Raw genomic sequence first — 267,208 nt, forward strand, 5'->3', positions numbered from 1 at the left:
TTCTATTCGGTCCTCAATGGATTGGATGATGCCCTCTTGCATTGGAGAGGACAATATACTTTATTGAGTCCACCAATTCAAATACTAATCTCATCCAGAAACATCTTTAAAGACACATCCAGATATGTCCAATTTGGGCACCCCATGGCCAGTCAAGATGACACATAAAATTAACCATTACACATGTATTATTCACAATTAATTTCAATTAATTATTTTTTGCAGAGAAGTTCTTTGTAGTTAAGAAATCCTGTCAACTAGTTTCTATTCATTATTTTTTCAGAAGTTTGCAGTGGGTGATGGATTACTTTGTTCCTTAGACAGATAAGCTAACTAAAGCATGAAATATTTGTTTATCCAAATATTGTTTACGCAAAGACCAGAGCAAAGAATTTGGTTTGGATGTAGTAGGTCAAAGAAACATCTTTAAGACATTTGTGGTTTATCTAGTAACTCTAGCATTATTTTCTACTCCTGATCATGGAAGTGGGGGTGGTATGATCTATAACAAAACAGTCTTCAGGTTAGCCAGTCTAGCACAACACTTCAGAAGAAATGTGAATTCAGGTCCAAAAATACAGTTTTCTGATCCATTACAAAGCCCATAGAGTGGCCAAGATCTAGAGCCGTCTTACAGCCAACACGTAATCAAGTCTGCAGTAGACAGAAAGTCCCTCCCTCCCTTGCCTTCTCCTCTTCTTTAAAAGCCCCTTGCTCCTTTTAACCCTTTGAGCTTGGTGTTGATAATTTCACCCTCTCTCTTTGTTAGTTCAACTGTTAGATGAAGCATGGGAACAGGAAATTGAGGGCATTAGAATTTTGTGGTTGGAGAATGAAAGTGGAGGATGTTAGAGTGACCACAGGGTGAATTACCAAAAAGACTCTAAGACTTTTCTCAATGCAAATTTTAACCTCCAGCTATTATATGTTAAGCAGATTATTCTGCTTAAAAGTCCTTTGTTTGCTGTTCCACCTTGAATCACTTTATGAACAAGTTCCCTTATTTACTTTCCTTTAGGACATTGGGGGATAGAAACCGGAGAGAGGATTAAAAAAATGATTTGTTTTTACTTTTATGCAATGGGAAGAAAACAGGAAGAAAAATGGCATTAAGTTCAAGGATGGCCAGTCTTTCTATACCAATGAGTAGTATTCTGCTAAACTCAGTGAAGTCTGGCTGCTTGGGGGAACTAAGGCAGAGGACCACTCATATTTATTGTGCAACTCTGACCTGGCAGACATTGTGTTCTGGCTTTATATCTATTATATCATTAATTCTGACAACAACCTCGTAGGGTAGTTGATGTTATTCTCATTTTACCAGTGGGTTAACAAGTTCTGAGAGGTGAGTGACTTGTCCTACACAAAGTCCTACACCTAGTAACTGGCAAAGCAAGAATTTAAGTCCAAATGTCTTTAAACTGGAAATCTGATGCTTTCTCTACTTGTTTCCAAAAACATTTATTTAATCAACAACTATTTATTGAGCATCTTCTATGTGCCAGGTCCTGAGCTAGGGTGGAGAACGCAAGCATGAATAAACATATAGTCCTGCCCCAGCGGAGCTCCCAGGCTAGTGGGAGATGGTGCACACAGATGCAGTGTGTTAGGTCCTAGGGAAGATTGCCACGGGGGCACAGAGGAGAAGCACCTGGCAGTGTTTGGGACTCAGAAACATCAAGTCGGAGAAAATATGTTTCAAGCTTTACAGGAGCTTTCAAACAGTGCTTCTCAAATATTAATGTAAAGAGGAATCACTCTGGGATTTTGTTAAAATGTAGATTCTGATTCAGTAGGTCTGGGCTGTGGCCTGAGATTCTGCATTTCTAACAGGGTCCCAGGAGAGGCTGATGCTGCTGGCCCGTGGATCACACTTCTTCGTGGTAAGGCTCTAAAGCGAAAGTAAGGGTTAGCCAGGTGAGGATGTGTGTTGGTGAGAACTTGCCCAGTAAAGAGGCAGAATGTGCAAAGACTCCGGGAGAAAAAGAACAAGATCAACTTCAGGGAACTGCTGTGAAGGTCAGTGTGTCCAGTAAGCCTGGATTGCAGAGCATGAAGTAGTGAAGTAGCCTGACATGGGGCTGGAGGTGACAGCAAAGAAGTAAGCTGGGAGCACATCATGCAGGCCCTGTAGGACTTGTAAGGAGCTATGTCTAATCCTGAGGGTAGTGAGATGCCATTAAATGTTTTCAGCTGATGAGTTGCTCTATCAGATTTGTGCTTTCCAAAGAGCATACTGGCTACAGCGTGGAAAACGCACTAGAACAGTGTCCTTACCCTGTTGCATGTTAGAATCACCTGTGGAGCTTTAAAAACTACCAATGCTTAGCCCCCAGCCCAGACAATTACAGAGGATCTCTAAAGCAGAGGTCTCAGATATGGTCCTTGGACCCCCAGCAGCAGCAGCACCTGGGACCTTGTTAGAAATGCAAATTCCCAGGCTCCATCTCAGATTTACTGACTCAGGAACTCTGAGGGTGGGCCCAGCACTCTGCGTATTGACAAGCCTCCCAGGTGACCCTGAGGCAGCTAATGTTTGAAAACCACTGATTAGAGGAGAAAAGAAGGGAGAGAGAGAGAGAAGCTAGTTTACCAATTAGGAAGCAGAGAGATGATGGTTCTGGTGCAGCCCCTCCTGAAGTTTTATAAACCTTGTTGAGCAAGGGAAAGCACCATCTTGATGGAGTCCCAGTAGTGTCTCAAAGTGGGGAGGTTAGGAGGCTGGTGTGTCATGGGGTAATTTGTGGGTGAGTTAGTAAGTGACATTTGGGCAGGGATTGGTCCAATTTACAAACTAGGTAAGCTTTGTGTTGTGACTGAATTGTGTCCCCCAAAATTCGTACGTTGAAGCCCTAATCCCCAATGTGATGGTATTTGGAGATGGAGACTTTGGGAGGTAATTAGGTTCAGATGAAGTCATGAGGGTAGGGGCCTCATGATGGGATTAGTGCCCTTATAAGAAGAGATGCCACAGACCTTACACACTCTCTCTCTATCCCTTCTCCCCATGGGAGGAAATAGCCAGAAGGCAGCTGTCTACAGACCAGAAGACAGCTCTCACCAGAAACCGACCACGCTGGCACCTCTGTCTCAGACTACCCAGCCTTCAAAACCGTGAGAAAATTAATTTCTGTTGTTGAAGCTACCAGTCTATGGCATTTTGTTATGCTAGCCTGTGCTGACTAACACACTTCTGGAGCAGTAAGCAGTCTTATTGGCACACATGGGTCCCTGAGGAGTTACTGTTAAATACTTTGTCTGTGGTCTTATCTTGGAACATGTGGGTCTGAACGAGTTTCAGCTATAACAAATTGAGCTTAGATAGCTGGTGTTGCAAGTTACCACTTTTTCAACTGTGGCTTCTGTTTAATTTTTTAGTATCCTAAACTAAGACAGTGGTATGAATAATTGAAACTGAAAACTTATAATAGGGTTGCCAGATAAAATATAAGATGCCCAGTTAAATTTGAGTTTCAGATAAACAGCAGATAGTTTTTTCATATGTCCCAAATAGTGCATGGATTATACTTGTACTAAAAAATTATTCATTGTGTGTCTAAAACTAAAATTTAACTGTGTCCTGTGTTTTTATATGCTAAACTAGCAACTCTAACATGTAAAGAACTGACATAGATAGATGAATATTTATTGAATGAATGATGTGGTTGATAAGATGTATAGAGTGAGAGGAGTGCTGAGTCAATGATGCCTTACAGGTTTCTGGTTGAAAACTGGGTAAATCCTGGTACCCTACATGAAAATAAGGGACACTAGAGGAAACGCTGACTGGGGAGGAAGGGCAAAGCGATGAATTACATTTTGGACATGTTGAGATTAAGGTCTTTCTGGAACATAGAGTTAGATATAATCAGTAGGCTATCGGATATATAGTTCTGGAGCTAAGAATAAAGATCAGGATGGAATCACAGATTTGAGAATCATAAGCAGTTGGGTGGTAAGGAAGCTCTAGGAGTGGATGAGATCAGAGATATTAGGTCGTGTAGAAAGAAGCCTAGGACTAAGCCTGAAGGAATTCCGACCTTTGAATGGCGACAGAGGTGAGACAAAAGCCAGGAGTGAGATACCACAGAAGCCGAGGGAGGCAGAGTCAAGAAAGGAGGAAGTGGTCCACAGTGACAATTACAAAGGAAGAAATGCTGGAGACAACAAGGAGGTCATTGATGACCGGGATGAGAAGAATTTCAGTGGAAGGGTGTGAGACGAGAAGTAAATTGGAGATGAGGAAGTGAAAGCAGGAAGTGTGGGAGTATTGGCAAGTTACAAAAAAAAAAAATCTGACTGTGAAGAGAAGGATGGTAGGTGGAGGAAGACGTGGGCGTATGGAAGACTGTTTCATTAATAAGAACAAATAGAGCAGGTTTAAATGCCAAAGGGAAGGAGGTAGAAAAGAGGGAAATGTTGAAGATACAAGAGGAGATAAACAGAGGTACCTGAGGTGTTGGGAGATTAGATGCAGAGTCCACATGAAGGGCTCTCTGAAGAAGAAGAGGAGTCCTATTCTGTTCTGACAGGAAGGAATGGCTGTGCACGCTAGTGAACTGGTAGGCTTGGTGGAAGAAAATGGCGTGTGGCAGGAACTCTGTCCATAGACTCTCTCACCTAATGAACTCTTTTCCCTTTGTGACCTGTTCATGCCACTTGTACTTGTATTGAATAACAGAAAGTGACGGAATAAGAGTCTAAAATGGTTGTTTTATGAAAGCTAATCTTTGGAAAAATCTTAAAAAGGTAAGTTGCTACTTTTGTTGTTGTCTTTTTTTGGTCAAAGTAGGTGTGGGCAACACAACTGTAAAAGTTTGGGTTAAAAGAAACCCTACAACTAAAAATCTAGTAGGATTTTGCACTCATATTGCTTCCTTGAAAGAAATTCAAATTGGATGCCACAAATGATATATCATTGGCGATTTCTGCAGAACTCCAGTTGACGGAGCCCCTCAAAAATGCCTTGGGTTGGGCCGGCCCCGTGGCTTAGCAGTTAAGTGCGCGCGCTCTGCTGCTGGTGGCCCGGGGTTCGGATCCCGGGCGTGCACCGACGCACCGCTTCTCTGGCCATGCTGAGGCCGCGTCCCATATACAGCAACTAGAAGGATGTGCAGCTATGACATACAACTATCTACTGGGGCTTTGGGGGAAAAAATAAATAAATAAATAAAATTATTAAAAAAAAAAAATGCCTTGGGCCTAACTCAGAAAAGTAGCAAACGGAGGCACACTTTTTAGGTTAAAACAAAATGTTTAAGTTATACATGTATCATTTTTAAGTGATTTTCTGCTTTTTAGTATATTTTTTAGTGTATCTTTTTCTAGTTTTATTGATGTATGATTGACAAAAATTGCATATATTTAAGGCATATAATGTGATGTTTTGATATACGTATACATTGTGAGATGATTACCGTAATCAAGCTAATTAACATCCATCACCATGTAGTACCATTTTTGTGTGTGTGATGAGAACACTTGAAATCTACTCTCTTAGCGAATTTAAAGTATATAGTACATTATTATTAGCTACAGTCACCATGCCTTACATTAGGTCTCCAGAATTTATTCATCTTATAACTGAAAGTTTGTACTCTTTGACCAATATCTTTCCTTTTCCCCCACCCCTCAGCCTGCAGTAATGACCATTCCACTCTATGTTTCTATGAGTTCCACTTTACAGGTTCTACATATAAGTGAGACTAGGCAGTATTTGTCTTTTGTGTCTTGCTTATTTCACTCAGCATAATGTCCTCCAAGTTCACTCATGTTGTCACAAATGGCAGGATATCCTTTTTTATGGATGAATAATATATATATCACATTTTCTCTATCCATTCATTTGTCCATGGACATTTAGGTGGTTTCCATATCTTGGCTACTGTGAATAACGAAGCAGTGAACGTGGGGGTGCATACATCTCTTTGAGATATTAATTTCATTCCTTTGGATATATATCTAGAAGTGGGATTGCTGGATCATGTGGTAGTCCTATTTTTACTTTTTTAAGGAATCTCCATACTGTTTTCCATAGTGGCTGTACCAATTCACATTCCCATCAACAGTGTACAAAGCTTTCCTTTTCTCCACATCCTCACCAACACTTATCTCTTGTCTTTTTGATGATAGCCATTCTAACAGATATGAGGTGATATCTCATTGTGGTTTTGATTTGCATTTCCCTGATGATTAGTGATGCTGAACTGATCCTTCTCTTATATCTTCAACACTTTCCTCTTTTCTACCTCCTTCACTTTCATGTACCTGTTGGCTATTCATATGTTGTCTTTGAAAAAATGTCTTTTCAGGTCCTTTGCCCATTTTTAAAATTGGGTTGTTCGGTTTTTTTGCTATTGAGTTGTATGATTTCCTTGTATATTTTGGATATTAACTTCTTATCAGATACGATTTGCAAATATTTTCTCCCATTCCATAGGCTGCCCTTCATTTTGTTGATGGTTTCCTTTGCTGTGCAGAAACTTTTTAGTTTGATGTAGTCCTACTTGTTTGTTTTTGCTTTTGTTGCCTTTGCTTTTGTGTCAAATCCAAAAACTCATTGCCAAGACTGATGTCAAGAAGCTTATCCTCCATGTTTTCTTCTAGCAGTTTTACAGTTTCAGGTCTTAAGTTCAAGTCTTTAATCCATTTTGAGTTAATTTTTGTGTATGGTGTAAGATTCGTGATCCAGTTTCATTCTTTTGCATGTGGCTGTCCAGTTTTCCCAACACCATTTATTTAAGAGACTATCCTTTCTCCATTGTATATTCTTGGTTTCTTTGTCATAAATTAATTGTCCATATATGTGTGGGTTTATTTCTGGGCTCTCTATTCTATTTCATTGACCTATGTGTCTGTTTTTATGCTAGTGCCATACTGTTTTGATTACTTTAGTTTTGTAATATAATTTGAAGTCAGGAAGTGTGATGCCTCCAGCTCTGTTCTTCTGTCTCAAGATTGCTTTGGCTATTTGGAGTCTTTTGTGGTCCCATACAAATTTCAGGATTGTCCTTTCTATTTCCATGAAAAATGCCATTGGAATTTTTATAGGGATTTTATTGAATCTGTATATCACTTTGGGGAGTACGGACATTCTAACAATATTAATTCTTCCAATCCCCATAAATGGGATATCTTTCCATTTATTTCTGTGTTCTTCAATTTCTTTCATAAATGTCTTATATTTTTTAGTCTATAGGTCTTCCACCTCCTTGATTAAGTTTATTCCAAAATATATTACTCTTTTTTATTCTATTGTAAATGAGATTACTTTCTTAATTTCTTTTTCAAATACTTCATTGTTAGTGTAGAGAAATGCCACTAATTTTTGTATGTTTATTTTGTGTCCTGCAAATTACTGAATTTGTTTATTTTAGTAGTTTTTGGTGGAGTCTTCAGCATTTTCTATATATATAAGATCATGACATCTGCAAACAGACAATTTTGCTTCTGCCTTTCATACTTGGATACTTTTTATCTCTTTTTCTTGCCTAATTGCTCTGGCTAGGACTTCCAGTACTGTGTTCAATATGAGTGGTGAGAGTGGGCACACTTGTCTCATTCCTGATCTTAGAGGAAAAGCTTTCAACTTTTCACTGATGAGTATGAGGTTAACTGTGGGCTTGTCATATATGGCCTTTGTTATATTCAGGTACATTCCCTCTATACATAGTTTATTGAGAGTTTTTCTCATGAAAGGATGTTGGATTTTGTTAAATGCTGTTTCTGCATCTATTGAGATGATCATATGATTTTTATTCTTTGTTTTGTTAATGTGGTGTATCACATTGATTTTTGCATATGTTGAAACATCCTTGCACCCCTGGAGTAAATCCAACTTGATCATTTTGTATGATTCTTTTAATATGCTGTTGAATTCAGTTTGCTAATATTTTTTTGAGGATTTTTGCATCTATGTTCATCAGAGGTAATTGGCCTCTAATTTTCTTTCCTTGTGTCCTCATGTGGCTTCAGTATCAGAGTAGTGCTGGCCTCTTAAATGAGTTTGGAAGTGTTTCCTCCTCTTTAATTTTTTGGAGGAATTTGAGAGAGATTGGTCTTAATTCTTCTTTAAATGTTTGGTAGAATTCACTAGTGAATCTATCTGGTCCTGAGCTTTTCTTTTTTTGGAAAATTTTTGATTATTGCTTCAATCTCCTTACTAGTTATAGGTCTATTCAGATTTTCTATTTCTTCATGATTCAGTCTTAACAGGTTTATGTTGCTAGGAATTTATCTATTTCTTCTATGTTATCCAATTTGTTGGCATATAATTTGTTCATTGTAGTCTCTTATGATTCCTTGTATACCTTTGGTATCAGTTGTGACTCCTCTTTCACTTCTGATTTTGAGTCCTCTTTTTTTCTTGAGGAATCTAGCTAAAGATTTGTCTATTTTGTTTATCCTTTCAAAAAACAGTTCTTAGTTTCTTGATCTTTCCTATTGTCTTTTTAGTCTCTATTTCATTTATTTCCACTCTGATCTTTGTTATTTCTTTTTTTCTGCTAGCTTTGGACTTAAACTACGTGTTGGATCAGACGGACCTAACAGTAACTTACAGAACATTCCACCCAACAGCAGCAGAGTACACATTCCTCTCAAGAGGAATTTTGACCTTTCTTTCTAGCTTCTTGAGGTGTAGAGTTAGATTGTTTGAGATCTTTCTTCTTTCTTTATGTAAACGTTTATCATTATAAACTTCCCTCTTAGAACTGCTTTTGCTGCATCCCATAAGTTTTGGTATGTTGTGTTTCCATTTTCATTTGTCCCAAAATATTTTTTGATTTCTCTTTTGACTTCTTTGACCCATTGGTTGTTCAAGGACATGTTGTTTAATTTTCACATACCTTTAAATTTTCCAGTTTTCTTCTTGTAATTGATTTCTAGTTTCATACCATTGTGGTCAGAAGATGCTTGGTATGATTTCAATATTTTAAGATTTTTTAAGACTTGTTTTATGGACTAAAATATGATCTATCCTGAAGAATGTTCCATGTGTGCTTGAGAGGAATGTGTATTCTGCTGCTGTCAGATGGAATGTTCTGTAAATATCTATTAGATATATTTAGTCCTAAGTATAGTTCAAGTTCAATATTTCCTCATTGATTTTTCTGTCTGGATAGTCTATCCATTGTTGAAAGTGATGTATTGAAGTCCTCTACTATTGTTGTATTGCTGTCTATTCTCCCTTCAGATCTCTTAATATTTACTTTACATATTTAGGTACACCTACATTGGGTACAAAAATATTTACAAATATATCCTCTTGATGAACTGACCCTTTTGTCATTATATAATGACCTTCTTTGTCTCTTATTCCAGACTTTGGCTTAAAGTCTATTTTGTCTGATATAAGTTTAGCTACCCCCTGCTTTCCTTTGGTTTCCATTTGCATGGAATATTTTTTTCCATCTCTTCACTTTCAGTTTGTCTGTGCCCTTAAAAGAGAAGTGAGTCTTTTGTAGGCAGCATATAGTTGAGTCTTTTTTTTTAAATCCATTCAACCATTGTCCTTTGAATGGAGAATTTAGTCCATTAACATTTAAACTAATTAGTGATAGGAAGGGAGGTATTATTGCCATTTTGTTAATTGGTTTCTGGTTGTTTTGTAATGCTGTTGTTCTTTTCTTCCTCTCTTGCTCTCTTACTTTGTGATTTGATTTTCTGTAGAGGTGTGCTTTGATTCCTTTCTCCTTATCTCTTGGGCATCTACTCTATATATTGTTGCTTTGTGGTTACCATGAGGCTTACAGAAAACATTTATAAGTCTATTTTAAGCTGAAAACAATTTAAATTTGAACACACACAAAAGCTCTACATTTTTATACTCCCCTCACAATTTGTTTTTCATGCCATAATTTACTTTTTTTTTACCTTGTATATCCATTAAAAATCAATGTAGTTGTAGTTATTTTTAATACTTTTGTCTTTTAATGTTTATACTAGAGTATAAGTGATTTACTGCTACCATTACAATATTAGAGTATTCTGAATTTAACTATATATTTACTTTTACCAGTGAGTTTTATGTTTTCATATGTTTTCCTGTTACAAATTTGTGTCCTTTCATTTCAGAATGAACTCCCTTAAACTCTCTTAAATGTATCTTGTAAGGCTGGTCTAGTGGTGATGAACTCCTTCAGCTTTTGTTTGTCTGGAAAACTCCTCGTATTTCCTTCAATTCACAAGGACAACTTTGCTCAGTAGAGTATTTTTAATTGGCAATTTTTTCTTTTAGCACTTTGAATATATCATCTCACTCCCTTCTGGCCTGCAAATTTTCTGCTGAGAAATCTACTGATAGTCTTATGGAGCCTTGGCATGCATAAGACTGTGGGGGCGGGGGGGACTGTGGCTCCCGGGTCTGAGGCAATGGTGGCACCATTGTCCATGGCATAGGCACTGGTAATGTTGTGTGAGGTGCAGGTGTTTGTGGAGCGGCCATGGAGTTGGCGTCTACAGCACGGTCTGAGTGGAATGGCCATGGCTCTGAGGTATGGAGTATGCACAGGGTTGGGGGGAGCTGGTTCTGGTTTTAAGGCAGTGTAACAGCAGACCCTTCTTGAATGAGGGCACATAGCAGTGTCTCCCTCTCTGGGGGGGTGGGTGGTCTGTGGTGGTGACGACTGTTGGTTACCTCAATGGCGAAAGCTGCCAGTGTCTTCTATGTAGCAGGCCGCTGGGGTCCACACTGACAAACACTATGGAGTCCTCCACTGTGGAAGCTATGAGGAGTCCACAGATGCTAGCTGCTGTGGGGGAGTTGAGGTTCTCAGTGGCAAAGGCTGCCAGGGTCCTATGTAGAGGAGGCCATGGGGGCCTGGTGGCAACTATCATATGATTGATACTGTTAGCCCCTACCCTTCATCTTTGTTCCTAGCCATCTCCAGGTGTCTCAGCTATGCTGATTTTCCCAGTGATCTTTTCTCTGTGGTTATTCTCCACTTTTTTTTTTTTTTTTTTGCTCCCCTGTGTTGCTACAGCTTCTTAATTGGACTCTTGACCCTCCCAGGGCTATTTTAATTCATGGAAATGAATGGTGTCTAATTGTTGTTTTTTCTGGGAGGATGAAGCCTGGTTTCTCCTATGTCACCATCTTGCTGATATCACTCTGCATAATTCCCTGTTTTAATAAACCTTTTCAGTTAATCAAATAATGAGTAGTCCCAACCATATCAGATAAGAGGGTTTCTGCTTTGTTTTAATGGTGAACATGGTAAAGTGATATGCAAGGTCATCTTTTGTGAATACAGACGAAGTCGTGACATGGAAGGTTTGAAGAAAGTGAGGAAAAGTCTGAAATAGCTGTTAATGGAAACGGGCAAGACAACTGGCTTTAGAAATATGCGTAGGCTTATTGTCATGCCTTGCAGTGCCTGAAAGGATACAGTGTATGTGGATACAGTCCATTTCCCGGAGGGGCACCATCTTACAACCTTACCCTTAGCTAGCTCACCAGGAACATATTTAGCAGTCAGTGAACGGAGCAAAACTTTTCTTTATTTGGCCTATCTGGTCACCTTTAAATTCATAAGAGTCAGCCTTAGGTAGACATCCAGAAGCTCATTCTCTCCCTGACCTTCCCCACCCCACTTTTTTCTTTTCTCCCCTCTCTTCTCCTGATAGATCCATCTGAAGCTTCCCCTCTTCAGGCTGGGGAGAGGACTGTTCTTGGCTCACTGTGGCAGGGTAAGGCTGAATCCATTCAGTCGGTCAGTCCTTACCATTAATATGATGCTTCCCCCAACCCCTAAGCACAAATTTTCTATTCTTCAAAGTGCAGTGTTAATAAGACAAAACCAAACCAAAACAAATAAAGCAATGTTTTCTTGTTGTTGATATTGAACACCTTTCTGATGTGTGTTATGAGCTCCCCACTCATGGTAGGGATGGAAAAGATTGAAGTGGGTGAAGAGAAACAAGAACCTTGGGCTGCCTCACTGAGGCTCATTGGCGAGAGGCCATGAATTCATGCAAACTTGTAGTTTTTGTCAAATGATATTCGATAGCCCTAGTGTAGGAGTAAAATTGTCAGAAAGCTGAACTGATCCAGAGCTGGGATTTTTCTGGAGTTAAGTGAGGTTGAAGGACAATGGGGCCAAGGAGTTGAACATTGACAGAGAGTAAATAAAATGATAGCCTTAGAGGACCAGTCTGGTATGGAAGGAAGTAAAAAGACTGAGTGTGTGTGTGTGTGTGTGTGTGTGTGTGTGTGTGTGTAGGGGGGAGTCAAGGGGGGGATAAACATGGAAAAATAAGAGCGAGCAGAGGAGTGGTGTCTTAATGAAGATAAAGAGCAGACGGGAGGCTTTTTCCCCCCTAGCGCCTTTAACAAAAGGAGAAGAAAATATCTCTAGAGCACTGGTTCTCAACTTGGCGGGGGGGCAGATTTTGCACCCCTCCCCTTCAGAAGACATTTGGCAATGTCTAGAGACACTTTTGGTTGTCACGATGGGGAGTTGCCACTGGTGTCTGGTGGGTATAGGCCTGGGATGCTGCTAAACATCCTACAGTGCACAGGACAGCCCCCCACAACAAAGAATTATCCAGCCCAAAATGTCAATAGTGACCAGGTAGAGAAACTCTTCTCTAGAGAGTGTCACCATAATCTTAAACTATGAAGTATCCCCCAAAATAGAAACATTATTTAGGATTTAAAAAAAATGCCTGGCTAGGGAACCTGTTTTTCAGCACAGCACACACTGCTATGAAGATGAATATGAAGGTCTACGAGAGGGCGGGTAGACTTCAGGAACCCCTTGGAAGGTGGTGGCTGTGACTCGAGCCTTCAAGCCACCCACCATGGCCTGGTACCAGATGCCGCCTCTATACAGTTGACAGCCTCCTACAGAGGCTGCCTCAGCCCCTGGATCCACCTCATAGTGTGGGATGCCCCTTCAATCCCCAGAGCAAAGCTGCCCTCTTATTTGGCCTCCACTGCTTAAAATGTCCTCTTTCTATTTATATAAGTTTGGATTGTTTTCATAGGTGGGGAATGGCTATACCATTTTCTCTTTAAGCAGCCGCAGATATTAGTCAACTTTATAGCTATACTATACTCTTATCCTGTAATTTTTTTTCCTTTTGTTATTTATAGACCAGTCATCTAAGCCTAGTGACAAAAGAGAATGGATTTTTCTTAGTTGGTCTGTTTCTCTGAAAATGCCAGCAAATCTTCTTTTTGTGTTCTAAAAATACATAAACAACTTCTGTACTCTATTTTGCTACAGAAGGAGGGTCATTTCTGATTGCTTATTAGATGTTATATTTGGAAAACGGTCTCTTTGTTCTGCTCCTCAAATGTGGGGAAATTCCATTATTACCAGGGTCACACAGAATGAGAAGCCTCAACGAGTCTGGGGAAGACAGACCAAACTAATTGCAGATGTGAACTAGAGCAACAGTTCTAGAAACTTACCGTGTATCAGAATCACCTGGAGGATTTGGTAAAACGCAGATTGCTGGGCCCCATTCCCCGAGTTTCTAAATAGTCAGCCTGTCGGGGGGGGTGCCCAAGAACTTGCATTCTGACAGGCTCCCGGGTGATACCGATGTTACTTATCCAGGGACCACAGTGGATTTTTACATTTATTTTTTATGAATGAATTCTGTTTTTGTTAAGTTACATTTAAGAAATTAGCCTTTGGTTTCAGCACCAAATAGTATGTTCCTCTGTAAGAGAAAGGCTAGATTTAGTTCTTTTAACAGGTATTCCTATGAACACACAAATCTGAAAGAAAAATCATTAAGCCTTAAGATGTTTTGCAATCCTGTATGTTCACAGCAACTGTTGCTATGATTTTTAATAACTTGATTTATTTTCTGTGATCTCTTGAAAAGGACCAATTTAATAAATATTCACTGAAACTATTTCTATGTAAACATAAAAAAATGGAGTTAAAATGAGAGCCAGGCTCTAGGTCGTGGGCCTGAGTGGTCAGGTTCCTTATTTGTTTAAAATACCAAGTAGATAGTTTCTTAATAGTGACATCATCCCTTTTGTTATTCTTTCTTAATCATTTTGGTGTAAAATAATCACTAAAAATTGAACAGTGTTTTAGAATTTCCTTTCTCCTCACACTTCTGAAATTTTCATTCCTAGTTGGAAGATATGGTGATATTCTTTGTTTTTGTTTTAAATATGTTGCCAGGGGCTGGTAAGAGGGGAAATTGGGGAGTTGTTGCTCAATAGGTATAAAGTTTCAGTTTTGCCAGATGAAAAAGATCTAGAGATTTGTTGCACAACAATGTGACTACAGCTAACACTACTGAACTGTATACTTAAAATTTACTCTTAACCAATTTTATGTTACATGTTTTTTATAATTTTACAAAATATTTTAAAAGGAGAGAAATTGTGCATTGCATTAAGGGGGAGTAGGGAAAAGGTAGAAAGACCTTGAGAGTCTCACAGTAAATGAAAGGGTTTGCCAAAATGCAGGGTTACAGGCACCAGTCTGGGCTGCTGGGTCTGGATTCGAACTCCACAGCTCACGAGCTGGGTAACCTTGTCAAATAATCTAACTCACTGAGCTTCAGTTTTTCCATGTGTAAAATGGGGTAATACCAGCATTTATCATCAGCATTGTTAGGAGGCTTTATACTTGTAAAAGGCTAGGAACTGTGTCTGCCAAAGTAAGGATTTAACAAAAGTTGCATTTTATTCTTATTTCCTCAGAACTTCAACTCAAGAGAATACAGGCTGTAGCATTAGATAGATTGTTCCAAGAATAAATGTATTAGAATTAGACTTCTATATACAGCCATGAGTTGCTTAACAATGGGGACAAGTCTTGAGAAATGTGTCACTAGGCGATTTCATTGTTGTGTGAACATCATAGAGTGTACTTACACAAACCTAGATAGTACAGCCTAATACACACCTAGGCTATATGGTACTAATCCTATAGGACCACCATCCTATATGTGGTCCATGCTTGACTGAAATGTCATCATGTGGCACGTGACTGGATAACAAACTTTTGGCATTTAGAAGAATGCTAAACACATCAACACCATTCTTGAACGTTGTAACATAGTGTAATTCATTGACTTAAGTGATCTATATATCATCTGATAAATTAAAAACTTAAAGAGGAAGCACTGAAGTCAAAAGAAGCCACTATTCCCACTATTTTATAAATATTTTATAGATAATAGAAATTAATCTTATTTTTAAAACTTTTTAGAAAACAAAAGAAGTATAGGGGAAGAAAAACTTCCTCCTATCTTCTTAGGTTCTAGGGCTGGCCTAAGAATTAAACTGGCATAAGATAGATTAGCAGGAGAAAAGCATACAATTTGATTATTTTCATGTGTACATGGGAGTCTTCAGAAGGAAAATGAAGAGCTGAAGAAGCCATTAGGCCCAGAAGCTTATATACCTTTGTACACAAAGAATGATAAATTGTGGGGCTGTGACAAGACAAAGAGACTTGTGCTGGGGGTACTAAATTGTGGGACAGCAACTAGGAAATATAAGGGGAAACTAACGGGAGATCAGGGTTATTTCAGTAGGTCTGTTTGCATAGGTCCACTTTGGTGTCAACTCCCAGTTTGGTGACAAGAATGTTCGTCTCTTCCTGGTGCAGGGAGGGCACCTTTCTCAGGAAATTTTGTGTCCTGCTTTTAAGTAGAAAGGGGGGAATCACAGAGCCCTTCCTACATCTGCTGTTTCTCAAGTGCCTTCAGCTCAAAATAGTCAGTATACCACAGTGGCATATTTTGGGACGGCATGCTCTGCACCCTTCAGAAGAGAAGGTGATACACTATTGCATGATGGAAAGATCGGTATCAAACTTAACTGTATTTAACAGTTCTTTTACTGGGAAAAGAACAGACAGATTAATTCAATAGATTAGAAGTCCCTCTCTGCCCACCATCTCCACCTCCTTTCCAAAGAGGTCCCAGAATATATAAGAATTTAATAGATGATAAAGGCAATATTTCAAATCAGTGGGAAAAGGAAGGAGGAGTCACCAAATGGTTGTGGGGCAAGTGGCTAACACTTTGGAAAGAAAAAGTAGACTTTTGTATCATTATGGACCAAAATAAACTTCAGCTACATCAAACCCTTTAGAGTACAACTATGAAACCATATGACACCTAGAAGGAAATACAGATGTGTATTTATTTAACCTTAGGGTGGATAAATTTTTCTTTCTGAGCATACAAGCAAACAAAATTAAGAAACAAAAGATTGACATATTAAACCACATAAAAATTAACTCTGGAAAGAACACTGTACATAAACTTTCTATATGGCAATTGGGCAATTTTGATCTATAATTACACTTCAAGAAATTCATCCTAAACAAAATAATAAACATGTTTGTGCAGATGGATGTTAAGTGATACATTACCCATAATAGTAAAACTTTCCAAACATTCTAAAGGTTCCACAATAGGGAAGTATTTAAATTATTGGCTCCCTATTCTAGACTCATTCTGGGCAAATCAAGAAGTGGCAATAGAAGCATATTTAGAAATATAACTATAAATACCATAATCACCTAAAAAAATTTGTAAGTGGTTGCTCTGGGGAACAAGAACTAACAATAATTTGGACTTCTTTTTTTGTAATTTTATGCCTTTCAATACTATATGACTTAACCAGTATGCATGTGTTACTGTCATACAAAAAATATATGAATAATAAAATTATATAAACAACAGGATTCTAACTTAAGAAAAAAATCATCAGAATATAAAGGCCTAGGGCCGGCCCTGTGGCTTGGTGGTTAAGTGCGCGCACTGCGATGCTGGTGGCCCGGGTTCGGATCCCGGGTGCGCATCGAGGCACCACTTCTCCGTTCATCCTGAGGCCAAGTCCCACATACAGCAACTAGAAGGATGTGCAGCTACGACACACAACTATCCACTGGGGCTTTGGGGGGAAAAATAAAATAAATAAAATCTTTAAAAAAAAAAAAAAAGAATATAAAGGCCTAGAAAAAAAGAGAAAGAAATACCCAAGTGTTAATTGTGGTTTTTCACTAGGCGGTGAAATTAGAGGTGATTTTTATTTTCTTCTTAGTACTTTTCTGTATTCCTGAATTTTCAAGAATGAATATAAAGTTCTTTTATAATCAGAAAAAGTATTGAAAACAAAATATGCTAATGTTATCACACAGAAATAGAAGTGTTCTTTCTACTGTGAATAATATCATGCATTTGATGATTTTACATATAATCTGATATGTATCCATTTTTTCCCTCCAAGAATGAATATTTCAGGCACTATATTTTGCTTGATCTTTTTAAAATAGAACACTATGGGCTCCCAAATAACTGAACAACCAGGAAATTATGTGCTATTGGTCTAGATGTAAATTCTGGTAGATGGAAAGCCTTTTGGGTTATTGTTCACTCAACCAAGTATTAAATGAGATTTTCAAGAGTTTTATTAAGTTATAAGTTTACATAATCTAGGCTTCTCATTTTAGTGTTGTCTTTTAAAAATTATATGTTATCACAAAAATTATTTTGATGTATTTTTACCCCCAAGGTAAAATGCAACAGATTGCCTCCTAGACAGGAGTAAATGTGGGAAATACTGCCTAACACTCAGCCAAGAACTAGGAGTGCCTAAGAAAATGTAAACCCAATGCTAGAAACATATAGCCGGACAAGGATTTCAGACAAATCTTATTGATTTTCCACACGCACTTACCTTAAGCAAGGACTAGTGGCTGGGTATTAAACAAAAAATGTGGCCAAGGTTAAAAACATGTGACAAAACTTGCTACTCCTTGCCATCCCTCCAAAAAAAAACCAACCAAAAACAAAGACTGCAGGCTCACATGCCTAAACCCACAATCCTAGGAAATCATCAACTATCATGAATTAGGAGTTTTCCATTGTCCCTCTGCATATGGACCCATTCCTTCCTCTGGCCCTAGGCTGTGGGGTAGTTGGCTATTTTTGACATTTACCTTTCAAAGATGCCTTTACAAATCCAGGTTTGGGCAGGTGACCAAAGACTGGCCAATCTGTATATTCCAGCCTGTTGACCACTGGAACGTCCATGTGAACCAAGTTGATCCAGAGGCCCAATTAACGGAGATTTTTGTGTGAATTACTAGGAAATAGAGAAGCTTTCCATTGAGATTGCCATATAAGAACATATATGAACATATAAGAACAATATGTGCTTGGAACTTCTGAGTATCATTATGGGGAAGAGGGTCCACCAGAGGATAAAGCCAGCTTAGAGGAAAGCAAAGCTGAGAGATGGACAGAGGGAGAGACAGGGAGGGAGGAGGAGATAGAGAGACAGTGCTAATGACATCGGACTGTGATGTGAGCAGGAAGAAACCTTTATTGGGTTAAGCCACTGATATTTTAGAGTTGTTACAGTAGTTAGCATACCCTGATGAACACACCCAAAAATGAATATAGTACTGTAGTTCAATGTTCCTCTCTGCCCTGTGGTTTTAGAACACTGGACCTTCTACCTATTCTATGCTTTTACTTTAGAAACTAGTTAAGGACACACTTTTTTGGAGGAAGTTTAACATATTAAATTAAAAAACTCCAAACTAGTAATTATTATAAAATACAGTTTAATTTCACTCTTTTCATTTACCACAAAATTTTAAAAATACCAATATACAGACAAGAGCAAGTGAGCTGGAAAAGAGCTAAAAATTGTATAAAAGACAAAGCTAAACTCAGGAATATATAAGCAGTGACACAAACACACCATACACTCTCAAATGAGTTCAGAAAGCATATTCCAGGTTGGACGGGTTTTCTTTCTAAAGTCAGATTTTACTGGAAGCCACATCTGGAAACTCCCTAACCAAAATTCTTATATCATGTTGGAAGGATCTTCCTAGACTTCTCTTAAAAAGCATTTCTCATAAAACAACCCACACCAGAGAGGCAGACTTATTCTAGGCACAAAAGTCATAAATGTCTCTACTAGGCCCCATGGAACTTGGAAAAATTAATCTAATGAAAACAAAGCACTATAGAAATGGGAAAGTGACACCTAGTGGCCACCTAGCAGGTTTTCTTATGGCTTCTGATAATTCTGTATGTCAGCCCTGCTGAGCCCATAATACTGTGCTTGGCAAATCTGAGTCTCCAATTCCAGAGCCCAACAAAGACCTACCTGAGTGGTAGATACCTCTTTAGAGGAGGATCTGAAACTGGACGCCACTACACATGGTCTGATAACTAGATAGTGGCTATTTCATATACCTGTGCTCTAGACTCAATAGAGATTCCTCAAAGATTATGATGACCAATGAATACAGCCTTTTCCCATTGTGACATTGTAATTAAATACTTCTCTTTAATTCTATTTATTTATCAAAAGTCTATTCTGTATCTTCCCGTTTCTGTTTCTCAATGGATTTCCAAATTTAGTGACTACCATAGGGTGTCAACATGACCTCAAGTTTTATTTTATTTCAGATTAGCATCATGTAATAAAATATCTATCATTTTCAAGTGTACTAATTTCAAAAAAGTTTTAAATTTGATATATGGGTAGAGGCTCAGAGTTATTTGATTGTAATGAATCAAGGATCAATAAATAATTGTTCTTTAATCCATAGCATTTAGAGGTAAATGTACTTTCAGTATAACTTTTGGTCCACTTAAATAATATCCACTTAATAAAATGTTCTAGAGCAGCGCTACTGTATGGAAATATAATGTGTGCCACGTGTGTAATTTAAAATTTTCTAGTAGCCACATTAGAAAAGTTAAACATTAAAATTCTTAAATTTAATTCAGTATATCCAAAATATTATGTGAACATGGAATCAATATAAAATTGTTAATGTGGTATTTTATATTCCTTTTTTCCATACTAAGTCTTCGAAATCTGGTATTTTACATTTACAGCGCATCTCAATATCTATTAGCCACATTTCAAGCCACATAGTGTCTGACTCTAATGCTCAAGTCCTGTGCATGAGAATCACAGAATCAGAACTGGAAGTCAAGTGAGAGATCAAACCTCTTTTTACAAATAAGGAAACTGAGGTATAGACAGTTTAAATGGCTTTCCTGAGGTCACACAGCTAAATTGAGGCTGAGTGGGCTCTTCTGATTGTTGGCACTCCTCCCACTCCACTACGTTATTGTAGGTGCAGTCGTCCCCAGTATCCACAGGGGAACTGGTTCCAGGACCCCCCGCGGATACCAAAACCCGAGGATGCTCAAGTCCCTTAGTCAGCCCTTTGCATATGCGAGTTCTGCATCTGCAAACTCAACTAACCGAGGAGGGTAAACACAGTACGTGATCTGCCGGTGGTTGATCTGCAGATGCAGAACCAGCGGATTTGGAGGGCTGAGTGGAATTCTTAAGGTTAAAAAAAATTAACTAGAGTAGTCTTTTTATGACATTTTCATTAAACTTGTAGATATTTTTCACCAAAATGCAAGAAATTAATTGGTAGGAGAAATAAGTAATATAGTTTAAACCATAAAAAGCCATAAGTTACTCCTAGCAGCAATCAAATGTAAATAGAACGCGTTTTGAAGAAAACACCAAACTTGGGAGAGCTACAGTATCATACAGTGCGTGGATTGGAATCTGGGTCCAGGGCAGGAAGATCTACAGAAAAACATTAGAGTGAGTTATTAAGGGATCAAAACATTCAATTGGCTACCTGCCCTCAGGTCTATGGAATAAGCCCCCCTCTTGGAATGAGAGAACTGCTACTGTGTAAGGTGGCAGTGACCTGCCCTGGAAACTCTGCCTCTCAGATCCTTGCATCATGAGGATTGGCCCCACCTGCCTTTGAGGCCATCTAGCCACAATGGTAGCCATCTGCTACCATGGCTTAGGTCAACTCTGGAGGTCAAGCCCAACCTGCAATGGTTCAGACCTCTAAAATACTATATTATTTGTCGGCAAGCCTTTGTGCCTGCCTTAGAACAGGTGATCGTTCCTGCTTCTATAGACTTAACTATCATGCTGCAAACTAATCTCCCCCACTTTGAAGCCTTCTTCCATTTATTCCAAACCTGGATGTCTCTCAAGTTCTCAAGTGTCAGAACCAGGAGTGGCGCTGACCCTCCGACATTGCTGGAACATTGTATTGGCTTAAGAAGACAACAGGCCAATACATCCTTGCCCACATCGCCACTGCAAGTGTCACACTTGAAAGGGACATCTGCTTTTGGTTATTGCCTGTTGGTATGTTTGCCATGAATGTGTCTGATGGCAGTTCTAATCTATCGCCTACAGCCTAAAGAAGTATGCAAGGTCAAGATAATGCTCTGTTTAGGTGATGGGCTCTGAGGGAAATCTGCTGGAAAGATATAGCACCATATCAAGAAAGAGAACTGGATTTGAACCCCACATCTGAGTGTCAGGGTTTCTCCATTAGTTTCCTAGCCTATCTAACTTTCATTTGTGGGGCACAAAAGAGAATATGCGGGAACACATCTGGTAGAGCGAGCTATTAAAACAGAAGGTGTTATGGAAGTATAATCTTCAAACAGGTAGACATACATACAGTATCTGAAATATTCTTAATTCTTACACTCAATTTGAGCCCTGTCTGTATTAATTACTGGTTAAGGAAATGCTTTCCAAATTTTTAATTACAGCTAGATAACTGTTTTTTAAATTCTTTCTCATTGCCTTGTGGTTTTAGCGTATTTACTATTTATATAATTGTCTTTGGTGACAGGCAACAGTAACTATAATTGCCTAATAATCTAGAAGGCCATGACTAGTTCCTGGGTCAGTTAATTAATCACTTAACCAGTGAGACCATAAAGAGACTGGTTTACACACATTAAACATTAAACAATATACAAATTTAATTGTGATTTTACACAAGACATTTAATCTGCCTGGGCCTGTTTCTTCCTCTAAGACTAATCCATCAGTAAGCATGTTTTCAGCATCAAAAACGTGTCCTATCTGTAATGGAAATCTTGAGTGGTTTTATTAGGAGTAAATCTTATATTTAAAGGTAAATAACTAAAATCGAGGGCTCAAGATCTTTCCTTTTCTGTAAGCAAAATTGACACTCTCAGCTTTTCTGAGTTTTAAATAAAAAATCATCTCACTTAAAATCCATCTCAAAGTGCTTGACTGAGCATAAACATCCTGGCTTTGTGCCATCCAAGTCTACAAAGACTGAATACAGTATTCATTGTGATTATGACTATAAATTGCACCATCCCTTTAAATGTTCAAGTACTCACCGTTTTCTTAAAGTGTATAAGCCCTATCCTCAATTATAAATGGATCTTAGACACAAGGAAAATGTCAATATATGCAATTCCCCAAACTCAAAAAAACTGCATCAAAAAATACAAACAAAACCAAAACAAGATGCATGTGATATTCTTGGTTAGAAATATTTTAGCAAAAATATAGTAACTAGTGGGTTTTAAGCCATTTCACTGAGTAAAGAGGTCTGCAGGAAACTCAGAGCAGTTCTTTTTGAAGGAAAAATCACATATCCCTATACCTCTCTGAGAGTAAGGTGAAAAAATCTATAAAAATTGGCAGACCATTAATAGGAATTATAGAAATAGTATCAATACAGTACAGAAGAATATACAGTTTTTTGTAAATGAAATGCTTTAAAACGTTTCTCATTTTTGGAGTTAAAAATCAAATGCTAGAGTGTCCAGTGGATGTCACTGAAGTCCCCGGGGTCTCCTAGGCCCCCCTCTGCTTCTAAGTAATTCATGAAGGCAGCCATGGCTGTGTCGTCATTGTCACACAGGGCATCGAAATCCAGCTGGGCACCTTCACCTATTGAATTACAACACGGGCCTGTGTAAGTACATCTGGAGGTTAAAAATGAGTATCATCAAAAATGGCAAACAAGGATAGAATACCATACAATATATTTTTGAAGGCAAAGCATATGTCTTAAATTGCAGAAGCCTGATGTATTTTTAAATGGGTCGCTTATTTTTATAACAATCTACTGTCAGATAAATTGCGCTTAACTCATCTGATGCACATAAGTGAGCTAGTCTATGAGTTTTCTAATAGAAAACAACAGTGCTAAAAGGTACAGACTCCTGGACAGTTGAAAGCTAGGGGCTGGAGTTTACGCGTGCATATATAGAACCCGGAAGGAGAAATTTAACTCTAATCTGCCTTATGAAAATACTCTAGTTGTTTAACCTGAAAATGAGAAGGCTGAGACAAAAGCACCATCTTCTAAAAATCTGAGATACTCTTATAAAAGAGGAGTACCCAGATTTTTGATTGATAAAGGAAATAAGGAGGAACCATGGAAACGAGATTTACGTTAGAGATAAGGAAGAGGTTTTCTAGAAATCAAGGGTTATAACACAGCTACAGATTAACCAAAGTTTTCTAGGTATCTTTCAAAGTACAGTAGAATTTGAGATGATTAATATGTGGCTCTGTGTGAAGCTGATATCCAGGTTCCTTCAAGTCCTTTGATTCTCTTTCATATACATTTTCAGTAGATCAATGTCAGTCATGGGGGTACAACACTGTGTCATTTCAATTTACTTGATTTAGACTTTGCATAAACATAGTTAAAATGAATAATTACATCTTACACTTTTTATGATTGGTATCCTTTAAAAATTCATTTTCTTGAGAATGGACATTTCTGCTTAGACATAAGTACTTTAGTTTTATCTAAATTGTGTGTATTAACAATACCCATAACTGATTCAGTTGATAATTGAATTTTCAATGACAGGTCCGTTAAGTAATATAAATCTTAAAATCAAGAGTATAATTATTGTATTTAGGACTTTGAATGGAAAAAATCTTAAGTTTTAAAACTGTTTTCTTCTCTAGAAATCTCCTATGCCTGAAAATATAGTGATTAAGAGAGTTTTTAGAAAACCAAAATGGCAGGCAGTTGCCAAAGAAAACTTACTGAGGAGTGGTTCGTGACTGTGGGGAGCAACAGCGTTCTGGTTTTGCCTTGTAGCCTCTAGCTCCCGTATTTCAGAAGGACTTAGTGTAATCAACTCCTTATTTGACATCTGAAAAGACAGAATAATAAACAGTAAGGTTCCTACTTGAATGAAATAAAGACCTCCTAGCAGTTATCACACATGGGCCTGTCCACAGTGCCACCACTGCCGTCATTGATAAGGCAGCCTGCACTTACTGAGTATGTGCTGAGCACTCCACTTACATCATCTCATTTCATGTTTAAAACATTGGGAGATCAGGAATCTGAGGCCTAAAGAGGCTAATATCTTGCCTGAAGTGTTGGAGTCATGACTCTAGTCCAAGTCTACCCAACTCCAAAGCCCACATTCTTCATAACCATAATTGGAGGCACATACTACACAGAAAAGTTTTGGATTAAGAAGAAGCTATTTCAGTTTTTACAAAATGATGGTAAAACTATATATCTCATTGGAAACTACAATGGGAAATACTGCTTTGGAGTAAGAATGGATTAAATCAGAGGCTTTCACCAAAAAGTTAACACGCTGTTACATAGTTATAGGCCAAACAATATAATATTCAATATGGCTCATCAAAATAAGAAATCATTTACCTATAGTGGCTTATGAAGTTGATGAACTTTATCTATAGAATGCCTGTATAACGTACACCTCCTGGAGATTTTTGTGTTACAATGACTTAAATCTCTGTTTCTAGCATATTGTCTAGCACAAAATGGGTACCCAATAAATAATTGTTAAATGTATGAGTAAAATTTAAAAAAATACTAGACAAAAAAACTTATGATATTTCTATAAAAACATACTTTCAAGTTCCCTTTTGTCCTTGGTCAGACTTAATTCCTCTCTTCTCCTACATTCTTGTACCACTTTGTTTATATGCCTAGTTTAGAGCTTTTTATTGTCTGGGATACATTAGAATTACATTGTATGTGAATCTTCTAGATCTTCAGCACTATGCTTAGTCATTTCTGTATATGCAACAATGCATTTCAAATAGCTAGTATTTGTTCAATTGAACTAAATAGTATGTAATACTTAACTTGTAGCTTATATTATTTAAACTTTTTTTCCAGATCATAAAGAGTACATTTAATCCACTGAATTGGAATCTATTAAAATAGCAATAATAACTACCATTTATTGAGCACATATTGTGTACAGGCACTAAGTTTTTGTGTTTTTTGGTATTAAATCACTTAATTCACACACCACTCCAAAAGATTGGTGCTATTATTATCCCTGTTTTATAGATGAGGAAATTGAGGCACAGAGTTTAAATAACAAGCCGAAGGTTACCCAGCAGTAAGTGTCTGAGTCACAACTCGTATCCAGATAGTATGCTTCCAGTGACTTGACTCTTCACCACTTTTCTACATTGCCTCTTAAAAATCATGGATTGGCTAGAAAGAGTTCATTTTTTACAGGATGGCTTCTTTTCTCAAAAGAACAGGAAGCAAATTTTATTGTTCATTTATTTCATGAATATTATCACTTATGATTATACTTACATTTCTGCAGTTTATAGTGTGAGTATCTTTCATTAAATCTGTTGGACTTGAATCATCAAGGGATGAAGAAGACTGTAACCTTTAAAAAGTGACACAAAACATTTTTCTCTCTATATAAGAAAATTTTCTCCTGGATACATAATCTACTGATAAAAACATAGTGAGGAAGCTGAGACTAAATATCATGACAGTTTTCACAATTAGACTGACTTATTCAGTGCCAGACTTATTTTTGACTATGGAGTGCAGAAAAAAACACTCTGTAGTAAATAGAAACATAAAACTGTGAGGTAAAAGCTCTTAAGTAAATCATGTTATCTGAAGGGGTTAATCTCCAAAATGTATAAAGAACTGATGCATCTCAACAACAAAAAAAACTAACAACCCAATTAAAAAATGGGCAAAAGACCTGAACAGACATTTCTCCAGAGAAGATATACAGATGTCCAACAGACACATGAAAAGATGTTCAACATCATTAACTATCAGGCAAATGCAAATCAAAACTATAATGAGATATCACTTCATGCCCATCAGAATGGCTATAATTAACAAGACAGGAAACAACAAGTGTTGGAGAGGATGTGGAGAGAAGGGAACTCTCATACGCTGCTGGTGGGAGTGCAAACTGGTGCAGCCACTATGGAAATCAGTATGGAGATTCCTCAAAAAATTAAGGATAGAAATACCATATGATCCAGCTATTCCACTGCTGGGTATTTATCCAAAGAACTTGAAAACACCAATTCGTAAAGATACATGCACCCCTCTGTTCATTGCAGCGTTATTCACAATAGCCAAGACTTGGAAGCAACCTAAGTGCCCATCAAGGGACAAATGGATAAGGAAGATGTGGTATATATACACAATGGAATACTACTCAGCCATAAGAAACGATGAAATCCAGCCATTTGTGACAACATGGATGGACATTGAGGGTATTATGCAAAGTGAAATAAGTCAGAGGAAGAAGGTCAAATACCATATGATCTCACTAATTAAGTAGTAGATAATAACAACAACAAACAAACACAGAGAGACAGAGATTGGACTGGTGGTTACCAGAGGGGAAGGGGGCAGGGAGGAGGGCGAAAGGGATAATTCGGTACTAAAGGGTTGTAATTAGTATTTGGGTGGTGAACATGATGTAATCTATGCAGAAATAGAAGTATAATGATGTACACCTGAAATTTATACAATGTTATAAACCAATGTTACTGCAATAAACAAAAAAGTTTAAAAAATAATAAATAAATAAAATCATGTTATCTGTCTTAACATAGCACATGGCAAAGTAATGCAATAACAACACAGTTAGTTCAAAATAGCCTTCCATATCAAGAATCAGTTCCTTATCAAGACATTAAACAGCAGAACTGAGAGTTAAGAAAGATTTCCCAACATCCTGCAATCTTTTTTCAAAGTGGAAAATGTGTCATATTTTTACTATAATAGGTCATACCCAGGTACAAAACCAATGAAACACATAACAACATAAACATAATCATACACTTTGATCATAAATCTCTTCAAGACTTAATATGTAAAACTGACAGTATCATATAATTATTAAATGCTCAATTATGTGAAACATAATGGCATAAACATAACTTTGTCTTTGTGTATTCCCAAGAAGGCAGTTGACAAGAAATTAAAGAGTGAAATTAAAACAGAGAAATGAAATGAATTAGGTAGGAAACAGACAAAAAAATCAGTGACATGTCTTGGGGATTTTTCACAGGCGAGTCAGTGTAAATAGCTCGGCTGGCTTCTCATTTTGTGGTTCATGGTTTAAAATCATCACCTGCTCAATTAGCCTTTGTTTAAAGACGAAAACTCTCTCTCTCCCCATGCACTTCACTACTAGATTAATCATCTGAAATATGGCTTTCTTCATAATAGTCCACTGGGCAGAAACTTGCTACTTAAGTCCCTCCTCTTCTTGACTTCACCTTAGTTAAAACTCCCCTCTGCTCAGCAACCTGACTCCTTTCTCAATAAAGTCTTCTTGTTGTCTGCTGAAACCACCATGCTTTCTCCCACCCACACATCCTTACGTTGCCTGAGGTACCTCAATGTATTAATGCTTTCTCCACAGCATCCCAAGGATATTCTAATGGTACCCATTTATCAACATTTGGCTCAATTTCCACTTCTCTTAAAACATCCTTCCAGCATACATGGTCAAATGATCTTCAACAAAGGTGCCAAGACCATTCATTGGGGAAAGACTGTCTTTTCAACAAAAGATGTGAGAAAACTGGATATCACATACAGAAGAAGAAAGTTGGACTCTTACCCTACACCATATATAAAAATTAACTCAAGATGGATCAAAACCTAAACCTAAGACCTAAAACTATAAAATTCTTAGCAGAAAACAGAGGAAAAGCTTCATGACATTGGATTTGACGATGACTTCTTAGATATGATACCACATCACACAAACAAAAATCAATAAACTGGACTACATCAAAATTAAAAAATTTGTATATCAAAGGACACTATCAACAGAATGAAAAGGCAACCCACGGGCTGGGAAACAATATTTACAAACCATATATCTGATAAGGGGTTAATATCTAGAATATATAAGGAACTCCTACAACTCAACAATAACAAAAAACAACCTGATGAAAAAATGGGCAAGGATCTGAATAGATACTTCTCCAAATAAGACATACAAATAGCCAATAAGCCCATGAAAAGATGCTCAGCATCACTAATCATTAGGGAAATGAAAATCAAAACCACAATGAGATACCACTTAAACATATTAGGAGGACTATTACCAAAAAACAGAAAATAAGTGTTGGCGAGGATGTGGAGAAATTAGAACCTTTGTGCACTGCTGGGAAGGTAAAATGCTGCAAATGCTATGGAAAACAGAATGGTGGTTCCTCGAAAAATTAAAAATAGAATTACCATATGATCCGGCAATTCTACTTCTGGGTATATACTGAAAAGAACTGAAAGCAGGGACTGGAACAGCTATTTGTATACCCACATTCCTAGTATCATCATTCACAACAGCCACAAAGTGGAAGCAACCCAGGTATCCATTGACAGACGAACGGATAAAGGAAACGTGGTATATACATACAGTAGAATATTACTCTACCTTAAAAGGAAGGAATTTCTGACACATGCTACAACATGGTTAAGCCAGTCACAAGAGGACAAATATACTGTATGATTCCCCTCATATGAGGTACTTAGAATAATCAAATTCATAGAGAGAGAAAGTAGAATAGTGTTACCAGGGGATAGAGAGAGAGGGGAATGGGAAGTTATTGTTTACTGGGTACAGAGTTTCAGTTTTGCAAGATGAGAAAACTTCTAGAAGATGGATGGTGGAGGTGATGGCACAACAATGTAAATGTACTTAATGCTACTTAACTGTAAACTTAAAAATGGTTAAAATGGTAAATTTCATGTTATCTATATTTCACCATGATTAAAAAATAAAATGCCCTCCACTGATATTTTTTTCATTACCTAGGTCACTGAGTTGTAAAACCTTAAATCTGGAAGGAAACTTGGATCCTATAGTGAGAGTCAGTATGGGATTAAATGCCAAAAACATGCAAACCACACACTTGAACATTTAATAATATATGGTACTGTCAGTTTTAGATATTAGGTATTGGTGAAGAGATGTATGATCAAAGTGTATGATGGATTATATATGCATATCTTTGTACATACGCTTCACAATACTTTCAATACTTAAAGTACATACATATTGTAAGTAGTCGATATTTATTCAATAAAATTAGGCAGACAGAAGTCACATGACAAATGTCTCATTAGTGATTTTTTTCAATTTAAACTTTTTAAACTTAAAAACTAAATTCAAACTGTACAAAGAGGTAGAAAATAAAAAGCAAAAATTTCTTCCCTCTTCTACATGTCTTGTCCCCCAACACCCAGTCCCAAATATGAGAGGTAACTAGTCCGAACAAATTTTTTTGGAATATTATATATTGTGGAGTTCTAGGTTCCTTCTCTACAACTCCAAAATGCAAAATACAATTCCAAAATGCAAAATGCCTTGAAAATTGAAATATTTTCCATAATTCATTTGGCAGCGAAATCCGAATCGATCCGAACTCAGCAAAACCTGACCTATCTGATAGGAGGTTAATTTCTTTGGTCCTACTTGGTACAAATATTTACAACAATTCACTCCAGAAATATATTTGTAAACTTTTATTGTGGAAAACTTCACACAGAGATAAAAGTAGGTAATACAATGAACTCTCATACACCTACCAAACAGCTTCAATAATTATTAATTCTTTCCTAATCTTGTTTAATGTATATACCCCAAACTCTTACTTCCCCTCTCCTCCCAGACATTCTACCATTTAATTTGGGAATATTTCTCACTTCAGAAATACTGACTTAATTGATTATGGAGTGCTGCCCATGACGTAACTGTTCTCTGAGGCTATCACACATACCCCTTAAAAATTGAATTCCAAAACCTATCTTTCTAAAATCCAAAGAAATTCTGAGTTTAAAACCTATCTGGGCTCAAGGGTTTTAGATGAGCAATTAAGGGCCTGTATATACAAACATTCACATAAATCCACACATAGCTATCTTTTCTCTTATACAAGCGGGTTATTATACATACTATTCTTTTGTTCTATTTCTGCCCCAACCATATATTTTCAAGATCTTTCCCTATTAGCATAAATAGATCTACCTGATTTTTAACACTTGCAGAGTACTCCATTGTATGGATATACCATAACAAGTTACAGTTATGATAAATACTTAAATATTTAAACCACTACTGTAACCAATGCAGCAATGAACAGCCTTGTTCATAGATCTTTGTGTAGTTGTGTAAGAATATTTGCTCCTGGGGTAGAAATGCTGAGTCTAAGATTATAAACACTTATATATTTTTCATAGGTATTGTTAAATTTCCCTCCAAAGTAGTTGCACTAATTTATACTCCCACAACCAGTTTTAAGAGGGACTGTTTCCTCACACTCTCACCAATATTGAATACTATTATAAAACTTTCAAATCTTTGACAATCTTCTAAATGAAAAAAAAGTACCTTATTATTGTTTAATTTTTTATGCATATATTTTTAACTGTGAATGGAGAAATTCTTGAAGTTTCTTGGCCATACCTAATTTTTTTCTGTTCATGTTCCTTCTCCAACTTTATTTATTGAGTTATTTTAAACTTGTTTCATAACTTTATTCTTTATACTATACATAAAATTTAATATAGATAAAGGTTAATATATAGTTACATAAAGTTTATTATATATAAAGTTTAATATAAAGTTCAATAACTTTATACTATAAAATTCTTCATATATTAAGACAATTACTCCGTTTTATCATATGAAATACGCACATTTTCTTCAGTTTATAATTTGTCTTTAACCTTGTTAAACGGTTATGGTTATGCTTAAGTTTTGAGTTTTTATATAACTAAATTCATCAATTTTTTCTTAATGAATTCTGGATTTTGTGTGGTGTTTTGAAAGGACTTTCCAAACTAAGATTATAAAAATCCATACCTGTGTTCTTGAAATACTTTCATAGCTTTACTTAGAACTCTGTGATTTACCTAGAATTTATCTTAGTATAAAGAATAAAGTTGGGTCTAGCTTTATTTTTTTTCCAAATGGTTATAAAGTTATAATGCTCTTAACCATTTAATCCATTTCCCCTTACTAATTTAAAATGCCCCTTTTACCATATAGTAAATTTCCACATGCATTTGAGTCTATTTCTGAAATCTATTCTTTTCCATTAATCTATTTGTGGGTTGTACCAAAATGTTTTAGTGACTGTAGCTTTATAACATATTTTAATATCTGTTAGAGTTAGTCTCATTTTACTACTTTTAGTTTTTAGAATTCTCCTGGATATCCTAATATGGTTAGTATTATTTGTCAGATTCTAAAAAACAAATACATGATGGTATTTTGACTGGATTCAAACTGAATTCATAGGTTTGTTTTAGGAACACTGACATCCTTACAATACTGAGTCTTCCCAATGAAAACTTATATCTGGAAAGCTATTCAAGTCATCTTTTGTGTACCTCTGTAGCATTTTAAAGTTCTTTTTCATATAGTTCTGGACACTTCTTGTTAAATTCATACCTAAATATTTTATCTTTTTTGGTGCTACCGTAAAGGTGATCTTCTCTTCCATTATATAATTGAACTGGTTATTGTTTACATTTAAGAAACCTACTGACTTTTTAAATTAAAGTACAATTGACATACAATATCCTAGTAGTTTCAGGTGTAGATCATAGTGACTTGACATTTATATACATTACAAATGATCACCACAAAAAGTCTAGTTACCATCTGTCACCATACAAAGTTATGAAAATATTATTGACTATATTCCCTACGCTGTACATTACATCCCCATGACTTATTAATTTTATAACTAGAAGTGTGTACCTCTTAATCCCTTTCACCTATTTTGCTCGCCCTCTACTGATTTTCTTATTTTGGTTTTGTAAATATGATAATTTTACTTGTGAAAATATTTGCAGCAATAAAACATTACCTTTGTAAGTCGAGAACTTCGTTGGCAATATCTGTTCCAATACTACCAGCACCAAGTACGGTTCCAGTAGACATTCCAGGCACACTAATACAAGACTGTCTAGAGGATTCTAAATAATAACAAAAGGAAAAATTCAATTGAGGACTTTAAAAAAAAAGTACATAACTTTGGTAAATATCTTTCTTTCAGTTCAAATATATTTCCTCTTTCCCTCTTTAAAAGAAATAGACTAGCTGCATCCTAAAATGTTAGGAACATTATGCTTATCATTACAAACATAACTCATGATGGTTCAAGATGTTTATGAAGAGTGATATGAATCAAATGTGTAGAAAATCACTGAGGGTACAATCATGACCTATAACCTTTGAGTCCAGACAGTTCCTTCCCACTTTAATCTTCATGCTAGAGCCAGAGCAATACTATTTTATTTTTAATCCTTCCCAATATTTTTATATTTATTTATACAAATAATACATTAAAATATTCCTTTGGTGAAAAACTAAGATAAGCAAAAACTCTCCCTTAATGCTTTTCATTAATTTGTCCAACAAATATTTGAGTGCCACACAGTACAAGGAACTATGCTAGCTGCTAGGGATAAATAATGGATAAAACACCATTCCTACTCCTGAAGAAGTCACAGTCTAGTGGCGAGCCAGTTGAGTGAACAACTAATTGCAATACAATGTAAGATTATAACAAAAATGTGCCAAGTCCTGTGGAAATTCTGAGAAAGATAACTCAACCCATAGAAGTCTTTTTGATTTCACTTTGATATTTTTCTCTCTCCAAGACAGAAAAAGATGGTAACTTAATAGTACCAGTCATAGTCATAAGTCACCATCATCTAAAACTAAGCTCACCTTTTGATGATGGAGAGCTGCAAGGAAGTAATGATGCTTCTCCAGTCTCACTATGTCCCCTAGAATTAAGAAACACCATAGATGATTTTTTTTTAAGGTGAAGGAAATTGTTAAAGCAACTACATTAAGTTTTGTGTATTTGATTTGTCGATTCTTGATCCATTTATGCTTTATATACACATATTGTTAATGTCACCACCAGAGACCAAGGTAGTGATGTGATAAATACCAGGGTTTGCCAAATGCCCTATTACCCCATAAAGTACATGTTCTCACAGTTACAGACTTTCAGTTCGTATACTAATGATAAGAAGGCAAGGATTATTGGGATGGGTAACAGGGGATACTGCTGGAGGTACTAAGCTTTGGGGGTTCTTTTTTTTTTTAACTAAATACTGTAGATAAGGAAATAGAATTGGTTTGATGAAACCTTATAGCAATTTCAAAGAGAAACTTATAGAAAAATAATGCTTAGAACAGGGCCATGCTACCATATTGAGCAATTCAGGAAAAGTTGGCTCTTCCTGCAGGCTGGCACAGCCATAGACCAGGGCTTGGCAAAGAGTGCTTGGGCTGGATTTCTCCTCCTCCCTCAGCCAAGTACTCCTGCACAACTGCATGTGGTACCCAGGCTTAGAAGATGGATATGCAAAAATGATATGATATGGAGGACAAAACAATTTCTTACAATGATCTACAGTTTCAAGCCACATCCACATTGTTTATTGCAGGGACAAGACAAGGCCATGAAGGGTAGGAAGGAAATGCTTGAATGAATGTTTACTATCACATTTTATACCAAGCAAAAAGGAATTTTTTACAACAGGGCAAACTTCTAGCTTAATTCTAAGAACTCACGGACTGAACAGTGAGTGAATTACTCAAAATATATACTCAAGTTATAAGGCCAGAAGATCACACAGTTTTAATGGCTTAGCAAGATGAGAAGATGGAAGCAAAGATGTTCATTTGAAATTGATGGAAAGGTCTTAACAATATAAAAAATTACTTACAAAACTAAAGTGTTGACAGACACAATATATTCCAGTTCTTTGGTCCAAGGATTTGTGAAACTAAACCACTGGCTTTTTAAAGTTACAAAAGAGCCATCTTTCGCTCTGAATTTGTATGAATCTGTAAATATTTTCTCTTTACTCTGTAGAACTTAACAAGAAAAGATAATAATCAGCATAACGGTCTACCACCATATAAATCAATCCCTCGAGGATTAATTCAAGTTTCAGATTTCACAGGATTGAGAAATTAAGAGTTGAAGCTGTAATTAAAAAGTACCAAAAAATTACCACATTCAATGCATACCTGCCTTGTGCTTGTCGGTCAAATTACTATGGTCATCTTGATGAAAATATTCATAACAAGAAGTTCCCAAAAGTTCCTGAGGCAGATATCCTAAAATTGCTGTTGCCCTGGTTTTAAAATTGAAAATAAACTTCAGAATTGGTGAATGTATTCCCTTTCAGAATATCATACGTCCATACGTGGTCAAGATGGTAGGGAAGTAAACCAGGGGATGAGTAACCCATGTGCGTTACTGGGCTCCTTTGGGCTGCCCTAGACCCAGACTAGGCTGCAAGACAGAATGGACACCCAGGCACCAAGCTGCTCCAGAGGCCGCCCACCAATACCATTCACCAATAATATTGTGGCCACAGAACATGCCCAGTTTCTGCACCACTGGCTAAGAAATATTCCAAGTTTACATTTTGGCTTGAACAAATTTATTGATATATCCATTTCCTTGTTTCATTTAAGCTTTATTTCCTGTTCTGAAGCCTTAAAAAAAAATGCATCAGTGCTACTAAGCCACATCTTTAGCCTTAACTATCCCATTGAACTCTAAGCATTATGGCATGTCGATGTTTACCTTTGATCCACATAGACAAATTTTCCATTTATTGCAAAACGGGTTATAAACTCAGTTGGTTTCACTTTAATCTCTCCACTGTTCTGTGGGACAATATATGGATGTAATCTTCCAATGGCAACAAGGCAGGTAAAATTACTACTGTCTTTCTTATTGTCCCTTTCTTCTTCCATTCCAACAATATTTGGAGGCCAGCTTCTCAAGTAACCAGTGCAGTGAATAGTACAGAATTTTCTATGATCTAATTCAAAAGTTTAAAAAAAGAGCATTTGTCAATTATATCTCAAAATTAGAAAAACAAATTTAAAAAAACATTTGAATCATTATGAATAAATTCTTAAATTTCTGACATTGGCATTTATAATAGTTATAATTATGCTATGAAATAGTCCTTAAATATGCTAAAGAGGGAATAGTATTGCATTGAAAAATCCATCATGTTTATTTAACAACTTTATTCTTAGATTATTTTTCTTAGGAACTAAACTATACGTACTACATCAAAAAGTTAACAGATTGCTTTAATTTAGGTTTAAATAGACCTATAGCTACTTAATTTTTTCCCAGTCAGTTTTTAAAATTACAGTAATTTATGTTAGAAAAAGCTAAACTTCATGCTCCCTTGCTCTAAACCACAAAGACATTATTTTCAGCTTATTCAATTTTTGGTATATTATCATTTATATTCAAAAGTTTAAGGACAATTATGCATACATTCTTAAATTTCTTATGTTAGCACATATAATGGTTAATATATATGTTATACTAGACTACAGAAACATTTTAGTGAACATTTGGAGAAATTTATAATAAAAGGCGTAAGAATAAAATTTGACTCAAATTTCAGTTTTCAGAAAAATCCCAAGCAATTAACTCATAGGAAAAAGCTCCTCAAACAGGTCCAGAATAACAAAAAAATTGGAAATAATCCATTTGCTCAAATATCAGGAAATGCTTAAGAAAACAATGAAATAAACACAGGCATAAAAGATGGGCAGTATACAGATGGCGATCCAAAAAAAAGTGACTTAAAGGTTAAAAAGAGAGGAAAAAAGCCTGGTAAAAATTACTTAAAACAGTTGGTGGTGGTAAGATTTAGAAAAGACTGAACAGTCATTGTTTTAAATCAGCGCTTTTTGGTAAGACTGTTATTACAAATCTTCAAAATAATTTTTTCAATAGAAGAGGCTGTGGGCTGTTACAAGATAGCAACTAAGAGAAAGAGCAAAGATTTAAAGAACACTTTATATGCCATGCTCTAAGTGCTTTAAATGTATAATTCATTTAATCTTCTTAATAGTCCTATGAGGTGTTCTAATATTATCTCCATTGTTTTAGGAAACTGAGAGTTAATGTCAAGGTCACAGCAGGGAAGAGTGGAGTGGAGGTTTACATCCAGACAGGCTGGCTCCAGAGCTCCCCTTCTGAACCACGAATGCCGTGCTATTTAATAGTGAGTGCTCTGTAACGGAAGATGTTCAAACAGGAGTTGCCTGGGTGATGAAGGAGGAAGGGTACAAAAAGGTGTTCCAGCCAGAGGGAAGAGCCAGTGCAAACCAAGAGTCAAGAGAGAGCAGTCAGCAGGGCCGGCCCCGTGGCCGAGTGGTTCAAGTTCTGTGCGCTCCGCTTCGGCGGCCAGGGTTTGTGGGTTCAGATCCGGGGCGCAGACGTACACCACTCATCAAGCCATGCTGGGATGGCGATCCACATACAAAATAGAGTAAGATTGGCACAGATGTTAGCTCAGGGCTAATCTTCCTCAAGCAAAAAAAAAAACAAGAGGAGGATTGCCAATGGATGTTAGCTGAGGGTGAATCTTTCTCCCAGCAAAAAAAAAAATTAAAAAAAAAAAAGAACAGTCAGATGTGGCTGAAGCATAGTCCGTGATGGGGAAGTGGCTGGAGACTAAAGCAGGGAACAGATAGTTTAGCTCTTGTAAATCATGCAGGACCTTGTATTTCTAACAGACATCATCACCTCCATCATCCACAGAACCCTTCAATTACAAGTCATTCTCTCTTCCAACCCCAAAGCAAGCCTTTATCCCTTATTCCCTACCCTGTTTAGTGGCACCACAATCAACCCAGGTGGTTAAATGAGAAACCTGGGAGAAGTCAATCCAGGCTCCTTCCTTTACGTCACCCAACATCCAAGATACCTCAAAGAAATTAAAATTGGGATAAGCCTAGACACAAAGTTTTCATTCATATTAACAAAACTAGATGGCAGTGAAAAATAAAAAGGCTTGTACACTGAGTTTGGCATTTCTGATGACACAAATAGACAAACGATACTGACTAAAATTATTCTACTCAACTGAAAATACAGACTAAAAAAAGTTTTATATTTATATATGATAATTTTACTTTCTTTTTTTTTTTAATTTTATTTATTTTTTTTTCCCCCAAAGCCCCAGTAGATAGTTGCATGTCATAGCTGCACATCCTTCTAGTTGCTGTATGTGGGACTCGGCCTCAGCATGGCCGGTCAAGCGGTGCGTCGGTGTGCACCCAGGATCTGAACCCAGGCCGCCAGCAGCAGAGCGCGTGCACTTAACCACTAAGCCACGGGGCCAGCCCTCTTTTACTTTGATTCTTCTACCATTAGAGAGAAGAGTTGTTGTAACAGGCTTAATAACTAAACTTCCAACTCAATCTGCCCCTCAATTCTCACCTTGAACCTTTATTCAGTTGGCACATTTCTAGTTGGGATTACGTAATTAAATCCACTGCAATCTATTTAATCAATTATCTAAGTTAAAAATAATCCCATAAAAAACCTTATCCCAAGAATTCTTTAGACTTTTACCTAAATATTGGGGTCATGGGCCCCAATCCTTACCAAATTATTTATTTGCATCAGCTCTACAGGGGAGATTCATGTGTAAGCTACTCCATGATTTAAAAAAGGGAAAAAACCCTATATTAACCCAAACACTGCTCCAATTTACAGGATATCTTTTCAAAATCCTTTGTGAATTTTTCTTCAACAAGTTGCAGGCTGGGTCCCTCAACTTGGTATCTTACTGTGTTAGTTTGAATTCTCAGAGAAGCGGATCCTGAGACAAGGATTCAAGCAGCGCATTTGGGAGGCGATCCCAGGGAACACTGGTAGGGAGGTGGGGAAGTGAGACAGAGAGGAGGAAGAAGCTAATGAAGGATACATTTTCCAGCAAGTTGCCACTTTGGGAAACCAAAGCGATATTTATTAGGGGCATTCTGGGAAAAAAATGCAGAAAGAGAGCCTCCGAGTTATGCGGTCTGAAGGGAAAGAGAGGTCTAGGATACTGATCCGTCAGCTCCCTTCAGTTAGTGGATGAGGGATGCTCCCAGGGAGCATTGATTCCCCGGCACTGGAGGCCTGTCCCTAGCTAGTGGAGGCAGAACTGTCTCTAAAGACCAGAGGAAGGTCAAGCAGAGAGTGATGGGTGTCGGACATTGGAAGCCAGGTGTCATGCCCTTGACATGGTAGGTGCTGAGAAGATATGTCATGGGGTTCTGACAGTATCTGCCACACTTGTACAAGAAGCCACTGGATTCTGGGTGCATTACTGTATTACTGAGGATCTTACCAAGGTAAATTTAAGAAATATCTAAGGTATGTGGTAGCAGTCATCCATCCTTATCAGCCTTTGATTTCACAAGCTGAAATACAAGAGTAATTTTATCCCTATCTTAGAAGGTTTTTCAAAGTTCCAATCCATGACACTAATATTAGAATCAGGGTAGAAATAATGTTTTTAATGTCAATCTTATTTTTTAAAAACTTTTTATTACGGAAAATCTCAAACATACACAAAATCAGAGAGAACAATATAATAAAGCCCCACTTGAGTGTCTTATGGCCAATCTTGAGAAATGGCCTTTCCATAAACCTTAAATTCAGTTTCAATTAGCATAAAAAGGGGTGCTTGCTAGTCTTATTTTAAATTTAAATGTAACTAAGGCAAAACTATGGAGATAAAAAATCAGTGGTTGCCAGGGGTGTGGAGGGGAGAGATGAAGAGGAAGAGCGTAGAGGATGTTTAGGGCAGTGAAGATACTCTACATGATACCAGCGACGACAGTATGTTATTACACACGTGTCCAAACCCACAGAATGTGCAACACCAAGTGAACCCTAAGGTAAACTATGGCTTTGCGTTATTATTATAATGTGTGAATGCAGGTGTCATCCTTGATAAAGAAAAAAAAAATACTATTCTGGTGGAGGATGTTGATAATGGGGAAAGCTATGCATGTGGAGGGGCAAGGAGTATATGGGAAATCTCTGTACCTCCCTCTCAATTTTGTTGTAAATCTAAAACTGCTCAAAAAATAGTCTTAAATTATTGTTTAAAAATTTAAATGTAACTGACATGTCATAGTAGAAGGGAAGAGAGACACCTTTACTAACTACAGGCTTTCTTCATTAACAGGGAGTGGTCTTAAAACAGTGAATTCCATTGGCTACTTAGTATTGGAAAGAATGATTGAGTAGTAAAAATCATTTTACTTGCCAGACACGATCCTTGGTTAAAGTAGAATACAAAATTATCTCACGAGTGGGCAGTCATCCACGTGGCCCATCAGGGTTACATTCTGCAGTTACCTTATCCTGGCCCAGCCATCTGTCTACATGTCTGTCTACACACAGTTCTCCTCAAACCAGGCCCTGTGAGGAAGGGCCGTGCTGATTGTTAACACATGCCCTTACCATTCCTTAGGCCAAACTGGCCTCATGCCTTTGGCACAGAGCTCTGGAGCGTTAAGTGAATACTTGGTTCAAGTACTTGAGCAGATTAAAAAGTCCGTTTTGAGAAGATATTTGACTCTGACTGCAGGCATCTGTGTGGCCCAGCTTGACGTGGGCGTGAGCAACCATGTGTGGGCAGGAAGACATTCCTACAACAGAAGCCAACCCCCTTGCTGTGTGTCTGCTCCAGAAATCATCTAGAATGGATCTCTTTCATTAATAACCTTCGGCATCTAGGAAGCTACTCTAGTAGGGGGCATGGCATAGTTGAAAGAATACAGATTTTAAAGCTAGGTTCCTGATTCTGCCACTTTCTATGTGACTTGGGACAAATTAACCTTTTTAGGCTTCGGTTTCTTCACTTGTAAACTAGGGATGGTTTGCACAGGATTGCTATGTGGATTAAATTAATTACTTTATGTAAAGTGCTTGGCATATAGTACATTTTAAATAATTACTGATTTTCTTCTTGCTCTCATTTTCCTTCTCTTCTTTCTGAACCACAAATAATAGCTTCCATTTATTGAGTGCTTACTAGGAGCCAAGCACTGCATTAGCCTCATGTAATCCTAACCACATTCCTGCGAGGTGCTGTTAGACCCATTCTATCAGTCTGCTAGGGCTGCCATAATAAAATACCCCAGGCTGGGTGGCTTAAACAATGGAAATTTATTTTCTCACAGTTTTGGAGGCTAGAAGTCCAAGATCAAGGTGTTGGCAGGTTTGGTTTCTCCTGAGGCCTCTTTGGCTTGTAGACAGCTGACTCCTCACTGCGTTCTCATACAGCCTCTTCTCTATGCCTGTGCGTCCCTGGTGTCTCTTCCTCTTCTTATGAGGATACCAGTCATGCTGGATTAGGGCCCCACTCTTATGACCTCATTTAACCTTAATGACCTCTTTAAAGGCCCTATCCTCAAACATAGTCCCATTGGGGTCCAGGGCTTCAACGAGTAAATTTAGGGGAAACAATTCAGTCCATAACACCCATTTTTCCATATATTGAGAGGAAATTGCCTAAGGCCGCACAGTTGATAAGCAGCAGGCTTGATACTAAAATCCTATTCAATTCAGAACCCAGGGCCTTTCTACTCCATCCTAAAGCCTGTCTACAATCGAGGCTGTTGTGAGGCTGAGACTAGTACGAGAACAGGGAACATTAGAGAAACTTAAAAATGTGTCAGTGCCTTTAGCTCATCACAGAATTCAACTATGAATTAGCTCTAATTGACATTTGGTTTTTTTATTTTCTGTGAGGAAGATTAGCCCTGAGCTAACATCCGATGCCAATCCTCCTCTTTTTGCTGAGGAAGACTGGCCCTGGGCTAACATCTGTGCCCACCTTCCTCTACTTTATATGGGACGCTGCCACAGCATGGCTTGACAAGTGGTGTGTTGGTCCACGCGGGGGATCTGAACCTGCGAACCCTGGGCCACCGAAGTGGAGCACGTGAACCTAACCGCTACACCAGGCCTTTGAAATATCTATTTTTTTCAGTAAGATTATTAATATTTATTTCAAAGGAAAGAAATTTTCCCTGCCTCTTTCATAAATCTCTAAACTTTATAATAAAAAAATTATTTTTAGAAACCACATGGAAGGACTACAGTTTGATTATTACATTCTTCAAGCATGCTGCTTGGATTTTTTAATTTTTTTTATCTTTATTTTCTTTGGTCAGGGAGATTGGCCATGAGCTAACATCTGTTGTCAATCCTCCTCTTTTTGCTGAGGAAGATTGGCCCTGGGCTAACATCTGTGCCCATCTTCCTCCACCACAGCGTGGCTTGATGAGTGGTGCGTAGGTCCGCGTCCAGGATCAGAACCTGTGAACCCCGGGCCGCCGAAGTGTAGCACGCAAACTTAACCACTGCAGACCAGGCTGACCCTGGGATTTATTCTTTTTAACTTATGACTATACACGTGCGTTTTTGCTTAAGATTTGATATTTACAGGTCTGCTTCAAAATACTGTAACAGTTCTGTGCAGTTTCATGGAGGACATCCCACCTTCCTTTTTGTGTCTTTGCAAAGGGTTAAAAAACAGTATACGAATGGGCCGGCCCTGTGGCTTGGTGGTTAAGTGCGCGCGCTGCGATGCTGGCAGCCCGGGTTCGGATCCCGGGTGCGCATCGAGGCACCACTTCTCCGTTCATCCTGAGGCCGAGTCCCACATACAGCAACTAGAAGGATGTGCAGCTACGACACACAACTATCCACTGGGGCTTTGGGGGGAAAAAATAAAATAAATAAAATCTTTAAAAAAAAAAAAAAAAACAGTACACGAAGTATTTTAGTTCCAAGATTATTATCAGTGACTGACTTGGGCTCCCATATATAAGAAAAATCCTCCAAGAATGCATATATTTAGTCATGAGCTGTTCTAGAATTTCACAAAACCAAAATGAAAAATCCAAGGCAACAGAAAGAAAGAAGAACCTAGACAAGATAGAGTCCTGCCACTGGTTTTTAATACCAATTTAATAAACACTTATTTTTACCAAAGCCCAGATTCCTTTGGTTCCCACTACAGAGCCTTCTCAGATTCACTTCTCATGAGAAGTATGGTAGAGAAAATGTTCCCAGTTGTTTATTCTCTTAGTCTTCTCGGGATCCCATAACAAAACACCACAGACTGGGTGACTTAAACACCACGATTCCAGATGCAGCAATTCTGAGATCAGGAAGGCAGCATAGTCAGAACTCGACTGGCTCTCGTTCTGGCTTGTGGACAGCTACCATCTCGCTGTGTGCTCACAGACAGCAAACTCTCTGGTGTCTCTTCTTATAACGGCACTAATTACACCATGAGGGCCCCACCCTCATGGATTCACCTAAACTTAATTATATCCCAAAGGCCTCATCTCCAAGTACCATCACACTGGGGTTTAGGGCTTCAACATATGAATTTTAGGGCACACAACTAAGTCCATAGCATTTGTTAAAATCTTCTTGGGATAAAATCTTTAAAAATATCTTTAAATTGCTTCTTGGATGAAATCAAAACACTATAATGTCGATTAATTCAGTGGATTCTTAATTGTTCTTGTGGATCTAGGAGAGAGTATGTGATCAGTCAATCAGGAACAAGAGACAAGAGGATGGTCACTTATGCCTTCAGTAAAGGTTTATTGAGTGTCTACTATTGCCAGGCACTATGGAAAGAGAAATGAAGCTCTCATTATAGTGTGTGAGGGAAATAAAAAATAATTTCAATACAATGTGGAAAGGGCAGCAAATACAAGAGATGCTCAGTATTATAATGGATTACCAAAGGTAGGTGCCTGGGACTCAAGCCAACCAGAATGAGGAGGGTGGAAACAGGTGTTGCCTGTGCTTTAATGATCCAGGATCTTCCAACAGGCTGGCATTCTCCATTCCTTCCAGCCAGATGGCATAGTTCTCCTGTTGCTGGGATTCTGTTTTGGAGATATGAGTCCGGTAAACCTCCAGGTCATCTCAGCAGGTGTCTGAGCCACAGGCTTGACAGGGTCAGTCTTCTCCTCCATACTGGGCACTCTCAAATCAGGATTAAACTTTCATTATGGTGGAGAAGCATGTCACCAAGCTGCCCCCTTAAATTTTTCATGTCTTCACTGATCATCCTGTAGAGTCTGCCATATTGGGGAACAGATCCTTTGGAATGTTTCTTGAGGTTCTCTCAGCTAGTCTACATGTCTTGGCCTTCCTGCAGTATTAATGTGAAGTGCTAAGCAGGGGGCGAATACCCAGGGTGTCTGATTCAGTACTTCATAACTACTGCCGTGATGGCAATGCACTGGGCCTAACACAACACAAAAACATTCTTCCTCCTATTAGGTTAGAGGGCTGGTAAAAGAGCAGAGATGTTCTTCAGGGCATCCTCGAGACTCATCCATTATTTCTCTAACCTCTAATGCAATGGTCTTCAAACATTAACTATTTTGCATGCTATAAAAAAATTCAGCACCCTTCATGTGTACAAATTATATACATCTACTATTGTACTAATATACTAATATACTCATATAGTATGTATTTTATAAAATACAAAACTGTAATTAAAAATATAAGAGAAAAATATGAAAAACAATGTTTTAAGAACAAATTTTATGAATGGTCAAACATTTTTGTTCCTTAAAAATTATTATATAGCGGCCAGCCCAGTCGCATAGTGGTTCCAAGTTAACGCACTCCACTTCGGCAGCCTGGGGTTCGCAGGTTCGGATCTTGGGCGCAGACCTACACACTGCTTATCAAGCCAGACTGTGGCAGGCGTCCCACATATAAATTAGAGGAAGAGGGGCACGAATGTTAGCCCAGGGCCAATCTTCCTCAGCAAAAAGAGGAGGATTGGCAAAAGATGTTAGCTCAGGGCTAATCTTCCTCACACACACACACAAAAATTATTATACATATTCTTTAATGAAAGCAATATAATTCATTATGCTTTATTATCTTTTTTTTTTAATTTTTTATTTATTTATTTTTTTTCCCCAAAGCCCCAGTAGATAGTGGTACATCATAGTTGCACATCCTTCTAGTTGCTGTATGTGGGACGTGGCCTCAGCATGGCTGGAGAAACGGTGCGTCGGTGCACACCCGGGATCCGAACCCGGGCCGCCAGCAGCGGAGCGCGTGCACTTAACTGCTAAGCCACGGGGCCGGCCCTGCTTTATTATCTTTTAAAACCCTGCTTTAACATATTGTGAAATAGTGATTTGAAGGTCTGGTTCTAAATCTAACTCCTTATTCTGTTTTATTTTTCTTCATAGCACCTATCACCCTCAGCAAGGTTTTTGTTTTGTTCATTGCTCTGGGCCCAGCATATAGAACAGTGTTTGGCCCATAGTGTGTAGTTAACAAATATTTATTGGAAAAAAGTTCTTTTTGAACACGGTACCATATAATGGTGTGTTGTTGTGCATCCTTTCCCTACTCCACAATCAGTGACCTCATGTTGGTAGCTTGAAATTAGTCACAGTGTGACTATTTACACCACAGTAATTGGCAAAGCTACAAATCAGGGCTTGATATTTTTTGTTTGTGTTTTTCCTGATTGTCTAGACCCATGAAAGTGATGGACAAAATGTTAATAATGAAGATTAAACTTAAAAGTGTGGTGTGTCTGTAGTTGTTATAAGGTGAGTAGCACAAAAAAAATGAGGAATCTTCCAGTATTAAAAAACTAAGCAATTCAGCACAAGTCACTCATATCATTGACAAATGAGTGAAGTTCTGAAATCTTCATGGTTTTGCTTTCATCTTACTTATTAATGTAAAGGAAAATATCAACCAACTTTCTTACCAGAACTACACTCAGAGAGCTGGTTGGGAAACACTGACCAGCAAACCACTGCACCCAGCCCACATCAGCCTACAGGTCTGGCCCAAGTGCCTTCCTTCCCAACACTATTTTCTGCATCTAGGATCTAGTCACACTGGTCTTTAAGTCCTCCAAATACCAATTTTTTCCTACCTCAAAGTCTTTATACTTATCTTTCTGTTAGGAATTTTGTCATGGCCAGCTCCTTCTCATAAAAAAAAGTCTCAGATCAAACATCACCTAAGAGAGACTTTCTCTGAGTATTCTAAAGTAACTACTTCTTGCTGGTCGCTGTCCTCACTATCCCATGTTATTGACTTCATTATACTTTCCACTACCCAAAACACTTATTAATTTACATGTTGATCGGCTGTCTCCTGTCCCTATAATGTAAGGTGCACTAGAGCCATGACCTGTCTGCCTCTTTCCTGTGTATCCTTTGCATTTGGTACAGTGCCTGGCACATGGTAAGAACTCAATAAATCGTTGACCAGCCAAAATATATTTAATTAGAGACTACTATGTCAAGCAATGATCTCAGACTTATCTCTATCACTTTACTTAAGCATAGCCAGTAAGTAGAGACCCTTTTGGAAACAAGATTATGATAAAAGCTGTGGGAAAATGCAGGTGGGGTAGGAATCTCCACCAACAGAACTTCAGCCCCAGTCTTGGGCACTGTAGCCCAGGGCGTCCCTTCTTCCTCCACTCTCTTGCTCTTTCCTCCTCTTGTGCTCCCAGAGAATCTCATACTTGAGAGAAGAGGCTAAAGCAGTGGTTCTCAAAGTGGGTTCTCTGTATCAGCAGCATCAGCAACACCTGGGAACTTGTTAGAAATGCACATTCTCAGGCCCCACTCCAGACATATTCAATTAGTGTTTTAAAATCCCTCCAGGTGCTTCTGGTGCAAGCTAAAGTCTGAGAACTATTAGTCTAAAAAAATATCTTAAAAATATATTGCTCCAGCACACCTAAATTCTACTGCACACGTAGGAGGAGTTTAAACTGTGATGGGTGAGTTTGGGTGGAGGGTGAGGTTTTGTCAAGGGGTCTATGAGTAGAAGTTTGGTCTGGATAAGCAATTTCAAATTCAAGAATAGGAATTAATTCAAATGTGGATACAGAGTTGAGATGGAGAGAGTTGGACAAATTTATTCATGTCAGAAGGCTGACTGGAAGAATTGGCAGGAAGAGTTAGATTAGGGTGGTGGTGGGGGGGAAGAATACAAAGGTTGAGAATCAAACCTGTGGGTTGCAAGGTTTAGCACCAAAGAGTAAGTTGGTAGGGCAGGCGGCAGAGGGTGAGATCAGGTTTTACAAACGTAAGATGGTTACACTGGGCACTAGCCATGCACCAAGACAAACAGATGACTAAAATGCTAGTACTAAATAAGTCCGTGCAGAAAAATCTTCTTGTCCCAGAAGGAAAGACAAATTAATCTGGTAATCTTTAAAACACTTACAAAACTGATAATTCTAGCCTCTCCTCAATTTATAACTTGAATCAGACACCACAGAGATTTCAGCCATGTTAAGTAGTTGCATCGACCGCCATGTTTTTCTCTCATGGATTGCTGTGTAGACGAGGTAATTCACTCATGGTTGGATCTGCTTCACCTCTGGTTAAATCCTAAGGGTAAAATGTACTACGGTCCAGGGTCTACCTGGAGTACGACTCCTTGGACCAACCACACAGAAGGAATCTTGCTGCCCTTGGAGACTATTTCCACATTATATGGCCATGTCTCAATGTGATAAGACTAGTATAACTGATTTGGGAAGGGAGGCAGAGAGAACAGGCACCTTGAGGTAATGACAACAATGGTATTTACCAGCTGCTCTGCACTGTCCTAAGAGTTTAGGTGCTTTATTCCTAATAGCATTCGTAACAGCTCCTAACAGTTATCCAGTGTTACTATGCTAGGAACCATGCTAAACCCATTACAGGCATTAAACTCATTTAATCCTGGTAACAGCCCTATGAAGGAGGTTCTGTTATTCTCATTTTACAGCTGAGGAGAGTGAGACCCAGAAGGATTTAGTATTTATCTTAAGTCACATAGTTAATGATCACAAGTTAGGATTCAAACCTTAACAGTCTGGCTCTAGAACCTATGCATTTACCCACTCCACAAAACCATACAACCCTGTGAATATCCTTGTTTTACAGATAAGGAAACTGAGGATCAGAGGGGTTAAGACACTTGTTCACAGTCACATAGCTAGCAAGTGGTAAAGCTCAAAATTTGATCCCAGTCAGGTGGATTCCACAGCTTCTTCACCACCAGTTCAGCTGTGACTTCAACCCTGAGTAGGCTGTACATGTGACTCTGGACAGCTCGCCACCATCAGAGCCAAGGGCAAGAGGGAAGCAATTGATAGTTTACAAACAGATCTCCCTTAGGAATGCTGATGCGCTCTGCTTTTGTTTCTTTACAGTATAAGGTAAGAGCAGGGGTTTAGGTTTGACTGAGTTTTGCCTATTTCCTTTTCTGCAAGTTACTGAACCTCTCCAAGTCTCTCCTCCCCGATTCTAAAACAGAGATAAGAAGAGTGTTTTCATGGGGATTACAACGCTTATTTAGCACAGTATCTGGCAGGTAAGTGCTTAATAAGTGAGAATTAGTGATTATCAACTTAGGTGGTTGCCAAAAAAGATTCTGACCAAACCTTGTAAATAAATTGAATCTTGCAGCTCTATATAAATATGCTTTTAAAAAATGTGAAAGCAAGTCTCATGTTAAAATTTGCATTGGGAATCCTATATCTAATAGGTTATATGTTCTTAGGAAAAAAGTCATGAGACATTTTGCAAGCCCTGAAATTCCCCAATTACGTAAAATAGATGAGTGTTAATTCAAAATATAAATATCTGTAAGACAAATCTGTAAAAGAATTACAAGAAAACAGAACTAGGAATATTTACCAAAGAACCACAATGTCATGAAAATTAAAACTACACCTGGAACATCTTAAGAAACTTTCGCCAAAATTTAATCAGGCTCTTGTACTACCGCAGTTTTTAAAAAAGACCTAACTTTTATATTTTAAAAGTAATAATGGAGTTTTGTAACAAAAGTTTTATCTCCATCTCTTCCCATTTTTTCCCATTTGATAGTCCCCAAACTGCAATTTCAATAGCACCATTGAAATCTGGGCCAATAATGAAAATATGTAATTACCTGATAAATTGGAAAGAGATAATAAGCCAGTCTAAATAATTCTGGTTAAAAAACCATCTTGTTTCCTTAGGTGCTGTTGGCCTCAATTGTTTGCCTTGACCATACAATTTATTTTTTTCTGTACAGAAAATATCTAGGACATTAATTTTATATCCATGCCTCAAATCACTTGACATTTTAAAATGATGATACCTTTCTTCTCTGAGTTGGGTAAGCGTTCATGCTCTTGTTTGACAGAGATTTTACAGGTCTTTATCCGACAGAAAAAGGATCGTCTTGAGCCAGAATACACACGAGTCCTTCCAGTGTGAAAATTACTGTGAACTAGCAAACCAGCTGTGACAGCGGAAGGAGGCAAGAGAATAAGTAGAAAAGAACACTTTCAAATAATTTTGAAATTTATCTCCTAACATCTTCTGATCTTTGACATTTCATTATAAATTGAAAAACAGAAATGGTTATCTAAAGCAATGGCATCATTGTAAACCCCAAAGTGAAATATACCAAAAAAATGTATTGTCAAGCAATCTTATTTTGACAACTTATAAACACTTGGCAATTTATCTTTGTTTTTTCCCCAGGGGGTGGATAATTAAGATTATTTAAATGAAATGAAATAAAAAAGGAAAAAACCCTCAACTAAAATAGTAATCAATGGCATACAGCATCATCATTTTTAATTATAAATAATTATTTGGTACTAAGCATTTTCAGAGAAGATAAGTATTTTTGGAGAAAATAAAGAAGACTTACACTTCCTAAACACAATTATACAAGGTCTTTCATATTGAGTAGACCTAACCCATATAAGAAAGAGAATAATCGTCTCTCAGCAAATAGCTAAATAATGAAAACGCCAGCAATGTTTTTTATTCCAAATGATACTTGCTTGTCAAGATTTAATTAGCATATGAAAAATAGCGAATATGAAGCAATCACATTTTTCCCAGGCCATCTTCATATGAATACATTTATTTTTATATGTGTGTATGAATACATAAATTCTCTATAGTTTAAAAAAACAATAGGTTGAGGATTTTAAAGTTTACTAAATAATCCTTCTCCTGATAAAACCATATTTACCTAACTTTGCAAAACACTGTATAGCTGTACTTTTAAGTAATAATTATATTTACATAAAATGGTAAGCACGCTGAAATGAACACTTACTTTTGGCACCTATTAGCTTCTCTCTTGGTGAGACATCAGCAGAAGAAAGCTGTTCCTTTACTTTGGCAACATCTTTTGGGTGTAAAAAGTCAAATAAGCTTTGTCCAGTCAAACTAGCCTGTTTATAAGACAGACGTTCATTTAACATCAGGTCCGTGATTTCTCTACACTTCCTCATACAGACATATGATAATTATTCTTTTTTGTTAAAGCTGCATTTTCTTAAGCTCGAAGTTACATCTGCTACACTACGTGACATTAACTTAGTGTTAAAAGCAGGTGATACTCGTAGATAGAAAGATACACGTGCACAGACCCATATCTGGATGCACACAAACCACATACAAACATCCAATCACTGATATTCTGTTAACTCTTGTTACTCTTGTTGACATCCCCCAATTCACATATGTAACTTCTAAATCATACTCTGATTTACTTTAAACTTATCTTTGGTAAAAACAAAGAGAGTATATTATAGTATAATATGGAAGTCACAGTATCTGTGACTTTATGGTGTGACTCAGAGACTTGCCATATTGCTAGAAAAAAAAAAAATCACCATACCATTGAAAAACATCTCCCACTTCCCATTCCGCTTCCCCCAATAGGCACAGTGTTCCTAGGTCTATGCCTTTCTTTGTATGGTCTCATCACCTGGAATTTATTACCCCTTCTCTACAAGCTCAATTCCCAGGCCACTCCAGCCAATTTTCAAAAAACTCCCTAGATTCCCTCGCCCAACTTAAAATGTCTTCCTCCCCTTCTCTGCTCATCTTAAAGCCTAGCAGACATTCTACTTCATGTGTGAAGCCCTTCCTGACCCACAGTGATCACCCCTCTTCTGAAGTCCTTTATTACCAGAGTAGACATTCCTATAGAAGACAGAACAAATGGACCAGCTGATACAAGTAGCCGCACTGCTTGGCAGTTAGAGACATCATACCAAAAACACCAGCAATGTGATTTATATATCAGTCTACTGTGTTATTGGTTAATATAAGTTTACATCCAGAACTTGGCTTCAGAGCAAATCAGGTTTCTAAATCTGAAAAGCTGAGGCCCAGACCCTGCATCACGGGGATCCCAAAGTCCTCCTGAGCAGTCAATGAGTCTCTCAAATGGTCTCTGAAATGCAAAGTCAGTGCCCAGTGGGACTGGACTGCCTGTCACTAATTTGGAACTTCAGTGCTACCTTGAATTGTTAATCATCTTAGTGTGTGAGATGATCTCTATCTCCAATTAGAAGATAGAATAATTCAGTCTTGCCCTGCTTTTGCGTCCCCAGCTATAACCAGCTGCATGATTCATTTGGTTCTCATTCTTTCTGTACATAGGCTCATCATATGTTTTCCTGTTTTTTAACTCATTATCTATGAATGCCTTATATCTCTCCAAGTTTTCAAGTTTTAGGGGAATATAGGCTTTAATTAATGGGAGTTATTTAAGATTAAAGCTGTGGGCTATCTGATTTCTAGTTTAAAAGAGACCACAGGTGCTATTTTATTTACTCTGTTGGATTACTTTCAGTGCTATAGTTTTTGAGTAACTAGTTTAAATTAAATAGTGTTCAGTAATGAGGAGATAAAGCAATCACAAAGCTAGTTAAATAAGAGACGTATTTCAGAATTTGTTGCCAGAGATTAGATCAAAAGCTGTTATGCAATGCATATAACTTAATAGTAAATAATAATGCTGTCTCTTAGAAGGAACAGAGAAAGGTGACTAACATTTTTCAGAGACTCTCAAATATGATGCCCTATTTAGGTTTTTTTGGGTTTTTTTGGTGAGGAAGACTCACTCTGAGGTAACATCTGTTGCCAATCTTCCTCTTTTTTTTTTTTTGTTTAAGGAAGATTAGCCCTGAGCTAACATCTGTGCCAATCTTCCTCTATTTTGTATGTGGGACACTGCCTCAGCATGGCCGACAAGTGGTCTGTAGGTCCACGCCCAGGATCTGAACTCGCGAACCTGGGCCACCGAAGTGAAGCGTGCCAAACTTAACCACTATGCCACGGGCCCAGCCGCTATGATGCCTTATTTAGTTTTTACATCCTGAGAGACAGGTATAATCATCCTTTCCACTTTTTACCTAGGAGAAAAATGAGGCTCAGGTAAATAAAATATAACTTACTGAAGGTCAGGAAATGAACACTATTGTCAGTCATAAAAATCCATACTCTTTCCACACATCTTTCCATCTCTCTTAGAGTTCTAATTTAGCAGAACCTAATCCCACAACCCAATGGGAAGAAAGGGTTCAGAGAAAAAGCTTTGAAATGTGTTTGTTCAAAAAAATTAAACATAATATAGAAAATATCCTCAGTTTTGGATACCTGATCATAATTAAGTATTTTGGAGACTGATTTAGAAACGAAGAGAATTTTTCCTCTTTCACATCCAACCACAAGTAGGAAGCCTTCTGCAGTCTAGGATTTAAAAATATGCAAGTGAATATTTAAAAAAATTTTCTGTCTCTCCCACACACACACACATTCAGATTTTGAGGAAATTATGGTAGCAATAAAACTAATACGGTGGTCATAGAGCTAGTAAAATTAATTTTAAGAAATCTTCTTAAGATACAAAAGGATTGATAAAGAACATCAAATTGAACCCTAGTCTAAACTAATGTTTTTGACATGGAAAGTTCAGCCATGGAAGATTTAGTTGAGATATTTCCTAATATAAAAATTACCTATACCAAATTCTATACTGCATACAGAAACTCTAAGAGATTAAAACACATCACCAACGATTGCCTGTGGATGTGCTGAGATGGGAGGACTATGTAGACTGGGGACCAGGAAGGGATGAAGACATTCTACTGTATACCTTTTTATACTTTTGGAATAATAATAAGGTATCACTCATTCAAAACTAAATTTAAAAAATTCTAACTTATCAGCTACTCCCCAAAGATCTACCTAGTACATCCTCTGAAGCAACCTGTATGGAAATGGATATGTGCGGACACATGGGATGAGTCTGGCAATCCCACCTGACATTTCCTTCAACTCATTTTTTACCAATTGGAAACAAACATGAGGTAAATTAGGCCGACATGTTCTACAGGGCAGAACCAGGGTTATATTAAGTTAGGAGTGAAAAAACACTTCAAGATGGGTGAGAAAGCTCCCAAAGCATACTGTGCCTTTTGTATCTTTAAAAATCTTATTTGCAAAAAATCCCTTATATTCCTCTGGGGAATACTATATTTGAATACAGCTGTTCAAATAAAAAAAGTGGCTTTTAAAAAAATTAAAAGAAAAATGGACAAAAATATATATCAAGAATCTTTCTATTTAATCTATGGCTTAAAGCCCAATAGTAGTCAGAGCACAAGATCAAGACACTTACTACCTCCTGGGGGCAGGATAAGCCGATGACATCGGTATATTTTCCATGTCAAATAAACTTCTAGACCAGTGAATGAGAAAACCAATATGTATGAAATGACGAGGACAGAAATGTCAAAGCATCAATTAACAACTCATTAAGTCAGCAGTGATTGGCTAATCTGCAGAGAACAGGATCCTGAAGGAATAGGATACAAGGTAGATGCTTTGAAGGAGGTAGTAATAGCAGGGAATAGATCCTACGGTATCGGAGATGAGTGCATTAGACAGCGTAAGGAGCTTAGCATTAAAGATGAGCTTTGCTCCATATTTTGGAAAGTGGCTATCCTCTGCCTCTACTTTCATTACTTGAAACTAATAAGATATGGTTACTTGTATAACTTAAATTTTTATACTAAAAGAAGTTCGGTATAATAGAGTCCTGTATCTTTCTAACGCAAGCAAACTGAAGAAAATCTGCCTCCCATAGAAATAAAAATGACAGGACAAATACAACTGAAACAAATATATCTCTTTACTTACCTTCAGGATTAAGTGTCTGAGCTCATTATCCTGAATAAATGAGGGTCTATAAGTATGTCCCGCATGAGAATTTGTCATACCTAAAAATAAAAGTCAAAGTTATTAAAAATATAGTAGAGATGGAAACGTAGTAAGTGCTCAATGAACATTAGCATGCTGCTGCTGCTATTGGGGACAATGACGATGATGATGGTATTTTCTCTTTTAGCACACTTTAAGACTTCCCCTGCAATCATTCTCTTTTTTCATTATTACTAGATTACAATTTCCTGCTTTTATATTGTAAATCCTTGAAACTACTTATTCCTTTATACTCTAATGTGCATACAGTAATAGCTATACATAAAAAAATAAAATTATAAAAAAATGCAATATATGATATGCAACAGTATTCAACAATCTATATAGTTATTTTTAAAGATTTTATTTATTTATTCAGCTTTTTCCCCCCAAAGCCCCAGTAGACAGTTGTATGTCATAGGTTCACATCCTTCTAGTTGCTGTACGCGGGACTCGGCCTCGCGTTGGACGGAGAAGTGGTGCCTCCGGGCGCTCCCGGGATCCGAACCCGGGCCGCCAGCATCAGAGCGCGCGCACTTAACCACCAAGCCACAGAGCCGGCCCTATATAGTTATTTTTATAATTTATTAGCTTAATAAAACTGATCATATGAATTACCCTGATTGGGGAGATCCTGGAATTCCAAACTTTATGGATTCATAGGATTTTTCATATGACCCTTTAAAGATCATGTGGAGACTTCTGTTCTGATAATATACCAAAATGTATAAAAAATAAATGAAATAATTCATTTCAAGCCCTTAGCACTGAGCTGATTGTTTTAAAATGACAGTCTCTAAAGCAACCAAAGAGCTTTATCCAAATGATAAGAAATTATCAGGTCAAAACTCGGTAAAAGTTTGACCTGAGAGAAGTCAGGAAAGCACCAAAACTACATTTGCTTTGAGGGCATCCCCCAACCTTGACAGGGGAAAGCCCTTCATGGCCACAAGGGGGCGCAGGGGACAAGCCAAGGTGGGCCAACCCCAGACAATCTACAGGAAGGGGTGAATTTGAGGTACATCACTTACCCTCCCTTCTACTTCCCAAACTCCCTAACCCCAACCCCCTCCTCCTGGGCACCGCAAGCAAAGTTGCTTTTGCAAAAGAAAGGTGAGGGTAACATCCTGAGACATTTTAACCATAAACTGGCCCTTGGATGGATCTGTGTCCCAAACTCACCAATAACCTAAGTGGTGGGGGATAAAACAAACCCAGAAAACCAAAAACACCACATGGTATGATTTGGTAAAGTTTTCTCAGCTGGTAGCACCCCTAAGAGCCTGGCATAAGCAAAAGAAAACCTTCTCTTTTGGAATCTACCTTCTAGGTAGGCCTCAAAGAATTTTCCCAAATGATTTCTTGATGTTGTTACTTATTACTCACGTTGTTATTACTACACAATAGCCTGGTAAGAGGGAGTTGAGAGAGGGCTGCAAGATGCAGACTGTAACGGCCAGGGTACAGCAATCAATCAATGTGAACAAGGCAGTGACGTTTCCAGGCCTGTCTGGAAGCAAGGTTGGCAGAAGCACTCGGGGAAATCCTATCAGTGTGAATCAGCCAGGATGGGCGAGCCCTGATCAGGTGAGTGAGGGAGGACGTGCTACGAGAAAAAGAGGGCAGTATGGGTAGAGCTAAAGCCAGGGTGAGGGTGGCTGATAAAATACGTGCTGTGATGTTCTGTACACCTGCCAAAGGGGGGCAACATATTTGACTCGCAGATTTCTGATGGCAAAAATAAACGAGGAAACATCACTTTCATTACAGTGTTCATCAGGTTAAAAAAATGACAATGTGATAATAATGATCAAAATGACAATAACTACTATTCCAGGAGTTATACTCCTCCTCCTCCTCTTATCTTCACCATCACCATTATATGCATTCCTCTTTTTTTTTCAGCTCTATTGAGGTATAATTGACAAATAAAATGGTAAGATATTGAAAGAGTATATCGTGGTGATTTGATACACATATACATCGTGAAAGGTTTCCCCCCATCTAGTTAATTAACATCCATCACTTCAAATATTTATCTCTTTTTTTTGGTAACACTTAAGTTCTACTCTTAGCAAATTTCAATTATACAATATAGTGTTATCAACCACAGTTACTATGCTATACATTAGGTCCACAGAACTTATTCAACTTATAGCTGAAAGTTTGTATCCTATTACCAACCTCTCCCTATTTCCCCCACCCCCACTCCCACCCCCCCCCAGCCCCTGGCAACCACTTTTATACTCTTTGTTTCTATTAGTTTGCCTTTTTTTTTTTTTTTTGAGATTCCACATATAAGTGATACCATATATGCATTATTCTTTGCTCTTAACAACCACCCTATAAGGCAAATGCATTGTCCCTATTTTATAGATGTGGAAGTTGAAGATTAGAATGTTAAATAACTTGGGGAAATCACACAGCTATTAAGTCAGGGAGGCAGGATTTGAACCCAGGAGGTTTGCCTCCAGGATCTACACGCCTGCACCACTGTGCTCTACTGTTCCCAGTATTAAGACTGCACACACAGAATGCCCACAGGTTCTCTGAAGGTGCTTGCTGCAGAGCAGGGCTACTCCAAATGTGGTCTGCAGACCATCATCACCAAGCTATGGTGAGAGGAGTACAGAAATTAAGAATAAGCATTTAGGAGGCCGCCCCGGTGGCATCGTGGTTAAGTTCGCATGCTCTGCTTCCGCGGCCTGGGGTTCATGGGTTTGGATCCTGGGCATGGACTTACACACCGCCCATCAAGCCATGCTGTGGCAGCATCCCATATACAAAATAGAGGAAGACTGGCACAGATGTTAGCTCAGGGACAATCTTCCTCACCAAAAAAAAAAGAATAAGTATTTAGACACTTTTATAGTAATGTAATACTGTTGTGGCATCCCAGCCCAGGATCATTTTCCACTAATTAACTGTATTGTATTGTACAACACATGGTGGGGAACACTTGTCCTTCACCCAGATAGTCTGAGAAGCACTGTGGAGTGTAGTGAAAAAAACACCATCGTTCTGTCTTTCATTATGTGTGGACCAAAAGAACACGATCCACAGGCAGCCCTCTGACAATCCAGCGTCTAGGCTTTTGTGGAGCGAGTTGGGGGTACATTCCAGTGAGTGCACTGGAATGCAGACCCAGCTGCTTTAGGTCATCTCACTTGTGGGCAGCACTGACTAGAGTCAGGCCAGGATGTGTGATGAGTGACCACCTCACTTCAGCTGAGAAGGGCCAATGGCGAAATCCATGCTCTGTCCAAGGAATCCCCTCTGGATTTCGACACTGTCTCCTCCCTACAGAGCTTCCCTTGCCTCTCCTCTCATTCAGACTTCCACTGGAACATTTATCACACTGGGTTTAATGATCTCTTCATGGGTCTGTCTCCTTGTCTACTGTGAGGCCCTAGAGCGCAAAGATCTTGCCTCTTTCATTTGCATATCCCCAGCACAGAACAGGAGCCTAATTGATGCTCAGTTCATGTGTGTTGAATTAGTTGATTGACTCATGGCTTTTCCCTCAGGTCCTCCACTCTCAGGACATTGCAAATGTAAAAACTGTTGGGTAATTTTAGGATTGCAATCAAACAACCTCACTTGAGCCTGCAAATATTCATCGCTAAAAGATCCAAGGGAAATATTGTATACAACTTATGCAAGACCCTGTTGTGGGTAAAAGAGAATCTTATTTCCCAATAGACTATTAGGAAAATAAGACCTCCAATCATGCTCCCAAAGGGAAGCCCGCCAGGCAGAATCCCAACACTTGTGCTGCTCTGCGTGGCATTGAAGGGATGGACCGAGGGTTGTACTTTATTTTCCCTACTGCTTACTCTCGAGATCTGCGCACAGTCAGCTGGCTGGGCATAAGCCATTTTTCTACCATCTGTGGAGATCTAAACAAGGTCATTTAAAGTAATTATTTTTACAACTTGCACAAGTTACTATTAAATAGGCCTTTAATAGCTATCTCTAGTTTTACTTCCTAATTTATAGTATATGCTCCCCCCTCTGCTACCTCCTCCAATCTGAATGGATTTCCCAGGATTATTTTGTTCATCATGAAGTAAGGTTCTCTTTGGGCTCCGATTTGTACCTGGAGTCCAGGTAAACACTGCTCTCCTCTAAGCCACATTAACTTGACTTGGCAAAGTCCCTGGATTCTCACCATAACTTTCTTTTCTCTGGAATAGATTTTCCTTCTCCTGACATGCAGTGTAGGACAGAGATCTAAATAAGACCCTTGGTCATCCTTTGCTCATTCCTTTTTGATACTTTTTGAGCCAAATTTCACTACAATCTTTTTAGATCTTGACAAATCTGAACTTTCAGAGTCTCCTCTGTGTTCTGCAGCTCACTCCTCTGCCAGGTCTTCCGGTCTTCTCAATATAAATTTATGTCATTAACATTCGTATATCTAAAACTCAATTCTATTTCCATCATCCTGCCCCCTAAGTTGCACTGGGGTTATTCCCAAACCAGTTGTGATTTTGAGTATATGTATAAACATGCATATTTAATACACTTTGATTTAAAATTCAAGCTCAAGTTGGGGAACTGCTAAAGTCAGAAATGATCATGCACACTCCAAGAAGCAATGGCTATGGACCTCATTCACTCAATGTCTCCATAGTGAGAAGACCTTAGAATAGTAAGGTGTGATGCATTTTATGGCACTATTTATAAATCTGAAGTTTTAAGAGAAATTGCTGAATTTAAGGAGATTTTCTTTTCTAAGAATGGAAATCTGCAAATAACCTAAAATTATAATAATATTACAGTTCAGAACTTCTAAAATATTGAGAGGTATGTACAGCAAGTATTATTATCTTCATGTGATACATGAGAAAACAAGTAGAAATACAAAGTCTTCTCAAGTTCACATAGTAAGCTTAAGATAAAGCTTTTAGTGAAACCAAGTTTTCTGACATCCAAATTAGTACTCTCTCCACATACAGAATATGGGCAAGCATCAAAATTAATGCCTACAAAGCTGAAAGACACATTTGTACAGAATCTCAATAGCCAATACCAGCAAAACAAACCAAGCAGGGACCTCAATTCTTACACAGAAGACTTCACAAATCCAAGCATGGATTTAAAACTCACCTTTTAAAGATTTCAAGTGTTGCACAGCCATTCTTAAAACTGTGAGTTTGTCCAGTTTGCGTGCCACGGGATTGCACTGAGGGATCATTGCAGACAGTTCTTCAATCAAGTTATTCATTTTATCTCGCCTCCGCTTTTCAGTCTGGCTATGAGCTTCCCTAAGAAGGAAGAAGAACCCCCTTTATATCAACATTCAGCAGACCCACAGTTACCCCCGAGGCACTAGCTGGATCACGTGCAGAGGCCAGCAAGCCCACGCTTGCTTTCTCCCAACTTTGGCCCTGCAGTTGCCATTCCCGGAAGAGGAAGGAGCTGCTGGGGGCAGGAATGGCCGCATTCACACTGCTTTCACTCCCACCTGCTACCCCTGCTCTTCCCTCCCTCCCTTATTTCCTGAAACCTTCAGGAACCAAGACAGCTGTCTGAGAGTCACGATGGATGGTTTAACATCCCCCCAGTCTTGGAGGAAGAGATGGGCAGCCTTATATTCAAAGCTAACTCCTCTCTGGTATTTGCTTAAAAAGTTGTCAGCATCTGAACCTCATTCTCTTTCTCTTTCACAGCTCCTTCTCATGGGTCTATAAATATGCTCAAGTCTCTTTCCTCTGAAGAAAACCCTTTCTCTAATTCTAGGGTTGTTTTTTTTTTTTTTTTTTTCCTTGCTACTGTCTTTCCTCTTTGGCCAGCTTCCTGAAAGAGTGTGGTCTCCACTCTATGTTTCATTTCCCAGGTACTCCTCCATCTACTGCAATCAATCTTCCACAACCCCGGCTCCACTAAAACTATTCTAGCAGAGTTCATCCTTATCTTACGCAATCCCTGGCTGATCCCTGCCTTGAATTTGACACCGCTGACATTCTTCGTTCTTCTCCTGGGCCCTGTGACCTCTCCTGTTCCTCCATCCTCCCTGCTCAGCTCAGTCCCCTTAGCCTCCTTACTCAACTCTTCCTCTATCCTTAAATAGTGGTGTCCCCCAAGATTCTCTACTTGGCACCACTCTTTCCTCACCCTACAGCTTCACCCTAAGAGATCTCCTTCTCTCTTAAGACTTTACAACAACTCATAAGCTACTTACTCTTAAATCCCTATCTCATTCATACTTCATCCAATTCCCGACCTTCAGAACTAGAATTATGCACTTAAATGATTCACAAGCACCCTAAAACTCAAGAAATCCCAAATTGAATGCATTCTCTGTAATTTCACCCATTTTAATTCTCCTTTCTCCACTATTCCTAGTTTACTCTATATAGTTTATCTTGGTTGGTGACACCACTAGACTCATTCCAGACCATTCCTCCTTCTTCACTCTGAAGAACCACATAATCACAAACTCCTACAAATTCTAGTTAAAATATTTCTTAAATATGTCTTCTCCTCTCCATCCACTCTGTCACCACCTTAATTCAGGCCCTTATGATAGATCATTGCCCACTACCCCAAAAAGCCTTTTAATCTGATAATCCTTCCTCTAGTGTCTTCCTCTTCCAGTGATCTATCCTACCCAAACTTCCAGAATTACCATTCGAAAACAAATCTTCTAATCTCAATGCTTAAAAAATAAAATGCATTTCTGTGGCCTAAGAGGAAAGGTCAGACTCAACAATGTCATCCCGAGGTTCTTGTGACCTGGCTCATGCCTTCATCTCCAGTTTCATCTTTCCATGTCTTTTTCCTACAGCTCCAAATGTTACACAACAGCAATGCCAAACAAGTCCTCAAACATGCCAATTCGTCTCACATCCCCTCTATGCCTTGCTCATTACTAGGCTTAAAATGTCCTCCTATAGTCTTAGAAAAATCCTATTTTTTCTGCAAAACCCAGCTCAGTTATTCTCCTGAGAAGCTTTCTTTGATTAATCACTTCCCTGACTCAGCCACCTCATATCTTATAGACTGTGACCATGTTTCATCCACTCTAAGACACCATCAGTTGTAAGATGCACTATTATTTAATGCATCACAAGGAAAGAAAAATGCTGCCAATTAACAGGAAGATGCCATTGCTGATAAGACATTTTTCACAGATGATAAAATGTAGGGGGGGAAATGTACATCTTAGATTTCAAGAATTAGGCTATTTACTTTTTACACTTCATTATAAACGTTAGTCTCTTTCTCCGACAACACTCAGACAATGGCAACTCCAGAATTTCTAGATAAGAAGAGTCTGAGGGAGGCAATCTAATGGGAAAGAGGAGAGGAAGGAGATTTGCCCTGATCTGTTTTTACAGAGACTTTAATTAGATGAAAGAGTTGGGGGAAGGGAGAGAAGCAGTGATGGAGCTAACACTCCCCACCCCCAACCATTCACTTTTGGACAATGCCACTCTTGAAACAAAATATGTACTTTTGGGTAAACTGGATGGAATTCAAATGAGATGTGTATATACATAAAACTTAGTTATCTACTCATACTTTGATCTATTCATGAGCAATATTTAGATTAAAATTTTCTGATTAAAAATGTTGTAGTTATCCTCTTGCTAAAACGATCAACTCTTCTTTCTAACAGTATTACCTGTTAGCATGGACAATAGCAATAGACAGAGATGCCTGATTACAGGAATGTTCAGCAGAAGGGGTGCCCTCTCTCAGAGCTAGGGTTTGGAGGGAGGGGAGAACAAGGTGGGAATAGGCCACTGTGGAGAACAATGAATGATGATGGTGGGAGTGAGGAAACACAGAGGAAGGTGAAATAGCTAGTTTCTGAATAAGGTACTTTACTTGAAGGAGGTACACCTGGAAAGATTCCTGGATGATTTTCTTTCTTTTTTTTTTTTTGTGAGCAAGATCAGCCCTGAGCTAACATCTGCCAATCCTCCTCTTTTTTTGCTGAGGAAGACTGGCCCTGGGCTAACATCCATGCCCATCTTCCTCTACTTTATATGGGACGCCGCCACAGCATGGCCTGACAAGTGGTGTGTCGGTGCGCGCCCGGGATCCGAACCGGTGAACCCCGGGCCACTGCAGCGGAGCGCGTGCACTTAACCGCTTGTGCCACCAGGCCAGCCCCCTCCTGGATGATTTTCTTAAGGAAAGACATTTATCCAGAGGCTAGTTCTCCGCTTAATAATTTATCAGGGCTCTGGCTCTTACTTCTGTATACTGTTACTGCCATGTCAGTGTTGTGCAGAATCATAGCAAAAAGCAGAATAAATGGAGAAAAAGCAAAACTGAAATCTGGCCATGTTGCCAGATGTAGAAAAAAATTTTGTTGATGTTGAAAGAATACATATGTTGAAACAATTGACAGAATTTGTGATGATGAATTCCTAATAATCAGATGCTCCTCATAAGTAATTCTGATTTGTTTATAGCATGAATCAGATTTTCTCTAGTGCTTAAAGAAAATAATAGTTTTTAATAAACAGCTATTCTAAGAAAAACGTAAAGACACATAAGCCAAAATGTTATGCAAGGAGATAGAGAAGAAAGGTAAAAAGTAACTGATAATCACCACTTCTCAGAGCATAACATGTGAGAAAAACCTAATATTCATGAATCCATTCTGTCTTGACATCACTGTTTGCTTTGGCTAAAGGTTTGCATGTGCGACCTCTTCCACCCACCATGTACCATCTCAACACTTCAATATACCTGAAGGACTTCATTTTTACTTGTTGTTCACCATCTTCCATTCTACAAAAAAGCAGGATAAAATATCAAACTACATGAAACAGATTTTCTGTAATTCTTGACAGAAAAATAAATGTGAGGTTAAGTCCAATCATTCTAATTCCTATTAAGTCTTTAGTTATAAATGCTACCCTGAGCTCCTAACGACCTGAAATGATTGCTACTGTCTACACGAGCTGTTCTCCTACAAGCACATCAGCCCCTTCAGGTAACAAAAACTACATTAACTGACAATGAATAATAATTGGTGCTCTACTTAGAAATTATCCCATGCCAGTCTTTAGAAAAAGTATAATTTTCATAGAAATAAAGTTATTTTTAAAACAATTTATGGCTTAACCAAAAATTTTATAATTGCTGTATTAAAATAGCTTAAGAATTTCAGACCTTTAATCAAAAGGATTTCATTTTGCCTAAAAAACCATCAAGATGATATGAAATATTATTGAAAACTGGAAACTCTGGTCACTGGCCAATAATACTAATTTTCACATTAATATATTCCCTAGCAGAATATACTAAATGTATATATGTATGTGTATATATGTATAAATATTTATATATACATATACATACATACGTGTGTGTGTGTGTGTGTACATATATATTCATTCAGAAATGTAGTCGCCAGGCCACTACCAAAGTGAAATATACTGATGGTGATAGAATACTTTCCACATTAAAAAATTATGCAGGCTGAGTAGTTTTTTGAAAATATGTATCATTTTTTGAAGGGGCATTTGAAAAATTCAGCAGAAAGCAGCTCTGACTACTTAACTTACCCATGGCGTGTATGTAATCTATCTATATCTATTTATGTAGATGTTTCTATGTGTTCTATATATATATAATAAACAAAATTCAGATCACAGTGTATAATTTTTCATGTCTTGTCTTAATCACTTAACACTATAACATGAATATTTTCCCATAGCTTCAAATATTCTTGGAGAACAAGATTTGAAATGATTAAATAGTACCCCATCGGTTAGCTATACTATAATTTATTTTAATCACTTTCTATTATTGGATGTTTCAATATTCTAATTTTTCAATGTTATTAATAATATAGCTAATACTATTGTGATGTATGCATCTTTGATTAGACTATTCTCCTAGGATAAACCCCTAGAAGTATAATTTATAGATAACTATTTTAAGGCTTCTGATTCATCTTGCCAAATTTCCCTCTTGAAAGACTCAACAATCATCATTTTCCAGGCTTTGAAAAAAATTTGACCTACCTTTGAACTAGTTTATTCATCTGAACTATTTTATGAGTTTTAATAATATTTTTCTGCTTAAAAAGATAACGCTATTTATAGAAAATTTAATGAAATTTATGAAGAGTCGCTTATAAATATTCCAAATAAAAAGAACCACTAAGACAAAACCTTAATCAAGCAGTGCTTTTCCTTCTCATTATCTAAATAGCTTTCATATTTATGGTACTCTGTCAAAAGCGTTTTCACATATGTTATTTGATTCTCACAATATTTGAGAATCATGTAGTTAATTACTATCCCCATTTTACAGATGAAGGAATTGAGGCCCAGTAAGGTTAATGACTGCTCAAGGTCATAGAACTAATGGGAGGTCAGGTGAAGCTTCTTCTATGCAGGCTGGTGTGTCTTCCACTATGCCTTGCTATTTCTCTCATCATTGTCAGTCTGCTCTGAGGTTGGTGCACATAAAATTAAACAGTTTCTCCGAAGCAAAAAAGAGGATCAGATTAAGTCAGCTTCTTTTCTCTTTCTAGTCTGACTTCATATTTGGAGACTAAAATAGAAAATAATTATACAGGTTGAATGATTTTCTTCCTAATGTTCTGTGTATGTATTATATACATTACTTCAATTCCAAAAGGTAAACTTTGGCTGTTTCAAATCATGCTTTTGTTTTGATTATAGGTGTTTTAGCAAATGAACTGACTGACTGATGGCCTTGGAGAAATCCAAACCTGTTGAACTTATAAAATCCAAATACAATTTTATATAATGGTCCCTGGTAGAAGAAAGGCATGATCTTGTTAATCAAACAATTCATTTCTTTGTTTGCAGCACAAACCTAGATAATTAGTAAATTTACTATTTGTATTTTTGTTCCATGCTGGCATTTGGTCTATAGCCAAAATATTTTTACATATGGATTTTAATAAGCTTTCTAATATTAATAATGTTCACATTACTTAGATGTATTTTCTTAGTGTAGCATCTTACACTACACGAATGTTAACACAGTACAAGCTCTCCTTGAAAACTACTTTCACTGCACTTTGAAAGAAACATAGGCCCTCTCCCTAAATCAACCAAAGACAAATGAAATTGGAAGCAAATACAATCAAAACATCTCCAGATTTGCCACTTTTTCATGCCTTCCTCTTTCTCAAACTCTCTTTCTTTGGTTTCTGAAATACCATTCCCCTTCAGAGCCATGTCTTCATACATTTTGGGTAGGATTCTCTTCCTCTCTTTACTGTGTTTAGATCCATGTACCCCCAGGTATATCCTCAGCCCCCTAGTATTCCCACTAGGGAAAACAGTATGGCGATTCCTCAAAAAATTAAAAATAGAACTACCATATGATCCAGCAATTCCCCTTTTGGGCATTTATCCAAAGGAAATGAAAACACTAACTCAAAAAGATATCTGCCCCCTGCCATGTTCATTGCAGCATTATTTACAATAGCCAAGATATGGAAACAACCTAAGTGTCTGTCAATGGACGAACAGATAAAGAAAATGTGCAGTATATATACAATGGAATATTATTCAGCCATAAAAAAACAAAATTCTCATACATGCTAGATGAAATTTGAAGACAAGCTAAATGAAATAAGCCAGACACAAAAGGACAAATATTGTATGATTCCACCTATAGGAAATATCTAGAAAAGGCAAGTTCACAGAGCTAGAATATAAGCTAGAGGTTACCAAGGGCTGAGAAAATGGGGTATGAAGAATTATTGCTTAACGGGTACGGTGTTTCTGATTGGAGTAATGAAAAAGTTTTGGAAATAGCGGTAACGGTTGTACAATATTGTGAATGTAATTAACGCCAATGAATTGTACACTTAAAGATGGTTAAAATGGCAAGTTTTATATTATATATATTTTTTACCACAATAAAGAAAGTTTAAAAAGAAGTGCAAAGGCAAGCAATTAAAAAAAATGTAATCTGATCAAGTTCCTCTTATTCTTAAATTCTTCTGTTTTCCTTATTGCATTCAAGGTAATTTTCGGATTTAGATCAGCAGACCTTTATAACCTCGCCCAGGCCTATCCCTCAAATCTCACAGCTCACCCACTTCTATGTACACTTCCGCTCCACTGTGACAACCACTCGCTGTTTCCTGGTCAGCAGTACACTATTTCATACCCTGTGCTTCTGCACAGTTGTTCCTACCTAAAATATCGTCTCTACTTCTGCTCTGATGGGCTCATTTCCATTCTTCCTTTAAAATTTAGCTTAAGTCAACATCTCCAGGAAGCTGTCCTTCAATCCTAATCTCAATCTTTTTTAAATGCCCGACTTTTTTTGTTGCCATAGTACCTAGGGTCTCTATTATGACAGTTATTATGATGTGTAATAATTATCTGTATCTCTCCCTTCTACTCTACTGGGTGTCACAAGGAGGTACTCAATAAATGTTTAATGACTACATTCCAGGGAATCTTCATCAAAGACCCTTCCAAAGAACCAGCTCCCCATTCAAAACCAATAGTGCTGCAGAAAGTGTGAACACTGTCATATGCTCTACTTTGTTTAAAATATCTAACACTCTGAGGCTCCATCAATGAAATCCACTTCATACCAATTGACTAGCTTTCATACCCTGAGTCTCTGGGAAAGATGTTATATAATTAGTACTTTGTAAAATCCATAAAGTACTTTGACATCCAACATTTCATTAGAATCGAAAACGGTGGCATAAAAGGATTAGGGCAGAATGAAGAGGCTCTGGGATAGATAATTAGCATATCAGTGGGGTGTATACTCCATACTGCCACTATATGCCCTCTTCACGTAGCAATTATGTCAAATGATAGTCTAGGACTTACCTGCTGCCACTGGATGCCAATATTTCTATCCTTGATGAAAGGAGATAGGTAAAAGGACTCTGAGAAAGCTTTTCCACCACTATCTCTGTCATGATTCCTGAGCTGGAAGGAAGGAGGCCTTGGGTCACCCCTACCCAGACACGCTGGGAAATGGACAGCATGATTGTCCTCACAGGCTAGTAGTACCCTACCCTGTCCAGTTGCGGAGAGATAGAAGCAAGGGTAATGAAAAAACGACCACACTCACAATCAGGCATTCTAATTCCTTGTGTGATGTTAGGCAAGCTGCTTCATGTTTCTGAGTCTTAGCTTCTTCATTTCTAAAATGTGGGCAATTGACGAAATAATCTTTAGTGTTGCCTTCTGCAAAACAAATTACCTGCCAGTACTCTGCATGTTTCTAATATTTCCCCTACCACTGACCCTATTTTCCCATTTGCTCCCCAAACCACTGTAACGTCTCAACCACGCCCCCTATGTGCCATAAAATGGTGTTACCTCTAGTACTCACTGCTCCCACTTCAACAGCCACAATCTTATTTAGATACTAAGAAAGAACAATGGTGCTTGGGCCGGCCCCGTGGCTTAGCGGTTAAGTGCGTGCGCTCCGCTGCTGGGGGCCCGGGTTCGGATCCCAGGCGTGCACCGAGGCACCGCTTCTCCGGCCATGCTGAGGCCGAATCCCACATACAGCAACTAGAAGATGTGCAGCTATGACATACAACTATCTACTGGGGCTTTGGGGGGAAAAAAATAAATAAATAAAATCTTAAAAAAAAAAAAAAAAAAAGAACAATGGTGCTTATGATTCTGAAGAAAAAGGAAGAAAAAAAAGGGACTAACAGTCACTTCTAGATTGAGGTGAGTGGAGACTACCAACTGATAATTTAGGATGTAAAACAGCAAACAGTTCTCGATAAGACTGTCACTTGGTTAACTGCAGTTATTAATGATCATTCCCATTAATGGAAGAGACTGAGAGAATATAGACAAGGAAAAACAGTAGATAATCTTCAAGTCATTTATACATGGCTAGGGAAGTACATTGGTACATTTAAATAACATTGATTATGCTGTCTTGGGAATTAAAGCTAAATTATAAAGTGTATTGGGAAGAACTGAGTTAAAAAGAGCTATGATGTTTCATTATCTCCTCTTCTTGTTCCCCTACTCAGAATTTTTCCCTTCATTCATGATGGAGAATGATCATTAACTTCCACATTTATGTAAAATACTAGCCTAAAATGGATTGCTCTAGATTGTTACATTTATTTTGCCCTCTTATTTTTGCCATATAAACCCTAGTTTGGGGAGGTCAATAAAGTATATTTGGGGCTGCAAGCTGCATTAGGCAAGAAAAACAAACATGGAGAGGGTAAGTATTCTCAACATTGACTTTATTATCTACTTGGCTTAATAAATATGGAAAACAAAAGTTTTTATACAATTAAACCAGTCATAGATAACCAAGGGTTTGTTATTATATAAATGATAAGGTGAGAAGCAAAGTGATAATTATTATTCTAAGCCAAAGATGCAGGAAGATGTTCTCCTCATGGTTAAGAATCTCAACTAGGAAGGCAAGTATCTGCCGTGACCATAAACGTTAAGCAAATTAACCTTATGTCCCCAAGTCTTTCAGACTCCATTTAACCCTCCTGGATACCTAATAACCTTCAGATTGGATTGAAAATTTCCAGGTCAATGACAGAGGTGGCAGTGGGGTGGATAAATAATTGCCCCTATCCAAATGTTACCGTGTAATTAAAAATAATTAATAGGCTGGCCCCGTGGCTTAGAGGTTGTGTGTGTGCACTCCGGTGCTGGCGGCCCAGGTTCGGATCCCGGGCGCGCACTGATGCACCGCTTCTCCGGCCATGCTGAGGCCGTGTCCCACATACAGCAACTAGAAGGATGTGCAGCTATGACATACAACTATCTACTGGGCTTTGGGGGAAAAAAATAAATAAATAAAATTTAAAAAAAATAAAAATAATTAATAATTGAAAAAATATTCTTTTTCTTTTTTCTCTAGAGTCAAAGATTTCATGGGTTGGAGGAACAAAATCACTTACTGGGATGGATCTGAATCACTTCCTTTTCGTTTTCTTGGAAACTCTGTCACATGTGGGCTGAAGGATCGAATAGCTGTTGGTTTTGTCCATGGGCTCATATGACTGGAAATCATGGGAGCAATGCACTGGTTCTCTTTTGTCAACACTTTACCTATGAGAGATAAAGCACAATAAGACATCTATTGTAAACATTAACTTTACTTTATACATCTCCATATCACACATTTTATTTTTATTTTTATTGTTTTTGCTGAGGAAGATTCGCCCTGAGCTAACAACCGTTGCCAATCCTCCTCTTTTTTTTTTTTGGCTGAGGAAGATTCGCCCTGAGCTAACATCTGTGCCCAGTCTTCTTCTATTTTGTATGTGGGACAGTGGAGTAGGTCTGCGCCCAGGATCGGAACCTGTGAACCCCGGCTGCCAAAGTGGAGCACACAGAACTTTAACCAGTTGGCCACGGGGCCAAGCCTCACCCATTTTAAATGGCTTTTTTATCTTGATATTTTAAAAATATCAACCAAGAACAACATAACATAAAAGTAAGACTAATTAGGGCCGGCCTCGTGGCTTAGCGGTTAAGTGCGCGGGCTCCACTACTGGCGGCCCGGTTTGGATCCCAGGCGCACACCGACGCACCGCTTCTTTGGCCATGCTGAGGCCGCGTCCCACATACAGCAACTAGAAGGATGTGCAACTATGACATACAATTATCTACCGGGGCTTTGGGGAAAAAAAAAAAGGAGGAGGATTGGCAATAGATGTTAGCTCAGAGCCGGTCTTCCTCAGCAAAAAGGAGGATTAGCATGGATGTTAGCTCAGGGCTGATCTTCCTCACAAAAAAAAAAAAAAAGTAAGACTAATTACGTACATTCAACTATCAGCTAGAAATGTATTTGTTAATCCATATTTTAAAGTTTATTTTCCTCACGGAATTGTAAAAAAAAATATGAATATTGTAGAAAATATGGAAAACACAAAAACATAGAAAGGAAGGGGAGGAACCAACAAATTTCACCAACCAGTGTTACTATTTAGACATATTTCCTTTTAGAATTTTTTCTGTAATTGTCATTATATTCTGCTCTATTTACATATAATTGTGATAATAACTTTACAGTGTTATTACAAATTCTTTATAAATGAGTCTAATGGCTGCATAATATACCATCATGTAGATGTATCATAGCTACTTAACCACTCTTCTACTGTTGGAACTTATGTTTATTTTCATTTTTTTCCATCATAAATATGTATGTTGGTACATAAAGCTTTTATCTCCTGCTTATTTCTTTTCATCTTCTGGTTATTTCTTTTGGATAGCATCCTAGAAATGAGTTAACAAGATCAAGGGACATAAATATTTTTAACCCTGAATTGCTAAATATGATAGTAAAATCCTCTTTGTCTAAAGTGTGGTTTATTACATGTTTTATGAAATATAAAATTCAGAATCACTGAACTAAAATAAAAGTCCAAATGTGGGCCTCCTTCTCACACTAAAATGGATATAACAAGTTTAAACTTATTTGTACCTTATAACATAGATTGAAAGTATATAAGCAATATTTACAAGGAGAATGCAATAAATCTACAATAATAGTGGGAGATTTTTAACACATCTCTGGCAATAACCGATAGATAGGGCATTGAAAAATAGCGACAGAGGAGATTCGATTCACCCAATGGACAAGCTCAAAGCTCAACACAATAGACATAAAGAGACCAGTATACCTAGGAGCTTCAAAATCCAGTGTTGTTTGTTTTGGGCACCATGGAGTGTTTATAAAAACTGACAATATACTGGACCAAAATGCACATAAATTTCAACAATTTCAAAAGATTTATATCACATATAAAACATTTTCTGACTACAGTGTAATCATGCTAGACACTGGTAACAAAAAGATAAACCAGGGGCCGGCCCGGTGGCGCAGCGGTTAAGTGCGTGCTCTCCACTTTGGCGGCCCGAGGGTTCGCAGGTTTGGATCCCGGGCGTGCACCAACACACCTCTTGTCAAGCCATGCTGTGGCAGCGTCCCACATAAAATAGAGGAAGATGGGCACGGATGTTAGCTCAGGGCGAATCTCCCTCAGCAAAAAGAAAAAAATATATAGAAATGAACATGGGGGTCATAATTTTAGATACTTTAGAGATTTAAAAGATAATAAAATCTCACGAACAACATTATTCTAAATATTTGAAAATTTAGATGGAATGCAAAAATTCCTAGAGAATTTTAACTAACAAAACTGCAGCAAAAAAAAAATATAAAACCTGAAAATTCCTCTATTCTTTCTTACACAAATTATTCCAGTACATAGAAAAGGAAAGAATATGTTGGCACCCAATTCTTTATGAAGTGTACATAATTTTGATATTTGAACCCAAAAACAGCAGTACAATAAAGGAAAACTATAGGCCTAGCTCACCAATGAACAAAAATACAAAACTTTCAACAAAATATTAGCAAATAAACTTCAGAAATGTATAAAAAGAATAACGCATCATGACCAGGATAGTTTTATCCCAGGAATGCAAAACTGATTTAATATTAGTAAATCAACAAATATAATTACCACAATAACAGATAATGAAAAAATATATGATTATCTCAATAGACAAAAAAATATTGAAATCATTCTCTTTACTATCAGAAACAAGACCATCTTTTATTACTACCCCTTTTCAACACTATAGTAGAAGACCTGTCAGCAGAATAAGGCAAGAAAAAGAAATACAAGGTATAAGAATTGGAAAAGAAAATAATTTTTTTTTGCTATTATTGGGAAATGATATGATCGAGTATATAAAAAACCCAAAATAATCAAAAGATAAATTATTAGAGAGTATACCAAGATGGCTTTATGTAAAAACAATATATATGAAAATCAATTGCCTTTCTATTCACCAGTAACAAACAGTAAGAGAGTGATACGTAAAAAGATACAATTTGTAATAACCTCAAAAAATACAGAGTACCTAAAGAATAAGTCTAATAAAAATGTCTAAGATCTTTATGGAGATAACTAAAAAATTTTTTAAAACATTAAAAAATATCCAAATAGAAAGACATGCCATGCTTATGGACTATAATAGGCCTCAATGTCATAAAGATGTCAATTCTCCTAAAATAGATACACAATTCCTCTCAAAATACTCATTTTTTCTTTTTTTGGTGGAACTTCACAAGCTGGATATAAAATGTATATGGAAATATAATGGGTCACGAATAGCCAAGGAAATGTAGGAGGACTTGCCTTAGCAGACATCAAGACGTTATAAAGCTATAGCTATTAAGACAGTGTGGGGCCGGCCCCGCGGCTTAGCGGTTAAGTGCGTGCGCTCCGCTGCTGGCGGCCCGGGTTCGGATCCCGGGCGCGCACCGATGCACTGCTTCTCCGGCCATGCTGAGGCCGCGTCCCACATACAGCAACTAGAAGGATGTGCAACTACGACATACAACTATCTACTGGGGCTTTGGGGGAAAAATAAATAAATAAATAAATAAATAAAATCTTTAAAAAAAAAAAAAAAAAAAGACAGTGTGGTATTGGTGTGGGGACAGACAGACCAAAGGAAAAGAACAGAGAGCCCAGACATGCATATATGGACATCTACTAAATGTCCGAGGTAGAATTTCAGATCAATTGGAGAAAAAAGCTTTTAATAAATGGTCCTGGCCAATTGATTTTCTCTATGGAAAAGAAAAAACCAAAACCCCTACATTATACCAAATATAAAAACCAATTCCAGCTGGACTGAAAACCTAAATGTAAAAGGCAAAAATATAACACAAAAGACTCTATAAGAGAGAGCATATCTTTATGTTATTGGTGTAGAAAGAATTTTCCAATACATAAAAAGTAAAAATAATACAGGAAAAGATTGATCAATTCGACCTTCTTAAAATTAATGTTGATCAAAAGACACCATAAACATGGGGCCAGCCCAGTGGCATAGTGGTTAAGTGCTCATGCTCCGCAGCTGGCGGCCCGGGTTCGGATCCTGGGCACACACCAAGGCACCACTTGTCAGGCCATGCTGTGGCGGTGTCCCATATAAAGTGGAAGAAGATGGGCAAGGATGTTAGCCCAGGGCCAGTCTTCCTCAGCAAAAAAAGAGGAGGATTGGCAGGGATGTTAGCTCAGGGCTGATCTTCCTCACAGAAAAAAAAAAAAACACACCATAAACAAAACCACAAGCCACAAGCTGGGAGAAGATATTTGTTACACATATAAATAACAAAAGGTTAGTAGCTAGACTGCAAAAAGAATGCCTTTGAATCAATAAGAAAAAGACCAAGGGGCCAGCCCAGTGGCATAGCGGTTAAGTGTGTGCACTCTGATTCGGCGGCCCGGGGTTCGCAGGTTCAGATCCCGGGCGTGGACCAACACACCGTTTGTCAAGCCATGCTGTGGCAGCGTCCCATATAAAGTAGAGGAAGGTGGGCTTAGATGTTAGCCCAGGGCCAGTCTTCCTCGGCAAAAAGAGGAGGATTGGCGACGAATGTTAGCTCAGGGCTGGTCTTCCTCACACACACACAAAAAAAAAAAAAGAAAAGAAAAAGACCAACAATCCACTAGAAAACTAGATGAAAGCTTTAATGGGAACTTCATAAAAAAATTCCAATTGTCAATATACAAATGAAAAGATAATCTCATTAGTAATCAGAAAAATCCAAAGCAAACTATAATAATATACTACTACATAGAGAGTAAACTATAGTGATGCATTACTACATACCCATCTGACGGCCACAACTGAAAAGAGTGGTGGCACCAAGCGTAAGTGAGGATGTGGAGCAATGGAAACGCTCATGGTCTGTGGCGGGAATGTTAATTGCCACAACCACTTTGGAAGCCATTTTTGCAGTACCTGATAAAGTTGAACACATGCAAATAACATGATTCAGCATTCCATTCCTCGGTATATGGAGAAATTCCTAACGTATCTTGGGAGACAAGTACAAGAAATGCATTAACAGCATTGCTTGTCAATCAAACAACAATAAAAACCTGAGAAAACTGGAAACTATTTAAATTTCTATCAATAGATGAATAAATTGTTTATTCACTGAAGGGAATACTAACAGAAGTAAAAATGACTGAAGTACTGATATACTCATTAACAAGGATGAATCTGAAAATAATAATGCTGGTGAAAAAAAGTCACAGCCAGGGCCGGCCACGTGGCTTAGCGGTTAAGTGCGCACGCTCCCACTACTGGCGGTCCGGTTCGCATCCGGAGCGCGCACCTATGTACCGCTTCTCTGGCCATGCTGAGGCCGCGTCCCACACACAGCAACTAGAAGGATGTGCAACTATGACATACAACTATCTACTGGCAATAGATGTTAGCTCAGAGCCGGTCTCCCTCACCAAAAAGAGGAGGATTAGCATGGATGTTAGCTCAGGGCTGATCTTCCTCACACACACACACAAAAAAAGTCACAGCCAAAACTATTTAGCATGTTTTTAAAAAAATTTAAATAAAGTTCAAAACCAGGTAGAACCAATCAATATGTTTTTTAGCATTATTGCCATATATACAGAAAAACAAGGGAACAGTTAACACAAAAGTCAGAATTCTCTTTGGGAGAAGAAAGGGGGATTTGATCAATGAGGGAGACACAGACGTCTAAGGAATTCACGTTCTACTTCTTAACCTGGGTGTGAGTTCACAGATGTTTGCTTTACTTTTATTATTTAAACTACACATATAATTTTTACATCCTCTGTAGGTAGAAGAGATCTCACAACAAAGAAGTGGGGAGAATAATTTCACCAACGATTGTTGGCCACTTGGAAATTAAGTTTCTAATTTATGGTATCCCAAGCCTTCTAGGCCTGGACGCTCTAAATGGGATCAATTTGGGATCACCAGATACCACATGAGATTAATTATGGTTTCAGCTCCTAGACTTCATTCTAAAGGATTTTGAATGGCAGAACACCATCTGTTTTCATATAAAAATGTGGAGAATTTCTTATATTAAACAGCAAATCAACTGGAAAAATTCACTAACATTGAACCATAGCACACCCTGGTATATATAATACCAGACCCCTCCCATCCCCTTTCCATCCCCCTCCAACACGCACACTCTTTCCCTCACATAAGTTCAAAACAGAAATAAAGTGAAGAATTTTTTTTTTGCCTCTTCTTCTAGGAGACGTGATTTCCTCATTTAAATCCTACTTCCTGTTTAACCTTGAAAATAAGAAATGGACTATCTTTAGGCAGGCAGAATAATATTCTTCCTTTCACAAAATCAAAATCTGAAGTTCTAAGGCATTTTCATGTTCCTTAATGGGTGAGGAAGCATTATTCCATAATTAGCCGTGTTCCATCAAGTCTGGCCATGTCAGAAGTGTATTCAAAACAGAGGCTTTCTGTAAGCAAAAGGAAAATGTGGGTTACTGGGACTAATTAGTTCTGGATGAAAGGATCTGTTCTTTGGAAACAATTCAACCCCCACGTAGCAGATTTTTATTTGTTAGGAGGTGACTCATAATTTAAAGAGTAAAGATTTTATTTCTAACCTTCCAGTTTACTTTGCTTTCAGCCTCCACATACACTTATGCAGAAGATGAGACCATGAGTTAGGAACTGAAATTTAGCTCTGCTTTAATATAACTCATTTTGGAGGTTATGATTTAATATTGGATACTGTCTTTCCTTTGCCAAATTGGGTCACTTCTCAATGGCGAATGTAATAGGTTAATTATTTAACACTCAGTAAAACAATTCAGAATTTAGATTGAACAAAGACACTGTGATTGTCTTTTACAGAGGAAGTTTGTGGTTTTATTCAAAATGAGATGAGCATTAAATCTTGCTCCACTCTATGCGCATCTCCCTGGTGATGGTAATCTAACAACATTTTAAAGGTCTACCATTTAGTCAACTCCTCAAGGACAAAAATAAATTGTGGGAAATGAGCAGCTCCTTGGGAGTCATAAGCAGGGGAGACCAAATAGCCACTTGGTTTAGGCTCATAGTTACAAAGCGTTCAAATTTAGAATTTGACGTTGTGCTTGAAAGAGAATATACATACACACATAGGCACACACATTCACAGAAGTGCAACGGCAAGATGGAAAAAATATATTTTTCATACAACTTAAAAGCTTTTGTCCCATTACTTTCATTACAAGTAGTGTGCTATATGTTAAAATTTAAATTATCCTGAGTAACTTTTTGTTAAGAACAATTTGTTCAACGTAAACATTTAATTACTTCCTTGAACAATCAAAGCAGCCTTGGATTCTCAACTTCTGAGCGTCCCTGCCCAGAAAATCTTTTTAGTCTGGTTTACCCTCTACAAACTGCTTTTTTTGGACAAGTCATTTAGCATATCTGAGACTGTTTCTTTAAGATGGAAGTAATTTCTGCAAACCTCATTTGTTGGTGTTGGGAATCAAATAAAATCATATATTTGAAATCTGCTTGAAAACCAAAAGTTTAGTGATGCTAAGTAACTAGTCCAGCAAGAGTCCATGGTTGATGAGCCATTGCAGATGCCTAAGGTGTCAGTCAAGAAAAGGCACTGAGTTAAATGCCTTTGAATTTTTTTAATTAAAAAAAAGTTAAACTTTTAATTTTGAAATTATTTCAGACCTGCGAAAATAATGCAGAGAATTCCCATATACTCTTCACTCAGATTCCCCAAATAGTAATGTCTTACTTAACTTGCGTATATTTATCAAGACCAGGAAATTAACACTAATATAGTATTATTATCTAATTTATAGACCTTTATTCAAATTTTGCCAATTATCCTAATGTCCTTTTGCTGGTCCAGGATCCAATCCAGGATCACACGCTGCATTTAGTGTCTATTATGTGTCCTCAGTTTCCATTGAACTATAAGTTCCTCAGCCTTCCTTTGTCTTAGAGATTTTTGAAGGGTACTGGGCAGTTACTGTACAGAATGTCTCCCAGTTTAAATTTGTCTGATATTAGCTCATGACTAAATTCAGGTTATGCACATTTGTCAAAAATACCACAGAAGCGATGCTGTGTCTTTCTTAGTGCTAAATGCCTTCACTTTTCAATTTTATTGCTTCTGGTACTTTTTACTGCTTCATTAAGATCCTCCTCTTCAGGATTCCAAAGATTTCCAAATTCTAGGATTTCCAAATTCCAAAGACTTATGAGCTCCCCTCTAAGGCTATACGTTCCAATACTGGAAAGCTTTGAGGATCATGTTATCTTTTTGCCCCCGAATCTTAGCATAGTGCCTGAAACATAGTAAGTGTTTGGGGTTTGCTGAAAGAATGAATTACATTTCATTTCATTACCCCCAGACATTCAAAAAAGAATCTGAAACAGGTGTGAAATCAGAACTTCCAGATTCACCTGCCTGGGCTGCTAGGAATGATGGAATTCCCACAATAAGGAATATGGAATTCCCACAATAAGGAATATGCAATTCCCACCATACCTACTTCACAAACAAGTAGGCCTACTCCCTACCTTTACTTCATTTTGACCGTTTTTCTTACACAGAAGAAAAAATACATTTGATTGTCTGCTAGAAAAAAAGGAATGTGTGGTGTGAGATTTGGCAGTCAGAAGGAGCCTTCTAGAATGACAGGCAGTAATTGTTTCACAGGTTTGTGCTAATGCATCACAATGGAGACCAAATCCTGCTTTTTAACACTGACACATTACTGTAAGATGCTGAGGCACATAATAGAAGTGAAGTACTAATTGGCACTAGTCAAGAAAAATACTATCTATGGATAGTGCTATACACAAACTATGAAAAAGCTTTTGCTCAGCAGAGATTAAAAGTATTCTATTATTTCATAGTATTTATTAAGAGCTGAATCTAGGTGGAGGATAGGGGGGATACCTAAAAAGGTTAAAATTTCGTACCAGCCCTCAAGAAGCTTATAATTCTGTATATGTTTGTTCACATGTATATGCATAGACATATAAGCCAAATACAGAACGAAATTAGACCTAGATGGAAGTACAAGTTTATGCTGCAAAAACATGGATGGAAGGGCACATAATTCTGTTTTGGGGGAGGGAGTAACATTTGAAAGCATTTTTTTGGATAGGAACTTGAGGCTAAGAGAACACCAAGAACAGGAGGCCAAACAAATGCTTTAAGTAAAATCCTATGCTGTCACGAAAAATGACATTTAGTTGTTGAATAAATGAAAACATATCAGAGTCAGGTGTTAGAAAATGCATCTCCTGATATCAATCTGATCAGTAAAATTGGACCTTTTCTTTTTTTTTTTTTTTAGACTTTTTCAAAACAAATTTTACCTTCTCACATATGAAACAAAATGCATGCTAAATTGACAGAACACTTCTCTGAGCAGAAACTGGTTGGCTGCCTAGATCATCATTCACCATCCAGAAATGCAGATTCTAGAAAACTCAAAATAAGGATGAGCTTTAGATTCACTGATATTTCAGTGGAATAGAATTCCCTCAAGATTTATTTATCCATGGGTCCTTACTATACTTGGAAAAGTCAGGAGAGAGAATCTCTCTGTGACCACCTTTTTGAGTTGTCAATCCAAACAGCCAAACGAACCCTGAAGAAGAGCAGATATTTAGCCAGATTGGTCTTTACTGAAGCTAGAAAAATATCTTGCTCAAAATAGGGGTAAAGGGCGGGTACTGAGATACAAGGGCCTAAATATGTCATTTTCCAAATTTCCATCTGTTTTCTCAGACAGGACTTGTCAACAGACCCTTCACTTCGATACTATTTGTGAAGGGTACTCAATTTCAGACTTGAGCACGTGCCTTCATATTCTGGAAGAATTGCACCTATGATAACCTGGTTTCCCCATGATCTCAGCCTCAGTCACTGCGGGAGAGGAGGAGAATCTGAAATTTGATTTAAAAGCAGGATTTTTATGTGGGCCTACCTACAAGGAGAAAAATGAAGGAAACCACACGGATACCCAGAGAAGGTCTTATGATGGAAATCTTTTGCATCCACTAATTGGCATCCTGTTTTACATGTCCAAAAAAATGATGTTTAATGCTTCTTCCTATGGTAAGAGGGTTGTGTTGGTGGCACCTCCACTATTCTTTTCTGTTTATTGAAAAGTGCAACATCTTTGGCGAATGAGTGTGGCTTGGATGATGGCAGTTCACGGTGCTGTTTTAATTTATATTCTAGGGAAGTGCTTAACCTGTAGCTCCATTCAATTGCTGCATTTGAAGCAAAGCTTTACTTGGTATTGCCCCATTATTTAATCTAAAGTCAGAAGGTTTGGAATTTTTAACCTGATGGAACAGAAAGGTTGAAAGCACTTAGCTCTCGTTCAATGCCCACATTGCCCTGCCGCCTGGGTGTCTGTCTGGCCCCTTTCCATAAACTTTTTTTTTCCAATCCTTGCAGCTCTTCAGTAGAAATTTGTTGGGGCCGGCCCGGTGGTGTAGCAGTTAAAGTTCGCATGCTCCGCTTTGGCGCTCGGGGTTCGTTGGTTTGGATCCCGGGTGCGGACCTACTCACCGCTCATCAAGCCACGCTGAGGCAGCGTCCCACATAGAGCAACTAGGACAACTATGACATACAACTATCTACTGGGGCTTCGGGAAGAAGAAAGGAAAAAAGGGAGGAAGATTGGCAACAGACCTTAGCTCGCCAATCTTTCTCAAAAAACAAAACAAACAAAAAACAAACAAATAAAAAGAAGCAATGATCCCAGAAAAAAAAAAATTGTTACATCTATCATCATTTGTGAAGTTGAAGAGTCACAGCTTCAGCTATTTGACAGGTTTCCCAAAGTGAAGGCTTTGGTACCCATCACCTAGACAATCTCAAAAGCAAATTGCTCTCCCATCACTTTCCTTTCCCTCTGCCCCACCTGTCAATCAATGCTGAGAGGAGAGCGCTCCTTCTCAGGCGAATGGGCTCTATCTATTTGGTTCACTAATGGGCCATCTGAGGCAGAAATAAGAGGATATAATTTCTTTCCTTAGCACCTACTTGGGTGCTGCTGTGGAGCGAATGTTTGTGTCCCCCAAAATTCACATGTTGAAATCTAATCCCCAATGTGCTGATATTAGGAGGTGGGGCTTTTGGAAGGTAATTAGCTCCTGAGGGTGGAGCCCTCATGATGGGATTAGCATCCTTATCAGAAGAGGCCAGAGAGCAAGCTCACTATCTTTCTGCCATGTGAGGATATGAGAAGTTGGCAGCTGTAACCAGCAGAGCACCCTCTCCAAAACCCAACCACACTGGCACCCTGATCTCAGACTTCCAGCCTCCATAACTGTGAGAAATACATTTCTGTTGTTGATAAAATATTAAATTAAATTAAAATTAAAATTTTAAAAATATGAAAAATGCTTATGTAATGTTTAGTTTCAAAAGTAAATGAAAGATACACAGACTCTGTAAAAACGAGAAACAAAGATAATATATTTTCAGGGGAGAGAAAAACGAGAAAGAAACATAGTAAAATGTTTCAGGTGTTTTGTCTGAGTGGTGAATCAAAGGATTTTTTTCCTTTCTGCTTTGCTGTATTGTTCCAAAATTTTGTAAGTATCATGTTTTGCTTTTGTAAGACATATAACTTAGAAAGAAAAAAGAATACAAATGGACTACTAGGGAATAGCAAATAGATCAGTATGGCTGGACAGTGTGAAACATTAGGCAATGAAGCTAGAAAAGTAGATTGCACAGTTCATGGAGGGCCCTGGCTGTCCCACCGAGGAGTCTGAGCTCTCTTCCGGGTAGCAGGGAGCTCATGTAGTTACCTAGCACTGCATCTCAGACCCCTTCATATCTTGGGCCAATCCTCTCTAAGGTGGGGAGTATATTTGCACCGTTCTCCCTACTAGTATATCAGTTCTGGAACTAGCCTTCCTATCAACAGCTACAACTTTCATCCTAACGCATTCCACCTTCGTCCAACCTGAATAGCTGGCCTTGTGCCTGGGTTCCTGTTTATTTCTATAGTGAAGACTGTACTCAGAGCTGTACTCTGAACTCTTTTCAGCTTGGCTGGGAAAATAAGTTTTGCTGCCAAGCATGGACAGGGAGAGCCAAAAACCCTTTCACGTGGGGATCAGGGTCCCACCTGTGGATCAACCACAGCATAGCTCAGATACAATGTTAAAACATCCCAGAAGGACCTACCTCTCCCACCTAGACTGTAGAGAGGAAATTTTATTCTCTTGGCCCTGACTTCAAAAGAAGCAAGATTGGGGCCAGCCCAGTGGTGCAAGCAGTTAAGTGCGCGCGCTCCGCTGTGGCGGCCCGGGGTTCGCCGGTTAGGATCCTGGGCGTGCACTGACGCACTGATTGTCGAGCCCTGCTGTGGCGGCGTCCCATATAAAGTGGAGGAAGATGGGCACAGATGTTAGCTCAGGGCCAGTCTTTCTCAGAAAAAAGACGAGGAATGGCATCAGATGTTAGCTCAGCGCTGATCTTCCTCACAAAAAAAAAAAAAAAAACAGTTTGGTGCTATTCACAAGCCTTGGGCATTTCTTTGAAAGGATAAATTTATACCACTATTTGAACAGTCATGAATGCAGCCCTTCCTATATTGCTTTCTAAACTGAAAGAACAAATATGGACTGCCGATGCCATGAACTCAGTGTGGCTAAAGATACGAGGCCACACTGAGCTGCTTTCACGGAACATTTTAGTGTTTGCCTGGCAGGGGGTTTCTAATCAAATACACACGATCCCAGATTGACCCTTGTCCTAAACTGTGTGTGAAAGAGAGGTCTGTCGGCAAAAGTATTTAAGGAACTTAAGAAAAAACTTTCCACAAGAGTTACTTGCCTATAAAGGAGTCCCTTCGTGGGAGAGGGGAGAGAGTAACTGCACCGATTGCAGAAAGGGACAGCCACCTGGCTTTGATCACATCTCTGTGCCACACTGGATAACTGGTTGGAAGCATTACTCAGGTGCCATGTCCAATGCTTTGGAAAAAACTGTAGCATCAGAGTCCATAAAGTCCATAAAGTCAGGATCCTAGCTCAAGATGAAGCCCTTGCTGTAATACTGCACCACACACAACATGAGCAGCCCACGGCCTCCGCGGACTGACCACGAGAATGGCAAGGAGGCAGCCCCAGGCACAGCAACAGCACTTTTGTCCATGCCCCCCAACTCACTGTATGGCTCTAGGTAAGTCATTTGCCCTCTCTATGGTTTCCTCATCTGTAAAATAGAGGTTATGATACAGACTAGAGTTACCTCACAGAGCTCTTCTAAGAAAAAAAAATGAGATAAATATTGCAGCCTCTTGGCATCTATGAAGTTTTGTTGGACAGATACTAGGCAGTATGTTAATTACTTATCTGAACTGAGTACAACGGGCTTATGGCTGGGAATGAGATCCAAACAGACACCAATGTGCATCCATCTCCACCCTCAGGCAAATGGTCAGATGGAACAATGATGTACCTGTTAAAGATAACTGAGGTCCGAGCCAAATTAAGGGGCAGGTTGTTCTGCAGAGTTAGATTAAATCAGAAACATAGGGCCAGATAATTCAGATTTCCACAGGAAAATCCTCATATAGTCAGTGAAAAATAAATTTCTCCCACCCGTTCTGAAGAAGGTAATGTGAGACATTAATCAATAATCAGACAAACACACAATTCAAAACTGTGATCATTGCTGTGAATTAAAAGCAGTGTGCTATGACACTATTCAATATGCAAAACATTGTACAACAGATTTAATTCTTTCATTCCATTGCTTAAAAGCCAGCTGTGGCCTCCCACTGAATTTAAGATGACATGAAATATAAGGTCTTGCACAGCACAGCACAGCCTGTCCACTAGCCTCATCGCACGTGGCTCTCTAATAACCCAGCAATGGCCGCAGGGGACTCAGTGATGCTCCCCAGTCATATCACCTTCCCCATCGCTCTACGTCTCTGGGCATGCTCATCCCTAGCCTGGAATGTCCTGTTCCCAAATCCCAAACATAAGCTTATCTGCCAAGACATGGGTCAGATGTTATCTCCTACAAGAAGCCTTCTCTAACCACTGGCCCCCAAAACCTGCCACACTACTGGGGTCCCTTCTACATATTACAGTAGCATTGTCTAATTGATGCCAATCTTGAGCTCATCCCACTTCATCGTAATTATCTCTTTACTAGTCAGTCTCTCTCACCAAACACCACTCCTTTTGAGGGCAGGGATCATGTTTTCATTCTCAGTTTAACACAACCCCTGACACATCACCCACACTCAACTGAGGAAATGATGGATTATCCAATAATTAGTGTTAGGTCAATTTCTTAACTATTCAGAAAATATTAGATATCTATTCCCCCATTTACCAAAATAAATTTGTGATGGATGAATGAGTTACACGTAGGGAAATAAAATCACAAAAGTATAAGAAAAAAATATACATGTGAATATTTACATAATCTTAAAGTGAGGACTTTTGAAGTATGACGCCAAAGGTAAAAACCATAAAAGAAATGACTACACAAAAAATTTAAAATTTCTGTGTATCAAAAACCACCATAATGTTAAGAGATATTTAAAAAACTGGGGAAAAGTTTCCCCATGTCCTTCACAGTACATTCCACCCTCAATTCCCAACCCCAGACAAACAGTGAGCTGTTTTCTGTTATTTAACCTTTTTTTTTTTTTTTTTTTTTTGCATCTTATAGATTTTATATAGTAAATAGAATCACACGACATATGCCTTTTTGAGTCTGGCTTCTTTCCCTCATAATGATTTTGCGAGTCATCCATGTTGTCATATATGTCCGTAGTTTTTCCTTTTTATTGCTTAGTAGTATTCCACTGGGTGAGTTTATCACGTTGTGTTTGTCCATTTAATTCATTTGTTGATGGCCATTTGGCTTGCTTCCATTTTTGGCTACTGTAAATAAGGCTGCTACAAATATTTATGTACAAGTCCTTGTATAGACAAATGTTTTCATTTATCTAGAGTAAATACTTAGATATAGAATGACTAGGTTATAAGGTAGGTATGTGTTTAACTTTTTGAAAAACTGTCAAACTGTGTCCCTAAGTGGTTGTGTCATTTCACATTTCCACCAGCAGTGTATGAGAGTTCCAGTTGCTTCACATTCTCACCAACAATTGACATTGTCACTCTTTTTAATTTTATTCATTTTAATGAATGTGTCACGTTATCTCATTGTAATCTATGTAATTTTAAGACATTTAAATTATTTGAAAAATTTACTTCTCGGAAGGCCAAAAAATCTTTCTGTAATTTCTACCCAACAATCCTATGTCTGATAAGTGTAATAAATTTTCAATTCAGTTGCAAGTACTTGCATACTTACTGTTGTGCAAAGCACTGTGTTAGAAGCTAGAGAGGATGCAAAGAAGAGTACAATATGGCATTTGCTCTCAAAGAATTCAGTCCGATAAGTACAGAAATAAACCAATTACAACGTAGAATGGACAGTGTCCTTGGAAAAGCCTGGATCACAACACTCCATAAAGGCTTCACGAAGGAGGTGGCATCTGAGATAGTGTAGAACTCCTCAAACTTTTGTTGAAAACCAAAATATCCCATACTTTTGTCCTAAATTCTTCTCTCTCCTAAACCAAACCATGTGATTCTTTCAAACTTGACTCATAGGACGCATTGTCACCAGCCTGGTTGCTCTCTTCTGGACATACTTGGGCTAAAAATCCTTTGATGTGTGGTGCGACTCGAATACAACACCCAGGAGTTGTCTAGTCCACAGAAAAGAGAGTAGAATTTTTATGGTTAATATTCTGAATATTATACTTTCATTATTTATAAGACTGCATGGGCTTTTCTTTTACACGTTGGACTTTTACTTTACACTGTTGATTCATTCATTTATATAATTTAGAGCTGTAACTGATGTTACAGATAGACTAATATAACTCCCTCTTTTTCCAAGAGAGAAAGAGTTCCACAGTTGCTTAGGTTCTTTGTCCTTTATCATACGGCCAGAAACTGATGGAGGAGGGACTACTGTGTAAGTCTCCTCACTCCCAGAAAGGGCTTTCCTTGAGTAAACCCAACTCTGTCTTTTCTACAGGTTGTTGTTAAGCCACATCTTTACCATCTCATACATCAGCATTTTTTTATACTTAGGTGCTGGCCCTTTTTTGTTGTTAAGTTTAATAATCTTCTGTATCGCCCTATCAGCATCTTTTTGGATTCAGATTATATCTAACAGATTGACTAAGACTCCTCAAAATATGCCATCTGCAAAAGTGACCAGCATGACATTTACATTTTCAAACCAAATGGCTGGCTGGCACATTGAACAAAAAAGCCAAAGAGAGAAGAGCGCAGAATTTACTCACTGTGACTGAATACAGTGTAGGCTGAGTGAGAACCCAAGAGAGAGTGACAGGGGAAAGCAAAAGGTTGACACTGGGGAAGAGATATGAGTGGTTAGAATGGACTCGGACAATCCCTCAGCAGAGAGGAAAACTGCACTAGTTCAGTTGGGGAAAGCAGTCTGGGAGTAAGACTGTGAACAATGCACGGTGTCAGAGAGGCTCAGGGATTAAGTTGTGCTGCCTCCATGGACTATGCTGGCCTCAAGGTTTAACGTGAGACACACGGGTTCTGGTTCCCTATATGACACATCCCTCCTACTAATGAGGGGCCAGGGATTTCCCAGGCTTGCTCAGTGCAAAGGCATATATAATCCAGAGCATGTGTGAGGTAAGATGTGGATTTGTTTACATTGCCCCCACTGGACTATGTACTAAAGATGTCCTTAAAATGAGCAGGTGCCCTGGATCTCTTGCCCAGCATATACGAAGGCTCTCCATATCTGCCACGAGGGCATAGCATTCAGGTGGAACAGAAACCAATTGTACGGGTGTGAATGAGAGAAGCTGGATGCAGACAGATATGAAGTTTATGACTTCTAAATCTTAGAATGAACTCCAATACCAGTTCTCCAGATTGTAGCACAACCAGGTAGAAAGGACACGGCAGGAAAAGAGCTAGCCTATTCCCCTACTGGGATAGTCACCTGGTGAGTGGAACTTGTCAGCTGTGGTCCTCTCATGTCCTGTACATCATTCCAACAGTACATATTCAGGAAGCTACTATGAAGCAGACACTGAGCTACAGGGGCTGGGAATATGATGGTGACCAAAGAGACTGCTCCATCACGGAACTTAAAATCTAATAGATCCTCCTGTGTATCCTGGAATTCTACCAGGTATTAACCAAAGGCTGGAGTGCTGCTGGGTGTGGTGAAATGGACAGAAAGGACAAAATTATTGGGAAATGGTATCATTTGTGCTTATCAGTGAATAAAATCTAGTACACAATCTTGAAGAGTTGAGGTACACGGTCCGCTCACTTGCCTGTGTGACATTCAATGCCAAAGATGTTACTCCTATAGACTACAACAGTTCCCAAGTTCATTCATTTGTTCACCCATTGTTTCTCATCTGATGGAGTGGGGAAGTGGAAGATGTTCTTGGCTAACTTTCTTATGTATTATTTGATTCAACTATAATTAAGTACTACCTTCTGATCTGGAAAAAACTAGTTTTGCTCTTAAAGACAAAAATGACTAGAAAATATTTGGAGAAGATCCTAAAAAGTTATCTGGTTTTCTTAACTTGCAATAAAAGATTAAGAAGAGGGAAAGGCACAAAATAAATCATCTTGTCTGATTCCCTCACCTTACAGCTGAGGAAACTGAGGCTCAGAGTGCGAAATAATATTCCTAGCTGTGTGCTAACCTACAGTTTAAATAAAGGAAAAAGAAACAGAACTTAAATACAATAGCTTCTTTTGGAGAAACTGTTCTCATGCATGGCCCACTCTCAATCAAGAAATTCAAAAGGAACAAAACACACTTGGAATGAATTTCAAAGCCACTGGAGAAGCCAGTCCTCCCTCCCACTAGCTTTCAGCAAGCAAGGGAGGGGGCACTTTCAGGAGAGGGAGCTGTACTATCGCACTGATATACCGAGGAAAGCTATAAGCACAGTGTGTCTGGATTTCGGTAAGACATTTTTTCAAAAATAGAGAGTAGTGAGCTACTTGAAGCCTCCATTATAGGCCCGAGAAAAAAATAAAGATGGATGAGAAGAGATTTTAGGCAGGAACACCAGTTAGGAAGCCAACTGCTGCAACGAACCAGAATGATCAGGAAAGTGACAAAAATGGGGATGAAGTCCCTATTCTAGGTGAGACCACAGCCACTGCTGCTGTCACCCACCCCCCACTACCACCATTACCACAAATAAAAGAATCTTTTCCTGAACCCTTACACGCCAGGCACTATTCCCTTTACACACCTTATTGTATACAATCCTCACAACGACCTTAGTGTAGGAGGAAACAGGCTCAGAGCAAGGAAGTCACTCGCTGGGATGGTTTTTTGCTGTGTCAGCTGGGCTGGGCTATGTCCTCGGTTCCTCAGGCAAACACTAATCTAAGCGTTGCTGCGAAGGTATTTTGTTGATGTGATTCAAGTCCATAATCAGTTAACCTTAATAAGAGACATTATCCTAGATAATCTCCTGATTTAATCAGTTGAAAGGCCTTCAAAACAGAGCTGAGGCTTCCCTGAAGAAGCAGCTCCGCCTCCACAGCTGTTTCAGCCTCTGGGAGACAGTTCCCGCCCACCTTTCCTGAAGGCCTGCCCTACGGATTCCAGTCCCACCTAGCCTGGCCCCACAGCTGCATAAGCCAATTCCTTGCAATAAATCTCTTAATATACATACCCCCTACTGGTTCTGCTCCTCCAGGTGAACCCTGACTGATACACACGCCAAAGATCACACAATTATTAGGTGAAAGAGCTCAGATTCTCTCAAAGCCAAAAGTAGGCCAGTATTCCACACTCCCTCCCAACAGAAGAAGTTCCATTTCAGACATCAGCACTTCACAAAAAATGGCACCACGTCCAAATGTCTGGCAGGCATTGAAGGAAGAGTTAAAAGGATAAAAGCTCTGGGGGCCAGTCTGTCTGGGTTCAAATCTTGGTTCTGCTGCCTACTACGCAAGCTTTATCTTGAGCAATGTACTTAAATCCTGTGTCTCAATTTCCTCATCTGAAACGTGGAATAATAATAGTACCTTCCTTATAGAGTTGCTGAAGATTTGATGAATTATACCATGTAAAGCCTTTAGACAACTAGCAGATAGTAAATACTCAATAAAGGTTAAGAATTTTAACTATTTAGCAGAAACAAAGGGTGAGAATGATCCACGCTAAGCTTCTGAAATAGGGCAAAGGGGGAGCAGAAACACCCATGATGACTGTAACGAAATTAGAGTCATAGGAAACCACTCAATTGTGATGCAGAACATAATCAGAGTGATATCAGCACTGAAGAATGCTTCTCTGACTATGACTATTCCAGAAAAGGCCCACATTTCATAGGCATTATAACCTAATCCAGGGATAGGCGAAAGCAAGAAACAGCAGTTCATTAGAATCTCAGTTCCACATAGAAAAGTCTCCTAACTTGTTCCAGGCCTGATTGGTCCTCATGCATAAGAAGAATGCAGGGTTTAGCATTTTCAACATCAGCAGGTTTTTCCAAAAGGCACCAAAATGTATTTAGATTTGGATGGTCTATACCCACATCATTGTTACCTATGGGAAAATACAACTCTTGCAGTTTATGAGTAAATAGAAGACATGATGGAGGCTATTATCATGGTTAATATTAGGCAGGCCTGATTGGATCTGCAAAATTCAACACAGAACCTATAAAAGATACGATGGTTCCTGACATCTAAGGTATCAACAAAATGAGACACCTTCAGTTTAACTTTGAGGAAAAAAAAATTCATCAGTGTTCACAAAATTATTTGTGTATCTTTCCACTGAATGGCAATTATTGTGGAAAGAAGAAAGACCCTTTAAAAAGGGAGGGCGGGGGGGGAAGCACTGTCACTGCAACAGGCAATGTTCAAGATCTACAAACTGAAACACAATACGAGTTTTAGAAGTAATAAAACCCAAAGTGACATTTATGACTTGAACACTATCTAGGCGTAACATACCATAGTTACAATGAGGGCCAGAATCTAAACTGCTTTCAGGCTCTTCCTAGACAAAGAGCTAATAAAAAAATTATTCTTAAACCTCTTGATAAATAATTTGTCCCAGATGCCTTCTAAAATGTGAGGTGTGAATTTGAACGTCCCTCTAAGATTAGGCTGCTTTGCTTTTGACGTCATGTCCCAGAGGTAGCTATGACTATTGTTGAAAGGAATTAATAAGCCAAAAGTGCTAGTTGAACTCAAGTTGAAAACTAAAGAAAAGGAGAATTGTCCTAAAGTAGCCACTAGCACTAGGATGCATGGAAAATTGGATTTGGTCTCTCTTTTCTAGGTCAGTGTTGTCACCTGGGTGACTCATAGAAGAGATGGCCTACCTAGACTGCAATATTGTTTGTCTCCATGGTGGTGTAAGCACAGCGTACCTCTGGGTAGCAAATAACTGCAAAAGGAAATCCAATTCTCCAACCAGGAAGCTGGTAAGAGAAATAAATGCAGAGCTGGAGATCATGTTCAATATTTCGATCAAAACTTTTCTCTAGATCTTTGACAAAACAGTTATTAATCATCACAATCTTCTATTCATTTAAACATCTATTAATATCTACTCTGTAAAGTGTTCAGTTTCAATTCTATTGTATACTGATTTATCTTTTAAAATCTGTATTTCTATAAAATACATATGGCTTTGGTAATATCTTGGCTCAACAACAATCTATTCTCCCTATATTTTCCTCTCCTAAAAAAAAAGATGAAAAGATATTTGATGTATATAGAGCTTCTGCTTTCAAGTAACTTCTAGGCCGGAGATCCTCTGCACTGTATCTGAATCAAAATAAAAAGATCTTCTGATGTTATCACATGTACGTGTTTCCATGAATGCTCTTTCCACATTAGGAAAGACGTGTTCAGACGTGCAGGGAACTGGATTCCTTTTGGTTTATAAACCTTCACTAAGTGTTTGAATTGGAAGTCAAGGCTGAAGGTATTTTTCCACTTTGTTGCACGGTGCTGCATGGGAAGGGTATGGGAGAACATGTCCGTATCAAGGGTACATCAGTGATGCGGACAGTGGACCAACATAGGTCATTATTCTGAACAGACATTGGAAGTCCAGATACCTCCTTCCCAATAGGCTGTAACAGGAATAAATGAAATAATACTTGTGATGATTTTCAAAAGAAAGACTGTGAAATGGATTTAAAGATATAAGCAGCTATTTTTTTCAGGGAAGAAAAGAGGATGAAAGAAAGAAGTGGCCCACATGGACTTGGAGCGAAGGCTAGGACCTAATAGCCATTCACCGGGCAAGAACCAGGACCTCTGCTTTTCTTTCAGATCAGAAATACACCACAATAAGCCTTTGAAGGTGATACAAAAACTCTGTTGCTGACCAGGGACCAAAAAGAAGATGCATGTATCCTTCCTTTTGGAGAGCAGGCAGACCACCTGTTTTTAACTCAGGCCTTCTGTTGTTAACTGTCTGTGCTGCATCACAGGCGTGGGAAGGAAGCCCCCCACAACACCAACAAGGCAACTCCAGCCACCAATACTTCCTTTTCCACTTTTCCCACCCAGAGCCAAAAAAATACTAACACCAATTCTGCTAAGCATGTCACTGATGAGTTTCCATTCCTATGCCTATTCTCTGTCTCTTTCACTGCCTCCCCAAGAGCTATCTATCCATCAATAACAAAGTTGGTATCTTCTCTGAAAGCCTCCTGTGAGTCCCGCTCCCACGAACTAGATATAATTTCTCCAACTGTGGGTGGGGAGGCTTGCTGCTAGCAGTAAACTATAGATTTTACTAGGTTCTATCTTGTATTACAAATATTGTGGCTGCTTCTCACCTAGCCTAATACATTTTATAAGCTCTTTAACCCTTTTCTTGCTTCATCCATTTCTCCACCTCTGTTTGCCTAGAACAGTGTGAGTATGTATTTAATGGATCCCTTATGAATGAACCAACCCTGTCCACACCTCAAACCAACCATCCTTCATTTAAAATCAGCAAACTTTTATTAAGCACTTAATAGGTGCGAGGAGGTGGAGATTGTAAAGATGAGTAAGAACCAACCCTGCTCTCCTAGGAATGTGCAACCCAAGGGTGGAGCTAAGAAACCTACCCAAAAAATGTGTGGCAAGCAGGCACAAGTGTTATAATGGGCACACACAAAAACCACAGTGTGAAAATAGGAGGGGAGAATCATTTCCATTGACGTGAGAAGAAGTGAAAAAATCATTTGTTAAAGGTCAGATTTCACTACACAGCTTGTAATCATCTCATTTAATTTCCATGTAACTCTCCAAGGTAGGAATTTATTACTCCCATTTTATAGATAAAGAAACTGGGGCTCAGAGAAGTTAAATAATTTGGCCAAGAGCAGACAGCTAGTAAATAATGACACTGGCAGTTATACTCCCAATGGCCTGGTTCCAAAGCTCATGCAGATTCTCCTACACCAGATCTCCTCCTCCTCCTCCATAGGCAGATAACAACGTAATAAAACCCGAGCTCAGCCTTCAAGATTACCTGGTAAGACTTCTACAGGCCTGTCTGGAGGGAGGGCAGGGGCATTCAGAAGCAGCCAACAGCCTGGGCAAAGGCCTGGAGGTGGGAAAGTTTAAACCACCTGGGGAAAGGCAGATGCCCTCACATAACCGAGAACAGGACATATCAGACAAAGTGGAGATGTTCTGGAAGAGAAAGCCAGTGAATGATTCTCCATTTTCCCCGTGATATGCTTGGAACAAATGCTAAAGCATATTTCTTTACTTAAAAAAATAAAGGAAATACTGTAGGAAAGACATTTTGAATGTATCAGAAATTCCTGTTTTATGGCAATAATCTTGACGCTCAATGATAAATATCCTCTAAAGCAAACCATGTTGAGTGGAAGAACGATTCTCTCTACATTTCCTTTTTCTCCAGCCTTCTTTGTTTTTCTCTCTGTCAAGATATTATCTAGAGATTTCAACCATAAAATTAAAGACTAGAGAAATGAAACACCAATAATTTACTTAGATAAATGACAAATTTCCTCTCATGCCAACCAACACTTAAGTATTTTCAAATGATAATCTTAATATTATATAACTGGACTGATTTAAATATTTTAAGTTTAAAAATTAGAGGTGGGGTAAATGAGATATTATAGCCTAAAGTGATGTATTATACGCAATATATGTCAGGGCCCAGTAAATGTGACTTTACCCAAGTGAGAGAAGAAAACAGGGTGGGGTCATGTACAGCCAAGTGCATCATAAATTATCAGTAAACAGCCAGAAATACTACATGCTCCTACAGAGAACATCTTTCACCGGTAGTCCCAGCTCCACTAAGAGCTTAAATTATAGGTTCTTCTAAGTTCTCACAGCCTCCTGATACTGGGAAGGAGGGAGGCATTGGGCAAGGCAGGGAGTCCAGAAGGGCTGGGATTTTCAGAGGATCCACCCCAGTTAGCAGCCTTACAAAACCCAGGACAGGAAATCACTGCCTCACAGAGCCGGCAGATGCCTCCTGCAGGGACCTGGCTCACTGAGTCCCTGATAATGCTGATAATGACCCAGATCCCAGGCATCTGAGTACTGCAGCTGTCACAGTGGAAAACTGGAGGTCTTCCACTAAATGGGACAACTGAAAGTAGGGCGACCAGAATGAAATGTTATTACCTTATTTATGATTTCCTGAACATTACGTAAAAGGAGAGTTTTTGAAAGGATGCTATAATCAATGTTCACAGCACAGAAAGAGATTATGCTTTTTAGAACCAGGGAGTCTTTCCACAAGGAAAAAAATAAACTGAAATCACTGTATTTACTAATATTTTGACTTTCCCCATATGTTGTAAACATTAAATTTTTTTTTCCCCTGGAGCCAAACTTTGATGAGGTGGCAGTCCCTCCCCTCTCTTCCTTCTCTCCCCCATAGTCTCTTCACCTCCATCCCCTCCTCATCCCTCTTCCCCCTTCCTTTTCCTCCACCCTCTCATTTTCCTCCCCCCTCCACTCCTCCATCTCCCTCTCCCTCATCTCTCCCACCTCTGTCCTCCCCTTGCTCCTCATCTCTTTCCCCCTTCTCCTTCCCTCCCTCTCTCCCCTTCCTTCTCTCTTCCTCCTTACTCTCTCCTCCTCCTCTCTCTTTACTCCACCATTCTTCTCCTCACTCCGTCTGCTCCCCCCTCTCTTTTTTCCTCTCTCTTTCCTCCCCCTAAAACATGTGAAAAGTCATTTCAGTCCATCCTGGTTTATCTCTGTAATGCATTTCAGGCTAAAACAGTGCCTAAGGATCCAGGAAGTGTAGCTTATGCAAAGTTGATTGAGACATGACTTTTGATTTCAGAGTCACAAAATGATTTTAAGCCACTATAATTGCAGAGCTACACCTCAGAAGAGTTGGGTCTGATAACATCACAGGTGAGAAGGCTGCCCCACAGACGCCTGGACCCAAGACCACCTCTGGCCGTCAGTCTTGGAAACGCGCCGCTCCCCCAAGATTGCCCTCTCCCTAACTCCAAGAATTCTGGAATCATTTACCAGGAGGACGCCCGGGCATTTGGCAGCTTGCTTAATCTTGGTGTTTACCATAAGCTTGTCAAAAAAAGTAAGTGAGCAGGCAATTATGTTAGGCACCAGCTGGTTCTGGTGGCCATCTTCAAAACCAGCCCTAAAGGTTTTTTAAGCAGTATAACCAAACCATGGGGAGTTTTCTCCCACCACTAGTTTTAGATTTTTATTTTATCATGAAGGCCTTAATGTTAAACTACCTAGGAAAAAGGAATCTGCAGGGATTTTATGTGAGGAAAACACAGCCCTGGATTCTGATATAGAGATCTGTTTTGTTTTGTTTTTCCCTCCAGGAATGGGGGGATAGATAAAGAGCGTGTCTGGAAGTGAGCACTGTGCTCATTAGCATCACCCAGTGAGACAGGAAAGAATGGGAAGCCGCATGGGCAGCAGCCACAGATTTTAGCTCCAGTGTTGTCATCTTCTGGCTGTATAACTTGGGCCAACCTCCGTTTTCTCATCTCATCTGTGAAATGGAGACAATGCCACCCACTCCACACGGCTGCTCTGAGACTAAGGAAGGTATCCGTTACGAAACGCCTGGCATGTTAACAGGACCTCAATAAATGCTGGCCCTCCCAGCCCTCACTGAAACGTTGCTACTCTTACCTAAGAAAGATTCATTTTGATCATTCCCAACTTCACATTTGGTATTCAGCTAAAACTACAATAAACTATTTGTGCAAAAACTTGTCATAAGTCCAAAAGACTTATCTGGTGAAAGCCGCTCTTTGAATTAGTAGGTGGATTTTCAACTTTCTTTTTTTTCAGTAAAGCCCAAGTATTCTTCCAATTTTGGCCAATTTTAAGTTGTGTGGGACAACACTTTCTTAATGGACTAGACAAGATTCATTAATTTCACAAAGCAAACTGGAGCTGTAAATTATTAACTATATTAAGCTAATGTCTATGGAGCACGTACTAGTTCCTAAATACTGGGCTGAGTACTTTATATGTATTTAAATGCATTTATTTCTCATTTAACCCTAACAATCCTGTAAGACAGATACTATAATTATTCTCATTTTACAGACAAAGAAACTAAGCCTAATGGTAAATAACTTTTTGTGTTTGTTTGTTTTTTTTGCTGAGGAAGATTTGCCCTGATCTAACATTTGTTGTCAATCTTCCTCTTTTTGCTTGAGGAAGATTCGCCTTGAGCTAACATCTGTGCCAATCTTCCTCTATTTTGTATACGGGTTGCCACCACAGCATGGCCACAGGCGAGTGGTGTAGGTCCGTTCTGGGGAATCAAACTGAGAGAAGCAGAGTAGGCCAAAATTAACCACTAGGCAGCCGGGTGGCCCTAATGGAAAATAACTTAACCTGGGTGTCACAGCCAAGAGCAGAGAGGAAGTCTGGAGTTAACATCACACATACTGCCTTCTCTTTTCAAAACAGTGCTTATTCACATCTTTACATCATCCAGAAAGACTTCAAATATTCAAATGATAGAATTTTGGAAATCTCCCAGTGATCTAAATTCCCACAACTGTATTAGATTTTCAAAAGCACCTCTTCTCATTGCTGTGTTTCAGATAAGAATCTAAACTCATCACCATATTCCAAAAGTGGAGATTGACTCAACTGCTTCTCTGAACTTCTTTCTGCCAGTCTTCTTTTAGTTATTTCATGTTTTTTCCTGCCTCCCGTTTGTCTTAAATAATAGATACTTTATAATCAGCCCGTAATCGTGAGTAGTCTCATGGAAGACACCACAGAATGTTGTCAGTGAACACTAGAGAGAGGAAAAAGACATAACGACGCCTCCATAAATTCACAAAATCTTCACAAAAATATAAAACAAAACAAACTGATTCCACTGATGGTTTTCCTAAAGCTGTAATGGTAAAAGACAAGAGCCGCCTCTCGCTTACGGAGGCCTGTGGCGGAGCAATGTGTCGTTTTCGAGAGTGAGAAATGGGATGGACTGAGTCCACGCGCTCACCTGCCCGCCTGCCCACCTGCCTGCCAGCCCCACGGGGCGGGGCAGTTTTTGAAGCAAGGAATGAAAGTGAGTATTTCCAGTTCAGAGGGGATGGGCTCGCAGAACCAGAGTGCCTTCAATGGCTGATGACAACTGGTTTATACAAAAGAAAGATGAAATCTAAAAAGTCCACGCAGCAGACCCTGCAGAGGGCAAGGTGGGCGCCCGGTGGTCGGCGGAGGGAGGCTGCTCGCCATCCCAGGGTGGATGGTCCCTCGCCAGCTCACTTTCGCCAAAACGTCCAGCCCGGGGCCAAGAAATGCGGCTTCGGGCAGCCCGAAAGCCGGCGGCGATCCCGAGTGTCACTCCCCACCTTCCGCTCCCTGGGAGGACGCGCGGGGCGCCGCGCCGCACCTGTGCCCCAGAGCCGATCGGAGGTGATGCCGGGCGGGAGAAGAGCGCTCGCAAAGTGCGCCCACCTGGCGCCGCCGCGCCGGCCGCTCGCCCCCTGTCCGGCGGGGGGCGCCCCCTGCGCGTCCGCGCCGCGCCCCCAGCTGCAGCCGCCCGCCCGCAGCCTCACCTCTCGCCGCAGCCTCCTCTTCCGCCGCCATCGAAAGAGCCACCCGGGCGGCTCCGCAGTCCCGGGGTCGGCAGCATGGAGAGCCCCGGGCCCGCCCTGCGCCGGCCCGGGCGGCGGCCCCGGAGCGGAGGCGCGGACACGCGCGGGGCTCTGGCGGGTGCCGCGGCGGCCGCCACTGCAGCCCCTGGGCGCGCAGCGGGCGCCGACTCGCCGCCTGGCCGGCCCCGGCTACTGAGCATGCGGCCTGGGGCTCGCCCGTCCGCCCGCCCGCCCGCTGGGTCTGCGCTCTCGGCTCTGGGCGCGAGACAGGGACAGGGCGCAGGGCGGAGTCACCGCGGCACCGCCCCGCCGACCCCTGCGGCGAGGGGCCAAGTGCAGACAGGCTGGAGAGGTAGCACCTTGAGCCTTTCTGGAAAGCATCCCACTTAAAACAGTGTTCCGCGATCACTTTAAGATTCCTTGTCTGAGTGTCCCGAAGGTTTGCATTGTTTCCCTGGGGGAAAAGGTAAAGGATGAATGGAGATCGTTGCGTGGTGGGGGTAGCGGAGCGAGGGGCGCTGGGGCGGGAGGAGCTGGAAGAGGGACTTCCCCGGCCCCTTCTCTTTTCTGTCTAGGGAAGGACTTAGCTGCAGAGACGAGGGTGTAATGGCAGAGAGGCATCACCGAGGAAGCCGTTTGGGATCCTGCAACCGCTGGATAAATGCAGAAGCCAGACCTTGTGGGGATCATTTGACTGCCCTGCGTCCTATGCCTAATACGCTGGTTCGCTCCCCGCCCTCTGGTCCCTAGACCGTTCCTTGGTTACAGTTTGTCCAGTAGAGGTAGTGGAGGAAAGAAACAGCAGCGAAAACACTAAAGCTTTGCATCAAACAGCCTTAATGTATTCATTTTCCTACCAAGACTCTTCATTATAGCGTCTTAACTAGCTGCTTATGCGTCCTGAGGGCTACTTAAGGCCGAACCTGGGCAAAGGGGGTTGGAAGCTTATTCCTGGGCAGAAATACGCAAGACTGGAGAAAATTGTTGCAGTCTTAAGGGGAGACTGGGACTTGATGCTGCTGGAGATGGAGAGAGATGCTAAGAACTATGTGGCTCTCAATAACACACACCAAGACACATCCCCAATCAAAACAACTCTTGAAACACCTCAATCCGGGCTTTGACTTGGAACTCTCCCCGAAATCCACCAACACAAATTTTTGCTGGCAGCTCAGAAAGAAAAATTCCACGGAGATCCTGGCAGGTAGTCTTAAAATCTGGCCTAGGTTTCCCTGAACGTGTTCAAATCCTGGCTTTCCAGACAAATGTGCACTGTTTTGAGATGGTTTACCAAGGTGGGGGGAGGGGTGGCTACCCTTAGACCTGGGCGTGTGTTAAATGCCAACTTAATGGTGAGGCAGAATTGCTAGGACCCTGGTTAAAATGTACAGTACAGACTATGTACACAATGTTTTGCTTACAAAGCATTTTTCCCTTGTCATCTGGTGTGAACCTCACAACGACTTTTGTGAGGTAGTGGAGCACCTAGCATTCTTGTCTTATCGGTAGACAAACAGGTTCAGAGCTGATGAGTATTTTGGCTGGGATCACTTTGTAGATGGTAGAAGCCAGATGGTAAAAGTCAGATCTTCTTCTTAGGAGTTCATACCGTGGTGTCCAATAAGCTTGCCCGTGAATCACTGCAGTCTTCATTTCTTAGAAACGATGATTCACTTGCACCAAAAGCCTGAAAACAAGAGAAGGAATCCAGAACCTAAACATGATAGCAGAAAGCATAATGCACAAGAACAGGCCCACCAGATTGCGCCAGGCAAATTGCTCTTGTAGTTTAACATGTGTTCCCCTTATTGTTCAAGTTTAAATCTTACTTGCTACTTTTTCTTTATGCTATAGAGCTTTACTTTCTAAGACATGATTTAAAAAAAAGAGTAGTTATATTATACCTTCTAGGATAAGACAGAGGTAGAGAGCCACACAATATCTTGACAAATGGCAAAGGAATCATTTCCAACCAGTGGTTTTCTCCTATTTTCTCCTTGAGCAAAATTAAGAAAAGTGATTTGAAACATAACTTGCAAAATGCATGGTATAGTTCCTTCAGATCAATGAGGTTTCCCTGCCAAGAGCCCAGGAACAGCTCTGCTCTTCAGGAATCATTGTTAATCCCAGGGTGAACTTAGTTCATTAATTTTGCTTCAATGGCATGTACTTAGGCAAGAACAGTACTGGAATTTGGAACCACTGCCTCACACACGGTATATTCCCATCCTTTTCAACCTCCTGCCAGGATTGTAACGATGTAATTGAGTTTGGAGGTTGCTTTAAGACCGCTTATTTAGTTGGTCCAGGACAAAAATATCCACCTGCTTCAGAGTGTGGGCAAATTGAAGACACTACTTCCAATGATGCATAAAAATAACTACCCATTAATGAGCTCCTAAGTGACTGGAGAAAATAACTATATTATTAATATTTTAAAATATTAATATATTTATATTTAGTATTAAAAATATTTCTTCCCCGCACCCCCATCCCATCCTCAGAATTCTATGGAGGGTGACTACTGGGGAAGATTCTTGGATTTGCTGAGCAGGTTGATGAGTAGGAGCGCAGTTGGGAGAAACAGGGAGGCCAAATGTGTTTAGAAGGATAGATGATCCTATAGTGGGCTTCTGGTATGAGAAAGATCGGCCTGAGCTTCGCCCATGAAGGGGAGAAGCAGAGAAGGTAATTGCAGGAGGTGTACTCATGAGAGAGAGGAAAGGAGGTGGTGGCAGCTGCTATAGGGAGTGGAAATTTGAGCAAGATCTTTTAAAAGGGTATTTAGGGAGCTTCATTGTGTAATGCAAACCCTCTTACATTATTTCTCTGGAAAATAACATCGAAAGCTACATTCCTTTTCAATGCTTTTGGAGTTGATTTATGTTTTTATTAAAAGTGAAAACATTTTGAGATTGGCCTTAGATGGACAGTAGGGCCGCCCACAAAACGCAGTTATTATTTCATTCATTTGTTCACAAATATTTATCGAGTGCCTACATGTGCCAGGCACTGCTGTAAGTGCTGACTTGTGTACTCCACCTACTGTGCATGTTACTTCACATAGATGTTCTCACAGCAATCGATGGGGCAGGTATTATTTTGTTTTTGGAAAAGTCCAACCAGTGTCCTTTCTCCCTTAGCTCAGTGGTTTCCAAAGTTGCATGTGCATGAGAAGGTGCAGAATTTCAGAGCCATCCCAGAGATTCTGATTTAGTAGGTCTGGGGTGAGACACCCTAAATCCTTATTTCAAATAAGCACCCTGTTGATTTTGAAACAGTTGCTCTGAATACTCTACTTTAGGAAATATGCTTCAACTTGTCAAAAATGAATTTTCTTAAGCCTAGGTTCTTGCAGGGGTTGTGTGTGTGTGTATTTCTAGTAGCCAGAGGACAGAACTAGCAAAAAAATAAAAAACCAAAATGCTGACAAAAATAGAGGGAGGAACAAAACTTAGGAGAGGAATGAGGGAATAGTTGTGCAGACATCTCTTTAAATGTGGAGTTATTGCTTAAAGTTATTTTTCCCTTAGAGGTTATGTATTTGTGTGTGTGTATGTTAAGTGTCAAAAGCAGAACTAATTTGTACTTTTGCAGGTTTGGGATACGCCTAAAGCAAGTGTGGTGTCCCAGGTCCTCCTCAGTCCTCCTCTTATTGTATACAGTTGTACAGGAGGATTCTTCAGGTTCTAGTTCATGATAATCTTACCTAAGAGGACAAGACTAAGGACACTTTCCCTTTGCTGTCATGGGTGTCTCCCTTTGGAAGAGACTTAAAAGTCAGCCTATGTTTAAGGGTTTGATAAGGAATATTTTAATATGAACAGTAAAGTAATTCCGAGGTAACTTTGTGGTTGTTAGTACAACCTCACCTGAGAAATGTTTTGATTTGTATTAGTCAAAGCCCATCTTCTCAAGTTAGACAAAGCAGTTGAGCCGATAGTAATTAGGCCACCCCATCCCTTGCTTGATCTGGGGGGGGAAGTAAGTTGATGAGGGTCCCTATTACTGAAATAAGGGCCTTGGGGGAGAAGGACCAATCAAGAGATGAATAGGAGCTGGGAGGGATGGCAAAAGCACTAAAAAACCCAAGCCCCGGTCACTGGCCCGTACAGCCATTCTGTTTGTATGATGTCCAGAGACCACCCCTACTCCTGGTTCTCCGAAGGACAAGAAAATTGGGATCCCAGTAGCTGAGCCATGGTCTAGCACAGTGGTACTCAGTACTCCTGTTTTTGATGGGTAAGCCTTTAATGGACCAGCCTTCAGTGCATACATAGGCAATAGCAGAGCCAGCAACAAAATCCAGGTGCAGTGGCATCAGGTAAGAACCATTGCTGTAAACCTGTGTGGCACCCTTTTCATTATCTTGGAGCTTGTTAAAAGAACTCTTATTTTGGGTCTGGTATCACGTGGCCATGCGCTTTAGGTGAGCCTCACCCTAGTACCAAGGATGTGAAGCCTCATTAGTTTTAAGTCAATCACCAACCAGGCCAGGTACTGTTGTAGGAATGGATGGATGACATAATCACGGCCAATAAAATGTGGGGGTTACTTGGCTTAGAATGCTTCTGGAAAAGATTTTCCTTGCTCTTAAAAAAAGGGGGTGCACAGAAGTAGTTTCTCTTTTTAAGGACTTACATGTTGTGTGAGGATTTGCTTACGAGTCCCTATATCCATCTAGCCTCTCTGAGAAAGACCAAGGACAAAGCCAACACTCTGAGGATGACGAAGTAGAAAAATGGCAAGAACTTGTGTCCTTGATGATGTTTTTGAGATGCTCAATTGATCACCCTGGAAGCTCCTTGTGCCTTAGTGTTACACCAGATATTAATTTTCCTTATTGTTGAAGCCATTTTTAGTTGTGTCTTCTGACACTTTCAGTCAAAAGTACCCAAAGAGACAACTCTCACTAGCTCCCCATGTATATTTCTGAGGTCTAGAAGCATACAAGGTAATCTGTCAATGAAGCATGCTCCATGCGTAGAAGGAGCACTGGACTTGGGTTCAAGAGCAATTCATTACCTGCGTTTGGGTAAGTCACGCTCAGCCTCATGTTCATCATGTTTATTTCACAGAGTAGTAGTAAAAACCAAAATGAATAATGCAAGTGAAAGCATTTTGTATACAAATATAAGTTCTTTTTATCACAAAATGCTTTTGAAAGATGAATTTAGAGTCTCCAAGTTTGCTCCAATGTCCAAGTTTTGACAATCAATGTTTTCACTGTTTAGTCTTAATAATGATGTAATTGAAATGATGTTACGTCAGGGAACAGTTGGGAGCACAACCAGGATGAGTTGGATTCTGACTGGCTCTCTCTGAGCTCAGCAGAGAGAGTATCATGATTGATTATCAGTGTCTTCCACGGGACAGGATGGAGTGGTAACCTGGGGACTGGGCCACTTCTATCACTAGTTTCCATGCTATCTTGAGGCATTTTCAGTTTAATTTTGAGGCATTTTTAATTTCAATTCTGCTTGCTAATTGGTTTTGGCCAATGGGGTAATTGTACATAAACCTGTACAACTATCTTGATCGTTTAAACATAACACAATTGAAACTTCAAATACTTATTTTGTTCTTGATGTGATCTCTAAGTGTAAATGTTGGGTACATTTACAAAATAGTCTTTCTTGAGTTTTGGATAACACCTTCTCAAAACTCAAAAATAAAACCAAAAAACCTCACCAAGAGAAATATTATAAACATAGTTTTTATTCTTTTCTTACCTTCAATGAAAAAGGCCTCATGCCACCAAGACATATTTTTGAAACTCAGTAACTGAACACAGAACTCAACAGCCTGGTGATTATTCTTCTAGACACCTGCTGAATAATTTATATTGCTTTTAAAAAAATAACTAAGATCTATTTTTATTACTTCATTCCTTTTTAAAGCAGCAATATCCTCTCACATTTTTTTCATAAAAATCTAAAATATATCCCAAGTGTCTGTATTTATATTTGTTCTAAGTGTTTGTTTCATTAAAATTTTCCAGAAATAAGTGCACTTCTAAAGAGAAAATAAAATTTAAATAAAGAAAAGAGGATATAATCATGGTTTAGCAAAACAGTTATTTTGAATGTTCTGAATCTTAGCAATTCAAAGAAAGAATGTGATTGGTAGCCAGGGACCTCTCTACTGATTAAAATCTCAATTCATTTATTTGTAGATCATCAAAAGATGGATAGCTGTTTCTCCTACCAGTAGACACTGATTGATTGATTGTCGAAAAGTTTTCTACAATAAAACACCAAAAATAAATGTACTTAAAAATATTTTAAAATTTACAGATGTACATAAAGATATACAGGTGTTTAAAAACAGAAAAAGTATGCTATTATAGAAATAAATGAAACCCTATCTTAAGCAACCAAAGAAAGTTTTGAATATTCCACATTTGTTGTTTTCCATTGTAATAGCTTATTAAGTCAGCTATATGTTCCATTCAGAAAGGTTGATTTATAAGAAATTCCTTATTTTCAGATAGCACTATGCTTCAATAAATTTAAAGATTTAAAGCTATGTTAACAAGAAAAGCATAAAAGAAAAATAACATAACTTGCTTTAATACAAAGGTTTTTTAATAAAAAAAGTCAAAGTCTACATTAGATCAGGAAATCAATAAATCTGAATTATACAAGCTTTCTATATACTTAGAAAAACCAAAAACACAGTTTATAATAAAACTCTTTAATTCAAAATAGAGTCTAATTTAAAGAAAATGTCATTATGCCCAGCTGATTAGATAGGGTTGTGTTATTTAAATTAAATGGTTCACCTGGAATATGGGAAATGTATAACAGAGAAAATTCAATCTCAAGGGTACTTTGCAAATTATCTAGCTAATTTGCATCATGTATTAAATTCTTAGCCTCCAAAGGGCAGACACAGTCTTTAATTGCTTTTAGATAGGCACTTAAGAAATGCTTTTGATGAGGAGGAAACCCCAAAGGTTGTGAATCACTCTATTAACTCCAGGGAAAAATGAGACTCTAAACAAAGTAAACTTTCCAGAATTGCCCTTCCACTGCCAAGAAATCGTAACTATTTCCAAGTTCTTCCTGTTAATAAGAATGAGGGAGATGGAAACTAAAATGCTCTATTCTTATCCAATTAAAAAGTGAACTTAGGTAATTCAGCTCCTTTTTCTCTCTCCCTCTCTCTCTGTCAACTTGAATTACTGATTTTTTCTATACTAGAATAGTTTCCACATTAGAACTAGAGAGTGTTGCAATTTCCTCATGTCTTACCCATTCGCTATCACACTAGCAAAACAGTCCTTTACAAAAAAAAGGTGGGGTGAGAAAATCTCACAAAACTGAGCAGAAACCAAATATTTTGTAAAATTAGAGGCAGTTATGATTAGAAAAACCAGAGTGAGTCAAATTGAGATACCCCAGAATTTTAATGGTTCTCTCTCCCAGATACTCAGTCACATGATCCAAACAAGAAAAATGGATATGAACTATTAGATGAACACATAATAAGTATGAAATACTAGAAAGAAAGAAAGAAAGAATGAATGAAAGGAAGGAAGAAAAGAGAGAGAGTGAATGGGGGGAAAAAATCCAGGATAGCCTAATTGAAATATTGTGGCACTGCCTAGCAGCAACATTTATAAAAGCTTTTGTAGATATGCATAATGATCCTATGCAATTCTTCCCCATTAAGAAGAATATCCCTACAAATAAATCATCATTTTAGATTTTGATCACAGATCATTTGTAATGGTTATAACTGTTGTATCTTAAAAAAATTCTATCAATTAACAGTTAAGACAAATATTAGGCCATTCTTTGATAAAGTATTATTCCTCAACTAGTGCTTATGGAATCAAAACCTCAGAGAGTCCTTTTAGAATTAAAATGTTGAGCTAGAAAAGATTATTTAATTCTTAGGGAAATACCCAAAGAATCTGATGCTGACATCATCTCCCCTATCCTCTAATCGCACCCCACACCTGCATTTACTTCCTTAAGTCCATTTACGTTGACCACAGTGATGTAGCTAAACATGAACAATATTGCCCTTGAATAAGCTGACCTCTATCCAGGATGTGTCATGTCTGAATACAGCACTCCCACAGGAAAGGAAAATTCTACTTAGTTGCGAACATACACTCTGCTCAGGATCTTTGGTACATTTGGAGTATAAGAAAATAATGGCACAATAATACAAGTACCATCAAAGGAAAAATTTTCATCAAAAGAAATAAAAGTTAACCAACCATGATATGTAACAACTTTCTAGAAAACCAAAGTCAATAGCTCTTTGTTCTCTACAAGTCCATTTACATGATCAGAAGTTTGACATTTAAAAAAATAGTTTAATAAAAATACACTAGTTCCACAAGCAGCCTTCATGGTCATTTCTTAAATTCAACTCACCATAAACAAATTAAAATAATGCCATGTCCTCTTATTAAAAAAGAAGTCCTCTTGTCACAATAAAAGCAACTTTACATTTTATATGATACAGTACATCTCCCTATGAGTATACGGACTACGTATATAAAGGTCATCAGTATTTCTGAATGCAAAGTAAATATATTAGTGGAGTGCTTGAGTGAAGGTGTTGAACTTCCTCCTCATTATAAACTTGTCACTCCCTACTGTGGAGTTTGTGTAGTAACATGATGATAAATTCTATTTTTTAAATAACCAGTGTATTTGCTTTTTAAAATTTCTTAAAACCATTACAGAAATCGTCTTCGTCTATATTCTATAGATGTCCAAACCAATAGGACAAGTGTTCTAACACCAACCATAGAAGATGGCTTTTATTGATTATCTAGACCCATAAGATTTGCAGTAAAAAAAGCAATACTGCAGTGTCACCTACAGGTGAGCCTATGTTGCTTTAAATGATATGTGTTTCTCCTGAATTGATTAGAGGTGTTACAGTACAAAGCCACAGCACACACAGGCGGAAGGGACCTTAATACGCACGTAGGCAGTGCAGTTAGAAAGGGATGTACGTTTCTTTTATTCCAGTACCTTCGTATAATAAAGTTAACAAAAATAATAAAATATTAAAAAAAAAAAAAAAAAAGCCAGCTGGCACTGCCAACCCATTCCTGCAGTAGTCTTAGAAATCCTAATCCTGTAGAATTTCCTCTTGTAGTCACAAGCACCACCATCTCAGGAGTGTTTCAGTGTACTGTGTCTACGCCAAGCGCGCCTGGTGATGCAGCTACCTGAGTTCTCTTGGTCGTGGGAGGATGTGATCTTCATTCATAGTTTCCCAGCTTTCATGTAGGTGGGGATAGAGCCACGTTGAGTCAACCCTTCAAATCTTTTATAGGTATAATTGAGAAAAACCCAGTCTTTGGATTTGTAGTCCGGTTCTGTGGCGTTTGGCACTAGATAGAAAAATTAGCCAAGAGCAAAGGAATTTCATGAGTGAAAATGTCATCATCTTCACAGACTTTTAATAGTGTTAGTTGTGCTGTAGATTGCTTACCTGGTTGTAAAATATCAGATTCAGGAAAGTCATCAAAATTTGAAGTATCATCAATACTTTTGATTTCTATAGGGATTGCTGCTGGCCTTTCCCTATAAAAAGGTATTGAGTAACCATGGTAAATTTTCTTGAACTCTTAATTTCCCAAAAAAATAATTCTACTTGCAAATTCTGCATGCTGTTCTATATTAGAAGAGCCAAGGATATTTATCGTGGATTTGAAAATAATTAGGTGGATTTCATAGCTGAATATAATTTTTTATTAAAATATTATCATTTACTTGGAGTTTTTATTTCTTCGTACCAAGACTTTCTCATGCTGTTTTTTTCAAGTGGAAAAACAAGAGTTAGTGAAAAGGAAAGTGGAACAGATTTTATTTAACATATTTTATAATTATAAAGTATGCTGGATATTGTGGGGACTGGATCCTACCTAATTAATTCAGGAATAGAATTCTTCTAGTAGAGAATCCATAAATCACAAGTCATTTGGGAAAATAAGGGGCTCAAACAGTGAAGGGACTATGCATTTTTGATGAAATCTGAATCCAAAAACTTCTCAGTCATATAAATTTTAAGGGAATCAGGGACATTACATTAAAAAATTAGTCATAAAAATGCCTTTTATCATGCTAAAAATATTTAAGTATAGAAATAATTAAAAGAAGTTAACAATTTTTATTGCTTCTATTTTTTCAACAAATACTTATTGGATCCATTCGGTGATAAGTTTACAAAATTATGTAAAAGCATGTATGTATTTTTCCCAGAATTATTCCAACTTATTTATACTTAATCTACTAACTTAATAAATTTATATTAGTTTACTGGAAAGAACCACAGACCCAGGTGCCCTGAGATCTAATCTGTTGTCATTAATTAGCAGGATGACCTTAGGCAGGCAAGTCTCTGCTCTGCGACTGTTGCCTCATTGTAAACGAGATTGGACTGGTGGTCTCAAAGCATCCTTCCAACTGTCAAAAGGGGTAAGTCACAGTTCTGTTCAAGGAGATGATGTATGTACAGTATAATACAGAATAGCAGTTAAGAGTCAGGACTCCAGAATCAAACGTCCTGGGTCTAATTCTAGCTAGCAACTCTAGCTAGATCATTGACTAACTGCGGCCTTGTAGGCAAATTACTTCTCTGTGCCTTAGTTTCCTCATTTGTGAAATAGGGATAATAGTATCTGTTTTATAAGTTTATTATGAGAATAAGATAAGAAATGCACATAAAGTACTTAGAAGAGTGCTGGGCATATAATAAATGATCAAAAAATTAGCTATTTTTACCACAGGTGGAGTGCCTAGCACACAGTAGGAGCTCCAGTGAAGCTCTGCATGGATGAAGTGACACCTAAGCTGTCTTGAAAGATGAAAAGGAGTTGCTAGGCAGAGCGGGGCAGGGGCAGGACTGGGGCAGAGAGGAGAAGAGCACTGCAGTCAAAATGAATAGCACATGACAAAGCCCTGAGAGGGGAGGAGTGGGAAAGCCCACACAAGATGTGACTTGTACAGATGAGGCGAGAGCCACACCCCACAGTCCTGAAATGCAGATCAGGATCCTTAATTTTATTTTAGGTGCAAAGGGAAGGAAGAAAATGGCATGATCAGATTTATGTTTCTAAACTGTCGCTATGTGGAGAACAGACCAGCACTATTGAAGATAGTTTGGTCGTAAACTGAATAAAGGCCAAAGTTTACAATTAACAACATAAGCAAATTCTTAAAAGTTACTTGCATTACTTATCTTTTCCCACAATTTTTAAAAAAGGGACTGTATTTTCTTATAAATTAATAAAGGAGACATAGTATGGTATATTAGAGAGAGGACAAAAATGAGAGGTTACAGTGTGAAATATAAATACATCATTGTGGTGCTAAAAACCTTCATCATGTAACTGAATATAAAAATCTAAACAGAGACACAATATGTGGTTTTTCCCTTTAAGTGGATATTAGCTAAAACGAGTCATTTAGCTATAGCCACTATAGTCTTACTCACTTATATAATCCAGAAAACACTAATTTAATAACATTTTAACAGTGTTACTTCTTGTATTTAACCTAGCAGAATCAGACAGAAATTAATCACTACATCTAGTTGAAAAATTCATTTTTACTCAGACCTCTCCCATTCAAAGGCTGTGAACATACCTGATGTGCCCCCAGTCTACACCTTCAAAAAAAGGATGACCTTTTATTTCTTCTACTCCACTATTTCCAATTCTATTTTCAGAATCAACACAAAATCTAGAAAATGGAAACAGAGAAATTATCATACGCAAATTATATCTAAAGTACTCTATTTGTATTATTTCAAATATTTCTTTTTTTTCTGTTTACTGAAGTTAACTCTGTTTCTTGTGGGAAATGTGGGAGAAAACAGAAATCACCTGTAACTGCACCGTTCAGAGATAACAACTGTAAACCATTTGAAGCCATTTCCTTCTAGTCTTTTATTATAATTTAAAAAATATTGTGTTGATACAGTAGTTACTATTTTAGGACTATTTTTTTTTTCACTTAATATACTGAGAAAATTTCCCAAAGTCATTAAATATTTTTCTATAACTTCATTTTCTAAAATTTGCATATGGAAATATTACAATTTTTTTAGCCAGTCCACTACTGTTGAACATTTAGATGGTTTTCAATTTTTCATTACTAAAAACAATATCATGATAAATATTGTACCTAAATCTTTACACACATCTGATTATCTGTATAAGCAAAATTCCTAGAAGTAGAATTGCTGGGTCAAAGGTCATATATAGTTTAAAGATTTTTGATAATATGCTACTGATTGGCTGTTCCCATAGGTTGTCCCAAGTTATATTCCTTCCAGCAATTTCCCATCTTAGTTGAGAAACAGAATGGAATCTTTTGCTTAGAAAAGATTTCACATATAGACTTTTGTGATATGAACTGCTATGAACAATTTATTTTCCCTTTTCTCTTTAATGGGATAGGGTCACTGCATTCTAACAGGAGTGACCTTTGAAACGGTACAAGACCTCTTCCCTCTTCTAACCTCTTACTTTTTTCCTGCATACTTCCTTTTAAGAGTTTGCATTTTTTTTAAAACACCTTTTCTTTACTGATCTGTTTGATTGTATAAATCAGTGTAGTCCTTCTCTCTCCACAAAAATGAAATGGTCAATTGAGTCTTTTAGGTACCTGTGAAGTTTTAAGATACCACAAACTCCTCTAGGGATTTAACCACTAACCTAAGAATTAAGTCCTTGGCTTTCTCAGAAATAGGCACCTCTGGAGGAAATACCAGAGTTTCTTTCCAGTTCATCACTTTTCTATATGTTTCTTGAGGTGTTTCAGAGCAGAAAGGTGGATATCCTACATATCAGAGAAAACAAAAGTTTTATCAGCTTTTATGATCATAGATGCTATACCTACTCTATATGTGTCAAAGAAACAAAATAGCCCCGAGTGCTCTATTTAACAATAAAAAAATGCCACCATTCATCAATTTATAATAAAATTGCTAATCAAGTCAATATAAAGGACTTAAAGCATTGCCCCCCTTTTACCTGAAAGGCCATGCAGATACAATTTTGATACAATGAGTGCCAGTTAAATACCCCTTCCCGAAACTGGTTCCCTAGAGAACTTACTGATATTTATCATTGTGTATTTAACATTGAAGAATGTCAGAAATCAGTGTAAAAGAGTCAGGATGTTTTATTTTATTTATTTATTTATTTTCTTTTTGCAGAGGAAGATTTGCCCTGAGCTAACATCCATGCCAATCTTCCTCTATTTTTTAGCGTGTGGGCTGCCAGCAAAGCATGGCTGCTAACAGAGTGGTGTAGGTCCGAGCCCAGGAATGAAACCTGGGCCACCGAAGTGGAGCTCACTGAACTTAACCACTAGGCCTTCGGAGCTGGCTTCAGATATTTTAGTCCATGATATCTGCAATATGTTCAATCAGTGACACTCAAGGAAATTTATATAGTATGTACACAAATGAATGATAAAACATACCTATTAGCATTTCATACATAATCACTCCCAAAGACCACCAGTCACACAATTTGTTGTAACCAGTCTGCATGAATACTTCCGGAGCAATGTAATCTGGCGTCCCAACTGTGGAATATGCCTGAAAAGGAATAGCTTGTCAAACAAGCACTCTTATATTTTTTTTTTGAAAGATCTGAGTATGGCTCATTACTCGCAAAAGCAATACATAAAGAAGGTAGTTTTTCATTTAATACTTGTTTTGCATGTTTATCATGTATAAGGCTTAGTGATAGGTACTGAGTCAGAAAATATGTTAAGACATGATTTCTACCCCCTAAGAAGCTCATCTAAGTTATTTATATATTTAGCCCTAAATCCATTTCAAAAAGAATAAAAAGGTTAAGCCCAGTAGGCCTGGCTTCCCCACTCACTACTAATGTGTTCTTCAGGCAAGTTATTCAACCTGTCTGAGCCTCAGCTTCTGCTTACATAAAATTGGAGTAATAATAGCTGTCCTAACAGAGTTGATATGGGGATGAAGCAAGAAAAGGAAATGTGCTTTATAAACTACAACCTACTATATAAACATCAGGTATTTTCATTATAAACTTAATTCCAGGGCATTGCTTATCCATTAGGAAGCAATGCAGTTTTTCATTCTTAATTCATATAAAGTCTTACAAAAACGATCTCTTTAAGGCAATAGTTCTCAACTAAGGGTAGTATTCTAGGGGCCATTTGAAAATGTGTGACAGCAGATTTTGTCACTTCAATGACGTGGGGGAGAACACAAATGGCATTTAGTGGGCAAGGGATACAGGTTCTAAAGGAATATCCTGCCCAAAATACCTATAGATTCCCCTCTACTTCTCCCTTGGGAAACACTAATATAAGTCATGATGATGGCCATGAGAATAGTAAAACATTCACTTGAGTAATCACCTCTGAATATTCTGTAAATAGGGGGTACAGAATTCCCACCATATTTTTAAGCAGTATTCATTTTTCCCTTTAAAAGTAGGAAATACTGCAATTCTTTTCTCAATTGTAAAATCTGATCTAAAGTGACACATTTCAAAGTAGAAGGAAGTTTTTGTTGATGTACAGCTCAATACATTTTAAACATTTTTTTATATTAGTAATGTCTTACAAGCATAGGAAGCTTGCAATTACTTGGGCTAATGAGAGAAGGAGCTCAATAATGCAGAGGTCTTTTAATTTGGTTTGAGAGGGCATCAGACTGTTACCTTCAGTCTATTTACCTTCCTGAGGGAATGCTGAATTAGTTTCCCTTTCATCACTTGGTTGAATTTAACAAATATTTAGGGAGTGTCTATATGTGCCAGACACTGAACAAGAAATTAGGAAAAGTCAAAAGGCACATTCCTAACCTTGAGGATGTTCATGGACCTAGTTCACAGGATAAGGAGAAAGAGGAAGAGGGGCAGGCAATTCTTATATTTGCTAAGTAACAGAGGAGAAATGGTGTGGGGATAAAAGAGAGAGTGTCGTTCCACATCAAAGGAGTAACTAAATTTATCTGCGGTAAAGTCTGCTTTCTAATTTCATTTTATCTATTTTATTGTAACACTGTTAACATGGCTAACTTGCTGTTTACTCTGTCTATAAAGTTCCTAGAAATACACAGCCTCCTCACTTGTGCTGACTGATATTTGTTGTATCAGGACAGGTATGGAAAATGGGAAAATGGAAAGCACAAGGCATTCACCACAATCACACTCACCTCAGTGGGTTTTGTATAAAGTGCTCATTACTAGTAAACAGACTACTTAATTATAGGTATGCTCGATAAAATACTCTAAAGATAAATCATAAACTAAAAATCAGCATTTCACTTCACAGGCAAGGAGATGTTACAGAGAAACTAAGAAAACTATGTGATCCCAGGACACACTCTATCATTGCTATGAAGTAAGTATTAATCGTTGTGAAGATACAAAATAATCAAGCAAAAACCAAATGAGATTTTTAGGACCAGGGCACAGAATTCTTTCTCAGAAACGTGGCTAACTCACCAGTTGTCTCCTGTTCTTCTTCCATGTTTCTGCTTTCCTCTTTGAGTTCATGTTCTGAAACGCTAATTTCAACAAGACAGAACCATAATCATGAGGGAAAAACTCGCACCAAAAAAAATTTCCACATACACATTTAAAATACACTGGTTTAAGGAGTGAGAAGAAGGAGAGAAGCTTCAGTTCCCAACAGTACTGAAGCAAACCCACTATACTACTTTAGCCCGAAAAAACTAATCAAACTTACAAAAGTCACTTGGTGGGTTGTGTGTAAGGTTTCTGTAGAATTCAGTCCTGTGAGCTTTCTTTAATCCCGTGCATAAACCAAAATCAGATAATTTTACATGACCCTAAAAAAAAAAAAAATCTAGTAAAATCAATAGATTATATTAACTTTGAAACAAAAGCCTTATTATAAAGTCTTCTTTTAAATGCAATTATTATAAAAATTCTTAGCTTAGAATTCATACAGATGAAATGTAAAATTATAAATATTTGATGATGATGACTTTGAAAAGTAGAAAATAGAAGAAGATAAAAAGACAGCCATACTCCCTTGATGTCATTTCACTCCAGAGTCCTCTCCTATTGCATCATTCTATGAAATAATGTAGTTTACCAATAATATAAATTACAGTTACCCATTTCCAATCACAAAGTCAGCTCTATTACCCCATAAAATAATCAGCAACCTAATAATTCACCAGTTTATTCACATGCCTTGGCATCCAATAAAAGGTTGTCTGGTTTAATATCCCGATGGATGAAACCCAACTGGTGGATTGCGTCTATTGCCAGAACAGTCTCTGAGATGTAGAACTGTGTTTCCTCTTCTGTCAAGGTATCTTTCTTCATTAGCAACGTCATCATGTCACCTAAATAAAGGAAAATAAGTATCATGTATTAGAAATGCCTCAAAAGGGGAATACCTTCTAAAAGCTCTCTTTTTATCTATACAACATCCGCCTGATTTTTGCATTTTATGATCCACCCAGTATATACCTCCAACCATCTCTAGGGCCAAATAAAAAAAGTGATATTGCATAAGCAAAAGTTTCATGACATTTAATGGTTTTAAGGTAGAAAGTATGTGAAATCAAATCAGAGCAGAGATGATAACAAAGTAATATCCACCACTCAACATACAGAATAAGTTGCTAAGGAAAAATGTCAAACTGCGAAAATGAATCAGAGTAAGTACACCTGGAAACGGGACATATTCTTTCAAGTTTCAAAAACACTCAGAGCTCTTTGGGCCAGCAAAAATAGGACATCGTCCCAGTAAAAGAGTCACCTGTAGACATCCTTTTATTTTCAAGGAATTTTTTCTTTAAAAAGGGGCAAAGAATAAAAACTGGTGAACTTACAACTTGGAATTGACAACTGTCAATATTTTTTCATGAGGCTTCAAGTCTTTTGAAAAAAATAACATGTAGAAGTATTCTTTGTCCTCCATTCCCATTCTATTCCCCTTTCCCTTTCTGCTGCGTAACCATTATTATGGATTTGGTTTGGTGTGTATCCTTCCAGCCTATTTCTAAAATATGTTTTCATATACATATATTAATCTGTGAATTTATAGTCATCTGTATGTTTTTTAGAAATTACATAAATGGTATCAACTATACATATAATTCCACAGCTTGCTTTATTACTCGACTCTGTTTCTGAGATCTTACTTTTGAAACAGATACAGGTCATGCTGTTTAACTACTATAAAATATTTCATCACACAATTATGCCACATTTTATTTATCTGTTCTTCTACTGATGACATTTATCTTGCATGCAGTTTTTCACTATCATGACAATGCTGCCATGAGCATCCTTTTACAGCTCTTTCGTGCACGTAGGGGAGAATCTCTAGGGAACGCAGCTGGTTGTGGAATTGCTGGACTGTAGGACACATGCATTTTCAACTTTACTGGTGTCTATGAATGGCTCTCCAGAGGAGTCAGAGATTAATTTACTTATATGAGAGACCAGTTTCCCCCACAGCCTCATCAGACTTTAATGTTTTTACTAATCAGATGGGTGTGACATGGTATCTCATTCTTGTTTTAATTTGCATTTCTCTGAATACAGGTGAAGTTGAACACTTTCCTGTATATTTATAGACCAGCCAGAGTTTCTCTTCTGTACATTGTCTATCGTTTGCCCATTGGGTTGTTTGTCTTTTTCTTTAGTGACTTATTGTTCTTAACTCTAGACTTACAGCAATCTAACTAATTATATACAGTAAACCCAGAGTGGTAGTATTTAAAATAAATACTATATAATAAATAAATAAAATACTATATGATAAATAAGTACTATAAAATAAAATGCCAACTTTATCAATCTTTCAAAATAGTCTGATTTGTGGTCAAAATTAGCATTATTATGAGAGAAACTATGGGAAAACCATGACTGACTATGTAAAACCTCAGAGCTAGGAATATGAAAGTAAAATTATAATAATAAAAATCAATAAAATCATAAATTACAACTATAACTACAATAAAATTATAATCACACATGAAGATGTGCTTGTGCCCATCTGTCATTGCTACTATGTTTGCTCTTACCTCCAGGGAGAAATTCCATGATTAGATAAAGGTTCCTCTTATCTTGAAAACTGTAAAACATCTTCACCACCCAGGCACCGTCTGCTTCTACCAAAATATCTCTTTCTGCTCGGATGTGGGCCACCTAGATGATGTATTTTGAAAAAAATAATTGTAACACATTACACATTTTTCAAGTTTACCTCTTATAATTATCCATCCTGTTCCTTAACAGTCATGAAGGAAAGCTGGAGTTTTAGAAAAGATTTGAAACATATATGCATGTTGATATTCTCATTAAATATGGAGAACCTCAGAAAATAGTTTAAAATAGCTTGTATCTTTAGGCCTAAAAAGGTGTGATCCACAGGTATATTAGGGGAAGCCGAGGCCTTTGAGGGAGAAAAATAATCAGTCTAAAAACTCTCTAACCAGAATCTCCACCTAGCTAAGAATCCTGGCTTTGTCATATAAATTTAGGGCCCTGGTCCGACTTTTACAAGTTAAATGTAGTAAGCAATGCCCTATAGATTGACATGACAAGTCAGGGGCCTCAGCAAACTATTTTTAACTGTTACTAGTCAAACAAAGGGCTCAACTTTGTCTTTAACCATTTGGTTGTTTTTTTAAGAATTAGAAACCTTTATAATAACTTTATATTATTTTGTTATAAGAGAAAACCTCTACAATATCTATAAACGTGATCTACAAAAAATTAGTGTAACTTTTCAGGATTTTGCTACTGACTTTTGTCAGACACATAATTACTAGGGATACTATTATTTGGACATTTTATAGGCTGGAAAATTTCATAAACTGAGTAATTCGTGGGGTTGGTATAATCAACTTTCAGATGGTTTTGCATTAATATATTCATATTTTTTTCCTTCAAGGATTAACAATAAGATCTGATTTTATGCTTTTGCTATTTTCATTGTGCACATGAGTCCTGGCCAAAGCACATAAGAACAGATTTTGTAAATCTTTTCATGATAATAAAATATGATCTGCTTAAAATATCCTATTTGGATTACTGTATTATTACATGGTACAGTAAATGTTCTGAGCTCAAAGCACAAGAATAAAAATCGAAAACTAAGAACAACTTTGCTGGGGGCCGGCCCCGTGGCTTAGTGGTTAAGTGCGTGCGCTCCGCTACTGGCGGCCCGGGTTCGGATCCCGGGCACGCACCGACGCTCCGCTTCTCCGGCCATGCTGAGGCCGCGTCCCACATACAGCAACTAGAAGGATGTGCAACTATGACATACAACTATCTACTGGAGCTGTGGGGAAAAAAAGGAGGAGGATTGGCAATAGATGTTAGCTCAGAGCCGGTCTACCTCAGCAAAAATAGGAGGATTAGCATGGATGTTAGCTCAGGGCTGATCTTCCTCACAAAAAAAAAAAAAAAAGAATGGGTCTAAAAAAAAAAAACAACAACTTTGCTGGCATCAAAAAACGTTATAATCTCTCTGATCTGTTTCATAAAGTGAAAAAACAGTATCAAAATTCCTACCTATTGCCTTTTACAAAGCATTTTAAGATGATACAGAAAAAACCTTAAACTTCTGATATTACATCTGGTGTTGTCAGGAAAAACAACTACATCATAAACTTGGCTTGATTATTTTTAAATATCTTAAAGCCAGATTACAGGATATGTATTCAAAACAGGCCTCTGTTTCCCAAGGATAGAAAGTATCACGCACAGTAATCTGGTACCACAACAGTGGGGAGATAAATTGCTACTTAATTTTATGGTAATTTAATTTAAATTAAAGTAAATGTGATAAAAACTTAAAATAATGACATATTAGAATTGAGTGGGAAAAGGTTTTCTAAAATGAAATTCAATGGTGACAAATGAGGATAAATTTACATAGGGGGAAAAACAACCCGAAAATGCAAGACAGACTTGATGGTGGGCCCCAGGGAGATTGACCCTGCAGAGGAAGGAATAGTGGTCAGAAGCTCATCAACTTCTGGCAAAATATTCTAGACCAGGGCTGTCCAACAGAAATACAATGCAAGTCACATATGTAATTTTAAATTTTCTAGTAGCCACATACAAAGTAAAAAGAAAACAGGTGAAATTATTTTTAATAATATAGTTTATATAACCCCATATGTCCAAAATGTTATCATTTCAGTATGTGATCAATATAAAAATTATTGAGATATTTTACACTCTTTTTTTGTACCAAGTCTTTAAAATTTGGTGCGTATTTTCCATTTACAGCATATCTCAGGTCAGACCAGCTACGTTAAGTGCCCAGCAGCCACACATGGCTGGTTACTAAAGACTACAGCTGGAACTGCTGCCTTTTGTCCTTCCTCTAAGACCCTACCCAGGACTAATCCTATTATGGCTTAGTTAGATTCCTGTTTATCTCCTTGTCTCTGAGGCTCCTCATATTGACCCAGACCCTTCTTCCCGTCATTATCTGTAATTCTCAAAAACAACTCAATTATCTCAACCATCCTTGCCTTCCAAACCTCTTCCCTCAGGAATCAGCCTGTCTTCAGCAAAGTCCCGTAACACCTCATCTCTGGATGGTTCCTATCACCTTCTAATCCTAACTGAAACCAGGCTGTCTACTGAGTCCTGTCTTCCTGTAGAGTGAGTTCTCAGGAATGCCCTGCTTTCTCTCACATGTTGCTTGGTGAGGAGGTGGGTTCCTGCTCATTCTCATGGCTGCTTCTGAATATTGTGACACTTTCCTTCTCTCTAGCTCCTCTGAAGTGCATGCTGTGAGACTACATCAGCCGCCATCCTTCCTCATAGCTATCATTTATAGAACTGCTGGTCAATCCCCCTCACTCAGTCAGGACTTCAGCTCACAGCTCACCAACTTCCTTTCCATCCTTTCCACTCATGGATGGATTTCACCATCCATAAGGATGAACCACCAAATACCCTGTCTACACAGTTCCTTGACATCTTCCTCACCTCCACTGATCTCTTCCTCCACTACATCTCAGCCACCCACGGTAATCTTCTTGTCCTTCACATCACCAATAACTGTACCCTCTCTAAATCTCAGTTTTTAGGAACTGTGTTTCTGATCTCCAGCTTTTATCCTTCCAAGTTTCTTATTCTTGTACTTCAATCTCCGTTCTATGGACCCTACCACTTTTTCTCTATCTTTTACTTTTCTCATAACCTCATTTCTTTCTCTACCCAGTCTAGGTTTCATCAATATGATCACACTTTTGCAAATGCCTTGAATTCCCTTGTCCTTCTTTCCCTCTGTTGTCTTTGCCTGGCAAAACACATCAACCCTAGTTAAATCCAAATTTCCGTCTATTCTGTACCTGCCCCTGAGCAACTAAGCATTACTAGAGAAAACAAAACACCCAACTATACCAACTGGTTTCAGTTTACATTCATGATTGCAAATCTCAATGAGCATTCAACTGTATTTCCCTAGCAAGTCTGCTTTACCATACTTCAAGTCAATAGTTGTGACTATTTCACAATCTCTCTCTCCTTATACCTCCAACAAACTATCTGCCACTCCTTTACTCCGAGCTGATGACCTCACTTATCCGCGCTCAGGAAGGAACTTGGCACTGTACACTGCAGATCAACCATCCTGCATCTGTTCCCATTTTCTCTGTTTTTCCTTCCTGTTTTAATGACTAGGTCCCTACTCCTAACAAAGATCAACTCCTCTGTCTTCCAGTATACTCCTGTAATTATCTGTCCTCTTTCTCCTGTACCTTCAATTCTTCTCTTTCTAATAGATTCTTCCAAACAGCATTGAAATATTTCCTCTCTTAAACAACCAACCAACCTCCTTTTGACCCTAAATCTCACTTTCCCAATCTATTCTTTGTTCTGCTTCACATGAAAGATTTATCGATATTCACTTTCTCCATTTCTTGCTTCCCATTTTCTTTTCCACTATTCCAATTAGGCTTCTGCCCTCCAATCCATTGGAACTGTCCTTGCCCAGTTATTCAAAATCCCCACATCGTGACATCCAGTGGCCTGTCTTCCTCTTGCTCTCTCATTTAGCAGCATTCAACATAGTTGACCACTCACCATCTCCTTTCAACACTTTCTTCTCTTGGTTCCCATGATACCATGTTCTTCTAGTGTTCCACTATATGATTAGATGTTCTCTCTTGGTCTCCTCTGGTTTCTTCTCTGCCTAGTGTTCCCTACGGCTTGGATCCAGGCCCTCTTTTCGTCTCTATCTATATTTGTTCCCAAGGAAATTTCATCTTGTCTAATTACTTTAAATATCATCAGTATATTGATGACTTCAAATTATATTTCTAGTCAAACTTCTCCCCATATTCTAGCCAAGTGTCAACTTAATATTCTACTTGGATATCTAACAGACAGCTCAAACTTAATATGCCACCAAGAGAACTCTTGATTCCCACTGTCTCCAAACCTGTTCCTTCCTCAGTCTTTTCTAAATCAGAAAATGGCACCATCATGCAGCCCATTCCTAAGTATAAATCTAGGTAACATCCTTGATTCCTCCCTTTTTTCCTCACTACCCTCGCCCCTCCTCTCACCCCCCCCAACATAGAGAACATCACAGAAAATCCATTAAAACACATACTCTTCCATTAAAAGCCATGTAATGGCTCTTTCATTAAAACACATACTCAATCTGTTTGACTTTTCTTCAGCTTGACTGTTGTAACCCTAGTGTAAGCCACAATCACATCCTGGCTGGAATTGCTGCAGTCTTTCAATTGGTCTCCCTGCTTCAACTCTTGTATCTCCTATCAGAAAGCAAAGGGATTGATTCATCTTTGTAAAACATCAATCAGACATGCTACTCCCCTATTTAAACAAAACAGTGTCTTTCTACTGCATTTACAATAAAACCCAAACTCTCTATCTTGGCCTTCAAAGCCCTACGTGATCTGGTTCCTGCCTACCTCTCCCACTTCACCTCTAACCACTCTTCCCCTCGCTTAATTCTAGACACAATGGCTTCTTTCTCCTCTTTGAGCAGGCCAAGATTCTTCCTGCCTCAGGGCCTCTGCATTTTCTACCTGGACCTTTGTTCTACTAGGTCTTTATACATCATTCTTTCTCATTATTCAGTCTGTCATCAAATATTCCTTCCTCAGAGAAACATTTCCTGATCTAATTCTCCCTCCTAAACTCAGATCATCTGCATCACTTTATCCCTTTGTAAAAATTTTCTTCATAGTACTTATCAATCATGATTATTTGAAACAACTGCCTGCCCATTTTCTCCATTACTATAAAAGAACAGGATCAGGTTTGTCCTGTTAACTACTGTATTCCCAGAACTGAGAAGAGTACTTGTCACATCACAGGCAACCAATAAATACTTGTCGAATGAATGAAATAGAATTAAACTAAAAGAATGCAGTGAAAATTCAAGTGGACCATATTTCAATAAAAATCAGTATTATATTGCTGTAATAACAAACTAAGCTTCAGGTGGGGACTAAAAGACTGAAATAAATCATTAGGTACAGAGAGGTGCCATCTCCCTCTATACCTCCATTGTTGAGTCCTTTACTAGCATATATATTCAATTTAGACACTCTACAGGTGTCTACCCAGACTGGAAACACAGGTGAATACATAAAATAACACTATTGATGTTTTCAGATTTATGGCCACCCCATTAAGTCACAGGAAACATGGAGGGAGCCCAGGAGTATGAAATTGGAGTGGTTACAGATTTTGGAAATATGTAAAATCAGCAAATTCTCAGGAGAGTGATCTTGCTTATTTGATATGTGATAGGAATTGAGGGTGCTGAGAACTGTCTTTTATTTTCACTAAAGTCAGAAAAGAAGGTATTTTGTTATGGACTAAATGCTTGTGGCCCCCACTAATTCCTATAGTGATGCCCTAACCCCCAGTGTGCCTGGATTTGGAGATGGGGCCTCTAAGGAAGTAATTAAAGTTAAGTCAGGTCACAAGGGGATTAGTGTCCTTATAAGAAGAGACACTTTAGGGGACGGCCCCATGGCTTAGCGGTTAAGTGCACGTGCTCCACTACTAGCGGCCCGGGTTCGGATCCCAGGCGCGCACCGATGCACCACTTCTCCGGCCATGCTGAGGCTGCGTCTCACATACAGCAACTAGAAGGATGTGCAACTATGACATACAACTATCTACTGGGGCTTTGGGGGAGAAAAAAAAAAGGAGGGGGGAGGATTGGCAATAGATGTTAGCTTAGAGGCCAGTCTTCCTCAGCAAAAAGAGGAGGATTAGCATGGATGTTAGCTCAGGGCTGATCTTCCTCACAAAAAAAAAAAAAAAAAGAAGAGACACCGGAGAGCTCACCCTCTGTGCACACGCCAAGGAAAGGCTATGTGGGGACATAGTGAGAAGGCAGCCATCTGCAAGCCATGAAGAGAGTCCTCACCAGAAACCAAACCCTGCCAGAACCTTGATCTTGGAGTTCCAGCCTCCAGAACTGTGAGACAATATATTTCCATTGTTTATGCTACCTAGTCTGTGGTATTTTATTATCATAGCCTGAATAGGCCAGTACATATTTAGATTAAAAATTTGGAAGAAATTTTAACTATGAGAATTAAGAAACAATGAAATAGGCTATCAAAAAATTAATATATAGTAAGATGTGTAAATTTCTTTTTAAAGATTCCACTATTAACACTTAACTCTAACACCTAGTCAGTGGATGTTCCTTTGGTTACATGTGTTAAAAAACTCATACCTGCTCTTTCTCAAGCATATCAGCTTTCCTCAATATCTTCATTGCATAGATATGGCCTGTATCTTTCTTCTGGACCAGCCGTACCTAGAATGTAAAAATTGATATTATAAATGTTAAACAGTCACTACTCTTTAATTAGGAGCAAAAGGTAGGTTCCTTTAAAGAAAGCAGTGTTGCAATTTGCCATTGCTGGTATTTTAGGAATTCTAATAAAATCAAACTATCTTAATATATATTTTAATATATTAAACTCTTTTAAAACATATTAAACTATTTTAATACATATTTTAAACTATCTTAAGATAGATATTTCCAACAGCAGTGACTTTTAAAAGGAAGCGCACCTCTCCAAACGCTCCTCTTCCTATAACTTTCAGAGACTCAAAGTCATCCAAGCCAAGTCTGGTCCTCTTGAGCCGTAAGAACTCTGTTTCCTTGCGAGCATGTTGTGATCGGCGTAACTTTTTCTATTAAAAAAAGACAGTTTAAAGGGATGATTTTAAAATCAGATTGTTTCAAAGGAAGCCTATAATATTAAAAGATGAGACACATAAAAATGGGCATAAAGTATCTTAAATATTATAGACTAGTGCTATAACTTATTTATCAAAGTTGAATATTTATTAAGCATGGAAAGGATAAAACAATCTAAAGAAAACATTTTTTTATTTTTAACAACTGAGAAATCTTTATTTTTGAGATGGACTCTGTTAAATATTTCATCTTAACTAGTTCATCATATTTTTCATCTAGATGCTAACAATTCATAAATAAAAGTTAAACTTTAGGAAATGCTCATAGTATTCTGAATGATTTTTACTGTCAGAAACCTATTTGCTTCAATTCCCTAATTTCTAAGGTTGTTCTGTCACAACTACTGAGACTTATGACACCAAAATAACACAATGGCAGTGTTTCCATAGAGATTTACTGTGGTAGAATTTATTCTTGGACAAATTTTAATAAACTTCTTGAGACTTGGCGTGCAATTTCCTGAAAATATGAAATTGCAAAATAATAATAATAATAATAATTACATGAAGAAGTCATTAAAATATTCAAGTCAGGAATTTCATAATTCATTCTCCAAAGATGACAAAAAATAAGTACCATTAATCAGAAACATTATGAAATTCGTGAAGGTTACATTTGGAATAGGCATTTATTTCATTGTTCTAAACCTCAATTTTTCCCTCACCAAACAAAATTCTGTTTTTTGGCATCCTGTTAGTTCCTAGTAAGGTAACATAGAGTGGGAAAATAAACAAAATTTAAAAAATTAAACTCCTGTTCATCTTCAACTGAAGCCTATTCAAGCTTTCAGTGGTTGAGTTCTAAGGGCGAGACAAGTCAAAATGACCATAACTGCTCAGCAACATCGCTCCTAAATGCAGCTCTAGCTGTAACCACTGAACAGTACCTTCCTACTCCTGTGTAGAACTGTTTTCAAAAGGGTATGGTGAACTATGAATTAGCTATAGATATGTAAATATGTATCATCAATGCAATGGAATTCCGATACTTCTAACAAAGTTAATCTAAGAGGAAGAAAGCAAGAAATTATGCCTTCAATTTAAACATCTTTCAACCGCTAAATGAAGTTACACACTTAAGCACATCAATGGTGGAAACAAGATGACTATTTTTTGTTCAAAAATGCCTTTTGAATGATTAAAAAACCAACTGAATTACTAGTAAAACAAAAGAAAGCCCAGAAAAGAAGCCTGTTTTCCACTTTAAGACTATAATATAAAAAGACCACATGGTGGCACTCTAGTGTGTCTTTCAAAGCCGTGAAGAGTTTTGCTTTTCTAAATTACATAAATGAATCAATATAAGAGTTCTGAAAGACATTCTGGATTTCTGAATTTATGGGTTATAAAACAGAGTAAAGTTGGGTGTAGTTTCAGAAACTTGTCTAATCTGAATGGAAAAGATGCTCTCATTACATCATTTCATAAATTGTGCTCAAAATCAACAGAGAGAGAGAGGCAGCTAAAGAAAATAATTTTCACTAATATCTGACAAGTTGTGTAATGCAGCAAGTAAACAGTGTTTATGTAGTTTTGGGCACAGCTATTTAATGGCAAAAAGGGAGAATCAATAAGTGTATGGAACACATAATTCTACAAAAATGGGAAATCACCTGTAGCATTATTACATTACTCTAAAAATACCTATTCAGTGATATAGTCTTAAAATCAGTATTGCAGTCCAGAGGGAGCTGAAGAAAGTTAGCATTAAAAAAAATTGATGGAAAAAAGCACAGTGATATATCTGCTCATGACTTGTGTAGATTAAGTCACCTTGAAAAACAAATAACATTTTTGTGGTAATCCCATCCTTTCTGCTCCAAAGAGAACAAAAATCTGTGGATAGGCTTAACATTTCATGGCTCTCCTTTGCAGCTTAAACTTGTCTATTTTGGTTTTCCATTAGCGTAAATAATATCCCATGTTTGATAGGATTATCTTAAGTAAGATGAAACTAGAAATACATCATTTTCTTCCTTTCTCCATTCCCTTTTAAATGGCTGTTCCTCAAACTCTTGATGTGTAGGGTGCTCAGTTTTTGTATAAGACAGACAGCGTAGACAGAAGTTTTGAAATATGAAAGGGTTCAACTAGCAACTTCATCTCAGTATATATGCTCTACGTGGCTACATTACATGCTTTAGTTTTCACGAATTATCTCACAAATAATTTTCTATTATAGAATGAGTTAAGGATGAATACTAGTTTTCTTTTGAAAAACTAGATTTTTCTTTTTTGGTAAGGAAGATTGGCCCTGAGCTAACACCTGTGCCAATCTTCCTCTATTTTGTATGTGGAACGCCGCCACAGCGTGGCTTGACGAGCGGTGTGTAGGTCCGAGCCCGGGATCCGAACCTGAGAACCCCAGGCCACCAAAGCAGAGAGCTGGATCTTAACCACTATGCCCCAAAAACAAGATAATTTTTATAAAACAATTTTATTTTTAAAAAACCCACCCCACATAAAGATAGTTCTAACATATTTTATACTAAGGTTGAGAGAGTATGTACATTTTATAGAATTTGACATAATCTAGGACCTAGCATCAGGCCTAACAATAAGCATTTGTGGAATTAAAATATCTTTACAAAAAAACTTTAGAAATTTTATAAACAGTTATTATGGGCCACTAACTATTTTTAGGGGTAAATCATGTCACATTTTCTAAAAGTTGTTTAGAAGAATTAAACGAAATAGCTCTAAATGTAGTTAGTACTTCCTGGTGCAGATCAGAGGTCGCAAACGGGAAGCTACAAACTGTATTCAACCTACAGATGTATTTGATTTGGCCTGCAAGTTGTTTTTAAAACATTTGAATTACTTGCCAATATTTTAAAAAGCAGGTGATTTCACGTAAAGTCCAGATTTCTAGCATCTCATAAAAAACAGGAACTTGGCCACAGTGGGCCAAAGTGGCTGTCCCCTTTTGATGGGCAGCAGTTCTCTTAATTTGTCACAGTCTCCACCATTGATGCCAGTCACCAGGTAACGTGTGTAATCGGGCTGGTGCTCTTGTTTTCTTTCAGTAAAGTGACAAATGGTATGTCTTTATCAAAAGATAAACTGTGAGGATCAGATACTTTAGAAAAAGGAAAAGAAAGCATCCATTTCTTTGTGGAAGTGAAAACAAATATTCTTATGATTCGAATATGCAAACAAAATATGTTGGATCAAAAGAATATAACCTAAGATGTCATTATGAAACCAACCTGGCCAGCTTTTCTCATTTATGTTACCTGCTAGGCCCTTGGGCATCTGTTTTTGTAATCTCTTCTCTAGATTTCAAATTAAGATCTTATACTTAAGATTTCTATATCAATGTAATGATGTATAATGTATAGTAATACAATTATAATTATAATATTATTAATGATAAGGAAATTATTAATACTAATGAATAAAAATGAGGAAAGATGTGCTCCGTCTTATTTTTTTCTCTATAGATTGTAATACAGATCTAAATCATTACCTTTCTCACTTAAAATTTAAAGAACATAAATGAAATGTTTTAAAAATATTTATTGTAGTAATTTCATCTACATAATTTGAGTTTTCTAGATTGAGTCACCTGATTAACAAAGTAACCACCTTTGGTATGAATCATAAAATATTTTATTATTCGATTTATACATTGCAAATATAAAAATACAGATACAGTCCTAGGAAAGGTGCAGGGAAGATTAGACAATGGTTTGATTTCAAATCATCATTTGGAAGACTAGTCTTTAAATACAGAAATTCTTTTCTGATCATTGAAAGCTGTTAAACTAATTAATCGAGGTTGTGTCTCCCTATTGCCTAGAAAATAAAGTATCTATTTCTTTTTTTTTTAAATAGATACTCCTCTTTTGAAGAAGAAGAAGATTGGCCTGAGCTACCATCTGTTGCCTGTCTTTCTCTTTTTCTTTTTTTTGCCCCAAAGCCCCAGTACATAGTTGTGTATCCTAGTTGTAGGTCCTTCTAGCTCTTCTATGTGGGATGCCACCTCAGCATGGCTTGATGAGCGGTGAGTAGGTCAGTGCCAGGATCCGAACCAGCGAACCCTGGGTTGCGGAAGCAGAATGCATGAACTTAACCACTACACCACCAGGCTGGCCCCTGAAGTATATACTTCTTAATAAACTATTCTAAGCCTAGTTTTCCGTTATGTGCTGTCAATTTACCTTGCTATTTCCTTTACTGCATATATATATTCATTATTTTGTATATATCTCGTAACTCTAATGTAAATTCTACCTATTTTTTTTAAGATTTAAATCAATTGTTACCTCTTCCATGAAACCTTTTCTGATCCCCTTGAATTGGGGGGGAAAAAATCTCTGTATTTTCAAAGTTTGCCACATTCTATCATGTATACATATTTTTACACACACAGATGTAATCTCTCCTTCTCATCTATAAACTCCTTGAGGGAAAGATCCATTGTTCATTTATTCACCAAATATTTATTCTAGCCCTCTGCCAGCTCTGGAGATGTAATGCTGAATAAGACGTTATGGAGTTTCTACTCTGGGAAGAGGATTTTTACAGCTACCACAGGGACAGGAACAGTGTTATGGCAGAATGTAGGAGGAGTACCACAAGAGATTAGGGAAGATTTCCCATTGGAAGTGATGCCTAAAGTGAGACTCAAAGCTTCTTGAAGAAAAATGGGAGTTTGACAGAAGGAAGGAAGTTCCAAGCAGCAGAAACACATGTGAAAAGGTCCATAGGCAAGAGCCTGGAAATCAAAGTAATTCAATATTGTTGGTCAGCATGGGGGTAGGGTGACAGAGATGAGGCAGAGAGAGAGATAGGCAGAGGCCAGATTGTAAACGGTCTTGTACACCAGTGTTAAAAAGTTTGCCTTATCCCGAGTACTTGGGAGCCAACGAAGGGTATTAAGCAAAAGAGTGACATGATCAAATCTGTTTTTAGACAGATAACTCTGGTTTCAGTGTGCAGAAAAACTGGAGGTGGGAGTGGCGCCCAGACTGGAGGAAGAGAGGCCAGTCGGGGGCAGTTTTTCTTCAAGTGAAATATACGGTGGTTTAAGCTAGGACAGTGGCACTGGATGAGAGACGTGGATGGTTTTAAGAAATATTTAGGAAGAAATTTGAGATTTGGCAATTGATTCATTCTTCTTGGAGCCTTCTTTTCTTGTTCCACATACCTAGAATACTGTAGATACTGTTTACTAAATCTATGTTCTTGGAATTAAAAAAAAGGCCTGCCTCCTTTTAAAGATATCTATCATAGCAATAAGAAGCCCACATTCAAATAATGAAATCCACATTATCTATGTTATAAAATCATCTGATATCAATAAATGCAAAAGTCCTGGGGTTGCTTTTGTGCAGTAATTAGTTTTCCCCCAACTTTATTGAAATATAATTGACATATAACATTGTATAAGTTTAAAGTATACAATGTGATGATTTGATAAACATATATATTATGAAATGATTACCACAATAAGGTTAGTTAACATATCCATCACCTCACATAAATATTATTTATTTTTTTTGTAGTGAGAACATTAAAGATCCACTCTGTGAGCAACTTTCAAGTACATAACATAGTACTGTTAACCACAGTCACAGTAATTACAGCTAACATTACCTCTTCATCTGCTAATCCTTCTTCTTCCATGGCCACTTCTAATTTCTTCTGCCTTTTTAAAAGAAAAAATAATTTAAATTTTAAATACATTCCTAACTATTCCCATTTAAGAAACGTACATTTATTTTTTCAAGTTTACCGCTTCAGTTTGCTATGCTAAAAAAAACTTTCAAGTTGAATCAAAATAATCACTAAGAATAGTTTTCTTTCTCAAAATAGATACCCAACCCAGATTTAGCTTTCTCATACCGGCCAAATGAAAAATTTACTTCTAAAGCTGCCTAAATGAATTGTTAGCAAAGGTGACTAATGTTCTAATAAGGAAAACTCTGTTATCTAATGTTCAAACCACCTAAATCACTAAAATTTATCAATGTTTACATTAGAAGTATACAAAGGTAACTATACTGACTAAAATTATAAATTTTAAGGTGGATATCCCTGTCTGAATTCTGACTCTAACACTTGCTAGCTAAAAGAGATTGTCTAAGTCCTTCACTTAACGTTTAAGCTTGATTTCCTAACTAATCAAGAAGAGATGTTCAACATAATTGAGTGTATTTTATTCTAATTCGTTGAAAACTGCAAAGTCATAAAAGTATATAAAAAATAACCTATTAATTACCAGAACACTTACTTTTCTAGATATAGCCAAGTTCAGTTATTCATTATTTTAAAATGGCACCCTTGAAGTTAGTTAAGCTAAGCACTGCGGGGCTGGGGAGCAAGGTGGGAGAGGTGGGATGGATGAAGTAACTAGAGAGACGGTTGTGATTCGAATTTTGCAACTCATTTCCAAGTCAATATTAAGTGTTTTATTTCTATTGTATTGGTTTTTTTCTAAAGCTAAACCTGACAGAGCTCTTCCTAATTAGTTTTGGAGTATGTTAGAATGAGACTAACTTTCTAGGATTTATCCACATGCATTTGAGGACTGAAACCGTCATACACATTTTTTGGTATTTGTTATTTATCACAATGTCTAAAGGTTAAGCTCTTTCCTAACCAATCACTTCTTTTTCTTTCTTACGGAAAATTCATAACAAAAATATCTAAAGCCTGTTCATACATCAGCACCCCAGGGGAGAAGACGAGGCCTCCACCCACTTCCTCAGCATTTGTGGGCACCTTGGTGCTTATCTCACTGATTTTTCTCTCTTGTTTTCACATTATTCCCCTAAGCCCAACCCTTAAACGGAATAAGCTCCTAACACCGGATTCTGTGCCTGCCATCATGCACCTCTGGGCACTGCAGAGGGGCCTGCTGAATGATTTTGAGTTTTCTCCTCTGCAGAAAGAATCCAACGAGTAAGAGGACCATTAATCTGGGAGGGACTATCAATATACAAGCACCTTTATTCTGTCAAATCTCTACTGCCTCCTTTCCTCAATCCTTGCCAAGACTAACACTTCATGAAATCATCCCTCATTCTGGGGAGAGAGGCAGTAACTTTCAGCCGTTTCCACCAAATCTAAACGGGAAGACCTATGACTTCTCTGGTACCTTTTTAAAAAAGTTTCCCTCCTAAAATACTCTGACATTTGTTCTGATGGGTACTTTATTTGGCTTATGTATTTATTCAACTAGTTAAGCCTTAAAAATTCATCACATTTTCTTAAAGTGTAAGCCTTTAGAAAATATGATATTTAATATGACTTTCATGGCACCACCAAGCTCAGATTGCTTTTTTTTTTTATATAACAACAGACATTTTTATTCTTACTTCCCTTTGTTTGGAAATAGCGGGCAAAACTGTATCACTTTAAGGTTTCAGCAAGAAAAGACAACGAACCTTTCTAATTCTGATGAATAACTTAAGTGCCTGCCTGCTGAAAAAATACAGGTCTTTCTGTCCTTGGTTCTCTTCTATTTTGTTCACTCTCCCTTGATGATCCGATCCTGTCCAGAGACTTCCACTACAGTACAATTAGTGAAACTACTTATATATTTGGATTTATTCCTAACTTATTTTGTGCTTTCTATTTGTGCCTACTTTTTAGTATTTCTGTTTTTCTTTTTTTCTTACCTTCTTTTGAACTGATTTTTTTACTTTTCACTAGTTTGGGAGTTCCAAACTCTGTTTTTATTTCTTTTAGTGGCCACCTTAGAAATGATAACATGGACACTTAATCTGTCAAAGTCTGAAATTAATCTTTACCCCTCCCTAAGGATAGAGATACAAAGATCTCTAAGAATACTTTGATTCCCTTTACTTCTCTCCTCACTGATAGTCTACTGTTGGAAAATATTTTAATTCTATTTTTTAAAATGCATAAGACACTATCATTTTTATTATTGTTCTTATACAATTTTTATTGAGATTTATCCACATATTTACATTTAGATCTTCTCTTTGTGATCACTCTCCTTCTGTTTAAATTGAATCTTCTGGAATTTCTGCTGATGGCGAACTCTTAGTTTTAGCTTGCCTCTGCTCCATTCTTTCTCCTCTCTTCCTTTAGGAACTTTTTTTTTTTTTTTTTTTAGCAACCACTTTATTTTTATTTTTATTTAGGAACTTTGATTAAAGATATGTTAGCTTTTCTCACTATGCTCCATGTTTCTTAACTCTCTTCCCTATTTTCATACTCTGTCTTTCTAGGTTGACTTCTGAATAACTGTTTAAGTTTTATTTTCTAGTTCTAATTCTCTCCTCAGCTATGTCTAATCTGCAGTTAGACTCATCCAAAATTAAGTTCAAAACCTGATTCTTCTTCTCGAGTCCTATTTCACTAAGTTGCACCACTCTCTGTTTGCCCAGGCATGAAATTTCAGAGCTAGTATTGACTTATTTCTCTCATATTTCATATGTGGCTAGTCACCACGTTTTGTCAATTTTTCTCAGTCGTCAGTTCTTCTCCATTGTTGTTGTCACAATCCTAATTCAAGCCTCCTTTCCATTTGCCTGGACTACATCACTAGCCTTTCCTGTTTCGAATCCCTCCTCCCACAATCCATTCTATACATCACAACTCAAGTACTCCTCTGGAGAGACACCTGTGATCATTTAATTCTTCTGTTCAAAAGTCTTCAAAGCTTCCTACTACCATGAGAACAGCTACACTAACAATGCCTCCAAGGCTCCCAGGAAATGGTGAAATTCAGCTTGAGCAAAATTGGACACTGCCTGACCTAGCACTGAAGGTGAGTTCTTTTGTCTCTATATCCCTCCTCCTGTTCGCTGACCTCTTTCTTCTCCCTTTGATGTATGTATAAACAGTACTCTTCCTTTGGAGCCCCGTTTCGATGCCACCACCATTTATGAAGCCCTCCCAGTTGCCTTATCAAAAGCAACTTCTCCCTTCTTTGCCCTTCTCTTAGCGATACTTTTTACTCTTTCATGTAATATTTATGTCCATTATCTTCCTTACTGTAAGTTTCCTGAAGGCAAAATAACGTGGAATTCATGTTTTTATTCTTCCATTCCCACTTATATATACACAATACTATAAAGGCTTTTGGATTAAAGTCAGTTATTCACAAAGCATCCCTCTAAAAGATAAAGATATAATTTCATGGTTGGAAACATTTTGTTTAAAACATCAAATGACATGTGATATAAGTATATGGGTGCACAGGACAAGAAACTATTCTGAAAAAATAAAACAAGTAACTAGGTATACTTTCAGTATAGGAAACTTAAAAACAGCATACAGGAATTCACAATATTTATACCATTAATGGACAACATGTTTACACCCTACTTGCAGCATAACAGCTTATTTAACTCAACAGAAAAATTTGGCTAGCCTTTACTATACCTGGTTTCTCTCTCTTCATGCTGTAAAATTAGGTTGCTGTAAAAGTTCTCCAACGTGAGCTTGGCCACAGTCACTCTTTCCCGGGTATGGTTGCTCATAGGAAAGGTGGTTGTAGTCCCTGCCGTCATTGCCATAGTAACAGAAACTGAAACAACATATAAACACAAATTATTCAGTAGAAGAAAACTTTCTATCCCTTATAACAAACTCTGGAAATGGCTTAATTTTTACTAAACAAAATTCTACCCTAACAGTTAAGACATCCAAGTCTTTCACATTATAAATAATACACTGCTAGTAAAGAAAGAGAAGGATGCACTATTCCCAAAGCAATAGAAATTAACTTTGTGCTGGCAAAACCAGGGGTGAGTAACAGGGAAGCAGCAGCAGTGGCAGGCCACACACAATATGGATACATTTAGATACAAAAGGTCGTATTCAACAAGCATTCAAAACAAGAAAGGGTTAATCTATTTTGTTGTTTTTTGATTACTAAATAAAATCCATAAGATTTTGCTAATATTTATGTCCCCAATAAATGTAAGTCTCCTAAGAGTTACTGTAGTTTAGTTAAATAGGAAGAAGTAGCTTCTGCCATATAAATTCTATGAAACAAAAGTGTTGCTTCAAATATGCACATAAACATCAGTCTAAGGCAATTCTTTTTTTGCATTTACTTTCTTTTATTAACGGTTATGTTTCTGGGATTCATCTAAGTTGTTTTTGCAGATGTAGTTTGTTAATTTTCATTGGTGAATAGTATCCCATTATATGAATATAACACAATTTATTCATTTCACTGGTGATGGACCTCTGGCTTGTTTTCAGTCCTTTTAAGAAATTATGCTGCTGCTATGACATTCTTTTTTATTTATTTATTTATTTATTTTTTATTTATTTATTTTTTTTTGTGAGGAAGATCAGTCCTGAACTAACATCCATGCCAATCCTCCTCTTTTTGCTGAGGAAGACTGGCCCTGGGCTAACATCCGTGCCCATCTTCCTCTACTTTATATGCGACGCCGCCACAGCATGGCCTGACAAGCGATGTGTCGGTGCACACCCACGATCCGAACCCGGGCCACCAGCAGCGGAGCGCACACACTTAACCGCTACACCATGGGGCCGGCCCTATGACATTCTAATATGTGCTTTGGAGGACATGTGCACACATTTCAGTTGGGTATAGATCTTGCAGTAAAGTTGCTAAGTCACAGGGATGCATATGTTCAATTTTAGTAGATACTGCCAAACAGTTTTCCATAGTGGCTGTACCAATTTGAACTACTGCTAGCAGCATAGGAGAATTCCTGTTGTTCTATATCCTGGCAAAACTTCTTATCATCATTCCTTTTATTTGTTTATTTATTTTTTTATTGCAGTAACATTGGTTTATAACACTGTATAAATTTCAGGTGTACATCATTATACTTCTATTTCTGCATAGAGTACATCATGTTCACCACCCAAATACTAATTACAATCCATCACCACACACATGGGTAAGGCAATTCTTATATGTTTTATGGGAAAACTACTTTTATTTTTTATTTTTTTGGTGAGGAAGAGTGGCCCTGAGCTAACGTCTGTGCCTATCTTCTTCCTCTATCTTGTATGTGGGATGCTGCCACAGCACGGCTTGATGAGTGGTGTAGGTCCACACTGGGATCCAAACCCATGAACCAGGGCCGCTGAAGTGGAGTGCACAAACTTAACTACTACGCCACCAGGCAGGCCTGGGGAAAACTACTTTTAGAAACAAGCCCTTTGGATGAGTCCCTGGCTGTCCCATTTCATTCTGATTCTATGTCATTTCAGATAGTGCTATAACAAGGTCTAGTATACTTCTGCAGACTATGAGGTTCATTTCATCTTCAAATGACACTCAAATGACTAGAGGAACCAGGCAGAAAACACAAATATATGAATCAAGCCCGGTGACAACAGGGAAGCTTTGTGGCCTTAACTGGACAGTGTGTGTCTACTTAAAGCCATTCAAGTGCCAACTTTCAAAAACCACTGGGCCAGCCAAATGAAGTACTGGTTTGAAGAAGATAATGTGGACAATTAGATAAGATAAAGAATGTGGCAAAATGGCTGCTTCATAAGTGGACAGACTGAACTCTGGTGTCTGCTATAGGTGGGCACTGGCCCTAAGAGACTTAGCTACCACAGTCTTCATCTGGACCAAAACAGCTAGAATGGTACCATATATTAAACATGTTTTTGCTTATCTGGATGGGGATCATAACACACCATTCTAGAGAAGATCCAGATTGTCCTTTAAGGCCCAGTTTAGCTAAATCTTACTGTGATGACTTCTCTGACACTCCCTACCAGAAGAGACATGACATTTGGCATTCTTTCATGCGTGTTCTCTAGCATTTGTACCAACATATCTCACGTACTGGTGCTTCTCACTCCATTTGTCTATCCCTCTGGCCAACAACTTTTCCTGATTCATTTTTGAGTACTCACCACAACAGCACAGTATCTGACACACAGTAGGCAGTAATGAACAAATGAGTCAACCTGTCAAATGTGGGATGGGGGAAGGGCTGAAAGAAGTATCAAAAAAGTACAGTACTCCATAAAGGTTGGCTAATAAGCAAGTACGGAAAAAGAAATTACCGAACCTAGGAGTCAGAAATTTAGAGATCTAATCCAGGCCCTGCTGCTAATTGATCATAGGGTCTTATTCAAATCACCAGAACACTCTGAACTTAAGTCATTTTCCCCCCAAAGATTACAATATTTGCTCTGCCTAGTTCACAGGCAGTCTAAGGCTATTTGAGATAATACACAGCAGAGCCACAATGGCTTATACAAACATAAGACATCATTTTAGGCACCTAGTTTAATTTTTTAAATGTGCTAAATGCTCTAATGAGTCTCATTTTTTAAAAACAATTAATAATAAAAATAATTGAAACTCAAGAATTATCACAGCCAAATGATTTTTAAGCACTGAGCTGTTCCTCCTAGAATGCTATCTAAGGCAATGCTACCAAACCATTTTTTGAAATCTTAGAATTACTGGTTTATGTTCGATGTTTCAGGATCAGATGCAAAAAAGTCAGAGAAGGAAAAGTAGAACAGGGATGGTATACAGCAGACATCCCAAATCATGTTTGTTAATTGGGATTTGGGGATGGGCAGGTGGGGTGAGCTGGGTAGGATGGACTAGAAGTTAAGCAATTCAAATAGATTTAGGAAATCCAGATTATACTAAGTTAAACAAGTTTCTTATTGCAAGACTCCCCAGAATCTTTAATATGCTAATCTGCATCCTAAATCCTCAAAAGGGGGATAGGTATACAATTGCAGTAGTATTCCAGGGAGCCTCCTTTAGGCATATAAAATTTAAGCTCATAGATAATTCTCTTCAAACACTAGTAAAAAAGTGCCTGTTACTTCTTTTCAACAAACATGGGGCGGGGGGCGGGGGGGGATCAGAAGCTCCAACAAAGAGCAATACTAGGGATTTCAGAGTGCTTTCTGATTTGTCCAGAAGATCTGTAGCTGATAAAGAACTTTCAAATTGGTTGGCCAGTTCCTAAAAGGAAAAAAAGCCTGCCCTGGTGATCTGGTGGTTGAGATTCAACACTCTCACCGCTGCTGCCTAGGTTCGTTTCCCAGTCAGGGACCCACACCACCTGTCTGTTGGTTGTCATTCTGTGGCTGTGTGTGGCTGTGATGCTGAAAGCTATGCCACTGGTATTTCAAATACCAGCCGGGTCACCCATGGTGGACAGGTTTCAGCAGAGCTTCCAGACTAAGACAGACTAGGAAGAAGGACCCGGCCACCCACTTCCAAACTGAAAGGATTCATGAAAATCCTATGAATAGCAGTGGAGCATTGTCTGATACAGCACCAGAAGGTGAGAAGGTGAGAGGATGGCACAAAAAGACCGGGCAGGGCTCAGCTTTGCTGTACACAGGATCACTAGGAATTGGAATCAACTGGATGGCACTAACAAAAAAAGAGGAAAAAAGGTCAAGATCCAACTATAGTTGTCTAAGGTCTATATTTTCCCTTCAAAAATTGAATGGTGAAAAAACAAACAAAACCTTTTATAATGCCTCTTGAAAAAAGCACAAAGAACGAACACATAAGTAATGCTTGTAGAAGCCAGAAGAAAAGACGTATGATGAACTCAGGGTGTGGCCTTGGAAGGCAGCTGATTGGCTGCCAAGAGGGCTCGTAGAACAGGCTGCTCTGCTCAGTCTGCCAAGGTGCAAGGTCTGGCCTTCAGCTGCCAGTGTCCCACGGCAATCAAATTCTGGAAGCTTCTTTATCCTAATAAAGTTCACAAGAGACTGATATATAAGACATAATGGCAATTTATTGATTTACACAATAAGAAATCGAGTAACAAGGAACAGATACCTGCATCTTCTAGCAAATGCATTCTGTCCTTGTAGGCAAGCTACATGTAAAGCCTTAATTAGGATCAGAAGATTGCTTGGCGAGCATGGCATCAAAACAAACAGAACTGTTACTCAATTTAAAGGTTTAATGGCATCAGGATAAGGTGGAATCTTAAAAAAAAAAAAAAAAAAAAAAAAGACTGGTCACTATCTTGCCCAGGGCACCTTTGCCCACTTTAAAGTGGTTGGAGATGGCCAATATTAAGCTCTGCTGCTGACTGGGCTTTCCCAAAATGAAGCAAAATTGGGGGGCTAGAGGTGGGCAGAAATATTACTGAGCAAAACTTTGGGGGAAATTTTGGTGAAACATAAAAAAAATGTTAGGGAATTCAAAACAACTCCAAACAACAGAAATTGTCTGCATTAACAGTACAGAAATAAATATGAAGTTGTTTTAGATAAAAATTTATGAACCTGAGGTCTTTACAAAAGAGGGGTAAAAAGAAGATTAGGTTTCTCTCATCGTAAGAAGATGTAATGAGTTTAACTCCCAAATCCAGAAGTGGATATCAAGTAATGAAAAACAATCTCCAGACACTATATCATTTAATCATGATTACTATGTTCTTCTCATTCTAGTTATACATAATGCAAGTATGTGTGCCTTATTTAAAAAACCAAATCAGAGCAAAACCTACATCTATTCATCTTTGTAATGAAAGTATCATGGCACCTGGCAAAGTGCTGAGCACACAGTAGGCATTCTGTAAATGATGGTGAGTAACTCAACTCAAATGTAATGGATTTTAAATTACATATATTTCATATATAATGCTTTCCTTTGGATTAAAAACTACAGAATGATTTAGTGTTATGTCAACCTTCAGAAACAAATCCTGCTTCAGACTCAAGATACAATTGCAGAAAAGGCCAAAAATCCCACCCTTACTCTTGATTAAATAATATCTTTTAGAGATTAGCTTCAAAAACAAGAAAAAATTATTTCCCTCTAACCAGATACAAATAGGCTTTAAAAATTTCAAATTAAACAAAACTAAGAACAGAAGTGACCAAATTATTACAAAGAATGATCTAGATGACTGGACTAGCACTTACCATATTGCAAATTTATTCCTCTAATGGATTTAACACTGTTCTTTGTCTTTAATTATTAAAGCCCTTTCTTTAGCCAGAAAAAGAACAGGATACAATTTGCAAGTCTAGAATTCCTGGACTGATAAAAAAAAACACTAGGTGCCCTTGAATTTCCTGTTCACATGTTTTCTCCAGACTCCCCTATTCATTAATGGAGACACTACCAATAGTTAAGTCCAACATTCTTTCGTTCATCAAGCCTGGGGAAAGGAGATAACGGATCTGGCACTCAGGCCATCTATAAATAGATGTGGCGTCTCCAACCATTTACCATCAAACTTCAAGAGTAGGAAAACAGAACTGCTTTACCTGACTGGTAAAACACACTGTTTAACTGGTGATTTCACCTTAGTTTTCACATACTACATTTCAGAGGAAAGCATACCCTTAATGCTAGTGTATTGCCTTGGAGTATAAAAATTTTCCTAAATTCATCATTACAGTCGTATGTCGTTTGATGACGGGGATAGGTTCTGAGAAATGCGTCATTAGGCAATTTTGTCAGTGTACGAACATCAGAGTGTACTGAAAGGAAACAAAATTTGCCACCCCAAAATGTGTCTCCTTAACATGAGGATTATTTTAGGCTGATGATATTTAAGAAAGAAAAGCCTCAGAAAGTTTTTCTTGTTACCTACCCCTTACCTGCCTAAAAGAATTCAGATTAAAAAAACTTGTCTCAGGAAGCAAGCTATCACCTTATCATAACATGAACTAGGTGGTACACAGGGAGGAACCTAGAAAAGCCTGTTTGTTGGGCTCCCCTCTCTATGTTCTTCTGTTTCTGTGTGGCAAAACACTTGTTTTCCAAACATTTGCTCCTTTTCAGTTACCTGTGAATTGCGTTCTTTCACTTTGAAGTCTCTGACTCTCCCCACCCCTCAACATCTTGTTTTGTCTTTAGCTGAGGGTGGTATTTAAGGAGAGGGCTTCAGCTATTTTGGTGAGTTACTCAGTTTTCCTGGGTTTCTCCCACATATACATGTTATTAAACTTTTGTTTGTTTTTCTCCTATTAATCTGTCTCATGTAAATTTAATTCTTAGACCAGCCAGAAGAACCTAGTAGGGTAGAGGAAAGTTTCTTTCTCCCCTATAGTACTTACACAAACCTAGATGGTATAGCCTACTACACACCTAGACTGTATGGTACTAACCTTATGGAACCATCACCACATATGTGGTCCATCATTGACCAAAACATTGTTATGCGGTGCATGACTGTAGTTGCAACTATAATGCCCTAGACTACAACAGGTCCTCAGGTTGGATACTGTATATGCTGAGTCCCTAATGACAGAGCAGCCACAGCTTCTTTCCTCTCTAAGGTACAATTTGAAGAGCAAGAAATTCAAAGTCAGATGAATCCTTTGGATAGATACCCAGAAGTGGAACTGCTGGAAAATATGGTAGTTTTATTTTTAATTTTTTGAGGAACCTCCATACTGTTTTCCATAGTGGCTGTACCAATTTATAGTCCCACCAACAGCATACAATAGTTCCCATTTCTCCACATCCTCACCAACACTTGTTACTTTTTGTCTTTTTGATAATACCCATTCTAACAGGTGTGAAGTGATGTCTCACTGTAGCTTTGATTTGCATTTCCCTGGTGATTAGTGATGTTGAGCACCCTTTCATGTACCTGTTGATCATTTCAATATGTTCTTTGGAAAAATGTTTATTAAGATACTCTGCCCATTTTTTTAATCAGATTATTTGTTTTTTTGCTATTGAGTTGTATGAGTTCCTTGCATATTTTGAATATTAATCCCTGGTCTTGGGCTTTTCTTTGTTGGGGAGATTTTTGATTACTGATTCAATTTCCTTACTCATCATTGGTCTGTTCAGATTTTTTATTTCTTCAGGATTTGGTCTTAGAAGGTTGTATATTTTTAGGAATTTATCCATTTCTTCTAGGTTGTCCAATTTGTTGGCATATAATTGTTCATGGTAGTCTCTTATGATCCTTTGTATCTGTGTGGTATCAGTTGTATTAGCTCCTCTTTCATTTATAATTTTATTTACTTGGGTCCTCTTTTTTTCTTGGTTAGTCTAGCTAAAGGTTTCTCAATTTTGTTTATCTTTTCAAAGAGCCAACTCTTAGTTTTGTTAATCTTTTCTATTGTTTTCCTATTCTCTATTTCATTTATTTCTGCTCTGATCTTTATTATTTCCTTTCCTCCTGCTAACTTTGGGCTTAGTTTGTTCTTTTTCTAGTTCCTTGAGGTGTAAAGTTAGATTGTTTATTTGAGATCTTTCTTTTTTCTTAATGTATGCATATATCACTATAAACTTCGCTTTTAGAACTACCTTTGCTGCATCCCATAAGTTTTGGTATGTTGTGTTTCCATTTTCATTGTTTTATATTTTATTAAATTTTTCTTTTGATTTCTTCTTTGATCCACTGGTTGTTCAGGAGTGTGTTAATTTTCATGTATTTGTGAATTTTCCAGCTTTCCTCCTGTTACTGATTTCTAGTTTCATACCACTGTGGTCAGAAAAGATACCTGATGTAATTCCTATCTTCTTGAATTTGTTGAGACTTGTCTTATGGCCTAACACGTGATCTCTAGAGAAATCATGTGCACTTGAGAAGAATGTGTATTCTGCTGCTGTTGGATGGAATGTTCTGTTTTTGTCTGTTAAGACTATTTGGTCTACAGTGTTATTCAAATCTGCTTATTGATTCTCTGTCTGAATGATCTATCCATTATTGAGAGGGAGTATTAAAGTCCCCAACTATTATTGTATGGCTGTTTATTTCCCCTTTTAGTTCTGTTAGTATTTGATTTATTAGGTGCTTTGATGTCGGGTGCATAATTATTTACAATTGTTATTTCTTCTTGATGGACTGACCCCTTTATCATTATATGACCTTCTTTGTCTTTTTTGACTATTTTTAGCTTAAAGTCTATTTGTCTGATATAAGTATAGCCACCCCTGCTTTCTTTTGGTTACCATTTGCTTGAAATAACTTTTTCCATCCCTTCACTCTCAATCTATGTGCGTCCTTAAAGCTAAAGTGAGTCTCTTATAGGCAGCACATCACTGGATCTTGTTTTTCTATCCATTCACTCATTCTATGTCTTTTGATTGAAGAATTTAACCCATTTACATTTAAGGTAATTAATGATAAGTAAGTTCTTAATATTGTTAATAAATTAACAAATTAACTTATTACATTAATAAATTAACAATCTATTAATTGTTTTCTGACTGTTTGGCAGATCCTTTATTTCTTGCTTCCTCTCTTGCTGTCTTGTTTTGTGAATGATGACTTTTTGTAGCAGTGTGCTTTGACTCCATTATCATAATCTTTTGTGTGTCTGGTTTTTCTTTGTGGCTTCCATGAGGCTTACATAAAATGTCTTATAACATCCTATTTTAACTTTAATAGCATATAGAAACTTTGCACTTTTAATTCTCCCCCCTCACATTTTAGGTTATTGATGTTACAATTTACATCTTTTTTATATTGGGTATCCGATAACAAATTATTGTAGTTATGGTTACTCTTAATACAGTTTTTTAACTTTTAAACTAGAGTTGTGAATTACATACCACCATTACAACATTAAAGAATGTGACTTGGACTATATATTTATCATTACCAGTGAGTTTTACACATTCATGTTTTTACAATGCTAATTGGCATCCTTTTATTTCTGCTTCAAGAATACCCTTTAGGATTTCTTGTAAATTAGGTCTAGGGGGATGAATTCCCTCAGCTTTTGTTTGTTTTGGAAAGTCTTTGTCTCTCCTTCATTTGTGAAGGATAGCTTTACCAGGTATAGTATTCTTGGCTGACAGTTTTTTCTTTCAATATTATGAATATACCATCCCACTCTTTCCTAGACTGCAACGTTTCCATTGAGAAATCTGCTTAGAGTCTTATGAGGGTGCCCTTGTATGTGACAAGTTGCCTTTCTCTTGCTGCTTTCAAAATTCTCTCTTTTTCTTTGACTTTTGACAATGTAATTATAATGCATCTTGATATAGCCCTTTTCAGATTCAACCTATTTGGGGTCCATTGCACCTCTTGAATCTGCATGTCCATTTCCTCCTCAAATATGGGGAGTCTTCAGCCATTATTGCTTTAAATAGACTTTCTCTTCTCCTTCTGGGATTCCCATAATGTGCATTTGTATTTCTTGATCATGTCCCATAAGCCTGTAGGCTTTTTTCACTCTTCATCCTTACTTCTGTTTGCTGCTCTGACTGGATAATTTCAAATGACCTACCTTCCAGTTCACTGATTCTTTTTTCTGCCTGGTCAAGTCTGTTGTTGAAGCTCTCAACTGAGGCCTTCAGTTCAGTCACTGTTTTATTCAGCTCTAAGATTTCTATTTGTTTTTCTTTTTGATAGTTTCTATCAAAAAACTTCATTGAACTTTTCATTTTGTTATGCACTGTTTTCCTAATTTCATTCAGTTATCTGTGTTTGTTCTTATAATTCAGTGAACTCCTTTAAGAGAATTATTCTGAATTCTGTGTCAGTTCATAGATCTCCATTTCTTTAGGGCCAGTTATTAGAGTTTTATTAGTTTCCTTTGGTGGTGTAATGTTTACGTGATTCTTTGTGTTCCTTGATTCTTTGTGTTGCTATCTGCACATTTAGGTAAGTGGTCTCCTCCTCCAGACTTTACTGGTTTCCTTCAGCAGGAAAGGATCTTTACCAGTCAGCTCACCTTCGAGTATTGGACAGGTCAGTTAGTAGAGTCTGTGGGGAAGCAGGGCTTGCTTCCAGGGTCTTCAGTTGGGTGAGGCCACTGCCCATGTTCTGAAGTCAAGGGGGCTGTTGCCAGCTGGGCTCTGAAGTTGGGTGAGACTGCTGGCTGGACTCCAATTCAAGCAGGGCCAGGTGGAACAGCTGGCTGTGCCTGCAGTCAGGTGGGGCCACTAAGTGGGTTCTGCAATCACCTCGGGTCACGTGAGGTCTCAAGCTGTGTTCCCTGGCAGGGTGGTGCCATTGATTGGACTCCATGAGTGGAGAGGGCTTTGGCTGGGACTCTGCAATCTCCTCCTGATTGGGAGGAGTCGCAAGGCTGAGCTTCCTGACTGGATGGTGCTGCTGGTTGGACTCTGTGTTGGGGCGGGGCTGCAGGCAGGGCTTTGCAGTTGGACAGGGCCTCTGGCTATGCTCTGTAATCAGACAGGGCTACAGGTTGTGCCCTGAAGTTGGCCAGGGCCTCAGGCTGGGCTTCACAATCAGGTAGGCCATTGGCTGTGCTCCACTGTTGGACAAGGTCGCTGGCCAGGTTCTCTGCTTGGAAGGGACCTCCAGCTGTATCTTGCAGTTGGATGGACTAGAGACTGTGCTCTGCAGATGAGCAGGGTTCCTGTCCGTACTCCCTCATCAGGTGGGGCTGCAGGCTATACTCTGTGATTGGGTGGTGTCAGTAGTTGGGTTCCCCGCCTAGGCAAGGCCACAGGCTGCATTCAACAATTGGGCAGGGCCATAGGCTGTGCTCTGCTGCATGGCAGGGCTGTAGGGTGGGCTCCGCAGCTAGGGGGTACCATAGACTGGGTTCCAAGCCTGCCCAGGGTCACTGTTCAGGCTCCCTGGTTATGAAGAGCCAGAGGCTATACTTAACAGTATAATTAACAGGGCTGCTGGCTTGGCTCCCTGCCCAAGTGGGGCTGTAGGATAGGCTCTGTGGCTATTCAGGTGGGAATGGAGGCTATACTCAGTAGTTGAGCAGGGTTGTAACTGTGCTTCCTTGCCTGGGTGGGGCTGTAGAATGGGCTCCACAGCAGGTATGGCTTGTCAGCTAAAGACTCAAATCAAACAGAGCTGCCAACTGAGGTCCCTGGACAGAGTGGGCAACCAGCTTGGCTCTGCAGATGGGCATAGCCACTGGCTGGGATCCCTGCTCAGGCACCACTGTAAGCAGGAAGGTGGTCCACTAAGATGTGAGCACTGGCTGCTGTAAACCCCACCCCCCTTCTCTGTCTATCTGATCCCCAGTGGTTGAGCTCTGAAGATTTCTCCAGTGATCTCCATGAGGCGAGACTCAAGGGCTTCCCAGGAAGTGTCCCACAAAGCTGGGGGAGCTAGATGTCCACCTTGGACTCTCATTTTCCCACTGGAAAAACCATATGCCCAGGGGCGCTCTCCTGGTACGGTGCTGTGCTGCCCTGAGGTAGGGGCAATGAGGTCAGAGTGTAGCTGCTTCTCTCACCCTTCTAATGTGGTCCTTCTCAGTCTCTGTGGTCCAGGGGGTTGCTTCAGGCTCACTCCTGGGTTCTGGGTTTTTTACAATGGTGTCTTGTCTATAGATAATTGCTAGTTGGTCTTTTTGTGAGGGAGACTAAAGTTGGGAATGGCCTATGTCACCATCTTGATATCACTCCCTGTCTTATGTTAACTGGTAGGGACGTAATCCTTTCTGGTAGGGGCTATGGCAATTTGTATCAAGAACCTTAAAGATTTTATCTTTTGACATAGTAATTCTACCTTTAGGAATCTATCCTAAGAAAATAATCAAAATTGCAGCAAAGATTTGTAGTTTTTTAAATCAAAGATTATTTAAAAAAACAAACGTTTAAAATTAGGTGAAATGGTTGATGGAATAATAGCATGAAATACCATAGAAATAATACTGAAGAAAATTTTCCAAAAGGAAAACAACATGAGAAATAATGTTAAGTAAACAGGATACAAAGTTCTATCTTCAGGTAAAATATAAACTCAAGAATATGAAAAAAAAAGGGGGGGGTAAATTATGGTGTGAAATTATGGATGATTTAAATTTTGTCCATCATTTTTAAAATTTTCCAAAATGGGAAAACGATCATTTTTATCATAAGAAAAAAGCATTTACGAGTAATTGTGTGAGGGTGCGGGTGGGAGCAGTAAAAGGGAATCAACTTACAAGTTTTCAGCCCACAGAGGTGGCTTTCCAGGTGCCACTGTACTTGGATTTTTTTCCTATGAACCAAATTCCTAGCTCTGGTTTAGTGGAAGCTTATGAAGAACAGCAAAAAGAGTTTGAAGTCATGTAATAAAACTAAAGACAAACCAGAAGACTAATGGGAATTCTGAAAAGTTTTTCAGTCATATCTTACAGTTCTTCTTAGGGAAAAAGTTTTTTAGTGTCTTCTACCTGTGCATATTTACCAGGACTCAAACTGTCGCTCTCTTTTCAAATAGCTTTTCTACTGGTGACGCAAAAGGCCATTATCAAAATGAAAAAGCAGGGCAGCACAAGTCTTAGCTAACTTAACTTTAAGTCATAGTTAAGGTAAGGGAACTACTCCTCTAAAATCATAAAAAGAGACGACATGAATGCTCTAGCTTTCAAGAAGATCTTCACTCCCCTTACTCCTTTTCTTTGCCTATTTTAAAGGAGATACTGCCCAATTCAAAGCACCAGTACAACCAAAAATGTCTATTTTGTGCAAAAAGGTGGAGGTCTGATGTGACCAGAGAACAACCAATGAATGAACAAGGCAAGAAAATAATGAGTGGTGAGAGGTGGTGTGACATGCTGGTAAAGAGAAGGGGAGGAGCAAGCTTTGGCAAGCGGCCCGAACACATAAATCACTCAGTGGCCCAACTATAAAAAGTGAGCTCATCTTTAAACTCTTGCCTTTCACTTTCTTAAAAGTAAGCTTCTAATAGAAATGAGAGAGAGAGAGAAATAGACTGACATTCACACCCAAAAAGAAACTTGAAAATAGACTTGAGTTTAAGTGAGGATGTAAAATATAAGTTTCCCAAATACAACTTAAATTTAAAATATCAACTCATATTTTAACTTTCCCATTCACTCAAAATATTCAAAGCTTCTACATCATTGAATAGCTTCAGGAGAGACTTAAGTAGATTCCTCCATTGGACCAATTTCTTAATTTTAATTTTCAAATTACTGTTCTTTTGTTTGCTGTTCCTTTTCAAATGACAACCACACACTGAAAGAGATCAGACTAATCTAAAAATGTAAGAGCCAGAAGCAGCAGTCCTTTGTGAGGGCGAAAGTTAGACTAAAATTAAAATGTGATATCATCAAGCTTACAATTTTAAAATATAAGTAGCTCTGAGTTACTTTTAGTTATTTTGAGTCATTTAAACTCTCCCAAGAGACATTTTGACCATCACGAGTGACCAACGAAAAATGCTCCCAGCTAAAAGCAGACATACCATGTGACTCATCAGACTCAGATATTGTGTTAAACACACAGATTACGTGGCTTCTGCAAACATGAGAAAATCCAGGAGGCATCCACCTCGTTAAGACATCAGGGTACAAAAAAACTTGAAGGCAGAAAAATTTTTTTTTAGTGCTAGTGACCTTTATAATTAATACTTGAAAAGTTTACTATCTAAGCATCAAACAGGGTTATACCACTTTATTGACTTGTGATCTTTAGAACACAATTCTAGTTTATTTGGAAAACAAATATAGGCGAGAAAAAAATGCCTAAAATGGAATAAAAAGTAAACTGTACAGTTTGTTGTCATCCAGGATATCCTGTAATTCAAGTAAGTATACTGGCAAACCCTCTCATAAATCAGCTTATGAGGTCAATTCTGTTCAGCATTTTTATAGACTCCACTAAAGGTCTAACATTGCAAATTTAGTTTACCAACAGGCAAGACTATTAGCATCATAGGACCTGAAAACAGAAACTATATTATCTAGTCCATCTCCCTCATTTTACAGAATTGAAGCCCACAGTCATTTGGCTATCTGGTCTAGAACTAGAACAGGTCACTCAACCTTCAGGTGGAGCTTCCAATCTAGCTGGAGAGTCCACAGTGCAGTGGCACCTCTAGGACACTGCATTGCCCCTGCAGAAAAGTTGGCCATCAGAACACTGACAGCCAGGGCCCAGTCCTGGACTACATGGTATCTATTAGCTCTAACACTGATGTTAACATCTAACACTGAATCACCCCTTCCTATCTTATTACGATTATGCATCTGTGGATCAAATAACTCGTTTCTGTCTGCTTTTTTCAGATGACTGAAGAATGACATTTTACCCCAAACTTTCTGGAATCCAAAATATTGTGACTAAAGGTTTCTTGAAAGCTATTAGGATTTTAATTACAGAAGCTAATCATCATTAAGTGATGTAGATTTAGCTTGGGACCCTACCTCTGTTCATAAAATGTGTCCCAAAGTGAGGTTCTCAAAATCTTATACACACTGTATGTACGGGGTCCTGGGCACCCCTTGTCCAGGGCACCTGAGCATGAGGGCAAACCTAAGTGTACATATATTCAGATCTCTGGAATTTGCCATAGGTATTTTGTAACAGATGAAATAAGGTTTCTAAAATATAAATATGCACCTTTTTTCTTTCCAAACTGGAAATATCTTTTTTCTATTTCTGAAAGTAAAATATGTTTCATGTGAAAATATCCAGAAGCATATAAACTGCAAAGTGAAAGTGACCTCACAATCCTACCTCCCATAATATCCAGTTTTAACTGTTGGGCGATAGACTGGAGTTAGACTGCCTGGATTTAAATTCTGGCTCTGCCACTTACGAACTGTGAGAACTCTCAGGGTGTCAGTGTCCTTATCTACAAAACAGAGATAATGACAGCATGTGAGAATTAACAACTAGGGTTTATAAAGTACTTTACAAAGTGTAGGTATTGTTCCAAGCACTTAAAATATATTAACTCATTTTAATAAAGTGGTTGATTGATATGTGTTAAAGCACTTAGTGCCTGAGAATTAGTCGAGTGCTCACTAAATGTTAACTGTTATTTAGGTCCTCCCAAAACTTTAATGCACATATAAATACATATATATAGTTTTAACTAAATGGGTTCCTATAAACTGTTCTGTAAGTTGCTTTTTCCCTTACTATCTTGCAGACATCCTTCAATATTAACACAAATAGATCCACTTGATCCTTTTTAAGGAGCACATAGTAATAATATTTTCTAACATATGAGGAGTTTTTTTGTGCTAGACACTGTGCTTTAGGTGTATCATCTCACTTAATCCTCATACCAACCTTAAAAAGCATGTGCCATTATCATTCCCATTTAAAGAAGAGCAAAGTGAAAGTTAGCCGGATTAGGTAATTTGCCCAAGATCATACAGCTTAAATGTAGTAGAACCAGGATTTGAACATAGCTTCCTCTGAAACTAAGCAACCATGGCACACTCTATTTTCTATAGTGCCATAGTTTTAACCAATGTCTACTAACAGATGTTTAGATGGCTTCCACTTTGGGGGGGTATTTTTAGCAATGCTGCAGCAAACATACTAGATCGTGGACTGTGCACTCCTCTTATTTCCTTGTTATATACTTCCAGACATGCAATTGCTGAGTCATAGAATATTCACATTTAAAATTTGGTACACACTGCCTGACTACTTTCCAGAGAGACAGTACCAATTGACCATCCACAGTTATTCGAGAGAGCCAACACAGTACACTGTCCATCTTTCTAATCTTTGCCAGCCTGATCAGTTAAAAAGAACATATGATGTCTTAGTTTTGCTTATGCATTTCTTTGACTAAACTGAGTTAAGCATATTTTCATATATTTTAAGTAATTATTTCTTCTTTTATAAGATGCCTGACTTAAGTTTTTGGCCCAATTTTGCATTGAAAAATTCATTCATTAAGAGATTCAGACTATAGTTGAACGATATAATTGTCACAGCCTATTTTTAACTATTTTAAATAGCTGAAATCATATCCTAATGCCAATATTTAAATAATTTCAATTTATACAACTTAAGAAAAAAATCAGACTAAGCTTTAGTTCATGCAGGAACTACAGTTGTTACATCAGAAGCAGAGCACCTTCCCATATATCAACAGGATCAAATCAAAACTACTGTCACACAACTCAGAGGTTGAGAATTTAAGTAGAAACATAGTTTTCCAAACTAAGTAAGATTTTCTGCTATTCAGATGTGACATTAAGACTCTATTGTTTGGACTCTATTTATTTGGACTAGCATATATAATTTCTTTTTTTAAATAACGCCAATTCACTCTTTAGCAGAAAGCTTCCCAGCTTAGATAATAACTCTCTGGAAAGCAACTAATCAATGTCCTTTTCACTGTCATGATCATCACTGTCATCATCACAGTTACCATTTACTAAGCACCTTCTCTGTGCCAGACGGTGCTGTGTGCATTATCTCACTTAATCGTCACAACAACCATATGAGACAGGTACTATTTCCCCATTTTACAAACGAGAAACTGAGGCTCAGAGGGGTTAAGTTACTTGCCAGATACCTCTCAACTAGAAAGTGGTAGAGCTGGGATTTGAAACCTTTCTGACTCCAAGGCTATTGTTCTATTGTTCTAACATCATGCCTACCCTTTACGAGCAGACTCAATTAGCTAAACAAAGCTAAAGCCAAAAATAAATACGTAACTTCCTAAAGGCAATTCAAGAGAATTACTAGTCTTTTCTTACATAATCACCTTACTTATTGTTGATAAATCTTAAATCGCTGTATAATTTCTGGTTTTAAAGAAACTTAAAAGGATCAACTCGCCCATCCTTCTACACAAACAAGGCTGTGTTCACCTTCCTCTCACTTAACCTGCCCCCTTGCCCAAACAGCTCGATAAGCTGTTTAAAGAGTTTTATAATCTGTTGGGAACTTTTGCAATTATTTCACAGATTGTTTAAAATAAATATCCTATGCTGTCCTTAGTTACTAGTCTAAACAGGGAAAAGAGTACGGGAATGCTTTACTGTATGAGCGGGGGGATTAACCGCCACTGAGTGGCAGCCGGAATCCTGGAAGCGATGCCATCATTAGGGTTGAAGTTCAGGTTTAAGCTGCATCTAGATGGGTTCTCAGGAGCCCCGAAATAACCTCAGGAGGACAGAAAGGTCTTCTAGCAGTGACAAAGTAGTCCTTCTTACCTGCTTGGCAGCGTTACAATCAGAAAGCCCTTCTCACATCTATCCTAAATCTCTCCCACTGAATTCAAACCCTCTTCTTGTTCTCATATTCTCCACAAAAATGAAGAACTTCACCATAGCAATTAACTTGCTCAAATTCTCACAGCAAATAAGAAAAAGGTAGCTGGAATCAGTACTGATTTTCTTTGATCCTGTTCATTGCAAAATCAAAAGTTCTAACTTTTCAGTCCATTTAGCTAAGGGAAGAATTGCTCGTCTCCCTCAAGAAAACTGTGAAACTGATTTGCAGAGTTACCTTTCTGAAATCTTCATAACTAGTACCTACCTGAGAATTTCAAAAACAGAAACCCTTCACAGTGCTTTTAACGGTCTTTATTAATAAAAATAAAGCCAAAGGTAACTTTTATCAAACACTTCTGTGTCAGGTACAGTGCTAAATGTTTAACATGCATGACATTCTCTGATTTTCATAATTCTATGAAGTAGACGTTTTCCACATTAACAAATCAGAAAACTGAGGCTTAGTTAAGTCACCAACCTAGACGCACAACTAGTAAACAGAACCTGGTCTGCCTTATACCAGGACCTAAGCTCATAAGCCATTCAGCTACACTCTCTCTCACCTGACCTTTATATTTAAATGGGTAGGCCTCCCTTTAGAGAGTACTCAGCTCTGGAAAGCATCAAGTTCTTTATAATAAATTTTATTTTCCTCATCTCTTTCCACTATAAAATTTGTGGAAATATAAAACCCAAAGGTTTCACAAAACTAAAGAGAGTCATACTTAAGAATGCAGCCAACATTTTTTAAAAACTAAGAAAAAAAAAAATATGTGCACTAAGACTTAGGAGCAGGAGTCTGAGCTACTATAGAACTTCTGCACTGGATAACCACCTGGTAATAGTCCATTTTGAAACTCTACTTTGTTCCATTAATCTATCTATCTATCTATCCATCTATCTATCAATTCTCACACCTAAACCAAACTATTTTATTTTCAGAGCTGTAAAATATAATTTGACATCAGGTTAGACAAGCCTCTTCCCTTTTCTTTCGTTTCCTCCCAAAATTCTTACAAATTCTTTCATGTGAATTTTTAAATCTGCTTGTAAAGTTCAATTAAAAATACTGTTGGCGACTGGGAATCTATCCAACGAACCTGAAATCAACAATCCAAAGAGGCTTATGCACTCCTATGTTCACTGCAGCATTATTCACTATAGCCAAGAAGTGGAAGCAACCTAAGTGTCCCTCGACTGACGACTGGATCAAGAAAATCTGGTATATATATACAATGGAATACTACTCAGCCAGAAAAAAAGACAAAATCCTCCCATTTGCAACAACATGGATGGGCCTGGAGGGTATTATGTTAAGTGAAATAAGCCAGAAAGAGAAAAACAAACACTGTATGATCTCACTCATATGTGGAATATAAACCAACACACAGACAGAGAAAACTGTATTGTGGTTACCAGGGGCAATGGGGGTGGGGGGTGGGCACAAGGGGTGAAGGGAGACATATATATGGTGATGGACAAACAAAAATGTACAACTCAAAATTTCACAATGTTAAAAACTATTAAAACATCAATAAAAAATAAATTAATTAAAAAAAAATACTGTTGGGACTTTGACTGGGTATCCTCTTTTTGAAAAAAGGAAAAAGCATGACTTAAACTAACCCAGCCTTAGCCTTGGGCTTAAAATTACCATTTTGATTTAGTTTCTTTGCCAAGGTATTTCCGCCACCAGGGGAACAAATATTCAAACTGAAGGTTAAGGTTTTTTAAAGTCCGTTTTAAAAAGCTGCATCCAAACTTACAGTTATTGATTATAGAAAACAAAATAAGATATTCAATTGCAACTGTCTTGCAAACACCAACAATATTCACGGTGGTGTTTGCAAGACAGTTAAGGTTTCAGTGTGACCAAAGACAGAAAACTAGAAGAAAGAGCTAAGCTAATAGTTCCACTGGTTTTCAAATAATTGGCATCATTAGCACCTGTCATATACCAGACAGTATGCTAGCTAGTAGGGAGAGACCCAAATAGTAAGAGAGATGATATGAGCACTCTAAGATCCTATAATATTGTTGAAAAAGTGAGACTAACCCACAAAAACAATTAGTGCATGGGACAAATAAGCCTGGGTGGGCCTTTCTGATATAAGCAGGGCTTCAGAACAGGGACAGGTCAGTGTGGCTGCAGTGCCTGATAAAAACTAATAAACTGGGCAGCTCAGCTCTAGCTTAATTGAATGCCTAGTGGTAATCAAAATTTAACGACAGCTATTTAGAAGCCCACATGAAGAAACACAGTGATGATCTCAACTTGGTTTATAAATCAAGACTGATCCACACGTACAGCACCTCATAAGAGGGCCGAGATCCCACAAGCAAGCATCTCTCACTGTCCTTGCAGCAGCTACGCCAGGCGATACGTGTAAACCTGGCCAGCACCGCATTACCCCAACAGGAAATCCTCAAACGTTTCCTGGCTCAGGGGGCTATTCAATGCCAGAATCTGATCTTACTCCCCTTGTACTTGGCCTGAAAAGTCCCTCTTCCACAGGACTTGCATCCACAAAACCTCCCCTCAGTTTCCTGACATCAAGGAAATTTACTAGTTCACTCAGAAGACCTAGTGTGTGGGCTCATCTATTTGTGGAAAGAGGTAGTTCTGTCCAAAATTACTCAGTCAGAAATTTTTACCAGCACTGGATTTATTTTTTTGGATTTATTTTTTAAAAAAATAAATTTTTTAAAAAAAATTTTCAATTTTTTTAATTGAATAAACAGGATGAGCACTGTAGCTCCTTCCAAGGAGCAAAAAAATAATGCTCAACATAGCTGGGAATGATGGTTGGGGGAACTGGGGTGGAAACTGTTAAAATGTAAATCATACGCAAAGTCTACGGGTATTTAATTTTTAAAGCGTTATTAGATCGTGCAAGCAAGACGTCTCCGTGCGTCTTCCCACTCTGTCCCGCCAGCAAGCATTACTTAGACAGGGTGTCTTCTCTGCAAATGAGTTAGAAAGCTTACCTGCAAGTTGGTTTTAAGGCAGTTTCACTAAAATCAGGAAGTTAAGGCTATTTAACCTGCGGAGGTTCCTTCCAGTCCTATTATGCTGTTTACACGTTTTAACGGTAATTGTTAAGTACCGTAACTAGGCAGACAACACAGCAAGACGTGAAGTTTTCACACACAAACTTCAGAACTCTATTTCCAATGAGATACATTGTAAATCATATAACAGTACTTCACTTCACATCCTATAGATTTTATTAAGTGAAATTGGGATAATTTGGTGGGTTGTACACTTTTAGAAGTGAAATAAATACTCCATATAGTTCCCTACATACTTTAAGAGCTGTGAAGATCAAGGGGCCAGCCCAGTGGCATAGCAGTTAAATTCTCACGCTCTGCTTTGGCAGCCCAGGGTTTGCAGGTTCGGATACTGGGCGAGGACCAATGCACGGCTTGTCAAGCCATGCTATGGTGGTGTCTCACATAAAGTAAAGGAAGATGGGCATGGGTGTTAGCCCAGGGCCAATCTTCCTCAGCAAAAAGAGGACTGGCAACATATGTTAGCTCAGGACTAATCTTCCTCACAAAAAAAAAAAAAAGAGTTGTGAAGATCAAACGGAAGAGGTAAAATTGCTTTATAAAAGGTAAGACACTACCCAACATAAGGTTATGCATGCCGTGGAACAATAAAAATCCTAAATCCAGGATAACGGTTATTTCTGGGGAGGGAGGGAAAGGAAGGACTACAATGGCATCTCAAACTGTATCTGTCATGTTTGTTACTTAAACAAAACCCAAGGCAAATATGGCAAAATATTAAGATTTGTACAGCAGACACAACAATGTTCCTTATTTTTCTCTATAACTTTGTGTATGTTTATAATAATTCATAATAAAAACTGCAACTATAAGTTTATAATATAATCTTGAGAAAATAAAAATGATAGTTTCCAAGGAATTTTAAAGGTTTCTTATGGATAATTTTTATTTTTTTTAATTTTATTTGTTTTGTTTTTGCTGAGGAAGATTCATCCTGAGCTAGCATCTGTGCCAATCCTCTATTTTGTATGTAGGTCACTGCCACATTATGTCTGACCAGTGGCGTAGGCTCATGCCCAGGATCTGAACCTGTGAAGCCAGGCTACTGGAGCAGAGCATGACGAACTTAACCACTATGCCACGGGGCCGGCCCCCTCTTATGGATAATTTTTAAAGCTACTTAACTTTATACATAAATAGAGTATCTTGATTTCTACTAACAACTACCTATTTTCCTTATTAATATCGTCACCATCTCTTTTCTTCCTTACACCTCCATCTGACAGAGTTTAAATTAAAAAGCACAACTCTCTCCAGGGCCTGTGGACAAAGGAAGTTCAGTAAGTTGGGCTCAGTGGAAGTGACAGTCCTGGGAACAGCTGGGTAGAGGGAGGAGAGAGCACAGAAGACCACTGCCCAGTGGGAAAGGCAGCCGGATTTCTGAAGCTGGGTTTTCAATGAGGCTTCATTATTTTGTTTTAAGTATCATGACTTCCCAGAATACCAGAGAGACCCTATATTTAAAAGATTAAAAATATATCCCATACATGCTAAAATATTTCTGGATCAAATAACATAACATCAAGGATATGCTGCAAAATAATATGGAGGGAATAGGTGCAGGTATACACAAAACAAGACTGGTCATGGTTTGAAAACTTTAAGCTGGTGATGGTACATGGGAATACATTATACTCTCCTATTTACTTTTGTGTGTATTTAAATTTTTCTGTAATAAAGTTTAAAAAAAAACTCAAACTAAAATAAATGATTTAACTATCATTGCTTTAAAAAGTCTTGCCCAATTTTCAATTTGTTAGGCCTAATCACGGCAAGGAGATCAGGCAGCCAGGCCAGGGTTAGGCCTGACACCACTGCTAGTCAGCTGTGTGCCCTGGTCTTAGTTACTCAGTCTCTTTGGTTTTGAGTTTATCCATCTGAAAAAATGAAAGGGTTGGATGAGGTGATATCTAAGTTCCTTTTTAGATATAACATGATTATTAGATTTATAAAACTGACTTTATTAAAATTGTAAATACAATTAAGAACTGCAAATGTTACTAACGAAACACTATGGCCACATGAGAGTATCTTTAATCCCTCACTTATTTATTTATTTATTTGCCAAATATTTAGGGAATGTGTACTATGTGCCAGGCGGTGTTACACGTGGGTAGAATACAAAGTTAAATGACGCAGAATTTTGCCTTCAAGATCCAGTCTAATCATGGAAGAGAGATGTATAAACAAATGCCAACAATACAATGTAAATACAATGATAGCGACGACGGAGTTGAAAATACCGAAAGGCCTGCATAGTGTGAGTGAGCAGGTAACTGTAATTTCATATGCAGACAGTGAGAGAAATTAAGTGTCAGGGGATGAGACTAGATAGGAAAGTTGGGACTAGACTGAGAAGCATCATGAATGTGATGCCAAGGAATTTGGATGGTGTCTGGAAAAGTGATAAGGAAGGCATTTTAAAGATTCTAAGCCTGGCGATGACGTGGTCCAATTTACATTTCAGATGAATTGCTGGAGCAGGAAATATAGATTTGGTGGTGGTTGGCGGTGTCCGGAGGACAGAGAAGGGAAACAAAGAAGGGAAGGGAGGTTTACCTAGTAGTTGGGAGATAACTAAAATGGTCCAGCAGGTACGATGAGGGCGTGATTCCTGGGATACTGTTATAGTAGCATCTTGAGTTTTGGAGTAGGGAAAATAAAGTGTACTGAATTACATGAGTAAGTGGTTGTTAATGTACAATGAAGGTAATCAGTTCCTTCTCCAAAGTACAAATGAAGCAAAAGTTTTAGAAATGCAGATTTTAGGTACTCTGCTATAATATTTCTCCCCCCATCTTTCAAGATAATATAGAAACTACAGCATGAAACTCTAGCATCGATTCATCATCGGTGGGTTACCAGCTTTAGGCACAGTGCCTAGCACATAGTAGGTGCTTAATAAAGTGAGTTATGTGTTGAATGTGATGTAATAAACAAATGAAACAAACGGTGCCACATGAGGAGGTTAACTCCCTGCTTGCTGGCCATATTAGCAATGACCTGATAAAAAGCACAAGTAAGGAAAGATGAAAATTCATTTTCAGGTGATTTTTATGCCTCTCTGTAATCCAGCGCCAGCCCCCCCAAGTTTTTAGATTGTATCAGCAAAGGATCCTCACCATTACCTCTTAAAACAGTGGGGTGGATAGTTAAGTTCTTTTTATCTAGGAGTTAGACTATTCCCCACATGCAGACTGTAATAGAAGATATTTTTTTCCTTATAAATTACACAGTGCCTTTCATCTTGCCCCCAAAGAGGCATTTCTAAGAGAAGTATTAGAAGTGCTCAGTCAGTTCTAGGTGCCACAAACCATGTGGCCTTTTTTTTTTCAATTTTTATAAAACAATGGCAATATTTTTTCCCTCAAAAACCATTATCTTTATTTGAATAGAGGTACAAAGTCAAGCACAGAAAGGTAGATCATCTTAGACAATATCCTGATGTCAATAACTATTGGTCTGAAATTAGAAAACTCTGCCTATCTTTTCATTATTACCTTCTTATACTTTCAGATTTTTCTCAGCAGTGAGTCAGTGGTACTAAAACATCAAAACCTGGAAATCTGATCATTCTATTCCACGCCGATAACTTTATAAAATGTTAATACCATCCCAAATGTTATTGGCAATAATAATATACAAATCATAATAATCAGCTGAACATTAAATATGTGCCATGTCATAGGCTTAACACTTTATACACATTATCTCATTTGATTTTGATCCTCCTATTAACCCTAAGAAGTGGTACATAAAGTTACTGCCATTTTGCAGTACTGACAAGTGGGCTCAGAGAAGATGTGTGTCTTTATCTGATGTTAAACAACCAAAACAAGCCTGTCAGACCCAGTGGTCCAGGACTCTTCACCACTCTGTAGTACTGCCTCTCCCAAACCACAGGAGGTCAGTCAGCAGGTATTATCCCTATTTTAAAGATGGAAAACCTGATGCTCAGAAAGTTGAGAAGATTTGCTCAAGGTCACACATTTAGAAATGGAGCCAGCATGGGGCTCCTATCAGAGCCTCTACCATAACCACTCCACGGGAATCAGCAATGTATAAAATCCCCACCCTTGTTTTAAAAAGATCAAACACAGAATGGTTTTGTCAACGTAACGTAAAGGTCATGAGGTTCTGGGAAAAAAAAACCAAACAGTAAAGTTTCTTTTTGACATACCAAGGCCACCTATAACTCAAATCATAAAAGGAGCTAATTTAGAAAATAATGCTTTTCAGATTTCTAACGTGTCCATTTATTTTTGTTTCCCAATATTTATGTGTTTCTTTTATAGCCCACATTCAACTGCCAGTTTTCAATACTTATCAGAGACTTGGGAAAAGGTTAAAGAGCAATTTTCTGTCCTTAACCCACAGAGAAAACAATGTCTCCAATTAATCCTCACAGAATCTAATGCCAAGTAGCAAGCAGGTGCAATATTTCTCTGATGCATTGCCTCAGGGGGAGTGAGGGGCTGGGAGTGAAGAGGGTAGAGAGAAACATTAAAAACAAACCGTATTTGGGGGGCTCATTTCTTCTAAGTGACTTAAATCTCGTAAGGCATTTGGCTGTTGACAAGATGATCCTGCCCTTGAATACAAGGAAGTTGCACCCAGTCTCACAAAGTACAGATTCAATCACCCCAAACAGAAGTCTGGACTTCCCTCCAAGACAAATATGGAATTCAATCTGTGTGATGCCTTGAATGCAGCTAACTAATTTGCATCCTTTATTATGACCATACAAGGGAAAAGAGCTACCTTCCTAGTCCTTCCTTGAGGGGGAAGCAATAGAGGAAAAAGCATAATATTTAAATCGCATAGCAAAGATCTAGAACTTTTCCATTAAGATACACACCCTGGCTGAGTCATCAGCATAATACCCTCCAGTGGATCACCTCTGTACTAACTACCTTTCCTATACATGATCGTTCCAACTCAGTTAATTCTAGTCAAAACAGAATGGGTAAGAAGCTATAACCTGTTTCATTCTTTTTGCTTAGCATTTTAACCCTATAATTTTTAGAGTAAATGCACTGACCTTAATTCACTTAAGTAGTTAATCTATAGCTAAATGAATAAAGAAACCACAGCTGAGTGAAAATTATATCTGAAAACAGCCAATAGCCAAAGCAGTAAAGCAACCTAAAGAAAATTGCTTCATGAACCAATGAGAATGTTTCAAATCCAAAATAAAGATTATGAGGAGGAAAATTCTCTTAACCTAAAGTTAATGAGTGGACACTTTTCATATATGATAGCTATTTCCAAAATAGTTGTGTAAGAGTTCCTACACTGCAATCCAGTAGGAGAGCTCTGTCTCAACTGGATAGTAACTACCCAAGCTCAAAAATCAGCTGGAGCCCTCTGTGGTAATTTTTAAAACCATTCTCCCTGACTACTGTCCAAATAGTTGACTATGGCATATGGGGGACTGAGCTTCCTGAAACCTTTTACAGGCCATCATCCACTCACAAAGATGCAAAGCTGTTCACAGTGGAAGCTGAAACACCAGGCAACTCCAGTTCCAAGCTCTGCTCCGACCTTCAAAGTACCTGATCCCATCCATCCACCTGAAAACGTTTCCCATTCTGTCACCATCACATTCAAACACAAAACAGAATTTTAGGTGAATTCTTTTAAAATTAAAAAAGCATTAATACTTCTTCAGATACCAAGTTGATAAATGTCTTATGTCTCTATGTCTAAGGCCCTGCAACTATATTGCCTGAATTTGAATCCCTGATTCCACTCTTGCTAGCTGTGTGATCTTACAGAAGTTAATGCATCTGTCTGAGCCTCGGTTTTCACATCAGTCAAAGAGATTCTTGTGAGTTAATACATATTATGCATTTAGAACAGTAGCTGACACATAACAAATAGTCAATTTGAAGAAATTATTATCATTATTATTGCTATCATCACTGTTGCTAACTTGACAATTATACTGTTAACATGTCACCTTTGCCATCCTTTCAGTATGTAGAAAAATCTATCAAAAGATAACTAGATCTCTGATCTACTACTAAGCTAAAAAAAAAAAATAATATACTGACAGTTTGGTCAGCAAGTTACATCTTCCAAAGAACTTGTGATTTAACATCACAAGGACTCAACTATAATAACAGTTTAGGATTCATTTGGATCTCTTATGAGTAACTATTACAGATTTCAGACAGCACCTAAGTTATGAGTATTAAACTTCTGAAAACATGAAGCCAAAAACGTTTTGTCTTCAAAATAATCATAATACATTTGGAGAGACAGATGCATCTACAACTAGGCTACACCATAAAAAGCAAAAGTCTAGTCATTTGAACAGGGGATTAAATGTGTTAATTTTTCCTGGAGTTAAAAAAAAAAAGAAAACAGCAGTAGCAACAAAAATAATACTAAAGATTGAAAAGTTATAGGTTATGAAATATATGCACCATGAATATGCCATGATTATGAATACATATCTAAGATTTTGTATAAAACTTAATTTATACAAATTAAAATACTAAGGTAGAAAAAAACACATTAGCATCATAGAATGAAAAATAAGCCACAAACTACCATAAGATATTCGCAACACATAAAAATAAAGAAATACAACAATGGTAATATAGTATTAATAGCTATTCTTATAAAGGTCTTACTAAGTATCAGGCATTGTTCTAAACAATATACATGTATCTTTAACACATGAAGAATTCCTATAAATCAATAATAAAAACACAAACAACAAAATAAAAAATGGGCAAAACTCCCAAATAGGAATTTCAGAGAAGAGAAAACACAAATGGCCCGTACACATAATGAAAGATGCTCAACTACAATTCTAATCAGAGAAATGAAAATAAAAACCCCAACGTGATATCGTTTTGCATCCTAGATCGGTAAACTTAAAAAGCTGTCGCTATCTAGTTTTGTTGAGGAAGTAGAATGGGAACTCTTATCCACTGCTGGTGAAGGTATATAAATTGGTAACTGTGCTCTGGAGAGCTGTTTGATATCACTCAGTAAAGCTGAACACACCCATACGCAATGACCAAGCAATTCCACTCCTAAGTATATACTGTAAAGATACTCCTGCACATGTGAACACGGGCAGTGCTTAAAAATGGTCACAGAAGCATTGTTCCTACAGGAAAAAAATAGGAAACAATACAAATGACCATCAACAGAAGTGAAATAAAAAAAAAATACTGTGGTATGTTCATATAACTGAAAACCACACAGCAGTGAAAATGAACCAAGTACCACCACATGGATGAACCTCAGAAACACAAAGTTGAAAAAAAGAAACGAGTCATAGAAGAGTATACACTATATTTCCATTTATATAAAGTTCAAAACAAGCAAACCTAAAAAATCATATTGACTCATTGAGATATATTCCTAGGTGATGAAACCATCAGTAAAGCAAGAGAATGCTTACCATAAAATTTAAGACAGTGGTTACCACAGGGAGAAGGAAGCATACAGGGAGCTTCTGGAATACTAGTAAAGTTCTATTTCCTAACCTCCATGGAAGATCCTGAGGTGTCTGTTTCATTCTTTTTCCTTACACTGTACAGATACATTTTATATTCTCATATGTGACACACTTCAAAATTTAAAAAAACAATTGAACGTATTCCTTTTAGATGAGTTGTGGGCAAGTCTATGTAATGAATTCATCATTGAAACAATGTAGACATTTCAGACTAAGAAAGTAACTACTTTAGGATAAAGAATATGAGAAATCTACAAGAGAAACAAAATGTTGAAACTTTAAAATTAAGCAAAACTAATTCACAAGCAGAGGAACAACAAAGTAATGATATAAAGCATCATTTTTCAAGTGTGTTCTAACATGACATTTTTTCTTAGCTATCTGAGGGAAAATGATTTCTAGGAGTGAAATAAATTTGGAAAATAATGGGTTAAACAAGTAAATCTCCAAAGGAAGAAAGAGAATTCCCCAAACTCTTCGACTCTGGAATCTTCTAACATGGTGAATTACACAGTGATTCTTTTGGGACCTGTGTTTCTTATAACACAAATTGGGAAACATTTTATAACACAAAGGCCATGTTAGATAGAATATTGCCCCCAAGACCGAGGTGAGAGCAGGAGATGCTCCAGTAAAAGGTACTCAGATATCTAAGTCTTCAGACGCTGACCTGTCTAAACCAAACCCTGGACAGTTGGGATCAAAATCCATAATCAAATAGAACCCTTCAGGGACTAAGTGAACCATCATTCCATGTATTGTATGAACACAGACACAGCTTTATTGTGAATCCCTTGGGGGCAAAACATGAGGTAGGCATAAAGCGCAACAGAAAAGATCTAGATGGAAGATAAAGAAATATTTCTGTAGCTTTTAGAATCATGGAAGACTAATAAACAGGGGGTCTTATCTGATTTAGGAAGAGTTCAATAGAAGCACCCAGCACAAAAAGCTATGTTTCAAATCAGGTCTCTCAGTTAAAAGGTTTTTCCATTAGAATGAGAAATTCTCTAATTTTTTAAAGTTCTCCCTAGGTACAATGAATCTGTGATCTGGATCTGAAAATTCTTCATAATGTGCTTTTATTACCATAGGAAAAGAAGATGATACTCTTTGAAAGAAAATGTAAACACTGCACATTTATTTTTAAAACTTCTTTATGATTAGACCACTATCAGAAACTTTTGCAAACACTTATTCCTCTTGGAAACTAACTTCTGAATGGCAATGAAATATATTTTTAAGGAAAAATTTGTCAAACACAATGTCTTTGTATCTTAAATATGCTAAAATATATTTGAAAAAAGTCAAACATCTGTCTTTTCAGGGTACCACAGGGATTCAACTTGGAAAACATGGTACTGTCACAGGTTTCTACCAGGTGAAGGCTAGCAGACTGTCTTTTTCAGATGGCTCTTGACAGAGTGGCATTCATTATCTTGGTGATTTGCCACAACCCAGGCCCAATACACAGCCTTACAGGTTCAGAAATTTGATTTTATCAGCATCAAAAAGGTAGCTCCATCTTTTAGAAGTAAACAAAAATTAATCAAGCTTCAACCAAAATCAGAATGCAAATTTATTAATATAAAATGACATATATAACTGCGATAGAAACAAGAATGCCTGGCTCATGTCCAATTGGAAATGTCCATCCATGTCGAATATTTTCATTAAAGCCAGACTTACATGGACAGCCAAATCATAATAGAAGGTTCCTGAGTACACATGGAATCAGAACGAAGGAAGCAAGAGGAATTGAGTATTTAATAGTCTTCTTCCTTCTGTCAATAACTGCTTTTTTAATTAAGCAACTAATACGTCCAGGCACTCTTCTGCATGCTAGGAATACAGAGATCTCTGCTTTCAGAGAACTCCTATCTAAGTAACAGCTGAAGAGTATATATTCCACAGAAGTTTACTGTAATGGTATTAATAAGAAACAAAAAATTTTGGAAGCAATCTAAAGGTTCAACAATAGAGCTGTGGGCCAGCCCATGGCTTAGCGGTTAAGTGCGCGCACTCCGCTGCTGGCGGCCAGGGTTTGGATCCTGGGCGCGCACCGACGCACCGCTTCTCAGGCCATGCTGAGGCCGTGTCCCACATAGAGCAACTAGAAGGATGTGGAACTATGACATACAACTATCTGCTGGGGCTTTTGGGGGAAAAATAAATAAATAAAGTTTAAAAAAAAAAATAGAGCTGTGATTAAATAATGATAAATTCAAATGATGAAAAAATGCAGTTCTTTAAGAATAATATTGTTAAGCATTGTTAATTCATGACACAGGAAAATTATCATGATGCAAAGTTAAATGAAAAAAGCAAGCTATAAAAGTGTATATAGTGCATAATCATATATATATATCGCATACATATATATGTATATATTTCCTATCCCTTTATATACATAAGAAAAAGACCAGAAAGTCACCAAAGTACTGTTAATAATTATCTTTTTTTCTTTTATACCTTCCTTATACCTTTTTGTCATTTACTAAAATAGTATTACATGCCTTTTATCACCAAGGAAAAAAGTTACTTTTAAAGTAATTTCAATCAACATGAATACTAGGATCTCTTCAGATTTATCTATGAGAAGCTATCCATGAGTGCCAGAAGCTATCCTTGAACCTCTGTCTTTGAACTCTCAGAGAGAGCTCATCCTTCCCTGTGCCTTTAAGCACTATTCTACAAGGATAAATAATACACCTGAGTAACACACCCTATCTTTTCATCCAACCTGTAGTCCCATATTTCTAGCTGTCTGCTGAACATTTCAACTTAAACACCTTACATACAACTCATATGTCCAAAAGTAAATGCATAACTTCTCCCCCACTGCCAATCTTCTAGTAGCCCCATTTCTGTCCAATGCACTAATCTGTCTCCCAATCAGAAAGCTTGGAATGCAGCCTTAATTCATCTCTCCCTTTCCTGTTTCAAGGTCATTAAAAAACTCTGTCAAAAATCTCTCTCCCATCCACTTTACTCTTCATTCTCACCTCCACCACCACATCAGTCCAGGCCCTGATCGCACTGTCACTAACACTACTGTACCAGCATTTGAGCAAGTCTTCCTCATGCCATTCTCTCCCATCTCTGAATCACTGCTCCGTAGACAGAACTAGGATGATGTCATTCCTAGGCTCGAAAACTTCTAAAGCCTTCTCCTTTCTACTACTCCAATCTAAACTTCTTTGCCTGGCTTTTATTAAAACCCTGTAATTTGGCTCCACCCTAACTACTTAACTTTATTTTCCATTATTTGCTGGTCTCTTCCCTCATCCACCAACAGACATGCCTTACCACGAAGCCTTGGGATAGCTAAACTTAAAAACGGTCCTTCCTTTCTCCTCTACTTGTATTTAAAGAACCTAGTGAATTTTTCCTCTTCTACAAAGCTTTTCTTGATTTCTCCAACCTCATTTATGTTTCCCTTTTCAGAATTTGTCCAGCATTTATTTCGAATCTCAAAATTAGGCATTTAATTCCATACTCTCACGTATGTATGTTAGTCATCTATTAAATTCCATCTTCCTTGAGGACAAGAGCCATATCTTATTCTACACCCCCCCCACCCGCCACCCCCCGTATTCAGCATGACGCAGGGCACAAAGAAAATGTTCAATATTTGTTGACTGGTCCAGGAAGAAATAATCAACTTCAGCCTCAGCCTCTCTTTGACATAAATGTAGCAATTTGGGCAGGTCAAGCACAAAGGGATATAAGAGGAGACTTATGTTTAAGCATATCATTATGGAGGCCCATTAGGTATAGTACTGTAGTGATGACCAGGGATCTCTATGTCCCCTACCAGGGACAACAGAGACAGAGTTCTAAGGAATGATAACTGGGGTTCTCTAAGTATCTTCCAAAGGGGGTAATAATGGAGGATTTCAAACACCTTCTAATCTCCATGAGAACAGGCACTATGTCTTTTTTTTTTTTTTTTTAAGATTTTATTTATTTTTTTATTTTTTGCCCCCAAAGCCCCAGTAGATAGTTGTATGCCATAGCTGCACACCCTTCTAGTTGCTGTATGTGGGACTCGGCCTCAGGATGGACAGAGAAGTGGTGCCTCGATGCGCACCCGGGATCCGAACCCGGGCCGCCAGCATCGCAGCGCGCACACTTAACCACCAAGCCACAGGGCCGGCCCCCAGGCACTATGTCTTTTGAAAGAGTATTTTGACTGGGGTGATCGTCAAAGAGAACCGCATAATAAAACAAAAGACAAGCAGAGCCCTGCTTATTCATAAGATGATACTGCATAAATCACCAAATCTCACTGAGCCCGAGTTTAACTCAAAAGGTGCTATGCTGTTATTGGTTAAGAGATGGTAACTACCAAACGATAAGAAATATTTTCATATGCATAGTAGCAGTGCCCATATTTATGAAGGTCTTTAGAGTCTCCCAATGGCGTTCTACATTATATTTTATTATATGACCTTTGCTTAATACAGGGTGAAATGGACACAGTGTCATATTAAAACAGAGTTCATATATAACTGTTTTATTCTGAGTCTTTACATACAGTTATCCATATCATCCTAAAATTAAGAGCTACTTCAGAAACTGACTACTCAATGATTTTAAGATGAGTTTTCTTCCACAGAAAATGTAATGTTTTAGAAAGCTTAACCTATCAATACCTAGAAAAATTTTTTAAATTCTTTCTTCCTTTTAAAGAGGTATTTTAATTTACTCATTTTGTATTGAACCAATTAAAACGTGTACAGAATTCATCAAATATAAATTATAAAACTGGTTGTTAACAACATTTCTAGTTTTAAAAGTTGAAATTTTACTTTAAAGACATAATTTGTATTCAATTTCAATATGTAATGGCTGGGTTCTCAATAAAGACATTATTATTATCTACACCTTGAGAGAAGGGACAATTGTGAGGCTTCTTGTGGTTTCTTCCAGCAACTGGATAATGTTAAAGAATGGTATAATGGTACATGGATGTCTGGTTCATACCTTAGCATACCGGTATCTGTAACAGACTCTTGACTGACAAGGAAGGGTATCTTGCAGAAACTAAGAAATGAGTATGTTTACAAAGAGATCTGCTGCTGCTGTTGCTAACAAAACCTAACATTTACTCACTGCTTCCGCGTGCTGAGCACATGCTAAATGCATTGATGCCATATACACTGTATGTTAATATATGTGAGGCTCTTAAAACAATGTCTGGCAAATAGTAAACCCTACATACATACAGGTTTATCATCATCATCCTCATATCACTTAACTCTGAGAAGAGGAAGAATACTTTATGAAGCAGGCATTACTCTACTGTAGCTCCCCATCCCCCCATTTTACAGACACGAAAATAAGTCTAGAGGACTTAAGTCATTTCATTTGTTCCAGGTCACACAGTTAAAATGGTGAATCCTGAGCTTTTTCTAATCACTACGTGATTTTTTTCCAGTTTTACTGATATAATTGACATACATATAAGTGAGATCATGCAGTATTTGTCTTTCTCTGTCTGATTTATTTCACGTAGCATAATACCCTCAAAGTCCATCCATGTTGTTGCAAATGGCAGGCTTCCTCATTTTTTATGGCTGAGTAATATTCCAATGTATATATACTACAACTTCTTTATCCTTTCATCTGTCGATAGACACTTGGGTTGTTTCCATGTCTTGGCTATTGTAAATAATGCTGCTATGAACATGGAGGTGCAGATAGCTTTTCGATTTAGTGTTTTCATTTCCTTTGGATATATTCCCAGAAGTCACTATGTAATTGTGATTCACTGATCAAATGACTTTAAGCTTAAAATGGAAGAAGAGTCAGAAAAAGTTCTGACATTACTGTAACTATGAAAGTAGCTGGTCATGCTCAAAAAAAAAAGACTATATTAAGAATGGTCTAGCAAACTATTTGTTGCAGAAAAACAAATGGGAAAGGTGTTAGCAAAAAAATGTGGTCTTAGGTCCCTGTGTACCCATGCCCACAATATGGGTATTAAATAAAGAAAGAAAATTGACATTTTACAAATAAGTTAATACAATACCATCAAGCATCACTGAGATTTGATGGAATGGGACTCAGAACTGGAATAGAGCAATGGTAGAAAAGAGGACGCATAAAGAATTGCTGACTTGGAATATGCTAGAGACTGAAGCTGACACAGAAATAGAGCTGTGATGGGGACTTCAACTTTTGGGGTATCTGCTGGAATTCTCCCACAGCTAAAAATCAAGGCATCTGATAAATGCCTTGCTAAGCCTTTCTTCTCTCAAATAGGGAAAGAAACATTCTGGATACAAATGTGACCACTGGGAAGAAATTAGCTGATTAAATGGAAGTATTGGGAAACTCGAGAGCAATTGTGAAGTTTGTTACAACGGCTGGGAATGGGAATGTGGGACATAACTAGGGAACACAAATCACAAAAAGTTCAGAGAGAAGAAAAGTAAATTCTGCCTGAGACTCTAAAAGGGAAGATGCATCATATGTTTTAGGAAGCTCTCAAGAACAGAATTCCAGTAAACTAGCTTTGATTAATTAATCCAATAAATATTTACTGAGCACCTACTATGGGCCAGGTACTGTTCTTGGCACTAAAGATACAGGTGACACAAAATACCTGCCCTTATGGAGCTTACATTCTAGTTGGAGAGCGGATAGAAAGTGCAGAGGCTGGGAGAGGCATTAAATTTTTTTTTTTTTTGAGGAAGATCGGCCCTGCTCTAATATCTGTTGCCATTCTTCCTCTTTTTTCTTTTTTCTCTCCAGAACCCCAGTATATAGTTGTGTAACATAGTTGTAGGGTTGCAGTTCTTCTATGTGGGAAACTGCCTCAGCATAGCTTGATAAGCAGTGAGTAGGTCCGCGCCCAAGATCCAAACCAGTGAACCCTGGTCCGCTGAAGCTGAATGTGCAAACGGAACTGCTACGCCACCGGGCCAGCCCCTAAAATTTTAAATTAGGTCATCAGGAAAGGTTGCATTGAGAAGGAAGTTTTGAATGAGGTGAAAAAGAGTGATATCAAAACCTGGGAGATGAGAATACACACAGGGAACAGTAAATGCAAAGGCCCTGAGGCAGCAGCGTGTCTGTAAGAAACAGCGAGGAGATCAGTGTGGCAAGAGCAGAGTGAGGAGCAGTGGTAAGAAAAAGAGCTCAGAGCAGTAAGAGGTGCCAGAACGTGTAGGACTTGTAGAGACTGTAAGGCCTGTGGATTACTCCTGAATTATACCCCCAAGAATTCACACTTACTAGGCTCTGTTATACTAAATGCCTGTGTGAAATACCTACATTTTACTAGGTGTTGTGAGGAAAATACGAAGGAAATAGAAAACATGATTATTATCCTGAGACAATGTCCATTTTAAACTGTTGAACGCAAATTATAAGCTGAAAATAAACTGAAAAGAATAAGAAGGGAAATGTTCTACAGCTATACAGGACTGGATAAAATACCAGGTTTAAAATTCTGGGTTTTAGAGTAACTAATTCCCAAAGTTACATCACTAGTACCCAGGAAAGAAGGATGAGAGAGAGAATGAGTCAGAAAAACACAGGCAAAAAGGTATAGCCAAACAGTACTGGCCACACTCATTCCAGTCATACAGAAAAAGCAAAACTTGAAATGGTTTGGTATAAAAAAATGAAGTTCAGGTTATAAACTGCAAAGGATATTAACAATAGAGAAAAGGGGAAGATTCTGAAAAGACTGACTGCACAGCGAGCTCTCCAATGAACTTAGATTTTAAAAGACACAGATAAAAGACAGGAGGCACACATCACACGGATGCCCATAAAAGAAACACAGGATGATATCAGGAAGTAAAATGCCTACAATGAGCTGAACTGAAGAAAATCATTAAGGGCTACAAAAGGGGCTTCTGAATTTATGTCTGGAAGAGAAAACTGATAAAAGGCCTGGGTAAGTTGGTTAAGGTAAATGGTGTAGTTAATACATAACAGGGAAAAAAAGAAAAACCTCTACTTCTGTGTTGCTTTTTAAAAACCTTACACTTGAATACTACCTTACAGTTTACATATTTCTACTTGACAACGTCCTTTATCGGTGGGTACAAGGCCTGTATTACAGAGGAGAACTCTCCATCCAGTGTGCATCCCACCACTGGACCTCTGCCTCTTTCCTCAGCCTGGCAGAATGACAGCCAAAAGTGGAGTGCCAGGAGGCGAGAACTGAAGCCCAAGACACAGTAGGCTGTAAGAGAGCTGTCCCCAATGCACTGCAAATCTTCTGACTTTACCAGTTGACCAAGCTCGCATATCACGAACCCACATTTTGCAGAACGCTGTAAGTACTCTTTGATGAATTATGAAGACCAGAGAGCTTGGCTGAAAGACAGGAGACAAACAGCCCAATCTTTGAAAATGAGGAAATAACATGAACATTACAAAAGAGCATGGACATTACAAAAGAACATGGACATTACAAAACACTAACTGTTGTGCTTACCAGCCAGCCTGAGGAGAATTCTCGAACCAGATAATAAAGAAGATGGTTTTTGAATAGACAAAGATGGGTGATCACTAAAAATCAGCATGGATTCAGGAGGAACAAGTCTTGCCAAGTAACTTTATTTCTCTTGTTGGCAAATCTACAGGACAAATAATCCATATGACTCTTTGAAAGGTATTTAACAAGCTCCACTCTCCAATGCCTTTTAGGGGGCGAAAGGAGAAAGATGAAGAAAAATGGCCTGAATAATAGATGTGTTTATAAATGATTAAGTAACAAAACTCTGAATGCTCATAAATAAGTTCTGCAAGACTCACTGGGCTTAGGCAATTATATTACCAATGAGCTGGATAAGGCTTTTGACAATATCTTTATCAAAATGTCATGATGACTGGAACCGGGAGAGAATAATCAAAAGTGGGACAGCAGAGTCAGAATCCAAAACAATTTTAATAAAAGATTAACTTAAACAAAATTTAATAGAGAAAAGGTAAAGAATTATATGTGGATTAAAAAAAATCAAATGCTAAGTATAAATTGTGATAAACTGTTACAAACATAAAGAACAACTCAAGATTTTTGTGAATAAAGCTTAACACAAATTAAAAGGGAAATGGCTGCCCCTCAGAGTTTACACAATCTTAATCTTCAGCTGAGTTGATAGACTTATAAGGTTAGGGACAAGGAAGGTGAATGCCACACTCGACATCGCATTGGTTAGCTCATCCTGGGAGAAATTTGCAATCCTTGGCAATGCCCCATAGTCAGTACAAAGGGACAAAGTAAATGCCCTCATAATTTGAAAATTCAGTCACCCTCTGGGAGTAACATCAGCATGAATCAAACGGAATGGTAGAAATTAGCTATCAACATAAGTCATTCCAGGAAAATGTGTGACTGAAAATATCTGGGAACACCCAAGTCCAATCAAAAGTGGGCAGGGTGTAGTTTCTGGGAGGCAGGATTAGAATGTGAATTAAGAAAGCTGAAACCTTGTCAACTGTGTTTTCATCTGGCTAAAGAAAGACTGTGTTAATAGAAGAGTGTTAAATTAATCTGGGGGGAAAAAAGCAGGAATTTAACAAGCAAGATTTTGCCCGAGTTCCCCTAACACTGTCCAGGGTGAAAACAGACTGACCATATCCAGAGCAGCGCTGGGCAGGTGCATCCTTATAAGAAAGGCTCCATCAGGCTCTCATGGCTTAATGACACCCCCTATTAAGATTACCCATTCTGATTATAATGACCAGCTTCCCATGTAGACTGTCCTATTGGGGTGACAATGCGCTGACCAAATGATGTAAGTTTCCATTCCGCTCACAGTTTTATTAATAAATTCATTAATTGGCATTCTTGTTTTTATGTCTCTTAGTCACTTGCTAAATGTAAGTAAATAACCATGATCCTGATTATTTCTGGACACACACACACAAAATTCACAGTTATAGGCCTGGAAAAGTGAAGTCTATATTTTAAATATGACAATCCATATCCAGATACCCCACACCTATGAAGTGCTGCCTCTCTTTATGACAACTGTATTTATATAAAACTGAACCATACATTTTAAGAGAGAAAACTAACAAGATATAAAACATACACAGGAGAGCGGCCAGGAAGGTAAAAGGTACGGAATCTATGATACCTGAAAAAATTAAATGAACATGCTTAGCCTGAAACAGAGAAGATACAGAACAGCCGTCTTCAAATAGCACTCTTGCAGTAATATGAAATTATCTTTAATTCTGTGATGAGAACCAGTTGAAAGTTGCATAAGGAAAAACTTTCCAATTAACACTGTTCCATTCCTGGCACATAATAACTGTTCAATAAGTTTTGGCACATGGTAAATGCTCACAATGTTAGCTATGACTGTGTTTTAGGACATAAAAAATGTCAAGAAAGCGATATGCACAAGACGCTGTGGGAAAGCACAGGAGGGGCACCTAACCCTGACAAGAGGTGAGAGGTCAAGGAAGGCATCCCTGAAAGTGGTGATGCCTAAGCAGAGTACTAAAGAAAGCACAGGAATTACCCAAGAGAGTGCGAGAAAGGGCATTCCAGAAAGTAGAGTGTTAAGGCCCAAGGTTAGAGAAAGCTAGTGGTTAGTACAGTGGAGAGGTGAGTAGAAGGAATAACGAAAGACAAGGCTAGAAAACCAAAAAGGCACCACTTCTTAAAGGGATTCAGACTCACATGCCATGCTAAGGAGTCTGGAGGAAGCTATGGGGAATCACTGGAAATTTTAAGTGTGGGAGTTATATAATCAGATTTATGTCTTCGGAGAACCCTTTTGGCAGCCACATGGAAGACAGATTAGAAGAGGGCAAGACTGGTAGCAGGGAGGTGGCTAGCCCAGTAATTTGGAGCCTGAATGAAGATACTGACACTGGAGAAAGAGCAAAGATAGAATTCAAGGGTAAGGGGGACTTAATAAATGAGCGGATGTGAGTGATAAACAAGGAGGAGCTGAGCATGATTTCCAGGTCTACGGCTTGGGCAAGTACATAGGGAAGAATGCCATGCACTGGAAAAGGCAAGGCGCACAAGAAAGATTCCAGGAAGGGAGAAGATAAAGTCAGCTCTGGGCAAGTTGAATCCTAGTTACCCGTGGAACACACCAAAGGTGGTGAAATCTAGGAAAGAGATGGACAGCGGAGTCTCCAGCTCAGAGAGAGGTCTGAGCAAGACATACGGATGTGCAAGTGATCATCACAGAGTGGTCACTGAAGATATCAGAGCATATGAGATCATCCAGACCCCAGAGTGTACAGGTGAGAAGAAAAGAGGATTGGGGACAGAAGGCTGGAGAACACCAACCGTTCAAGAGAGTGAAAGTTAGTTACCTTGTGATCTGTAAGTTCCTTGTCTTTAGGCAAGAAACTAAAATATTTAGGCAATGACTAAACATCCACCTGTCGGGAATTAGAAGGAATTCACAGTACAGAATTTGACTAGATGACCTCTATAGCATCTTTCAACTCTGAAAATGAGTCAAAGACTTTAATTCAATCCAGTATCTCTTACAATCTGAGAAATAACTTTGTCACCATTACAGAAAAACTAAAATTATACCTACTTTTATTCTTGGGCTTTGTTAGCACAATGATGAAAAAACGCTTTCAAGAATTAACATGTCTTGTTGTTTGATAGTGTTGTTTTCTGAAAAGGAAGGAGGACTTGGTTTAGCTGGATAAGAGAGCACAGGCTCTAGATCTAATTTCTTACCCGATCTGTCCCTCTGTGGGTCCAGTTATATGGCTGGTATGAGAATGCAGTTTTACCCAAACACATGTCCCTACTTCTTCCCTTCCCTTCCCTTTCTGCCACCTTCTGCCCGACTGGGGCTATACATCTATGGGTTCAAGTCTTAAATGTTTTACTACATTTCAGAAATGTACCTATAATTTTCACTAATATTTAAACCGTGTTAGTTTCTGTTTCCCTTTCCGCTCAATTCTAAAAACAGAGAGATACAGACACATATACAAATTTTTTTAATTAAATACAGAAATATTTGATTGAAACAAACTGTCACTTTTGGCATAACAATATACCCAGCATATTTTCAGACAAGACTACTGGCAGTTCAACTTAACCTTATAATACAGCTCTGGAACAGGTGTTGGAGATACTTGCCCTCTTTTAACCACAGGCACCTTTTCTCCTGCCTCCACCCCAGGCCTCTCCTGCCACTCTGTAAGCCTTCTTTTTCTTCGCCTGTTCTTGTCTTTCACTCTCCTCTGGTAGCGCCCATAAACTTTTATTATTACCCCTAATGGCACTAAAGCTAACACAGCTGCCAACCTCTGATCTAGAAATACAACGGATATAATTCTAACTGGAGTCTACAGTTAACTTTTTGGTTGTCCTTAGAAAGCAAGTTTATATTCTGTTTCAGGGGCCCAATGCACAGGACAGAAAAAATACACGTGAAAAAGAAACTAGAGTGCTTTTTAGCTCCAGCAGTCTAATCTAGATTACACACACAGAGTTCAGAATCATGATTTGCAGATGCAGGTTTCTGAATGACCAAAAAAGGTGAGAGGGGGCAAACTAGAGGCAATGTCTGACACCATCTGAAGTTGAGAGTCATACTAAGTTATTAAAATATAATAAGGGTTAGAGTAGAGAAGATAAAAAAAAAAATCAAGGCTAGAACAAGAATAAAAGGACTTTAACACTAGATATGACAGTTCTGGGACATTTTTAAGGGCTCCATAAAAGTTTATGGGAAAGGTAAATAATTATGTTCCCACCACAATCCCCTCCTTCAAGTCAACTGCTCCTGAAGCTATGCTTTGATGCTGCATTCTCTTTATAAAACAACCCTAGTTGCTCTAGGCATTCATCAAAGAAAAAGTTTTTAGTGGATTTCTTTCTCTCTTTATCTCTCCGGCTAATGATATTATTACCTTTTTTGTTTAATTTCACAAAATGGAAGCAAGAGACAATCGATCACTGGCAGTCCACCTGCAGGCTGGGGGTGGGAAGCACAGCAGAGGTCCTTCCATGAGACTATTAGAGGCAACAGAAACACTTCCTCACAAAACCTCTGGGTGCTAATGCTGGATAAAATAAATATAAAAAAAATGGCAAACAAAAAGTTATTTTATTAAGACAAGTTCACTTATCTTCCAGCTTCATGTCCCAACACTAAAATAAATCCAGGTTCTTGTGGCTCCCTCAACAGGCTCTTACATCTCTGTGCTATAATGTCCTCCTGCTGCTTGTTGGCCTGAAAAACTCCTACTCACCCTTCAAGTCTAAGCTCAAACACTACCACCTCCCTGGAAAGCTTCTTTGATTCTCCCAAATAGGGGCTCCTTTTCCTTAGGTGCTCCTCTCACTGCTCCTTCATTTTGGCAGTTATGTGCTATTGCAATTACTTCTACACCTGTGAGTATAGCTCTGGAGTCACCTGCCTCCTTTCTAAGGGCACACCATGTCTTTCCACCACTGCATCTCCTGGTACACAGCATGTACCTCATAGGTAATTCACAGAGCGTTAAGAATTCCCTGGGTCTCAACATGAAGGGGCAACACCCATCCATCCAAGTGTCTCTTTTCCAATCCCACCTAGTTTAGAACTTCATTATCTATCTCCTAGATTATTTAAATTAGTCACCTCATTGGTCTTTCCATTTCTGGTCTCCCTTCTCTTGAATCCATTCTACATAGACTACTGCCACTGTAATCTTACTAAAGTACAACCTTAATTGAATATACCAAGTTGAGCAGTTGATGATGTAGAGAATGAAAAGCTGAAAACACCTGTTCTGTAAGCTCAATGGGCTCAAATCCAATAGGGCAGAGAGGGAAGTAAATAATTAACATATAATGTATCAGGTGTTACAGAGATATATCCAACTCATGCTAATCTCTCTGCCTGGCATGTCCTTCACTTTTTTTTGTGAGGAAGATTAGCCCTGAGCTAACATCCGATGCCAATCCTCCTCTTTTTGCTGAGTAAGATTGGCCCTGGGCTAACATCCGTGCCCATCTTCCTCTACTTTATATGGGACACTGCCACAGCATGGCTTGACAAGCGGTGCGTCAATGCGTGCCCGGGATCCAAACCTGTGAACCCCGGGCTGCCGCAGCAGAGTGCACACACTTAACCACTACGCCACCAGGCCAGCCCTATGTCCTTCATTCTTAAATGATCAATTCATATTTCACTTTATATAGGAAGCCTTCCTAATCTCTCCAGACAGAAGCAACCTCTCCTTCCTCTGCTCCCGCAGTGCCCTGTTACTTGCTTATCACTTTCTGTTTGAATTAGTTATTTGTACCCATATATTATGTCTCTTACTGGATTGAACCTTTCTAAACAGAAGGACAAGACATTTTACTCGTCTCTATTTTGCCATGGTACCTATTACGGCACCCTGCAAATAGTTGATAAATGTTGAATGATGATGATTAACCTCACTAAAACATCATGAATCTGTGATTCCTCTAGGATTTGCCAGGATTAAGAATATCAGTGGGTCAAATACATGCAATTCAAGACTGAAATTTTTCCACTCTAGCCACAAAAATAGAAAAATTCTATTCTGTTTGGCTAGATAATAGTGGACATATGGAGAACATCCTCAACCAGATTGGAAAGATGTGTCCAAATGAAATGGATCTCTATTGTAAAAACACAACAAAAGGCAACTCTCTAATGCTATAAACCAGACAACCAGTCTCTGCTGAGAAATGCAGAAAAATTATGAAAGGCAAATATGGTGTGGTGTTTCCATAATGGGGGCAAGTCAATGGGCAAATGCTCAACTAAGTAAAAATGCCCAAAAAACCTTAGTAAAAACTAAATTTAATAAAACAAGATACTGGCACAAGATAATATTTCAAAAATGGATCATTAAATAAGCTCTCTGATCTCTCAAATAATACAACTTTCCAGAGGTGAATACTTGCAACTTATCCATTCTTCAAAGTTCACATCCTATTTCCTATGACAGTGCTACTACAAGAGACCTCATCGAGCCCTTGTTAGGATCCCCAATTCTTCAATTTCACTGCTGAAATTATATCTGTCCTCCCTCCACCCCATTCCTTCATCAAAATTATTTTTGTTAAATGCAACAGTTGTGTGCAGGACGAGGTAGACAGCAACTTAACTATCAATCACCTGAATCACAAGAATTGAGGACTTTAAACATTTTTTTTTTTTTTAAATTGTATTTATTTATTTATTCCCCCAAAGCCCCAGTAGACAGTTGTATGTCATAGCTGCACATCCTTCTAGTTGCTGTATGTGGGATGCGGCCTCAGCATGGTGGGAGAAGCGGTGCGTCGGTGCGCGCCCGGGATCCGAACCCAGGCTGCCAGCAGCGGAGCGCGCGCACTTAACCGCCAAGCCACGGGGCCGGCCCCTAAACATTTCATGATTTAAAATGCAGAAGTAAAATTCTAACTTCTCAATTTTGACCAACAAAGAAGTTCAAAGTTCAAAAACATAACACCTTTTAAGAAAACGCTATGCTATGATGATATTTATCTGCTCCTAATTGGTTTGAATGAAGTCAGAACATCTGATTACATCACTTATTTCAGCATTAAAATTGCTGAGGGCAAGAACTGTGCCTCATCAACTAATTTTGCAGAGTCCTTAACAAACAGTCTGTAGCAGCTTTTAATCTAAAGACCCGAGTTGAAGTCTGCTATGAGGGCTAAGTAAGAAAATGTATAAAAATGTTTTATAAAACTCTAAAGCACAATATACATATAAAGTGTTACTAGTATTATTCTTACAATAAGCTCTCTCCAAGAGCAAGTCCCCCTCTACAGGAAATCTAAATAGAGCTGAATTATTTCTGTATAATTTTCCCAAGAGAATTTATGTTTGACATGCAAAACTGTAAATAACTCCTAAAAATGGGAGGCAGGAGAGGGCAGAAAGAAAACTCAAGTGGGACTAGAAGGAGGTAAATTAAATAGCAAATGAGAAGTTATTTTAATAAAATAAAGCAATATAAGAGAAAGCAAACCTGGATCTTGGGGATCAATTTCTAACTCCACCAATTACTATCTACCTGTGTGAGCCTGGTCACTTCACCTCGCTAGGCTCCAGCTTCCTCATTTGTAAGTAGAGATAATAACTCATAGGGTTGCTGTGGGGATTAAATGAGATAATATTTATGTAAAGTACTTAGCACTATATCTGGTACAAAGTAAGTGATAAGTACATGGTTACTGTCGTTGATAAAATTATTATTAGACCTGTACACCGATTGGTGACATTCAGGAAGAAAAAGGAGCCAAGGACACGTCGGAGAGGAAGATGATATACAGAGAGCTGAGTCTATATATTACTGTTTGGAGACAAAGTTTGAGAAATATAGATTACACAAAGCATTTTTCGTATTAAATGTACAAATTACTCACTGTGTCTCCAGGATTGCTGAAGAATCTAGAGAACCGTAGCCAAAATCACCAACTCATAAAAGCAGAATAGCAATGACTGTATGGAGGGAGAACAGGACCAAAAGAAAAAGAAAATGTGCTTACTGATGTGTACAGAAGCTCCTCTGCCTCCAAACTTTCAATTTTCTAAATTTTCATAGACAGAATGAAAGCTAGGCTCTATAGCAAGGCACAGCGACTCTGCCCGCCAAAAATAGATGGTATTAGCAATCACGCACAGTCAGTTAAGTTTCTACCATCTTGTTCTTTATTCTGGGGAAGTTGTATTTGTGGTTGATTTTGAGGTGTTAAACATTATAAACTCCATCATATTCAGTAACTGCAAAAGCAGTAAAAGTGTTCCAAAATTTGGAAGAAGAATGGAATCCCCTCCTGAATCAGATGTAGAGATGGCAAATAATTGTAAAAGGTAAGAAAACAATGGATGCTGCCTGTGCATATGGGATCAGAGACTTACATACTGTAATATGTGAAAAGTCTATACTTGCGCAATCAATAAGAATCAGCAGAAGACAAGGAAAACAGGAAACCTTCTGTATGTGTGGCCAGATAATCAACATCAATATGAGTTGTCAACTGGTCTAGCTTTAATTCAGGGGAAGGCAAGGAGCTTGTTTAAGAATTTAAAAGTTGAGCAGAGTACAAGTGCTACTATCACAAGCTACAGACAAATTGCCAAGTTCGAGGCTTTTTTGAATTTATACAACATCAATGTGAAGGGTCAGCTCACTATGTGACCTGTAACTGCTAAGGTCTTCCCTAACACCTGTGCCAAGATCATCTAAGAGGGAAGCTACCTGCCTCAGAGGAACACGTAACTTTTTATAACAAAGCACAGTTGACTTATAAGCATCTCCATAAAATTACAGGCTGAAGGGGGCCGGCCTGGTGGCACAAGCGGTTAAGTGCACCAGCTCCACTGCGGTGGCCTGGGGTTCACAGGTTCGGATCCCGGGTGCGCAGAGGTTCGGACCACATGTCAAGCCATGCTGTGGCGGCGTCCCATATAAAGCAGAGGAAGACAGGCACAGATGTTAGCCCAGGGCCAATCTTCCTCAGCGAAAAAAAGAGGAGGATCAGCATCGGATGTTAGCTCAGGGCTGATCTCCCTCACAAAAAAAAAAAAAAAAAATTACCGGCTGAAGATCCTGAAAATTTCATCAATGGGGGGGGGGGGTGTAAATGGAAATAATATACCATCACTATTAATTTAAGATGCGTAAAAAAAATCTTTTTTAAAAATTTATTTTGCTGTTTTTGTTTTATTGTAATAATATAAGTATATGAGCTTTAAATCCTGGCTTTAGTTCTGCTACTTTTCCCATCAGGTTTTAAGTTCATCAACCATAACTTATCCTAGTGTGGGGATTTTCTAGAACCTACCCCACTCAGACAAGGAGAGAACACTTACTATATTAATTCACAGAGACTGTGCCTCTGGCATTCTACTTAAAACTATGAGTATGGTCAATCAGGGCACTGACAAAGGAGCTGAAGGCTCTGCATCTTGCTAGACAGTTAGTGACAGACAGTACCTCTACCAATGCCTAGATATATTCTTTTTCCTAACCTTGAAATTCAATTGTGTTTATTGTGATCCCAATACTTAATCAATAACAAATGTGATTATTCCTGAAACTTCATAAATAAAATCAGTTGGACCATTCATTCAACAAAGAAGCATTTACTGAGTAGGCCTATACTAGGCACAGTGCATTTCTACAGCACCTTTTATTTCACAATCCCAAAGAGCTTTCAAAGTTGCCCTAACATAAACTATGGTGATTGAACTTCTCTCATTTTATATATGTATAACACTCTATTCAAAACCCTGATTCAGGCATTATAAATTTAGCTGCTTGTGGAGATAAAAACTAAAAGGGCTGAGACTGACATTCAATCATTAACTAAATTCCAACTTCACAGTTCAATCCAAAAAATACCCAGTGCCAAATTTTAAAAAATTGCAAGCCAAATATACAGTGATTCAAACATCCCATTAGACAAAGGAGTTAATACAGTTATAACTTATCATTTCTAAATCATTATTGGGTATGCTACTAGGTAATAAGTCAAATTTATCAAAAGTGCTACTCAATGGTTACCTTTAATTTGCACCAAGAGCAACTTCCAAAAATGGATTAAATATCTAACATGCCAAAAAAAACTTATTTATCTGGGTTTTCATTATTTTGGAGCTCTTTCTAAAAAATTGATCCCTAAATTTAGGTGCTGGAGGAATGTATTTTCCCAAATCAATTCTCTGAAACTACAGACCTGAGAAAGGTCTCATCAAGAATAGGAGAGAAAACTAAGGATACTGTGAGACACAGGGATACAGGTATAAGCCAGAATGCCTAAGTCGGAATCCCTGCTCTACCATTTGCTAGTTATCTGACCTTGGTACCTCAGTTACCCTGTCTGCAAAATGGGAATAATAAAATACCTACTCTGTAAGGTTGTTGTAAGGATTAAACCCAGGTAAATTAGTAAACATAAGAGTTTAGCAGCAAGCAGCATTATATAAAGTGTTTGCTTATTATGATTATGATTTGACTAGATCATCCAAATCATCTACACAAATGCCTTTCCTGACTCAAAGCCTTCCTTAATTGTCTAGAATTTAATCCCTCCCTCCTGGCTTCTCCACAAAATGCATCATGTATTATAGTTATTTGAGTACACTTCCCTCCCATTAGATTATACCTCCTTGAAGACAGAGACCCACAGCTCATCTGCGTGTACCAGGTAGCAAATACTGTTCATTGCTGCCCTTCATTCCCTCTCTCTAAAGGCTCTGAACAATAACACCATGACAATTAGCAAACCTTTACCTGGAGACAGGAGCTCTATGTAACCAGTACACTTAAGTACTAGCCATACCTCGATAAATACTCTCTTAAGACTTAAACAAAAAAAATGTTTTTGGGAGGGGAGGAGGAAAGAAAGATTCACCCAATATTTTTAAACTACTGACCCAGGACATCTCTTTTAATTAATTTATTTTTTTAAATTTCCTATGCTTTGAAAGCCTACTTTCATTATCTCATTCAAAAAGCTCATGGTGCTTTTAATATTATACAGTAGCATAATTTCTGCATATGTCAAGTCTAACCTAATCATAACTTGTCCATCTGCTGATTTTAACGTTAATCCTGGGGACGCTAGAAGACAATATGCTTGCTCGATTCACCCTACACTATTTACGTAAAATAAAATCATTTTAGTATTACAATGAGATGCATATGTTCCTGCCTTTGATTTGTGCCCTCTTTTCCCTCTTAAAAAAGTGCCCCCAACACACACAAAAGCCTCCAACTTATCCCAGATCACTAGGAAAGCACTTGCTAACGTGTTATCCAACTTCGCTAACACAATGATGTTGCCCTTTGCGAGAACAGAACTTTTCTGGATACAAATGGCCGAAGTGAGTCCATTGCTTTGTTACCACTTTCTACCGAGTACAATTTTTCCTTTGTTTTTATAGTGTCCTACCTTTTGATATTAACTTTTCAGCATGTAAACTGAGGACATTTAATTATTTGCATAAATACTCCTAGTCTCTATTCTTTGATTTTAAAACAAACTCAAAAACAAAAGGCTAACAAAGAATTGCACCCATTTAATGTGGTTTTTCTAAGTTTTTCATTCCCCAGTGGCAGGGCCTTTCAAGAGTACAAAACTACACCCAGTTTGTTTCTCATGCTAAACACATCCCAACCAAATGGGAAACATTATCAGCCATCTTAACAAGGAGGAGAACACAAAGCTAAGCCAAATCAAACCAAATTGTTTTTAATCCATTGTACTTCTTTTGAGATCAAGATTTTTCACATAAAAGTACTCAGATGAACCTATGCAATGAACAAATGTCATCATAATACCATATTTTGGACTAATTTCTCTCCCCTTAAATAGCCATAAAAGTGGCTAATTCACATACAATACCTCTCAGCTACTGAGTAGAGTATACTAAACTTAATTGTTTTATATATCCTGAGGCTTACAAAGAAAGGCCAATCAAACACAAAGAGGTTTCCAGTATCTTATATACATATATGACTGAGACAAAGAAATTTCAAAAACCTGCACTGGGTAAGCAAAATTGGGCTTAAACAACAATAGACCCTGGCTTACAGTAGGGAGACTTGGCAAGTTTAAGCCCCTACCCCCATCCCACCCCCTAAAAGACAAGGTTTCATTCCCATCTACGACCAGGAGATATAAATTAAAACACTTAAAAGTTGTTTCCTCACATTTTAGCAGTAATAAAGCTAATACTCAGGCCTTTTCCGAGCAATTGGCTTCTATCAAAACTTACCACAAGTTATGTGAAATAGACAAGAGCGTTGGTTCTGCATTTTATCAAGTGAGGAACAACAGCCATCACACTTTTTGGACAAGCCATCACTTCCAACACCACCAGCTCTCCCCGCACCCGCCTCCCCTATTTCTTTTTATATCTTTCCTCCAAACTTACAACCCAAAAAGCGATCCCACGAAACAAAAGTAGCATCAGTAAACGGAAGGCCACTGCTTTTGAAAATAAAGTTTGTTCCTCTGCTGTCAACCTGGCAACTTTTTAAAGGTGAAATGACTCAATCGGGTACAACCTTTCCTATTCCCATACCAAACAACCACTCGTTTGTCCCCGATAGCAAAGGTGAAAAAAGGGAGTGGGAGAAAATGATGTTGAAAAGCAGGGTCTACGGTTCCAGCGGTAGGGACAGATTTTGAGACCAGTTTTGAACACTCCGTGGCTTCTGGGAGCTGGGCAGCTTTACTCTATCTGAGAAATGTTTAGCAATCTGACGCATCAGTTTTTAGGAATGGTACGCAAACAGCCCCCACAATTCAAGAGCCATGCCTAGAATCCTTCCTCTCGGTGACATGGGCTGGAGGGCAGGGGACCGGAGAGCAGAGGTTACCAGGAGAGGCTCCGCGACGTTTGTTATTGTTTATGAAGCCCAGGCAAGGACCGCGAGCGAGGTGCTCGCGAGCCGAGGAGTGGAAGGAGAAAGGCGCAGGGAAGGACAAAGATTCCTCCCCGGGCTCGAGGCTACTTCTCCGGACACACGGGGCCAGTAGCACCCCGGGGAACAAGAGGGCCAAGGCCGTCGCCGGAGCTTCACCGGAGACGTTTCCAGCCCCGAAATTAGCCCGGCTTTCCCTGGACACCCAAAGACACATAAGATCTCCTCCCGCTCCTGCTCGCAGAGTTAGGGCTGACGCGGCGAGCCGGGCCCCCCAGGCGCAGCCGCCGAGCGTCGCATCCGCGCACTCACCTGCCTCCGGTCGCGCCCGCGGCCGGCTCAGCCTTCGCACCGACCGCAGCCGGCCCGGCGCCCGTCCGCTCCCCACTGCCCGCTCCGCCCTCGCCCCGCCCCCGGGAGGTGGGACCCGCGGCCGCACCGGAATCTCGGGGCGGACCCCCTGAACTCTCGCGAGCCCTCCCTGCTCGGCTTCTCGGTGGCTGGGCCGGTGCGACTCGGCCCTGACGTCATACGCACTATAGCCGGAAGTAGCGTTTTGTCGTCAACGCCGGCACCCCTGCGCTCCTTGTCTCAGACTGGTGGATTCCTGACTGGCCCTGGAGGAGTTGGCTGAACAGTGGGCTGCTTCCTCCCTCATCAGCCTTACCTCACCTCCCTCTTCTCTACTCAAATCTGCTTCAAGCCTTTCTTGAGAGTGACCTAGTGTGTTGCCATATTAGTCACGTGTCCTAACGTCGTCACAGTATCTCTCAGTGCTTCATAATGTAACGCAAAGAATGTTAGAAACGGAAAGGGGCTTAGAGATAATCTCTACGAATCCACACGTTTTGTAGATTAGGAAAATGTGGTCAACAAGGATAGATTGGCTGACCAAGTTGTTTGGTCAGTAGCTGTGGGATCTAGAAGCCACTGAGGTTCCTTGACCCTTTTCCATTTCGCCGTGACTAACTCTGGAGACAGGGACTCAAATTTGGGGAAGCCACAAAAAACTTGGGGGCATACATGAAAAACTTGCTTGGATTAACTTGGAAAATCTAAAATAACAAGATACTGGGCTGCCATACTTAAGATCAGAAAACTATGAGGAACATCACCTCCCTGGAGTATGACTCAGAAGGGATGGTTTTGGGAAGATGATGCATTTGAGTTTTGGGTGAAAACTTATTGGGCAAACCACGTAAGAGAATCATTCCCAATTATTGTTGACACATTTATCTTCGATTTGAATATCGGAGGCTTTATGAGATAGCCTTGACATTTAGACTACTAAAATAATATGTGAAGCTGGTACTGTGCTTTTTGCAGAAAATATAATTATTTTTAGTTTCACCAAGAGCAGGTGACACATGCAAAACATTTAGGGAAGCATCATGACATCACTTCCTTCTTTTTTTACACTGTGCTTTCTCATGCATATCTTGGTAGCAGAAAAAGCACTAGTCCAGTAGTTGGTAGTATTTTGGGGGAAATCAGTTCCACCTATATCATATGGTCATTTTGAGGTGCAAATGACAATTGCCATATACAGCACAAGGAGGTTTAATTGTGATCTAACATGCTTGATAGAGGCCTATACACCTCTCTCCCTCCACCGCACACATACGTATACCAATTCAAGTGGGTAGGATTGAGAACAGTTTATGCAGTGTTCTATAGCAAATTTATGTTTTCAAATATGCTGTGATTGGGCCAGCCTGGTGGCTTAGCAGTTAAGTGCGCAGGCTCCGCTACTGGCGGCCTGGGTTCGGATCCTGGGCACGCACCAACGCACCGCTTCTCTGGCCATTTGAGGCCACATCCCACATACAGCAGCTAGAATGTGCAACTATGACATACAACTATCTACTGGGGCTTTGGGGGGAAAACAAAAAAAAGGAGGAAGATTGGCAATAGATGTTAGCTCAGAGCTGGTCTTCCTCAGCAAAAAGAGGAGGATTAGCATGGATGTTAGCTCAGGGCTGATCTTCCTCACACACACAAAAAAAATATGCCATGATTTTTTCATGGCACTAGAGTAATATGGACTAGTTTAGGGTATCGGACTATGATAAAATGGGGTAGGCTAAAGCTTTGACCTCCAGTTGCTAAACTGAGGCCATTCTAAACAAATTCCCCCAGGAGGTTGTTGAAGGTGCTTGAACTGAAACAAATTGAAGGCATGTGCCCTTTTGAAAGTTTAGTGAAACCTCTGAACCCTTTTTCAGAGTAGTGTTCTTAAATGTATAAAATAAACTAGCTAGGGCTACAAAGGAAATTGATTATATTATTATACAGTTATCAAAATACTAAAAAGTGAATTTGTGATATAGTTATGTGGTAGGCAGCTTCTAAAATGACTTCCAATAATCCTCACCTTCTGATATTCCTGTCTTGCACAACCTCCTCCTCTTGAGTGTGGGCTGGACCTAGTGACTTGGTTCTAAAAAAGAAAATACAGCAAAAGTGATGGGATGTCACTTCCATAATTAAGTTACAAAAAGACTCTGGCTTCCATCATGCTCATCCTCTCTTGCTCTCTCCCTTGCTCACTCTGTTGGAAGCCAGCTGCCTTGCTGTGACTTGTCTTATGGAGAGGGTCACACGGCAGGGAACTGAGAGAGGTCTCCAGTCAACAGCCAGCAAGGAATTGAGGCACTCAGTCCAATAACCCATGAGAAACTGAATCCTATCAACAACCACATGAGTGAGCTTGGAAGTAGATTCTCTCCTGGTTGAGTCTCCAGATAATTGTAGCCCCAGCTGACACCTGGGTTGCAGCCTGGGAAAGGACCCTGAGCCAACAGACCCAGCTAAGCCTTGCCAGATTCCTGGCCCATGGAGACTGTGAGATTATATTTGTTGTTTTAAGCCACTAATTTTGGGGGTAATTTATTACACAGCCATAGATAACTAATAGTTATATATTTGCTTCTTTATTAACGCATTAAATAACAAGATTGAGACCTACAGTAATTTTGCACTAGTGATGCACATAAACAATATTTTCAGATATCAGCAACCACTTTAAATGGTAGAAAATCTGAGTGATTTCTATTGGGGGCAAAGTCACAGGTTGCTAACATTACTGTGGTTTGCTGACTACATTCAAAATGGAAGAAGTGCTAATTTTCAATTAGGGTTTAATGAAAAAAATAAATATACATATAATATATGTTAAAATATAAGTATATATATATATATATATGTTATGTACATATTTATTTTATCATCAAAGTTCACAGGCCCAGGTTAAGAACGCTTGGCCTAAATAGTAGATTATTCGTAGGGCCTTCCAAAACTCTTATTATCAACTCTCTCAGACGTTGGAATTAAAGTTCAGGTAATAAACTCACGTAACAGATATACAGCGTGGCCATTGCTAACTTTATTATCCTACAGTTGAATATGAATTTTTATCCACTATCTTTTACTTACTCCCTCTCCTCCAAATCTATGCTAAATGTAGATGGACAAGCTAAAATTGTAGGCCAGAGGGGTGAGAAAAATCATGGTGAAAACCTTGTCAGCACACAGAATTCATTTGATTTTTTGTTTTCAGTGTGTGAAATTGTAAGCTCCTTGACCAAAGGGACTCTTTAGTATTACTTTTATTCTCCTCGGCCTACCAGGTAGTAAATAACCATTGAATGCCAAATGATGGTAGTAAATGATAACAGAAGGAAACTATTAATAGAATTCTTCCACCAGGTGAGTAAAGTTGTTTTTCTATATATGCAGCTTTGCAACTGTACGATATGGCCAAAGCAGTATTTAGAGGATAATTTATTGCTTTAAATGCATTTAACAGAAAACACAAAAATGTAAGAACAAATGAACAAAGCTCTCAACTCAGGAAACCTGAAAAAGAAAACAAATTAAATCCAAAGGAAGTAGAAGGATGTAGAGCAGAATCCCTTCCAGGGTTCCATGAACCTTATGTGCACTACGTATAAAGAGATCAAATATATAATCACTCCTATATATAACTCTCTTTTTCAAATGGATGTGGATTATGTTATGATTAACAAATTCAAATACAATTCTAAAATATAAAGGCAGAAATTAATGCAATAGAGATTTAAAAAAAAAAAACTGGAACGACCAATAACAACCAAAAGGTAATTCTTTGAAACGTCAAGGAAATAGGAAAATCTTTGGCAAGACTAATCCAGGAAAAAAAGAAAAGACATAAATAATAAGAATGATAATGGAGATATAACTAGAGATATGGAGATTTTTTAAAGCAGAAAAAATTATGATAAAAGAAAGAGAGAGAGGGGCCAGCCTGGTGGCATAGTGGTTAAGTGCGCAGGCTCTGCTGGCAGCCCGGGTTCGGATCCCGGGCGCTCACCAACGCACCGCTTGTCAAGCCATGCTGTGGGGCGTCCCATATAAAGTGGAGGAAGATGGGCATGGATGTTAGCCCAAGGCCAGTCTTCCTCATCAAAAAGAGGAGGATCGGCGACAGATGTTAGCTCAGGGATTATCTTCCTCACAAAAAAAAAAAAAAAAAGGAAAGAAAGAGAGCGAGAGACCATCAAGAAAAGCTGGTTGAGTACTCCCCTCTGTGTGAATAAAAGAGTAATGTTAATTCCCGATTCAATCGATGGATAGATTAATAAGAGTAGCTAATATTTATTGAGTTCTTTCTGTGTGCCAAGCGTTGTGCTCTTTGCTTGTACCATCTTGTTTAATCTTGACAATAAGCCTGTGAGTTAGGTATTATTATCCCCAGTTTATAGATGATGAAGCTGAGTGAGGCTCAGAGAGCTGCAGTGACTTATCTAAGGTTGCCCCAATAGAGTGGCAAAGGCAGCAATCCAGATTCCAAGTAGTAGGTAAAAGAAGCACTACTGAGCAAAAACAAAAACATGGAATCTGGAGACAAAGAAACTAGTTTGAAGTCACTTGCCTATTGACAACATGCTCAATGAATGTTAGCTATTACTATTACTAGATAATCCCCATACTTTCAATGGGCTTAAGAAGATTACCCCTTTAAACATGCAGTAATGGGCGGAAATTCACTTTCAAGGATGTTTATCCCAGCACTATTTATTCATAACTGTGAAAAGTTGGAACTAATCTAGATATGTAAATATAGGAATTGGTGTAATAAATTATGGTGAATCCATACAGTGTAATAGCATGTGTTAAAAATCATATGTAGATAAAATGGTTAATGACAGGAGATGTTCAGAATATATTGTTAGGTTTGGAAGTTCTTTTAAAGCAGGTTACCAACAGTGTGCTATCTTTTGTATAAAAATTATTTGAAAAATAATATATGTGTGTATATGTATATATTTATAATATACATATTCGTATTTATATTTGAAGACTGAAAAGAAAGACTAAAATAAAAGTTTTCTCTCAATGTCATGATTATGAAAAAAAGATTATAATGTACAAAGTTATGCCAATAGATTTTTTTTAAAAAAGAGAGCTTTTCAGTTCTCCTGGAAGACTGTCCTGATGGAAATCCATTAATTTTTTACTGTGGAAAAAATGTAATGTTGATGAGATAGAACAATTGAAAGCACTTTTCCAGTTTGACACTAAGAGTGCTTGACTCCTGCCTGCTCTTCTCATAGCCAGGACTTTCAAAGGGGCTATAGCCCAGACAGGCTACATGCAATTGACTGTGTTTGTTTGAAAATAAAGGCTCTGTTCTACAAGCTTCGGGGGGCTTTCACTGGACCATTTAATCAGACACATGACAATCCATTCAGAACTCTCACCAGACTGCCTTCTGCAAAGCACTTTATAAACCAGGAAACAATGACTTCTAATTGATCCCTGCTTTAATTTTTAAGCAGCTTGACTAAACTGCAAACTATTTATCACCTAGAGGGTTTAAAGCATTCCAGGGTTTAGGCTATTTCTCCCCAAAAGTGAAAAGCACCCATGTAAATCAGAAGCCTGAAGAAAAGCATTAAGGAAAGGTGAAAAATATATTATTTTTAACTATCTGTTTGCATTATGTTTATTTCTCTGCAAAGTGTAACAAAGAACAACATGGGATTTGTATTTCAAGGACCTGGTTCTGTTTCTATTGTATGACTTTGCACAAATCAAAAGGTCTCTGAAGTCCTATTTCCTCATTTGTAAAATGGGAGAATATCAACACAATAGTTGCTGCAAAGATGAAATATGATTATGTATGATGAAAGTACTTTGTGAACCATAAAACACCATTGCCATAATGGAAAGAATACTAGTTTGAAAATAGAAAGATCTCAGTTTGAATAATAGTTACCTCTTAGGATTAAATGAAATTAAATGAGATAATATAAATTAAGCACCTAGTGTAGGACCAAGAATATATTCACACTCAGTTCAAGGTAGCTATTATTATTACCACTAATACTAATTAGTGATATAACAAAAACACATTTCAGAATGGAACACTTTTTCTTTTGTCAACTACAAATCAAATTGATTCTCTGCATTTAAGAAACATTTTTGGTGATATTTATATCCATGAAGAGAGTAAAAGTCCCCGTCAGAACTCTTGCTTTGAATTTTTTTTTTTTTTTTTTTTTTTGCTGAGGAAGATTCGCCCTGAGCTAACATCTGTGCCAGTCTTCCTATATTTTGTTTGTGGGCCATCACCACAGCATGGCTGCCATCAAGTGGCATAGGTCCGCACCCGGGAACTGAACCCAGGCCACAGAAGCAGAACACACTGAACTTAACCACTAGGTTACAGGGCTAGCGCCTCTTGCTTTGATTCTTATCTACTCTCTATTAATTTTTACAAATTCCTAATACTAACAGAGATACAGATACAGTGGATTTTCCATTTGTGAAATAGGAAATGTAGAGCATCGTGCATAAGCAAGATGAGGCTGAGTGATGCTGCAGTAACAGACAATCACAGAATTTTAGTGGCTTAAAATAGTGAGGAATTATTTATTACTTATCCTTCATATCCTCTTCAGGTCACCAATAAGGCTTTACCCATCAGAGTCACTCAGGGTTCCAGGCCAATGGAGTGGCCATCATCTTGAACATTGCTAATCTTCATGCCAGAAGGAAAAGACAAAATTGGAGGGTCTCAAGTAGAGACTTCTGCTCAAACCATTGGCCAGAAGTAGTTGCATGGCCCCATACAAATAAAAGGGAGCCAGGAGGTACAATCTTTTGATGATCCAGGAAGGAGAGAAAACTAGAAATATTTGGCAAATAGTACTAATGACAGTCACATATTGTATATGTGAAAAACGCTGTCCAAATGCTAGATATTTCATGATTCCCTTTCTTCACTTTTCAAAAAAAACATGATAGTTAAGCTCTTTACAAAAGAAAAATGCAAGACACTATAATATTTAGTGATAATATATGCTATATTTGATAATGGTTTAAAATTTTTAAATATCAAGTTAAAACAGAAAAACATAAATTTCTGCTTGGTATCTTCAGTCTCATAAAAATGATGTTCATTGATATTAAAAATTTACTAACATTATAATTAAAATTTAAAAAGACTTTTCCTTTTTAAAACTAATAAGTGCTTTTTTTTCTTAAATAGCACTGCCTTTCTTATTCCTAATTTTAGGATTGAGTCCAAAATTTCATTTTCTCAAGAGAAAGAAAACCTCCCCAAAAGACTGTTTTTCATCACAATTGTGGAATTTAACTTATAAAAAAATTCATTCATGGTTAATATAGGCAGCCCAAGGAAAACTAAAATAATTTGAATACATTCTAGGAAATTATTATAGTCACTTTATTGTAGAGTTTTTATTTATATTCTGTGAATCTGGAACTTAAAATTATTATACCTTTAGGGAGCGGCCCAGTGGCGCAAGCGGTTAAGTGCGTGCACTCTGCTTCAGCGGACCGGGGTTCGTGGGTTTGGATCCCGGGTGCGCACGGACGCACTGCTTGTCATGCCATGCTGTGGCAGTATCCCATATAAAGTAGAGGAAGATGGGCACAGATGTGAGCTCAGGGCCAAACTTCCTCGGCAAAAAAAGAGAATGATCGGCATGGGATGTTAGCTCAGGGCTGATCTTCCTCACAAAAAATTAATTAATTAAATAAATAAAATAAAGTGTGGAGAGAATGGAGAGATAGAGGAGACTTTAAAAAAATTATTATACCTTTAAGAAGCGATCACTTTCCAGTTTTAAAAGGAATTTTAATGATATCACCCCTACTTTTAACTAAAGTCATGTGTGTATATAGTTTGATTTTTGGATCTGCACTAGAGTTCCTATACTTTACTCGGTTCTTCCTCTACAATTTATTAGCCCATTTAATATAGAATATGTGGGGAAAAAGCTGATTTCTTTATAAGTGATTATTACTCTGCTTCAAAGTCTATTTGAATTGTTAGAATTAGCTCTTTAGAGATGGTGTCAGATCTCAGAAAATGTATAAACTAAGAGGGTTTTGCGGGGGTTTCTTTTTTACGCCTCTCATCTTTTTGGGTGGGGATTTCTTTCCTTTTCTTATAGCCACCCTATTCAGTGACTCTAAGGACCTGCAGGTCCTACTCCTTCGACTATCTACTGTCTTTATTTTTTAATTTAATTTAATTTTTTAGATGTTGAAATTCTTGGGACTGGAGGAACAGGCCAGATGGTGAATGTCTCTAACTCATACTCCCTTAATGGCCCAGATGCCAGTAGATGCTCCTACTGTGGTCTAAGCCTGGAGAGAAAGTCAGATGTGAGGGCAACTAGCAGATCTATTTTCCATGGTTTAAGGTAAACTGTCCATACTCAGAGGCAGAAGACAGGACTGATCACATGGCCAAGCAGTGCAGAGGGTCCCTGCTGTGTCACACTGTATAATGGAAGGAGGACCACATTTGGGGTCCACATTTGGACTAGGGGCTGAATCCTTAGTCTTGTGGTCTGGGGCACATTTCTTAAACTAGCTAAACCTCAATTTACTCATCTGTAATGGGGAAAATTTAGGAAGTCCTATATATTGGAGGATAATTGTTACCAGAAAAAAAAAATTAAATATCAGAAGAAGAGCTGGTATTTTATAGTAACTATGGGGGAAAAAAGCTGTTATATTTTACCACAATAAAAAAAATTGACAAAAAATTTAGGTGACAATTGCAGCCATGAGGTACTTAGACTGAGCAAAAGCTAAATCATATTAGAAATTTTTTAGCATAATTTTTCTGACACAATTCTGTGATATTATGGATTGACATCCCTCAGTTTACATTTGACATTACATCACAATCGTATAGAGGGGTTGCTCTTGAAAAAATACCTGTTTTCTGAGATCTTTCGATGTTCACATTTTTTTCATTTTAAACCATTGTTTGCAATGGTTTCCACTATGTTAAAACAATTGAACTTCCTTCTCAGTTATCTCTTCCCACTAGAGAATGTCAACTTTGGGGAAAATTCCTAGAAGTGGGTCAAAGGGAACGCACATTTTACATTTCCAAACCCATCGCCGAATTACCATCCAGAGGTTGTACTAATTTACACTGTTACCAGCAAGCAGTACAAGAAAAGTTCCATTTCCCCACAGGCCATTCACCCCATGCTTTGTCATATTTTTAATCTTGCCAAGATTAAAAGAGACTAAGACCTTGGCATGATATTAGAGCTAAACCCTAGGGTTAAGCAGAAGAGAAGTTTGTGTGGAGACTCATTTTGTAATAGGTCAGTTGGTTAGTAATTATTTTCATGTTTTGATGACTTTTGCTTCATCAAACAATCTTATAACAATGGAGACTCAGGGAACGAATATGTGAACAAGGAGGACCTTCTCCCTCCATCTCCAACTGAGAGAGTTGTGAAAACTAAATTAGATAAGGTATGTAAAATGATAGCTACTTCATACTCACACAATCTAAGTTTCTTTTCTTCCTTTCAGCTCTGGGGCTAAGGTTGAGGACAAGACTGTATAGGGAAGTAAGTTACAAAACCTGTGGCTTGTTTGAACATAGAGAATTCAATATAAACACTATAAACAACTCCACCACTCTCTATACATACAAGCTGCTTCTCCCATCAAGAGGTGGAGCGTACTACCTCTCCCCTTGAATCTGGCTGGTCCTAGACTGCTTTCACCCATAGAATGAAGAGGAAGTAATGTTCTGTGACTTCTCAACTCAGGCATTAGAAAGGCCTAGCAACTTCCACTTCCTTCCTCTTAGAGCTCTGAGCCATCAGGTAAGAAGTCTAGGACAACCTGCTGAAGAGAGAGAGGCCATGGGGATAAGATGGCACATGGAAATTCATCAAGGCACCAGACATCCAGCCCTAGCTGCAGCCCTAGGTGCTATCTGGCTACAACTGCATGAGAGACCCCAAGTGAGACTCATAGAACTACCCCTCTGAGCCATCCAAGTCAACCCATGGAATCATGAGATATAATAAAAATGGTGGGTATATTAAGCCACAAGTTTTGGGGTGCTGTGTTACGCACGGGTAGGTAATTAAAATGGTTGCTTCTGATGTGATATGGTATATTCAAGTGAAAAAGTACAGTAGAAGAAAATAAAGCTAAGTCGCAAGCCTGGGACCCATGTAGAAGGGCTGTGGCCTGAGAGGGCATAGACCAAGTGGCCAGAACTCTTCATCATTCCTTGCCATGGGCCTAGGAAGTAAGACAGAAATCCATGATTATTTTGAAGAACCATCACTCTCTCCTTACTCTCCTCTTCCATCCATTAGGCAGAATGTTAGGTGCCAGGTATCTATTGCCCATCCACATCACCCCTGTAGTAGGGTTGCCAGGTAAAATACAGGATGCCTAGTTAAATTTGAACAATGAAGTATGGCAAATATTGCACAGGACATACTTATACTAGAAAACAATTTGTCTGAAATTCAAATTTAACTAGGTGTCCTGTTTTTTGTTTTTTGCTAAATCTGGCAATGTTACCATAGTCAAAAAATGAAGGGTTCTTTCCTAAAAGGAGAACGAGGGCAGCCAATGTGGATATTAGGCTTCCACGGTGTTTCCCTTTGCAGTCAGGAATTTGAAAGCCCACCAGTGTGATGACTGGCTCCTGAAGTGAAGTCAGCCAGTCAGCAAATCCCACCCAGATACACAGTTAAGCTTTCTATTGTCTCATTCTTAAAAATGAATAGATAACGAGGCATTTGATGAAAGCTTACAATGTTAAATAGAAAGATCCTGATAAATAAATATAAAACGTGACCCTGGAGAAGCCAGATAATGCAAGGAATAGGATAGAACTTTTAAAAAATGCAAATAAAATCCTCAGAGAAACTGAGGTGACATTGTATTCCTAAAACATGAATGAGATGCTATGGGAAAAAATAGTCAGAGAACAAACTTTATTCTTAGAATTTGAAAATACAACTGCCAAAAAATATTAAAAAGCTTGGAAGATAGGGGCCAGCCTGGTTGCATAGTGGTTAAGTTAGCATGCTCTGCTTCAGCAGCCTGGGGTTCGTGGGTTCAGATCCCAGACACAGACCTACACACCACTCATCAAGCCATGCTGTGGCAGGCGTCCCACATATAACAGAGGAAGATGGACACAGATGTTAGCTCAGGGCCAGTCGTCCTCACACACACGCACACACATTTGGAAGACAAAACAAGGAAAATTGGCAAAATATACAATAAAAAGATGTTAAGGTAAAAAATAGGAGGGAAAGTTAAGAAATAAGGGATCATTCCAGAAAGTCCAAAATGGCTAAACAGCATTTCAGAAAGAAAGAACAGCAACATAATAGAAAAGCTAAATGGAGAAACAAGCTGTCTTCATATTGCAAAAGCCCGTTGATTGCAGTGGGAAAAAAAACAAACAGAAAGAAAAAACCTAGATACATCACTAAAATCCTAAAAGTCTTCTAGAAAGAAAGCTCTCACATGCACATGCACACACACACACACAGGTCATCATCAAAGGAATGAACAAAAGGCAGGCATGCCTCAGACCTCTCATCAGTGGCAAAGCTGTCAAAATTCTACAAAAAAATGAGTTTCAACATAGAATTATATATCCAGCCTAACTATCAATTAGGTTGAAGGCAGAATACAGACGTTTTCAAATGCATAAGAATTTGGAAATTTTACTCTCAATGCAGCCTCTCTTAGGAAGGTACTTGAATACAGTCTCCAGCAAAATGGAAATGGAAATCCATAGGACCAATCAAGGAATGGAAGTACCAGGATGGCATCTATTTAGTAGGTTTAAGAGAGAAACTCCTTCATTTATTCAGCAAATATTTATTTTTGTACCTACTACGTGCTAGGCACTCCTCTAGGTGCTGGGGATTCAGCGGTGACAAGAATGTCATCACAATGCTTACATTCTAATGAGTGAGATAGGAAAGAAGTAAACAGATATGTACCTAATCTAACTGTAGGAAATGATAAATGCTATGAAGGAAAACAAAGCAGGGAAAGGAGACGTGTACTGGTTCAGGCAGTATGGACTAGAACAGCCTCGCTGAGGGGTGACATCTAAGGTGAGGCTTGAATGAAAAGAGGAAGTGGGCCATTCAAAACTCTGGAGGAAGAGTATTTCAGGAAGAAGAAACAGCAAGTGCAAGGGCCCAGGGGTAGACATGAGCTTTGTGTGTTTGAAGAGTGGGAAGAAGGCAACCATGGCTGGAATGGTGGGAGTGAAACAAAGAGTGGTAGGAGATGATGTCAGAGAAACAAGAAGGGGCCAGATCACGAGGGCCTTCTCTGCCGTGTTAACCGTGACAAGAAGTCATTTGAGCAAGAGAGTGAAGTAAGTAGGACAATGCAGGAATACAGGAAAAGGAGGATTTCATGGGCTAGATGGTATGATTGAAATAATGGAAAATATTAAGGACCAAGGCAACAAATGAAAAAAAAATGGAAGGCAATTTGAAACTCTAGGGGGAAAAGGTGACACAAGAAAATGAATATAATCACAGCTCATTATTTGCCTCTCCCTTGAAAAATATTTAACTCAACACAAAAATATAAATAATTTTTATTGACTTTCAACTTTTAGGACGAAATTGGAGGAAATGTTAAATAGAGGAAGCAGAATAGCACAGTAGTTATGAGCATGGTTTCTAGAAGAAGACTGCCTGAATTTGAATCTCAGCTTTGCTATTTATTAGCTGTATGACCTTGAGAAAGTTATTGAACCTCTCTGTTCTTCAGTTCCCTTACCTGTAAATTGGAATAATAAAAGTACCTACCTCATATGGCTGTAAGGAGTAAATGAGTTGATATTTGTAATGTAGGCAGAACAGTATTTGCACATGGTTGGCGTCAAATTAGTGTTTGTTTAATTTATAAAGGATAGTATGATTAGAGGGCAATAGAAAAGTGTTCCATCCAAATTTCTCTCCCCTACAGAGAGAAATTATTAGAGATTTTGTTGAAGGCTTTACAATCTTTTAGAGTCCTCCATGAAGTAAAAGTTTTCTTGAGAGGAATGACATCTTAAATTGTTATTTGCTCCAAACTTGTTTGAATGAATCAAACCCTTTCCAACCTTGATCCTTGTCTGAGTGCAAAGGCAGCCTGGTAGGCAGCTGAGATAGAGAGAGGGGTTGATTTGGTAGGAGAGTAAAAAGCTTTGAAAAGAGAGGTAAGAGGATAGTTCGAAAGACAACTAACTAGGAGGACTCCAAGACAAACAACCTTCCAGTTTGGCCAAAAACCAGAATTCAACCAACAGCGTCTTGGTTCCTGTTTCCCCATGGCCAGTCCTGTCTGTGTCACATTGACATGTTTAAACTAGAGTAGACCAGGGAATGAGTTCCAGGTTTAGCACGGACTTGGGTTATTTATTACCAGACTAAAAAGCCATGTTGTTTCTGGGGCTGCCATGGAGTCAAACCCCAGGGAACACTTTTCACATTTCTTTTTGTCCAAGGCTCACCAGTCGCTATAGTGGACTTGATCCCAAAGGGTGGTCCCTGAAACAGTTCAGCCTCAAGGGCTTGGGAGGGGCTGTTGGTTCAGGCAGGAAATGGCTCACAGAAACTCAACCCGCCTTTGGGAGCGGTGCCTTGGGAGACTTGCAGTCCCCTCAGAGTGGGGCCTCTGGCTGGCTAAACTCTACTATTTCCACAAGAACAGTGTCTGCGTTTGAGTGGAAAGAACATGTGTACAAGTTAGGACTTGCCCCTTTTCAAGATGAGAATTTCTGACCCATAGACAATCTGCTTTGGGAGTTGGTGAAATCTGAAATGTGGCCATTTATAGTAAGCTTTTTCAGGCTTTTAGATTTCAATTTGAGAGAAACATGATACAGGAGGAAACCGTGCTGGCTTAAACAGTCACCATCTGTATTCCCATTTGAAGTATAGAAATCATAAAATTTTAAAGCTGGAAGAGACTCATCATCTAGCCCCCCTTCCTTCTTTTTTCATATGAGGAAGCTAAGACATGAAGAAGTTAAGTAACTGAGAGTGACTCTGATTAAACTCAGGTGTATTGACCTCCAGGCTAGTAATTCAATTCATCAGACGCCATTTGTAACCTGGAGGGGATTGGAAATAGACTATATGATGCTTGGTGAGAACACTATATTTTCTTTGTATGATATAATTATCTACAAAAATGATTTCAAATGCTGTAAAATTTTTAATAGTTCATGAATGGTTTAAAAATTTTTAAAGACTGTAAAAATTTAAAACCATCTATATCTCACAGACACCTGTAACTTGTGACATGCCCACTGAGAAACTCTGCAAATCAACTCACCTTAGGAGTTGGTAAAGCCCTCTGAAGTGGAATGCAATTAATGGAAAAACTGAAGTATTAGATATCTCCCTTGCAGCCCCAGTTCCACCCAAATGGCCAGGCCTAGATGTCTAGGTGCTTGTGAGGGCAAAAGAAACTCAGAAGATTGGGGCTGGCAATGGCCACGCCAGGCCATTCTAGCCCAGCACATCCACTGTACTGCAGGCCCATGGATTCTTGATCCAAAGCACCTGGGAGCTGGAAACAGAAAGGAAGGATGGGAAGGAACAGGAAAGTTTGGGAGCAAACAGTTATGAATCAGACACATAGAATTGTGCTTAGCTAAAGATGAGCCCGTCAGTCTGAGACGATCTCAGAGTGATGGTCTGTCCATGTTCTAGGCTATAAAGTGTCTCCACCTTGAAATATGGAAATACTAATATGAGATCAGACTGATAAAATAAGCACATGGGGAAAAGCTAAGTGACTGAATGCTTAAAAGGGTGGAGGTAGGGATGGAATGCAAGATGTCAGGGATGAAAGCAAACTTTCCTTAGAAAGGCAGTATCAGTGAAAACTAACCTCTGCTACTCAACATTTTTATCCCTCTCTCACTGACTCATCACTTATACTCTTTTTTCTTAAATGAACTTTATGTTTTAGAGCAGTTTTAGGTTCACAGCAAAATTGAGTGGAAAGTAGAGAGAGCTCCCATACACTCTCTATCTCCACACAAGCACAGCCTCCCCCACTATCAACATCCAGAACCAGGGTGGTATATTTTTTACAATCAATGAACTTACACTGACACATCATTAACACCCAAAGTCTACAGTTTACGTTAGAGTTCACGCTTGGTGTTGTACATTCTACGCATTTTGAAAAAGTGTATGACGAGTGTAATCCACCATCATAGCATACAAAATAGTTTCACTGCCCTAAAAATCCTTTATGCTCTGCCTATTCATCCAACTCTCTCCTTTAACTCCTGACAACCACTGATCTTTTTACTTTTCCAGAATGTCATATAGTAGGAATCATACTGTATATAGCCTTCTCAGATGTCTTCTTTACATAGTGATATGCATTTAAGGTTTCTCCACATCTTTTTTTGGTTTGTTAGATCATTTCTTTTTAGTGATGAATATATTCCATTATGTAGATGTACCACAGTTTCTTTATCCATTCACCTACTGAAGGACATCCTGATTCCTTCCAAATTTTGGTGATTATGAATAAAGCTGCTATAAATGTCCATGTGCAGGTTTTTGTGTAGACATAAATTTTCAACTCATTTTAGTAAACACCAAAGAATGTGATTGCTAGATCGTATGGTAAGAATGTGTTTAGTTTTGTAAGAAACTACCAAACTGTCTTTCAAAGTGGCTGTAACGTTTTGCATTCCCTCCAGCGATGAACGAGAGTTCTTGTTGCTCCGCAATCTCACCAGCATTTGGTATTGTCAATGTTTTGGATTTTAGACATTCTAATAGGTGTGTAGTGGTATCTCATCATTGTTTTAATTTGTATTTCCCTGATGACATATGATGTTGAGCATCTTTTCATATGCTTATTTGCCATCTGTATATCTTCTTTGGTGAAGTGTCTGTTCAAGTCTTTCACCCATTTTTTTAATCAGGTTTTTTTTTATTGTTGAGTTTTTCTTACTGAGTTCTTTGTATATTTGGGATAATAGTCGTTTATCAGATATGTTTTTTGCAAATATTTTCTCCCATCTTGTGTCTTCTCATTCTTCTTGTCTTCCCATTCTCCTGACAGTGTCTTTCACAGAGCAGAAGTTTTTAATTTTTTTTTTAATTTTTTTAATTTTATTTATTTATTTTTCCCCCCAAAGCCCCAGTAGATAGTTGTATGTCATAGTTGCACCTCCTTCTAGTTGCTGTATGTGGGACGTGGCCTCAGCATGGCTGGAGAAGCGGTGTGTCAGTGCGCGTCCGGGATCGAACCCGGGTCGCCAGCAGCGGAGTGTGCGCACTTAACCGCTAAGCCACGGGGCCAGCCCCAGAAGTTTTTAATTTTAATGAAATCTAGTTTATCAATTATTTATTTTATGGATTGTGCCTTTGGTGTTACATTTAAAAAGTCATTGCCATACCCGAGGTCATCTAGATTTACTCCTACGTTATCTTCTAGGAGTATTGTAGTTTTGCATTTTACAATTAGGTCTATGATCCATTTTGAGTTAATTTTTGTGAAGAGTGTAAGGTCTGTGTGCAGATTCACATTTTTGCATGTGGATGTCCAGTTATTCCAGCACCATTTGTTGAAAAGCAATCTTTCCTCCATTGTATTGCCTTTGCTTCTTTATCAAAGTAACTTGCTGGAATTTTTATTGAGATAGCGTTGAATCTATAGATCAAGTTGGGAAGAACTGACATCTTGATCATATTGAGTTCCTATCCATGAACATGGAATATCTCTCCATTTATTTAGTTCTCCTTTGATTTATTTTATCAGTTTTGTAGTCTTCCTCATATAGATTTTGTACATATTTTGTTAAATTTATAGCTAAGTATTTCTTTTTGCAAGTGATAATGGAAATGGTATTGTGTTTTTTATTTCAAGTTTTACTTGTTCATTGCTGGTATATAGGAAAGTGACTGTCTTTTGTATAGTAACCTTGTATCCTGCAACCTTACTATAATTGCTTATTAATTTCAGAGGGGTTTTTGTCTATTCTTTCAGATTTTCTACAGAGACAACTTGTGCTGTTTTTAAGTCTTGTTGCACCTGTATTTTGTTTCAGTTACTTCCATTGGAGCAGCAGAGTTGGATAAGGGGTTTGTGGGCAGAGACAATTTTCCCTCCGATTCCCCAGACTGAACTGAGCAGAGCTAGAATTCAGATCAAGTTTGTGTTTAAGTCAAGGTACTTGGAAAGATGGTGAAGGGATGAGATGGTAGGTGAATAAGGTAATTATTTCACCAAAATTTCAGATCTTTTGCCTGATTTTTGGCTATTGTTTCCCCCAAGTGCTTTCTTTGCCCAAACAGCCATGGATGGCTGGAGATGCCATCTCATTTTCAGGACTTGGGACAATGCTTCCAAAATTTCTAATGTAGAGCTAGCTGGTCCTCGAGTTTGTGCTTTCACAACCCTAACTACCCAGCTGGTCTCCAGAGACTTCTCCTCAATGGAGCAATCTAGGAACGTTAAAAAAAAAAAGAAAAAGATACCTTTGCTGCTTTATCCAATTCCTCAGGCCCAACGTCCCGGAAGGCCTGAGCCAAGTCAAGTGGCCCCTACAAGAAAATATTCTACAAATGTGTGTTCAACATTGATTTGGTCTGGATATGGAGAAATTTTTTTTTTAATTAATAAAATGTATATTTAGAAACAGATTTGCTTACTAATTTACTTCCACTAACTGAAGAACAAGAAATGTCCTAAAAAAGTTCAACAATCGGTTTCCATTTTTCTGAAGCTCTTTTCTCTCTTCAGTTTTGTTTGTTTGTAATTTTATGAACCAGAAAACATTTTGAGAGGTATGTAAAAGGGTGAATAAAACAAATCTCTCGCTCTCAAGAAACAGCACTAGGCCACACATTAATTGAATCAGGAATTTCAGCTGACCACTAGTGCACATATGCATCTCAAAAATACCCAAATTAGGTGGGCTGCTGGTAATAAAGAGTGTTGTTTTCATTTCCTTTTGAGGGCAGTGTCTACCTCAGTGAGACTGGAACCAATTTTCATTTCCTTAGCTCCATAAGGAGTTGATAGAAACACCAGAGTTAAATGACACTGCTTTCCAATTCATTCCAGTGGAATGTTGGAGTTGATTTTTTTTTTGCCTTTTAAAATCATCCCTCCCCCATCCACCTCCTCCCGTAGCTGCCCACTGGCCCATCTCTTTAATGTGGCTCCAAAACTTTGGTCCCACCTAGTCTGATCACATAATTTCTGGCTAAAATACTCTTCCTTGGCTCACTGACTTGAAGCTAATGACTTACTCCTGAATAACTTAACTCCTTTCTTGGAACTGCCTCCTCTTAAGATTTCTTAACTTATACTTCTGAGGGTGGGAAGAAAATAAAGGTGTTAGAGACTTCCTATGTAATTGGCTAAGGAGTACATTATCCAGGACCTTTTTTCCCCTCCCTGACAGCACAGGCTTTTACTCAGCCTGATGTATGGGCATAATATAACCCTACCTTGATCTGTATTCATCGCAATCCCCAACTTTTCTGACACTTGAATGTGATGACTTTACTGGGATGTTTTCCTTTAGTCAGGAGAGGATGGGGGTATGAAAAGAAGAGATAAGATTGATTCATACTGTAATTCTACACTGACCAACTGCAGCAATATCAACTATAATTCAATTTAAAATTCCACATTCCACAAGTATATTTGGCAATATTGTTCTGGGACATAATTTGGAAATATGCATCAAAACCTTAAGAATATCTATTTTAGTCAAGAGTCTTGGTTACCTAAAGACAGAAAGCCAGCTCAAATTATTTTAAGCAAAAGGGGAAATTTATTAGGTCAAGTAATTGGAAAAGTCTAGGGGAACATCTTGCTTCTGGCATGGCTGGAACAGGAACTCAAGTGGTGTCATTAGAAACCCCCCTTCTCTCTCCATCTCTCAGCTCTGCTTTCTTCTGTGTTGGCAGCCTTGTGGTAAAGATAGCCCTTGTCAGTCCTAATCTTAAATGGTCCTTTGTGCCCATAAATTCAGAAGAAAAGAGATGTTTTTATCCAAGAATCATTATCAGACTTAGAAAAAGTACCTTTTATTGGCTCTGCCTGGATCATATGCCCACTCCTGGACCAATCACTGTGTCTGAAGTGATAGGAAACAGGATATTCTGATTAATCCCAGCCAAGTGGCAAAAAGTTCCACCAGGTGGGGGAGAAGCAGGCAATGGATAAGTGGAATAGGAGGTCAGTTCTATCATCTGAAAAAGGGAAGGAATTCTGGGCAGGTAGAAAAGAGGGATATCTATATAAAACATTCATCTTCTTCTATGTATTTATCCTTAGGAAATAATCAGGGGAGTGAAAGAGTTACAGAGTTATTCATCACAGAGTTATTTATAATAATGCAAAACCAGAAAGAATTAAAATGTTCAATAATAAGGGATTGGTTGAATAAATTATGGTACATGTATTCAATGGAACACTATGAAGCTTTTGAAAACTGTTTTGTAGAAGAAATCTTAATGACGTGAAAAAGTGTTTACGGTATGTTGTTAAGTATAACAACAGTGTGCAGAGCATGGTCCCAATTTATACACATTTTTACACATATACACATTTTATCCATATATATAATACGGTATGTTGTTAAGTATAACAACAGTGTGCAGAGCATGGTCCCAATTTATACACATTTCTACACATATACACATTTTATCCATATAAAACATAATGTATAAATGTTACAAAAGATTGAAAGAATAGATAATGTTGATTACTTCTAGTTGGTGAAATTAGGAGTAATTTTAATCATTCTGGTACTTTTCTCTATTTTCTACAGTAAATATGTATTTTTTTAAATTAAAAACATTATTAAAAAACTTTTAATTCCTCACTACCAATTTAAACTGATCATGCTATTTCTCTTTGCAAAATAAGAAGCTGAAATGGAGATCCTAATTACTGGTAAATAGCAAACTTTGCTTAGACTTTAAGAAAAGTAATTAGGAGAATAAATTATTCACCAGTTTTCTAAGATTAGCTAAGACTCAGATGTACTCTCCGTTATGTCACATTTCCATATTTTGAGGCTTTACTCGTATGCACACCACCAATTCTCTCGGAATTAATCGACCAGCCAGATCCATACTCAAAACCCAGGCCCAGATATCTGCACTGGAAGAGACTCAGGGTATCGTCTCTAAAGTTCATAATTACTCTTGAATGTATCTGGAGAAAGTGAAATGTATTTCCTGCTGCGAGAGACAGGGAATTTTTCTCTATAGCATTAGAAATATTCAGATTAGAAGAAACTACTTCAGCAAAACAGGGAGCAATAAACATCGGAAATGAATAAACCCATGGCTCCTGAATCGCTTCCTCCACATGTTTCAGTTTTCCCTGGAGAACTCCTCTTTTGAATAAGATTTTGCATCACGCAAAGAGCGTCTGCAGTATCCGACCTCAGGAGGGAGGACTGAATAATTGGCCTTTCCTGAGCCTACCAACCAAGTATCAATGAGCTAAATCTTGATAAGCCCAAAGAGAAAACCTTAATGGTAGAAAACTTCACTCATTTCTACCATTACCCGTGCCCATCAATTCACTTGTACGTAGCCCATTTCTTTTTAAATTACCCAACACGAGAGGCAGCTTGACGTCGTGGGAAGATGGACGATAGGGTGCTGTCTAATGAAGATGACATTTCTGTTTCTTGACACCCTTCCACCATGAGACACAACTACTCATAGAAGTTTGTTCAACATACAGTCTCCCTTTATTGGTGAGATTGTTTTTGTCTCTTGACTAGAGAAACTTAACAAAGTATATCACATACAACAATGGCCTACACAATATCCTTTCTTCTTCCTCATTAATTTCTCATCCAAATTTCTTTGGGACAGCAACGTGCTCAGCTTAAAACCTACGTTTCCCAGGTTGGCATACCCCCTCAAATCCCCTTGCTTCAGGAAAGGATTTGCTACCCACTTCGAGGAGTGTGGGTAGCTGACAGTCTCCAGTGATTAGCTCCTGGAAACTTTCAAACTGAGATCATGCTCTCCTTGGGGCAGCCCCCAGCTGATAACTAAGCAACATGGTAGTATAAAAGCCCAGCCACTTCTACCTAACATAGGATTTCCCTAAAGGGCAATCTTCACTCTGCAGCTGCACATTGGGCTGGCAGAGACATTGTCAGGTCTGCATCAAGGAACAAGGGCTCCCCCTGCCAAATTCAGCTTCCTGCTTCTTTCACAGGTGTTACTCCCCATTCAAACTTTTGCACTCCTAACTCCATCTCAGCATCTGCTTCCTGAAGAACACAACTGGCGACATCCAGCTTCCTTTGTGGCTTTGGGCAGCCATATGACACAGTTCTGGCCAGTGAGATATAAGTGAAAGTTGTTTGGTGAGAGTCTAGAAAAGCGCTTTCATTAGAAGCAATCTCAACTGACGTGCACCTTTTGCTTTTTGCATTTTCTCTTCTATTTGCCTGGGATACAGATGCATTTTGAAGGGTGGAGCAGCCATCTTGTGACAATGAGATAACAACCACAAAGTCTAAAACCACATGCTAAGGATGGTAGCATCCTTAGATGGTAGAACCTGGAAAGAGCCTGGGTCCTGGAAGGCACTGTGAAGGAATCATGCCAGCCTTGGACTGTCTACCTCTAGGTTTCTTATTTTGTGCAACAAATAACCCCCTTACTTGTTTAAGACTTGATATGTCAGATTTTACAGTGGAATGCAAATCTAGCTGATTCACAGGACATAGGAAAATGTTCTTGGTATTAAGCATGTTGTTAAGCAAAACCAGCAGGTTACACAGCAATGTGCAGGCTACGATCCCAACTATTTATTTACGTGTGTGTGTGTGTACATACATACAAATATCCCTTATATACTCATTTTTATACATATTATACACATTTTATCTATATAAAGTGAAAAGATGTGCTTAAGAAGAGGAGGGGGATGGTGATACCCACCTATCCAGCCAAATAGTCTAGAGCAGCCTCCTTCAGTGAGGGGATTGGGAGTGACATCCGGTTCACCTCTCTCCCCTTTTCCCATCATGGTTTGACTCATGAGGAATAAAACAATCAGCATGTGAAATATTTTTTGTGCAAGACAGAAAGCAAATATTTATCAATTGCATAATACATGTATTGATTTGCCCAGGAAACTGCAAAGCCAAATACTGCATATAATTCAAGCCAAGCAACTCGTTTCCTAGTAGAGTAGGAGAATTCCAAATTTCTACTTTGTTACCATCTGGGAGTTCCCAATGACAAAGCGAAATATCCAACCTTTAAATTTCTAAATAAAGAAAACCAGGCCGCTATTCATTCATGACGTAGTAGAAAGGGTTTTGAACTAAAAATCAGAAAATCTGAATTGCAGACCTAGTGTACAGAGTAAGTTCATCTGTAAAGGTGCTAATATGACCTGTCTTACTTCCTTCACAGAGGGTTGTGAAAATCAAATGAGATAATTACTGTAATATGATATGCAAATATAAATTAATAATAATAATAGTAATAACAACAACCACGGCTCTCTGCATGCCAGGCACTGTTCTACATACTTTATATATTTTAACTCATTCAACTCTCACAACAACCCAATGGTATTATGTGATGTGATTATGGGACCGAGAACACTGGGCCCCCAAACATCCTGAGGTCAATTCTCCCTAATTTCTGTATTTTACGGGTGGCCATATTTATGTCTAAAAAATAGGTTTCATTCGTATTTTCAGATGCTAATGAATAACAGGAAATGTGTCTAATTATGATATAGTGGAACACTGAGCCAACTTTTATATCTTTGTGCTTCTAATTATTTTTAAGAAAAGAAAGAAGACACGTGAGTAAGGGAAACTGTTGAAGAGGGAGGGACCTTCTTTCACGTTTTCCTCACGTGTTCGCCTCGGCCCAAGGAAGAGGGAAACTACTACACTTCTGTCCTCTCTCTTGACCCCTTTCTTTGTTCCTCCTCATAGGAGTGACAGATGATTGGTCAGAGCTGGGGACAATCACTGGGCCAGTTTCACCAGCAGGCTAGACCTGTGTTGAAGGCTCAAGTTCAGTGCTCATGACTGTCTTGCCCTCACATTCGCTTCTGAGTCCTGGTCCTACAGACTCTGCTTCACTTCCTGTTGCAGTGGCAAGCACACGTGGGCAGGACATGGAGCCCGTGTTTTAAACAGAGGCTTGTGGTCCTTGCCTTTTGTCTGCTGTTTAGGTAAGTAGACTCAGAGTCTGTTCTGAAGGTCCTGCCTATGTCTTCACAGCAGCATGCCTGAATATGCAGGTATCAAGTTCTACTAATCCGTGTGCAAAGTAGGAAACCCCAGTGCAGCCAGACTCACAATTCAGTCTCTAACACTGCAATTTATTAGAGCCTTGCATTTGGGAGGATGTGTGGCTACTGCCTGGATTAAGAGAGGGGTATATATGCTTTTCATTTGCCTACTGACCTTTTCATGTATGTTCCTGGAAGACAAGAGGGTTAGTGGCACCCTAATCCCCAAAAGGAAATCCAAACTGTAACTTAAGAAACTTTATCTCCTCTGCTAGACGGAACCATATATTCTTCTATGTCTCCAGGTTATGGCTTAGGATTTGACCCAGAGGAGTGGCTTAAAAAATGCTTATTGGGTGAATTAATAACATATGTTAACAAAAATAAAAAGTAGAGTTTGAAAGAAAATTTGGAAAGGAGAACAGGTTTCCAGAAAGATGAGAAGGTAAACTTAGCTTAGACAGAGCAAGGAAGGATATCGACTTTCATAGAACCAAGCCAAAGCACCAAGAACTAAAAAAATACTGGACTTTGGAGCAAACAGAAGTATCCACACTGAAGCACCAAAGTCAGAACACAAGAGCAAAAGTTTTCAGGCAGTAACAGAGATGAAAATTAGCTGTTGACAGGTGGGCTGCTCTACTACACATCTCCCCACACGTAGGTCTTGAGATATCCACTCTCTGACTCCCAGCAGTTAAAACATCTCCAAAAGTTCAATCAAGATATCTGTCAATATCATGTATTTTACATGTCAAAGGGGAGCAAATTAGCATATGATAGTTTACTTCTTAAAACATAGATGAAATGTGTAAAAGAGATGGTATGGGCAGTCCCCTACTTTAAAAAAATATATTGTTTAATGAATTAATTAAATCTTTATCAAAATAATACATGTTCAGTTAAAACAATCAAATAGTGAGAAAAAAAAAGTTTATAATGAAAAACAGCAGTTTCTCCTTCACCATTCACCAATCCCCAAAACCTGTCATAACAGACAACTCTTCACTTTTTATCTATTTCTTTTAGCATATTTCTAAATAATATGCTTACATGGCTATTTCTCGACTTACTAACTTTAGAAATCTATTAACTTCTTCTTCTGGAAGATAAAGCTCTAATTATACCTTCTTTATTCTCATTCATTCAATACAGTTAGGTCAGAATTTGGGAGTAAATCAATGGTATTATTATAATTACGTAATTGTTTACTATTGAGATAAGTAATATATATTATTATTATTTGGTTTTATATGTTTTTATTTTTCCTAGTGTTAACCACTGCCTCATTTTCTCATTTGCTTAATTTACAATTTTCATAATCCTTAATGTTTTATACCAATCTGCTGTACTTGTAGCAATAGTTGTTGTCCAACTGCCAGGCACATCATTTATTCAGTCAAATCCATTTTTCTCTGAAGCTCTCTGCTCTGGACCCCCATCCCCCTGCTCCAATCTTGTCATGTCTTTAGGCACAGGCTGACTTCCAAGGAGTTTATTTCGTCATTTTCTTATATTGGATCCTCTATTTCCCAGATCTCATTTCTTAATTCTGTTAAGTTGATGACTTTATATTTTTTACGACAAGTATCAGCACCTTTATTTTTCTGTTTTCTACTCATTTTTATCAAATAATAAGGACAAGATGCAATTAAAATTTTCTAAAAGTTACCTAAACTACTGTTTAACAGAACTAACAGTGCCATCAAACTAATCAGCAGGCAACATCACCATGAAAATCCTTCATTCCTCTGACATATTTAGTATATGAAAGGTAAAGTGTTAACAAAGTAATGTACAAAAAGTACTATCAGGGTTGTATTAAGGTATCTGTGAGCTCTAAATAAGCTACTCACTTGGTGCATCTTCAAACCAATATATTAAATATATTTCCTTAACTTTTTTGGGTTTTTTTGGCAGTTGAAGGGATAAACTGATTTTCTGCAAATTGAAATTGTACACTTTTTCTTCAAGCCTCTAACTCTTATACCAGCAGTATGCTCACCTTCTTCTTTAAGTTCCCCCCAAACAAAACTCCATTTAACAATAAGCTTAGTGATTCAAACAGATTTTTTTCTGAAAATTCCACTGGGGAGGAGTGCATAGATTTTCAATAAGGGAAAGGGATGAGGGAAAGGAGAGAGGGAATGCATTAGCTATATCTCTTCTTTCAAATCTCTGTATTTGGCCTTAACACCACTATTTATCCCTCCAGCATTAAGCCTTCCTGACCCCTATCCCTGCCTTCTTGCATCTCTCTCATCCTCCCTCCCAAACTCTCTCTTATGCCAAACACTTCAGATCTGCCCAGCCTCTTGTTCCCAACTTGCACAACAACCATTTGTTACCTCTTATTCCTGTCTTCCAGTATGCCAAAGGCTCTTAGATTGAGCCTCTAGTTAACTGAGATCCATTTTCCTTAGAAGTCAGTGAAGGATTATCAGTAATAAATTTTCCTCTTACATGTTCAAATTTAAACTAATGGATTTATTATACACACTAAAATACGAGTTGAGCTAATTTCAATTTCTCCACTTTTATAAAGAGATGCATGTAAAAATCTAGGTTTACCAGCACCAAATTTCCAGTTTTGGGGAGCACGTTTTGTGCCCCTTACAGGTTCATGCCTGGGTAGCTGACTAGTCCAACATTGAGAGTGGGTTAGATGAAAGAGGAACCAGTGAAATTAAGGACCACCATGGAGTCTTCCAGAGAAAAGCAAGTCAAAAAGAGCACTGGGGATGTAAGGCAGCATAGTATCCAGTGTTTGGTTTTCTGGACTGTGAAGGAGGACTGTTAGACTTTCAGACTAGAGCAGTAGGCAGAAGATTATAAAGGGTTATAAAGAGCCTTGGGGTCAAACTGAGGAGATTTTGGTTTTCATCAATAAAGCGGTGGCAATGGATTCCAGTGGGAGGTCTAAGATTTATCTTGGTATGTAGAAAATGGAAGAAAACGTGAAGAAGGAAGAAAGAAAAAAAGAATAGGAGAGAATAAAAGAAAAAAGAAATCAAAGAATCCTAAGAGTTGGAAGAAGCCTTGGCATTTATTTATTTATCCCCACCTTCTGCTCAGTGCTGGAATCCTTGCTTCAATTCCAGTACTCAAGGCTCTATATTCCAGAGGTACTTAGACTTCTTATTTTGAAGTAATTGTAGATTCATCTGTAGTTGTAAGAAACAATACAGAAAGATTCTGTATATGCTTCATCCAACTTCCCCTCATGGTAACATCTTGCATAACTGTAGTACAATGTTACAGGCAGAAAATTGATACAATCCATTGACCTTATTCAGATTTCACCAGTTTTACATGTACTCATTTGTGTGTGTGTGTGTATTTAGTTCTTTGCATAGATTTGTGCGACCACCACCACGGTGAAGATACAGAACAGTTCCATCACAAGGATCCCTCATGCCTCCCTATTATGGCCACAGACACCTCCCTCCCTACCCTGCCCTAACCCCTGGCAAACACTAATCTGTCCTCTCTATAATTTTTCATTTAATAATGTTATATAAATGGAATCATATAGCTTGTACCTTCTGAGATTGGCTTTTTTGACTCAACATAATTCTTTGATGATCCATCCAAGTTGCTGCATATATCAATATTTCATTCCTTTTTATGGCTTAGTAGTATTTGGTGGTATGGATGTACCACAATTTATTACAAATAAAGCTACTATGAATATTTGTGTACAGGTTTTGTGTGAATATAATTTTTCGTTTCGCTGAGGTATACGTTCAAAAGTGCAATTGCAGGGTCGTATGGTAGTTGCATGTTTCATTTTTCAAGGAACTGGCACACACTTTTCCAGAATGACTGTACCATTCTACATTCCCACCAGCAATGTGTAAGTGACCCAGTTTCAACATATAGACTTTTAAAACAAAAAATGTAATTAAAAAAATAAAACAAAGAAGCTTAGTGACTGACCTAGAATTGTCTGTTGTCAACATCACTGCCTTGCTCTTCTATAATGGAGAGGAGAAGTCAAGATTTACATTTCCCAGAATCCCCTGCTGCATATAGTTCCAGGGTAGCATCAGCCAATGAGAAGCAGTGAAGTAAGATGTGGATAGTGGAAGAGAAGTTAACCTATCACTCTCTGGTGGCTACTTTAGGCAGATATGTGAGCTGATCGTAGACCCGAAGTTCTCAGTAGTCTCTGGATTAACCCCTGGGATCACCGGCTTCAGAACTGTCGGCTGCCAAGATAGCTAAGATGGTGCTGCAGGCTGTGATGGCCTGTGGGAGCTTCCCACAAGTCCTTGACTTTAAAAGCAGCTTCTAGGTGAGCCTTTGAGATCTACCCACTTCACGCTGCAGGCTGCGCTCATAGGGGATAGCTTCCTTTATCTCTATGCCGGCCCTTCCAAAGTCTGCGTGTTTCTAATTCCTTGTATTAAAATCTTCCACACTTGGAATATGTAGATGGTGTCAATTTTCCAAATCAAAGATGCTGTAGTGAAGGAATCTCAAGTGGCACGACTGCGGGAGACCAGTGCTGTGCCACCAGATTCTGGGCCCCGGGAGCATGACTTTATTCCAAACCATGTTGCTGAGGCTTCAGCTGCTGATATAGGTCCTGAGGGTGAGACTAATCCTAGGGTGGGCACCCAGCTGCGAGGCTCTGGGAAAGGCAAAGACAGAAAACCAGGTGTGGGCTCATAACTATGTGCATATCAGACTTGCCTTCTAACTGTCCCTTGTCCCCTCCTAGTGCTCTCCTGTTCCTGTTCCTTTTCTTACACTGCTCCTCCTGCATACAATCTCTTCTATACCTTCTGGCTTTTCTAAGCCAGAAATATTTGGTCCTCCTTAAGACACCCCATTTCACATCACATTCTGGTTATTTGCTTACAGATTTCCTCCACTGTGCTGAACTTTGGACTCTGTCTTTTACATCTTCCTCTCTCCACACTGTACAAAATAGTGCTAGTGGGTTCTTTTTATTAAATGCTCATAACCTTTCTTCTTTCTTTTAGTTCAGGTGTCAGCAAACTATAGCCTGTGGGCTAAATCCAACCCTCCACCTGTTTTTGTAAATAAAGTTTTATTGGAACACAGCCATGTTCATCACTTATGTATTGCCTGTGGCTGCTTTGGCTCCAAAACAGCAGTGTCAAGTGGTTGTACCAGAGATCTCACAGCCTGCAAAGCTGAAAATATTTATTATCTGGCCCTTTACAAAAAAGGCTTGCCATCCCTTGTTCATTTAGGGTAAGAAAAGAGATTTGCCCTTTGGATTTAATCCATTAAACCACTCACTGTGTTCCCTCTTGCCTTATAAAATCTCCAAGCATTATAATTGTGAAGTATTTTGAGAAATTGAGAAATATTCATCATAAAATAAAATCTCAGTTTGGGAAGTGTCATGGTCACTTAAGGGCCCTAGAGTAAGCTCATATATAACCAAAGAACAATTATCATTGAAAAATAATAAGCTGACATTTTAGATTTGTAGATAATTTTCTCCAACCTTGGGTAATATGAATCTGCCTTGTGGAGAACCATTTGTGTTCCACTCCAGCTAGAATTAGTCTCTCTTCCCTCAATGCTTCCAGAATACTTCATTCTCTCTGTTACAGCATCTATTTCAGTTGGCCTCACATTAATTTCTTTTCACAAGTGTACTTCCAGACTAGGGTTATAAATACCCTGGAAAGAACTCTTTTGTCCAACCCTGTAACCTCCACAGAATTTTCCCAAAGCAGATATTGATAAATGATGATTGAATGAATGTCATTAATGTAAATATGAAAAATAGCTTTACAATAATATTGATCTTATGAAATCATGGGTAAAACCTCCACAGAAATTCTCCATACTGTGCTTGTGTATACACATTTTTAATTCTATTTATTCTGCTTATATCCCTGTTTAATTTGCTCATATATGTATATAGAAAGGAAGTCATCTCAGGAATGCCTACTATACAATAGTGCTCTGTTGTTTAAACAAAACAAAACAAAATAATTCTCTTGAAAAAGTAAATGCCTTGTTTGGGTCAAGCAATTTTCTCAGGAAATTAGCATTATTATGAACCAGAAAACCCTTCTGGAATTTATTTCCTTAATTATTCACTTCACTGTTAAACTTCAGTGAGTAATGAATCCTGTTTATCAACCCAAGTGACAGACGATCCAATAGGCCTCTGGTTTTTCATCTACGTGAAGAAACATTTATAGTCCAGCCCCAGTGGAGTCTAAATAGAAAAATAAGGCATCCCTAGGGTATTTTATTTGCCTTTGTGTAACGTAGAGCTCTTGGTTGCAAGATGATAGAAACACAGCTTGAATTAGCCAAAGAAAAGTGGATGGGGACAGGAGTTGCTGGTTCACAAAATCAAAGAATGAGTGAGTAACCGAGTGATAGGGGGAAACTGGAATGCAGCTGAGCCTCTGGAACAGGGGGAACCAGGGACTGGAAAGCTGCCTGGACACTGTCCTTCTCCATCTGGAGTCTCTGCTTCTCTCTACATGCTGCCCTCCTTCTTGTTCAGTGTCGATCACCCTTCTCTACCAGGAAGAAATCTAATCATACACAACTCCTTTTATTTTTTTTTTCTTTTTAAAATCTTACACCTTTATTCTTAGAGAGGGACGGTCCCTCTCAACTTTAGTTAGAAAAATCCCAGGCAAAACTTTTGGGCCTAAGTTGGATCAAACCTAACAGGAGATGTGTCATATAAGAAAATGACACTTCTGACATAGCCGTGGGGGTAGAAAGGGAGGGAGCGTAGGAAGGAAGATGGAGGAGAGACAGTTCCTAGGAAAAGGGAGCTAGAAGGGTATTGGGTTGACAGTTCCATAGATAGTCTTTGCTCTTTTTGAGGGCATTGGGCTGTCCTACTTACAAACAAATTCCTATGCTTCTGGAAAGACAAAAAAGAAGGCTAGTGAAGAGCCATACACTGGATACTTCACTTCAGAGAACAGACTTTCATTATAGGAGCACAGGTACCCTCAGCAAAAGGCAAGGAGAGGTGAAATGTTCATATTCATTTGAAGTGTAGTCAGTGACAATAGGCTTCCCATCAGAGGGCAGGGAGAGACACTAACAAGAAGCACCTAAAATGCGTGGCACCTGAAATGGACCCTCCCAGTAAATATGGTGATGGGTCTGGTCTGTTTTCCTAACGCAAAAGGCTATAACTCTGACTACCTTATGGTTTCTCCAAGTCCTGCCGCAGGACTGCTGCCAGCCCACCTCGTGCCTTAGTGCAAATTAGAAAGGCATGCCTTCTTCAAGGCAGACCCAGTACTCACCCACCTCCCTAGCGCCATGCCAGGACTCCTGTGTTGAGCAATGAATTTCAGCCTCCACCTGCCCCTCAGCCAGGCACTCTTGTACAGGGTCCAAATTGCACAAGCATCTGTGGCAGCCCTGGCCTACCTAGATGGGGGTAGGGTAGGCAGGCTATCCTTTGTCCAAAAGCAAGGACTTCCAACCTCAGTAAAAGTGAGGCTCTGGTGGTAGCTTGGGGTTGGTGATGGAAGACAGTAGCAAGAACGGCAAAACTGGCTAAAGTCAAAGGACTCTAGGGATGGACAACCCACCTCTGGGTACTGGAGCAGTAGGGACATCTCTGGGGGCGGAGAAAACAGCAGCAAACTCCACTGGCTGCACAACAGCAGAAGCAGCACTAGCTTCTGAGGCTCCTGGAATGATTCAAGGAGTGAGAGTGACGAGGGTCCACGCATGCTTGTCTCTCCCAATTGAAAACAGGGTGTTTTTTTTAAATCAAGAATTTACGTAGCAGAATGCCTTGATAGAGATGAAAGTTTTTGGCCTCCTTTCTTTTTACCTTTGAAACCTAAAAATAACTACCTTTTGAAGAAAATGATCGTGTGAGAATTTAAGGAAGCTAGCCTTAGAAAAAGTAAGGTAAGGATTTAGGATTGCCCTTTTGATAAGGTTGTATTCAAACTTGTAGGGTAGACACTCTTAGAAGAGAAACCACACCCCCATGGTCCCAAAAGAGAGAGGAATTAGTCCCTTTGAGGTGGATGCTCAAAAGAGAGGCAATGGCACCCTGAAGCAGGGAGAGAGGGAAGGAAATGATGGGGGGCAGGGTCTGGAGGGGCATCAGAATCTGAGTGCGCCTTCTGATCAGCAGTTGGAAATCAGCGTTCACCCTGGAGATTCTGATGACCCTGAACCCTGCGTGATCAGGGTACAGTTCTGCTGCAAGTGGGCATCATGCCAGCACCTAAAGCAGTGGCCAGAATAGAGGAGCCGTCATCCCAGTGCTGCAGTCCAGGGAATAAATGCCCAGGCAGCCTGCCCTGTGCTGTTAGATCCCGTCTATTTTTATGCTTTGAAGGAACCGCCCATGAATGTTCCAGTCACTGCATGAGTCAGAGTCTTGTTCCCCAAGAGCTGCCGCAGTGCTGCGTCCATGCCACCCTCTCCCTCTACTTCCTGGACTCTGTCTGAGACACCACTCACCAGTTCCCCTGGCTGCGTATGAATTAGGGGCTGGGCTGGGTCTTATTCTCTGACACGAGGATAGAGCCCCAGAGCTGCATGGGGCAGGAAAATGGGAAAGAACTTGGCACTAGTTATGTGAGTATATGATAAAAAGGTGACATTCAAATCACTCAAGGAAAGAGTGGATCATTCAAAAATGTTGGGTAAATTGACTAGTAATTAGGGGGAAAATATTAGATCATTACTTCACTGCATCTAAATAAATTATAGACAGACCAAAGATTTAAATGTAAACATTTTTAAACATAAAAGTAATAAAAAATAGGAAAAAATAATGACAAATAAATAACGTTGAGTACAAACAATTGAAAACTTCTGTGTGGCAAAAAAAAAAATCACGTATAAGGTTGAAAGACAAATGACAAACTGAGGAAAACAATAACAATAATGGGAGGCAAAGGGTTAATACCCATACTATTAAAAAAGCTTTTACAAATCAAGAAAAATTAAAACTCCAATAGAAAAAAATGGGAAAAGTCACAAATAGGTAACTATAATGCAAATGGTCAATAAATATACGAAAAAGTGTTCAACTTCACTAATATGCAAAGAAGCAAATTTGATGATTTTCACCTATAAGATTGTCTAAGATTTTTAAAAAATTGCTAAAACTCATGAATTGACAAAGTTGGGAGAAACATGTACTTTGTGCTTTTTTCTGCAGGCTTGTAAAGTAGTACAACTTTTCCAGAGGGAAATCTGACAAGAAGTATCAAAACATAAGATGTACATACTCTTTGGTGCTACAATTCTACTTGTAGGACTTTATTCCAAGGAAGTTATTACACAAATTTGAAAAGATGTATTCACATATTGTTTATGATTTTGAAAAATGGGAAATAATGTCCCTCAGTAGGGGTTGGTTAAGTAATTGTGGTACAGGCATCCATGGAATACTATACAGCCCTTAAAAAGAATGAGGTAAATCTATATTGAAACAGAAAGATAACTTCAATTATTGGTTCTTTTTTGGGGGCGGGGGGAGATCAGCCCTGTGCTAACATCTGCCAAGCCTCCTCTTTGTTTTTGCTGAGGAAGACTGGCCCTGGGCTAACATCCATGCCCATCTTCCTCCACTTTACATGGGACGCCGCCACAGCATGGCTTGCCAAGCAGTGCGTCGGTGTGCGCCTGGGATCCGAACCGGCGAACCCGGGCAGCTGCAGCAGAGCGTGCACACTTAACTGCTTGCGCCACTGGGCCGGCCCCCAATTATTGATTCTTTGAGGCCCATGTCATTCAATTATATCAACCACTACCCTTCTTCATCAGCAGTTTTTGATAAATTTCCCCTTATTAATCATAGACTTTGGCACCTGAGTGCCATAGTCTTTAACATAGACTTTGGTTCATAGTCTTCCAAACCACTATCGTCCAAGGTGACTTAGATATCTGTGTGGATAAACTGTACCATTTCCAGTCTTAGGAATTCTTGAATTTCTCATTTACAGTCAAATACAGTAGACTGATACTCTATAGTCACCTACCACGGCCATGGTATGCACAAATTGCTTCATCTCTAAAATTACTAAATCAGGTGTCCTTCCCTCTGACCACATTCTCTTATCTCCTCAACTAACCTGCTCAACTGTCATAATATATTTGTTCTTCTTTTGCTTCAGGTCCTCTAATCCACCCCTCTAGTCATCTTAGACTTAATGATTGACCATTTCAAAATTTCTCTTGCCAATATTTTAAACTCCTTTGCCTCATTATTCTTACTGCACCTGCTGCAAGATCGCCTGCCCTTTGTGGTTTGAATTATGTTTTTTTCATACCCTGGCTACCAAACAATGCTAGAGTATCACATTCTGGCAGACAGGTACCGCTATAAATTAATATTCAGTGATTTTGACTGGGCCCTTGTATTGGGTTCAGTTCCCATGAAGATAGAGCCTGAGACAAAGATTTGAATGCAAACAGTTTATTTGAAGATAATCCCAAGTAGAGGAATGAAGGGGGAAGAGAGAAGAGGAGGGAAAAAGGGAGAGAGGGATAGGAAGAGGGAGAGAGAAATGGGGCAGGGGGAGAGGAACCAATGCAGGGTGTGTAACTAGAGCTCAGTTCCCCTGGTACCTCTGAGAGACTGCATAGAGCCCACCTATGCGTCATCCCACTCCACTCCTCTCTGTCACTGGTTGAGGACTACTCTTGGAGGCATTAACACCCTCTCATTCCAGGTTGCCTCATGCACGGGTCACACAATCTCCTAGCCAGAGAACAACCTCAGGCAGAGTTGTAGGTGCTTCCAAAAGAAAGCTGTCGGCATGTTTGCACCAGAACTGTGAGTGCCCAGGGGATACTGGTGGGCCACCAACAGCATATACTGCAGCCTCAACGCGGCCCAGTATCCTTACCATGTTACCTTAGTCACCTTCATCTCCCCTCCCTACAACCACTTCAAAATCCTTGAGTAACTTTAAGCCTGTGATTCTTTTTGTTATCCCTTCATTCTAAGCAGATGACCATGCCTCCTCGCTCACAGAGAAACATTGAAGTTCTCAGAAAGGAAGCCGTCAAGTTTCCATCAACAATTCTAATACCTCATCTACATCTACACCCATCACTTCTCTCTTCTCCCTTCTTCAATAGAAGAGGTGTCCCTCCCCCTATCTAAGGCCAACGTCTCTGCCTGTGCGTCACCTTTTCCCTTTCATCTTCTTAGTGGCTCTCCTCAATTGACTGTTTCCTCTCTCTCGTGAGTCTTGAACCTCTGTCTCTCTTGCCTCCTCTCTCGCATCTTAAAACAAACAACCCTCCCTAAAATTCACCTCCCATTCCATCCACTGTCCTGTCTCTTTTCCTCCTCTTTACACCAGATTTATTGAAAGAGCATCTTATGCATGTGGCCTCCAGTCCCTCTCCTCCCATTCATTTCTGTTCTGCAGTAACTTCTCTCACAGGGTCACAAATGACCTCTTTGTGGCAAAAGTCAGAGGACGCCAGTGCTTATCTCTCTTGCCCTCTCAGCCACATTTGACTCTGCATGTTAGTTTCTCCCCTGGGCTTCCATGATTTCTAATTCTTTCAGTTCTCCTCCTTTCTTTCTGGCCACATCCCCTCAGTGTCTATTCATCTCTTAAATAATGCTGCCCTCGGCTCTCCAACATTCTCCACCAGTGGTCTCAGCCACTTCCACACCTCTGACTACCATGGTAAGGTGGATGATTCCTAGATCTACCAGAACAGCCCAGATTTCTCTGCTGAACTCCAGACTTAAATACGCATTTGCTTAGTGCACATATTCAGTTCTGTCACTTTGGCCAAGTCATTAAACTTCCCTTAATCTATGTTCTTGGGTGTAAAATGGAAATAAGATACCTACTTCTTATATCCTTTAAAAAAAATTTTAAATCTTGAAATAATTATAGATTCAGATCCAAATAACAGAAAGTTGCAAAGACTGTACAGAGAGGTCCCCTGTGTCCTTCACCCAATTTCTCCCAATGGTTACATTTTTCATAAGTGTAGTACAACAGCAAAACCAGAAAATTGACATTATAACAATATGCGTAGTTCTATGCCATTTTATCACCTGTGTAGATTTGTGGAACCATCACTGCAGTCAAGATACAGAACTATTCCATCACCACAAAGAGCTTCCTCATTTGCATCTTTTTTTACGTATTCCTTTTTTTTATTTTATTCTCATCAGATCCTTGAAACAAGGAACATATATGCTATTTGCTTTTGTGTTCCCAGAGTCTCACATTGTACTTTGCTCTTAGAAACCACTGCTAAATGTTTGTGAAAGCAAAGATGGAAGAAAGGAAGGAGGATTACACCCATAGAGGGCGAGAATATCAATTTAGGATCCAGGATAGACCATGATATTGTTAGCTCAACACCAGTGGCCAGGGACCTGAGGACAGAGGCCTCCTTCCTGGTTTCAGCTCCTGTGAATGAGATGTTGGCAGATGCAGGAAGAGTCAGAGTGGTGAGGCTTACCTCACAGTAATTCCAGTAATCACAGCCCCAGTCTGTGGCAGAGAGGAAGGACTTTCTCAATCTGGTACCTTTTTTGGGAATCTCTCACATCACACCACATGGCCAGTTACCCACTCCACCTATCTGATGTCTGCCCTGCTCTGCCTCACATCATTGGCACATCCCTGTGTTTGCTGGAAGAACCAGGGAACCATCCTGACCTCAGCTTGTCTGCTACTTGCCAGTATGTGGGGCAACTTTTATCTCCAGGCTTAGGAAAAGTGGCTAGTCCTAGGGCGTGATTTAAAAATTCTGCTTAATTGTAATTGCTCTTGATAGATAGGTAATATTTCTGTTTGCTCAGTAATTATGATAGTCAATAGGAGAATTCTGAAATTGGAGAAAGAGGCAAAAAAGAAGAAAACAGCTAAAGAATCTGTAGAGACAATTATACATACATTCAGGGCTATATACATGCCCCACATAGAATGTGTGTGTGTGTGTGCGTGTGTGTGTGTGTGTTTACCACCAAATGATTATTCCTATTAGAAGGAAAAAGAAGGCAGTATTTATCTAACAGTGAGTCATGTTATTATAATAAGTTTTAATCAGAGCAAAAGTCAAATTTGTGTTCCCTTAAATAGCATGGTTAAAGTCTCTGAAATGAGAAACCTCAGCTTGGAATATTTGTGTCAGCAATGAGCACTTTGTGTTGTCTAGTCTGCAAGTCTCAAGGGACAATTATTTGATTTCCAAGCCTTAAACTCATTTATCGGTTGTAGTTTATAAACTTGGTGCAGCAATTTGTGAGCTTATGTCATGCTTCCAGCAGGGTGGTTTAGAAACGGTCCACATGGGGATTCATTTTCAGTGGAGGAAGTCAGAGGCATGGAATTAAGGTAATACCTGGGTCCCTGCATGTGGGGAAATTTGGGGGTTTGGAAGTGCAATGTGCACATTGGATTTTGTACATTGTAAGTGTGCATTTACTTTGTATATACAATGCACTTTGTACATTGTACACTGTAAGTGCAGAACTGCATGTCTTGTACATTGAGTAGAGGAGTCAATTGATCTCATATCAGAGTGTGTTTGATATTAGAGATCTGTGTTCACAGAGAGCACACACAAAATGGACATAGTTAGAAGGATAGGGATCTTGTTTTGTTCACTGGTATTTCCTCAGCATTCAGAATAGTGCCTGGTGCATGGTAGGCGCTCAGAAAATTTTTCTTGAATCAACAGTCAATACTTACACTGCGTGCAAGGGAGAAAGAACAAATCAATAGGTACTCAATTGTCAACAAACCCAGGGCACTGTGGGTAACAATGTCACAACCCAGATTTAGCCACAAAGCCTATTGGGTCACAGCAAAATGAAATAGAGGAGAAGGAGAAATCAGGAGTCAGAAGAATAAGCTCAGAGGGGATGACAAAACCAGCAATGGAAACTATCCTTGGTCCTGAGCCAGCTTGGTCCAATCAGGAGGGTGGGGCATGACAGTGGGAGTCCCAGTGACAGGCTAGAATTAAAGTCAGGTGGATGGAGAGCAGTCCAGTCCCAGCAGAACCCAGTCAGTGGCGGAAGACATGAGAGAAAGGATTTGGTCTTGTAGGGGAGGGACCTGGCAATAACTAAGCAGGGTGAAAGGGCTTAAATACCAGCAAAGAACTAGAGTACAGGCCAAGGGGACTGAGCTCAAAGCCCAGGCTTACTGGGCTAACATGGTAGATGACTGGAGAAGGCTATAATCTGGTGGGTCTACATGGACGCCCAAAGCACCCAGCTTTTAGGTGATCATTGGCAAGTCTAATTCTAAGGGTTCACCAAGTGATGGGCAAGAGCTCATATCATAGGCAGGGCTGAGTCTACAGGTAAAGGGAATCTGATCTGCTCCTTCATTGTGTGCTCTCATGGTGTCCTAAATACGCTTTTGGGTAACACTCATCACACTGGCAATTACTTCAACAACTTTTGTTTCTTGCTGGTGCACAGGATTGTTTTTATATGGATTACTACCAAATCCCCAGCACCAATACTTGGCACATAGTAAGCACATAGTATGAATAAAAGAAAGAACCGGGGCCTCCTTATGGAAGAGGCTTGGAAAAGTAGAGACAGACTCTGCGACTGACCAGACTTACATCTCAGCAGTATTTCTCATCTCTTCTTCCTCTTATTTCCTTGCAATGGTCGAGACTGGCATCAAGGAGAAGGAAGGCAGACCAGAGCCGTGACATGCCCTACAGAGCAGAGCTCAACAGAGCTCTGCCATGCTGCCACATTTTTCCTGGGCAGCACCAGATTTTCTGTCGCAATTATACATTTTACTCTTTGAATAGCAGATTTTCATACCAGTATTTTCTTCTACGTTAAAGAAGAGAGCTACTAAGACACTGAGTCCAAGAGGAGGAAAGGCGAGGAGTAGAGAGAAGAAAGAGAAAGGAAAGGAAAAAAGTAAAAGATCCCATTACCACTTGCACCAGGACTGGATTTGGGTTGTTAATTGCCCCACCTCCCAGTTACTGCCACATCCTGCCCAGTCCTGACTTCCAGTCTCCCACAACACTGCAGTTGCAGCAAACCACAACCTCGGGACAAGGAGCCCTGTCTCCATCCTAGGGACAAGGAGCCCTGCCCACCACATGCCGGCACAGCAGCCCCCTGTGTTCTGACCTCCTGACTTCCATACTACGTACATTAAAGTTCAGCTCTGTTGTGGCTGGGGACCAATTAGGGCTTTTTTCCTTGTAGCATGAGCATCCCCATCAGTGAGACAGAGCTGGAAGGTCCTACACTCTAGAATGCCTCTGAAGCCAAAGCTAATAGCTGAAAGATGGGCGGATGGCGGGAGAAGAAGAAAGACTCTCTGTGTGTATACGTGTATTTTTAAACTAATAGGAAAAATATTGTAAATAGAATTCCAACAGGACAAAATTCTATCCAACAGGAAATTGTAAATGGTTCTAAGAAATACCAAAGAATGCACACTGATGGCAGAAAAACCAAGAGATGACATCACTGCCTCTACAAGGACCTGGTATTTGAAAAAAATAAACTGGCCCATGAAGCAAACAGATGATGGGAGCATAACTGGAATGTGGGATTCTTTGCCCCATATTTTTACAGCAAATAAAAGTAAAGCATTTCAAGCATAATTCTAAGAGGGTGGGGGGAAAAAAAAACAAACAAACCAAATGGCTTGGAACTAGCAGAAGAAATTTCCAGAAAGAGAGGCTCCAGTGTATGTGGGAAGGGCAAAGAATATCAGTGTCTCATTCAGATGCGTTGGTCTCTCAGAAAGGAGGGGATTTTGACTTTTCCTCATAACGCCCTTTTCCGGTGAAGTTAGTGTTCCCTGGGGCCCAGATGGGAAGCAAAGCAGTTAGAGCTTCCAGCGAGGTCTGCTCAGAGATAGAGGTGATCTTGGAGTCAAACCCAGGTATCTGTTATAGGCCACTCCTCCAGGATCTAGAACGCTAGATAGAGGTTCAGGCTCAGATCAGGAGAGACAAGGTTATCAATCGGTTGAAATCCATTTTAAGAACTTCCATAAATACAGTAATTGCCCTCACAGCAAAGCTTTACTGGTTTAGGGTCATGCTTTCTTTTTGAACAACAAAGGTAATCCAGTACAGAAATATCTAACTGTCATGCAAAGGAGGTATGAACATACACCCTATAGTGGTACACAGTATAAATGCAAATACAGTTTACTAGGGGGAACCTTACAAGAGCAGAAGGAGTAGAGCTCTCACCATCCCTCAAGTTATCCTTCCCCAGGAAAGCATGCTGAGGCTAAGACTAGACAGATCTATTCACAAGAAGACCTGCTATACAATGCTCTGCATACTGACAGAGAAAGGCGATTATATAACAATGGAAGCTTCCAGATCAAGCTATTAGGAAGGGGAACTGTCCCTCATCTCTAAGGAAAAATCTCCCTGTATCTATCTAAAGGAAAGATAATAATAGTACATATCTCACAAAGCTATTAGGAAGATCAAGACAATTAATACATATAAAGCATGTAGAGAGCCGGCCCTGTGGCTTAGCGGTTAAGTGCACACGCTCCGCTACTGGTGGCCTGGGTTCGGATCCCGGGCGCGCACCGATGCACCACTTCTCTGGCCATGCTGAGGCCACGTCCCACATACAGCAACTAGAAGGATGTGCAACTATGACATACAACTATCTACTGGGGCTTTGGGGGAAAAAAAGGAAGGGGATTGGCAGTAGATGTTAGCTCAGAGCTGGTCTTCTTCAGCAAAAAGAGGAGGATTAGCATGGATGTTAGCTCAGGGCTGATCTTCCTCACAAAAAAATAAATAAATAAAAATAAAGCATGTAGAACACTGCCTAGCACATAGGAAGCATTTTGTTGATTAAAAATTGCTTTGACTAAAAAACGTGCATCAAGTGACAACTATGAATCAAATGCTGTTTTAGGTGCTGAAAACACAATGGTGAACATGGAGCTTTCATTCCAGTGGGAGTGACAGATAATAAACTAATAAACACAGTACGTAATACAATGGCATGTAATAATAGGCATAGGAAAGGCTTCTATGAGGAGATGATATTTGACAAAGATCTGAATGGAGCGAGGGCACAAATCATGTGGCTAGGGGGAAAGGGTATTCAAGGCAAAAGAAACAGCACACACAAAGGCCCTGAGGCATAAACATGCTTGGAGTGTTCACAAGACTGCAAGAAGGCCAGAGTGGCTCAAAAGGTGTGAATAAGGGAAAAATGGTTGGCAACAAGATCAGAGAAGTAGGCAAGGCCAGATCACACAGGACCTTGTAGGCCACAACAGGGACTGTGGGTATTGTTAACAATAGTGGTAAGCCATTGAAGAGGGTTTGAACAGTGATGTGACATTATCTTACTTACGTTGTAGAAGGATTGTGAGCATAAGAGAGAAAACAGGGAGAGTCGTTAGGACGCAATACTCCAGATATGAGATGATGCAATTCAATGGGTTGCTTTTTTTTTAAACAAATTTGTACAGAAAAAAAAAAAATCCCCAGATCACGATTTGAAGACACTGCTGGCTTCGAAGTTGGAGGAAAGGTCCATGAGCCAAGAAATGCAAGAAACGTAGCTCTAGAAGCTGGAAAAGACAAGGAAACAGATTCTCCCCCAGGGCCTCCAGAAGGAAGTAGTCCTGCCAACACCTTGACTTAGCTCAGTGAAACCAATTTTGGTCTTCTGGCCTCCAGAACCATAAGAGAATAAATCTGTCTTATTTCTAAGCTGTCAGAGTTGTGGTAATTGGTTACAGCAGCAATAGGAAACTAATAGGAATGAGGTGGTGTGGCAGGCATGGCAGCTACTGGACAAGGATCTGAGGGCAATCTAGAATTGGTGAGGTGGTAAAAGTCCGTGGAGATCTTCAAGGGCAGGATAGTCTGTGAGAAAAAGCTAAGTGGCCTCAAGCTGAGGATGGATGTAATTTCTGAAAAACAGCTTATAGACGGCTGTGCTTCCGCCAGGCAAGGTTGAGTCCCAGGCACTTGGGGCTCCAGGAATGGCACCCTGACTCAGCATCTAGCATGGTGCCTTCCACACAAATGGGCTCCAGTAAAATTTGTCCCTTGTTTTCTCCTGGACAGTGTGGCTCAGAAACAAGAAACAGAGACTTATCTGCCCACATACATACATATCTCCGAATCGAGACAAATACTTTCTCGTTCTTGATTTCTAAATAAAATAAAGCCCTGGAAAAAAATTTTCTACCCAACATAAAGGATTAAAGAAAGTAATCAGACATAGGGAGTGGCTCTGATTCTAAGGAAATTCATGCCATTTTTCACAGATGTCCAGATTCATGAGGACTCCACCCATAGAAGGAAAAAATGTCAACATTAGCAATAACAAGTTACCACTGTACCTCAGTTATCACTGGCTCTGGGGAAAGTGCAAACATATATCATAATAATTTGATTTTAATCAATCATTGTATAACTAATTGAAATATCAACACCTTAGCATTTTTCGACAGGACAATCTAAATTTCCTTAAGTTGTCTTCTGTAAAGGCTGTTTGCCAAAAAACTGGGAGTATTGCTTTATTTGCTCCCAAGGAAAGCATTATTCACAGAATGACATCATACCATTTCACAGCTCTGAGGGTCTTTAGAGATCTTCAAATACACTTGGTTTGAGTGCCATTGAGTCAGAACTTAATGGGTTTGGCCCATAGTCATCAGAATTTACAAATCAGACATCAGATACAATTTCATTTTTATTATTAACTTTTTTTCTGATTATTAAAAACAGTCCATGTCATTGTAGAAAATCTAGGAATGCATAAAACTGTACAATAAGGAAGTACAAATCACTCATGTTAGAACCACCTGGATATAGAACTATAAGCATCTCACTGCATTTTTAAATGTATTTTATTTCCAGACAAATTTTAAGTATAAATATACTAACGTGTGTGTTTTCTATGTACAGACTTCAGATCACATTGAAAAAAAATACAACCTGAATTTTTATTATATCACATTCTGCCAAGTTATTAAATATTCTTGAAAAATCTGAGTTTACTGGCTGTATCATATAGATTTACCATACTTTATTAATGATTTTACATTATTGCATATTTAGATTGTTTTTCAAAGATTCAATAGTTTTGTACTTAAATGTTTGTGAACACTTGCAATTATTTTATTAGCTGAATGCTTAGTATTACTGGTTAGAGGATAGTCATTTCAAAGGTTCTGATACAAATAAGTTATAACAATTTATATTCCCATAAAACTTATACCTTTTCTGAGCCTTACCTTGTTTCAGTTAAAAACTAAGACTCAAGAACAGACAGAAAGACTACATTTATTATAAACACACACATATCAGACCATAAGTAATCACCTTTCCTGAACAGACAACTGAAATTTCTGCCATGGAATTTCTGGTAGAGTTTCACATTCACAAGCAGACTTTTAACAAACAATGTTTTCCTTCTTAGTTCTTTTCTGTTGTGTATGTGTGTGTGTGTGTTTCCAATTAGCATCTATAACTTTTATAATAAGGAAAACAATTCCTCAGTTAAAAACATGAGGATAAGCCTTTAACTCAATAGTTCTAAGAGAAAGGCTTGCTGATTAGTGTACCTATTTATACCCATCATTCAGAATAAAACATAGTAGAGCAATCAGAATATTTGCTTTTATTATTCCAATGGGATCCAATGAAACAAAGACTTTTTATTTGTGTGTGTGTGTTTGGGGGTTTTTTGTTTGTTTAGTTTACCAAAAAGATTTTTATTTATTTATTTTTTTGTGTGTGAGGAAGATTAGCCCTGAGCTAACATCCGATGCCAATCCTCCTCTTTTTGCTGAGGAAGATTGGTCCTGGGCTAACATCTGTGCCCATCTTTCTCCACTTTATATGGGACCCCGCCACAGCATGGCTTGAGGAGCAGTGCATCTGTGAGCGCGGGGGATACGAATCCGCGAACCCCGGGCCACCGAAGCCGAGCGTGTGCTCTTAACCGCTACGTCACCGGGCAGGCCCACCAAAAAGATTTTTAACACTAATGCACCAGCATAGTTATAAGAGGCACATCTTAGTGCTGCTTGAGTTTTTTTGCTCAAAATGGTGGAGAAAATCTTTTTCTATTAAAAACGCCCAAATCCTCATTTGACCCTGCATCCTTCTCTATCTCATCTAACATCTCTCTCCCTCGCTACCTGTCCAGACATTTGAAAGTAGTCTACACCTGCTGGAAGGCTTCGCTTCTCTCACTCAGTTCCTAGTTGCAACACGGCTCTGTCCCAACCATTCCGCCAAAACATGGTTTGCAAGAGCTATCAGTGACTTTCTATGGAGAAATCCAGTGATTACTTTTTGTCCTTATTTTAGTGGATCTTTCAGCTGAATGTAATGCAGTGGACTACTTCTTCCTTCTTGAAATTCTCAACCCTTGGCTTTGGTGACACCATACTTTCCTGATGCTCCTTAAACCTTTCTAACTATTTCTTCTTGGACACCTGCAGGAGCTCCTCTTCCACTGCCCACTCCATAAGTCTTGATGTCCCCCCATTTTCTCACTAGCTCTCTTCTCTTTTTGCTCTGTGTGTCCTCCCTGGCAGATCTCATATGCTCTCCTGGTAGTAACAGCTACCTGAATGATAAGTCTCCAAACTTCTACCTCCATCTAAGGCCTCAGACTCAGAAATCTGATTGCCTGTTCAACATAGCCCTGGGAATCTATCACCACAGACACTGCAAGTTAATGCACCCCTATTTCCCCCCTCTTTACACGCTTCTCCTCCACCATTCTCTGTTGGTGGCACCACTTAAGCACGCATAGAAATCTGAGATACTTCCTTGACCCCTCTTGCACATCCCTCATTGAATTATAGGCTGCAAAATGTCAAGCAACCCATGGTTCAATTCAAATATACAATCATATTCCAAGAAATACTAGTCTGACAACAAAAAATAATGTAAAAGCAACTCAAATCCTTTCAGGGCTCTCTCTAAGCACACCAATTCAGGAGAACCCATACATAGTCAACCTGCTTGAAATGTGCTCACCTGGTCTGTCTTGATGGACTCACAGCATGCCTGATGCCTGACAGCTGCTGTCCATTCTATCCTCTCTTTTCATTCTCTCTCAAGTCCCCCAAATTTCCCTGACACCATTTCCGCTTGGAGGCTCATTTTCCCCTTCTCTCTCTTTCTGACTCTCTGTACTGTACAGATGAACATCATTGCCTGGCTGTCTTGGCCTTGTTTCTGCTTTGCCCTTTGCTTCGATTCTGTACACACAAAAAAGTCCTAGGCCTGATCGGGGAAGCAAGATTAGAGGGGGAAGACAATTTAATATAATTTATGATTTAATATCTTTCCTTCTTTCCTTTTAGAGAATCAAACACAGCAAATATCCTAATAATACCTTGTCCTAAACATCTCTTAAATCTGTCCTTTCCACTCCAAACCATGTTCCTTTGTCCACGCTCAGTCTCTCTTAATCTCTCATCTGGACCACTCCACCAGCCCCAAGGTTTTCTCCCTGCCTCCAGGATTGTTCTCTTCAAATCCATCCTCCATTTGCTTCCCAATGCTCTAACCAATACAACAATACAACTTTGTGCCCCACCACTCCAACACAGGTGTCCCAATGGTTTCCCATTTTCTACAGCTGTTATAACAAAGAATTTTCACCACACAGGCTGACTCCAATCATTTGGTGGTAATTTCTAGAGTCTTGTGTTGAGAAGGATTACGAAGCCATGTCAGGTGTTGATTAATGAGCAATATCTGTCGTTGGTAAGGGAAGAAAGAGTGGCAGCCCTTATTCTGTGTATTTGCTTTTTCTGATCCACAGAATAAAAACCAGACTCCTGCCCACTCCTCCATCTTTATCTTCTGATATTCTTTTCTCTCCCTTTACACTGCACAGCTTTAAGTCCCCTCCAGCATCATGCTGTTTCTGGAATCTGTGCTTTTGCTAAAGAGCTATCCCTATGTGGAATGCCTCCATCTGCTTCCCACACTCCTTTCTCCTGGCTAACTTTGTCTCATCACTTGAGACAAGGCCAGAATGCACATCCCCTAGGAAACATTTACTGACCTCCACCTCCCCAGCCAAGGTTAAGTGAAATATTGTTTCTCTGTGTTCGTTTGGACTCTAAGCTTCCCTCTGTCATTGCACATTGTCTTTTGATGCATCTGCCTCCCTCACTAGGTTGTCAACTACTTGAAAATAGAAACCATGTCTTATTCAACTTTGAATGAATTCCTGTGGCTATCCTGGTGCAATGCCCGGCACAGAATAGATTCTTGAAAAGGATCAATTAATAAACAAATAAATATTTGAATTAAAAATGGCTGTAAATACTTTGCCACCTCTCCCCCAAAGGTGGGGTCTATTTCTCCACCTCCTTGAAACTGGATAGGCCTGTAACTAATTTGACCAAAAGAATAAGGCAGAAATGACTCTGTGCTAATTCTAGGCTGAACCTTTAAACGGACTAGTAACTTCTAATTCTTCCCTCTTAGAATCCAGCTACCGAACTCTGAGGAAGTCCAAGCAGCCATGGAAGGACCATGTGGAAGATAATCATCCCCCTTGGCCAACAGCCCTAGCTAGCTCCAGCCAACATTCAGTACCAACTTGCCAGCCACGTGAACGAACTATCTTGTAAGTGGATCCTCCATCCTTCAGTAGCAGTAGAGCCACCCAGATGACGTCAAATGGAACAGAGATGAACTATGTCTATCAAATCCTGACCAAATTGCAAAATCATGAACAAATAAATGATTATTATTGCTTTAAGGTACAAAGTTTTAGGATGGTTTGTTATACAACTTTAGATAAAACAAATGGTGTGGTTTTGTTGACTAAAATCGAAGTCTTTGGTTGCATCTTTTCCTCCTTTGTTAATCGTATTGCTTTCTTTCACTTAAATTATTCATACTTTGATATTCCCTTTTTCAATCTTTGACCATATGCCTGAATAATTAGTTAGAATGATTTCTTAACATTAGAAAATGCTGTGGAAAAATACACATATTTGATGTATGTGGTTTCCCAGTGTCCAGCAATAAAATAATCATTTTTCATGAGGAAAATATACTTTTTCAAAGACTTGTTCAAAAGCATACCAGGTTGCTTTGGGTGCAATAAGCAGGAATTTATTAGAGAGGAATGTAAAGACATATGAGAGCTCATGTGTCTCTGATAAATGTATCTTATTCAGGTCAGGTGGAGATTGGCTGTGCTTTCTAAGTCAGTGAATGGACTTCTTTGTAAAAGGTAATCTGCCTAATGCAGCCAGCCACGTCAACTAGGAGTGCCAACCATCTTATTTCTGTCTTTTTGAAGCACTCCAGCATACAGAGCTCTAAGAGCTGATAAGATAGTCCGTGCTGTAAGATGCTAGTAGGATAAAAACTTCCCTCTATTCAGAGTTGCTTTTAAACTTCTGACCTGCAAAAAAAGAAGAAAAAATCCTGGACAATAGTTAGTAAATTTAACATCACATCAGGTCTGAATGTTAATAATTCATTTTAATTATTTGCATATATTTAGCACATCATTTGACAACTTTCAGATGCCTGATATTTTAGAGAATAATAAGCTTTGAACTAAGCATTCTTTTGCCTTGAATCCAAGATATGTTTGGACCTACATATGTCTGTAGGTATACTCTTCACTCTTAGGAGGAAGGAGAGTCTTTAGAATCAGCTCTATTCACATGTTTGTAGTAAGCCATCTTTCTGAGCTTAGTAGCATATTAACATAAACGAACTTATTCCTTTTATAGCTTATTAACATAAACGAACATTCTCCACTCCCATTACTGTTTTCCACTTCTAGGAGAGATGTACAATTTATCTCTTGAGTGAAGATCTCTGCTTAAGTTGGGAATTGACATTATTATGAGTTTGGCAATGTTATTCATTGAGTTGATCAATAAACTTTTTTGAACACTTTGCTCTATTTCAGGCATTGTTCTGGGAACTTTAGACTTAGCCATGAACCAAAGAGACAACGTCTGTTCTCATGGATCTTAAATTTTAGGGAGGGGTGATTCAGTCAACAAAAAAAAATGAGTGATCAAGATAATTTCAGGTCTTGCTATGAAGAATATATAACCCAATCACTTGCTAGAGAGTGCCTAGGGGGCTACTTTAGATTTGATGCCAAGGAAAGGCTCTCTCCCACAAAAGTAAGCCATTCTTCTCCTGGTCTGACAAGGAAGGATTGAGAAAAACAAGCAGAACTTCCCTATGAAATATGCTAAAAGCCTTCTTCAATGGCAGTTGGCATGAGAAATAATCTTAGGGAGATTCTTTTGATATGAACTGATTTTTTTTCTTATTTTCCCATTTCTTCTGGTTGAAGCCAGGAGAAGAGATGTCAGAGCCTTGGATTTCAGGAAGCAGGCACAGTGTACTAGTTTCCTAAGGCTGCCATAACAAATTACCACAAACAGGGTGGCTTGAAACAACAGAAATTTATTCTCTCACAGTTCTGGAGGCTAGAAGTCCAAAATGAAGTTGCCAACAGGACCGTGTTCTCTCTGAAGGCTCTAAGGAAGGATCCTTCTTTGCTTTTTCATAGCTTCTGGTGGTTGGAGCAACCCTTGGTGTTCTTGGTGTATCTTGGCATAACTTCAGTCTCTGCCTCAGTCTTTTTTTTTTGAGGAAGATTGGTCCTGCACTAACATCTGTTGCCAATCTTCCTCTTTTCTTTTTTCTCCCCACGGCCCCAGTACATAGTTGTATATCATAGTTGTAGAGTTGTAGCTCTTCTATGTTGCACGCCACCTCAGCATGGCTTGATGGGCAGTGAGTAGGTCCGCACCCAGGAACTGAACTGGTGAACCCCGGGCCTCAGAAGCAGAACGTGCGAACTTATCTGCTACGCCACCCGGCCGGCCGCTCTGCCTCGATCTTCACAACGGTCTTCTTCTCTGTATTTCCTCTGTGTCTCTGTGTCCAAATTTCCCACTGTTTATAAGGACAGCAGTCATTGGATTTAGGACCTACGCTAACCCAATATGACCTCATCTCGATTACATCTGCAAAAACCCTATTCCAAATGATGCCATAGTAACAGGTTCTGTGTAGATATTAATTTTAGGGACACTACTCAACCCACAACGGACAGAGTCAACTGGAACTCTCATCAGTGGGAGGAAATATACCCCAGCAACTTGATGCCATCCGGAAACTAAAGAAGAAGGCAAAGTGTAGAGACCTCCTGGGATGCATGGCCTGTGGAGTCTAGGAGCAATGTTATTTGCTATACAATTTTAAGTTTGCTTCCAATGTCATCAGTCCCTTATGTTATCCTCAAGGTTTGAGTTAAATTTGTTAAACCACTAAAGCCTCCTAGGAAGTGCTTCGGGAAATGCCTCAGAGTAGTTGGGTCCCTGATTAAGCCAAGTGTGTGAGGAGATCACAGCAGTCCAGAGAAGCAATTGCTGCACAGCAGAGTTGATTGGCAATCTCAACCTGAGATAACAAGAAAAACCAGGACTACCTGGGTGTCCTCAGAAGTGCTGGGAGACAGAATCTTGAATGATGCAGGGTTCATTCACTCACCCAACAACATTCATCGAACACCTGCCATATGCCAAGTACCATATTAGTATTGGGGATAAAATGCTGAGCAAGAGGAGGCTGGTCTCTGCTCTAGAGAATTTCATTGTCATCAAGAAAGATAAGAATTTGAAGGCTGTTGTTTGGATATAGAAGGAAATGTGACCTCAGAAAGCTGAGTTAAGGACACTTGACCTACACTGGTTATAAGTTGATTGATAGTGCAACAAATGTTTGTTGATTGCCTCCCCCATGCCGCTGTGCTAGGTACTGGCATTCAGAAGCAACATTCTCCTTGCTTCTGCTCCTTTAGTTTCTCCTTCACTGTTCCATGGAATCTTTAGACACAACAAATCTACAAGACACGGATGTCCCTATGACCTCCCCAAAATAATATCTTTGATTAGTGTGCTTCATTTGGAAATAGCCCCATAATAGTATCAAATATCATACACTTGTTATTCAGCATTTGAGCCTGAGAAATCCCAAATCAATGCCTCAGTGTTCCTCTCCTTAACTTCTATTTACAACCCTACACCTCTGCACAAAAACACACAGCACAGTGTCTGGGACAACATAGACATTCATTCATTCATTCACTTATATTTACTGAGTAACTACTATGCACCAGGCACTGGGCTGGACACTAATCCAACGTTAGCTTCTTTTTCTTTCCTAAATAATTGTTGCCCATTTGCTTGCTGGTCATAGCAATGAGTTTCATATAAAAGAAATAAAATTCTGATAAGTGATATAATTTACCCAAAGAATCATGATAGTTCAAAATTTCAGAAAAGGTATGCCTCCTCAAGATCTTATAAGAACCCATCTCCAGCTCTTCTTTAATTTTAAATTTCCCTTAGACATAGTTCCTCTTGTGTAATTCTCCTGTCTTCTTTCCTTTCTTGCCTTCTTCTCTGATCTCTCATTGAAGATAAAGTCACTCACTGTTAAGTTGGGTCAACCAAATGTAATTTGTAATATTTACCTCTAAATAAAAAGTTAGATGAGTAATTTACATCTATCTTATAAGAGCTTCTAGAAATGAATGCCTAGGCCATGACTTGTGAACATACCTGACAAGACTTCGTTCATTTTTCTTTTGCAATTAGGACACCATGATATTTTGGAGAAGAGGGCACACACAGTGTGATGAAAGACCACAGGCTTTGGGCTCAGGTCTGGCTTGGAGTCCCTACACTTCCACTTTCTGCCTCAGTGAACATAGACAAGTTACTTAATTTTTTTCAGCTGGAAACCATTGTTACATTTTGGGGTTGTGGCAAGAACTAGAGACAATCTATGAAAATTGTCTGGCAAACACTAGGACTTAATTCGTGGAAGCTATTATCACTATTCTAGTCATGCCCAGTAATCTACATAATCTCTTGGATCTATTTATGGTTGTTTCTGACATTTCCACTTTTGCCTTTTTTTATATCAGCTATGAATGTACTTGTAAATATAAGCCTAGTGTCTTCCAAATGCAAAGGGGAAAAATACCCAATTAAGATTACATTGCATAAAAGTGAGTGTGCTGGACTTCAAGCTGTGAGATATGAAACAGATTAACTACCATGGGCTGTTGGTGAGGTCATAAGCCTAAAATAATTTGGCAGAACTAAACCAGACTAGCACAAACAGACTTCTGAATTGGCACATAGCACCAAAGGTAGTTCTCCTTATGCCCAAATATAGATGTTGACTCATGCAGTCTGGGTGAAACATCCGAGGAACAAAGTGATATCATCCAAGGAGGCAGGATGACATCATTCTGCAAATGTTTCTCGTCTGTCTGGGTTTTGGCATTAGACCTTTTTGGCTCCTACTTCTCATGATTTCCATCAGTTGCTCTTAAATACTACCCTCCTTAAGGGAGGCAACATCAGGTCCTGCCTATCTTTAAATTTCCTGTACGTTATAAATATTTTTCCATGTCTGACACAGTATCTGGTTTCCATTTTGCTCATTCTTTTGAAACTGGTCTCAAGAGAGCCACTAAAAATAGTCTGGTTGCCCAATCCAATGGATTCTTTTTAGTTTCCTTCCCACTGGAACTGTGTACAGTGGTTGACTCTGCTGATCAACTTCTCTTCCTTGCCTCCCTCTTTCTTTGCTTCCTTATACTTGTCTCCTGCTTCTCTTAATTCTGAAGATCACTTCTGATGAGTCTCCCTTACTTGTTTCTCATCTGCAACTCACCCTTAGATGTTCTCCAGAGCTATCATTGTAGCCTCTTCTCCGGCCATGAGAAGAGCCCTCTTGGCAAGCTTCTCTCCCAGCTTCCCCACTCTCAATCACTGCTCCTGCAGTGACCTTCTCAAAACCAAACCTGTTCATGTCACTGCCCCGACTAAGAACCTTTCATTTTCACTGTTGCTTTCAGGATGAAGTCCACACGCTCTGGGAAGACTGTTAAACCCTTCACAACCTGGTCTTAGCAAATCTTCTGAACTTCATCTCCCACCACTGAACTTCTCTGCTTCTACTCATACTGTTTATTTCTCTACTCTCTGCCTCCGAAAATCTTGCAGATCCTCTGAGATCCAATTCAAATGTCACTTCTGCAAAGTCTTCCTTAGCACCTTCCTCCCTGCCACCCTAGTGGAATTAGTGGCTTCCTCAAAGTTTCTATAACATTTTTTGCATACTGCTAGCATAGCACTTACCACATTTTATTACTGTCTGTTCTGTTTTGATTCATCTGTTCCCTTAGATGGTGACTTCTTGAGAGCAGTGACATTACCTTCCTTGTCTTATTATTATTCCCTCCACCCAGCACAGTGCCTTGAAGATAGTTACATTCTCAATAAATAGTTCTTGATTTGAACTGAATCTATTTTTCAAAGATCAATCTTATAATCAGGCTCAGTTGTTTTGCTACCTAAAACACAAAGGAGAGAGAGAGAAACACAATCTCTTCCACATAATCAATGTATTTTAGGCCATATTAAGCTTTCAAGGCAAAATTTTTTTTGCCTTGAAATTTTTGCCTTGAAAATTTCTTTTCTACTCTCTCTATATAATTAAACTATGGGCAAAAGAAAGGTGTTCCGTGCTTTTTTATGCACAACCAACTCCCAGGTCAGCTAGATTCCAATGCAGAATCATCAGAAAGAACCAGAATGTCTAATCTACTCTATGCAAATGAAAGACCTCCTCAATTAAATTGAGTATGCTCTTCTAGGACACCAGGGTATCATTTAGTGAATTTCTTCTCCTAGGAGATTAAACAGGGCCTGGATATATGTTATAACAGATGCACATAAGCTCTAATTTTGTTCAGCAAAATAAATGGTTACTTAAAACTCAGCCTGGATCAACTCAAATGTATCATGTAGCCAACCCAGACAGAAATAAAGCTCATTACAGAGTTTGCGAAGAACACCCTTTTTCTCCTTTCACCTGCTCTATTCAGTCAAGATCGACTTCACCAATGATCTCTATATAGGAATATCTAGTGGAGTTCTATAGCTCAGGATTTCATCAAAGCAACAGAATAATCTATTATGAGTGACTGAATTTCCACTGTTTAACAAGGGTGCATAAAATTTTCAATATATATTTCTATAAAAATAATGGATAACATATATTGAGCAATAGCATGTACACGTCAAGCGCTGGCTTTATCTCTTATGTGGATTATCTCATTTCCTCACAATAACCCTATGAGTTTGAAACTATTATTATCTCCATTTTATAGATGAGGAAACTGAAGGTCAAAAGGTCAGGTAACTTCCTTATGTCACACAGCCACTGAGCAGTGAGCTGGAGTCAAAGACTGAGTCTGACTCCCACGAATTTAGAGGACATAGAGATGTTTTTTATGTCAGTTATGAGTACCTGTTTATGAAGGGAATGATGACAACCCACAGCAATGTGGATAAGGAAGTGTGGTGATTCGGGTCTTAATCTTTATGTGCTTTCGTCTGGTCTGGTCTTAAGGCCTGAGTCTCTATCAGTTATGTGTAAAGAAGATTTTATTTCTTTTTGAAGTGGAAAATGGAGAAATACCGAGGAAGTTAAATTACATGAATGCACAGTTTTCTGCTCAAACCTCAGCTTACACCAAGTGTGGATAAGTGGAGCCTGTGCTCAAAGTCCCTCAGGTCCTTCACAGTGGGTCTGACTGCATTTTAGCAGAAACAATTCTGCCTTTGCCTGGATCTCTCCTCCACCTTCCCCAGGGAGCTCCGTAGCATGGAGCCCAGGGGACTCTGTACAGAATTGTCAAGCACCGCCACACAATCACTTCACTCACATAGACATTTCTTTTGTAAACTGACACTTCTATTTCACTTTTTCCAGTGTCTACTGGAAAAATACTCCTACATTGCTTTTGAAGTGGAAAAGCCAAAATATTACTTATCTAACCCTATTCTGTTCTCAGCGGAAATCTTGAAAACAGTGCCGTGCCCTTCGACTTCCAAGATAGGCTATCTGCAAATATTGCCAGTTCTTATGTTCCTGGCATGATTGGTCTGTTTATGAGAAAGGCGGCTTTCTACATTGTATCTCCAAGAATAAATGTTATCAACGCTCAAACAAATCACTTTGAGACTAACATTTAAAATAGAATGGCAGTAGTTATTAAATGCAATAATTAATGCATCCTGTTAGCTAAAATTGCATTTAAAAAATCTCAGATGGATTATTAACAATCATTAACAATGATGCTATGACAAAACACAAAGCATTTGACAACACACTATATTGCTGTGGGTGTGGGAAACAAACATTCTCATATATTGCTGATAAGAGTATCAATAGATGAAACTTTTCATAGACAGCAATTTGGCAATATCTATTGAAATTACAAATGCATTTACAGATGATTCATAGGTGAATCATTGTAGCATTGTTTTGTAGCAGCAAAAGATTGCAGTCTATCCATGAATAAGGTACATACATGCAAACCTAAAAAAGATTGAGGAAGCTCTGTTGATGATATGGAATGATATCTAAACTGTGTGTGGGTGTGGGTGTGTGTACTGTGGTGTGCAGGTAAGTGTTCAGCCACCAGCTCCCCAAGTGTAGTTCCATGAATGTTGGTTGACAAGTAAGAAAGACGAAAGTGAAACAATGAAGATATATTCTGGAGCTTCACTGGTTCATCAATGATGAACTTCTTTGTGGAACTGGATAATAATTTCAAATACTGGAAGAATATTTCTTCAATTTTTTGTTATATTCACAATGACAAACTTTTATGTTTAATTTGTATTAACATTTTTACTGTCATTTTCTTAAATCTAGATGATTAATGAAACAAGAAAATAAGTCCTGATTTGTATCATATGCTGATTTCCGTGATGTAAATACTCTCACAATGGCCAATTTCAAACTACCAATGTGACATCGTTGAATACAGAGTTGGGAAGAGATGCACATACCTATATGAATATCATTATGTAGTATGTCCACCATATAGATATAGTAGATGCAAATAACCTCATGACACACATGTAATAGTAAAATAATTAGGAAGTGATGAATTTGTAGTATTTATTACCTTTTTTGTAACTTATTTAATTGTATTTTTTAATTTATTTTTTAATAATGACTCTGTTTAATAACTAGCTCGCGCAAGTCCTGAAAATTTAACAATTGGCTCTCATGTATTGGTATGTGCTGGCACCCTACCAATTACATGTATACATGTATACAATTAGACAGTGTCCCCGGAAACAGAAAACACACTTGGATGAAAATCTGAAGAAAATTCAAAGGACTATTTAAAAGGTATGAACAAGGTAAAGGAAATACAAAGTGGGGCTGACAAATCTGTTAATATACTAAAAGCTATTGAATTGTACACTTTAAGTGGATGAATTATATGAAATGTGAATTATATCTCAAAGCTGTTTTTACAAAAGAGAGAGATGCTGAAGTTCCCAGGGACTAGCAGTGGCAGGAAGCCATTACCATCCCTATGTCTTATGGGGCAAGAGGAGGGAACAGTTTTACCAGAGCCCTGTGAGAGACAAAGATCCAGAGGAGGGCTTCCAGCAAGAGCTGTAGTAATAGATGGACTCAGCATCATCCCAACTGTAGCTCTAAAACAGAAAAAGTTGTGGGGGTGGGGAAACAGCCCCACCTGTCTCCTCTCCTGCCCTTCAGTCTCCTATTGGTGCCTCACATTGGCGAAAGTCAACTCTAAGTCAGAGGATAAGGAAATTTGGGTGATGTTTGCATAGGGGTCAACTCCCTAGGGCACAGAGCAGATCCATAAGGATGGATAATGGATCTGAGGGCAAACAGAGAATAGCCACACACACACACACACACACACACACACACATTTGCTAATAAATTATATGTATAAAGTATTTCTTGAAGAAACACAAGAAAATTGCTACCCTGGTTGGCTCCAGGGAAAGAGAAAGATTGAAGGACATAGACTTTTCACTCTATAACATTTTGCAGTTTTTGAATTTTGAACCATGTGAATATGTTACCTATTTTAAAAAATATATAACATTTAAATTTCAGAAATGAAAATAAATCTAAAAACAAGTAAGTTTATAGTAGTCATTAAGGTTGTTCACAAACAGCCTGATTCCTTTCTCCTGAGCACGTGGTAAGACTGTAGTTCCCTATCCCTGCTGAAGTTAGGTGTGGCTGCGTGTCTTATCTGAAGAACAAAATATGAGCAGAGAACTAATGTGTGTCCTATTCAGGCAGAAGCTGTAAGATCCAGTTCATGTATTGCCACTTTCTATCTTTCCTGCCTCATGGATCACAGAAGCATCATGAAACCCCTATGAGCCAGAGTCTATGACTTATAAAGAGTAGACACCCTCTCGTGCACCACCACTACACTAACACTGGACATGTAGTATGACTGAGAAATAACCTTTGTTGTTTTAAATTACCGAGATGATGGGATTGTTTGTTTCCACAGCATAAACTGGCTTATCCTCACTGATATAAGATGGAACCAGATGACTCTTGGCACTATTTCCAAATCAAAAATATGTGATTTTTAAGACTATTTACATTTAGTTTCTTGTATTAAAAACAATACACATATTTACATCCATGGAAATATCATTGATTTTAATGAGAGTACGAATATTGATGAATATCAATACTAAGCTTAAATTTGGCAATTTATATTAAAACCTCAAAAATGCATACCTTTTTTTTTTGCTGAGGAAGATTCTCCCTGAGCTAACATCTGTGCCAATCTTCCTCCATTTTGTGTGTGGGTCGCCACCACAGCATGACTTGATGAGTGGTGTAGGTCCACACCTGGTAACCAAACCCAGGCCACCAAAGCAGAGCACACCAAACTTAACAACTAGTCCATGGGCTGGGCCAAAAAAAAATGCATAGCTTTTAATGAAAGAATTCTACTCCTAGGAATTAATCCTAATGAAATAATCTATAATGGCTAAATTTTATTGAACAGTTATTATGCACTAGGCACTATTCTAGGTGCTTTGCAAAATTAACTTAGAATGCTTACAGTAATCCTATGATGTATGACTTACCTATTATTATTACACTTTTACACAAGGAGACTGAGGCTTAGAGAAGCTGAGCAACTTGTTAAAAACTATATAACTAATAGGTCGAGTAGCCCGGATCTCTACCTATCAGCTCCTCTCCAGAGCTTGTGTGAAATTTCAGCCACTATGATATTCTGTTATTTCTTTTTCTTTTTCCTCTTTATTTCTTCTTTGACCTATACACTTCTTAATTTCCAAATGTTTGGTCTTTTTCTAGTAATCCTTTTTTCCCCAACTTTATTGAGAAATAATTGACAAATATAGTTGTATATATTTAAAGTGTACAATATGATGATTTGGTAAATATATACATTATGAAATGATTACCAAGATCAAGATAATTAACACATCCATCACCTCTCTCTGAATCTCAGTTTCCTTCTTTGTAAAACAAGGTTGATAAGAACTAGTTAAAGTCTACGTTCTTGACAGGTCTGCCAACTACAGTTGTGCAGCCTGTGAACTGCACAAAGGTACCTAGTGAATGAGGTGAGAAAAGGCTGACATCCACTTGGGCTCTGATCATTGGGCAGCATCTACCATGCAGACGTACCTATTTTTAATTTGCACAAGGCCCCGTATAGGCTACCTCAGGCCTGGCTGTTGGCACGATTTAAATGAGATCACATATGTAAAGCACCTAGTAAGTAGTAATAAATGGTAGTTGCTATTGTATTCTGTGGTTTCCAAGTCCATCAGTTATCGAAAGCCTAAGCTAAAAACAGAAGTCAGGACCCAAGCCCTGCCTGATAAAGATGGTCACAAAAGGAAGGGCACGTCTCTAACAGAATCTGCTTCCTCCAACAGACTGTAAAGGCCACAAGGGCTGGGACCTGTCTTACCTCTGGATGTTCTTGGCCCTTAGTGTCACTTAATAAATATTTGAATGAATGAATGAACGAATGAAAGGATTATTTTACATTTTTTTAATGAAGTAATAGCAAATCATCTTTGAAAATACTTGCTTGGAGCCCTCCTTGAGTATCTTTCAGTATGTTGGTTTCAATTTGCCAGTTCTCAGACTGCATTTGCTGTCGGTTTTGAGGCCACTTACAGAATAAATCTTGGTCGATGTTCAGAATATGTTGCTTCAATTATCTTAAATTTAGAGAGAGAATCCACAAATAGTGAAACCAAGCAAATGACAGCCCCACAGATTCTCCAAGCTCTTTGTCCTGTTTACCATGTGATCAAACTATGCCTTTGTCCCAGTGGAAGTAAAATAAACCACCTGTCTATGTTACGTTGACCAAGCTTAAGTCTGACTATGTTTAGAGTTTTTCAGCTGACTGTTGTTGTCACTCCGCCTTCTTTTAGATGACACAGAATGAGTCTGGTCCTTTACATTAAGCTTGCTGAACAACATGGTTGGTGAGGGCAGCTACCAGAACAGGGAGAAACTGCGGAGAGATAAGTCTCCGTGGTAGAAGAACCCTCTTCTGGTCCTGTACAGACTCCCTGCCCTTCTCAATTGTGCAATGGAGAATCCAACCTCGCTGTGGCGCTATTAGCAGCCCAGTGAAGTTCCAGAACAGTCCTCTTGGGTGATAAAAAGGGAATGTGGGGGCCGGCCCCATGGCTTAGCGGTTAAGTGCACACGCTCCATTACTGGCGGCGGGGCTTCGGATCCCGGGCGCGCCCGGACGCACCACTTCTCCGGCCATGCTGAGGCCGTGTCCCACATACAATAATTAGAAGAATGTGCAACTATGACATACAACTATCTACTGGGGCTTTGGGGGAAAAAAAGGAGGAGGATTGGCAATAGATGTTAGCTCAGAGCCGATCTTCCTCAGCAAAAAGAGGAGGATCAGCATGGATGTTAGCTCAGGGCTGATCTTCCTCACAAAAAAAAAAAAAAGGGGGGAATGCGGTGAGGTATTATGGACACCAAGTCTTCGCCTAAACAAAACTTTCAATGGAATCCAGCAAAAAAATGTTTTTGGTTCTGCAAATTTAATTTTCCTGTAATTGCCTCTGATTTAGTATAAGTGATCTGAACCAGCTCTAAAGTATGATAGGATGTGATAAAATACGACATGCCTTACACCTGTGGCTCATTTATTCTGTTTGTGCTTCCTCCCATGTTCCACTGCCCAGCTGAATTCTTCTCTTCCTCCTAGTTCACCACAGACTGGGCTTATTAACTAGTCAGATTCAAATTTTACACGTCGTGTTGACAGTTTTAAACACCACTGAGAACTCCAGGCCTCGTAACTGTAACAGCAGAAAGGAGCTATTGCAAACCTCCCCGCAGCAGGGCCTCCTCAGTGACGATCAGAAGGGGCCTTTGTTCTTCCCAGGACAACTAATCTCTCTTGCTAAATTTGCCTCCCATGCAATCCCAGAGACTTCGAAGAGTTCTGTTCTTGAGCATTTCCTTAGTTACTCCCAACACGTTTCATTGTCATAGTGAGCCAGGTCTTTTGCTGGTTTTAGCTGCCTGTTTTGATCTTGCTTGTAGGATAGACTGCTTTTAAGTTAATCTTTACATTTACTAACTTTGATGGAAAACAAGCAGTATTATGTTGTCATTTCTCTGTGAGAACAGGATTTCTTAGAATTAATTATAGAAAAGCCCAGATAGCATACTTTGAGAGAGCACATTTCTATAAATGGAGTTTAAAAATCTTTTCTCATTAAATAAGTTATATTAACTGGATTTACTTCACAGCAAAATGGTGAAAGGAAGAAGAAAAAATTACATTCTGCATACTAATTATATTTTGGAAAGCCACATTATAAAATCACAAAAGATTTGAAGAGAGGGTGATACAGATTTCTTCAGATAGGGTTTTCCATTTTTGGTCCTAACAAAATAATTGGTGCTTGGCATTCTGTTCCTGAACTAAGGACATCTAGGTTCCTTTAATTTCAAAAAGATTAAGCAAGACTCACCCCATTCCCAGATCCTTCCTAATGCCCACCAAATTCTCTTTCTGGGAACTTCATGCTGCCCCAATTAATACCTCAAATCCCATTTCTCAGATGACCTGGAAAACAGCAGAGAGAGGCCTTGTAAGGAAATGGTTAAGAGCATGGACCTTGATGCCAGACTAGCTCTGCTACTTACTACCTGTGTAACATTGGGCGAGTTGCTTAAACTCTCTGTGCCTCATTTCCCATCTGTGAAATGGGGACAGTAAGTATGTACCTCATAGAGTTATTAGGAGGACTAAATGAGCTCATCTTTGTAAAGTGCTTAGAACAGTGCCTGGTAGGTAGTAAGTACTATATGAGTGTTAAATAAAATTTTATGTAATCCTGACTTACTTTTTCTCTCCAAAATCAAAAGTATTTTTATCCCATAAATCCAGCAGAAGAAATTGTTAGTAATTTTTAATGCCTTTCATGTAAATAACATGTCTAATAAGTATCTTTATCACAGATCATAAACTAGATGTCCAACAATAAACAAATTGTTAAAATATCAAGATATTTAATTTTTTAAATGAAATATAAATTTATTTTCAATATGTGTTTAAATAAAAAAAGTAGGTTACATAAAAATAATACATACTATGATTCTATTTTTTTTATTGAAACAATATGTATTAAATAAGAAGGCAGAAAAAAAGTCTGAACAGATAGACACCAAAATGTTCATAGTGGTTATTTTGGGGTGATAAAATGATGGATGGTTTTTTTTTTTCTTCTTTTTCAAAATCTGTATCTTCTAAATTATCTCCAAGAACATTCGGTACTTATGAATAAAGGGAAACTAAAAATTAATAATGAAAATATAGCTTTATGGTTGTGGAAGTTTATTTTCTCTCCATGGGAATCCATAAGGAAAATGGAGAAACATATTGAATTCCTCTAATTAAATATCATCACAGCTTCCGTAAATCTCAAATTTAGCAAGGAGATTTTTTTTTTTATTCCATTGCCTTAGATATCCTAAAGCACTGAAAGGTATTTTAAACAATCTTGCTTATTTAGTTTGGATATTTTAATCATTTGTTCTCACTTTTATCTTACATTACTGGTGGATAACTAGTTTAATGTTGGTTTATTTTGTATAACCAAACTTTTAAATGACTCATTACACTAAATTTGAGAACTGAAGTAGATATTCTGTGAATAAAATAATTTCTTTCCCCCCAAAGCCCCAGTGGATAGTTGTATGTCATAGTTGCACATCCTTCTAGTTGCTGTATGTGGGACGCGGCCTCAGCATGGCCAGAGAAGCGGTGTGTTGGTGCGCGCCCGGGATCCGAACCTGGGCCACCAGTAGCAGAGAGCGCGAACTTAACCGCTAAGCCAGGGGGCCGGCCCAATGTGAATAAAATAATTTTAATTAAGTTTCTTCAATCTAGCAAATAACAAATAGGAAAAATTTTAAGGCATTATTTATGAGGCAAGATAGATGACTACTTAATTGGATACATTTTCCAAGAGCCAGAAAGAGAAGTTAAATATACCATCTTATCAGCACTATCATTAGGGAGATTTTACTAGATCACTTCTGATTTTGTCTTTCTTCAAATGTGACTTTGTATCTCCTCAAGCTCAGTTGTTTTTTTCCCAAATTCGTCTCCTTTTAAAGTGTTCAATAGATTCTTAAGTAAAATCCTTGTGAAAATGCCCACTGCTACGGTTTCCACGTTTTTTAACCACGATGGGGATTATCTTTCTCTCTCATACTAGGAGCCACAAACCTAAAAGCCACAGTGAATCAGTACCCTGGGGAACTAATAAATCAATACATTTAAATTTGAAGGAAGTCAGATTTGAAAGAAGTCAGTTGATTTTTATTCTCCCACAAAACTGAGAAACCAAGTTCTGTCTCTCATTGAATCATCTATTAACCCACTAATTCACACATTTTTTTAACCACTAGACATATTTATTTCAACCTTGCTAATTCTGTGCAATCATCCTCTCTCACTATTTTACTTCTTTTGTCCCTAAGAGGAATTCCCCACTGGATTGTTGAGAACTTTCTACTTTGCTTCCCTTGAATACATTCTCAGATTTGGAAAAAAAATGTTCTGAAAAGAAGATGACCCAGTCTTCCAGAGTGAATAAAAATTTTCTTCACCCACAGTGGAAATCTTACAATATTTTTTTTCCAAAGCTATAAGATGGTGGGAAAAGGAGTATTTTTTTCTTATTTAGAAGTATGGAATATGAGGTATAAAAGATGTCAGAAATTTTACTTAGAAAATCTACCAACCAAGAATAAGTAGAGAAAGCCCAGAAAACTACAAAAAGTTTAAAAAAAACAAAAATTAAGGCAAAGCCTCTTTCTCTTATGATCTAATTTCTCTATTTACTGAAAGGCTCAATGAGGCTTTCTATTCCAAATCTTACAGTATAAAGACAGTTTATTAACCAGTGATTAGTAATTAGTATTAAACTAAATTACTTAATTAGTATTAAACTAAACTTGAGTATTAAACTAAACTTAAACCTATATAAGGAATTCATCAGATTTTTCTGGAAAGCTGAGAGTTTTTCATATTTCTGGCATGCTGTTTCCCTAAAATTAATTGGCTCTTTATCTCCTGCTGCTAAATCTACAAGAAATATTTTAACGATATTCTCTTATAGTGCATAAAAAGTTAACTTTAAATTTTTCTACTGTCCCTTCCTCCCCACAACTCCCAGGAATCCATTCTAATTACTTACATTTAAGATTTTTCATTGATCCACTTATTTAGTCATTCAACACATACCTATTGAATGCTTACTATGTTTCAGTCACTGGGTTAGGCCCTGGGGATTCCATGGTGAGCACAAATAGACACAGCCCCTGTGCCTGTGGAGCTGATCGTCAAATGGGGTATTCAGAAACTAATCAAATAATCACACTAATGGATGTAAAATTAGGAATTGAGGTTCATGTTCTGAAAAAAAAAATCCTAGAGAGCTCAAACAAGGACGTCACCTGGACTAGAGAGACAGGCAAGGCTTCTCTGAGGAAACAACCGACACATCAGGAACCAAAATTGGCTGGATCTATAACCCAAGATTTAGTTTCTTTTCATCATAATATTGTGGCAAGCCAAACAAATAGCCTATTTATTAATTCTAAAGGCGAGCAGTACAAAATTTCATCTTGACCCTTTTCCCACCAAAAGTGATCCTTCTCATCTGAGAGGAAATACTTCTCCTGGCTCATCTAAGCATTATACATTTTAGAGGGTTTTTGGTTTTTTTGGTTTTGTGTGTCTGTGTGTGTGAGGAAGATTCGCTCTGAGCTAATATCTGTTGCCAATCTTCTTTTTTTTTTTCCTTCCTTCCTTCCCAAAGACCCAGTACATAGTTGTATATTCTAGTTGTATGTCCTTCTAGCTCTGCTATGTGAGCTGCTGCCACAACATGGCTACTCACAGACAAGTGGTTTGGTTCCGTGCCCGAGAACTGAACCTGGGTCACTGAAGCGGTAAGAGCGCTGAACTTTAACCACTAGGCCATCAGGGCTGGCTCTAGAGGGTTTTTTTTTCTCCCTGGATATTTCCATAAATTATCTAAGTGAGAAAAAAGAGTGAAAAAAAATCCTAGCGTTTTTTCGCCATTTTGCTTCTCTGTCAAATGAATCACCCTTTTGAAATATTTTCTAGATAAAAAAAGATGTTTCATGGATTCTTATTTGCAAATCTATTCCATAAATATTGCTATTATAGATTTGCAATTTATTCTTTTTAGCCCCCTTTGGAAATCTGTAACTCTAGATCAAAGTACTCCTCACTTGTGTTTCATTGAATGGAGCACATTAGATAATTTTTATTTCCAATTGTTGCTTTATTATTCATTTTGAATCATTGTAAAGAAAATATTTCTTATATCAAAATTTTCCTAAAACTCCAAATATGTTTGGTCATTTTTCATTCGGTTATTTTTATCTGTTATTTTTATTGTTTATAAGTTTATTCTTATTACAAAGTAAATACATGTATAATAGAGAAAATAAGATTTTCAGTAGTAAAATAAAATGAAAATTTACCATCCCTTAGCCAGAAAGAGTCACCATTAGTATTTTGTTGTATATCTACACGTATTTATATCTATATATAATTCACTATATCTCATCAGAATTTTCAAGAGGTGATCGAGTCAGCAAAAATGACAGCACTTTCCATTCAACTATAATTAACGATCCATTTCCATGATCTTTTGTCAAATATTAAATTATGTAAACATTTATTGAGTAGCTTCTGTGTGCCTATTACAAAAAGGGCATGATTCCTTTCTAAAGCTGCCACATAAGTAATATTGCCACCAGGTTTTTAAAAATAGAGATTTGTCTTCATTTCAGTTATTTTACTCTAATTTTCTTATTCTTATTTTAAATTCTATGAGGTTTTTCCTTTATCTCACAAATTTCATCTTTTTCTATCAACACAGTGTTATCAGTCTGCAGAAATCACTAGGAATCCTGATTTTAAAATGTCATTTTAGCTAACCCTCCTACTTTTATGTGATCAACAAATTTGAAAATAATTTCTTCTAAGCCTTCATTTAAATCATTAATAAAAATGTCAAACCATTTGTAGGATATGGTAAGTCTGGCTAAAAGAGAAAGGGCAAGATCAAAGTGGCTCACTACCACCACTCCAGTGAAAACACAATGGAGAAAAAATAAGAGAGATCTACGGATGCAGCAAAGACTTGTTCTGGATGCACAGCTGGAAGTCCAGCATAAAAGAAAGGAGGAAACTGAACCTACACTGCAGTTCAAAAGCAGTACCCCTGGTAAGAAAATGTGGAAGAATGGAGAACCAAATTCAAACAAATCTGCACGAATCTCTGATTATGTACAAGGGAGAGAGATATATATGACTGCAAAAAAGTTGCATGTTGATGCCATGTAAGTTTGCCTGAACATGACAATAAAAACACATGCTTTTCACAGCCAATTAGAAGATGAGAGGAAGATTTGATTGTTGATGTTTGAATCACTGTGTCTCTGGGGCTGGCCCCGTGGCTTAGCAGTTAAGTGCGCGCACTCCGCTACTGGCGTCTCGGGGTTGGATCCCGGGCGCGCACCCTGGGCGCTCCCGACGCACCTCTTCTCCGGCCATGCTGAGGCTGCGTCCCACATACAGCAACTAGAAGGATGTCCAACTATGACATACAACTATCTACTGGGGCTTTGGGGGAAAAAAGGAGGAGGATTGGCAATAGGTGTTAGCTCAGAGCTGGTCTTCCTCAGCAAAAAGAGGAGGATTAGCATGGATGTTAGCTCAGGGCTGATCTTCCTCACACATATAAAAAAATCTGTTTTTTTTGAATCACTGTGTCTACCAGCCTAATAGCACCTGTGTGCAAATTAGAAAAAGATGACTCTTCTCCAGGCTGACACAGCTCCACACAAAAGCTTAGTGCGTGGCAAGAACAGCACAGGGGCACTTCAGCTCTCACTCATCCCACCCTTAGCCAGGTGTCCCTGTGCACTGATCACAGTGTGGTTTGCTGAGACACTACAAACCACATTTCAGCTTTGCCAGCAGAGTCCTTGTTAGGCTCTGACAATAGGGGGTGCTAGAGGGAGACTGACAGGCTGGAGGAGGAAGAAGGGACTTGCTCCTTCCTGTGAGCTTCCTGTTCGCTTCCTGTTTGCTTCCTGTTTGCTGTGTTCTTGCCAGTGGCATCCCATTAACACTTCCTCACCATAGCAGCAGTTAGATCCCGTGTGCTGTTTTCCCAATACTTGCAGAACTAGTTGCATGGTGCGCCCTCAAAGACACCAGGCACCAGAGCCTTCCTCAGAGGTGGGTCCCAGCTCAAGGAGTCACCTCCTCCAAACTCAAAGACACCAGTGCCAGCTGAGCAGCAACCCCTCCTCAGACGTCTGAGTTTCACTCCACAGGGCCCCTCCTCTAAGTTTCCATATTTTAATAATGCCAACCTCTTGACTTCGTTCCCTCAACCCCGGAGATAATTAACAGTTTCCTGCAGTTGCTACCTCTGTGATACATTAGATGTCTCTTTTTACCTTATACTCAGTTGACAGTTCTTGTTTTAAATTCTCTTTGTCAGATAACTTTGTGTAGTTTCTGTCTCTTGACTGGACCCTGACTGGTACAAAGAGGAGGATGAATTAGAGCAATAAAGCGTCACAATCTATATACACGGTATTTTTCAGGCATTACTTGGACAACCCGAACAGCCAAACTGCTCAAAAAGGGGAAAAACTTTCCATCAGCCTCTTGAGTTGGGGATTATTGCCAGAATTAAAGCTGTGACATACCAAAGAACTAGCTGGCTTAGTTGGCAGGCTCTCCCTGGGGACTCCTAGTTGGAAAGTGATAAAACCCACCCTATGCCTTTCCAAAAGGAATGTATGTATCAGAAATAGGTTATTCTGTGATAACAAACAACTCTCCAATTAGCAACGGCTTACAGCAATAAATCTTTATCTGTCGGGGAGGTTTTCTGGCAGCTGAGGATCTGCTGCAGCTCTGTTCCATGGCTCTGCTCCAAATGTCTTCTTCCTTTGGGGTCCTAGGCCAAAGGTGTTATCCCTCTCCTTGTCTCTTGGCAGAGGGAAGAGGCTAAGAGTGGAACCATGCAACAGATCCTAAGGTTTCTGCTAGGAGGAGGCACAAGTCACCTCTACTTGCAGTCTATTGGTCAAAGCAAGTCATATGGTCAAACCCCCTATCAGTGGCGCAGTTTGGATAAAGGGTCAATAAAGTCTTTTCCCTGCTGCATAAGAATTTGACCATTAGTTAACTCACTAGCTCTGTTCCCCTGGAACCAGATTAGAGTACTATGTTAACAATATTCCTCAGCAACATTGCTTGTAAAAAAAAATGACCTGTGATTGGAAATTGCATCTGGACTGGGAGGAATCAAAAATGCACTGTAGATACCTGATGGAGGCTGTGTAGCTTTTAGCTTCCCTGAGTGTGGTGACCGTTTTAACCGGGCATGTCCTTGAGGGGCTGTGAGAAGCTATGTCTCTGGAGTTGTTACAAGAGATATTGGCTCTTGTGGAGAACGAGACTCTAAGTCAGTGGTTCCTGCACGTGCCCCTGATGGATCTCATCTTCTTGCATTTGAGCTGTCCCTGGGCAGCTGGGTGATTTGACGTCCCACAGAAGAGGGACACCTGGTGCTGCCCTACTGGCAAACTGTGGTTCCCGTCCTCTGTTCTTCTGAGTGAATCTGATGCCAAAGTGGTCAATGGTAGTTTTGTGCATCTGAATGCTGAGTTGAACCTAAGGATACCCCATGGTAGGCATTGTACCCAGAAATGTGTATTCTCCCACACGGAAGCACTAGAAGGATGTATGCTCATCTTACTGAGAGAGGAACAAATAACTAAAAGCAATAATAAAATCTACATAGGGGGATTCTCCTTCAGGACTCTGGTACCTTTCAGCAGACAATAGATTGATCAATAACTACTTATCAATAGAAGCAAAATGGAAGGAGAAATAGGTTTGTGGCTCATTGAGACCTCAGTTAGAAGCCTGGATCTGCTGCTTACTGCTTGTAACTTGGGCAAGTGAGCATCAAAATCCTCGTGTATGAATTTACTATTTTTCAGGCCTTTTGACTCAAAAAAAAAAGTGGAACTCAAGCAAAAAAGGTGGACTTACTTGTTCAAAAAAGGGTAGGAGTGGAGCTGTAATGTAATGGACTTGAGTTTCCAAGACTCTCTCTTTGCCCCTATTCCCAATGTTTTGAGCTTCTTGGCTTCATTCTATCCTACTCCCGGAAGGATTTTTTCACATGACAGAGTTGATGGCAGCTCTGGCTCACATTCTTAAAATGAGCATATATAAGTCTTTTTTTAATTAATGATTTCATTAAAAAATGTGACTGGGTGCTCTCATTATCTTACCTGTCTTAATTGAACTGAACTTCCTTGTTTAGGATGGTTGTTCTGCCATTTACAGACTGAAGACAATCCTTCTTGCTAGAGAAGCTGGGGGAAAAGTAGAAATTGAGTAAACTGATAATCATAAAGGTCTACATATGGCAAGGACCATGGTGATCAACTGGTCCATGAGTTCTGCCTTCATCTAACATTATATTAACCTTCCCAGGATGCTGGCCTATCCTTCACTCATGCTTGTTCAGATCATGGCTTAAAAGCCTTTCCATTTTATTAAGAATATTCGCAAACTTACACTTATTCTGGACTTTAACCTTTGTCTTGGATTGAGTTCCCTGGAAACAGTCTCTGGGAGGAGGAGTTTCATACAGGAAGTTCTTGGAAAGTGATCTCGGGGGGATACACCTGTAAGGAAGTGAGAAAGGCAGGATTGCCCAGAGGAAAGAATGGTTGTAACTGAGGTCTCAGGTGACTCTACACGTTGCTCTGGAGCTGGAGTGGTTCGTTAGAGTTATCCCAAATCGGGGCAAGGGACAGGCTTTTTTTATTCCTGCATCAGCCACACCTGGGAGCGCTGTAACCTTGGATCTGAGCAGTCCCCTGAAGCCAAGGGCAATGTCAGATGAGGGATGCACCTGTGAGCCAGCCGAGGCCAATATTCCCAGCAGCTTGAGTATGAGTACAGTGGCCCTGAAGATGGGATCTTGGTGGGGAATGTAATATCTAGAATCTTACAGACACATTTATACTGGAACACATTCTCTTCTTTTCGTTCTTCTACTCATTCTTCTCTCTTGGGACCAGTGAGAGAGCACCTTATTGCAGCCATCCCTTTACATGTCTCTCCTACTTCTTACTCTTTGGAATTATTCACATTATGCAATCAGATATTATTTTAGAATTTTCATTTTTTTCCTTTTACATATGGCGTTTCTCTGAATCTTTGTAGATCTGCTTTTCTAACCCTACCCATCCCGATAGAACGCAATTATTTCATAGTAACTTTTCTCCCGTATAATCTTTTCTTTCTCGCTGGTTAGAAAAAAATTAGAATATTAGTTCCCCCTTTGGCTTTCTCTACTTTCAAAGAATATTTTCAGTTAGAGTTGTTGGTTGTAAACAAAGAAAATAAATCTAGTGAAGTTAAGGAGAAAAATAACTTTTAGAAGGTTAAAGGTCACACGCTAGGCAAGAAGGCTGAAAAAATAGACTTGGGCAGGAACCTAGATGGACAAAGCACAGCCAAGATGCTGCCAAAAGAGCCACCCGTGTAGGCTACACTCCTGGCACTGGCCCTGCTGGAGAGTCACAGCCGTGCTGCTGGCATCTGCTCCCTCTGGACGCTTACTCTCATGCCTCTGAAATCACGGTGTCTCTGTAGATACAATGACTATCCCGAGGTTACCAGAGTTAACTATTAATTAACCAGAAAGACTATCATTCCCTTTCAGCTTCCACGGTGTGAATCAGAGCCCTCCATTCCTTATTTCTCCCCTTGTGATTCTCCCAAAAAAAGGAAGATGTTCATATACTGGGCTACCGAAACAATACATGCCCCTTGGAAAATTATCCAAAAATGTATTTTTGTCAGTGTTATTCCTTTAGCATAATTAGTTTTCAGAATGTTGGTGTATTTGGATTCTTATATTACCCCTCTGACTTGTCCCTCTGCAGTTTTTGTAATTTACATTAGGAAAGCATCTTTATATAATCCACCTTCCTATGTCCTCATTACACTCCAACAACAGCGGCATTTTTGTTTGTCCCTGTTTTTATCCTAGTCTGAAGTCCTATGAGATGTTAAAAATGTATTCTGTGGGGGAAAACAATAGGTCTTTAGTCACATAAAATTGAGAAGCACTACAGACTATAATTCCCTTTTGAAAAATTTCAAAGCACAGTAACATATTACAGGTTTTGGGAAATACTGAAGGAAAGAAATGAATTTAATTTTAACTCAGCTTTGACCATTCTTATTAGAGTATTGTTCTAGTTATTTGGCTCTTGGCCCTCAACTCCATACTATCCTCCTTTCTGAGTCTCAGGGGCTGGAAGCCTGAAAACTACATTTCCCAGACTCTCTCATCAGCTGGTTTCTGATTAGGTTCTGGCACAGGAGGCCTGGCATGAGGTTAGAAAGCAGGAGAAGGAGAGAAGCCTTTAGTTTCCTTCTGCTCCGGCTTGGGCAGCAGCAGTGGCAGGCCATTTCAGGCAACTGCAGATGGCTGTAATAGGGGCACAGTTGTAGCAACAGCAGCAGAGGACAATTATCAGCTCCAGCAGCAGCAACAGCAGCAAGTCTATCAGCAAAAATGGGACTCGCACTTCCAGAATCCTGAAATATCACTAGGACTCCTGGCTTCCCATGAAGCTATAGTGGTTCCAAAGGCAGCAGTGGCAACAGTGGTGCTCTAGAAGCCTCCACAGCACAGCATTCATAGGATCTGGGCAACATCCCTTTCCCTTTTGCTTTTCCAGCCTTAGGGGTTGGCACCTTCCTGATATCTGGGTAGCATCCTTTCACCTCTTTGCCCCTTCAGCCTTTCTACCACTTTTGCAAACAATTCTCTGTATTAAAGGATAAAAGTTAGAAATAACTACAGTTGTTTCTATTGTTTTGACTGGACATGGAAAGATACAAACATCACATATGACAGGAATACTTCTTTTACTACTGTCACCAGGTGTTTAGCTGGTATGGCAGGTCAGTGGTCAGCAGGTCAGCGGTCATAAGGTGAGCACAGCAGGTCAGTAATTAATCCTTAGTTTCCAGGAAGAGATGCTTATCCTTAAAGAAATGCCGATATGCGGAGAAGTTCCATCCCTATCTTTAAGGGCATCATTCTTGTCTTTGAGACATAGCCAATGTTTAAAGCAGATGTACAATGCATGCTCAACAGGCCATGTCAGGCCTTTTTGGAAAAACAAAGTCAGGCCAAATTAGTTTTACACCAAATGGCTTCCTCATCGTAGTCCAATATATCCTATTGCTTTTCATTTATTTATCAGTACTTTGTCAGATATAGGTATAGAAAATACCTTCTCCCAGTCTATTGTTTATATTTCCACTCAATTGACTCTGTCTTTTGATAAATGGAAGTTCTTAATTTTAATGAAGTAGAATTTATCAGTCTATATTGGGGACAGTATCTTTTCTGTCCTGTTTAAGATATTTTTGTTTATACCAAGGTCATGAGGATATTTTCCTATGTTTTCTTGAGAAGCTTGATTTGGGACACATTCAGGTCTTTGATCATATCAAATTAATTTTTTAGGTAGGGATCAGGGTTAATTTTTTCCATGTGGGTATTCACTGGACCTGACACCATTTATTGAAGCAACCATCTTTTTTCCTGATGAATTGCAGTGGCCTCTAATCATGTGACTATAGATACGTAGATCTGTTCTAGACTCAGCCTTCTATTTGTCTATTCTTGTGCTAATGTTGTACTGCCTTAGTTATTGTAGCTTTAAAGTTAGTCTTGCTAGCCATGCTGTGGCGGCATCCCATATAAAGTGGAGGAAGATGGGCATGGATGTTAGCACAGGGCCAGTCTTCCTCAGCAAAAAAAAAAAAAAAAAAAAGACAAGGTGAAATAAAGACTTTTCAGACATACAAAAGCTGAGAGAATTCATCACCAGCAGACCTGCACAACAAAAAATATGGGAAATTCTCGGGCCGGCCCCGTGGCTTAGTGGTTAAGTGCGTGTGCTCTGCTACTGGCGGCCCGGGTTCGGATCCCGGCCATGCACCGACGCACTGCTTGTCAGGCCATGCTGAGGCTGCGTCCCACATACAACAACTAGAAGGATGTGTAACTATGATTGAACCCGGCCACGCACCAACGCACTGCTTGTCAGGCCATGCTGAGGCCACGTCCCACATACAGCAACTAGAAGGATGTGCAACTATGACGTACAACTATCTACTGGGGCTTTGGGGAAAAAAAATAAAAAATAAAAATAAAAAAAAACAAACAAACAAACAAAAAATAAATAAATAAATAAAGTTAGTCTTGCTATATGATAGTTTAAAGCCTCCAGTTTTTTCCCCTCCCTAATTGCCTTCTTTATTCTTGGCCCTTTGCATTTCCATATCTATTTTTTCAAAGAGAGTCTTTAGTCCAATTTAATGTAATTATTGAAATGCTTGGGTTTAAGTGTACCATCTTTCTACTTGTTTTTTATTTGTCCATCTATTTTTATACCTTTATTTCCCCTTTCTTGCCTTGTTTTGTGTCACACTATTATTATTCTATTTTTCTCCTCTACTAGGTTCTTAAACAGCTCCATAGAGAGAGAATTCATATACTGTGCAATTCACCCATTTAAAGTATACAGTTCAATGGCTGTTAGTATATTCAAAGAGATGTGCATCTATCACCACAATCAATTTTACATTTTCATTACCTCAAAGAGAAATCTCACACTCTTAGCCACCACCCTCCTATCTGCCATATCTCCCAGCCCTAGGCAACTACTAACCTACTTTCTGTCTCTATAGATTTGGTGTCTATATTCTGGACACTTCAAAAAATGTTTGGAAAAATGCACTCAGTGGGTATGAGTGTGGTGTTATCTGAATGTGTGCATGCATTTGTATGTGTGTATAATAGAGTAAAAAAGGAAAGGGGGGGTTGTGAATAACACATTGAGTGAGGAAAAAAATGAGGAGAAATTAAAAGTGGAGATAAAGTAGGAGTTTATATTTCTTAAGCGTGGACAATCACATGTGCTTAAAGATCAGATTTATAAATAAGGATAGTGAATTCCACGTTCTTGAAGTTTACTAAGAGAATCTAACAGTTCATAGATGAACCAGTGCTCCTCAGTGTAAAAGCTTTGGTTCTCAAATATCTGCTGATGAAAGACTCTACGTATTCTATCACTTGTAATAAGAGTCAAGCTGAAACCAGTTTTTTCCTTCAAAGCACTTCCAAAGAAAGGTGTACCTCAGCCACTCCTATCCATTTTTCTAGAAGGTAAATAAAGGTGACTAATGCAATTGGTGATCCAATGCCTGTATTTTTCTTAAATGGACAAAAGAGACCTCACAAGGATTCTGAGTTTCATTATCCACAATGAGTCCTTCTTTTTATTCGTAAAATGTGCATCTATCACCACAGTCAATTTTGCCACCTCAGAACCTTTGCACTAGCTGTTCCCACTGCCTGAGCCCTGACTCTTTGTTCAGCTGGTTCTCTCTAGTGATCCAAGTCTCAGCTCAAATGCCACCCCACAGAGAGGTCTTTCTAGACAGCTATATCTAAGACTTCCCCCCTCACCTCACCATCTCTCTTCATCAGCCTGTATCCCATCAAGCTGTTTTAATTGTCTCCTTAGCTTTTTCTTACACTATCTGAAATTACCTTTTTAATGTATTTGTTTATTTGTCAATTGTTCACTTCCCTCCATAATGTAATCTCTATAAGAGATTGTCTGGCTTATTCATTGCTGTATCCCAGGGTCTGCATACAGGGGTGGTGCAATAAATATTTGCTGGATGAATGAATAAACAAATGAATTCCCCTAGTACACTCAATTGTTAGGCCACTGTGCTGGACTCTACAATGTTAAGCTTGTCTCTGCCCTCTAGAATTTTGAGACACTATCACGTCAAGTGTGAGCCAATGTTCCTAAGTGTAAAAAGTTTGGTCTATAAACATCTACTGAAGAAAGATAGATTTTAATTTCATGTGAACATAAGAAAACAATATATAATCAACAGAAAATTAAATAAATCCAATAATTAAATAATGTATACTTTGTTCACAAAGGTTCAAAGTTCAAATTTATATACTTATCTGAATTCTATAAATTCTTTGAATTTATTAAATGAGGTCTAAGAATATGTAAGAGATCAAGCTTTTATGAATCTGATTCCTATACTTATAAGAAATATATGAAATTTGTAGATTTAGGATAAAGTATTGGGAATTGTCTGAGCTTGGAATCAGAGGGCCTGCCACAGGCAGGCTCTGGGTCAATGGACAATTATCTTCTGAGCCTCAGTTTACCCCTAGGGATAGTGATGTCTACACCACAATAACCACAGGGATGTTGTGTGGCTCAAGAAATAAAAGCAAACCAATTACAAATAACATTTATTGGTTACTTAGTATCAGACAATACTTTACACTTATTATTCATATCAACTACATAATCCTACAAGATAGGTCATTATTCTTCTTACTTTATAGATATAGTGTCTAAGGCACAGAGTGGTAATGTCTCTTAACCGAGGTCACATGACTTACAAGTAGTATAGCCAGGGTTCAGAACCAGAACCCACGCTTTAAACCATTATGCTTTATGTCTTCCAAACAGTAAAGAGTTGTTCAAAGGTGATATATCAATAAACTTTCCACCAAGTTCTTGCAGCAATAATCAGAAGACCACATAATTCTTGCAACAACAATCAGGAGGTTGAGTAGTAAGATTCTACTTTTCCTAAACTCACCATATGCCTACTGAACCTAAAACCAATGCTTCTGGAATCCTTAGTAGCTGCATCTAATTTCCAGCAAAATCATGGGAGGAAAATTCAATGCTGAGTCACCATATAAGTCCTGGATTCTGCATAGTGTGCTTTAGTTGGCAACCATTCCTTTGTTTTGACTTAGCTAAACTGAAAAAAAGGCTGACATTGAACTTGCATCTCAAATCAGCCTTCCTGAATTCCTATTTATCAACCATCGTTAGAAAGAATAAGTACAAAGCAAGGGAATTACGTTTAATCCCTCTAATAAATAAAAAGAGCCTCAGCCAGGGTTAGGGAGAAATCTCTTCCAGCAGTGCTCTGAGGAAGGATGGGGATTTACTGTACTGTTTTGTGTTATTTGCTGAAGCTTTTAGAGTAAGCCGCTGTCTGAGAGAGCAAACTATGTCAGGACGGAGCTTAACTCTTCTAAAATCAAAGTGCATATTCACTCTCTTATTGGATATTTTCTTTGCAAAGGAGTTGTTTCCAATCAGTAATTTCTTCACTGTGGGTTGAGAACAATAATTTCAAGATCATAGATATGACCATGGTGTCTAGGGATTTTCTTAATTTTTAGCTCCGGCAGAAGAAAATTGTAATTTAAGAAGAATCTTCCAATTTTAGCCAATTCTGAGTTGGAAATATAAATATGATCAATGTAGACAGTCTGAATAACTGACAAGGAAATGCTTCCCTTTCATTCTCAGCATGGTTATATGACTTATGAGGGTCATCTATATTGTCAGAATTCTTCTTGCCGTGATAAAACCACAAAAATTCCAAGCTATAACAGACTTCAACCACAAGAGGAAAGAGTAAAAAGAAAAAATGTAACCACTAATCGTTATATCTGCCCCATCACTATTTGATGTGAGCATCTTCTCTTACCTATACTCTTAAGCAATCTTGGCAAAGTAAAGGTATCACGCTGTCTTATCTTTTTTTTTTTTTGGTGAGGAAGATTAGCCCTGAGTTAACATCTGTTGGCAATCCTCCTCTTTTTGCTGAGGAAGATTTAGCTGAGGAAGATGTTATCCCAATCTTTGGGGTAACAAAGATTGTTACCCTAATCTTCTGGGCTAACATCCGTGCCCATCTTCCTCTACTTTATTGTGGGGCACCTGCCCCAGCATGGCTTGAAAAGGAGTGCATAGGTCCACGCCCGGGATCCAAACCTGTGAACCCTGGGCCGTCAAAGCGCAGTGTGTGAACTTAACCACTATGCCACTGGGCCAGCCCTTATCTTTCTTTTGAGATAGCAGTTCTCAAACTTTTTGGTCTCAAGGCTCCCTTATACTCTTAAAAATTATCAAGGACTCCAAAGAACTTTTGGTCATCTGGATTATATCTATTAAAACTGAGAAATCGTTAAACTATTAATTTATTTAAAAAATAATGAACCCATTATATGTAAATATGAATAACATAGGTTTTTATGGAAATTAATGATATTTTCCAAAACAAAAACAATTAGTGAGGACAGAAATATTTTGCAAATGCTGGATTGTCATATCTGCTTCTGCATTCAATCTATTATGATATGTTGTTTTGTTCGAAGTATGTGAAGAAAATCTGGATATGCAATTTGAACAGGGAGGAGTATTTTAATTTTACCTTTTCAGAGAATTGTGGATATTCTTCTTTGATACTGCACTAAGAAACAACAAGTGGCAGTTTATTAAAAGTCAGTTGCAAACTAGACTTTTGGTGGTGAACATGATGCGGTCTATAAAGAAGTCGAAATATAATGATATACACCTGAAATCTATATAATGTTATAAACTAATGTGACCTCAATAAAATAAATTTTTTTTAAAAAAGAAAGAAATACTGTCCAAAATATATAACATTTTAATGAACTGAAACAATAAACATTTATGAAAGTTAAAAAAAAAAACTCAGTTGAAATGTGGAATCCAAAATCACCGTCAATGAACTTTCTTACTGCATTACATTAAAATCCATTGCATTTGAATGCATATTTTGCCTGTAAATTATTTTGTAACATCAAGCACCTTCCATTTGGGGAAAAAATAGTTTGCTGAGCTATTCACATCTTCCACATATTGACACATTTCATTAAACAATATTTTAAAAATCACAATTGTTAATATCATCATTGATCTCATCAAAAAGATATCAGACAAGTCTTTAAGCATTGGGACGCTGTCAAGCTCATGAAGAAGAGACAAGTTTTCCAAAATTCTAATTTTTGCTTGAAAACTCAAATTTTATCATTGGCAACAAATACTGTCAGTTGTGTTCCTTGAAGTAACAGGATTATTTGGTTCATTTTTGAGACAATATCTCCCAAGTTACCTAAGTCTAAATAACTGTAGTTTGCCTCTCAGTCATTAGTAAATATTCCCTGAAAAAAAGCAGCTAGCGTAGCTCACGAGTCAAACAATTGTATGAGTTCTTTTTCCTTGACAAAACCACCATACTTGGATATGCAGCAGAAGTGCTATATGTATGCTTCATGGTTTGTCATACAGAATAATAAAAAGATGCATACTCAAGGGTCAAGATTTAATAAAATTAATTTTTACTGCTTCATCAAAGGCATTCTGAAGCAAAACAGGTTTTTTTTTTTCCTGTGAGTGTATGACGGTGAAGAATATAATGAATAGCTGGGTTCCAGTGCTTTGATTCATGCTAAGGCTTCAGCAGTTTTACCCACCATTGCTTTTGCCCCATCAGTGCAAATGCCAACACAGCGAAAAAGGCAAGTAACATCTTAGCATTATTATGAAAATAGTTTTGACTTTGTAGACCCAGGGGTCCCTGCGCCACACTTTAAGAACTGTTCTCTATAATATAGTACATTAATACCTGGAATAAAATGTACCACTTTTTAGGTTTTTTTTCATGAGAGGAGGACTGCCCTAGAAAAACATTTTGACTAAATGTTACTGTTGAGATGACCTGATATTTAATTAAGTGTGTGGGTTGCTTTGTCATCATATAGGCCTATGATCCCCAAACTTTTTAATTGGACACCCCATCCAAACAAATGAGCTGATAACCCTGATATACGCATATTGCATATTTATTTCTTTATAAACTATAGATGTAGTGCTGTACTAATATATTTTATACATTATAAGTCATACCTCCAACGACAGAAATTTTGAAAGGATGAGATAGAAATGAAACACTATTCTTAAATATAATGTTTTATTGTATTATAAATGAATATAATATAAACGTGTTTTATTACAACTTATAAATAATAATATAATAAAACATTTCTTTGCCCTCACCAAAGAAACTTTAGTGAGAGAAATGTAATTGAATAGTTTTGTTTCTATAAAATTTGGGTTGGTACCATGCGATAAAGTGATATGAAGTCCTGGCTACAAGTTTAGTTTGTTTCAATATTTGGTGTTAATGGCTCTCACAGCTAAAAAAGATCCCACAAATATTTATGGATTCAAATTGAAGGGTTAGCTGCCCTTACTAAACCAGCCCATCCACCAATTATAAAAAGAATTTTTTGACATTTAAGTAGTAAATTTCCACCTTCCCAGATGTCAGAAAATTGTTCTTGCAAACACTAAAAGTTTTTGCATTTCCATATTTTAAACAAATGGGTTCAAAACTAACTTTTTGGAAAATTTTAAAATAGATTAGATCGTTTGTTTAGAGATATTTTAAGTGTTTATATAGGAGAGTTTTATAGATGACATATATGATTTTTGGCAACAAAAAAAATCCCATAATGATGGAAATATTTCCAAACATCTGTTATCAAAATGTCTTTTACATTAGAGGAGTTTCTTTCAAAATGTAGATACATATTCTCACCCTCTGTTAAGTGTTCCCTTTCCCTTAAAATGACAAATTAAATGTGGTTTTTGTGTGTGTGTTTGTTTTATTTAGTTTCTCAATCTTATTTTCATATACCCACTTTAAAACAGTTTTGCAGACTCTTAAAAAAGTTAAATATACATCTATCATATGACCCAACCATTCTACTCCTAGGTATTTACCCAAGAAATTTGAAAGCATATGTCCATACAAACACTCGTACATAAATGTTCATAGCAGCTTTATCTGTGTTGGACAAAAATTGGAAAAAATCTAAATGTCCATCAACAGGTGAACTGATAAACTGCAGTATATCCATACAATGGAATAAGATTCAGCAATAAAGAGAAATGAACTGTTGATATTTGATTCTCCACCCAGGCAAATTTGCTTCACCAAGGTCGGGACATTGATTGGGAAGGAGTGTGACCCTAAGACTTAGAATGGGGTCCTCTTGGTTAACGCACTCAAACATCTTGAATCCTCAGATTCCTCTGGGCCTGCACAAGTGGCCCACTCCTCCCCAGTAAAGGCTAGCTCTATTCACTTCCTGGAAAATGATGCAGAGTCCTCTGCTTTGCAAGACAAATGCCATCCTTCACCTACTTCTGCCCAGGATATACCCCATCCCCATCTCCTTGCTACCAGATAATAAACTCGGGTCAATCACAATGTAACACAGCTGAGGAGGTGCTAAGCCTGCCAAGGAGGAAAAGGCTGCTAAGGTGTACTGGCAGGAGCTGAGAAAATAAGTATGAGTCTAGGACATGACATGATGGAGACAAGAATCAAAGAGACAAAACACATAAAGTTGGATAAGGGAGAGTTTATCAATATGGGATCATTCTCCTGCCGTATAACATTTGACATCTTGTGTTTAACAACTGGCTCATAAAAATGTAACAATCGACTCTTGTAGGAGCTGATAAGAGCCAGCTCCAGCACACCACTGGTTAAGGCAGATGGTAGAAGACGCTGGCACCAACTGGACTACCTGATAGCAATGGGAATGACAGGATCCCCCCAAAATAGGGGCCAAGTGGCAATGCTTAACTATCAGAAGAAAGATGGGCTCAATTATCATAATGAGCAGCAAAGTCAGAGTGGCTGGCAGTGACCCTCAGACAGCTATGGAGATTGTTAAGAGAACACAAGTTTCTGAGAGCAAAAGAGATGGGCAGCATTGCTCAATCAATGCAATCAAAAGAAACCAGGGATGAACGAATAAAATCTGGGGAGCAGCTGCCCCAATAAAAAGTCATGATCTCTTTCCTATTTCTGAACCTGAGCCCCTTTTCAGACTCAGAACCCATTGATCTCATGCAGATCCCCCACGAGAAAAACTCTACAACACCATAGCAAGTGTTTATGATAATAATTCTCCCAGACCTACCCCAAAGGGACCCATAGCCATTTACTCAGGTAACTGTATATAAGGGAAAGAGAAATATCAAGGCATTTTGAGGAGTGTTGGCTGTAGGGTCTGATTTGACACTAATACCTGAGAATCTGAACCATTATTATGTCCCCTTTGTTGCAGAAAATAATAATAAATAATAAATGGGGTCCTCACCAAAAACCTACTCATGGTCGGTCCACTGGTTCCATGGCTCATCCAGTCATCGTTTTCCCAGTCACTGAACTTTGTAGTTAGCAGAACTTCCATGTCAGTTTCTTACCCCATGGTGTAAGAGCTATGGAAGTAGAAAAAGCCAAATGGAAGCTCTGAAACTGTGCCTCCCACTCTGCCTCGGCCAAGATAGTAAACAAAAAATAATATTGCATTGGCAATATTATAAATAAAAACAAGTATTATAAATATCATAAAAAATTTGAAAAACCTTATTATAGTTATTGTAAACAAATACCATATTGCCTGGAACTATGGCCAAGATTAAAGCCATCCAAAAAGACCCAAAAGACACAGACACTGTGATCCTCATCACATCCCTATTTAATTCACTAGTCTGGCCCCTACAAAAACCAGAGATGTCCTGGAGGATGACACTGGACTACCCCACGTGTATAAACTCATTTACTCTTCATAACAACCCCATGAGGTAATTAGTAATATTATCCCTATTTTACAGTCGTGCTGAGACAAAGGTAACTTGGCCAAGGTCATACAACTAATAAGTGGCAGTCCTTAGGCAGGGTAGCACATGAGCCTATACTATTAATCACTTCTTACATTGCTTTTCCATAAAGGGCCGCCCATCAGCTAGGAAGTAGATTTCTCATGTGTATGCTATCCAACACACACACACACACACACACACACACACACACTCAAGAATATGCACATAAAAGATGATTTACCAGGGCCAGCCCTGTGGCTTAGCGGTTAAGTGCATGCGCGCCGCTGCTGGCGGCCCGGGTTCGTATCCCGGGCGGGCACCGACATACCGCTTCTCTGGCCATGCTGAGGCTGTGTCCCACGTACAGCACCTAGAAGGATGTGCAGCTATGACATACAACTATCTACTGGGACTTTGGGGGGAAAAAAGAATAAACAAATAAAATTAAAAAAAAAAAAAGATAATTTACCAGCCCAGAGAAAGTGCTCATATAACTTCCTTTGTAGTTTCTAGTACTTTCCAACCTCTCTATGATGAGCCTGAAAGTCTATGAAGTTGTGTCCCTGTGCTTTTGTTTTCAGATGAAAATAAACATTTGGTCATCACATTCAAGTTACTGGCTCCAGGAGGACACTAGTTTGAACCAGAATCATAATACTAGCTTTGAGTGGATCCTAAGAGAATCTTAACTTGTGGCTACTGCCAGCAAGCCAGCTAATCCCCAGGTATCCCTCTGGGTCACAAAACATCTAATCCAACCACTTCCTGAATAGAACCAAAATTCAGGGTCAAATCGCCCTCTTGTGGTGAAAGACTGCTGTCTGTTTAGTCTTAGAAGCTCCAACCTGTAGCATTAGTGCCTTAATGGAGCTTTCCCACTATCTGAGGCCTTCCTTGGGCAACCAGGAGAAAAAAAGATGGCAACCCTAAATAGGCAGAGGCAAGGAAGAAGAGCAGGGACATGGTAGCAGGCAGTTCATCTTCCTAAATCCTCCTGACTGTTGAACTTTTGAGAAGGAGTACAGGGGACGGAGTGTGGGTCAGTCATGTGGAGGAAGATTGAAGGGCCTCTTCCAGCAATATCTAGAATGGCCAGTTCTGCTGAATTCAAACACAGATGAAACAATACATTATGCTGCTTAAAAATGTGCTGCTTTATATCTTATCATTGAAAACATGACTTTGAATAAAGTTTGCATTAAATATTGAGTTTTATTAAATACATACCTCCCATTTCAAGAAAAAGAAATTATTACACTACCTTGAAAGGCCCTCTGTGCTCTTTCTTGATGGCCCCCTTCTCTCCACCAGAGGTAGTCACTGTCCTGAATTTTGTCTCTGGAATCTCCCCGCTCTTCTTTGAGTTACATAAACATACATTTATAGGCCTGCCCTGAACACATGCAGCCCTGGTCAAGAATACATGGAAGCCTACGGACCACATATCCAAATGTACAAAATTTATAAATCAAGCTAGCAAAGTCGTAATGAAAAAAATAAGTATGTTTTCTGCTCCTGCCTTGAAAAGTGAATCTTCCAAATACGTAGAAAGCCAGATTCAAATTTCTCTGATTACCAGTGAAGTCGAGCATTTTTGCACCTTTCTTGGCCATTCCTCTACTGTGAAATGATTAAGCATTTTGTGATTTTTCTAATGGGTTTTTTGTCTTTTTCTTATCAATTATTGATTCATAGGAGGGGTTTTACACATTCTAGATACCAACCTTTTGTCCAGTTACAAGCTCATTTTCACTTTCTATGGAGTCCTTTGATGAACAGAAGGTCTAAATTTTAATGCAGTTGAGTTTATCAACCTTTTCTAAATTAGTTAAAACATGTAAAAGTTTGAAACAGTGTCTGACACATATTGCTCATTGTAATTTTTATATTACTTTCCTTTATGATGTGAACTTTTTGCATCTATTTAAAAAAATTCTTTCCTATCTTGAAGTTATAAAGATACTTTCTTAATAATGTCTTCTAAAATATTTTAGATATTTGCCCTTTGCACATAATTTTTAATACACCTGGCATGGATTTTTTTATAATGGCTTTATTGATATATAATTCACATACCATAAAATTGACCTTTTAAAGCACACAACTCAGTGTTTTTCAGTATATTCACAGAGTCGTTCACCACTATCTAATTGCAGAACATTTTCATCACCCCAAAAAGCAACCCCCAAGGCATTGACCTTAATATATGGCATATACATAACCAATGTTCCAGCACCATTTCTGTTCTTTCCCCAGTTATCTGCAACACCATCTCTGTCACAAATCCAGTTTTCATATCTGCGTGGATTTCTGTTAGATCTCTCTATTCTCTTCCATTGGTCTATTTGTCTATCCTTGCACTAATATGTGCTGTCTTAATTACCATAAAAGCAAGCTGTATCATTCTGGTATCTTTCCTTATGACTATCTTGATTTGTATTGACACTTCGTATTTCCATATAAATTTCAGAAAAACTTGTCAATTTTCAAAGAAATCCCAGTTGGAAACTTAGTTAAAACTGTGTTAAATCTATGCACCTGTTAAGGTAAATTGGCATATTTACCATATTGACTCTTCTGTTCCATAAAGATGGTATTATTACTCTTCATTTATTTAGGTTTTTAAAAATGTTTTAAAGTTTTATAGTTTTTTTCCTTAAGTTTGGTTCTCTCTCTCCTAAATGTCTTACATTTTTATTGTATTTATTCCTTGAATAAATTCCTCACTTTTTATGCTATTGAAAATGTTCTTTTCTTTTTTGTGTGTGTGAGGAAGATCAGCCCTGTGCTAACATCTGCCAATCCTCCTCTTTTTTTGCTGAGGAAGACTGGCCCTGGGCTAACATCCGTGCCCATCTTCCTCCACTTTATATGGGACGCTGCCACAGCATGGCTTGCCAAGCGGTGCGTCGGTGCGCGCCCAGGATCCAAACCGGCGAACCCAGGGCCGCCGCAGTGGAGCGCACGCACTTAACCGCTTGCGCCACGGGGCCAGCCCGAAAATATTCTTTTTAAAAAGCATTGTCTACCATTTGTTGCTGGTGTGTTGCACATTGTTTTTATGCCCAACAATCCTTCCGAAATTTATCTATGGAATCTTCTTCATTTTCTCTCTAGGTAATTATTTCATCTTTCAATAATAAGAATTTTGTTTCCATTTTTTTCCATCTTATAATTTTTATTAATTTTTATTTCTTTTTCATGCTTAAATGTATTGGTTAGGACTATCAGCACAAGGATACATAGATGTAGTTACAGCAGGCACCCTTGTCTTGTTCCCAGAGTGCATCTGGCCTTTCAACATGATGTTTGCTGTATTTTATCTGCTTCACACTTTAAAAATTCTTTTGTTTCTCCTTTGCCAAGTTTTTTCATAAACAGATGTTGAATTTTATCAAATGCTTTTCCTACATCAAATTAGATGATTCAATGATTCTAATATACTAATGTGACAAATTACATTACTATTTTTAATCAAGGATTCTCTCAATTGTAAAACATACCCTTATTTTATGTTTCAAGAAGGAATATTGAATATTCCAATTTAAGATATGGTTAAGAAAAAAATGGGCACCTTAGAATTGATAAAAATACAAAGTAATTTATAAAGATAAAACTTTATAAATTGCATGCATTTCTGGGATTAAACACAAATTTATTGTGATATATTCAATTTTTTAATATCTGCTGGCTTTAATATGCTAATATGTTTGTATGTTCATGAGTGAGATTGGCTGTAATTTTTACTTTTCTACTGTCCCTGTCAGATTTTAGTTATTAGCTTTATCTATTTTGTATAAAATTGGAACTTTTTCTCTGAATGTTTAGTAAAACTCACTAATAAAACTCTCTAGGTTTGGTGCTTTATTTGGGGGGAAGAGTTTGGCTACTGATGAATTTTCTTTAAAGGTTAAGGAGCATAATTTATATATCTTACTGAGCCTATTTGCTAAGTTTTTTTTTCTAGGAATATATCCTTTTCATCAAAATTTTCAAATTTATTGGCATAAAGTTACTCAAATTTTTCTTAATATTTTAAAATCAATGCATGACTTTTTTTTTAATTCTTCATATTGTTTATTTATGCCATCCCTCTTTTTTCCATGATCAAACTTACCTAAGTTGTCAATCTTATTACTCTTTTTCAATCCCAACTTTCGGTTTTCCTTATTTTTTCATGGTATGATTGTTTTCTTAATTTTTTCTGTTACTTTATTATTTCCTTCCTTTTTCTTTCTTTCAGTTCGGAGCTTAGCTCATTAATTTTCAGGTTTTTTTAATAATATAAGCAAGGAAGGTAAGGCTTGCATTTTTTCCTAAATGCTGCCTTAGTGGAATGTCACGAGTTTCTATACGTAGTTTGTTTTCATTAAGTTCTGAACTATGTCCTAATCTCCATTATGATTTCCTCTTTGATCCCTGAGTTATTTATGTCTCTTAGTTGTAGGTTTTTAATAGTCACCTTTTTAAATTTTATCCTGAATGTGCACACAAGAGTTTCTGAATCAAAGATAGATTTCTTATTATTTCATGGTAAATAAGTGCCTCCACTCCCTTTACCCCAGCCTTAGCCCTGCGGCTGCGCTATGAAAGTCATATGTTGTTTTCCTACACAAGTGAGTGGTGTCAAGCAAAAAATAAACCCAGACTTAGGTAGAGAAAGGCATTATTTGCAAAGACTATTGCAATAGGAGAGAGGAACCATTGCAATAGGGGCAGGAGACTGCTTGGACTGTAAGATCTGCAAACACTCAAAGATCAGGTGGAAAGGGGTTTTTTTTCTTTTTTTATAGGAAGGAGTAAACAAGGCTAGAAAAATCTAGATGTGAGAGAGTGAGATGGGCAGGTGACATAATGGGATAGTTGATCGGGGAATGTCTTTCCTTTGTGGTATGTTTTCAGGAGGTGTTGAGGAGGGACTAGTCTACATTCCAGTGCTGGCTCAGGCTGAGGGGGGATTAAAGTTCAGGGGCCTGTTGGGGGGAAGCCTGAAGTTTGACCAAGTCAAGTCAGAGGGCATTTCATCCAGATTGGTCTGTGGGGACAAACAGTTCAACTACTTATTTATGAGACAAAGAATGGGAATTTGGAGGATCTGGGTCTGGCTTTGTCATAGGTAAACAAAGAGGTTATCCACAGATCTGATCTTAGTTATATGGGTTATATGGAAAGGTGGTTCTTTGCAGTAAGCCATTTCCTGGAACACAATAGCATGGAGTGATTTCTTAACTATTACTGTTTTCCAGGAGCATAGGGTTTAAGTAAATTGTCAGTGGCAAGGCACCCCATAGACAAGGGACAGGGAGATGGTTTGGGGACTGTTCTACATGTCACCTACCACCTCTTCACATCCAGCATGTCCTGAATGGAAGTATCCTTTCTGGCATTTGTGTGGGGGAGAATTACAAGTGTATAGGATGTCTATTCCAATAGTACATTCACGGTAGAAGCCATGACCACACTACATCAGATTAGTCTCAGACGTCCTCGCCATCAAGTTACATTTATCTCCCTCCGTCACTGATTGCTTTGCCCACACCAAGTTGAATTCAGGTGCTCCTTCTCCCCAGTGGACCATGTATGATAGTAACTTGGGCACCTACATGGAACAAAGCCATGAAGGTTTGTGTCCTCCTTTCCCTGGAGTATCCAGAAAATTCCAATGGGGGCATAGGGTCTGTGGCCTTTTGGGAAGAGAAAGACCTTGGCCCCACCTCTAAGGATTTTTCTCCTTAAAATAACTTAGATCTGGGTAAAAAGAAAGGGAGGAATCAGGGGATGAAAGATATAGACCTCCATTGTTTTCCATTCTTCCAAGGCTGTGTACTAGGCAGCAAGATCATCATTGCCCATACGTCTATTTCAGCTTTGAGGACCTTCTAATCCAATGGCTATGTACACAAAGTGATGGCTAAGAGAAGCTGTTGTAGATAATCTTTATGAATTATGTTATATGATCTTTATGAATTATGTTATATACGATCTTTATGAATATTTCAGATTGTGTATTGTTCTTTTTCTGTAATACCCTCAACTGGAAAAAAAGGCAATTTCAAATGTAAGAAATTTCTTTCAGGTAAGGGTAATATTTTAACAGTAGTCAGTCTACCAGGTTAAGGCTGTAACTTTTCTTACTTCTGTCTCGGGGCTAGTTGTATTGAATAGGGTTTGGTACTTTGAAGATTACTTCCTTTTGTGAGTTCCTTATCTTCTACTTCATGCCAGTGTTTAAAAATAAAATGCAACTTAAGTGATGTCAGAGAGAATAACCCCAACATTTTAAATATCTACTAGTGTGGATAACATTTAAGGTAATTTTAAAAGCTAATGATTCTCTAAATTATATTATTGGAGTTAAAATGTGCCTCTAAGCAATATTTTTCAAGAACTGTGGAAGAGCTTGATTATGAGGGGAATAACAGGCAGAATCTGACTACTGACTCTTGCACTTTCTTAAACCTTGGATAGTAAAAGACTGCAGGAAAAGTAGCTCAGGATATTCTGAAAAATATAGCCTCAGGAGACAGAACCAGTTACAATGTGAAACACATTTCAACTCCAGCCTTCTAGCAGAGATAACAAGTGGATTCAAGGGGATCTAAGAGCTGTGTGCGTAATCATACTTGAAAATGCTGACACAAATGTTAGCAATAACAAACTAGGGTGGAATGGAGAAAACGATATTGAAGTAACTGATATAGTGGAAGTATGTTCTGGTCAGATTAGAATGCAGCAAAAAAGGCGGAGGTTACAGTGAAAAACTGAAAGCCATCCCTCTAAGAACAGGAACAAGACAAGGATGCCCAATTTGACCACTCTTATTCAACACAGTATGAGAAGTCCTAGCCAGAGCAATTAGGCAAAAAAAAGAAATAAAAGGAATCCAACTTGGAAAGGAAGAGGTAAAACTGTCACTATTTGCGGATTACATTTTATATGTAGAAAACCCTAAATAATCTACCAAAAAACTATTAGAAATAATTAATGAATAAAGTCAAGTTGTAGGCTACAAAATCAACGTACAAAAATCAGTTGTGTTTCTATACACCAACAACGAACTAGCAGAAAAAGAACTCAAGAATACAATCCCTTCTTACAACCTCAACAAAAAGAATAAAATACCTAGGAATATATTTAACCAAGGAGGAAAAAGGCCTGTACACTGACAACTATAAAATATTGTTAAAAGAAATTGAAGAAGGGGCCGGCTCGGTGGCGCAAGTGGTTAAGTGCGTGCGCTCCACTGTGGGGCAGCCCAGGGTTCACCAGTTCGGATCCTAGGCACGCACCGATGCACTGCTTGGCAAGCCATGCTGTGACGGCATCCCATATAAAGTGGAGGAAGATGGGCACGGATGTTAGCCCAGGGCCAGTCTTCCTCAGCAAAAAAAGAGGAGGATTGGCAGATGTTAGCACAGGGCTGATCTCCTTACAAAAAAAGAAAAAAAGAAATTGAAGAAGACACAAAGAAATGGAAAGATATTCCGTGCTCATGGATTGGAAGAAGTAACATAGTTAAAATGTCCATATTACCTAAAGCAATCTACAGATTCAAAGCAATCACTACCAGAATATCAACAACATTTTTCATGGAAAAAGAACAAAGAATCCTAAAATTTATATGGAACAACAAAAGACCCTGAATAGCCAAACCAATCCTGAGAAAAAAGAACAAAGCTGGAGGTATCACACTCCCTGATTTCAAAACATACTACAAAGCTATAGTAATCGAAAATCAGCATGGTGCTGGCACAAAAACAGACACACAGATCAATGGAACGCAATTGAGAGCCAGGAAATAAACCCACACATTTATGGACAGCTAATTTTCAACAAAGAAGCCAAGAACATACAATGGAGAAAGGAAAGTCTCTTCAATAAACAGTGTTGGCAAAACTGCATGGCCGCATGCAAAAGAATGAAAGTAGACCATTATCTTACACCATACACAAAAATTAACCAAAATGGATTAAAGACTTGAATGTATGACCTGAAACCATAAAATCTCTAGAAGAAAACATAGGCAGTATGCTCTTTGACATCAGTCTTAGCAGTATGTTTTTGAATATGTCTCCTCAGGCAAGGGAAACGAAAGAAAAAATAACCAAATGAGACTGTATCAAACTAAAAGCTTCTGCACAGCAAAGAAAACCATCAAAAAACCAAAAAGACAACCTAACAATTGGGAGAAGATATTTGCACATCATGTATCTGATAAGGGGTTAATTTCCAAAATACGTAAAGAACTCATACAACTCAACAACAAAAAAACAAACACCCTGATGAAAAAATGGGCAGAAGATATGAAAAGACATTTTTCCAAAGAAGATATATAGATGGCCAACAGGCACATGAAAAGATACTCAACATCACTAATTATTAGGGAAACGCAAATCAAAACCACAAT

General features: G+C 38.5%; 2 protein-coding genes across 11 annotated transcripts; both read right to left on the reverse strand.

Moving 5' to 3' along the window:
- Positions 1-18,527: 18,527 nt before the first annotated feature.
- BMAL2 (basic helix-loop-helix ARNT like 2) lies at positions 18,528-95,146 on the reverse strand. 7 transcript variants are annotated; one of them, XR_015554975.1, is made up of 17 exons: positions 94,985-95,143; positions 67,940-68,090; positions 61,765-61,806; positions 58,165-58,322; positions 52,993-53,072; positions 51,448-51,540; positions 49,112-49,229; positions 48,134-48,277; positions 34,724-34,964; positions 34,159-34,265; positions 33,852-34,002; positions 32,839-32,897; positions 31,973-32,081; positions 25,410-25,488; positions 23,856-23,964; positions 22,180-22,738; positions 18,528-20,572 (listed from the first exon to the last, which is right to left on the reverse strand). XR_015554975.1 is itself a non-coding variant. In XM_087442648.1 (17 exons), exons 1-17 carry the CDS (start codon positions 95,013-95,015, stop codon positions 22,602-22,604), a joined length of 1,911 nt encoding a protein of 636 aa, XP_087298774.1. In that variant the 5' UTR covers positions 95,016-95,145; the 3' UTR covers positions 21,765-22,601. The 7 variants fall into 7 exon arrangements, 6 of the variants coding, with proteins under 6 accessions (XP_087298774.1, XP_087298768.1, XP_087298770.1 ...); XM_087442648.1 differs by lacking the exon at positions 18,528-20,572 and adding an exon at positions 65,865-65,966 and having other exon boundaries at positions 21,765-22,738; positions 94,985-95,145; XM_087442642.1 differs by lacking the exon at positions 18,528-20,572 and having other exon boundaries at positions 21,765-22,738.
- Positions 95,147-100,723: 5,577 nt separating this feature from the next.
- Positions 100,724-179,405, reverse strand: STK38L (serine/threonine kinase 38 like). Of its 4 annotated transcripts, XM_087442650.1 has the most exons (17): positions 179,332-179,395; positions 174,008-174,083; positions 170,527-170,679; positions 169,191-169,273; positions 129,642-129,786; positions 125,880-125,931; positions 120,090-120,212; positions 119,746-119,829; positions 113,072-113,195; positions 111,225-111,379; positions 110,752-110,854; positions 110,508-110,569; positions 108,493-108,610; positions 107,721-107,844; positions 106,648-106,743; positions 104,492-104,583; positions 100,724-104,390 (listed from the first exon to the last, which is right to left on the reverse strand). In XM_087442650.1, exons 5-17 carry the CDS (start codon positions 129,773-129,775, stop codon positions 104,263-104,265), a joined length of 1,395 nt encoding a protein of 464 aa, XP_087298776.1. In that variant the 5' UTR covers positions 129,776-129,786; positions 169,191-169,273; positions 170,527-170,679; positions 174,008-174,083; positions 179,332-179,395; the 3' UTR covers positions 100,724-104,262. The 4 variants fall into 4 exon arrangements, with proteins under 4 accessions (XP_087298776.1, XP_087298775.1, XP_004435530.1 ...); XM_087442649.1 differs by lacking the exons at positions 169,191-169,273; positions 170,527-170,679 and adding an exon at positions 144,586-144,703; XM_004435473.3 differs by lacking the exons at positions 169,191-169,273; positions 170,527-170,679.
- Between the last annotated feature and the right edge of the window lie 87,803 nt (positions 179,406-267,208).

This window comes from Ceratotherium simum, chromosome 17 (assembly GCF_057802395.1).
Source record: "Ceratotherium simum simum isolate JZ-2026a chromosome 17, ASM5780239v1, whole genome shotgun sequence".
In the NCBI taxonomy this organism is placed as follows: Eukaryota; Metazoa; Chordata; class Mammalia; order Perissodactyla; family Rhinocerotidae; genus Ceratotherium; species Ceratotherium simum.

Bases quoted from the DNA above. Each gene is read 5' to 3' on its own strand.
- BMAL2 (XM_087442648.1), bottom strand. From the start codon at position 95,015: ATGGCGGCGGAAGAGGAGGCTGCGGCGAGAG. The intron at 34,003-34,158 runs GTATGCATTGAA...TTTCTTGTTAAG, and splicing joins GACCGACAAGCACAAGGCAG to TTCTACAGAGTAAAGAGAAA. The intron at 25,489-31,972 runs GTAATGTTTTAT...CACTTTTTAAAG, and splicing joins GAAGTTCTCGACTTACAAAG to GTTACAGTCTTCTTCATCCC.
- STK38L (XM_087442649.1), bottom strand. The intron at 125,932-129,641 runs GTATAGTAAAGG...TCTTTTAAAAAG, and splicing joins CATGAAGAGAGAGAAACCAG to GCAGAAGAAATTAGAAGTGG. The intron at 110,855-111,224 runs GCATGTGAATAA...TTTTTTTTTTAG, and splicing joins ACCTTTTATTGGATGCCAAG to GGTCATGTAAAATTATCTGA.